The sequence below is a fragment of the Melospiza georgiana genome, chromosome 12 (assembly GCF_028018845.1).
Source record: "Melospiza georgiana isolate bMelGeo1 chromosome 12, bMelGeo1.pri, whole genome shotgun sequence".
Classification (NCBI taxonomy): domain Eukaryota; kingdom Metazoa; phylum Chordata; class Aves; order Passeriformes; family Passerellidae; genus Melospiza; species Melospiza georgiana.
The window spans coordinates 11766748-12053272 of NC_080441.1; the positions used below are offsets into that span (position 1 = coordinate 11766748).

At 44.1% G+C, this 286525-nt stretch overlaps 5 protein-coding genes across 13 annotated transcripts in view; 3 read left to right on the forward strand and 2 right to left on the reverse strand.

The window, feature by feature from the left end:
* Positions 1 to 10726: 10726 nt before the first annotated feature.
* On the reverse strand, positions 10727 to 48118 carry CHRDL1 (chordin like 1). Of its 2 annotated transcripts, none has more exons than XM_058032679.1 (12): positions 48059 to 48118; positions 45106 to 45247; positions 43280 to 43392; positions 39297 to 39390; positions 24721 to 24866; positions 23871 to 23964; positions 21754 to 21821; positions 20888 to 21062; positions 17440 to 17634; positions 15581 to 15745; positions 14390 to 14479; positions 10727 to 13335 (listed from the first exon to the last, which is right to left on the reverse strand). In XM_058032679.1, the coding sequence occupies exons 2-12, from the start codon at positions 45200 to 45202 to the stop codon at positions 13205 to 13207; spliced, it is 1368 nt and encodes a 455-aa protein (XP_057888662.1). In that variant the 5' UTR covers positions 45203 to 45247; positions 48059 to 48118; the 3' UTR covers positions 10727 to 13204. The 2 variants fall into 2 exon arrangements, with proteins under 2 accessions (XP_057888662.1, XP_057888660.1); XM_058032677.1 differs by having other exon boundaries at positions 15581 to 15748.
* A 17792-nt stretch (positions 48119 to 65910) lies between these two features.
* Positions 65911 to 192227, forward strand: PAK3 (p21 (RAC1) activated kinase 3). 6 transcript variants are annotated; one of them, XM_058032360.1, is made up of 15 exons: positions 65911 to 66000; positions 155015 to 155211; positions 160379 to 160479; positions 165072 to 165225; positions 166274 to 166311; positions 167543 to 167674; positions 168280 to 168442; positions 172839 to 172902; positions 176582 to 176630; positions 177406 to 177518; positions 178398 to 178515; positions 178862 to 178961; positions 179391 to 179587; positions 181974 to 182111; positions 183613 to 192227. In XM_058032360.1, the coding sequence occupies exons 2-15, from the start codon at positions 155037 to 155039 to the stop codon at positions 183700 to 183702; spliced, it is 1632 nt and encodes a 543-aa protein (XP_057888343.1). In that variant the 5' UTR covers positions 65911 to 66000; positions 155015 to 155036; the 3' UTR covers positions 183703 to 192227. The 6 variants fall into 6 exon arrangements, with proteins under 6 accessions (XP_057888343.1, XP_057888344.1, XP_057888346.1 ...); XM_058032361.1 differs by lacking the exon at positions 65911 to 66000 and adding an exon at positions 67146 to 67285; XM_058032363.1 differs by lacking the exon at positions 65911 to 66000 and adding an exon at positions 119812 to 119833.
* A 7802-nt stretch (positions 192228 to 200029) lies between these two features.
* On the forward strand, positions 200030 to 224959 carry LOC131088513 (E3 ubiquitin-protein ligase RNF128-like). The gene is given in 8 exon segments (XM_058032640.1): positions 200030 to 200054; positions 200057 to 200584; positions 213589 to 213836; positions 217806 to 217877; positions 218455 to 218537; positions 221097 to 221193; positions 221987 to 222164; positions 223538 to 224959. Coding segments are annotated over 8 exon segments (1368 nt in total). The 3' UTR covers positions 223675 to 224959.
* A 5022-nt stretch (positions 224960 to 229981) lies between these two features.
* On the forward strand, positions 229982 to 254733 carry TBC1D8B (TBC1 domain family member 8B). Its single transcript, XM_058032553.1, has 21 exons — positions 229982 to 230144; positions 235448 to 235558; positions 237652 to 237770; positions 238393 to 238618; positions 239545 to 239785; positions 240836 to 241043; positions 242572 to 242739; positions 243293 to 243442; positions 244561 to 244711; positions 244935 to 245149; positions 245602 to 245719; positions 246415 to 246700; positions 247966 to 248095; positions 249975 to 250073; positions 251200 to 251268; positions 251455 to 251695; positions 252355 to 252420; positions 252520 to 252603; positions 253417 to 253473; positions 253788 to 253885; positions 254158 to 254733. Exons 1-21 carry the CDS (start codon positions 230015 to 230017, stop codon positions 254566 to 254568), a joined length of 3378 nt encoding a protein of 1125 aa, XP_057888536.1. The 5' UTR covers positions 229982 to 230014; the 3' UTR covers positions 254569 to 254733.
* Positions 254734 to 258799: 4066 nt separating this feature from the next.
* PASD1 (PAS domain containing repressor 1) overlaps positions 258800 to 286525 on the reverse strand; it is a 52616-nt gene continuing 24890 nt past the window's right edge. The window contains exons 4-21 of one of the 3 annotated variants that reach the window (XM_058032555.1): positions 285411 to 285565; positions 284603 to 284694; positions 282765 to 282854; positions 281572 to 281692; positions 280116 to 280226; positions 279360 to 279478; positions 279116 to 279198; positions 275524 to 275630; positions 273204 to 273351; positions 271043 to 271124; positions 269579 to 269702; positions 268657 to 268757; positions 267070 to 267228; positions 266378 to 266578; positions 265392 to 265597; positions 264735 to 264827; positions 264069 to 264279; positions 258800 to 262854 (exon numbers count right to left, since the gene is read on the reverse strand). In XM_058032555.1, the coding sequence (XP_057888538.1) occupies positions 262684 to 262854; positions 264069 to 264279; positions 264735 to 264827; positions 265392 to 265597; positions 266378 to 266578; positions 267070 to 267228; positions 268657 to 268757; positions 269579 to 269702; positions 271043 to 271124; positions 273204 to 273351; positions 275524 to 275630; positions 279116 to 279198; positions 279360 to 279478; positions 280116 to 280226; positions 281572 to 281692; positions 282765 to 282854; positions 284603 to 284694; positions 285411 to 285565 (2374 nt within the window). In that variant the 3' untranslated portion in view covers positions 258800 to 262683. Of the gene's footprint in view, positions 262855 to 264068; positions 264280 to 264734; positions 264828 to 265391; positions 265598 to 266377; positions 266579 to 267069; positions 267229 to 268656; positions 268758 to 269578; positions 269703 to 271042; positions 271125 to 273203; positions 273352 to 275523; positions 275631 to 279115; positions 279199 to 279359; positions 279479 to 280115; positions 280230 to 281571; positions 281693 to 282764; positions 282855 to 284602; positions 284695 to 285410; positions 285566 to 286525 lie in introns of those variants that run through there. The other 2 variants (XM_058032554.1, XM_058032556.1) reach the window with 2 other exon arrangements.

The window sequence follows — 286525 nt, forward strand, 5'->3', positions numbered from 1 at the left end:
TTTATGTTACGTGCTGTCTGCCTTGTATATATCCCTTAGTTATGTTTTTGTCAGTTGTGTTTCTTTAAAAGCATTATAAATTTGTATTTCCCTCATAAACCAGTCTCAAACAGGGCATCTGTACTGGAAACTGGTTTTAGTGACTTGACACTTTGGTTCTTTTATGTTGTGAAACAAGTTTTAATTTTCTTAACATAGGCCAGGCATGGTACATAAACCTCTACCCCCCTCAGGGAGGCTTTTATGTTTGACTCCTTTAGTGGCAAAGCTTTTGAATTTCTCCCCTTGATTGACTTGATTATGATCTTCCAAGTATATATCCTTCATGCTGATGAATTCCTGGTAGGGATCCTCAAAGGAGTTTACAAGCTGCAGTCCTAGATGAAACAGAAGAATTAAATTATCCTTGCAAAAGCTGTTACTAGTGAAATTAGGAAGTTGATTATTAGCGCTGCAGATTTATTTATTCTTTGGATGTCTAGTTTTAGATACCAGGGAAATATTACTTTTTAAAGAACAAGTACTCTGAGATTTCTGCCTGGTGACTGAATCTGCACAACCAGATCCCATTTTGAAAGTGTAGGACAAAACCCCTGCAAACGTTGTTGTGCTTACTGTGCCCTGGAGCTTTGTTAAGACTGGATGGAGTGGATCTAACCATGCTTGATGGAGGTCTTCTCCTCACTTAGGAGGAAATTGTGGGTAGAATCTCACAGCTAGATTGAGCAGCTATTCCAACAGTCCATAAATGAACTGTGTAGCCACCATCTTCAAACTCTGAAACAAACCATTTGGCCAGAAAGGATCCTGCTTACATGCATGGCAGGCAATGCTTCTGCCTTGTGCTACTCAACATGCTGCATCAGAAGAGGCTGCATTTTGCACTGGGAGATATGTTCACAACTTTGGTATATGGTTGGCTTCCAATAATTAGTTCTTGCAGGTCATTGCAGCCCAGAGTCCATTAGCCTGTAAGCATTACACACAAGCAGGCAGCTCAGCTGTGGGTGTGTTTTGCCCCTCTTACTTCTTCCTCCCAGTTTATATGGTGCCATTTGTTCTGGGATATCCCTTGGGTCAGTTGGGGGCAGCTGCCCTGGCCCTGTCTCCTCCCAGCTCCTTGTGCACCCCCAGCCTCTTGCTGGTGTGGAACAGAAAAGGCCTTGACTGTGTGTCAGCACTGCTCAGCAATAAGGAAAACATCCCTGAATTATCAACATTGTTTCCAGCAGAAATCCAAACCACAGCTTCATACCAGCTACTATGGAGAAAATTAACTCTACCCCAGCCAAAACCAGTGCAGTAAGAAAAGAGGGCTAAGTGGAGAAAGGCAGAATGAAGACTATTTCTCAAAACCATATTTTTTTTCTTTTTCTTGTCAGAAAACTGCAGTTGGGGCTTTTTCAGAAATTAACACACATGGTCAAGGCATTAAGAGAGAACTGGAAGGGCAGGCAGGAGAGACAGAGATAAAACTTTCCTTAAAACAGGCATAAATTAAGGAATGGAGATCTACATGTATAAATTCTTTTATAAACATGTAAAATAGAAATAATACAGAGATGCACATACAGGAAAACATGAATCCCTCAGTGTAGAGCTCTCCCTTCCTCCTACACTTTAAGAACTTTAAGGCTCTCAGCTGTCATTTGTCATTGGAGCTGGGCTGAAAATCGTCCAAATTTTATGAAAACTATCATGACCTTTTTTCCTGACTTGACAAATAAAAGGATGTTTTTTCAGGGTGGGGAGAAGTGTTATTATCTGTAGTGAAAGCAAGTTTATTTTTTTAAAACTGTTTTAATGGTAGTTGTTTCTATTCTGGTAGATCTGTGTATGGAAACTGATGCCAGAATGCTAACACTGGCTAGTGCCAGAAATCAGTTCAGATTTTCTTCTTTCTCGCTGTCACATTATAAAAATGATTAGGGGTTTAAATATTGGTTTTCTTATTCACATAAGTTTCTAATCTATTTTTAACACTCTGGATTCCTGTGTGTGGTCTCCTGCCACAGTGGTTTTGAAGACTGCTGGCAGAAGATATTTTCTTTTTTACCAGTTTTGAATTTGCTGCTATTCTCTAGATCAAGGAAGGAGAAAGGCACGGTTTTGTTAGGATCTCGGGGTGTACATAGCTCCTGGTAGAAATTGTTTGACTTGAACTTAGGGAGATGCTTATATCAGATCCATACCTGTTGTCCTGGGGATTCTCTGGCTGACTTTTCCTATGTACTGAGGCAAATCCATACTATAGAGAACTGGAATTGTTCTTCCTCCCAAATCAAAGGTGATTAATTCTATAATTGGTTCTGAATAAAAATCTAATAACATATAATGCAGAGCTGTATGTATCTAATATCTAAAAACATATCTAATACAGAGCTGTATTTTCAGATGCCAGGATTAGTAAATGATTGTGAATTGCATAAAAATAACTTCAGTGGGAAAACTCTTCCATTGGCCAACATTTTTTGAAGTTTGCAAGCCAGAGAAATGGTTGGTATGAGAAGATACTTCTCTGTGCATTTTCTGGTGATGTTCTGATGTTTACAGAGCTCCATAGATAATTTTGGATCCCCAAATGAAATCCAATGATCCAGATAGATGCTTGGATTTGCATTTTTGGAGACCACGATGAAGTCTGAGATGTCATGTTTGCTTTTTTTTTCAGCATGTGCTGAGTATCATCTGCTTGACAATAGTGAAACGTGAATTGTGAAATCTGGGGCTTGACCCAGTATAGCTCTTATGGTAGGACTGGCAGATATCTGCCCTTCTCCCCAGGCCATCATTCCATTACTGTGCCAGATATATTGGCATTTGTGAACAGTTCAGGGAATAGTTTTTTCTGTTGTGACCAATTGTGCGGCTGTGAATATTTCATAGTCCACTCTAATGGCTGTGGTGGGGGAATCATGTTTGGAAATCAGGTTCATGCTGCAGAGGAACCGTGCCTAACATGGGAGGTAAGACCACAGCTTGCATGAAAGCAAGCAACAAAGTGCTGCACAGGAAACTGCTGAAGAATTTGCAAAGTAAATCAACCATACCTGTGCAGCAAGACACAAGACTAGTGTGGTAGTTTCTTTACTTTTCTTTTCCATTACAAAGCCTTCCCTCATATTTGCCATCTGCACAACTGTAAACATTTTATTTCCTTACTTCTCACCATCCCCTATCAGGAGTGAATATTAATGTCTCAAAAAGGCAGATTTGAGGAAGACAGACTACAGCCTTACAAACAGCCAGCTCTCTAAAACCACAGGTGCATTATAGGAGTTTCATTGTTTTGCCTCATTCTATTTCTTCTTTTATTTTTCAGGCTTTTAAACAGCAGCCCTTGCCAATCAGATGGGACAAAAACCCCCACACTGTTCTCCTATAGCCTTTGGCATTTCTGAGTTGGTGGCCAAAACTAATTGAATTTGTGGAAGGAGAAAATAATGAGGAAAAATGCAGATTAGGTAAGGGAAAACCTTCAGGGACTGGACTAGAATATAGATGAAGCAAGTAGGATCCTGGGAATAGTCAGCTCTGGAAATGCTTTGACTTTTTTAATGAGTGGGAATTGAAAAATACATATTTATTATCACCTCATTTAATGACGTAGCTTGTTAACAATGTAACTGTCACCTCGAGCCACTTTCCTGAGCAGCAGGACAGGCTTATGGGACTGGTGCCTCCCCCTGGACAGTGTGACACCACACTTTCTCCCTTCAGCTATGCTCATTCTTTTTGGCACAAGTTTATTCAAAAAGACCATCCATCACCACTGCCTTTTCACTGAAATGGTCAACTGCATAAATAAGATGTTTGAGAAGGAATGTGCATTGCAGTCTGAGGGGCAGAGGAACTGAAAAGCAGGGAGAAATGATAAACCCAGGCAAAATGATAAGGCCTGTTAGCAGGAGTGATAGGGCAGGGAATGAGAGTGGATGGAATGGGGCTGAGGCTGCTGGGCTGCACAACAGGCTGAGTGCCAAACAGGAACACAGATGCAGGAGTAATCTGTACTCAGTAGGAGAAATATCAAATTCACAGTGAATGTGAGATTGAATTAGCTGTAGTGGTGACGTGATGTCCTGGTTTAGGGCAAATATGGGAGGAAACTTCCAAAAGGGTCTCTCTAGAAAGCAGATTTAAGCAGCCCCTTGCCCAGCTAGTTCAGGAAAAGATTTCCTGGGAGAAAAACATAAAAAAATGTAAATAATATTAAACAATAAAACCTCTCACTGCTCTGAAGAGATGGCAAATTCAGAAAGTCCTTGTCATGGGGTATAGCTCAGCTTGCTCAGTCCCTTATCAGTCCCTCCTGTGCTGGCAAATGCCTCATCCCAGGCCCTTGTGGCCCACAGGTGTGAGCTCCTGGTGTTTTCCTGGGTTTTCAGTCCAGAACAGGGTTGAACAGTTCCAAGAACAAGAAAAGCCACAGTTTGGGAACTTCTCTGCCTCAGCTAGCTAGAGTACTACTACTATAGTAGTTTAGCTTTTAAACCAAGACATGTGTGATTACTATTATTGTGTCTTACTCTATACAACTTTTAGGATTCTTGGACTCTCTTTTTCCATACATGTGGGTAGGCTCAGAGTATTTACTTGGCTACCATTTATCTGATTCCTGGGACCCACTAAAATAGGGTGTATTTCAAAACAGTCAGGGTTTGTTGGGCAAAGGAGAAATTAATGGTAAATCTTCAAAAAGTGAAAGCTTTAACCCTTTGGTCCTTTAAAACCCAGTTGCTGTTGGTGCTAACTTGCTTTTCATTGAAAGATAATGAACCTTCACTTCTGTTGTGCGTCCTCACCTTCAGCGTGGGTTCTCTGCATAGCTCCCGTCGGGGTCAATTATCTGGGGGGTCAATTATCTAGCAGGAGAGGCCCCCAAGAGCAGAGACTATTGCTTAATTGTCACTGTGGGATCCTTGGGCAATGTGCACTTCTGGGGCTCATTTACAATTCTAACACATCCAGAGCACCCTGCATCAGGAGCCCTGTGAACTGGACAAAAGTTAGAAAGTGGCAGCGCTGCTCCTGGCCAAAAGCTCATTAAGATAGACATCTCCTGCTAGTGAACATCACACAGATGACACAGACAGCTCACTGCAAATGAGAAACATTCTTTTGTTCTGTCTCACTAGGGCTTTCAGATAAAAAGAATTTGAGGCCAGCTGTGATATGAAGGGAACAGGTTTAAAATAGCTCTCAGGGGCAGTAAATGCTTAATGATCAGATCTTTCATTGCTCTTGGAACATTTGAGGAAACTCAGCCAGCTAAAATTCTTGTTGATTACTTTAACAGAGGCCCTTTGTTCATATTATCATGCAGAATAATTAAGCCAATGCAAGCAAATCCTTAGCTATATACATAATTAAAATGTTAGGCTGTGATTAAACAGACAGTATTGGCACAGACAGCACCAATTCACTTCATAAAAGAGTTCCATCATTACCTTAAGCTTGATTTTACCCTATTTTATTTATTATTTTGGAAAAATAACTTGTATTAGGATAATGGAAGATGACGTGTTTCCAGTGAGGAGTTACTGAGTTTTTATAATGGAGAAAAAAGATCTAAGCAGATCCAAAGTAGTTAGCTTATAGGGCAGAATTAGAGGTGAAAAAAAGAGCACAAAATCTGTTTTAACTTACTTAAAAGTTCATTTTGAAGGGGTTATGTTAAATTTTCTCATTTCCTCCCCAAGTTTGCTATCTCTTATGCAGCAGTCAGATCTTCAAATTGAAGAGTTTATGAGGCACCTGAAAGTTTGTCAGAAAGAAAAACCCTTTGATCTATAAAATATTTTATTTGAATGCACTTTCAACTTACTGGACTACCTGTTTTAACTCAAAAGCTTATTGTCAAACATTACATCATTCTGAGCTCTCCTAAGATTAATTGCCAGCTTTCTTTTGGGATTCTCTCTCAGATGGCAATTACTGACCATAATAGTTGTGCTGTTGGCAGGGGCAGACTGACTTTTCACAAGCTTTTTTAGAAATGGCCCAGGATCTTTTGTGAGTTCCCAGGCAGCAGAGATGGAATTTTACAGAGTTTCTCCAAGCAGGGTCACCAAAAGTTCTTAGGAAGCAGATTTTGGCTCTTGTGCTTTTTTGGGTCACAAAATCTTGATTTACCGGATTTTTTTCACAGTGGAATAGATGTCCCTACCTCTGGGACTGGAGGGAAGCTGGTAGAGAGGTGACATCTGATAGAAATCAGATTATTTTGATGCCAGGGAGCAGTCTATAGTTTTGACTTTTTTTTTTTTTTTTTTTTTTTTTTTTTTTTTGTTAAAATATGTTTGGCAACATAGGGTAGAACAGTAGCGGTGGCTTTAAGGCTGCTGGAGGCAGCCCCAGAAGAGATCCTGGGGTTCACCTTGACTGCCTTTCAGGTACTAGACCAGAGCAATCATTTTGTACAAGCAAGGTCTTTGGATGTGATTTCTGAGATGGAAATAAAAGTTAGTCTGCTGGGTTCAGGCCACTGCCCTGAAGTAAAACTCAAAGTGCCAACTGCTCTACTCTCTTTACTAATCCTCTGGGCTAAGCAGTCTCCTGGGAACCTCTGTTTGGAAATCTATTAAGATTTCACAAGTTGTTCAGCAACTTCAGGAGAGCAATTTATGATTTTCAATGTCTCTGAAAACTGCAATTTAAAATGAGAATGAGAAGATGAGAAAAGTTTTTCTCCTTTACACTTATAACAGACAATGTAACAGACAGTGTCATATTTTCCCTAATTTTTTGTGCCTTCTGTCCAGATTGAAGTGCTCCTTCCTTTGTTGGGTCAGATGTCCCTCTAATGTGCAAATAGACAGATTTGCACAGAATTTGATCTAATAATTTCCTTTAAAATACTACTTGACTTATCTTTTTCTACTTCAAGACTATTATGTAGATTTATCTACAAAATCCTTCAAGACTATTATGTAGATTTATGGAGAAATATATTTTAAGGGAACAGTGACAGGCAGTGAGTTTCTGCTATATTTGAGCTGTGTCATCTAAGAATTGGAAACCCCATTTGCCTTTTAGTGAATTCTTGGCTTTGAAAGTCTTCCAGCAGATAGATTTTGCTGAAACTTTATTCTAGAGGTACTGCTCCAGCAGAAGCTCCTTTCAATATTTTAATCACAGCAAAAAAAAAAACAAGTCTCTTAAGAAATTCACTACTTGGTGGAGAGGCCAGGAAAAAGACCTGCAGTTTGCAATGTTCAGTATTCAAATGCATTTTTGCAGCTGTCAGAAGTTTCTCTGCTCCTCAGTTTCTCTGGGAAAACTTAACTTCTTGCTTGAAAAGTATATTTTCCTAGACACTCAATGCATTAATGTGAGCTACAATCATCATGAGCACAGTGGTTATGATAGTTTTGTCTTAATAAGAGTGATCTCATCGTGGACATCATTTACATGGGGTAAATAATTCCCAACACATGCAGACTATAAAGACATTGGGAGCTTGTTATAGGCTGATGTCATGGGAAGAGCCCAGTCTCTTCAGCAGGGACTCATCAGTTTATAGAGGTCTCTAAAAGATGTCTGACTTTGAAGTAAGAAGAAAAATCAGAGTGGAAAAAGCTGGTGTAAGTTCTTAAGTCTCTGTGGGCTTTGACCATTATTATCAATAGAATCTTTCAGTTGCTTATGATTGCAAAATAAAAGAGACTGTAGGCCAAAAAAATAAGAAAACCTGCTTTTCTTTTAGTTTTGTTTGTGAAAACAATCCATAATTTATAAACTTAGTCTTTCAAACAAAACAGCAGCAGGAGTTTTCTTTCCAGAATTCTGGCACATTTGCTGAAGCTCAAAATCACTCTTTTTTTGTTCTTTTTATTATTTTTTTACTTTCTTATCATAATTTACATAGTGTGAAGTGAGTGAGAAGGGCTACTGGTAGGATTTGGTTGCATAATTATACACCTGGTTTGCATTAATATAAATGAAGTTAAACTTAGTGGATAATCAGTTCTGATTGTAAACATCCCCTAATGCTTTTTAATGTTGTCATTGGACCATTTTTGAAAGGACGCCACTGCCTGGCTAGATCTAAACCCAAAGATTTTGTGAGACTTGGCTTATGTGGATTTATAACATGGCACTCAAAGCAAGGAAATGTTTTCTAATAGCACAGAATTGAAAACATGATCTCAGATATGAAAACTCAGCTTTCTGGAACATATCATCACTTGGAGTAGTATATGTGTCTCCATGAATATTTTTTTGGTTAACTAAATAACCACATTTAAAGTCTAATCTTCCTTTTTCTAGAAAGACCTTTGTGAAGATTGATTAGTTGGTGACTGTTGTCTATTAGGTTATGGATAGCTATGCAGCCATAACTATAAATACTTCTACATAATGTCTTTTTATTTCACTAAGGAAAAAGCTGGCCCAAGAGCTCACTTTTCTTGTTTGATGTTTCTAGAACACTTCCCATTCCACCCTAAGTACACTAAGAAAAGTTTGTGTAGAAACTATTTCAGTCTCTGTTGAGCTGCAGCTACCACAAACTGCATTTAGCAGCATAAAAACTGGCCACACTGCCCAACACTTCAGTACAGGAAATGAAAATAAATGCCATGTTAATGTCAAGCTGGATGTGTTAGCTGGGAAGTCTGGCTCTTCCCTTTTAGAGATGTGGAACAAAAATACCCCAGTATATAAACCTTAAGCATCACTAGACTTCTATTTATACCTCTATAATTAGAACTCAAATTCATTGTCCCATCCTAGCTGTTGGCAGAGGAGAGAACTGAGCTGGGGAGAACCAGGCTAGAACAACAGTTCTGTCCAGGGAACATGGAGTGACTGGGAATCTGTGAAAAGTATAAAATGTAACTTTGGTATGGGTGAATTTCTAGAGTACACTGTAGCGGGTTTAATGCCAGTACAGTATGTGTCTGTATGACCCCTTGTAAAAGAGACTGGGATTTTTGCTGTTTCCATCAGTGGGAATGGAATACAGTTTTTATTTATTGTGGCCTTAACACACCTGATTTTGTGGTGGTGTGATCCTGGAACAAAGCAGAGAGAAAGAGGAATGTAAATCTATAGGAGATGGATTTGATCTTGGTGGAGAGATAACTAGCTATGGGTGTTGTTTGTAGCAGTTAGCCACATGTTATGCTTTGTGTGATGTACTGTCTCTGTCTCTTGAGCTGAGGTCACTTGAGGACAGACTGGAATTTTTTTACTTTAAGTGGTAGTGCAATCAGGCTCACTGCATTTACTGAATGAACTATCATCCAGTGTGCCTACATTAAAAACTATTTTGCAGGGTTAAGATCAATTACTTGTTTTTGCCTTGGATGCTTTGCATTCTTGCTCATGGTTGGGTTGGTGTTATGTGAGAAGGGAGGGTTGTGGGTTCATACTCATATACTCATGTAGCTGCAGACATACTTTACCCAAAAAGTAAAACAGTCCAAAACCTCAGATCAAAAGATGGAGACATTTTTTAAATCTCTAACAAAAGTAATAAATGGAAATAAGAATTAACTTTGTCAATTTTCACCCCTCCCTCAATAAATCACTAAAATCTTGGCTTTTATCTTAGATGGATAACACAATAGGCACTAGAGCACACCAACATTACGCAAATACTTCATGTGCTATCAATTATTTTGGAAGGAGTCATCATCTGAATTGTGAAATGCTTTGACCTTTTTTTTTAAATGAATAGTGTAGGAAGAGGAGAGTGTTAGTTAGGCTGACACATTGTTTCTCTTGTACTTGTGTGGGTATATTTCAAAGTGCTCAGAAGAGCACAGCAGTGAATAGGGTCCCTGCCTCCATATCCAGCCCCTCCTGACCTGTGGAGCCAGAGATGACCCTGGTACATGAGAAGGGGATAGGAGTGAAGTGAGCAATAAAATTTAGTGTGCTGCTAAAAAGCATTTGGATGTTATGAAATCAAGAGAATACATTCAATGGGGATGCAGCTGTGCAACCCTGACAGTTGATGACTTTCAGTCTTCAGCTAGTAGGAAGGTGAATGCCCCTGATGGAGTTAGGACACAGAGCAGGCCCATGTGCCTGGAGTGTGTTCTCATGGAAAGGATTCTCCCAACAGACTTCTAAAATGAAAAGATGGCCAAAATGAATATACACCTGTAGGGTGTGATGAAATAAAAACAATGAGTTTCATTAGAAATTTTCAGAGATATTCTGGATTTCAGATTTGATGTACCTACTGATTTAAAGTGATTAACTTTGAATACTCATCTTTGCCAAGGCTGACATTCTCCATTATAGTTAACACTGCTAGCCATGTACATTTTTTTTCCTTTATTTTTCTGAAAACCATCTCATTTTTAGGCATTAGCACAGATTGATTCCATCAACATTCCCCCAATTATTATGAGCTTCAGAATATGTTTTGCCCAGAAAGCAGTAAGTCCTGTACTGTTCTCTCAGTTGGCTATGCTTGATTTCTTCTTAGGTTGTTTTCCATAAATGGGTGTCAATGCTTTAATCCAGCTGGGTAGGTGAAAGCTGAATTAAATTGGGTATTTTCTAGTCTGAATCTTCCATATCTCAGTATTGATTTCACAGCAGGCAGTCATGCACTGCATCCAGCTGGGCACATGGCATCAGACCTTGAGGTGCCAGCAGCCACCTGCAAACAGGGAGCTGAAACCAAACACCTTGAACAAACAGCACCCTAGGCAAACCATCTTATTTTATTATCAACTTCAGAGTTTATTAATTTATCAAACCAGGTCAAAGTGATACAACAAGTACATAAATAAGTACTGTAACAGACATACATCTCATGAAGAGAATGCAAAACATGACACTGTGTATTTTGTTGTCTTTAGTGACCAGAAACCGGAAAAACGCAACACTGCATTTTACTAAATGATGCTTATGATTGTTTTTTGCTTTTCTTAAGAAGTGTTTATTATAAAATAAATACACAATCTGGATTCCACCAGTCCTGTCACAAATCCAAAAAAGCAGGTTGCCATCCTTATAAAAAATTACAAACACTGTACACTTTCCACTTAGTCTTTTGCCACCAGCTACTGCTACAAACAGACAATGCCTGTTTGGTGAGAAATCAACTGCTGGTCTTCTCACCAGAACACTACAATTCCTCAGAACCTCTTCCTAAAGATTTATAATAAAATTTTACAGTCCTGCAGCACATTTCAACCCAGTAGTTGCCATGTGCAATCAGTGCTTCTCATGCCAAACTGCTTCTTCTACAGTTACACTGCAGCTCTGGTGCAGTGAGGTCTTAGGGCTTTCATTTAGATATGCTACACCCCTTTCCAACACCAGGACAGGATTTATGGAAGTATCAGTCCCCTGGAAAGGTGACAGGACAGTTCACTTAGTTCTCCTTTTCATGAACAGTGATAGAGGATTTCTCTTAGCCAGGTGTTCCTGCATTTCAACTTGCTGCACTTTCAAATGGCCTGTATGCCCAAATCTCATCTGCTCTCTGTCCAGCCCTAGGGGCAGCAGGGTGGTCCTGACATCACCCTGGATGTTTTCTCCTAATTCCCTTCAGCCTTTCCTTCACCTTCATGTCTGTTCTCCTCACTTGCTCCTCTTTGTTGACAAGCTCTGCATCCCACTCACACACACAGCATGGCCAGGCCCTGGGTGCCATGGAGAAGCCTGGTCCTGAGGCCTGCACTGCTGATGGAGGCTGCCAGGGTCTGCTGCCTCAGCCAAGGATCCCCTCACCATGGTGAAGCTCTGCCTGAATGGGCTTTTGGCATTCAGCACCAACCTCTCCCACAATTTCATCCCTTTAGGAATGTGGACACCCTTGAGTGCTGTCACTGGCAGAATGACAAACCTCAAAATCCTTCCTGTCACTGTTGATTTCACTCCCTGTGAAGCTCCAGCCCCTGGCTCAGGCCATTTCCATAAAGCTTTGTTTCCTAGCTTGTGTTTGAACAGCACTATTCCTGTGCTTGTGGAGTAGAAAATGGGAGCAAAAGCAGGCAGAGTCACTTGCATTAATCTTGGGATTTAATCCAATATTGCAGCCACAGGGCAGTGCAGGATATTGGTGAAAATAGTTTTCAAATTATTATAATTACTCTGCAGATGAAAGTAATTTCTCTTAAACACACTGTAGATATGCTATACTAAATTTAACAGAATCTCTCAGATTTGAGAAGATAACAGTTGTCACAACAAGCAGCTGCTTGTTGTGCTCTACAAGACTATAGCTGTTTTTGTTTGTCATGGGAGAGAACTATTCTTGACACATGAGAATTGAGACGTCACCCTCAGAAAAATGAAGATTATGTTTGCAACAACTCAGAACAAATAAATTAAGTTCTGTCACAACTTTTAAGGCATCATTAATCATGCGTTTTAATGGTTTAGGTGTTTTGAAAATACTGCAAGTACTTCACCACCTTCTGCCACATCTCTTTAGAAGGTGGTTTACCAGCCAAGAGCATGTGTAAATAGGGCCCAGAAGAATGAAGTTATTAGGGTTATTATAGGGTGCTAACACTTTTAGAGAAGTGGGTGGAAGAAACAGTGAAAACCACTTGAAAGCCAACATTTGCTCCAATTGCTACAAAAATATATTGATTGCCACTAACACCTGCTGTTCAGTTTATGGACTTTGTTTGCTCAACTACAAGACATCATTCCAAAGGCAGGCTGCTAAGGAGTCTGTTAGTTTAAATCTGGTTTTTATGTCTCCAATGTGAACATTGTATCACTCCTATTTTTCCTCCACTACTACAAGAAATCCATGAGTAATTTCAACACCAGAAATGGTATAAATTCAGGAGAATTATACCATATCAGGACAGGACATGGTATATCAGGACAGGATATAATGCTCTCCATAGCTTCTGCACATTTATTAGGCGTCCTTCTTTTCATTAGTTTGAATAACTTGCCAAATAATAATAGTAAAAATGTTCTGGTTTCTCTTTTTAACTTGTAAAGAAATGCAACTCTAGGAAAGCACAGTCTTTCTTTCTCCTTCCCCCCACCAGTAACACAGAGCCTTCTAGTCTTTTGGAGGAGATATTTGAACAGTTGACACAGACCACTACACATAAAGCAGCAAATTTGCTGTGCATGATGTGAATAATTACTGCATTATAGTTTTAGGGTTTAGGGCAACTGCTGACTTAAGCAAAATAAGCCTGCAGTCCAGCTGCAGATCCAAGTTTTCAGAAGTTTTCTTGTGTTTTTCCCTCCAGTGCTGTCTCCTTTAACAGTGACCCTTTTCAGACTTTTCAAGGTACAAAACCTTTACCAAATCCTCGAGCTCAGTCCTGCACACTCTGCTTTCACACATTTGGCTGATCTGAGCTTCTCCCTCACTAAATATTTTCCATTGGCCTGAAAACAAAAACACAAAGGAGACAGATATTGACTTAGAAAAGGGCACAGGGACTTAGAGGACATTTACAAGCACTCTGCAAACCAACTGATTCACAATGGTCAAAGAGGGAATGTCCAATCCTCCCATGGAAAATATTCAAAGCATCTTACAACCATGTAACATATTCCATGCAAAATAACTTTGTTAAAAAAACAAATATGGATCAGAATATTACTATTTTCTTTAATTAAGTAGTCCTGTAAGTTGGCTCTATTTATTCAACCATTTCATGACACTAGATACCCTGGTAAACCAAAGTATTTAAAATCTGGGAAGCAACACAGCTAAATGTTTCATGTGCTCTGAACTCCTCCTACCTGTGCCTAATACAAAGTGTGATGGAAAATAGTATTTCTACACATTAATGATAGTGGTAACAGAAATGCATGCTGTCCTGGTAACTAGAATACTACTGACTACTAGAATACCTTGCAGATAACAATGACAAGCTTATGGAAGGCTGACAGCAAAAAATAGGTAATTTTTTATATGAAAGCATATCTGTATCTCAAGAGGTCTGTAACAATTAAGAATATATTATTTCTGGGGAAAAGACTTTTTAACTAGGGAAAAAGTTATAGAAAAAAAATTCAAGTTGTAATATGAAGTGCATGTAGAACCCCTTTAAAATATCTGATTTTTTTCCCTTCTAAATTACTTTCTAAAACACTGGGGTAACTTGACATGTTACATAAATAAATCCAAATTCTGCAGCTGTGCTGACATTAGTCATATTTCAGACTTACCCTAGCATGGGCAGAAAAGATCCTATATTGTACTTTATCAAAACACAAGAGACTAAGACAGCAAGTACATGAACTACTGTTATATGTATCTATATTTTAAATTGCTGTACTTCAATTACTTAAATCTCAACTTATCAAATGCTGTGATCATATACTAGAGGAAAATTCAGTACATCCCTTTGACTGGGATGAGTAACAGAGAATGTTTTTCATGGCTATGATTATATGGAGAGTAGAAACCTCAGTAGGTCAGAATTTTACTTACTAAGGGTTGTCCTTGTTATCAACTTGAAGTAAGGAAGTCCTTCAAATTCTCTCTTGGACAATTTTTCAACATAGAAATGATGCAGAATTCCTTCAGCAAAGAAATGAGAAGTGCATGTTACTGGAATGTGCCCATTGTTCTAAACCTGGAGTGCTGTCCTGCCTTTTTATAAAATTTTCAGTCTATTCTTTTTTAAATTCTGTTTCTCCATCCCTCTGTTTTTTTGCTATTCCCCTGTAAAACTATTCTCCTGTGAAACTGGGATTGCAGTGAGTTTGTGAGGGGTGTGAGAATTAGCCAATTCTTTTCCAAAACATCGAATCCTTCCTAATTATGAGTAAATGCAAGATTACAACAGAAGCCAAAAGTCCCAGTGTCTTGGAGAAAAACAGCATAATTCTGCAGTCAGATACCATTTTGAGCCAACAGGCAACATGACTGTCAAATCATTATTAGGCTTTGTGGCTTTTTAACACACAAGGTAGTTGTGAAGCACCCAGTGTTTTGTGATTTCTTTTCTGCTCCCACTTTGGCCTTGGTTTTTTCCTTTAAAGCATCTAGAGATGCATCATTTCCATGCAAAAGGGTGCACTGTGTGAGGGTTCCCCATGAGGATCATATGCTTTTTGCTTCAAGTAGATAGGGATGATTTTTATGAAGCTGGAGATAATTTTTATTACACTGAAAGTTCATGATTTGCAGTAGTGCTTGGGCTTCTGAATCTTCTCTATTTTGTTCTAATTTTACCAGTTAGTCTAGTAAAAGATATTGTTTCCATCCTTAACACATTTTTGGCCATATTCTATATGCACCATCATGGGTGTATCATCACATGGCAGACAGGGCAGACCAATTTCAATGGAAAGCTTTTTGGTCCATCCTAAGTAAGAGCCTCCAGGTACTTGTTTCAAACCCTACTACCCATTTATCTGCAATAAAATACACAAAGTAATACTGAAAACCTGTTTGTCATTCTGCTTTTGCTCCCAATGAAGGGTAGGAGTTAGCAGAACTACAGCTTTGTGTGTTTCTAATCAGTTTTGTACAGAAATATTTGAGTATGTTGGAAGTTGTGTAATAGTGATATCCTAAAGAGCCAAAAGAACAGCAAAATGCTTAAAATCTGTAAACTGTCCTGGGATTTTAATGGAAGATGATACACTGTTTAAAAAAAGAACTTTCTCAACTCACCTTTTTTAATTGTCCACACATGTATTTCTATTTGAGGTGGCTTTTCAATCTCTATTGCAATTTTCCTGATGGTTTCTCCTTCCTCTGTGAAAATGGATTCATAGACAGGAAATGTCTCTTTCCCACAGAAGTAATCTTTGTTGTCAAAGGTTTGGCTTGGCACATCTTCTGTTTAAAAAACAAAAAGGACAGAGCACATACTACAGCTATAATCAAGTCCTCCAGAATTTACTTGGCATCAATAGCCATGAATGGTTAGTTTGAAAGTAGAATGTTCATTTGTATGACCACACAAATCCATCTCCAGCTGTTAACACAGACACTTAACAGTGTTCTGCCACGTTCTGGTAGCCTGTCCATGGTGGTAAGACAGTATTTATACTTGTAATCCAGTTTCCTAAGGGAATGAGCTGTGTACAACAATGTGGTCTGAGAGACTCCTCACAAGTCTTGAACCTGTTGTCTACTTTTCAAGCATATTTTGAAATTATGTTAGAAATCTCAGGGTAGTAAAAGAACTAAATGAAAATTGGTGGTTGATTAGAGTGAAGAGACCCAAATTAATGTTTTGCTGAGGAGAAGAATCTATGAGGTTTGCATTTTGCTTGGCAGCAGCCACATGGCCAGTGCAAGCCTGAGCCAGCCACAGCACACATTATCCCTTACCCACCTGGTAAAGGTGTAGAGACTGAGTAGAAATTGTAATTATTCTGTTTGCAATTGAAAATTGGGCAGGAATATAAGAGAGATGATGCAACTTAGAGGCTCAGACCACTTTTTGTGGAAACACCTAGCAATTAATACATCTCTATAGGTACAAGACAGACTATAGGAAAAGGTTCAGGTTTCTTAAAAATGGGTACATAGGATCTCAAAAAACAAGGCAGTAACCTCCTTTTTGCCATGAATTTTTCTATAGAAGCCTGCTATCCAGGCTTTGTTGGCTGTTCTTCCAATGAAATCTGTGGATCTCTGCTTCACAAGTATCCAAAAGACCCAGATACACACCTCCTGGCTGCCTACTGCCACTGCATCGTGGTTTTTTCCCAGTAAGCAAGACTAGCAGGAGAAGATGGGAAGTGTGCATTCTACAAATGTTTCTACAGTGGCTGAGCAGCTCATTCCCTCAGAGCATTCTTGCCCAGTGCATCACCAAACAAACACAGAAATGGGTACATAAGGGAACTGTTTAAAGGCACATAAGGAAGCTGGACAGTCCTTTACCATTTCTATTACATGAAGCATGGCTTTTCATTTGGCAAAACCATCAGCAGAATCCTTTTAGGAGATTTTTCACTAGCTGTAAGCATTTATTTTAGTAATGTCTACATGAGTTTTATCATTAGTGCAGCATAGACACAATACTAAAGCTGTGATAAGTTAGTATTTATTTTAAGGATTAAGTTATGTAACTGACACCAATCAGAGTTATGAATCCTTCTGGTACATTTTAAAAAGCAGAAATGATGTTATCTCCATGTGGATTTTAGAAGCTGGAAAATATTTGAAGGTTCTGTTGGCACTGTAGCGGGGGAAGGATGGGAGTCTTTTGGCAGTAATGAACTTTCTGTATACATTTCTGTAATACTCTCTTTGGAAATGAGCATCAGGAAGTTGTGTTAACAGCAGAGAGAAAGGCAGTGACTGCTAAGGACATGTGTCAGCAGCATGTCCCCTGTGTGAGGAGCAGCAGCAAGAGGAGAGGTGGCCAGGCAGCTCTGCCTGTCTCACACTGAGGCCCCTGCACACACACTGGAACATGGCACTGCTGTTCACATCAGAGCTTGTGGTCAGGAGGCTTGAGCCAAGCCCTTTAACATGCACAGCAAAAAGGTGGTCTGTGATCAACTTTGTTTTACCTGGACAGACTTTACAGCATTTTCCTTCTACTTTCTGAGGGTATTTGCAGGGATATTGTTCTGGACAGTGAATTTTCTTACATTCTTGTTTGGTGATGTTGCAGGTGCACAACACACACTCTACGACTCCAAAGGCCCGGAGATTGGGATGCCAAGATTCACCATGTGAGTATGTTTTGCCATTTGAAACACAAACTACAGAAGAAAAGAGAAAGAAAAAGTTCAAGTGGAAAAGGTACGTTCACTTCCTACCTGTCTATAAATATTCATTTAATTCACGCTCATTGTTTAAAGTAGTCTTTCTATACATCATCTGTTAGCATCTCAGGTCTATTTCTCTGCTTTTTAATTTTAACTTGTAGTTCCTTTATTTAAAATGAGTCTGAGCCCGTGGTCACCCTCTTCTGAGCAGTTTTTCCTTGATGCCAACTCTGCTGAAGTCCATTAAGTTTTGAGGAAAACAGTGAAAGTCAAGTGTCTGACTAGCTCCCTCCACCCCAGTTCATGCATTTCAGTTATGCATTAACTAGCTTAGAAAACTCCCTTCTTCCCCTTATATTCTCAGTCCACACTCAGGACACAGCCTGCTACAGTGGCTTTGGCTGCATTTGAATTGAATTTGGAGACAACAGGTTCATGTCATTTGAGTCATCTGCACAGCTCCAGCCATTTGCTGAACACAGCCTTTGCAGTGAGAGCAATGCTATCAGCTGGCTGGATTAGTGATACCTGGGCCTTTTATTGCTTGTACATGAGAATTCTGCTATGTAGCACACAGAAAAAAAACACAGAATACTTGCAAAATGGAGTTTAATTCCTTTGTGGAAATATGTATGTCGATAGGTATATAAATTCATTTGGCTTTTGGAATCACAAGAAAACTTGAAAAGATTCATTAGGGACTGAAATTTCATTCCAAAAGCTTCTAAGAACTTCAGAATATTTATTCATCAGAGCCCCTGGGATTCAGAGAAATACAGCTGACACAAAGAGAGTGGAAAAATTCATGCTGGTAGAAGCCACTTTGGGTCACCCAGCAGTTGATGGGAATTAAATCACTTTACACCATGTTTCCATTTGTCCTATAAATCCTACTTCTTTCTTTTTAAATATTTTATAAACACAAAGAAAAATGCAAACTAATCCTAACAAGGTGAAAGAAAGGGCACTGCCTGATTTCTAAAAGCAACAAAAGTGAGCTGGGATATGTTGTAAATATTTCCAATTCTTCTAATATGCCATCATTTTTATTAATGTTTTTTATTTGTAAAATATGTTCCTATTTTGCCCGTAACTTTCAAAAGCAATTTAAATTTTATCTGTAATCTGAAATTTATATCTAACTGGTAACAGATGTAACCAACTGGTTTATATATTTTAGTGAGTTACTGAGATTTATGGGGAGTGTTTTTTGCAATGTCTTTCATGAGCTTATGCTATCATTTTGTTGGTAATTTGCTACTTTTAAACTATTTTTAAAGACATGGGATTTTTTAGAGATAGGAAACAGTTTTGTTTCTCAAATAAAAGTGAAGTTTTATCTGTAAACTAAGAACATGGGAGAAAGAACTAGAAATGAAAAAACTGCTAAGTACTCAGCTGCTCAGCAGGCTTCTTACATGCTTAAATAGCATACTATTGCTAATTTGTATGTTTCCATGGACTTCTTTTCCCCCAGCCAGAGTTCTCCAGATCCTTTATGGACATAAATACTTCTGAGCTGTCCCTGACAGATGAAGGGATAATACATGACATTGTATGGATACGTACTCTCTGTCTTTTAAGGGGTTTTTGACACAGAACAATTAAATAAATACTCTGAGGTAGGAGATGAAGACTAGTAGAAGCCAAATACTGGCAAATAACTTCTAGTTCTCCTGTTTTTAGTGCTCTTCATGCTCAGAATGAGAAATCTGTATCCTCACAACCACACAGTATTTCCATGTCAGAAGAGCTGTGAGTTTGTTCTTGAACTTGTTGAAATGTGTCTCAAGGGACATGTGCATTAATTACTAAAACACTTGTTAATTGCACAGGAACAAAAGAAAACACATGGTCAGCATTCCTGTTTCCATCATGGGGATCTCTCAGACACTCTCCAGGCAGTGAGTGTCTGAAGTTAGACCGCATCCAGAAATATGCTGCTCGTCTGTATGTCCTTTATTTGCTGAAACAAGTCAGTTAGAAACTGCTTTGATGATGTCTTCATGTGCAAATTACATGTCAAAGACATTGCACTGTGTGGAGATTCCTGCTCCTAGATTCACCATAAAACACTGGCATGATCTGAATGCTTTTTCATGCTTGTTCAGGTGGATAATAAAGATCCTATAGCCAACATTCCTTCTGTTAGTTAATACCTTAAAAGATTAGTTGGCCCTAATACAAGGGATTTTAACTCTTTGTGGTAGTTTCTAACTATGCTGACTGGTATTTATGGATAGATGCTCTTCTGAGCATGTGTTTTTACAGCTATTTCTTTTATAGCTTCCTAGGCCTGTTCCTGCAGACCTCTGTTCACAGAGGTACACCCCCTGTGGGAACTGAGCATTCCAACCTTTTTACTGTACAAAACCTGCTGTCCCACTTACTGGTGAACTGGTATTTTCCCTTTATTTTTGTCTTTCCTCTAGTGCATGAGGAGCATGAATTGAATATGGTTTGCCACACGGGCTTAGAATTCTGCTGTCCCCAAAATGTAACATGTCCTATATTCTATTAGAAGGAGGCACTAAAAGATTCTTTACAGTGAGAATCATTACATTGGTTAAATTTGCCTCTCTACAGCTTGGGCATCCAGTACAGGCTAATTGCCTACTCTGCCTCTTGTGTTGGTCACAGGGGAGGGAGATATCCCTTGTATCCCACTGTCTCAGGAAACTTGTTTAAGGTGGGGGAAGACATGAGACTGTCTTTCGTGAGAATAATTTGCTAAGTCTTGGAGGCCTGATACTGTGGCAAAGCTTTATGGTCTGAGATTTGCAGGGCAGTTGAAATATAAGCTGTTTGCAGCTGTATAAGTTACAAAATAGGGGAGAGTGTAAAGAAAATAGTCACAAACAATTTCTTCCAGGACAAGTCACTGTGTGAACAAGTTAGTGAATCTAAAGGCATTGTGGTGTCCTTTGTGACACAAAGCACTGACTTCCCTGGCAGCCAGCACATGAGCTCTCAGAATTATGGGGCACAATCCCACAAAGTAACTCAGAGAGCAACACTACTTTTGCAGAGCGGAATGCAATGTTGTACATATAGGCAGACCTGATCTCAGTCAAGAAGGAATTTCATATCCTCCATAGCATATTGCTTTTTCCTCCCTCATTTGCATCAGATTTCTCAATATCAGTGCGAATTTTCAAGATCCTGCTGTATATTTTGAGAGGTCTTTTTGAGCTCTAGGTGGCCGATCCTGACCCAGAGCAATCCTGGCAGAAGTGCCCGTCCTTACCTCGGCCGTGCCGGTGCTTGTTGTTGATGACGATCTGGACGATGGTTCCCGAGGCCTGCTGGGGGTCGGGCAGGACCCCGCGGTTGCTCCTGGCACTGGGGAATCGGGGCACGTTCACTGCCTGCCTGCCTGAGCTGCCTGCCAGCTCGTAATGGGAGCGGGGGTAGGAGTGCCTCTGGGGACAGAGAGAGAGAGAGGAGAGTCAATGTCTCATTGCAATGAACAAGGGGCAGGAGTAGGGAACAAGTACTGCTGGATGAAAGTAGGTGTAGTAGTGCATAGCATGTTTTCTAAAAACACTGCTTCTTTTCAGAGAATTATTTTCCTAAATGCCCATGAGCCTGAAGGTTTCATATTACAGCCCTTATTTTATAGACATGATTCTTCCCACTCACCCAAAGTTCATGTATTTAAGTAGTACACCTAATGCTTAAAAGCCCTACAGATTCTCTCCAAATGTTATAAAAATCATCTCTTGAGCAGTAAGTTGTTAATGGATACTTTTATCACCAAAGACAGTGAAGCCCTATAGTAAATATATGTGTGTATGTGAACTGGAAGCAAGAATTTGCAATTATTATTTAAAAGCAATTCTTGCAGAGCAAACCAATGCTGTCAATTTTAATTCTCATAGAGCATATCCAGAAAAAAACAAATCCAGAGACTTCAGGAGCTCTTGCTCTAATTCAGCATTATTCATGAATTCAGGCTGAGTGAGAGAAACTTGTTTTGGGCTAGATTCACAGAACCCAGAATGAAGCAGTAGATATTCAGACCCTTTATCATCCTTTTCTGTTTTTTCCCCAATGTACTGCCATGCCCAGCACAGCAAGAAAGTCTGTCTTTAAACTGTAGGTCCCACTTACAGCTTCCCTGTTGGCTGGCTGCCGGAATATGTCTCCATCAGAATGTTCCCATGATAATTCTCCATCTCCTGTACCTGAAGCAGAACAGTATCCATTAGAGGAGTAACTGTGTGACACCTTCGGAGATACAGAGGGGAAAAGTCTCACCTGGCTTTACAGCTGTATTAGGTTCTAGTGAGTAGCAAGGAATGAATATGAAAATCAGCATATTTTGATAGTAATATACTTGGCCGTGCAGGGAGCAGAAACTGACTCACAGTTTCCTCCCCGTGAGCTGTGCTGGATCTTTGCAAATATTTTGTTTAGGTTTGCATGTCATAGAAAACAGAGCAGTGAGATAAAAGAGCTTCTGCCATATTGAAAAGGACAAGGTAGATTATGAGATAAATGATCATTTTACCATTTTCAAAATAAGAGCAGTAGACAGGAGACTACATTTAAAAAGCCCTGGATCTGCAGACAGTGGGTTGCCTCTAGTGCATAATCTGATGTAATCTCAGTCCTGCTATGGAAATGCTAATGAACTGGTTTCTCATTAGTGACTGTGAATGATGTGACTGATTTCTCCAGTGTAAGGCTGGTTTACTGCACAGCTATGTTTGATACTTTCAAAGTCAGATCGATTTTTGTAACTGGAAGAGGCTGGTTTCAGATACAGCTCAAATAACTACCTGGTAACTGACATCAGACAATTAACAAGGATTTTCTTTAATTAACTGTCAGTGTATCACAATTAAAATAGTATATCACTGTATTTCTTCCTGGGAACAGAACTATCACTTTGCTTGTTTGAGATTAGGTGGCTTCACAAGCAGCTTGTCTGGCAAAAAGTTGCAAGATTTGTAAAGATGCTGTGGAATAACATGGCAAAGAATGAGGAACAATCTCTGTGCAAGGAGAACTGCAGAGAGATCCTCATCCTTGTTCTGAGGTGATGTGTTAATGCAGCACAGAGCACTGCCCTCCTGAGAGATCAGCTCAGCTCCTCCATGGTGCCACACATGAGTTAATTACCACTGCATGGTCCCCAGAGGAAGCAGCTTTGTCACCCTGCTGCACTGACAGGACTACAGAGCTTCTGTGCAAGACTCATTCCTTCAAACTGCACACAGCTCTCTCTGCATCCTGCTGCTTTATTAGCACTGATGCACTCTCAAGCACCTTCCTGCTGGCCCAGCCCTCCACTGCTCAGAGCTTTTGGTTCAGTTTGTGCACTCAGCCAACTCCTCAGGTCAGGTGCTGTGGGACTATGCTGGTTTGTGTTTCACAGCTCTTGCACCATAGGGAAAGGTATACAACTAACTAGATAATACTCCTTATTTTTACCATGCAATAGCACTGAGTTCAAACAAGCAGAATATCAAAAGAATGAAGCAGCACAAAGGTGCAAGCAGGGGAAATTTTCAAAGCATCCTGGCATCATTGATATTTTGAGTGGCACTTCTGAAAAGCACAGGTACCTGTAAGTGCTTATCTGCAGCTTTGAGAACAGGCCATAGATGCTTAGATACCCTGAAAGTGGTGGTTCAAGTGCCATAATACTAATAGTGAGATAAAATACATTTAGAAATTCTGACATTTTGGGCTTTTAGACAGACAGTTAGGTTTAGACATTCAGGGAGGCTGGGAAGGCCCCTAGAATCAAGTGTCCACAAGATCTAAATTGCAATTGCTAGTAAAATACTGAAGTCACCTGAGTATTGTCTGACACCTAATTTAAATTTGAATAATTGCCCTCGCCCTTGCCTCTCGTGTCTTGCACAACTTGAGTAGGTCTGCTAACTTGTCAAATAGAATCTCATCTTTTTATTACAAAGCTTCTCTAGCCAGAGTAATGGCAGCTACTTCAATACATCATTTGAAGCCTTGATTTACCTCATTAGGGGGATGCAACTTTATCATCAGAGCATTCTCACCTTGTTTCAATTTAGGAAAACAAAGGTAGCAATGTTACCTTGCTGGCACTCACAGAGTAATTTCCCAAAATGCATTGGATTGTAATTAAATGGGAAACTTGGAGAAAGTGTCCTGATTGACAGTGCTGGTGCACAGACAAGGCTCTGAAAGGGGAAGAGTAAATTCAGAGCCTGTCCTTCTGTGACCGGGCTTGAACGTACCTCTGCAAACTGGACAGCAGGACTCTGGAACAGAAACTGGGAAAGAGCAAGTTAACTTGGGACAAGTCTTCAATCCACAGTACACATTTCCTTCCTGCCAGTAAAATACAAAAGGGAATTTAGAAGGAGTTGTTGATTGTCTGGTACTGTATATTCTTTTTTTTTATGGACATGCTTAAATCTGTGTTTACATAAATGACACTCTATGCAAAAAGCAGAATATTAGATTAGAACAGTCTGTTCAGTACTTGGCCTATGCAATTATTAGTTCATGAAGAATATGATTATGATTTTATGAGAGGAAATAGAGAGCTGCCAGTAGTTGATACTGAAGAGCTGGTTGGATTGAGAGGGATGTTTTGGTTCAGACATGCTCTGAAGAGTCACTGGGTGACTGCTCAAATATACTGGATTTGCATTGTGACATCTCAGGAATGGCTCTGTGGCCCAGTGCCAGCTCAGTGCTGTCCCCTCCCAGCCTTGGGGCTCTTCACTTATCAGCTCAGTCTAAATGAAATCAGTCATTGGTTTAGTGCTATATTTTCCAGTTAGGTTGAAGGGAAATATTCTATATATGCTAAGCAGCAGTATTTTACCTGCTGCCTGTGCACTGTGAGCTCAGGTCGCAGCAGATGCAGAGTGTGCACTGTGCACTGTGTTTAAGAGGTCATCTGGCATTTATTTACCAGGTACTGCACACTCTCACCAGCTCTGAGCACTCTCATGAGTTCATCATTAATTCTCAATTCCCGGTCTTTGCTATGCATTGCTTATATTTCAGTGTCATATCTTCTAGAAGGGAGAACTGGAGCATAGACAGAGCAGGGATCTGTCAAATCATGTTACTTACTGAGCAGCTGCACTGGGCACACTGGTTTGCTTGCCTGTTTTGGAAAAGGCCCTCAGCCACAAACATTTCTCCATGGTGGTAGGTGGTGCCATTGTATTCACAGGATTTCCCAGTGATTTTGCTGCTTACTGAGAAAAGGGAGTCTTCTGGAAGCAAGGGGAAAGGAACATTTCATGCAAATGTTCTTGAAAATTCACAATGTCATAAATACAGGGGAGGAAAAACTTCCCTTCTCCCTAATTTCTCTTTATTGTGGAAGGACAAGTTTTGTGATACTGCCAAGTACAAGTGATATGCTACTACCTTGCTGAACTCTGGTAAATGACACTTTGAAGTGACTGTCCCAGTTAATCCTAGGATGCTGACAACCGACTGCAAGGCCAGCACTAATGGCCCTGTCTCACGTGTGCCACAGGGCATGGATCATTCCTTGCCATCTACAGGCACAAACCTTTAGGTAGAGGAGCAGCAGTAATGATGATGGGACTGCCAAGAGAGAGCCATGTACTATTTATTCCTAGTGGCTTTCACAATTCATTGCTGCTGCTGTTTTCAAAACGGGCAAAACTTGTCAAAGCAGATGCCAAAAGCTAACCAAAAGTTGATTTTTCTCTGACATGCACTAATGCACTCTCATTTTAATGTCAGATGTACAGATGAGGGAACTTTGCAGAATTCGATGCATATGACAAAGTGCACAATATGGCAGCATCAATTCAACTCTGAAACCTCCTGCTTCAACTCAGGATCATATTGAGTTCTGCACCACATGGGTTAAATGTTTTTCTAAGCCATAAAGCTATCCATACCTTATGCTAAAACATCCCCTAGATTGTTTAGCTCTTTGCAGTTGATAAACTGTGCAAAGGGAGTACACTTTAACCATGAAATGTAAGTTACTTGATACTGCTTGGGCAGTGAACCTGGCACTACATATTTATATTCACATGAATTTAGCATCTCAGCATGGGAAAAGACATTTCAAACAAGGGCTCTGTGGAAGTAACAGTGGAGTGTTTGTTCTCTGGAGCCCAAATCACAGCAGATTTCTAGGAATGCAGCTGAAATTTCAATCAGTGGGTTTGGGCTTTCATGTAAAAGAAACCTGAATATTCAGGTTTTCCTACAGTCCCTTTCATTACCTATCAGATAAACCTGGAGATATTTTTCTGTGAAACCATGACACCACAGAACGTACATTTTTCTGCTGTGAGCTCAAGTGAAAAGGCAGTTTTCTGCTGGTATGCACTGCCATTAAACACATTTAGTTTTCCATAAAAGCATATATTAATAACATTGGTCCATCAAATATTAACACTTTAAATGGGTAATGTGAAATCTGTCTGTGGAACATACATGTACTACAGTATTTGAGAGTGTATGGGGTCAGCAAAGTCCATCTGTAGGAGACTGGCAGAAGTCAGCTAGTCAGGGTTCCTTGCCTGACATTTCACTGCCTGACACATTTGGTGTTTGCACTTCCACAGCTGAAACACTGGATTCATCATTATTTCAAAGCAATCAAGAGTGTCAAATGACACCTTTCCAAAATCTTACAAAGAGTACAAAGTCCTGATAACATCTGTGTTTGGCACAGAAATGCATTGCTTTTGGCACTTAATGGTTTGCTAGTAATGCACAGTCTGAAATGGCAAGATGTATGCTCTAATTAAGAAATCCTTCAAAAGTCATCAGGAAAAAATTCAATTGACAAATTCAGCTACTATTTATGCCCAAATATTGGAAAATATGGATTAAAAGGCACTTTTCAGGACTGGGATGCCTCCCAAAACTAAAATCTCTTTCTTGGGTTTTCTGAGAGTCATCTCATGGAAAGCAGGAGGAAAGACTGACAAACCTTTAGTTATCCCCTTGCCCCTTGAGCAACTGGAAGAGCAGAAGACTGGAAAGAAATTAAAATGGGAGGAGAAATGAAAGGATAACACAGATGGTCCTTGACTGGAGACAAGGCCCTGTTCACAGAGCCTCTGCAGGACATTGCTGTGCCCATGTGGGATGCCTGTCCAAAAGCAGTGTGTGTTCTGCTTGTGGGCTGACATTTGCTAAGACCAACACCTGAATGACAGACCATGACTTTTCAGAGTGTTGGATGAAGGGAGTAAATTTTACTGCAGATTTATCTTGGTATATGCCACATCACTCAGTTCTGCAGGAAATCATCAAATGCCCTTTAACTGTGGCTTCTATATAAGGAAGGAGGATGGTGAAACTTTTATTGCTTGGAAAATGGTGGCAGAGAGAGCTGCACTAGGTAGTTGTTTTCATCTGTATTTCTTTTAATTGATCACAGAGGTGGGCCTGTGACAGCTAAATCATTACATGCAGCCCAAAACACATCTACATCTGCCTGTCTGGAATTTGGGATGAATTTCTATGGCTATTTTAAACCAGAGAATCACAGGATCATTAAGGTTGGAAAGGACCATTAAGATTATCAAGTCCAACTTTCAACTTAGTACCACCACCATGATCACCACTAAACCATGTCCTCAAATACCACAGCCACATGTTTTTTGAACACTTCCAAGGATGAGGATGCCACCACTTCCCTAGGCAGTTTGTTCCAGTGCTTGACAACCCTGTCTGTCAAAACATTCTAAACATACCTAATGTAAACTTGCCCTGATGCAACTTGAGGCTATTTCCTCTCATCCTGTCACTTGTTACCTGGGAGATGAGACTGACACCCACCTCACTACAACCTCCTTTCAGGGAATTGAAGTCATATTTGATTAAATAATTGTAAGAGAAGTCAGTTTCCATTCAGGACATAAGACCATGATTTAAGTCCTATGCACAGGCCTGTCCATGTGGTCATCTTTTAGCACAATAAGTGACTGGACATATTTCATTATTGCAGAGAGTGAGGTCTTAAAAAGTCTTCAGATCAAGACCACATTACTTGTTATTGCAAAAAATATATATACAGTCATATATTGGAGATGGCATATTGAAGAGCACAACTGATCCTCTCCAAACACAGCATTTGCCTGGAGCTGCAAGGAAGATTTGTTTATTTTTTTGTGTCCAAATATAATTTCTGTCTGGTGCAGTTTCTCTCTCTGTCTAACTCTGCTGGTGTGTGACTGATTTTCTTAACTCAGACTTGGTTTCTTTTCTAATGCTTTTTAAATCATGGCTAATTAGAGGAGTTCAGACTCCCCCATGATATCATATTCTCCTGTAGAATGTGAAATTAGAGTCATTGTGGATTGTTTTAATAAGTGCCAGGTTTGAGCTTTGAAAAATTTGGTCATTAATACTGATATCAGCATACCTTTTTCTGTGCCTTAGAAAAGACAGGTTAGAATCAGATTAATTAACTGCAAATATGCTGCATTACTCAAAGCTCTATTTGTAAACCTTCCTTGCTAATCAGGACTGTTCCCAAAGCTTTATCTGGCATTTTAATGGTGCTGACTAACATTGCTTTAATTAGCTGCCTCTGTAAAGTACCAGGCAAACCATCTGTGTGAATCCTTTTAATTAACTGGGTTCCATCTAAGGGTTTTTCCTGGAGTTCTTAGCATGTCAGTGGAAGCAACATACAATGTATAGGGTAAAGATGTTATAGCATCACTGTAAAGGAAATATCTCTGTTTCTGTGGTTGGCATTTATTCTGTAAGGACTCAGAGTTCTGTATAGAAGTTGAGAGGCCATGCTTATATTTCCCTACAATTTTAGTGTGATCAAGATAAGACCATGAGTCTGCAATATGGACAGCAGTGATTTATCACCATCATTAGCATGAGGTAATGGCAGGAGCCAAGATGTACAACCTGGGCTTCACATGACCTGATACAGATTTCAATTTATCCTGTAAGTAACTTTAGAGGTTAAATCTGGCTGAAGAAATCATTCAGATTTTACAAACAGACAACAGAATACAACTGTATCAAAAATGGATTATATTCAAAACAATCCTTTTTTAAAAAGCAACTGGAGAATACAGTGGCTATGCCTGAATCCTTATATCCAAACATTCCTCTTTTCCAAACATGGGGTTCTGTCCAGCTTGTCTGCCTGGCCTGTTTTTCACTGATGCCCCATACACACAGGGTAAATTCCAGGCTTGATGAAGGCAATAGAAAGGTTTCCTTCAGGATTCAGCCAACATATGTGCTTGAATGCTGACTGTTGATCAACACAAACAGGATTTGTATCAACTCAGACCTGATGTAAAACTTGATGTGAAAGTCAACTATGAACTAGAAGTGCATACAGGTATAGTTCACAGATTTCATGAACTGTGGTTCATTTGACAGAGCATGCTAAGAAACACTATGGCAAAAATTTTGCCATGAAGGGATGCTACCTCAGTGTGAACTGCAGCACCAGTGCTTTCCTGATAGTCTGACAAAACAGTGTTAGATATGAATTTCATAAACCACAGAAATTTTATGGAAATTTTCTGGTTCAATGGAATCTGCTCCAATCACATTTTTTCATGGAAGCCTGTCTGGGTTCCTGATGCTCTGTCCATACTTGAGGTGTCAAAGGGCTAAGGTTTGAGGGAAGAGTCAAAAATGTACACATACCCGACTTTCCAGTCTTCTGGGAAAAACAGATTGTGTATCACATGGCTCACAGTCAGTTTTGGAAACACCATCTTTCAGCTTTTTATGTTTACAATTCTACTCCTTCCTGGATTGTTATAAAAACTTGGTCCTGAGATGCTTTACCCTTACTTGGACATAAAGCAGAAGAGCATCAGTTATTTGCTACTAATCCCTTGAATAGCTTAGGCAAATTCCATGGGCAGTTCCTGATGTTTAAAACATTGGTAATTTCTGCAAAAGTATTTATGTGCAGAGTAAAAAGCAGTAACCAGCTATGAGCAATCTAACCTTTTGGGAAATGGGAGATGACTTATTTGAGGAATGGCTTTAGGATCCAGGCCTTACTACAATCAATTAAGTGCTGAACTTGGATCCTTCTGGATAAAGACAAGAGTTACAGGTAAAATTACTAATGAACGATTTAGGACACTCCCTAACAAACTGGGAAAATTCACCTTAGAATCAGTACAGTCAGGCATGGTAATCAGTGAAGTGTTTATGATGTGACATCTGAAAGACAAAAAAATCAGCTGCTTTTGGGCACTCCTTGCCATTGGGGATAAGGAGACATCTTGGCTTTGTGACAGTCACTGTGCTTGGCTGTACTGACCTGCAGGTTGAAGTGAGTGTCCTCCTGAAATGGAGACTGCACTCATTGGCCAATGAAGGCACAAGCAAAGCTCATGCCACTCCTAACCCTCAGCAGGGTCTGCTGGGACCCTGCTCAGCACCTCAGCAAGGGTCTGTGGGGTTTTATTGCATTCTATTAGATGCTTTCTCCTATATTCTGTCCATTTGTGTTAATACTTAACACTCTCACTATTGCTTATTTTAGTATCAGAACATCTGGCAAAGAACATTTTTTAAAAATCCTACAGACTCTTGGCTTGCTGACTTAGAAACTATTTTTAAACTGCAACATTCAGAATCACCTAGTGTAATTTAATGAAAAAGATATGCTTTTAGTGTCCAGCAGAAAGGCTGAGTGCCCAGCCTGGCTTGGGTTTTACAGTTTGTCTATTTTATTAACCACCCTTATAAAAACAATCTAGTGCTAAACAATATGAAATTAATCACAAGGTCTAATGCCTTAAGAAACTTACCATACTGGGAACTGTTTTGCAGATAGTCTGTTGGGTTTTTTTAAAGCAGACAGATGATAGATTATGAATTTGAATACAGAGAGGATTTTATGAAACATGTTTTCTGAATCAACACAGAGCATAAGCATGTACAGACCAAGAGACTGAGGATTGTTTTGGAACCATATTCAGTAGAGAAGCAATTGGATTCTGCTGTAACTCTGGGACAACTGTTTGCACTGACATCGCTTCTGCACATTTCCTAGTATTCCCAGGGAGTTCTGCTACTTAATGTACACAATTGCAAGTGTCAGTTCAGTTTCAACAGGGACTCTAGAGCTCTCTGGGCTGTATCCTGGTGGAGGAAACTGTCCTTGGACACCAGCTGACCAGTGATCTCACATGCTGCTTTCTGTACCCCTCAAGTTGTAACAGCATCATGCAAGGCTGCATTACTTTCCTTGTAATTTAAAATTTGCCTAAAAATTATAGGTTACCCATTCAGAAGCCATACATAAAAAACAATTACGAAATAAAACACAATTCTTGGAAATGTGCAGACCACAAGCATTTCTAAAGCCAGAGACGAACAGACTTGAGTATCAAAGTACTTCTTCCTATTTTGCATATTGAAAATTCTGTGAAACCTGAATCAGCTCAGGCACACACACTGCCCAACACAAGTGGGCAGTACTTTCATTACCTGACATGTGCTTTTGGAAAACTCTTGGCTCAGGTAGGAGTTGCACATACCCCTAGGTCTCTTTGTTAAAAAAATATAGTTAATTTTCCTCTTTCATGGAGTCCAGGTCTCTTCCCTAGAAAAAAATCTATTCTATAGGGTAATGTAATAGAAAGATAGAGGGATGATTTTTGTGTCCTAAGTCTCTTAGTGGTTTTCATAGCAGCATTAAAGGCTCACAAAATAGGCTTCATGTTCCACTGCAAAAGGTTAATTCTAGGAGGCCCAAAATACTGAAGTAGTCTGGAATAACAGTAATGAGATAACTTATTCATGTGCAGAATCTGAATGGCAAATGGATTCAAACTGAAGGAGAGTTGGTTTAGATTAGGTATTAGGAAGAAATTAATTCCTGTGGGGATGATAAAGCCCTGGCACAGGTTGCCCAGAGAAGCTGTGGCTGCCCCATCCCTGGGACTGTTCAAGGTCAGGCTGGACAGATCTTTGTGCAGCCTGGTCTAGTGGAAGGTGTTCCTGCCCATGGCAGGGGTTGGAAGAACTTTAAGGTTCCTTCTAACCCAAACCATTCTATGATTCTATGAATTTACTTTTCTAGTTACTTTTGACTGCACAGACAGTTGAAACATGCTTGGATCCTCTGCGACCCTGACGTACAAGAGGAAAACACAGGGTAAATGGAAGGACTTCAAAATTCACTTTGTGAGAGGATCAGGGCTAAACTCCTCTCCCCAGCTTTTAAAATGCTGTGTGCCTCTTCTGGTTGCTGGAACAGCCACTTTGACAGCTAGATAAGCATGTAAAGATGTGAACAGTTGTTGAGCTGCTGAGATTAACAATGTCTGAATTAGCCTTCTTCCACATAAGGAATCAGAGCTCTGAAAAAGTGGTAATGAGTCCTTTGACTTCTTCAGCCAAAGCTCTTCCCTGTCTAAGTGTTAGTAACATTCCAAGTAAAAGATAAAGAAGCCTGCCTCCAGGCAAAAATCCTCTATGTTAGGCTGTTCCCTCTCCTCCACACAAGACAACAGAATATGGTTATTGTATATAAGGAACAGCTATTCAGTATGAGACATATTTGGAATAGAGGAGTAAATATGTGTTTATAATTTGATCCTTCAAAATTCAAAACAGAGCAGCCTAAGACGTAAAAGAGGTGAGGGAAGCATCCTGCAGAGATTATGCAGCTTGCTAGGAGAATGACAGTGAGATTTTCATCATAGTTATGTTGAATAAATCTGGAAAAACTCTGTTGATTGAACTAACCTCGATGCTATGTGTGCAAACCAAACTGTATTTTTTAAATGTTCTTTAAAAAAAGATCCTTATGTGTATATGGAAAAAAGATCACATAAATTATATTTTTCTGTGTTTATGCAGTGCATTTCATGCAGAAATAGTAGTACTTTATATAACACAGAGCGCTTGCCTATTTTCCTGCAGTTCCAGTGAAAGTAAGGTACAGTAAGAACAGTAGGTTTGCTTTGTACTCAGAGATCCAATTAATGTTTGTCTGCTGTACCCATTTGTACCAGAAAGGCCAGGGCAAAAAAGCAGATAACTGGGAACATGGATTTCCTCATTCTGCCACTGTGGTTCACATCCCATGATCTCCAGTGCAGGAAATGTTCCATGACCATATTTTGGCCACTTGGGTATGAGGTGCTGTGCTGGGGCTACTTGGTGAGAGGGGCCAAATGCAGAGGTGCTAAAGAACATAGAGTAGATAGGGAATCTCTGTCTTACAGGCAGTGAGGGACATTGTGGAATACAAGTTTCACGGTGACCTGGGGTAAAATATGCTCCATTTTTTCCAGAAGTTTTCCTCTCTACCAAACTTTCCTCAGTATCTGTAAAAACTTCTTGCATCCCTTTGCCTTGGAAAGGCAGGAAACCTGTCAGCACCTTTAACTCAGTTCTATACTCCAGCTTGCCTCTAGTGCAGCTTCAGGGCTGGATGTCTAAACTGAGCCCAGAGAGCAGCAGCACATGGCGGAATAAACTGCTACTGCAAATTGACTGTTTCGAGGTCAAAACCACCAACTGCTGAAAGGAGACTTTTTTACAGTGGTAAAGAAGTTTTTACCACTGTCACATCAAGTAGGGTAAAACACAAATATTCTAGAGCTACTTCATCACCAGAACTAAGTCCTGATTGATCATCTCATGAAAATACAGGAACCTCAGGCAGAGAAAACCTGTTATACTGTTTCAGTGCAGGGTTAGCTTCTAGGAGTCAGCTAGGATTATTTTAAGCAATCTTTGTGGCTGGAGGTGCTTGGGGAATTGTAGCACAGCCTATGAGACCAAATGGATTTCTTTCCTACTAAAAATTCTTTTGCCTAATTTCTTCCCTCTGCTTTTGTTTCCACTCTACACGAATGTGTCACCTCAAGGTCTGATCTGAAGTCCATTGAACTAAATAGATTTGGAACCTGGCCCAAACACCTACTCTGTGTGGCACAGCAAAAAGGCAGTTTCCCCTTTCATCTTCTGCTTCATATTTCTACCATATTCCTTAGGATTTCTAGAGAGAAGGACCATATCATCATCAGTAACTGCATCTGTTCTCAGAGAAGACCGAGTCCAAAAACAAAGTTAATAGATATCTGTCTATTGACTACAGTGGAAAGTGGATCAAGCCTCAGTCCATGTACATTTAGCCTTTTCTCTCAGTCATGCATCACAATCCAAATTATTACAAATCTGTTTTGTAAATTTGTAATATTACAAATTAAAGTGATGTGTTCAGGTTCCTTTAAAAAACAGCCAAAGCTGTGCAATGATGTTGTCTTTTAAGTACTGGTGGAGGCAGACAATAAATGTGGATGGAAAAGTTGTTCACTCTCCAAAAACTGCAAACACCAGCTCTAAATAAAATCCATATGTGCCTCTTGGAGGTGCAGGTGTCAACGATATTAAGCCACAAAGTGCTTTACATTAAAATAACTTTAAGGACCAGGTTAAGCTCTAAAAACTCCAGGGTAATTTGGAGTTAATCACCACAGCTAGTCTTTAATATGGTCAGACTGTAGAAAGTGTATGAAATTCATTGCTTGAAGGAGCTAGTAGCACTTTATGTAGACACTATGAACTTCCATCCAGATTCAAGGCAAAGATGTAGTTTCAGTTTAAACATTCAAAAGGCTGTTGCTTGCGTTTTAGCTTTCTGGGGCTATAGTCAAGCTCTTCGCATCATTTTAATATATTTTCTGCAGATTAATTTCCTGTGTTTTCTTTTATAGTTGCATAAAAAATTGCCTATCAATTGCCCAGAAACTCTGAAGGGCTCATAAAACACTTTCTAGGTTGCTCTAGTTTAATTCCTGCTCTCAAGTTAAAATATTATATGAATACACCAATCTCTCTACCACTGAGGAAACAAATTAAATGAAGCTTTGGTGCATTCTGAATCCTCTCTGAAGTCTCTTTGAAGGTCTTGGAAGTTATCTTGGAAAAATTCTGAGCAGCTTATCCTATCCTATCATGTCAGTCCAAAGAATTGAAGTTCTGTCATCCATGTGGGAAGGTACATATTTTTTCACATACATTTTGGATGCTGATATAAAGCTAGATTTTTTAAAAAAAATTATGGTCAAAAAAGCAGAATGGAAATGAGCAATAACCTCAATCTGGCTGTGACAGGAAACATTCCTTGAGGAAGGTAGTGACAAAAGCAAATCACAAACCAAATAAAATTATCTAAGCACATATCAATAAGAAAAAGACATCTCCCTGGAATGCCTATAGCATTATATTTCTAAAACAAATTTACTTCCAAATAAAAGTTAATTATAACTATCTGACAACTACCCAGTGTTAGGACTCACTTGCTGCTATGAGAAGGGTAGGTGGTAGCAAGCAGAGCTGCATAGAGGATGGAAGAGCTGGGCACAGTATCCCTTCCTCCATCCCAAAAATGTTCATGAATGGAAGGGTAAGAAGGTTAGAACTGAGAGCCTGAGAGCTCTGGTGTGTGAGGTGGGGAGAACCCAAAGCTTCTTCACCAAATGGTTTAATGTGTGTGCATTCTGCAATGGAAAAAGCACTCCACCAGAGCATTCCAACAGAAAGGGTTGAAGATTTTGGTTTAATTCAGTGCAAGATGTGCTGCACTATACACATGTTCTGTATTGACTTACAAAATGTCTGTCAGGTCAACATGCCCTGCACCTTGCAATGCTGAGTCTGTCTATACTGCAGAGTGTAGGCTGTCACCTGGACCAGCTCAGGCACTGCTGAAGGTAGCACTGAGCTCATGGCAGGCACATTTTTCCTGCTTCTTCAGCAAGTTTTGCAGTGAGTTCTGCACTGTCCCAGGATCTAAAATAGCCAGTTCAAAGGTTCAGGTATTACTGGGTCATGCTGCTGTCTACCATGCAGACAGAGCCTCACTCATTTTTAGGTGATTTTCTCAGCCCACTGTTGTGAGATACCTCATCTGGTACATCTTTAGACCTGCTATGGATATAGGTGACACCTTGCATTTCTGTATCTAAAGAGGAACAAAAGTACATCAGAAAAGTGGTTTGAATTTCATAAAGAAAAACCATAGTACCAAAGGAGCTTAAACTTAAACACGTTAGCAATATGAATGTTCTCAGAAGGTAGTGTGTTTAGTCAGGGCAGCAAGCTTAGAAAACACTGGAGCCAGATGGGCTGATTCATACATCAGCATGCAGCCTTATCTGCTGAGAAATCAAACCAGCAAATGGAATGTAGAAACCTTTTCTGAATCCTGCAATTGTGAATTTTTGCTTCTGATGTAAGCTTTTCTTAGGTTTACATATTTGATCTTCAGCTAGACTCTAAATACTTTGATTTATAATTGTTGAATGTAGAAATTATACAATCCACAATAAATGTTCCAGCTTTGAAGGCACTGTCCATAGAAGTGCCATAAAAGACAGCCACAGCTAAATGCCCAAAGAACTTCGACATGAAGTTTATTTTCATGGCAGGAGGCAGAAGCTCTGAAGTCCACTCTAGGTCATGAGCTAATCCAGATCTGAGAATGATGGTGAATTCTCTCCCTGACTACAAATCCCCTCTCCTCTGATGTCTGGAGCATCCTGAGGTGGAAGGAAGGAGATCAAGCTCAGAAGCATGTGATGTCCTTTGAGTCTCACTATTGTGTAAAAAGAGCCTCAATTCCTGTGACCCTAGGTTTTTGGTTACATATGTGTGATGATAAGAAGAATATAGTTCAGATGGTAAAATACTTTTCAGAGCTGCAAAAGAAAGGAATACCTAGATCTGTGTAGGAAACAAGGTGTGGATTTTGCCAATGCTAGAAAGAATACATTTTAAAAAAGAAAGGTTAGCAGGGAATCTGTGGTAGAAGCTGGTGAACCACTGATGGAAGCAGAAGATCCTTCATAACCTATGTCTGAAAACTACTTAAGACTCATGATGTCTGGTGCCAGGGAGACAGGATACAAACACTGCATCTCTTTGTGTCAGTGAGACCAGTGTCACTATGGATGCAGAAGACATTCATTCCAGGGAGAGAGCAGTGCCAACTTTTCTCAAAGGAATCCTTTCAACAGCTCCTTCACTTAGGTAGCTAAGAAGTTCAATGTCCAATGCAAGATGCTGCCTCCTGGCATTACCTCTGCTTCATTAAATAAGGAGACAGTGATTTCTGCAGTTACATTCTACAAGGCCTGCAGAGAGGCAAGAGAAGAGCCCCAGGTCCCTCTGACTAGCATTACTCATTTCTGTAATGCAGCTTGAGAAATGGAGGGGAACCATATGTGACAGAATATAATGAGCATTTATGAGAGAAACTCACATGGATGGCCAATGGCCAGAGTTCTCACACATTTCATTAAAAAATAACCAGGAAAAGCAGAGAAGTGAATTTCCTGCATATCATGGGATGTTGCACAAAAGACATTGTATGCTGGACACATAGGAATGGAAAGTTGGCACAAGATCTGCAAGAATGCTTGAGATACCTATTCAGATCAGGCATGAACAATTACCACTGAAGATAGAGCACCAAATATTATACACATAATCACTGCAGAAAGCAGAATGTAAATAACCCCTGAAATCACAGGAGAGTCCTGGTTCTCTTTTACCTAACATTGTTACAGATTAAATCAGGGGAAAAACAGACCTTAGTGGGACTCAGATTTTTAATGAGATAGTGCACAGCTAGCAATGTAATGGCCCATCATTTGTAGCAGATTGATTAAAAATAGATTTTATGAACAGCTAAGAGAAGATAATAGATCACAATTCAAGAAAGGCTCATTCTAATAATTTTCCATACTTATCAGTTTAAACATGGAGTACAAAATTCCAGCTGAAGACTATGAATAGGAAGAACTGAACTCGATAAAGTAGATATGAGAGTTTACACGGGGCCTTACTTTTCCTTACTAGATCATTGTGGAATGTTTTAAAATCTTCATAGGTATCATGACATTTACAAGCTGATGAACAGAAAAAAGCCAAAACATTTCATTGCCAAGCAAAACCGATCAATCTGGAAGCATTTATGTTTCTATAGTAAATACAATACAGAGATACTAAAAAATAATAGAAAAAGTTCCTGATTGAAAATGGCAATTATTGAGTAGGACTTTTGTGATTTAACTTAAACTGTCAAAAAGTAAGCATCCAGTTTTCCTGTGTTCCCTCAATAATCAGTGGAGAGTGACAGGCGTCTCCATGGGAAAAAGTCTTCTCATTCTGGGTGACAGGATGAATCACCCTCATGTTTCCAACAGCTGTAAAGGGTATCTAGATTATTGTCTTCCCAACCAAAGCTTAGATTAGCTGGAAAAACTGACCAGATTTTGGGCACACCACCACACCAGTCCTTCTTTTGATCTGGAAACAAAAGAGGGATCTGTGTTCCCAGCACCTTACTATTTTACTAAGTTCTAGTTTGCCAAAGAAAGCATTTTGCCTTAGAAATTTTCTTTCCTACCTAGTAGACCATTATAGAGAAAACTCCAATGGATGTTTTAAGAAAATTCCACTGGACATTCCAACTCCAAAGAGTTGTATTTAAAGTTGAATGGGCTCAATCTCATCCTAAGACACAAAAGCAGCATCACAGCATCAGATGAGTTATAAGCTCGAAATGGTTCTTCCTTGTCACTGGTTAAAAAAAGGATTCTGGATACCTAGATCACAATATTGATACACATATCTGATAGAGAGAGTAACCAATTGTCAGGGCAGATGAATCCAACCCAAAACTGATGTGTGGATACCATTTATTATCCAGTAAGTGCAGTGAACACATCAATCCCACCTGAACAGGAACCTTCTTGTGCACTCACATCCCTCTGGCTTTGTGCACTTACTGCCTCCTGCTGACAGGCTGTGCTCAGGGAACAGCTGCTTTCCTCAGACAATTAAACTCTGGAGAAAGCCAAATAAAACCCCTTTCTATGATGCTGCATGAATACTCTTTTATAATTGGAAATGTGGGGTGCCACTAAGACAGGCATTTAGGGAAAAGCCCCAGTCAATCTCCCAGCCATTAGGCCATGTCGGGAATGCTGGAACAGGCTTGTGAAAGATCCTGCTTAGTCTCTTTCATACAGTGGCTCTTAATAATGAGCATATAATAAATGTACAGTCTGGAGAATTTACTATACAGTATCCAATTGGATTTATATAGTCATAAACTTCCACAGCACTGCTTCTATGATTTACAACAGTCTCTACTAATTATGAAGCTATGCCTGGACCTGAGATGTAAAAGGTAAACGTTGCCAGACTGGTTGTACAGTGACACTATACAAATGCACACTTGCCAAAGCAATTTTGACTTGCTTGTTAACAGACAGCCATTGCAAATAACCATATATTTTGGTCTGCTCTTATGAAAAGCACCAAAACCAGAGACCTAGGAATTGTGAGATGGTGTTTTATTGTGATAGAGTTTAGAGATAAGGAGTCTGGAATGGACAGTCATTGAAAGGACTGCTGCTTTCTGTCTGGATTGTAAGGGATTGGACTTGGTAGCTTATCTGATCCCTTCAAAAGTCTATACTTCTGATTTCCTAAATAAAAATCACCATGGGAAATACTGCAACTTATTGTAGGACAAGCCTCTCATGACCTGAATGGATACAGGAGGATGTTTACTTCACAGAGGTTTTCCAGCACAAATATTTAATTTTGTTGTAACTCAGCATATTAAATAACTATTTCAGAAAGGACTATTTATCACTAATATGAATTACCTGGGCATCGTGGGCAGCACAGCTGTGGTACATGCACAGGGGAAGCACAGTGTAGACTTGGGCATCTTATTCTGCTGCACAAAACATTTCCATTCTGCAGATGGAACATAGTACATAGTATTTAAATGAAATGCACTGTCTTACAAATTTCTGTGTTCTCTATTCTACATCCAAACTTTTTTTTTAAAGCCTTTTTACAACATTCTGGTTTCACTCACACTGAGATATGCCTAGATACTTCCACTGCCTTTGAATTTATGCTGGAGGTCAGTAATCCTTAAAAACCTGAAAATCGGAGGAAGTATCTAAAAATGGACAGCAATGATCTCCATTTCTCTTTTTCTTTCCATTTGTCTTTTTCTTTTGAGCAGATTATGCTTAGGAGTTGTATTTCCAAAACTAAGACATGGATAAATGGTAGATCTTTGAGATATCCCCTACTGAGGGTTAGTTCAAGACCACAAGAGACAATAGCATCTGTAATTGTTCCTGAAAACTGTGGAGAGTCTTTTGTTTTCCTTTTATTGCTTTCCCAGTAGACAAAAAAACCCAGATGCTAAATAGCCATTTTTCTAAGAAACATGAGTTAAGTCTTGGGAATAGGGTTCATTATTCATGTCATTAACATAATATTCTATTTGACCACATCTAAGTTTGATTTATAATTAAAACACAGGGAATTTTCATTCTCCAGTGTCTGTAACCAGAAAAGACTATCCATTTCAAATTCCCATTTCCCATCTATAATTCATCCTCTTAATTTACCTCTGAGTTGCCCATATTTATAACAAGAAAGATCTTTCAGCATGAACATTGATACTAAGTTATGACTGTAGTTTTAGGTGGTGTCAGGACTAAACCTACTTTATTTTCATATGCCTTCTGGAGCACTGAAATGTTTTCAGTGGATGTGCAGAGTTCCCTAGACAGCACATGTATAGGCTTTTCTATTCATCCCTTTCAAAATAATTCATTGACAAATATCTGCAGACCACAGGCTGGAATCCTACTGTTAGATCATTGCTAGCCACAAACTACAGTTGTGCATCTGCTTTGGAAAGAGACACTAAACATGATTATCAACATCTGTTTCCAATAAGAACTGAAATGAAATATACTGATTTTGTAGAAGAGGAGCAAATTTTAGACTGTAGGATCTTGACAGAACAGGGGCTATCCCTGGTCTGCACAGCTGCTTGCCCAGCAGATGTGGGAGCCTTCCACTGCTGTGGAAGAGAGGCTGGCACTGCCTGCTGACCTGTCTCCATGTTGCTGGCTTGTCCTGTTCTGTGACCTCACTCTTTTTCATTTTAAGTCCTGTGGAATCTCCTGAGGTGAATGTTTACTTGCTGTGCATGGTCAGCTGTGGTAAAATTCTGCAGGCCAACTTTGCTGCTCCACAATGCCAGCCAGACTCCACTGTGTGCCTCAGGACAGAGCCATTTTACCTGATCCTGTGCTTAGTGAGACTGATCTTACACCTGCACTCACAGCTGGGAGAACAGCCCCAGCACCAGAGCAGGACCCAAGTGCTGGTCAGTCCCTCTAAGCCAGGGCCAAGGTCACATTTCTGCATCAGGTACCAGAGAGTGTTGATGATCTCTCTCCCAAAGCTGGGCTAGCAGTGCTGAGGGTGGAGAGCAGTCATTCAGCCTGAGATCTGCAGATATGACTGTGAACACAGCAAAAAACTGCTTTAAAAACCTGTATTTTAGGGAGTAAAATAATGATCTGACAAATTGTGAGTGCTCTATTTTACTTGACAGTAACAGTCAACAGGCTCCACTATGAACTGGAGGGGAGGAGGGGTTGTAAAAGGAAGGGGGAACAGGGTGAGAACACTGAATTATGTTTAGTTTTATTCTAGCTTAAGTATGTAAATTATAACTTGTAAAAATACAATACTATACACACACAAAAACAGGAAAGCTTTTTTTTTTTTAGTGCCAGGCTGTATAACTTGGCCTCTGTTTAGTTAATTTGCCTTGCCTTTTTCTTAAACATCAGAAGTGTGTGTGCTGGGGGGATGGACAGACAGACTGTTTAGAGACAGAGCAGAGATCTCTGTCTGCTGCCTGGCTGATGTGACTTGTTTTGTGCAGACATCACGTGGATCACGGTGTCTGTGGCCTGCAAAGACATTTTGATACACTGGACATAAAGACCCCTGGGGATTTTTTTGGTTTTCTCTGCAGTGTAAGGGCATCAGTTGCTGCATCAGACTCTGTACAGATCCTGCCAGGGAATAATATCTCTCACTTAGATCTCTCTGACTTGCTGTCTGTGGCACACTTTACTTTCATCTTTTACACTGTCATATGTCAGGTTTATGGCCTGTGCTCGTGCTATGTCATAATATGTTTTCTAATGCCTTTATTTTGCTAAAATTATAAATTGTTGAGGGTTTCCTGAGGGAAACTTCATGAACCTGATGAAGCTTCAGGAGCTTTCATGGTAGATCAGTGCTCTGAGGGCATGATTTTGGCCAGGACAAAACTCAAATGAGTGGTTGGATGCTACAGTTGTTATTTGCAATCATCTTCCTTGTAGACAACAAGAGCCACATTAAAGAGATCCCTCAGCATCCTCAGTGCTGAAATTATCCCAGGTTACATTTTGCACGCTCATGGCACACCAAAGGTAAAACATAGCAAACAAGGGAGTAAAGTCCAGTCCACTTCTGAGCTGCATGTACTGGAAGGTACCATAAGCAGTTTCCTTCTTTACTAAATCTGCTGCCCTGAACAATCACTTTGTCTTCCACACCCAAGTCAAAAAATAAAACAGACTCTGTTTTTTGGTGGCTTATAGTATGTGGGTGTGTCTGGGTCCCAGCAATGTTGTTGTCTAGAGAAGCTGACCAGGCACTTTCCCATCCCTCCAAACTGTCCAACATCTCTCTAAAAACCATTGAGCATTTATTTGTATCCAGATCTCAAGGATTTCCAGTTAATTTTTCCCCACCCATGACACATTCTTCCATTTAATGAGTGTTTCACTCCACACAAACTCTGAGGGAATTTTCAACTTGGCATATACATCAGCAAAAGTTGAGTGGAAACTCCTTTTTGCTCTAAACAAACACTTTCCTTTCCTTCCTACTACATTGTTTTTTCTCTCACAGCTGCATTCTGCAGCTAAACTTGTGGGACTACTGTTTGTGCATCTCTGTACTGAATTGTAGTAGCAGATTCCCTCAGAGCAAATGCTGCACAGGGGCCCAATATTTTACACTTGCAGGGAGGGAAAAGAGTGAGGAATACTTTATTCTTCATTAAATATAGCAGACAGAACTCAGCATCTGGAATGTCTCATGTGTTAGTGATTAAGATCCCTTACTGTTTATTTTAAAGTACTCTAAGGGACATAAACTGCCCTCATTTCTGTGCCTCCTCCCAGCTGTATCTGACATACTGTGGGGATCTCTGACTGCTGTGTTTTTGCATCAGCCATCAACTGATGGGAGCCCTTTCATGTTCTATCCAATTCTCTCTGCTCCCCACAACCTTTTCTCATGTTTCATCATCTCATTCTTCTTTGAGTGACTTTTACTAACAGTGATATCTAAGCCTGTTCCTTCAGCACTTTAGGGCAGCAGATGCTTTGACTGGAAGATGTTGGCAGTGTACATAGATCAAAGTACCAAATTCAGGTTCAGCATAATCATCCACATTGGTGGAACTGCAAGGATTATATTTAGGTAGTGGGGCCTGATCAGTTGAGATTTAATGCCCAGCATCCACAAAGCTTCTGGCTAATTAAGGAGTTGTTTTGTCTATGCTATGCAAGGATTTTTTGCCAGTATTGGCCTTCTCTGTTAATATTTTCCTTTCACTAGGACCACTTGCCTCTATTTCCTGCAGCCTGACCAGGACCCACTAGTGAAAATAGGTTTGGGCTTTGTCAAATGGTAGCTGCATGAGAAAGGATTCTAGTCAATGAAGCAAGCAGGAGTTGTAGGATCAATAATTCAGCAGTCCTACCTCTGAGCAAAGACAATTAACGCAGTAAACAAGGCCATACGGTTCTAGATAAGGATGCCATCTTTCTCCTACATGGTATTTCTTATCTTGAAACACACAGTATGTATCTGAATCTGTAAAACAGTAAAGAATTGAAAGAGCTATGAATGAAAATTTCCATTCCATTTTTATGAAGTATATTTAGATGTGCAGTTTTCTGTAAACTACTTTTTCTTTTCCTAAAGAATTACAGAACAGAAAGACCCTTAATTCCACATGCTGTTTTTTCTTAACTTCCAAACCAAAATAAATGGCATGGCCTCCCATTTTTTTTCCAAAATTGCAACTCCTGAAATGATGATTAAATGGCTTTTGTACAGGTGAGTTTATCCTTTCACCTGTTTAGCTAAGAAAATTTAAGTGCCTGATCACTCAAACAGGCTTATAGGAAACAAAATCTCTTCACTGCAAAGCCAAAGCAATTGGTTCAACTGAGGAAAATCCCACATTGTACCACAGAGAGATGCTTAAATAATTTATGCATCAGCTTTCAAAATATTTTAAATCTTTTGTTCACTAAGCACTTCTGATCTTGCAGTTACAGACTTGCAGAAATCCACATACAGGTCAGACATTATTGTCCTATCCCTTCCTGTCACACTATGGTTTCACACTGAAACCTCAGATCTCTACGATAAAAGGGTGTTTCTCATGTGCTTCCACGTGGGAATTCCTTTCTGTTATCTTAATGGTATCCAAGTACAGTTTAATTCATTACCCACAGTATAGATGATACTTCAGGATATCTTAAAAAATACCCATCTTCCATGTGCTAATCCAAGCCAGGGACAGTCTTCACATTCACTGGGCTAGAAGAAAGTAGCCAGAGCTAGGGACTGTTAGTAGAAGCTCTGATCTGTTTTCCCTTCACACAGGAGCATAACAAATGGAACACAGGATGTGAAAAAGCAGACAGCTGGAGTTTGGCAATTTCTCACTGTTCTTTCTTTGAACAAGGTTCCTGCACATGGTTTTTCTGTGAGTTAGTTCAGTGGGGCAGAGGGCCTTTCTGAAACTCATTCTCTTTTTTTTTCTCCCACCTTCCTTGGAAGCAGAACCTGCTAATACTGAGGCTAAAATTTTTAAAGGCAAATAATGTCTTTTGTAAGAAGGAGGCCAAACCCCAACCTGTGCGGGTAAGGAGAGCATTCCAGAGACTACTAACAAGGCTGAAGCAGTCAATAACTCCTAGGTTTATTTGGGTAGCTATTCCTGCTTGCCATGATTTCTGAAATATGTTAACATCTCCCACAGAGGACAGGCTTTACAGAAATGCTCCCTTTATTTTGTTTGTATTCTTTTCAATTCTTCTCATCAAGCTTTTGACAGTTTTTTAAGAGAGAGACTCTTAATTTTCTCAAAGGATGTTGAGAATCTAATCCAGTTCATATGAGGTTGTTTTTACAACACAACAGAACAGTCTTGGACAAGCTTTACACTAGCTGAAAACTTCAGCACAATAGTCTTACACATGGGACAGATCCAGATAATCTGTCATATGTTTACAGAGGTTACTAAATAGAATTAAGCACACTCTTGACTCAGGATATTTGAAATAAAACAGATTCTCCAACTGATGTGTTATGTTCTTTATGATGCACTATAACCTGTACAGCTTCAGGAAGATGTACCCCAAGTGTGGCTGTGGCCTGATTCCACTAAATACAGGATTAGAAGGAGGAAGACTGTTAGAAGGTTTAGGACATTCTTTTCTGAACCAAATCTGAAAATAGAAGGAAAATGTCCAATTTAGGTGAATGTGACAGCTTTGTTTGAAGTCTACTTACGTTTTACTTGTTCTAGTTTACCTCCATCTATGAAAAGGAGACAGAGCACACCAAAAAAGATAAAATGAAAATTCTCCAATATCCACTTTCTTTCCATCTTTATCGTCAACAGGAAAAGAGCCTCCAAGAAGAGAATGTTGAGCTGTTGGGAAAAAATATTAATTAAAGTAAAATCTTGTAAGATACTAAATTATTTCATCCAGCACACAGAATTCTTAAACTACCAGAACAAAAAAAAAAAAAAAAAAAAAATCTGTATCATGCATCTTCCTTTCATGGAAACAGCTTTGCCTTCAGGTAATTTAATTTTTGGAAAAAGGGCCACATTCCTATTCATGAAAGCTGAAAACTGGATATTCCTTCTAAAAATGTCCTTATTTTATTTCAAAGCAATCTGGCAAGGAAGCAATCTAAATTCCCAAAAGTTCTCTTTCCCAGGAAACATGTTTGGGCTATGTTCTTGTAGAGCATCACTTTTAGAGATACCTTTGGTGTCAATTGCAACATGTTTGCTTCATCCTAAAGTTAACCTTGTTGTCCCTGGAGTACAGGTCCTGTGGAAATCCCTGTTCAGGGTGAACCACTGGCCCTGCTGCAGCAGTGGGAGTTCTCCTGACCACATCTAATAGGCTTCCAGCCCTATTCAGCTCTCCCCTTCGCCCCTCTCCCCACCACTATTGTTCTGGTACTGTGTAGAATTAATTTTTCTAGAGTTAACCCTTCTGCTGCCTTGATAGCTGAGAGCAGAGTGGGGGAATGACTTGGCATCTTCATTCCTGTGGATCTTTAATGTCAAAATCCTGCATGTGGAGCAAAGCTTAATTTATTCTTCTCTGTGTGGTGCAGAGCTGGTATTGTACTTGCTGCATGCGCCATTCTGTTTATCTTTTTCTGGGGTTTAACAAGTGAATTATTTTATGGAAATAATTAACTAATTAACTAAAGCAGATTTTTTAAAATACAGCCAACTCAAGATTTTACTATTTTGCTGCTCCAATGCTTATAAACATTCATTGCAAAAGTGTTATCTTCCCAGAGTGCACTTGTCCATAACTTAGAACTGGAAAGATTTGGGTATGATTTTAAAAGCCTTGATATGGATTCACTATTAGTTTTACAGAAGCTTAAAAACCCCAAAAAGAGTCACTATTGGAAAAATGAGCAGTCTGTTTTGTAAACTAATATGGCCTCTTCAGATTTCACGTAAATAACAGAACTGTATATAAATATGTTCAAACTTACAAATAATCAAGGCAAAAATAATAATTTACATAGGCATAAGTACAGCGGTGGATAACTTAAAAGAAATTAAACAGTAAGTTAAAAAGCCATCAAAATGAAGATCTTCCTGTTAAGACTGTTGAGACCTAGGATACTGTAACAAAGGGTGTGTGATCTGATTTTATCAGCAGCTTCATTACCTTCATTGTTCAAAAATTCTCTGTATTCCCAAACCACAACCACAATGGACATCTTCCTTAACTAACTAAACCTGTGCCACTACTCTGTGCTCAGTTAAGCTCAATCAAAACAATGCAAATTGCCTCTGAAAATGTTTAAAGAAACCTCTTCTTTAAAGCAAGTCCCTATTCAGTAACAAAACATAACTTTCCATTTATTTTGCAAGTTGAGAATAATGTTTCAATTTCAGAAGAAGAGTTTAAGTAATTTTTCTCTTTCCAATATTCAAATCACACAGGACATTTTTGAAGCCAAACATGCTTTTAAAAACCTGTTTAACATTAAAACCTCATAATTTAGTCCCAGGACATCATGCATGCATTCAGAACAACAGTAGCACATCACTGGGACTAGCAGAAATGTGAATGTTTGAATATTTCAGCTTTCTTAGGGATTGCTTAAGCAAACAATAATTATAAATGGTGCACAATTATCCTTCGTACAGCACCTTATCTGTTAGCTAGGTTGGTTAGTTGGAATAGAAAGGCTCAGAAATCGACCCATTTTAAATATCAGGTCTTGAAAAGGGAAGAACATTACAAAACTTGGACTGCTTGTTTTTAGAAATGCTGCACAGTAATGTGAGATGGAGGAGTTAATAACAGAAATGGGATGGAGACTTTTGATGTCTTTCTTAATTCTCTTTAATTTCTGCATTGTTGTTACTCCAAATATAAACACATACTTTTCACTATTAGGACACTCCCTTTATTTCCCCAAAGGGCAACGTCCTAAAAATATTCCTGGATTTAAATAATCTCAGTTAGTATTAACCTGTTAATTATTGGTGTATTTTCTGCATTGTAGAAACAATTAAAGTCATCCACACCGTAGTTAGTGTGGATGACTTTAATTACTTAGTGAAATAAAGCAGAAGGGGCTCTGTTTAACGCCTCTCCCTCCAAAGAGCCCGGCTTGTTAACTACAAGAGGCGGTGTCCGGCCTCGCCACATTTTACGATTAGAGAAAAAACCCCGCAAAATCCAAAAATGGCAGTGCCGAGGGCAGCTGGCCGGGGCTGCGGCGATGCAGCGGCGGGGACGGCCCAGCCCCGACGGCCGCGCTCCCTCCATCACCCGCAGCGCGAACCCTGAACCCTGTCCCTCCGCTCCTCCCGAGCCTTCATCCCTGCGGCGCGTCCGCCCGCCGCCGTCGGGAGGTGGCCGCAGGCGGGGGCTCTCCCGCGGGCTCCGCTCTCGCTGTCTGACAGAGCAGCCGCCCCTTGGTCGCCGGCCCGGGGAGCGCCCGCCGCCCCGCCCGGGGCCGGGAGGGGAGCTCGGCTCGGGGCTGCCCCTGCCCGGGGCCGGGCCAGGTGCCGGCGCTGCCCCGAGGGGGCGGCGGGACATGGATGGACCTGCGGAACGGGAAGGACGGAACGCCCGGGAGGCGTCGAGTCCCCGCGCTGGGCTGTCCGTGCCGCGGCCTCGGCAGCAGCTCCGGCAGCGGCACCGCGCCTTCCCAGGGCCTCGTTCGGACAGCAAAGCTCACAAACCTGGGGCAGGGCTGGAGGCCGCTCCGCTCCGCTCGGACACCGCCGCGAACAGCGCTCGGGCTGGGGCGACCGCGCGGCTCCGCGCTCCGCTCCGCGGGTACGGGGCGTCCGGCCAGGCGGGCTCCGCTGCTCGCTCACGTTGCCATAATCTTCTCCCGCGGCTTTTAGGTGTCCCCTTCGATTGGGTAGTGGGGGGGCAAGCAGGGGACGGAGGGGGTCCTGCCGCCGCCGCCGCCAGCCCTCGACCCCCGAGCGATGGACGGGAGCGGAGAGGGAGGGATCCGCTACGCCCGAGCTGCGGGGTGGGCGCTCCGGAAGGTCCCGGGCTGGGGCACCTGCCACCGCCTGCCGCCCCGGCGAGGAGCGCAGCGAGGCCCCGCGGCCGGAGGATGCTCGGCGGCGGGTCCTGCCCCGCAGCCCCGGCGGCAGCGAGCGGCGGCGGGAGGCGGGGTGAGCAGGTCCGCCTCCGCCCCGGCCCCCTCCTCGCCCGCGCCCCGCGCCCGCCGCCCGGCCCGGCACAGCGGCGTGACTGACACGGCCGGGGTGGAGCCGCTCCGCCACGGGGGGCCGCGGACAGGGGCGACACCGGACGCGGGGCTCGGAGCCCGCCCGCCCTTTGGGCTGCCCTCCCGCCCGCGGGACCCGCGCCCGGCGGTGGGGCCATGCTCCGGTGCCTTCCGACCAGCTCGGGTTGGGTGACCGTGGCCGCTTTTCCTCTGCGGGAGCAGAGCCCCACGGGTGGCTTTCGTGGAGAGCGGGCTCCACACCGAGACGGCTCTTTAATGGGCTTCTCCTAGTCAGGGTGCCCCCCGAAGCAGACCCCACGGACTTAGCATCCACTGGGATCTGCCAGACACCTTCTGCTGATACCCTCTGGTCTGATTTATTGTGTTAGAAGGTTTCAAGGTCACATTGAGATTCTGGTGGAACTAAATTAAACCCATGACTCATTATATGCTTGGTCAAACATTCTTTTTCTGTCTTCTTGTAGCCCCTGTAACTAATAAGAAGAGATCAGTGAACTCTTGACAAATGATCTGAGAAAAAGGGTGAGGTATGAAAAGACATCATGTGGAGAAACAAATTACAACCTATTTCCCCTAGTTTGGGACCAGGGTGTTTGGGAAGCACTGCTGGGAGGTCGTACACCTCTCAGGCTTAGTAGATATTTTCAGAAGGCTGAAAATTGAGCAGAACTTTTGTTTCTTCCATTGTACCTTAGCTGGACAAAACACTGAAGGTGCAGTGTATGGTAAAACCTTATACTAACATGAGGAAAGAATAGATGACTTGCTAAGGCTTTTGTAGTGTGACTTTAAGAGCAGCCAAGGCTGTGTGTCAGTCAAATGCAACTCTATTACTTCTAATATTAAATAATGAAAAGAGAAAGTTCTGGAGCTAAGCATTTTGAAAACACTGCTCCATGCCTACTTCTGTGTCACTGCCACTCTGTCTTGCTGTGCAAAGGCAGTAACCCATGTTCCTGAGGAAAAACCACTGCTTAAAGCTCTTAGTTCCCAATGTGATGCCTACGGCTGCAGACTGATAGTTTAGGGACAGCCACTGTATGAAACACGGATGGGCAAACAGAGAAAGGAATGGTAACTCTGAATCAGAAGTATTGATTGTAACTTGCACATGAAAGCAGAGAACCTGCTGTATGCAAGCTCCAGTCCCACACAGGGATATCCATGCTCATGGAGCAGAGTTAAGCACATGTCTGAGCTTCTAAATTGTGGGGCTGTAGGAATGTTTTTCCTTTAGGTGTTGTGGTGGGTTAGACCATACAGGCTCAGTCTGTGAGATAAATTGCCTCTGAATAACACAGACACTCAAATGTGTGACTGAACTGACCCTATTGCAAATCTGGGTGAGTGGGAATCCACAGGTCTTTGTAGACAGGTTTAATAGTTTGGGTTGATAGCAGCTACATGACTTTAGTAAATGCAGCTTTGGGCCTGGGCAGAGCTCAGTTTTACTGCAGAGACATCCTCCAGAACAATCCACCCAACTCTGTCAGTGTTCTCTATGTATTTTTTCTCCATGTATTTTCTTCTCTGTGCTAATACAAAGTCCAGCGTGTGCAAAGACAACAGTAATTGTTGCAGTACTCTTTATGCCTACTCCTTGTGTGTCACCACAGCCTGTTATGCTTTGCCTTGTCTCACATCTAACACAGCCCCATGGCAGGGCTGACACAGCACTCACAACTTAGCAAGATCCTTGCTCTGTGCTCGTGCTCAGCAGTGGGCTCCTACTGCAGCTTGTGGAGTTCAGGGCTGCTGTACATGTGTGACACAGAGAGCTCTGGAGAAGTATCACATCCACTGTGGTTGCCCCTCATGCTGCCAAGCAGAACTCACTGCTTGAATATGCTTTGCATTCTGGTGTCCAGGCAGGAAAGAATTGCTCCTGCTAGTGAGCAATCAAGATTGAAGGATGCCCTAAGTTTTTATAAGCACAGAGATTTATCCATGCAATTCTCATTAAAGATAATGGAAATTAAGCAGATAAATAGTGTGACACTGCCAGTAGAAGTCCATGTCCCTGTGCTGTGCCTCACAGTGACTGAGCAGCATAAAGGTATCCTGCTATTATTTCTCAGTTCTTGGGAGGGGAAAAAAAAACAGGCTAAAAGATTCATGCCAATGCTAACATGTTTACACACCATGTGGAGTTTTCTTAATTGCAACAGACGTGGAGCTCTGAGAGATATTAGACACATGACACAATATCCCTATTTTTTTTTTCTTTTGTTTATCTGTGGTCAAATTTTCACTCTAAAAATGTATGAAAGGAAATTCTTAGTGTAATGATGAGCATCCATTGATATCTGCATTCCCATAAATTCAGTGAAGTCCTTGGAAAATGTATCTTAAGATGCTAACAATTATTCCCAGGGTTTTATAAAAATCTCTAAATTACTTTTTGTGGTTTGGATCAGCCCCCCCCAGTTATCATACTGGGAATACAATCTGGATGTTCATCAAGCAGGCTTCACATGTACTGTCCAACAAAAAGGGCTTCAGATGTGCATGATTTTGTGATTATGGCATAGGATGGTCATGAGCATTCTCTACCCTCCTATTTTTTCTGTAGCATGGATTTCATCCACAGTGTGCTGTCAGTCCTCTAGCACTAGAAATTAATTAATTTATTTGCCAGTGAGACAGATGGATGCAGTGAGCCTGAGATTTCAATTTAGGCATTACATAAAATGTCAAACTGCAGCCCAATTCCTCATTACCTTGCTGTGGATATATTCAGATGGGACTGAAGAGTAGCTGAAAGTTTTTCATTGTTCTGTCAAAAAATGCAAATAAAACATATCTCTTTAAATTTAACTTCCAAATACACAAGTGAGAAGAGACTCACAAAACCTGCCAGCAGCAATGAAAATGCAGGAGAAGGCAACCACAGGGTGTTTCATTCCATCCTAGAGTAAATGACACTTTGCTAGGTGGGGTGTTGAGAATCTCAATGTGTAGAATAAATATATGCACTCAGAGGTGAGGCCCTCCTGAATTTTGCATGTGCTCATTATTTCCTCAAAGTGTTCATCTGCAAATGTTTCTAATCTAATCTAATCTAATCTAATCTAATCTAATCTAATCTAATCTAATCTAATCTAATCTATCCCAGATATTTATAAGATACCTATTACCACCACAGTGTGTGTGCAGCTGTAATTATGATGCTGTAATTCTCTCTCATATCTGTCATGTCAAAAAACATCAAAACAATTTGTAGGAATAGAAAGTTCTTTGGTACTTTCATGAGATGCATGAATAGCAAGTTCAAATCTTCAGTTCAAACTTTCATCTATAATTTCTGTATGGGCAGTGTTTGTGGGCAGGAAGCACAATTAATGCTTCCAGAAAAGTGTAAATCCATAAATCAGGCTATTTTCAGCAATTGAAAAGCAACATCAGATAATCTGTATAAGTGATTATAGTGATTAGTTCTGAGTTCTGGGATCAGCTTCACCTTCATTGTCTTTTCACTACCATACATTCTTGAAAACAGCAGAAGGTGGCACAGTTCACATAAAAACAACATATGTTCTTTCTTGCTGTTGCAATTGTTGACTAGAATCACACTTAGTAAAATTTTTCAGGAGTTTAAAAGAATTCCAGTGATTTGCTCTTAGTCCTGCTATGCAGAAAAAATGCTGCAACAAATCTTATGGATTAATCATACCATGATAAAGATCCACTTGCTGAGGCATTTCTTTGCTGCTGGCATCCACCAGATAAAGCCAGCCAGTCCTGTCTCCCAATGCATGACAGGAAGGAGTCAAGGCAGGCTGAATGAGGCTCCAATTGCAATTCAAATATGCTTTTATAAACTGTGATTAGTGCTGCTAATCTCACTTTGGTAAGCCAAAGACAATAACAAAGTTACTGAACACCTTGGCTATTATGTAATTCTTTTGCTTAGACATTTGCTGGTGTGAGAGTGCCTTTGAAACCCATTAGTAAAACTGAAGTTGCCAAATGATTGATCTCTTCTCTAGGGAGAGCAAAGTCAAATATGTGCCAGCATGGAGCCAGAGCCTGCCAGGGGCTGAGGACTTGAAAATCCCATTGCTACGGGTGAGAGCTGAGGACACAAAGTCCTTGGTGTAACTGAGCTCAGTTGTAAAATGAACTAATGGCTGTGGAGCTGTCTTTCCCTAACATGTTCCCTAACATGCTGACTTGCACTAAGCTGTGATGCCAGCCTGCCTGATTCTGACTGCAGGCTTAGGGAAATCCAAGCTGGGCTCTGCCTCAGTGTCCCACCGACCGTGAGGGCACTCACCAGCACTGAGTGAGGCCAGAGGGGAGCACCACTCCTTTCTCTTGTCTAGTTCATAAAGCCAGCCTTAACTTGCCTTCATCAGAAGATGGTGATCCTTTCACATGAACAAAATTGCAGAGAGACAGAAAAAATAGCTGAGCTGTGTCAAAAAGTCACAAGGACTGCTCAGCAGAGGATGGGAACAGTGGAACTATCCAAGAGGATAATGGTGAAATTAGAAATGGCTTTTTGAGAATAACCAACTACAAAATAAAGTTTAAAGTGCGGAAAGGGGGGACTTCATTTCATCCTTAAAAACATCAGTATAAAATACATGGAGAAAAACAAACAGTGAAGACACTGTTGCTAGTAGGCTGGCTTTTAAAGTATTAATAGAACGTCACAGAACAAGAGTTTCTTTTATTCTTTTCTATCCCAGCTCCCTGCTTTCAAGGTTCTTGTGTGAACATGCTGCAGTTTGCAGGCTGTGAAATTATCAGACCTGGACCAGTGCCAGTACAAACCAATTTATTGGAGTCCAGCAATTAACTAAAACCTAGAAAGCTTGATTAATTGTGGCACTGCTCAGCAGGGAACATTGAGAAAAAAAATCATGACACTCCATGAGTTCTCTGTTCCATATACCAATTTACATTATATGTAAAGAAAAGTTTCTTCTCTGCAAATACCCTTACTTTATTATTTTGCATCATGTAGAAAGAATAATTACAATGCCATGTGAGAAAATGCTTGGCTCTCTGGATAATAATTTCATAGTAGATGTTATTCTGTTACATAATTTTTTAACTGAATTTATATCTCATTGTAACCCCAACAATAGGATATATTATTTTAAAACATTGTTTCATTAAGCTTCTTTCTGGAGGGACATATTGAGAATCCAGTACAGTTCTGTTCCCTTCTATTTCTTCAAATATGCATGTGTGCAAGAAAGATGAGGGTTTGATAGTTTTTCAGAATTATTTAGGATAGAAAAGAAGGAAACTAATAGTTGGGCTGAGAAGCAATTTAGTAGGGCAGAGTATGTTGACTGAAATGAAATCCTGGATTCTGAGGAGGCAGACATTATGAGAAGCAACTACAAAGTGTAATTTAGGTGTTAGCTGATTTTATTATGATAGTATTAACAAATAGTGTCCACATTGTTTGTTTTATTGTAAGGCTTATCATAAAAGTCTATGCATAAGGCAAAATTAAAAAATCTCATTCCAAGATGCCTTAGTGGCACATGAATCACCTTTAGTATAGATAACCGAGAAAAAAAATAAATATTCCAGCTTAGTGTAATGTATCACTACAGCATGTTGTAATGGGTAGTACAAAACACTGGATCTGATTCATCTTAGTTCTCCTTACATCAAAATAATTCAATGGTTAGTACTGGAAAAAAAGCTGTTTAAAGATAAAAACTAGTGGTAATAGAATTGTCACCCCTGCCCAGTGACAAGGAAAAGAAAGATACATGAAAATATTTTACCTTTTCAACATCATTTTGTATCCTAATCTGCATCCAACCGCGACACTGTCACATTCTCAGATTTAAAGAGTGCAATCCATAGACAGGGCTAAATCACATTAGGCAGCAGTGATAATGGAGCGTGGGCATGCAGAACATCCCAGCAAGCCTCGAGCTGGGGCTCTGGGGTGATTTGGGACATTCAATGAGGTAGGAAGGGCTGTCTCCTCCAATTTCACTGTATTTACTGGGGATTTAATGTATTTTTTTAAAGATATTTGCAGTGGAAATCAGTTTGTCGGAGGTCATCTAATTGAATCTACAGCCCTGGCAACCCTTCACAAAGGCTGCCAGGAGTGACCGAGTTGCTAGTGCTTAACTGTGAATACCCAGCAGGGGTCCTCCACAGGCCCGAATACAGTCAATTATGTTATTTTTCTAAATATTAGTGACTCAGCTGTCTCTGCTTGTGAAGAGTTGCCAGGGTCAGAGATACAATCAGGCAGATCCTCCCCCCTTCACTTCTAAGAGATGGGGAGAATCTTTTAAATAATCCTGAAGTGGAGGGAAGGGTTTTCACCGGCTGTGCTGCTTCTCCAGGGTGGGTGCATAGGGTGTCCCAGGTTTGAGGGGTGCCAGGGACCAGGCAGGGCACTGTGTAAGTGCTTGGGGGAGCACTGCTGTTTGTGAGCAGCTTCCCAGCTCTGTGATGTAAACAGAGATTTCACAGTTCAGCTCAACAGGCACTAAAACTGAGACGTTTCAAAAGACAGAGGAACTAGCAGCTTGTCTCACCCCTTTAACACTTTTTTGTTCTTTGTGTCTTCTCCTCTCCCTCCCACCTCTCATTGTGCTCCAAATATCTCTATGAAAGGAATGTTTCTATGTACTGTAACAATTCACTTTTCGGTTTTCCTTTGTAGACTCATCGAGGAGAGACACAAGAGTGGTGACTAAGGAGAGCATTCATAGTCTGGAGGGCTCTTCCCTGACACAAATGCCTCAGCAGCCACAATCCTTTGCCCTCTATACAGAGCTCTGCAAATATTTTAGGGTTTTGATTGTAACTTCCTTAGTTTATGCCAAAAAGGCTCTTTTCCAAAGCCCAGCCTTCTTGAGAAACAGTATCCCTATCCCTATGGTCCATAGCCCAACTCTTATCTGATCAACAGTTTTTGGCAGAAAGGAAAAACCCCTCTCGAGCATTTGGGCGCCTGTTCATCGTTTTGGCCCAAGTTTGAGGTAGTGCTTTGGAGTTGGCAAAGTTTCCTAATTTACTGCTGTTAAATTTTATCCAACTTTAGGAATATTATGTGGATGTGGCCAATTTCCAGCTATTCTGAATCCATTGCAAATACTTTGCCATCATGTGTCCAAGTATAATCCAATTTTGATGGTTTTAATGCCAATACAATTTCCCTGTAAGTACCTTCAGGCCTGGCATCTGAACTGCAGTGAGCAGGGGTTCAGCTGCTTGGAGCCAAAGTCCCAGGAGGTGACACCTTTATTCCTTTGGGTCCCTGGCTGTCCTAGAGGTGGAAAACCCAGACTGGGTCTCTAGTCACCACTGATGTTTCATCTCTGGCTTGTTGAACATACATTATTTGCTGTGAGAGTGAGGATCTAGGCATTTCCTTGGAATGAGCAGAGAGTCTGGAGTCATAAGGTGTCTCTTGCTATCTGACATCTGAACACTTCAAATTGGGGTACTGGTGTTCCAGCTGTGTTAGAAATACAGTAGCTAGATAAAACTGCAGTGAAAGCAGAACTGAAGTTTCATATGTTCAGTACTGCAGGGAACTTGACTTTGAAGAACTGGACATTATGAAAAGGGTGCCTTTGTAGCTTTTTCTTGCTATAAAAACAGGGAGGAAACCAAGCCACCTCTGTTATAGAGTTTCCCCTGGCTGGAGCTCCCCTAGGGAGAAAGAAAATAACCCAGCAAGGAAGAGGAGGTCGCTGTGTTTAGACAGCCTGTCCTGATCTGCATGTGCCTCTCAGGAGGAGGAGTGCCCCAGGAAGGTTTTGATGTCTGGGTAACTGCCAAGGCCACCGTCCCCCTCCTGTAGGAGGATATCGTTTGGGCAGCAGCTGTGGCACTCTGAAGAAGAGATGGTTTCCTCAATGTTTTCATTTTTAATTCATTGCCTTATCCCCAGATTGTTGTCATGATAGCAAATACATAGTGTCAAATTCTGCCCTCAGGCAGGAATGAGGACTCCATTGTGGAAAACTGGAATCTGGATGTCCTTAACATTGCAAAGTTACATGTGACCTACTTTAGTCACAGAAATGATCAGGACAACAACATCCTGTCCTTGTCCAGCTCATCCAAGGATTCATCATTGATGTAAATTATGATGTCCATTGTTACAAGCAGCTGACAAGCATGCATCAAAAAGAGAAATGAAGATATTTTGAACTTGTGTGTCAGCAAATACACCCTTCTTTTCTTCTATTGACACTGTCATCCATAATTGTTAACAAGACTTCCTGGTTTTCTGTTCAATAACATTCAATAACTTAAACTCTTGGCAAAATTATACCAATAAAAAAGTGACTTATCAGTCAGTGTATTCAGGCTTTGTGAGGAGAAAATTCTGTCCTGATTCTATCCTCAAAGAGTTCCACCCTATTGCATGCATTCAGAGATATATTATACCATTGATTGGTGGTATGAGACATTTTGCAGGCCAAATTCATGGCTAGAGGAAGCAGGCAGGAAAGCACCAGTTCAATTTACTTGAACTCATTAACATCAGCAATTACTCACTTTTGGGTTCTTCTGTGCCACAGTTTTCGACTACCTGACAGAACTGGTTTAAGAAATGTTTGACAATATCTGATTTAAGTACAAGAAAATTAATAATACAAGGGGATATGTTTTTACACTGACACAGAACAGGTTTAGATTAGATCTTAGGAAGAAATTCTTCCCTGTAGGGGGGATGAGGTCCTGACACAGTTTGCCCAGAGCAATTGTGGATGCCCCATCCCTGGGAGTGTTCAAGGCCAGGTTGGATGAGGCTCTGAGCAACCTGGTTTACTAAAAGGTGTCCCTGCTCATGGCAGAGGGGTGGAACAAGATGATCTTTAGGGCCCTTTCCAACCCAACCCATTCTATAATTCTACAAAAATTACCATCTGATAGTACAGTGATGCAGTACAGAGCAGAACTGTTACTGTTGTAGCATCCTGAACAATTTTTGCACCTGAATGCAGAGGCAGGGAGAGGGAGAAGGGAACAGGACTTCCAGCAGCTCTTAGTTCTGTATTGCTCTGCCCAAATGTAGGTGCTTCATTGGAGGCTCTGCTGACAAGAGGGGTACCAGACCTCAGCTCATCCAGGGATTTCATGGCTGGCACTGCTCTTGTACTGCACTGTCTTATCTAAAGAAACTTTAAAAACGGTGGACTTTTCAGGTTATCCTTTTTAGAAACAGTGAAATTGAGACACAGTGAGAGGAAATGCTTTGTGTGGAGCTAACCATCAGCTCTGAGCAGAATTGCAACAGACAACATCTCAAGTTTTGGCCTAGTATGCTACCAGCTGAGTGATATTTTTATTTAAAAACATGTTCTTTCATGTATTTATGCATTGCTTTGGGTATTTCAGATCTCAGTAAGACTCAAATCTCCCTCTTCCTCACTTAAGAAATCAGAGAACCATTTGTTCTTCTACCATGACCCTTTAAAAGAGAAAAGAGAAGCAGCTGATACCAAAAAAGAGTAACTCTCAAACCAAAGCCCCCCAAAGCAGGGTAAAAGTCTTAAAAGCCAATCTTCTGCTTACTTTTTAACAAGCCATCTTCCAAACTTACACAAGGCTAACTATATTACAAGGCATGGATTAAAACAGAAAAGTTCTCTAAAGCAGACTGTTGGAGTTATCTTTAAAATTAAAAGCAGAGTGTTTGTTTTCTTTAATATGGAGGGCAGCACCAATAAAAACACCAGGGAAAGGCCAGTATTACTAGATCACATGTCTGCTTTTATCTCACAGCAGAGTTATAGTAGAATGATTTTTGCTTAGAGACTTGAAAGCTGGACTGCATCCTTTCATGCTGAAATCATATCTCCTGCAAGGATTATTGGAGGATATAATGTTTCCTTCAGCTTCTTATTTTCTCCACTCCTGAACTTGGACTCCTGACCTCAACTTTTCTCTGGTTATGACCAAGCATTGGCCTTCAATTGAATAGCTGAGCTTTTTTACAATCAGATCAGCTTCTGCTCTTGTAATTTCAGACTCATTTTGTGACATTGATATTGTAGATCTTAACTAAAAGCCAAACATTTTATATCTTGGATAATGACCATACAGGAACTGCCAGGTTTAGCTCCCATGTGTGTAACCATCCAAAGCATTCAATATGTGTGACTGGAGTCAGAGGAGTTGTGCACACTTTGCATGGGGGCCCCTGTTCCTCTTTGTGTCCCTTTTGCAGCACAGCTCTGCACCTGTGCTTTGCTCTGGGGGTCACAGAGTCGTCCATGAATGGCAGGTAATTCAAGGCTCATGGTAGCTGAGTCTGGACCCTCTCATTAGCTGAACAGCTAATCAGGCAGAAATCTGTGGGGCTCTGCAGTTAATTACAGGGCAGGGTTAGAGGGTGGCTACTAAAAATATCTATTTCTTGGCTATGCCACTGTTGCCTGCTAGAACCAGTGGAGGCTAATTGCAGTGGATTATCTGCACAGATAAGGTTAGATGTACTATTCAGAAGAATACATAATCTGGGAAGCCTTCTGTTAATGGGACTTGTGATTTCTTTTTTTTTAATTGTTCTTTATTAATAGGATATGATGTGCCTTGTGCTTTCTCTCACTAAAGAGAGAATGAAGATGGAAGTTTGGTTGTACAGCTACATTATCAGCTTCAGTGTTCAGCTCTTGATCTTGTAGCCAACAAATTTGAATGTCTTCAAACCAAAAAAGGTATTGGAATGTGGTCTTGAAATCTTACAGCACTGGGGTTGGTACAGTCATTTGTTATCACTGTAACAACTACTTCATGGACATTTCTTATTTGAGTTTGAAAATAAGGATAGCCAGGTACCTCTGCTATATTGTCCTGTAAAAACTTAGCCTTTTGTAAATAAGCCACAGCCTTACTGTATTTAAATTACTTTCTGGTGAGAGTGGGATTCTGAGTATTCTTCAGGAACACAGATTGAGAGAAGGTAATTTAGCAGAGTCTTTCAAGCTGATTAAACTGTTTTCCAGAACATGAAATATACCTGGAGAAATGGGACTGCTAGTGAAGTTTTGCCCCTGAATATAGTAGACATTATCTTCACTCTGAGTGAAGTCAGTGGCAGAAGTGTCTCTGGTGTAAAAGGATTAGGAAGCAGTACCTATCAAAGAGCATAATGTTGCAGATTTTCCAATGTTTGCATTGGCAACACAGATAAGGACAGTTTAGGAGATTTTCACAGATACAAATTATGTCTTTGAAAAAAAAAATGTGCAAAAGTGGATGTGTTTTGCAAAGCTGTTTATGCCTTTTAATTGATACCTTACTGTTAACTATTTATTTTAGACTAGCCATCCTCTTAGGCTTAGGAGCTCATAGGAAGAATTACCTTCACTAAATACATTTTATTTTTCAGTGTATCAGTTGTAGTGAAAGTACATTAAATGGGCCTGTAATTCACTGCATTGTGAGGAACTAACTTATTAAACAAACCTAACAGAGAATGTAAAACACCTGAGGCACTAAGCAGAAGCATTAACCATTGCTAATTAAAATTGAACTTGCAGATGTGGCATTCTTTTTACTAGAAATGTAGGGAACACTGTCCCTTAGTGGTGGTGAGGAAGTATTGCTTAAGAAATAGCTACACAACTACTTGCTCATCTTACTGTGTACATTGTAGTGAATGGCTGTTGCTGGCAATTAACAGCAGCACAGGATGTGCAAAGCCTTGGGTTATCTGCTGAGATTATACATAAACTAATGGAGTCTGGAAAAAGAAGGCCAGCACTACGCAGAGGTTGTTTATTTCCAGAACAGGCTGAAAAGTACAAAACTTGATCCCAACATAATTTGTACCCCAGTGAGTGCCTCACTTTTACATCAGTGGTCCTGAGCTCACTGTGTGACATCCTTATGCTTCCTAGTGTGGATGAAAAAAAGCTGGTGTGCATTTGGGCAGGTATTTTGTCACAGGCAGACAAAATTTTTCTTCTTGGCACTCAGGCTTCCTTACTGCCTTTGGGATAAAGCATTCCTGGGCTTCAGGCACTGCTCTGGAGAAACTTGCTCCTTTTTCTCTGTGTAGCCATGGTCTATGGATAGTCTGAGGATTCAATCTCCAGAGCTGTGTAGTTTGCCTGCAAGAAACTCATTATCACTTAAAAATGAGGACTCATTTTCTGCATTTATCTGTTCAGCTTAACAGATGTAATTGCCTTGTAAGGATAGTAAGACTACTTACACACTTATCTGCATGACTTCTTTCAGATTTTTAAAAAATCATTCTATCAATACACTATTTTTGCCAGCAGTATTTTTTGGTCTCAGTCCTGGTCCATGATAACTGATTGTCAGTAATATGAACAAAAGGGCATTTGGTGGGAGTGCTGCTGATAAAGTCTAACAATCTAATGTGCATTTTTGTACCTGCTCCTGAGAGTCCCAAGGCCTGACACTGCTCCATTACTCCAGCACAGCATGCAGAGACAGGGTAAGCCAGGGATCTGGGAGGCTTCTGACGATTGCCTAGGCTGTATCTGCTTAGACAGTGGGCTTTTGGGGGATTTGTCTCTTAAATCCTAGATATACAGGATTCTGTCTGTTGGGATATATTTGGTGAAGCTGGGCTGGCTCCTAAGAATTTTTCTGGTGTAGAGATAGGTCAACATGTGAGCAGGAAGAGGCTCAGAATGTGTAACTGTAATAATCTTGATTAATTTTTCTCTGTAGCTCTCCAAAGACAGGAAGGAATGAATCCTGTGAGCAGTGAACTATCTGCTACCTCACTATGGCTTTTAGCCTCATTTCCTGCACTCCCAGCTTTCTTCAGTCACAGTGGCATATTCAGAGTGAAACTTGCACTTTTGATTGCCTTCAGCTGAAAACCTGTCCCAAATCCTCCACTGAGGCTTTTCAGGAGAAGAGCCCAACTTATCCAAACAATCACGTGGATGCTTTGTCTGGATCTTTCTCTTTCTTCAGTCTTCTATCCTCCTAAGTGCATCCTTACAAAGCTTGAGAGAGAATTTTCCTTAGGAAATATCTGTGGGGATCTTCTCTGGAAACTCCTGGGTTACTAACCATTAACTTACTCTGCTAAATTAACAAGCAGATGTTTGGCTGCAGCACTGGCCAAAGTAAAAAAAGGGGTAGTGAATAAAAGCATCATTTTTCAATAAGAATATAGTAGCATAATATAAAAATTGCCAAGTTTTGAGGAGAAACAGTCTTCAGCGTTTTTCTCTTGTAATTACTTGAAATGCAGCAGAATGGATTTTTTATCTCAAATTTGTGGGGTTTAAGACCATTCATTTCCTTTGAGAATTCATCTGCATTTTATTAACAGCACATTGTTTCTTCATACTGTAGCATTTATCAGTTGAAATATGTACTTTTTATAGACACTGACAGTATTACTGATAACAACAGTGAGACATCAGTTACCAAGTTCTAGAAGAAAAACTCAAACAAACCAGGAACATGGAAGAGGATGTTACAGAGGTAACCCAGACACAATCTCAAGAAGTGAGCAGGTATGGCCAACTCTCTCTTTTTTTCTATGGTGCCCATAGCCACAGGGATTCCATAATGCTCTGCACATATCCTCACACCAGGCAGGGCTGGCTCATGGGCTGTGGGACTGATTGTTGGGTAGTTTCACTTCTCTCCCAGGAACACAGTAACCAAACACAGTGAGTAGCACAGCTGGTGCCTTTTTAATGGACAATGTTGTTGGATGTTTGTTTTGGTAGCCTCTTGAGGTCTGTGGGGTATCTCTGTAATTTAACTGGGGACATTTTTCAGGGCTGAACTGTCAAATCAAATCTCCAGAGCTGCCTGTTCCTCAGACTCCTGCTCTCACTTGTAGTCTGGGCATAGAGGTTTACCCAGAGAAATATGACAACATAAATCACACTGAGATTGGGTGTGTGCATGTATTGAAGAGGAAAGGGAAGAAAGGAAGCTCAATCTGCCTGCACATTTATTGGAAAACACTTCTAAGGGTACTTCACTGGCCTTCTACAGCTCTCTGGCCAGTGCACATTTGTTTTCCCACTTCCCAGATGAGCCTGCTTTGCTGGGAGGTCTCAGAGCACACACAGCATGCCTGTGAGACGGTGGCTGATGCACTGGGTGCTTATGTTGTCTTCCTGTGTGTTTTGTAGGATTCCCTGGTGTATGTTTTGTAGGATTCCCTGATGTATGACCTTTGATTGTATCCTGTGTCTGTCACCTGGCTGTACCAGAAGATGAGCATTTGAAACCAACAAAAACTTGTGTGAATTCACAGGATATTGAGTGCTGCTCTGTAGCTGCTGTGTGGCTCTTCAGACACAGAACTGAATGGCATCATCCATTGGGATGTAGCAAAACATTCCTTCTGTGGCCTGATTGGCCTGTAAAGCTGTCAGTGGATGGCTCAGGGCAGTCTTTGAGGAAACAACTTTCTCTAATTATGAGCAGATGTGCTGGAAGTGCTATGTGGTTGGAAGAGCAAGGCATATGTGCAGATAGGACACTTTCATCTTTCCAGTCATTTTAATACTTCCTGTTGGATGGTGAGCACATCTCTGTGCTCACAGTGGAAAAAGAGTGAAGATGTTTTAGGCCTTCATTTAAGCACCATCTGTGAGGTGCTTTGAGATCCCTGGGATGGAAGGATAGTGATGGATGTGTGTGCTGACATACCATGGAAATCAGCAATGTCTTGGGGTGTGAGGAGCAATTCACAATGGTCTGTGTTAGAGTGTTAGTGGCAATTTGCTTTAATAACACCACGAATTTGTTTGCGTCAGTTTCATGCACAGCCTTCTTCCTTTTCATGCAGTTCAGGAATCTGACAGGAGATGCTTGATTTCCTACATCCATACACTTTGAAGAATTTTATCTCACTGTGTCTTTATATATATTTAGATGGTTCCCATCTCTGTAGGACTTGTGTACCTCCCAAGTATTTTAAAACAGAAAAAATCCTTTCCTTCACATTTCTATCTAGCCACTAATAGGAATAGCTTGATTGGACTATAGGGATAGGATTTGTTGGGCTGGCTACCAGCCTCCTTTGCATGATTGTGTGTGAAGAAATGAAGCTCAGGAGAGAAATTTTGCATTTGCCTCTGACTGCATTCAGATCTGGGTTATTTCTATCTCTGTGAGGCAAACTAAGTCCCACAGTGCATAAATACTGCCTGGGAAATGTGGAACTCCCACAGTCTTTTCTCACCCCTTGGTCAATGGTGGCAGTGCTCCAGCAGGAGCTGGCTATGGAAGATTATGAAAGGCTTTGAATATCAGGAAAGAAGACCAAAGTCTGCTCTTGGTAAGAATCTAGGGTGAGCAAAGCACCACACTGCTCTTCTTTGCTATGCAGACATCTGCTGTATTTTTCACCAGCTGTGGTTTATTTCAAAGCACAGGGAATTGCAGTAATTAAGCTGCAAGACACAATTTATGCAGCAGTGTGTCCAGGCATGCGCTCCTTAGGATGAGGTGCAATCTTCTGGCCAGTCCCACCTGGAAGAGGGCATTTCTGCTGACATGGCTGTTCAGCCATCCACTGGCAATGTGGAGGACACAGACACCCCAAGGCTGTGAGACAGATGCAGCAGCTGACTAAGAAACTACCACTGTTGGGATGTGAAGGAAATGTTTAACACAAAAGTGAGCACAGAGGTGAGTCTGCACAGAATGGCAGGTCCTAAACAAGACAAGACAACAAGACAAAGAGATATCAGCTTCATTGACCATTTCACTGTTCCCACAAGACAGAATTTCATAGAGTTTCAGTTCCACCCTGGTGTTTAGAGCAGTTGACTTCTGGGGACAACAGAGATCTGAGTAAAGTGTCCCAGTCATTTCTTGTGAGCATATGCATCATCTGATGTGAGTTACTCCTGTAGCAGAGTTCAGAAGAGCCTTTTACAACCCATCTACACCCACACAACCCTGCACCCATATGCCACAGAACAATTATCAGGAGTTTCAGTTGCTATGTGTTCAGGCCTGCCTAGGCTAGCCTTAATCTTTCTGGTCTGGGCAATCTGAGCTTTCTGCACACGGTGGCATGGATCTTACCAAGCTTGCCAATGCTTTTGTAGGTTGATGCCACCATGTCCTCATTACAAGTAGCATCCTGTAAGCTGGAATCCATTCAGCTCAGCTGTGCCTAAGTGCAGACTTCACACTTTCCTCCTGATTGTGGACAGGTTTGGTCCCTGAGTTCAGGTCTTTTTCACTGTCTTTTCTCTTCTTGCCTTTTCTGCCACAGACCATCAGAGCATCCCATTGTGCTGTGTGACTGGGAAGATGGATAGGAGAGTTCTCTAGAGTAGCTAAGGCTTAGGGAGGGACAGTTTCACCACCTCATCTCTATTGTGCCTCTTGGCTAGGGGAGATGTTCTGCAAGTCTGATTCAACATGATGGCACATGCTGAAATAAGAAATTACCATTTGCCTTCGTTAGATGGATGTTCATTTGGTGTCTCTCACTCTGCCGCTCAGCCTAGGTGCGAGGCCAGCGGCACAGTTCAGCTCGGAACCCTCGCTGCTCTCCGGAGTTCTGTGAAGATGTGACACGTTTGTAAGGCACAAAAAGCCTCACAGTGCCCGAGAGCAGCGCAGCCCTGCTGCAGCAGCACAAGGCCGGTTTCACAGCAAGCCGGTTTAAAGGCCGGTTTCACAGCAAGCCAGGGATGGTGACTGGAGCTGCTGCGGGAACCCCCCGGCGCCGCTTCGGGCGGGGTGCGCGGCTGCTCCGGACGGGGCCGACGGGCAGCGCCGAACCCCGCAAAGCTCCGGGGGCCTGGGTAAGCCCCGGGCTCAGCCGGCCATCGGCAGTAGTGTCCCCGCACCACGGGATGTCACTACGGAGCCAGCGGACACCTTTATATTTCGGTGCTTTTTGTAGCCTTCCCTCTGGTGCTGTGACCGCGCGTCACTGAGGGCACCGCTGCCCTCAGCGGGCTCCGGGGCCGCCGAGCGCGCCCCGGCGGGCACCGGGCAGCCCGCCCATCACTGGGGTGGAGAAAATTATTCGCTCCTTTTTGCCTCCCAAGTAACCTCTGCCTCTCGGGCACGGCACCACCTCCCCACCCCGCCCGGGGAACAAGAGACCGGGACGCCGCTGCCGCCCGGGGGCTGCGGGCAGCCGGGCCCCAGGACCGGACTCCGGGCTGTTGGGGCCGCCCGCATCCAGCCCCGGAGCATCGCGGAAGGAGGAGGGGGGCGAAAGCGGGTTCACTTCCGCCTGGCTGCAGGAACCACAAGCCCCCAGAATATATTAGAATAATAATAATAGAAACGTCCCCCCCAGCCCCGTTTTTGTCCCCCTGGAAGGAGGGGGTGGCGAGCAGAGCAGCGAGGCTGGCGGCGGGCGGATCGATGTGGAGCCGGTGAGGCACCGCGGCCGGCCCCAGCTCCCCGCCGGCACCGCGGCCGCGGCCGGCAGGACAAGCGCAGCCTCCCCGCGGAGAGGCCCGGGAGAAGGTCTGTGCTTTGCCTTTGTACCTAGCGTGCCCGGCAACAGGCTGTGCCCTGGGCGGGCTGCTGGCAGCCCGCGGCCCCCCTGCAGCCAGCCGGGCATCAAAGCCCAGCCGGGGATCCCTGCGGGGCTGCAGCTTGCGGGGGGCTGGAGAGAGCCCCGAGTTCTTTGTCAGCACCCGGCTCTCTCCGGTAATTCCCAAATCTATGCCTTCTAGCCGCCCCGACCCCTGTCCTCGGGCTGGGGGTCTGGTTATTTGAGGTTTCAGGGAGAACTGGCTCCATGGAAAAGGCTCTGGCGTGTGCCTGGCGGTGCCGGTTGGGCCTGGATGCCGCGGGACCGGGATGCTGCGGGACCGGGATGCCGCGGGACAGGGATGCCGCGGGACAGGGATGCCGTGGGACCGGGATGCCGTGGGACAGGGATGCTGTAAGACAGGGATGCCGTGGGACCGGGATGCCGCGGGATCGGGATGCCGTGGGACCGGGATGCCGCGGGACAGGGATGCTGCGGGACCGGGATGCCGCGGGACAGGGATGCCGTGAGACCGGGATGCCGCGGGACAGGGATGCTGCGGGACCGGGATGCCGTGGGACCGGGATGCCGTGGGACCGGGATGCCGCGGGACAGGGATGCCGCGGGACAGGGATGCCGCGCTGCCGGCTGGCGCTGCAGGCGGGCACAGGAAGCCTGGCGGGGGGCAGGAGGCGAGGGGAGGCCAAGGGCTCTGCAGGCTCCTCGTGTGAGCCCCCGGCGAGCTGGGCTGCTTGCCCGCTGGGCCGAGTTGAGCGCCATAGATTGCACTTTCCCATGCCAGATGCACCTTCAGTGACTTGCCATTCAAATATCTTGAGATCATTGCTTTTCACATATTAAACATTTCCCAACTTTTAGCTTGTTATTTTTAATCTTAACACCTTGAATTCCAGAGTGCTTTGATGCCTCAAACCTGTACACTGGTAGCTGAGCATTGTACTTTGGAAACCCTAGAAGTCTGCACAATTTAATATTACTTTAATGTATAGCAATGTATAAGGGAAGTGATTTGTTTAAGACTAGTGAAAGCCTGGGGAAGAAAAACCCTGCCCTCTCATTGCCCTGTGCCTGCACTTCCCCTTCCAATTCCATTCCTCTTGCCCTTTTTTTCCAGCCAGAAGTGTGACACCTAGAGCTGTTTAGGAGCTACTTGCCCTTCTTTCTGAACCTTTTACGGAACTATGGTCACAAGAGGGAAGAGGGAAGAGAAAGTGTGAGTGTTCACTCTAAAGAGGCTCTAATCCAGAAATTAAGGTATGGCACAGAAGGAATAAGATGCAATAAGCTAAAGCAGTCTGAGAGCTGAAAAAAATAAACAACTGGTCCATCTGTCATCTTGCTCATTTCCTTTCATGAAGTCTGAAAGTGTGTTGAAAACAGTTTAAAGATCAGGTTCTGAATTAAGCTCCCAACTTATGTGTGAGAAAGTGGAGTGACTTCTCAGTGGTCCTGCAGTCACAACCCCATGTAGCATCCAGCTGGGGTGCAAGTGTCTTGTGGTGTGGTTACTTGTGAAGAGTTTTAATAATGGGCTGTAGAACAAAGTTATTCTTCTGCTTGTGAATCTGCAGAGGAAGGGAAATAATCTTCTTTGATTCTGCTTCCCTTTGAATAATTTATTCTAAATTCTCTTCTGCATTTGATGTAACTTTGTGGTGGGGACAGGATGCAAGTCTGGCTTCTTGGTCAGCTGGAGAGGAAATTGTTACCTGGTTGGGAGGTTGTGCAGATCTGCTGCTGTAACACGATTGATAGCTGCAATAGCATGGTTAACTCTAATTCAGCTGTGTATTTTCCCTGTAAACTGAGTCTTGTGAAAGTAGTCATCACTTCAGAGTCAGTTACACTCAACTGTGAGCTTGGGATTTATACCACAGAAACGTTTGCCTTAACACAGAGACACATGGGTAGGAGTAAAAGTAGTAAAATAGTAACTTTGGATGATACTATTCAATGCAAAGATGTCAGAACAAGTGAGAGGTGCTTTCCCTGTGAATGAAGAAAGGTAGAAGTACAGCATGGTGGTGCACAAGATGGTACAGGTAGAGCCATCACTCTGCCATAGGCAGCAGTGATACAGAGCATGAATCCTTCTGCATCTGTTGTCTGATGTAGATGTTTAAATTGCTGAGATTTCCTATGGTCTGTAAAATCTAGGGTACCACGTCACCCAAAGCCCTCACCAGCAGTTGTAATGGTATTTGAATGCTGTTGTGTGGATTTCTCTTTAAAACCGGGTTTACTCTCCAGAAGCCAGGGAAATCTGAATATTTATCTGCATTAGCAGAATGGTATTAAATGCAAAATCCTTAGCTGCCATGAATATTTATTCTTATCTTAGCTGGCTTCAAACTGCTTCTCTGGCCGATTGCCATCCCTGAAGGTTATTTTTCCAGAGGTTTTGGAGTGGACACTCACACACTGATACACCTCCAGATTTCATGTTCCTTGATATTTCGAAACAGATTGTCAGTAGTTGGCAAACAACTACATAAAAACAGTCAGGGAAGAAAGTATGGGCCCAAAACTACCTTTGGGCATCAATAGAAATCACTTTAAATCATCAGATCATAACTAATTCAGTATATGTAAATACTCTCAGTCTCTCACAGTGCTCTCTTAAGATTGAGTGCCTTGAAATTATCCTCCTAGTTGAAGCCTTAACCCTTCAGATAGAATAAGATACATTTTGAGATCCTGCAGGAAGTTTTTTTTTAATTCCCCAGTAATCTTTCTTTCAGCATCATATTCTAGAAGGTTTCACTATGGAACCAGGGGTCTATAGTCACAGGTCTGTTGAGCACAGCAGGGCATGTATAGAATCTCCCTGGACACATTGAGTCCATGGTGGATGAAGTGTTCATTGAGTGCCCTGGAGGAGGTTTCTGAGTGTAGAGCTCTCCAGTGTGGGTGCTGGCCCTTGGGGGTATTTTGTGGGTAGTGCCATTATTTCTTTTAGCTGAGTACTGGCAGCCTGTCTCTATTCTTGATCCGTGCAGAGGGTCAGTTTATGTATTATAGAAATACATTAATATTTACTAAGGATCTATGGTCTGGTTCCAAATTTACCCAGGAAAAATCACACAATAATTTAGGATGAATGTGACTCATGGGGTTGATATAGTCCAACCTGCTGCTGAAAGCAGGACCAATTTTTAGCAGGTTGCTCAGGGCTTGGTTCAGTTAAATTAGCAATAGCTCCAAAAACAAATATCCTACAAGCTCTCTGATGCAATTTCAGTGTTTGACCATCATCATGAAAAAAAGATTTATAATCAGAATTCCCCATGTTTCAGTTTGTGTCTGTTACCTTTCACTGTACACCTCCTGGAAAAGTCTGGTTCCATCTTCTCTACCTTCATGGTAGGTAGAAGTATATACATAAATAGGTTGATATATAGAGAGAGTGAGGATAGAAGAGATGTAAAAGGGCCTTTTCATAGCTGCTTTGCATTACAGGCAGCTTTCCTAAGGCTAAGATCTTCCATGTGGTTTACTCTGATGTGAAGATGGTCACAGCTGTAGCCTTGCAATGAACCTGTCTCCTAAATCCTGCCTTTGAATGCAGCAGTAATATGACAGAGTGTGGACTGTGTCACTGGACTGGATGAGTGCTGAATTAATGTGGCCCCTTTTCTACCTGTGGGGTTTTCCAGGAGCTTCTTGCAGTTTCAGTAATGAAACCCATTTGTTGGCATGTTTTTTCCCCCAAGGGATTAATTTGATTTTGGGATGGATCCATCCTGTCATATTTGTATGGTGTAAGACATTTCCTTCCCTGACACCAAGTGTGCCCCAAGCAAAGTCACTGACCAGTGTCAGCAGTTTCCCAAATTTTAAACCTTGGATACCATCAAGTGGCAGCATTATCTGCAAGGCAGTTTGTGCCCATGAGCATCACACACTGTGGAGTTATAAATTTCTGTGGGAAAGGGAAAGGGAAGGTATGGATCATCTGTGCTGGCCTCACATGTCACTAGGTCTCACGGACAAGGGCTTTGAAACAGCATGAGGCTGTGTGAGCAGAGGTTTAGGCTGGATATTAGGGAGAAGTTCTTCACCAGGGAGTTGGGCACTGGAACAGATTCCTCAGGGAAGTGGTCACAGCACCAGCCTGACAGAGCCCAAGAAGCCAATGTTCAATTTGGACAATGTTCTCAGACACGTGGTGGGGTTACTGGGGTTGTTCTGGGCAGGGCCAGTTGGACTTGATGATCCTTGTTCCTTTCAACTCAGGAAGTTCTGTGGTTCTGTGATTCTATGAACATGTGTCAGCCAAAGCAAACCAGAAATTAAATTGTGTAGGAGATAAAAACACCTTTGTAGGTGAAAAAAAGGATAGTGCCCTCTCCTAAATAAACCATTTATGAGTTCTGAAGTTGAGAAATTTGTATTTAATTTTTGCCATCCCTCCCCAGTCCTGGACCACTGCTCCTTTCTCTTATGTTGTTGTTAGCTAGTATGGAGTTCATTACTGAAACGTTTTCCAATAGGCTCAAGCAGGTTAATGCACTTTGATGTACACAATGGGGGTGTATTAAAAAGTCAGTGAAACACTGATTGAATTTTCAGTAATAATTTCTGTTCTAGTTGGTAATGGCTGATTTATGCAGAGGTTAGCAGAGAGCAATAATCAAACAATGTCTCTTACATAATAAGACAGAGGATCAGCTGGAAAAACTGACCTGCTGTCTGGCAGTTGGTGTGAATGTTTTATTTTCGTGGTAGCATAAGGACTGCAATATTAGAGTAGGTCTGAAGGTCACCTGCTCTGCTGTTCTAGCCTGATATGACTTGTCCTCTGTGGCTCAGGTGTCAGTATAAAGACCCTACAACAGGAACGTGCTGGTCAGTTCATTTCCCCACATTATAGCTCCTTATCAATTATCATTTTCCTTATCAATTTAAGGATGCTTTCCAGCAGCAGTTATAGTAAATTCCACAACAGGCTATCTAGGGGGATGCAGCATCTTCACTGCTGAAGATTTTGGGGAGTTAGAAAGCAAGCATTGCTAAGGACATAAGTGTTCAAGTGAGGGATTCAGGTCTGCACCATCCGTTAAACATTGCTGAGAGCTTCTCTTTCACACACAGGTGGTCACTCCTGGATGTCTGCAGGACAAGCTCTCTTCCTTGCCCACCTTCCAGCCCTTGCCATCAGAAACATCCCTTTCATCCCTCCCATGGGTGAACGTACAGCACAGGGCAGAGTCTGTGACACTGCAGCTTTTCTGCCATATTAACCACTTCACAAGGTGTAGGGTGTGGAGCTAAGCAAAGCATGGGAGAGGTTACCAGTTCCCTCTTTCAGGATGCTGGAGTAGTTACACAAATACATAAAAATATGGGATAGAGCAGGGGGAAAAGATATGTGTAGAAATACCAGTTTGTAATTCTATGGAACTCAATAGGAGTTTATGCCCTGGTCTACAGTTTTGCTCTACACCTAACCTTTAATATATCTAATCAATCTTCCCATTGCTCAAGGGCCTCATCTAAGTTTGATTAGCCATTTTAAGGAAAACAGTTTATTGCTGAGTAACAATGAATCACAGCCTTCAGATTAAATTAAAAGTCAGGAAGAGCCCAAAACCAAAGCAGGCAGTAAGATCTCTGAGCTCTGGGAGGAGCCCTGGAAAGGCTGTTACTGAAGGAACCTTCTCTGCTCATCCTCCTGCAGCAGGACTCCCAGACCAGTGGTACTCTTTGGAGAACACCTTGGCAGGACAAACTTTTCTGAGAAAGAGGTTGTAAGTACAGGAAGATCCCCATTTAGTGCTGAGGTCACAGGACTGTTATCAGCTGATTTGGATTCTGTCCCAAATTCTCCTCTTGCCCTGCTGTGAGAGACTGGATTTTTCACTTAACCTACCTGCACTTTGCGTCTTCTAGATAGAAAACTATTTTTATTTATCTCTTTGAGATCTCTATAAAAAGGATGCTATGTATCATCCTCACTCTTTACAGTCAGCTAGAGGCAAATAATACAAAAGCTCTGTAAGTGCAGCACATTTTGGCCTGACAGGTCTCTAATGACCATTTCACTGGAACTCCTTAATAGCTGCAAAACTGAAATGGAATATCCTCCTCTTGCATATTCAGAAAGGCACTTCAGACAGGTGTCTGCCCAGGCCATTGTCCAGCACAGAGTGCACTGAGGGGGCACATACCCACGTGAGGTTTCATCAGTGTGGGATTTCATTTCTGCCACACCACCTGCAAATCGTGGCAGCCATGTGACAAATGGGGCAGGAGCCTTTTGGTTATTTTGTGGGGCTTTCCCATAGGATCAAAGAAACTGTCCTTTTTGTTTTCAGATTAGTGCTTATATTATTAATTAATGAAGAGGAGAGATAAAGAGGTCTGTTGGCTTTGCCCCTCTTTAATGTTTATCAGGGGGAAAATTATACCTTGAAGACCTGTTTATTTTAAGATTTTTCCTCTGCTAATGATGTTTACCACTGATCTCCCCAGTGATGGCTGGAGTGTCTTTGGCTCTGAGCCTGCACAGGAAGAATGAGGGAATAATAAGCTAAAGGGTTGTTTTTGGGGGGTTTTTGATAGTTGTTTGTTTTCTTCATTATGTGTTCGAGGCTTGTTTCCATGAGAAAACTCTAGGTAACCACAGAACTGAGGAAATTCTATTATCTTGGGAACTGAGGAGTGGAAGATGAGAAATATGATGGAGAGCAGATTTGCAGACAAAAAACTGTTAATGTTTTTACAGAACATCCAGTACTTGCCTGCAGTGCTTTGGCTACAGTGTGGATTTTTTCTGTAGACCACCCCAATGGAATTTGAGAGGAATAAATTAGATATTAGAGAACATTTTAAAATAATACTTTTACAGTCACATCCCTACTCTGGCTATAAATATACATCATGAAAGCAGTGTAAAATATTTCTGTAGTGTTTTACTGTAATGTTTATGTTTGTCTTCCTTCTTTCACTCATTCTGACTCTGTGATGACTATAAGAAGTCTTAGCACTGGCAGGACAAGATGACACTTCCTCTCCAGCACAAGTTACTATAATTCCTCTTCTACCTCTCTCCTTCTAGAGCCACCAAGGAGATACCTGCAGCAGTGGAAAGTTCTTCCCCCAAAGGTAGAGTCAAGAAATGCTATTAGATTTACATTTTCTCTCTGTTAAACAACACTGAGTGTTAAGCAGAGGGTCTTTTCAGGGGCCCAAGTTCCAGTGGCAAGATTGTAAATTCTCATTTGGTCTAGTTTTTAGAAATTCCATCCCCAGAAGTATCTGGAAGAAAGTTCAATGAAAATTGAAATTCTTGAAGCCAAACAGTTCAGAAAATAAGCCCTAAGCAGCTCTGCTCAAGATTACATAAGGAACCAGCTTTTAGTCCCTCCGCTTGGTGTTTTTTCATAGTTCATCTATCAACTGCAAAATCCTGAGGCATCTTCTGAACACCTCATCCAGGAAGGGACCCTCATAAAGAAAATTCAGTGGAGTCCAGTGATCATGTGACCCAAAATATCTTCCAGTTTATTCAAAAGTTTTCCTTAATTCCAGGAAGTTCCTAGAGAATTCATCATTTTCAAGTAGTTCATAGAGAAGGAAATGTGCTGATCAAGATACAGGAATAATTATTTGCTTTAACTGTTCAGATATGGCTTCTTGAATTTTCCAGTCAGGCTCCAGAATTACTGGTATTTATTCAAGTAAGATGATGAAATGACTTATTTTCAGTTGGCAATTAATACATTGGCTTTAGGGAATGAAAACTGTGTTACATGAGAAACAAGAACAGCAACATCAACAAAAGATTTTCGTCTGTTCCTTGTGCCAGTCTGTGTTGTGTGTAAATCTGTAATTCTCAGCTGCCTTACCATCAACCATGTGTGGAATCTGGGGTGTGCCTGTGGTGTGCAGTGCCTTGCCCTTGCTGGCTCCTCGTTGGGGAGAGCAGCTTGGGAAGCTGGAGGCTGGCTGAGCCTGCCAAGATCCATTCTGGGGAATCCATGGCACTGTCACCACTGGAGCTTTGCACTTTTGACTTGGAATGAGGTTGGGCACCCTGCAGATTTTTAGTACCAGTCTTTGCTTCAAAAGTTTCCATCATGGGGATTTCAAAGGGGATCCAGGCAGGTGAAGCCAAGATTGCAATTTTCTAGAGTAAGTGCAGTGCTAAGGAGGAGGTATGTGGGCACACAATATGTGTGTGGATTGTTTTAACTCATGTTTAATCCTTTAGGTTTGGGAGTGGAAGTAACATCCCCTTTTTTTCCTTCCTGTTTCTTGGATGGAGGGAAAAAAAAAGAAATTATCTCTGCCATTCTGTATCTTTCTTGCAGAGAGCTTGTGAGGTAGTAGGGAATCTCTCAATTAATGTGCTTTCTGTTTTTTCAAAAATGGAGTTCTTCCTCAAGGTTTTCCAGATCTGATTTGACTGATGATATGATGAGTAGACTTGAAGCATTCCCTTGATGGTCAATAAACAGGAAACAAATTCAACTGAGGATCCCTGTCCAAGGAGCACAAAATAGGAGGAATACAGAGTCACATTTTCAGAAATTTGAAGTTAATTATTAATTTATTATTTCAGAAATCTGAGTTAACACAGCCAAGAAGACAGACATGTAAACACAAAAGGCTTTGTTCATTATTGATGTTAAGGTATCAAACACACATTCTGTGAGACTTTATTTAAAGTGGAGCTTACCTGTGTTTAGAAAGGACAAAATATCTTATAAAAGTTTGCATATGATATCCTGAGTCTCACTCTGACGTTCTCTCTGGAGAGTCCAGTCCTCAGCTGCATTTTACTTAACTCTGAGGCTTAAATTAGGAATGGGGTGAAGTTTTGCCTCTTTTGAAATCAGGACAGTCTTAATTTTGAATCCAGGTAAGCATATGGGTTTCATACTCTGCAAAGAATTTGAGGCAGAGTTTCCAATTTTCTATTTGTGATTTGCTCTGATTCTCAATGAGAGCATCAGTTTGGAAATCAATGTATATGCCATTTGTGCTTACAAGACATTACAGTTGTAATTGCTCACAAAATTAGAAGGAATTTTAGAAAAAAAAGGTCTAATTTTAGGAGCTCTTAAGTAATTTGATCAAAGTGTTTTAGCACACATGAACCAGGACTGTTAATTTCCTTTTGTTGCATGTGCAAAGCTTAAATAAGGTGCTTGTGGAGTGCAAGTAGTTACAAAGGAGATAGATTTTGTTATTGCTTGCCTTGTCTGTGAAACACATTTTATGTCATGAGGCACCGATTACCTAAATTAGAAATCCCAAACAATGGTGTTGTCTCATTTGGTAGGAAGCAGAGACTGTGTGGACAACTGAAAGCTTGCTTAAAGGCAATCTGTGACCCACTCCATCCTGTTCTTATGCTAATGTGAGAATGGCTGTCCTGGTCACCATCTGCTGTCCCTGAGGTTCCGGCCTTGGGCACTCAGAATTGGTTTGCTTTATTAATGCTAGGCCATTCAGAACAGCAGCAGTGCATTTGTTATAGTCTGTGAAATCAGAAGTTCCAATTGTAAGCATACAGAGATAACTGTCACTTTTAATAATTCACTCAAACATGATAGCCACCACTTTTTCCAACCTCTCAGGCAGAGATGCCATCTTTCAAGCTGGAGTTACCTTCAGCAAATTCAACAAAGGCCTCTCTGGCTTTTCAGGGTGATGGGGTTTTACTTCCTTGGAAGGTCATTTCATTTAGGTACTGGATGGATTTATTAGGTACTGGATGGATTTATTTTCTGGCTCTACATTTTAACTTTTGCAAATGCCCCCTAGAGAAACAGAATAGTATCTTGATATAAATAAAAATTAATAAATAAGACATACAATGTGATTATTTTTGGAGGGGCTAAAGGGCTGGGTTATCAAATATCCTCAACTAGTCTAATTAAACCAGTTGAGATTTAAAGGACACCATGCATCAGTTTTGCCTAAGCTTGTTGTCAGGACAAATGGCTACAATCTCAGTTGTAAGTACCTAATAAAGTCTCATGGAATGGTGATTCTGTTTGTGCTTATTAGCTACATGGTTCTTCCTTTGGTGTGCATGGCTAATTAGAAAACAATTCTTTATGTTGCTCATTGTGGAGTTCCCAGGTACAAGTCAGGACAGTTGAACTGGTAGGCAGCAAGCCATGTAAGTGCTCCTGCCCTGCTGGGCCTGCAGTCTGGAAAGGGGCCGAGCACACAAAGCTCAGAACCTGCACATCTCCTGCTTTATCCCTGCCAGGGGTGCAGGGCAGTTCCTGAGGTGACACCAGTCCACAGCCTTCCCTAGGAAATAGAATCGTGGTTTCCTTCCATTTTCCAGGGGAGGGAAGTGGGGCATGGCTAATGCTGTGTCCTGTGTCCCCAAGCCTGCAGCAGCCCTGGGCGCACTGGGGCTGTGCCAGGTTCAGCCCCAAACTGCCCACACTGGGGTGCAGGGGGAACTGGAGGTGTTCAGGGTGTGGGGAGGCAGTGAGGCTGTGTGAACAATGAGACAGGCTGTGGTCTCAGCTGATGTCAGGCTTTTTGTGGTATCCCAGTAAAAGAGCATTTTATGTCAGAATGGGCATGGAACAGGTCCCCCAAGGCTGTTGGGTCATCCAGTGAGTGTAATTTTGGGGACTGACTCTCCTGACTCCTAATTGCTCTGTTTCAACTTGATCTGTATGCAGAATTTATTTATGATGACCTCTGTGATGAAAAATATTTAGCCAGTTGCCTAACAAGCAATACAACCAACAGGGAGAACAACTTTCAGCAGCTACTTTTGTCCCCTCCCTTGCCTCCAGAGCTTTCTGTTGTTTCTTTCAGTTATGGCTGAAGGAGACAAGCACTCCAGGGCCAGGGAAAATGAGAGTTAATTACACAGTGGAATGGGATTGTTGCACAGTGCTGGTTCTTTCCCATCCTTGTCTCAGGTGCTTTGGAGTAAAGCAGAGCCAGCAGAGTTCTTCAGTACTATCCTTTGCTTATTTTGGAAGCACTGGAGATACAAAGCTAAACCTCTTTCCCTTAAATGAATGCAATGAGGAGCAGGCTTCTTTTTGGTGTCAACATTTGTGTAAGTCATGCCAAGATCTAGTGAAATTCACCTCAGCAGAGGTGGATGTCATATTATGTGTATAGTTTAGAAAGGAGAGTAACAGTGTTTGCACTCCATGAAGTTTCTGGGTGAATCTGTATTTCAATAGTTTTTGCTGTGAAATCTAGAAGGAAGTCCTTGAGACATGCATAGAGGAAAAAATATTTGTATCTCAAGGATGAAGTAGAACATTAGGATATGGAAGGTTGTCCTAGAAATCACTCTGGGTAATAGAATCACAGAATCCATCTTCCTTACTTTCTGAGTTCTTGTTTGGGACACTGTCTTAGTGGAATGCTGGTGTAAAACAGAAGTGAAGAAAGGGGAGATGTGGCATTCTACAGAATAATGGGGGGGAAAGCTGACAGCAATGCCCCTTTGGCTCTTCTCATTTGAAGTGCTGAACTTGGGCAGAGATCTGAGTACATAAGATGTACTTACAGATATCTGGTTGCTCTTCAGTTTCTCAGTGACTAAGTATAATCAAATCCTTGTGAAGTAGAGCCCCTCCTGACCAGAGGAGTGTTGCCAGGCTGTTACAGGGGCTGCTGCTCTGCCAGCTGCACACATGGAATTGTTCACCACAAAGGTGCATCTGCTTATGAATGTGGTCCTATGGAGTCATGCAGAGCTAGTGCAAGCATTGAACCAGGTATGACAGGGTCAGAGTCCCTCATCTGTCAGGACAATTTCATCTCACATCAGGGACAAGTGTTAGAATCTGTCACATTCCAGCAATAATCTCTGGGTTTACCTGTCTTCATTGGAAAGATTCCCATTTAAATGTGGATGATGCTTCAGAATGATTTTGCTGCATTAAAATACCAGAATAGGTTTGTTTTCACTATAAAATACACGGAATTACTGAAGTTTCATAAAGTGCCATGGAGCAAAATAGTTGTCTTCTTTATCAAGTCTTGTATGTAGTACCTTCAGGTCACACAAGCTGGGACTGAACAGTATCTGCAGGGCATGTAGAAATGCAGAGGAGAGAGGACCTAAAGAAATGTTCATCATCTGGGATGCCAATTTCTTTTAGTGGTTGGCAGAAAAATTCTGCTCTGCTTGTACCTTGCCTGTACACTCTGATAATTACAGCAGTACATGGTGTGAAACAGTAAACCTTTCAAGTTCTAGTGTTCTTACTTGGTTCTTCTCTTGACAGAAATGATCCTGACAGGGTTGATTGAACACTTTTGAAATATGTTTTTAGTTTCTTCCCTAGAAATAAAATGTGCCACTGTATTGGAAGATAAGTGACAGCAACAACTCAGTTCTGATGAGTGAGGGAAATCAGAAATGACCAGAAGCAACCATTGTTAGAAATGAAGAGCTGGTGTCTGCACATGTCAGTGCAGTGTTCCTTATGTTTTCATTGTTGACTGGATAGGAAAAACAGTCCTGCTAGCATGCTGGTGCTTACATGAGGTGTAGGAATATCTGTCAAAATCTGTTGAGGTGCTTTGGGAAGTTGTGGAATAACATCTCTGCAAAGGACTCTGCATAAGCTCTTGGAGAGACTGCAGCAGTGCTAGACAACCTTCCAAGCCTTTATCACAGCCTGGAAGTCTCCATCTTCAAAAAGGCTTTGTTTATTCTTGGACATGAGCAACAGCAAATGAAAGTTTGTGTCTAAAGAAGTTAAAAATAAATTGTGAAGAGAGATACATTCAGAGATGACAGGACTACAATGAGCAAGTCTTCATTCTTCTATGCAAGACTCTCTAGAGTGACAACTTTAGTTAGGGAGTGTGATTATTTGCTTTTGGAATGCTTAATATCAGTTCCTTCAAGCTGAGTTAACTTATTGCCAAATATATTCCATTGTTCCCTGGTCAGCAGATACAGGTTGTCTTCTGTTCCCCTTGTTATAGGAAGGACAGGTGGGGAGGCCAGAGGACAGGGATGGCTCTCAGACACTGAATGCTGACAGTGGCTCAGTTTTGCTTACAGTTGGTTTTGTATCTCTGACTTGATCTAAGCTGAACAAGATACTTGGTTCCTACATAGGTATTTTGATATGTTGAGATATCAGTGAGATATCACAAATATTTTGAAAAATGGTCCTTCTCTCTCCTATCACAGTGACATTTGCTGCTGCTTGGTGGAGTGTCCTAGCTGGGACTCAAAACCTCATGGTTAACCAGGAACTGGCACTAGGAGGTTGGATCTTGTTCTTGCACCCCTTTTCAGACATCACATAGAGCGAGATGCAGTGAGTGGACTTTGGCAGCTACTAATTGTAACAGCAGTGGCAGTGCCTTCCTCCTACCTTGCAAAACCAGTGCTTCCAATAGAGCACCTGAGCTGAGTGTGCCTGGCCATGTTGGGATGAGTTGGCTGGAAAATGAGAGAATGCTCTCAAATAAATCCCCAGCTTCTCTTTTCCCAGAATTCTTGTAAGGACTCACCCTATACCTGCAGATTAAAACATATTTAAACCTTAAGAAACATCTTGTAAGATGATTTATATTCTTGCACTTGTGCCCAGTCATGGTTCCTTTCTAAGCAGAAAAGATCATAGCAGAATACAGGCAAGGAGGAGAGCTGAATGAAACAGAAACAGCAGAGGAGCTGGTTAGAGCAGGACTGCAGTTCCCCTCCTTCCTGCTGGTTTGTTCATCTCCTGGTGCTGCTGGGACACCTTCTGCTGGCAGCTCCATTCTGCAGGAGCTCAGCAAGAGCTCTTCCTCCTCTGGGTGTGTGTGAGACTCTTGATTTGCAAGGCCTCATTTAAACTGGTAGATCAAAACACTTGCTTCCTCTGGAGAAAGGAATGTTTTCTCATTCCTGTCCTACTTCATATTTCACAGCTGCAGTTTGTCTTGTTTTCTCCCTGCCTAAGGCCCAGCAAGTGCTGCAATGCACAAGGGTTTAAAGGATTATTTATTTTAGGGCATCGATGCCTTCTTTGAAAAGCTGTGAGTGCTTAGTTTGTTAGGGGACTCTTGTTAGAGCAGCATGGGGATTTTGCAGGGAGGAAAGGGAGGCAGTAAGTGTGCATGTGTCTTCCCAAACCAGGTTACATAAAGATAGGCCTCTCAAATTATCCTAAGCAGGATGGATTGGGATGATCTTTGCTCCTGAATTTTTCTTTCAGGGTGGCTGTGTGTCCCATTTTCTCCAGCTTTGTATGACTCCATCACTGATTGCACTGATGGATGAATGTTCTTAAGTTATTCAACACAGGTGAAAATGATGGGGAAATTACCTTCCATTAACTTCAGTAGGAACATGATTAGTCCTTAGCTATATCACCTCCAGCCAAAACCTCATTACCCTCCAGCCAAAACTGACTCTGGTTATAGTTTTGGAAGTGAAGCATCAAAAAAGAGCTGCCAAGTCCTCATGCCTGGCCTGTGGGCCTCTGCATCATCATGGTAATGGTATGTTGGCTGTTCTTCTTCTTGGAAAGCTTCTTGGAAGAGGAAGTGGATTTGGAAGAATGGCTTGGAAGCAGCCATGGTGGCTCTTGGAAGCTTTCAGGTTAGTTACCAGCTGACTGCTTATTCCAGGGTGATGTGGCAGCACCAAATCTAGCCATTTGGCCAGGCTGCTGCTAAGCAGGGCAGAGGTGTCACTTCTGAAGGATAAGGGAGGAGCTGGAAGTGTGACCTTCCTTCCAGTTTGAGATCCTGAGAGTGGGGATGGAGTCTTGCCTCATGCCAAGCCTACATTTGATTATTTACACCAATAGGTCGCCTTGCCATCCCCCCTCTCCCAGAAAAGAAGTCAACAACAGAACTCAAAGAATGTGGCAAGTCTGAAATACATTAATGTATGTTAAAATCTTCCCCTCTTTCTAGAATCATTTGCATTTTTTAATTCCAGAGGGAGCTTGCAAGTCTGTCCATAGTGTGCCACTCATCAGCCTCTCTGATGTCTGGTAGGTTTTTATCAGCTTAGGGCTGCTTTGTTCTGCTTTCTAGGGAAGGATGAAGATGGTTTAGACTTGCTGATGGGTTGGGATACGTACAGGTAATGTTCTACTCCCTCTTCTCCCACCCTCAAAATGTCTAAGACACAAAGCCAAATCTTGCCTTAGACTTTCCCCAGAGCTTTGGAAATTTTTGGATCAAGGTCTCATGAACCGAGCCAGGCTTCAGAATCCTTGATGATCATTGCATCCAGAACTGGGCAATGTGCATTTAGGAGAGCCTTGATGTCTCTCACACAGCCAAAGGGCACAGATACCCTTTTAATATCTCAGGCTGCATGAGGTGAGTGTGACAATTCTGATGATATAAGAGGTTTCCTCTGAAATAGATTTTGTATAGGTCTGTTAGTCCAAATGCAAATGTGCCTGTTTATTGAATGTAGGTGTCCCCTCTGTGATAACTCTGAGAGACTGGGTAACAGTATCCACAAGGGGAGAAGACAATTCTGGTACCTTTTTTACCTGGAAGGAACCTGTACAAAGAAAATGTGCTTCTAATGAGGATATGCACTGCTAATCACTTCTGTGAGCCATCAGTCTGATGAGGTTGAATATTTTTCATGAGATCCTAGCTCCAGAAGTCAGGTAATTTATGGGAAGAATCTCTGTTTTCATTTAAAAGACAATTTCTAATTCTCCTTGCTGAAAACAAAAAAAAAGGCTAGAAGATGCAAAAGGCAGAAACATCATAAGGCAAATAAAACCTTTAATATCTAAACCCATCTTTATTGCTAAGCCAATCTCATTATTTTTTAGGATCTGAGTAATGATTTTTGAATGCCCAGGTTGGCTTTGGAGCCAAGAGACCTGCTTTTCTCAAGTGCTAAGTACTTTACTCCAGCTGTCACACCTATAAAAATCACCCATTAAAATCATGCCTGGGGTCCAGCAGTCAGACATCCACAGCTGGGGGTGGAGAGCAGAAATGCAGATATGGGGCACAGGCAGAGCTGGGCCATACCTGCCCCATAGTGTGGTAAATGTGCACTGTGCTAAGCAACGTTGTTGTCTCTTAGGCAGAAACAAGAAATAACAATAGAGGCTTCTTCACAGTCTTTTATAATGTAAAACATTAATGTAAAAATATTATGAACTGCTTATGAAATCAGCAGAGCCGAGCTTTACATCTAAGGAGCAAATTAGGTGAAAGGGAGGGGGAAGCAGAGGAAAACAACATTGATAGCCAAGGGAAGTCAGAAAGGATCTTTCTCTGGGGAATATTCTGAAGTAAAGCTGAGGAAATTGGGAATTTTGTCTTTGTTTGGAAAAGGGGATGTGTGGATACTTGTGCAAAGTCTTAATTTTGCATCTTGAAGTGTTATTTTATTACAATTGTTGCTGGTTTGGGTTTTTCCTTAAGGTCTCAACTCTCAGATTCAGGAGTATCTCAGCATCCATGAGGAAGTAATTTCCTGTGCTCCCCATCCATGGAAGAGTAGGTGGAAATTTGAACCAAAGAGGAGACACCTTTCTCTCTCCCCAGCCCCAAGACTTCTGTTTGTGTGTATTTATTTTTAATCCTGACTCTTGATGTTCAAGTGGCTGTGGTTAGTGGTATTCCAGTTTTTATCCCAAGGTCACTGATTGAACCTTGTACTCTTCCCAGTGGAGTTTGCCTCATTGAGCACACTCAGGGCTGGGATGGCAGTGCTGCATCTCTGCTGCACTTTAATCTAAGGATAACACTTCCCTGTAATTACACTTCTTGGTCTTTTTACAGTGAAGGCAGGATTTTTTGAAAGTTCAGGTTCAAGGCCAGCAAATAACTGGAGATAAAGAAGTACTCAAGGCTTTGAATGTTCTGTAATTTTAAAATAACCTAAAATCATAAAACAGAAGTAAAAGGGGAGAAATTTCCCAACATAATTTTTTGGGAATCTGTATCTTTTGTTTCTTTTATTGCAGGTAAGCCTGTTGTGAAATGTGGCTCTATGTTTGAGTTTTTTGCAACAAATTAGTAAGTCACTAATTTGCTCACTCTTTGCTTTGAGTTACTTTTTATGTTTGAAAGATCCTGTAATAGAAACATTTTTTTCCAGTATGATCACTGGACCTTTCAGTCTTTTGATGGGTAAAAAAGATGACTTGTTTTTTGAGTGAAGACAATAGAAATGTGTGTATGTAAATAACAGTGAAGAGAGTCCTTACTGTGGGTGCATGCTGTATGTTCTACCTGCTCATTTTTCTAATAAATATATATACACCAAACCCAAAAGGCCCTCTGTGAACAATGCCGAGCCAAAACCTTACTAACAGAGTACTCTGAATAAGTGCCTTCCCTTCCTCAATTGTACTCATGCTTTCCAGTGAAATAAGCTGATAATTCCACCCATGTGTTCTCTTGTTTGCTGGGGACCTTCCTGAGTGTGGAGGGGACACAAACCCCTTCTCCCTGCAAGTGAAAGCAGAGAGCTGTTCTGTACAAGGCAGCTGGCAGATGAAACTGTGTCCACAGAAAGTGAAAAGTGTTCTTTTTTCTGCGTAAAGGGCCTTAAAGTGGGTTAATTAACACTGACCCCATTTAAAGGGGTGGCTTATGTGCCTGCTTGAGGGAGAAGTTCACATCTTGCATGTGTTGGTGGGTGGAAGTCTCTTTCAGTGTGCTGGGCTGGACAGGCAATGAAGCCTGAAAAATCCAGCAGCTGTTTGCCCCACAAGGAGCCAGCTGGTTGGAAATGCAGGCTGTGTCCCTGAGCTGCCTGCACATTCAAAACCAGGGAGTATTTGCTCCTTTAATTAGTGCTCCCCCTGGTCCTTGGAATATGGGTTTGTGACAGAGAGCTTGTTGAAAGAAGAGCAAGGAAGATTTCCTGCTTTCCCAGCCCCTCCAAGGGGTGGGGAGGACAGCTGGGACTGCTCGCTGCACGAGAGGGTTTCCATGGGGCTCAGGTGAGGTTTGGCCATGGCACAGGGGTGGAGGGAAGCTGCTCCTCTCATTGCAGACAGGGTTGGTGTCCAACCAGTGCTGAATGTTTTGCTGAACTACAGAATTGTTTAAACTCAAGGGAGGATTCTGGGAGAGATGGAGCTTTAAGGACTTTAAACTTTTCTTTGGATTCATCTCATCAGGTGTGTGGAGGTGACTACTACATACATCTGCCTTGCTGGTTGTAGTGTGGGGGTCCAGCTGTGTGATCCAGCAGAGATCCTCCACAGCTGTGCTCTCCACCAGCTCCAGGAGTGAGAGGAAAACCTCCTGTGTGACTATTGCAGTGCAACTAACTGGGCTTCTGTTAAAGTACTTACTCAGCTCAGTTCTGATGATTCACTTGTCTTTTGCCCTAGCTGGTCTAGATTCTCTCCTGACAAGGTAGCACAGTCCTCATACCCTTGCTGATAAGCCCATGGCCCTTAAGGAATTTACCTGATGCTCCCAATCTCCACAGGGGATATTGCCTCTTGGTGTTCTTTATCAGTGACTTCTTCTGGTGATACAATCAGGGAGCTGCTTGTATTGAAGTATTATTAGTAACACTGAGAGCTGTCAGATCACTTTGGGTGGATTTGCTCTCTCTCCTCTCACTCTGTGTAGGAGAGGAAAGGCAAACCCTGCATTTCCAGGGAAACAAAAGGTATTGCACTTCCAATAAAGCTTCTTTTTAAATGAATGATGATAAATTAGCCAACTGCTGAGTGGAGTTGTTTGTGCTGTGGAAGCAAAGCACTGATCCCCCAAGACTGACCTTTTTTTTTTTTTTTTTTTTTTTCTCATTTAAGCAATATAATTGGGAATGGATTTAACCTTAGTTTTTAGTAATGATATGAGAAATCCAAATGAAGATAAAATGGAAATGGGTATTTGGAGTCTCAGAAAATTGTAGCAAATTCACTACAGTTTGCTAATTTTTCATATTTTCATTACCTACTTTTAAAGCTTGCAGAGAAATAGAGGAGGTCTGAAGAATCTTATTAGAAAACCTGATCAGTTCTTTCCTTCTCTATTTTATCTTAAGAAAGAAAGGGAGAATTTAAACTGAAAAGTGTGCCATGAGTAACAATGGGAAGACCTTATTCCATACAAGGGACTGGACTACAAGAATTGTCTGCCAAGAGGCATTTTCAAGGAAAACCACATAATGGGATTTGAGAACACAGTAAAATTTTACCAGTGCTAACAGCTTTGGCTGCTCTAACGCAAAGACAATGTGGAGGGCAGTAAGTTGTGAGGCTTGTTGGCTCCAGAATCTGCTATTTGAGAGGATCTCCTTTTGCACAGAATTGTTCTGTATGGTGATAAGAGATGTAGTAGGGGGGCAGGACAGGGCTGATTCTCTGCCCAGAGACTTCAGAGCTTCTTGGAAGTGGCACTGAAGTAACCAAAAGCATGGCAGATCTCTTCCTCTGTGCTGCATTAGCTGTTGAAAGAAATTATACATGTTGTTTAATTAATTAAGTTTCCAAGCTGTATAATAGCATGTTTGCTGGAGAGAAACTCTAATGGCACCATGAAGTGTCCTTGAGCAAATTAAAAAGATACCACTTTGAAAGGTAACTGCTCTGAGCCACACAGGGACTTCAGGGAAATGCCTAGGATGCCTGAATCACAAAGACATGGCTTTGTTATCAGGAGGATGCTCCATGCTCCTGGGCATCCACAGGCAAAGATCTGCCATTCCCAGGAGAGCCTTATAATGAGGCTTCTGGTGGGAGTGCTGCCCCCAGCCCTCCAGCAGGGAAAGGGGTAAAGTTCTGAGATCTGGCAGCAATCCTGCCCACACCCTCAGGGAAACCCATCTGTGAGCTGCCTTGTGAACCTGAGCCCTGCCAACCCAGTGAGAGAACTCCCTCTGCTCTTGGTAGCTTTGGAGTGGGCCATAAATGCTTTGTTGCCACATTGAAGGGTTTTGGGGACAGCAAACTGAGGTGGAGACAACAAAATGTTAGTCATGCATCCCACGTCTCCCTTCTTCCTGTCTTTCTATGTTTCATTGTCATTTGATTTTCATTTTCCTTTGTGCAGATCCTTCTTTTAACCTCCTGCAAACCCCTCTGGTCAGTGGGGTGAAGGGGAAGTTCTCAGACCAACTCCTCAGGTTATGGACTCTTCACTCATGGCATCAGAAGAGCTGCCAAGGCAGCCTGGGCCCAAACAGCTCCTGTCACACCAGCCCAGGGTGTGGGATTGACTTTGGGTGCTCATTTGGGTCTGGATTTTCCTGTGTAGAAGGCACTTGGATCAGACCTTCAGTTCACAACTCCCTGAGGATGGAGCTGCAGGTTCCTCCCAGGGCCAGGGGGTTTGGCTGAGGCAGTTTGGTACTGTGGATCAGCCCAGGGTGGAGTGGGAAGCTGCAGGAATTGCTGGCAGTGACTACTGTGCAAACTAAAGGTCATTTCTTTCTGCTTGGTCCTCTGCTGCCTCTCTGGTTGTTGTGCTGTAGCAGAGGCAGGAAAAGCAGGGGCGTCTTCACTCTTCAATCCATCCTCTTCCAGGAAAGAGGCATCTGCTGAGTGGTGAGGTATGTGATCAGGGGGAGCAGTGAGGGGGTGAGGGTTGCCTTGCTCTTGCCACATTGCAAACAAATGCTCATTGGAAACCTGGCTTTGGTTTCCATTTCCAGCTCTCCCTGTTGGACACTTCACTTGGCCAGGCTTTGGATTTTGTACCTTGCTCTCTGTGAGTGCTGGAGGGTGGTTTCCTGCACCAGATTGTTTTGTTTGGAAGGTCTGGGATGTGACCCAAGTGTGGGGCCAGCCCTGCCCTGCCCCTCACTGCTGGGGGCTGAGTGTGTGCCCAGGTTATGACATGAATCCCAGGATGTCTCCATACTGAGTTTTGTTCAGCTGCTGTGTTTTGTGCACTCTGCCAGGTGAATTCCCATCCCTGGTTGTCCTTCAGCAGGCCTGTTTTTGCCTCCTTGCTGATGGAGAGGCCGTGACAGGACCTCCACCTCCTGGAGAATACACATTTATTGATGAAGTGTTGAGGGGTTTAGAAATTATTCTCTGATTCTGCAGCTGACAAACTCCCCTACCACCTTTCCCCCTCCTTTCCTGGCTGCTGAATTTGCTTTTGATGAAAGCAAGCAGCACGTGTGCTCAGAGTGCTGGTGAAAGGGAATTTCCTAACTCAGGGTGAACTGTTGGGGCATGTGTGGGCTCCTTTAGGAAGGTGAGTATGTTTGTAATAAAATTTTTCATGTGTAGAACAGGACTTTATGATCTAAAAGTTCAATCTGCTTTTTGGCTTCCATAATGGCTCCCTGGATTGTTTGAAAATCTTGACTTGGTTGCAAAGTCTGATAGAACTTGTGTGCACAGCAGTCCAGCGCAAAACTTACTGGTTATTTAAGTGGAAATCAGGGACTCAGGGGAAGGCTGCTAATGCACTTGCAGTATTTTTACTGTGTGTGGTGATTTCACTGATCATTCTGTATGCCTGAGAAGGACAGGGATGTTTGCAGTTTGTTAGTCCCATGATTTTCACAAGGTACAGGAGAACTGGAGAAGCTAGAGGTACCCTCTAGCCAGGAGTGCACTGGGCAGACATTCACCATGTGACACAGTAGGCAGCCTTGGCAATGGCACACCAGGCACCTTTCATGAGGCATGTCAAGCAGCTGTGCTTTGAAAAAGCAGAATGAAAATTACTTTTTATTACCCCCCAAAAGGCTTTGGCAGAAAATGATGCATAATTGAAATAAAATACTTGCCTATTCTTTGATAGACAAGTGGAAAGCAATCAAAACTCTAGTTTTATTTATAAACAAAGCATTTCTTTTGTGTTTGACTTTTTTTTTTTTTTCTTTATTTTGGGTTTTCTTGAATGCTCCTTTCCCCTACCCTCAGGATTTTTGAACTCCTAGTACAATTGCATAAAGCTTAAATAATAAAGCTTAGAATAATTTCAGGTATATTTTTTTAGCATTTTGCTTTCCCCACTCTTTGGGGGGAAAAAAATTCCAAAACCAAAGAAACCCATTCTGTGTAAAATTTCCTAAGTGAAACTGAGAAGAAGGAGGCAGCTCTGTAATTTTGTTACTCTGTAACTTTGCCAAAATTGGAGAGGCTTGGAAAGGTAGAAAATAAAAAGGGGAGGACAATAAAAACCCAGAAAATCAAATCTCCTTACTCCTATTTTCTGCATCTAGGAAGAGAAAAGAGAAGGAGCTTTGAGACATTTTCATTATAGCAATGTTAACTTCCACTCCCCTCCCTCCTCCTGTCTCCCCATGTGCTTTTCATATGTTTTGTATTCTGGATGCTTTCAGGGAGGAAGGCTGCAAGACAAGAGAAGGGTGTGAGTTTCAGAAAGCTCTAATGAGAAGCACCTTGGGTGTTTTTGTCTCCTGGGAGAGAAGTTTGCTGTGTGCTCCTGCCTTGGCTCCTGCAGCAGCTCCGAGGGGAAGCAGAGCATCCAGGCTGGAGATGCCACTGGGGAAGAGGCTGCTGGGGTTTCATCTGTGCTGGGCCTGACTGACAAGCAGTGGTTAACTGGAGCTGGAGAGAGCATTGCAGGCATAGTTGAGCTGAAGGAGAAACAATGTGAATCTAATTTGACTGGGTTGCTAATTACAAGGCTTATTTTTCAGACTCTCTGTATGGTTACAGGGTGGAGGGGTGAAGAGTTTCTCCAGGAACAAAAGTCCCTGCTGCTTAGGGCTGTTTGTTCACTGTTGCAAGATGTGGGAAGGGTTCAAGATGCAACTGGATTGCTTGGTGCTAAAGAGATACTCATCTAAATGTTCCAACTTTGCAAGAGATCAGTGCAAATGAATTTGAGTTTCTTAATGCTGGGCTGAGACAACCACCATGGGGAGTCACAGCACTCCTCTTGCAAGCTCTTGCTGTGTTTTGTGATATGATCTACAGCACATACACCCCAGACTGTTAAACATTTCCTTATAATGCCTAGGTTAGTGAGAAGAGATTTGTCATCTCTTTTGGGACTCTCCTAGGCCTTTACAAATTGTAGCAGGAAAAGCACTAGCAGGAATGGGGGCTCCCTGCTGAGCATCCTGGCCAGTGTTTTTTAATTTAGCATACTTATGATGTAGGAAGTAAATTTACTTAAATTGGGGGAACAAGAATGGTTGATTTAGGTTTTGTCCATTGCTTATCAACAAGCCCCATACTGTCACATACTAAGCTGTTACTGGAGCAAGTGAATAAGCTGAACATGTCTTGAGGAACTCTTATTATTTAAGAAATGAGTTCTCCATTCTCTTGTTTGTTTTTCCTGTTTCCGTTTTTTTTTTAAAGTGTGATGGAGCTAAACCTTGTGACAAATTCTTAAGGATTTGTAATCTGAACAGGATTGCATCCAACAAAACCCATTTTTTAAAAGCAGGTTTAGTTTCATAATCTACTTGACTGTATTTGTCCAGTTCTCTGTTATTTGGATAGTTGCCATCATGTGTGGTTATGTTCCATGAGAGGCTATTTCTTGTTTGATCCTACTGATTTCAGGAAAAAGAACCCATGTTGCCAGCTTCTTACACTGAAAGCTGTGGAAACAAGGTCCAAATAGATTGGCTAGCCAGATTCCCTTGGCCTAGCAGCAGTTTGTTTCACCCTGTTAATTGGATGAAAATGGCTTCTGGAATTAGTTCTGCAGGGAAATGCTCATATTTGCAGATGCAACACTTACCCTCTGATTGTCTTACAATCTGGTTTCAGCAAACATTCCAGTTTTCTGGTTTCAGCAGGCTAGGGTTTTTTTGGTGGGGAATATAATTTGCCAGGAAACACGAGCAAGGGGAAGGTGAAAGGGACATGAACATAGCCCAAGCATGGTACTGGTGTGGACATATCTGAGCAGTGTTTGTTCTGGTGTGGGTGCTGAAACCAGGCTCTGCATTCAGCATTGCTCTTACGATACCAGTACTGTGTCTGTTTGGTTGGGGTGATATACTGTGTGGTGCATTTGTAAGCAGGATATGCCAAAATTAGAACCATTTATCTGCCTGTCTTTTCCTTCTCTCAAATGTACTACTTTCAGCCACAGGGCCTTGATCAAAACCAGTTCTGATTTTTGTCCTTTTCTGGTAAGAAGGATGGAAGAACAGGGTGAATATCTGTTGTTTTCAGTCCTTTTGGTTTTATTTTGTTTTTGTTCTGGGATGGCTTTGTTTTGCAGATCAGAATTTGAAAGGCAGAGTTGACTTTTCTGTCCCAGGAATTGGCAGAAGAATCCCAGGGCAAGCTGACCTTGTACTGGCCATGGCTGCAGAAAGCTGCTCTGTTGTGACAGAGCTGAGTTGTGTGCATGGCCAGCCCACGCAGGCACAGGGGGTGTGGGTGATGAAGAAAAGAGGTGGACTTACTTTGTCCTTTTGAACAAAACCCCAAAAGCAGGAGCAGACAAAGCAGGGGCACTTTTGCCACAGAGAGATGAGGTGTTGAGATAACTTGTCATCCTCTCTGGTTGAGCTGCACATGACTGCCCCATGGAAATCAGCCCTGTCAGGGACTACGTGCGTGCCTCACTAACTCAAGTATATTCACACTGACAGGGTTTTCCCAGTTTATTAGGCTCATTTGAAGAGGACACTGGATGCATTTTGCTAGCACAGCATTTTGGACACCTCTGTGATCTTCAGCCACACTCATAAACCTGAAAGTAAATTCTGATTTAATATAGGGCTTACTTTGCCTTTCCCAAGTAAGTCCAGTACAGTACCCAGCTATCTCGGCCTCTGAGGCTGCCTTGTCATTTCCCACAGATGTAAGGGTTGCACAGGGTGCCCTTCCCTCAAGCCCCAGCAGCAGCTGCTCAGTTCTCTTCATCTCCTGTGTCATAAGAAACCTCCTGAGTGGACCTGCAAGCCACCCACCCAGTTCCCCTGCAGACCTGTGAGGCACCAACCCAGCCAGTTCATCAGGAGAAGAGGTGCTGTAAACTGGGGGTGAGATTTACCAGAGCCATGTGTTCAGGTGAGTCCCACTAGAAGGCAGCTCTGTCCCAGCAGCTCCAACAAGGGGCAGAGGTGGTCACCTCCTCAGGGAATGCTTGTAGAAGAGCAGGATAGTGGGTCAAATCTGTGCTCTTGAACACTGCTGCTGGACAGATGGTGAAATGTTCTGGTTTGCTTCCTGCATGCAGGGGACAGTGAGATAAATGAGTGCTGCTTTGGAAGGGTGTGATGGGCAGTGATGAAGTGGAGGAGAAGACTCCTTTACCCATCTAATGTCAGCATGACAGCAGCAATAATTTGACCCTAAATTCTGGAGTAAAATTCCCGAAGACTCAAGGTGGGTTATTTTGGGCTGCCTACTTGCTCTGTTTGCAGAGGAGGTTATCTGAATAGATCTGTCCAGACATTTCTAGAGTTTCTCTTTCCCTGGCTATGCCATGCACAGTGCTCAGCTTGGCTGTTCACAGCTGACTAAATCCTTTTAAGAATGAGTCACTCCTAAATGAGAGGTGACAATGGATATGCAGACAGCGAGAAGTCGAGAGTGAGATAATGAATATTAGAGAAAGGCTAAACTAAATGGGGAATGAGCAGTATAAACTTGCAGCTCTTATAAATAGCACTGCACTGAAAGGATGGGTTTTATTTAGAAATGCAGTTCCCAGGGAGAACTTAGATTTCCTGACCCATAAGTTCCTTAGTTTGCATCTGTGAACTTTTCCTTCCTTCCCAGCTGTTAAAGGGAGACAGGTTGGCACAGGTTAATATGCACCAGGGAGATCCCAGAGACAACATCCCCCTCCATATTCACTGAAGTGAATGTTAGTATTGGTGTATTAGTGTCTGCTGAAATGAGGCTCCTCTTGTCAGTCAGCCTTGCTGGCCTGTGGAGCAGAGGAAAATGGATGGGATGCAGTTACTTGTCCCAGGCTCCCAGTGCTCCATCTTGTGTGGCAAAATCCCCAGTGGCTCATGGCTAAAGGGAGCACACTGCTGTGTGCTGGCCACAGTGGCTGCTTTCATTCTGGAGGCCACTGTACCTCAGCAGAGACATCAGTTACCCTGGACTTTGCTTTACACATGGGTTTGGGGTGGACATTGGCATGGGGTCATTGCCTAAGGCAGAGATTTGCAAAGAGCTGAAGGGAGTTAATTGTCCAAATGCCATTAAAATGCAATATAATTATAAAATCTTGTTAAAATGCCATATAATTAAATAGCTTTATTTTATTTTAGTTATTTATATTTTTGGCAATGCACAGTGATTTTTGTGCATGCATCTCTGTTAGAAGCACTCAGCAAGATGAATGTCCCTCCTGGTGCTGAAAATTAACCATTTACTTTTTCTAATTTAACAGTATAAAAAAGAATTGTTTTACTATTTAAGAAAGGTCATTTCTCAAGATTTAATTTATCTCTACATACATTTAAAATCTCTGACATGACTAAAAAGACACATTATTGCTTTTGTCCTAAAATAAACAAATCAGACTTTGAGGCAGCCAGGAATCCTGAAATAAAATGAGAAAAGGTTCTTATAGATGAAATTATGGCAGAGAAGTGGAAGATTATCTAGTGGAGTTGTCATATTGGCTTCCTGTGGCTTTCACTTATAATTGAATTAAATGTAATTTAGCTGTACATAGATAACCCAAGCAGAAGGGTGTCTGAACATTGTCTAGTAGCTATGGGAAAAGCAGTGAAGGAACTGAGAGAATTTTGTCCATTAATAAATAAAATGGCTTGTGGGGATTGGGTTTTTATTTTCTTCTCTGTGGAAATCTGAAGCTGGAAGCAGAAGGGTCTTGGCAGGGAAAGAGGTTACTCTGTGTGTGGAAGCCATTGGGACCTCAAATGATAATATGGGCTAAAGGTTATCCTGGGGCATTTTTTGGATCTCTGGTGAAAAGTTATTCTCAGATTGGTCCCAGACAGAACTTCATAACACTGAAATACCAGATTTACAGAATGTCTTCCCTTTGGGAGTGATTCATTGTGGCAGCTGGGATTTTCTGTTTAAGTTTGGTTGGGTTTCTTTTTGGTAGTGGTATTTTTACCTCTACTTTTAAAAGTTTAGGAAAAAATATGCTGCTGGCAAGAAGGATGCAGGGAGGAAGTACTGAACTGATGAAGAGAAGGTGTTTGCCCCCTTTGCAGAAAACAGTGGTTTGCAGCATGGAGATTGATTAGTTTAGGAAATACGTGGTATTAAAAGGAGATAGCAGAGCTCAATCTCCTCACACACTCTGATCTCAAAGTAAATGGCTTTTATTTTCTGTGCTAATAATGGTGTTTTATCTCTGTGAAGATGGAGCTTTGGAGTTACCTGAATAATTGATACTGGCTTAGATTAAATTATGATCTGTGCTTGAATTCTCTTCAGATGCTTTTTTAGTTTGATGTTTGTGTCAAATGCATCTAGAGTATATGAAGAGGCTGCTGCTTGTTTGGTTTGATTTGGTTTGGTTTGTTTGGATGTTTTTTCAAGGTGAGGTACAAGTAAAGCTCTCTCAGCCAGGTCCCCACTATCTTCTCTCTCAGCTCCCTGTATCATCCTTCCCAGAAAGCAGTGAAAGTTGTCAAATCTCATTTTACCTCACTTCCCTTGGTAGTGCAGACATCACCTCTCCAGACTGCTGGCTGCATTTCCTCCTCTCTGAAGATCTCTCCACTTTCTCCCTTCTGTCAGACACCAACTGCTCATCTTCCTTTCCCTGATTCCTACCTGTGCACTCTCCTGAAGCTGCTTCCAGCCACCCTGCCCAGCACTAGGCAGTAGCTCATCCTCTCTGGAAGGCAGTGGCAGCTGGGAAGCAGGGAGGAGCCACTTCACTCCTTCACTCCCATAATTATCTCACTTGAACATTAAGGCTGTTTAGTCTGTTGGGGGGGGTCTTTGACCAGTGGACTTTGACTCTCATGGAGGAAGCTTTTCTTCCAAGATCCCCAGCAGAACTTTGTTTTCTTCCTTCTTATCCTGCCTCAAAACTCTGTCTTCCACATCAGCATTTATTGAAGAGTATTCTTCAGTTTCTTTTGACAGTGAGCAGCACTGTTTCCATGTCTGACTCAAATCCTCCTGTTATTTCTTATGCATCCTTAGCTGTACCCACATGTTCCTTCATGCTCTCTGGGGAAGGCTGCTTGTCCTCATTTGGCCCTCAGTCCTGGCCTTGAAGGTGGGTCTTGCAGGCCCTGCTGCAATACTGGTGATAAGGTTTATTTTAGAGTTGGCTGACAAAGGTAGAGAACTCTTCAGTTATTATGGACACTTGGCTAAATGCTGGTTCCTTCTGTGCAGCAGCATCTCAGCTCTTTTGGAAAAGGCACTTGCTGCTGTTGGATCACACTTGCATGTTCTGCACTGTTAATTTCCCCCTGCTGCAATCAATCTCTGTAATATTAAGAGACATTAAATACAGACACATATTTCAGATTATCTCAGTAAAATTACTGAGTAACTGTGACCCACAAGGTTGATCTTCAAATGGTACAAATGGACAGAAGTGCCCTGCATCACTTTATTATTGTTTGAACATTGACACTGGAGGACAGCTCATGGGACATCTCCCTAAGGCAAAAGTGACCTGAGGAATGGAGGCAGAGGGAACTTCTTACTGTGTGGAACATGCACCACTAGTGCTGTTGTCCCTCACAGGTCTTGCTGACTCGTGAAACAAGGAAATGTGGGGCAGGGGAGAAGAGATCCCCATGAAGGCAAAGCAGGGTTTTAATGAATTTTTGTATTTATTGTGCCAACTGCTTCTGCTGTGAATTTCAGTTCCTCCAGGAGAGGAGCAGCAGCACTGGGGAGAGGACAGAGGTTTATGGAGCACCACAGTAACCTTTTGACACTCTTTTTTCCTGTTTTGTACCTAAGGACTTGGACACGTAACGCCTGTGGTGGAGTCACGTGAGTCTGTGCTGCCACTGTGCATAGAGGAGGAGTCTTTGTTTATTCTTACCTGATTGAAGCAGTCCCTCAAGCAAACAGAAAAGCCACCCACTTTTCATTTGTTACTGTAGAACATTCTTAACACAGCCACCACTACCCATTGTGTGCAAGGCTGCAGTTCATCTGCTTCACAAGAGCAACACAATCCCAATACTGGCAGCATTCAATCCATCAACTCCATGTGTCTTGAACCAACTGCTGACATAAGGTGCTTTCCACCCCTTTCATTGCCCTTTGGAAAATGTTTTTGAACTTGTTCAGAAACTTGATAAAATAAATATCCTCTGCTTGTGGCTGGAAGGTCCTTGGAGCTGGACTGTTTTGAGCAGGAGTGAGCCATGAGCATGTGGTTTGATGACCTGGGATGTGTTTGCATCCTATCTGAATTACAGAACAGGTAATCTGCCTATATGCTACAGACACTGGGCTGTATGTAAATTTAAAGCAGGAATATTCTCAGAGTCTGCCCAGCCTACAGACCTTTTCTTTATAGTGACATTGAGCCAACATGATCAGTTACATTGGCCACAGTGGCACTGACCATGCAGGGGCATAATGTCCACCCTGTGAACCTTTATGTTTTCTTACCACTTCTTTGTTGCTCATCTTCAAAACTTTATTATCAGTATTAGCAATATATTCAGCTCATCTTCAAAACTTTATTATCAGTATTAGCAATATATGCATCAAGGGATGCATAAGTAAATATTTTCAGCAACCTGATAGGTTGCTGAAAATATTTACTTATGCATCCCTTGATCTAGATTTGCACATTTGTGTTCGTGCTTACATGACTGGGAATTCAAATTTTGGGATATTTCTGCTTAGCAGCCAGTATTGTATCTAGGTCCTGTTTAATATCCCCCACATGTTGAAGAGAAAAAGGCCAGAGCTGTGCTGCCCAGTGACACGGGAAAGGTCCTGTCCTGCTTGGAAGTGATTAGAGAGTCCTGCTGTTGTCAGCTTTTGAAGTGAAGTTGTTGCCAGGTTACTTGACCAGTCAATAATGAATGCTCATTAATCTGTTTTCTGCTTCTTGATGACAGCTGTTTGATAGCTTGATCGATTTATGATTGCCATTTATGTGATGGCCTCCTGCTGCTTTATTCTGTCCTTTTGTTTTAAGAAAGAGAAGAGCAAAAATCTGAGAGCCTGTGTCTTCCTGAGCTTTGGGGATGAGGTTTAAATGCCAGATTTTTTCTTTATAATTTGCATCAGTATTCAAGATCAAAATCTCTTGCAATGTTTTCTGTGACAACACTGAAGGTATAAATATAGAAATCACAGGCAGTTCCCTGGAGACTGAAGGCCTAATATGTGAATAATCTCACCTCCTACTTCATAATAATATCATAGGGAAAAAAAGGTGTATTATGCATATCTGCAGCTCTGCTTCCACAGTGTCTAGTCTGGTGTGTGAAGTGTGTGTGTGTAAATATTTGAAGGGTAGATCTCAAGTCCCCTGTGTGGGAGCCAGACTACACAAATAAGGTGCTATAACTGTGCTAGCACTTGCTAAGGTTTCGAATCTGCCCTGTAGCCAGGAGCCAAAGCTCACTGGTTCTGGGCTTGGAGCTCATGCAGTTCATGCAAGGCATCAGTCTCAGCAGAGTTCATCAGTACTGGAGGGTTTCATGTGCAGGCAATCATACAGCCTGCTTAAAAGGCACAAGTTACCTAATCAGCTGTATTTAAAATGGTTCTGCTTTGTCCTCAGCAGCATCTCTGGATCATAAAATCGTTCTGAAAGTGGCAAAATCCAGATAGATTGCCAAATTGTTAAATTAATTACAGAATTGAAGGGGGCTGTTCCAGACTACAGAGGCTTTGGGAGTAAGGGGAGGAACAACCACACTCTGGGTTTGGAAAAGTCTCTGACTAAAACATGTTACCATGAGCTTTTTTAGTTCCTACTTTTATATCCAGAATCTCTCTATGTGTGTATGTGTATATACAAGGGTGTATGAACACAATGTACACAAATATGCTTATATAAATTTTACAACAGCCAGAGCACTGTTGAGTGGCAGCTGTATTTCTCCCAGTCTGGGCAGGGTGAGGGAGGGAACAGGGATGCTTTTGTGAAGGCAGCAGAGGGGGTGGCTGTGCCCTTGTCACTGCCCAGGGTGTGCCATGAGCTCTGGGTCTGTGTGGCACAGAGGGATTCACCCTGCTTGGCTGCAGGAGGCAGCTGTGCCCAGCCTGGGAATAGGGCTGAGGCTGCCTGTTCTGTGCTGGCTGGAGCATTCCCTTCTCTGGAGCATTCCCTCTGATATCTCTTGCTAGCCTTGCAGTGTAGACATGAGTAGTGTTGAACACCCTGTGCTCTTCTGAAAGTATTTTTCCCCATGATCCAGCCCTCAGGGGTACGTACTCTCACGTAGTTTTTGTGCATGGAAGCATGGGACTGAGGAATTGAGGAACAAAACAGGAGAGCAGATTTCAGGCAAAGCCTGGGTTCCAGCTTGTGCAGGGAGTCCTAACCAAACCAGCCCAGCCTAACCAAACCATCACTCCACACTGTAAGCCTGCTTGGTTCTGCCTCCAAGACTTAATTCATGGTCCTGGCCCCTCTAGTCTGGGATTTAGTGATGTAATTCCCAAAAGTTTTGATTGATGGAAAGCCAGAAAGTGATTAGAAGATCTTGCAATGTGTTAACAAATCACTCACAGATGAATGTTGATTTATCTGCAATATAAATCACCCAAAATGAAATGGTCTGATCTATGCAGCTTACTTGTAGCAGGAGGGACTGATTTAGTGATGCTGAGCCCAGCCATTAATGTACCATGTTCATAAATTGCAGTGGGCATGTGTTAAACTGGGATTTATAAACCCAGTCACAGTTTCTGACTTCACCCTGTAGCTTTGATGTTGGGCACCTTGAAAGTCCTGTCAGCTGTGAGAGGTATTGCCAGGCAGAGTTCACTACTGACACGACCTTTCCAGGAATTTCTGCTCCTGGAGCCTGGGGATGCTCTGCACTTCTGAATTTGGAGATCAGATAAATAATCTTTTGCTTTCCCTTCTTCGCTCCCAAGTCAGCAGAAGGAAGAGACATGGGAGAGTCCTTTCTGATGGGCACATGTGGGGAGAAGGGGGGCAGGGCTTTATGCATCTGTCTGTGGTAATTGCTGGTTCATTTATTGCCTGCTGCCTTATGTTTAGTGGAGTCTCAGGAGATCAGTGTGGGGAAGAAGGGGACAGGATTTAAAGTAAGAAGGAATTGCTGCTGTCCTTCAAGCTGGCTTCCTGAATTATTCAAGATGTGGTGTTTTGCCTTGTAACTCTCACACTGAGGGTGATAGCTTCGTAACTGAACCTGCCAGCTGTGCAGAGAACCAAGCATCCTCCCCTAGCCTTAAGGCAAAATTTTTTTTTCAGGTCTGTGCTGCACAGAGTAGGTTTTGTGAGGTATGAAATACACCTGTGGTTTTGCCCTGCAAAGCTATGGGCTTTCCATCTTCATAAATTTTTATTTTGCAGTAATACTGGGCTAAAGGGAGCCATAAATGGCCAGCTCTGTGATAAAGAGGTGTAATTCATGTTTTTCCACCAGGACATCCAAGGTGCAGGAGTTTCTTGTATGTAGCAGTTGCTTTTAAATGAAATTACTATTTCATAATTGCAGGTAGGCATTGCTATGCTTTTAAAAAGAAAGATGGCTTTGACTGCTAGAACAAAAGAGAATTTTAATTAGATTGGGAATTAAAGCAAACTGTCCCCCACCACACTCTTCCCCAATGCTAGGTAATGCTCGATGAGCCTTGATTATAATTAGAGTGTCATGAGTGTTAAAGCTTTCTAATGCACATAATGATGCTTTAAAAATGAATAAAATAAAAATAAAAATAAAAATAAATCTCCTGCACAGGGAGATTTATCAAGTTATTATCATTGCTGTATGTCTAGATTAATCAAGCATAAACAGAGCTTCAGGGGGGCTGAGGAAACTCTCTGAATTGAATGTTCCCCTGTGACCCAAAACTGGACAGGCTGACTGAGTTTCTGTGATTTACCAATCCAGTGTCAGTGGTTTGATGCTGGGTGTGTGGTGCTCAGCAGGAGGGGTGGCTGTACAGCCCCTCATTGGGATGGACTTTCCATTCCCCCAGTAGGAATGTTGTAATTCCTATTGAGTCTATAGGAATTGCAGGAGAGTTCTTCCCAAAAGGATCACAAACTGCCTGTTTCTTGGGCTTGCTGCTTGTTCCTGCGCCAGCCAGGCACAGCAGCCCTGCCATGGAGGTTTGCTGGGCTCTCTGTACCAACAGGTTTTGGCAGACTGAGACCTTTCCCAGGTCTCAGGGTTATGTTCAGGCTCTCTGCTGCACTATGACCACCTGAACAGCTTGCAGATTGCAGAGGGCCGGTGCAAACCCAGGCAGAAATTTTGGTGATTAAATGCTGTAGAGGTAAAAAATCGTGGTGTGAGAAAGTTTACTGTTCACAGAAGTCTATGTCTGTCACTGAACATTGTTGCAATTTCTAGCATTTACTAGGAACATCCAGTACCACAGAAAAATATTAACTCTCCTTTTTTTCCCTCCAATTATCATCATCACTGTAAGTAGCACGGTTTATAGTTCAGCTTTTATCTTTAGAACTGATAGCTCTCTTGTTTAACAACTGTAAGGAAATCTGGGGCAGTCCCATTTTTGCTTAGTGACACTCAGCACTAAATGTTGCAATGAAATCCCAGTTCTCCTGAAATCAATAGCAACATTTTTGCTGACATCAGAAGAGGCAATGTGCGTCTGTGGATGCTTTCAGGTTTTTCCTGGAAAAGCCAAAATAAGGCTAATCTGATGTCAACTGATGTAATTTAAACTGAATAATTATTATCCACTGGTTCTGAGATCCCTGAGCAGATAAGATCATCTTGTAAAGAAAGGGCTGCACAAGGCAGTATCAGACTGCCCCACAGACATTATGGTGGTCCTGGCCACAAGTCAGGAGATGCTTAATGTGTGTTTAACTTCTGAGCTCACTAACAGCTCCTGTGACTTCAGGGAGAGGATTTGCATGCCTAACCTTCAGAAAGTGCTGAAATTCCCAAATCTTGCCTAAATGAAGATCTAATGCACAGACAGCCTTTCTTGAATTTTAGGTTTCTCTGCTGGCAGCCCTGACCTTCTGTAAGCTGTGAAGGGCTCATAATTTGTTTTTGTAGATAGTCCCAGCCAGTTCAGTTAATCTAGCAATGATGATGGCTTCAAAATTCAATATACAGAAGATCCTTAAACTGTGTGGACTGTGCTTCCCTGCTTCTGGGAGTTTAAAGAGGGAGAATGCTGTTAAGAGGAGCACTATGTGTGACTGTAAAATGTAACTACAGCCCAGTAAACCTTTATCACTGATTAACATATCTAGCAAAAGCAGAGCAGAATGGAGGATCTGGCAAAGCCTTTCAGAAGTGTCCAGGGCACACTGGGAGGCGTGAGGCTGCTCTCTGCATTGCACCTTGCCAGCTCTCAGGAGTCACCTGCTTGTGCCTGGGGAGGCAGAGGCAAAGCAGTGTGTGGAGAGAAGATGGATGCTCTCTTACAGAGAGCTTTTTTCATTTTTTTCTTTGATTTCTTCTTGGTTTTTTTTGCTTAGATCAGTGTTGAGATCAAAGGCATTCCGATGGGACTGACAAACAACTTTTTTTTTTTTCTGTGGGAAAGAAGAAAGAGAAATCCAGTGTGTTACTTTGCACAACTTTCTTCTATACCAGCCTTGTTAATTGAGTTTGCTCCTGTGATTAAACTAAAATGGATGTTGATCATATTTTTGGACAGGCTTTTGGCTTCTGCCCTTTAAAAGCTGTCTCCTTCAAGTGAGAGTTCAGTCTTTAGGGCTCTTCACCAGGCAGCATCTTCTAAGCAGTCTCACCTATGACTGGATCAAGCTGTTTACCACTATTTTTGCTCTGTCAGTCCCAGGAAACCCACTTACTGATTCTCTGTCACATCACTGTGCTTCTGAAAACCTCACCAAATATGAATTGGTGAGGTAACCACCATGCTTGTTTTCCTTTGACATTTCCTTGAAACCCCTCTTAGCTGGGAAGCAGATGCATTGCACTTGCCTGGCATCAGGCAGACAGCAACTGAGGCTGAATTTCTGCTCTCCATTGCTTCAGCTCTCTGCCCTTTCATCTCCTTTGTGGGTGTGCTGCCAGTCACTGGGGTTGCAAGTGGGGGAGGACAGGGTCAGGCATCTTTCCTGCTTGTCCATGTGCTTGTCCTCTGCTATGATCCCTCAGCGAGTGGCTGGAAACAAATATACTGATTAACTCCTTCTTGGGGTGATAGTAGTGGGAATGAGCTACAGATGCCTTTAGAGGATCAGTTCCATTGCTGACCAGTGTGCTTTGAACAGGGGGTTCCTTTCAGCTGTGTCTCTCCCCACATATGTTTTATCCATTTTCTTGATTTCCTTCTCTCCTTGCATTTTCCTTCTATATGTCTTACCTTATGAGGCAAGTAAGGAGATCATCACAAGCTCCATGCCTGCAAAGAGACAAGGATGAGTTCACTAGTGCTTTGATCATGATAAATAGTCATTCAGTGGCACTGCCAGGCTTTCAGAGAGGAGAGATCTACAGGCAGAGATTACCATTTCCTTAATGAGAATGTCTGCATAAACCATCAGACAATCTAGCATATAATCCTTCTCCTTTTCCTCTCCAACAGTTGTTCCACTGCAGGACAGTGCTTTTGGGTAGTTATTCCCAGCATTTAAGAGTTTCCTGATGCCTCCCTGTAGATATGCTACAGGAAAATTCCAACTGGCAATTCATGCTGGAGAGCAAGTGTGGGGCAAGTGTCTGTGATGGAGAGGCACAAATCATCAGAGGGCCTGAATTCAGCAAGATGCATTTTTCTCCTCTGGGCATTCCTCCTTGCACAGCTTGCTGGTTTTGTGGCCTAGTTTTAATGAGAGATTTTTGACAATAGTTGTGAATATTGACATTTTCCTCTATTTTATTTTGTTTTCTTCTTTGGTTTGAGTTTCTTTTTTGGTTCCTCACACAGTGGAGTGAGGAAGCTCGAGGGTGTCAGATTCAGTTCTACTGATGGCAGGTAACATGTCCTAGAGTCTGCTTTATAAATGCCCAAGGATGGGTAAATGTATCTCTCCCCCATTATTTCTATTGAAAAGTAGCTTCTGCTTCATCCTTCTGGTCATATAAACATTATAATTTCCAGTTCAAATTTACTCATGGTCTTTTTATTCTTCTTTGGTTATTTGTAGTCACTGATCTTGACTAGCTATTTTTCTTCCTCAGTGTTTGCTTTTTAGTTATTTCTGGATTGCAGTGATGACCCTTCTTGGCCTCTGTTTGGTTAAGCTAAAAAAAGCTGGCTACTCTGGTCTCTCTGAGAGGAATGTGCCTTATTCTGATTATCCTACCAGTCTTCGTCAGACTCTGGCTTTTTTTACAGCACACACACTGCAGATCAGTATGTGTGTGCTGAGGAGGGGCCCCCACAACACCCTCTGTGTCCTGGCTGGTTCCCCCAGGTTCTGACTGTTTTAAATGGCTTTGCTCATCACAAGAGTCACATGTGATCTTCAGTAAATACATGTTTTTAAACTGAAGCCCCAACCGCCATTCACTGAATGCAAAAGCAAATTCTTGCCTAAGGATGGTGTGTAATTCTTTAGGGAGTTTGAAGATGGAATTTTTGCTGGGACAGTCCAGGTGCTGAAAGTATTTAATAGTTTGATTGTCTTGCTCTGTGAGAGCAGGACAGTTATTGCCATCAGTCCCTTACACTTGTCTGCTCTACTTTAAGTTGCAGTCTCTGCTTCTCTAGGCAGGATCCTGCTTTGTAGCAATAAATGGAAGATTTAAATACAGTAGTTACTGGTTGTGCATGAACTCTGTGATTATTTGCAAATCACCACAAAAGCTCCCAAACCCAATGCAATAAAGTCCATATCAGGGTAAGTTTTGCCAGACAGCCCAGATGATGCACAGCGTGGCCACTGTAAGCCTGATGCACTGATGTCTGAGAAAATCAGTCCCTGGTCTGCAAAAATTAGTGAGGGGAGTTATTGTGCCATGTGAAAGTGTGGGAGGTGCAGGTAGGAACTAAGAGCTCAATGTAGTTGTAAGGCACAGGTCAGAATTTCAGTTAGGGTAACAGAGGAATTGATGGCACTGTGTGGCTTTCTGCCAGCTGTACATTGGGCCTAATATTTGTTTTCCCAAGTAAAAGGGTCCAGTCAGTCAGGCAGCCTGCCTGGAGAACAAAGGAGCAAAACAGATTTTAATTGCCCAATGGCCATTCTTTCAGCACAGATCTGTGCTTATGTGCCAGAATAATTTGGGTTTGTGTCTGACAGGAGATCTGACTTGTGGAGGGACTTTAGGCTGGGCTGTTATTCTTGGAGGACTGGGGAAATGAGGACCTATTCTCCCTGCCCTTAGAGTATGCACCTGAAGACTCCTTTCAGGTAGGAGCTGTTTTCTATTGGTGACCAGAATGGTGAATGATGTGCAAGCTCTCTTTAAAGTAGCATGAGAGGGGAAGGAAGAGAGAGAGAGAAAAGGGACATAAAGGTCCTGAAGGGCTTTCTTCAGCCTAGCTTAATTTGGAGGTGACACTTCATATGTCAATTTAAATTAAGCCATTTCAAAGAGCACCCACCCCAGAGCCTCTGATGCACTCCTAAGACAGCAAGTGTGGGGCACATTGGGTGACTGACACAGTTGAGGACAGAGAGGGAGGGAGCAGGAGGAGCTGAGATGAAGCCTTGCATGGCAGGGCTGCTTTGTCCCCTGCATGTGTGATCACATGTAATTGCCAGGCTGTAGTTCACCCCTGTTTTCTTTATCACATGTTTGGGTCTAGTGTCTGCTGTGTTAAGTTCAGGTACCTCATACTTATGTCCTGGTTTTCTGCAGCTCTTCTCATCTGAGTAAGGTTTAAACAGGAGTCTTGTCTGGGTGCTCTAGAAAGCTAACACCTGCATCTGCAGCCTTGTCCCTCCTGTGCTGCTGAATAGCATTTCATGATGGCAGGGAAATAATTCAGTACAACCAGACCCTGCTCTGTGGGCAGTGAATAAGCTCAAGTGAAGTAGAGGTCATTCATGTTAATCTGAAGCAAATAGGATTGTGGGAGAAGAGGGTGAACCCCCCTTTATGTACAAATTCTATAGCTCAGAAGCTTAAGAAAGACTTAATAGTAAACATTTGCAAAGAATCCATCACCTTTTCCAAGAGGAGAAACAAATGGTTTTCCTGCTTCATTTTGTGCAGGTCTCACATTTTGGTATGTATGCAAATTGTGCTGGGTGGCAGTGTCTCATACAAATCAGCTTGAAATGCAGAGGCAGCCATGCAAGCAAAATGGCTTGTCTTTCCCTGCAGCTGCAGTGAGACTTCCAGCACAGGAGACCTAGGCAGGGAGAGAGCCTGATTTGTAAGGAAGCATCAGGAAGAGAGAAGAAACCCAGAAATCCTAAAATGCTGTCCCACTAGCAGAAAGCTTTGTGTCCATGCTACGGAGCTGCCCCATGTTTTTGATGATCTGAGGAGGATCTGGCACTGTTTTATTTTAATTTGGGTTTTGCAGTGTCCTTATCCTGACTTCTCAAGGCAAGGAAATATATGATCAACTCATGGCTGTGCAGAACTTGGTAGGTAATTTTTGGGAAGAAGAGAAGAAGAAGAGCACTTTTTTGAGATCAGGACTGAAATGGGCATGGAAGATAACACAGATGTGAAACATAAGCAGGCACCTTTGCAGGAATATTGACTGCCCATTGTAAAGGCAGTGGGTGAGGGCTGGGCATTAATTACATTGTGCTGCTGCTGTTCTGTGTCTCACATCCTTTGTGGATCTGTGAATCAGGTTTTTTCACCCTGTTTAACAGTAGCTACTGATACACCTGCATAGAATCATCCTAATTATAAATCTAATGTGTCTCCATCCCCTTTGCAATATTTCTTTTATGAGTTGGGTAGGCATCAGGCATTTATATTGTCAGGAATGAATCCCCTGTTTTCTCCATCTTATACTGTGCTTTTCCTTCAAGTGTACCAGGAGCAAGTATCCAGCTGGGTGGACTGAGTTTGACTTTGGGTCTGGAGTGTCTCTTGGTTAACATGGCAACAAGACCAAATGTTATTTAATTTTAATGATAGGTGACAGCAAAACAGAAGAGAAAGAGGAATGGAAGCTGATCAAAGTTCATAGAGACATGTACTTCCTTGGCTTGTTTTTCTTTTTTTCCAGCCAGACCTTTCTGGAGTTCTGGCTGTTTTGACCCTGCTGGGCTGGATTGTGGGGGTCTCTGAGCAAGTGTATGCAGAGCACTGCAGCAAGCAGGAAAAGGGCTTGCTTGGCATTACCAGCATCTTCTCTGTGTAAGTGCAGACACTCCCTGTGTTCAGGGAGGTGAGCTGAGAGGGAACACTGATGTGGCTGCAGCTTCTTACTGCGCCTTGCTGGATTTTTTCCTGTTTGCTCTTTGATCTCTTTTCACACTGAGTAAGAGGCAGCATGACTGCAGTGTGATGCTCTGGCTGCAGACTGCATTGTCTTGTTGAAAAATGAATTGCCTCAGAGCCTTCAGTCGATCTCCTGAGCTATTTCCTGTTACAGCTGGGAAAGCTGGGATTTCCATGTGGTTTTGAAGCTCAGAGTTCTGATGTACAGCGAAATCCTGTCTCTGTGTTCGTTCATTACTGCTTCTGAGCCCTTCTTTTCTCTGCCATTATCTCAAATGCTTTTGGAAACTTCATTTTCAATGTACTGTATCATCTCACTCGAGTTCCCTTCTGTGGGCATCATAGTTAGTAGGAAATGCAATGCTGGTTTGAAATGTTTGCAGACAAGATAGGGAAAAATACATCTGTAAGTTATTAGGGGCGAGAGTAATGTCTTTTACCTTTGGAGCTAACAGATGTTTTCTGCCTTTTCATCTGCCAAATACTTACACTTTCCAGCACTGTCTGCATCTGGAGGTTGTGTCTGGGCAGGGAATTATGTTGGACATGTAGCCGGGTGAAGCTGCCTTGGGCATCTCCTGAGTGCTCTGGCTCTGTGGCTCAGCCCTGCCATGCATTTGTATTGGTTTTAGCATTCCACCTCTGGTCACTCATGAACTGATTCTGTAGTGGGATATTTTGCTATTTTATTTTGTAGCAGTTCATCCTGACGTGAACTGGAGAACCTGGGCTGTCCTCTTCCCTTGGTACCTGAACACCTCCTTCCCCCAGCAGTGACAGCCTGTGCTTGTGACACATCTGCCTCTGCACAGTGGTGGCAACAGTTGGGTTTTCCTGTGAGTTCCTCATCAGACCTTGCTGGAGATTAAGCAAGTTAAATCCATATTTTTCATTGACCAGACCATTGCCCTCTATAAACAATCTGTAGACAAAACCCCCTTTTTTGATTGTGGTAGAGCTGTCCCATTTGTGAGGTGTTGTGCGTGGAGGTCAAATCTTTGGTTAATGTTTCATTTCTGTGGCCTTTTGAAATTGTGTCCATTCCATTCCTACCGTGTTCCTGGTAGAAAGGGAGGAGAGATACCATAACACAAATAATGTCCTCATTTTTCCAGCTTCCCTGTGATACACAGATACATGATTGCCACTTGTTTTTGCAGGTTTTGGCAGAAGTAGTCTTTAATTGCAGCACCAAAAAGCATTAAACTCGTGTTGGTTTTAATTGCTAAAGGTGCAGGAGCTGCTTTCTAGAGGTGCCAAACACCTGGGAACTTCATTTGAAATGGCAAGTGTTTGGTGCTTCTGAAAACAAGTTTAGTGTGGAAGGAAGCACTAGGAGGAGGAACCTTTTGTATTTTCATTTCTCTCCCTCTGCCTTGCAGGGATCTATGTCCAGTGGTGCTTTCCATGAGCACAGCTGGTGCCATACTGCAGTCACTGGGTTTCCAGCCCCATCACTGGGCTGTTCCACTCTCTCCGTGGTTAGGAGGTGTTTCCTAGCTTGCAGCTTAAAACTATGGACAACCTATACCTGCTGCCAACATCATCAAGGAAGAAAGGCAAGATGCAAAGGCTGTATTTTAATTAGGCTGCAATCTAATTAACTCATGTGTGAAAACAGGCAGACTGCACACTGTGATTTTTTTTCTTTTGCTCATTCCCACCTCTTTGGGGATTTGTTACCAATCTTCCTCTCCCTGTGGGAAGGACCTGGAATCCAGGAGTTTTGAGCTCTGTTTGTGGCAGTGTATTGCTTCACTTGTGACTTTGTGCAAATCTGTTTGGATTTTGCTTCTGGGCTTTACAAACATAGGAGAGAAACTAGCACACTTCCTCCACTTCTCAGCATTGATTGTGAGCCCCTAATTAACACTTAGAAAGGAAGGGGCTTTAGACTACAGGGTGCTGCAGATGTATATTGCTGTGGGAATATAATTAATAAATAATAGCACATATGGTACAGGAGTTCCCACACTGCATATTCGGTTAGTTTATTTTCATTATTTGTTTTCTGCACACAGTCCATATCAGTCATATATATATATCTGTCAGTTATATATATATATATATATCTCCTTAACTTTTTATTACTGCTTGAGAAAAACCTGGGTAGGAAATACTAATATTTTCCCTCCTAAAGTACTGATTTAATGGTTCTGTGATCCCAGGTAAAGGAAAACTCTTTAGTGTCCTGCTGTTGTTTGGTGCCAGTTTTCAGATTCCAGCTCTCCCATCGTGGCCCTGGTCACAAGAGAATGGGACAGTTCTGACCAGGTAGTCTGACCTGCCATGGATCACAAACTTCTATCCAAAGGTTTCTATTTCAAGCTCATCATTTCTGCTTAGATTAGAGCAGGTCATTTAGACAGACATGCAGTGGGGATGCAGAAGCTGTAAGTCACTCGTGGCAGAGCCATTCTTTCTGGCCCTCAGCACACTCTGTAAGATTCCTGCCTTTCTGAGTCTCAAGGTTCTCTTTGCAGCTGCAGTCCTTAGACACGGAGGTTCCAGAGGGCCAGGGAGCCTTTGAGGAAGAAGCCAGTACACATATATATTGGGTGGACATTTTTTGTGTTGATGTCTTGTTATCCAAATAGTGGAAGCTTCACTAGGAATCACTTGAGGTCTCAAGTATTTCTTTAACTCTTGTGCTTAACCCTGCCAGGGAAACATGTTCATTTTACTTAAACAATTAGTGTAGCATATTATGGAATGGATCTACCTGATTTATTTCCAGCAGCTGATGAGACCAGAAAGTTTGGGTTATTGGAAAAGGCACAGAATTTTTCCCCTGCTAGGAAGGGGACAGGAGCCAATGGTACCTGTGTGCTCTGGGTCTGGAGAGCTCCACACTCCACTAAGTGGCTTTGGAAAGGTTAATGGAGAAGGTGCCAGCAGATGGCACTCATGAATACACAACATTGTCTCAGGGGCCCCAATCACTTCTGGCATGTGTAGCAGAAGTGCAGAATAGGGCAGCATCCACCTGCTGTAGGGCAGGGGGCCAGGGCTGCAGTGAGCAGAGTCTGGGGCTGGTTACACCCTGTTTCCATTCAGAGCAGCTCCTCTTTCTGGGCCTGGTGGGTATCAGGGCACTGAAGGGATGTGGTGACGCAGCCCTGCTAGTTCAGTGATGGCTGGTGTCACCACTAGAATTTGGGGATTTTGACTACAGGATGGCCTTCATGGCACCAGGCATGCTGGCATCAGATGGGGTGGCACATTCCTGCCCAGTGCCCTCTCCTGGGACAGTCAGTCCAACTGCTGTCTGGCAAAAAGTGGCCAGAACTGGGGCTTCATGCTGCTGGCATTTGTTCCTGGTGGGGTGAGCAGTGACATTCAGCTTTCATTAGAAGACAAAAAGGGCACACCAGGACATCTGAATGCACATTTTCAACAGTCAGTGAAGGCAATGTATGGGCTCTGTTTCTGAGCCAGAAGAGCAGCCTGTTCCTGGTCCATGGGACTTGTCAGTCCAGCAAAGATTAGTGAGGCAAAAGCAAAGGCTGTAAAGCTCCTCCTGCCCAGCACTGGTGAGAGAAGGTGATAAGGGATTCATTGTACAACCAGGAGATAATTGGCAGCAGTAGAATGAAGCATTGCCAGTCTTTTTGCTATAGCAATTGTCCAGACATTTTGTTCACAGCTGTGATTCACCTTGTTGTGCAGACAATCTGTTCCTGACCATGCAGTATCTCAAAAAGAGCACGGCTGCCACACAAAATCACGTGGGATTGCCCAAGACTGTGTGCAGGACTGAGAGTGAAAATCCATTTTGCTGGTGCAGAGCTTGGGGAAGGCAGGTGGCAAAGGGACTGGACCTCCAAAGGGTGAGTCAGCCTCCTCTTCCCTCACTACAGACACCAGTAAGTGTAGCTAGGGCTGTACAGTCACTGCTCTCCTGGGAGAAGGAGCTGGGTCTCACGTGCCTCAGCCTGAGCTGACAGATGAGATCTCTCATGGGAGGGGGAGCCCATGTCTCATGTGATGACAAGCTTGAAGGAGCAGCGCTGGGTCTCTGTGGTGATGTCTGTGTGGAGAAGTGAGCAGAGAGATTTTGGCTTAGCTGAAATGCATAATGCTTGTCTTACCTCCTTCTGTGCCTCATACTGCAGCCAGGCTTGAAATGTCTGCCCTGTGTGCAGGGGGAGTGGGACGAGGCTGTCTGCTGGTAGCCCTGACTGTAGCTTGTCCTGTAGGTGTCAGCTCCAAGGGGACACTGGTCAGTGTGACTGGGCTTGGACTGAGCTTCAGTCCAAGTCAACAGAAGCTGAAATATTGGTGATGGGTAAGCCCATCCTGTTCAGCAGTATGTCTCTACTGGCCAGCTCTGAGTCTGTGACCAGGTGTCACTTTGCCCTGTAAAGAGTGAGTGTGCCCAGCCCACGTTACTCCCAGAGCTCTGCCCCAGGGAGCTGCTCTGCTCAGAAATCACTCCTTACCTGCACAGCCCACAGATGTAACAAAGACAGCATGTGCCAGAAGGATGGTGTTTCTCTTCCTGTGGTGATGAGGAATTTATCTGGCATTTCCTCCCTTGCCTTGTTGAGACTTTCTGAACTTCTGGGATTTCGTCCCCTCACCAGGGGACAGCAGCTGTTCCCTCTGGGGCAAGCACCCCTCTCCTCCTGGAGCAGTGGCTCTCCCCTGAGTTGTGCAAGATAATTGGGCTGTTCCCCTGGTGTGGAACCAATGGCTGTGCAAGGCCACTAACAAGGAGCCAGGGTAGCAACAGGATTAAAAATATGTATGAGCAAACATCTTGTTTCAACTGCAAGGATGCACTGAAGCGTGAGAGCCTGGGTCCTGCAGACAGCCAGAGGCAGAGTGGATTGGCATTCAGACTGCAGCTGCACAATAAAGCCACGCTTTAGCACAGGAAAAGGAGGGCAGGAGCCCAGTCTTACTTACACTGCTGTGAGCTGGAGGAATGCCATGGAATCACCTGTTACATTTGGCTGCATCCTGGAGTGCAGTGTGGATCCATGGGATCAGGAGAGCAGGTGGGTTACCACAAATCCAGCACTGCCTCTGGCTCTGTTCCTCCCTGACAGTGCCTCCATATGGGATGGGACCTATCATTGAGCAGATTGTTTGTATGGAATCATTACCTGCTCCATACAATCCTGGGAGGTGAGTACCAGGTGTGATGCCCCATCCTGGTGGGCTCCATGGGGCACTGGCAGGAGCTGAGTGTGACTGTCAGTGCAGGTGTCACAGTGACACAGAGGTGGAGTCGGTGCTCCAGTGCAACATACTGCTATTTCCTTAATGAAAAAATAAAGATATTTGATTAATTTTAAATTAATTAAATAATTAACAGAATTAATTTTAATATATGTTTTAAGGGTGATTGTTCTTGGCTGGGTTGGGTCCCTATAAAACTTCACAAAGTCATTTCAGATGGCTGAAAGCTGTCAATTCACCCCAGTCACTTTCCTCTCATTCAGTGAAGGGTATTTTGAGATGAAGGTTTATGACATATCTTTGCATTGAAGAGCTTGGACTGGCAGGGAGACTTACCAGCAAAGGCACTTCCATGACAGTGAAGGCAGTCTTGGTAGCTTGGCTGAAGAGATGAAGGCTTGATGTGAGATCACTCTTATAAGAGAAATTAACTTGCTCATGGAAGGAGATGGTTTCTCTTTTTATATGCTGCATTTACCAGGGATCATAAATCTCTGAACTTTGAATATTCTGGGTACCAAAAGAAGGAAATATCTCATGGAACATGGAGGTTAGCAAAATAGTTGGGCAAACTTGCAGGTTTGTAGCCTTTGTGATGCATGAGAGCACCCAGACACTATTGTTGGGACAGGGATTCTCTGAGCCCATGGGAATTTACTGGATTCCCAGATATCAGCAGGTCTGGAGTGGAAGGGGACTCTGAGCTGGCACTGCAGAGCAGGACATGTCCAAGCTGCAATCAGTCTCTGTTTCAGTGCCATTGATGGCACCTGTTTATCTTGGTAATCAGACCTTCCAGCCCCATCTCATATATTAGCAATTGCAATAGAAATAATTGGATTCAGTCCATTGCATTTAACATTTTAATGTCAACTGGATTTCTTCCTGAACCCAGCTCTTGATTGGGTGACATCTTTGAGCACCAGGTCAATAAGAGTGACTGTATTCTCTATGCACCCGAGTTTCCCAGTCAGAGGTGAGGGTTGAAATGTGCTGTCATGTTTTATACATTTGACTGAGGCTGGCCAAAAGGTCATACTTACAATTCTTGAAATATATTTTTCTTACTACATTTGATTTTGATCCATATTGGATGGAGAATAAAACTTTCACAGATTTTCCATGAATTGTGTTCTTCCACCTTGTGGATGCATGCTGAAATTGGTGCTTCCTTGAACTTCTTAAAGAAGCTGGTCACTGAAAGTGTTTTGAAAAGATGTCCAACAGGTCTTACCCTTTTCCTGTAGACTGTCATGTGGCCAGGGTCTCAGGAATATATCTTTCCTTAATCTTGGGGTTCAAAACTCTTCTACTGTTCAAGTACAACTTGTCAAACCTGTGTTGTTTTGTACACTGAAATGCATAATTCAATAATCATGAGAAATAAAAAAACACTCTTTTGTCAGAAAACTCATGCTGCACTGCTTTCTGGACTCTGAAATTATGATAAATGGATTATTTCTGGGATAGTGGCTTTCTGTCTTCAAACTAATATTTGGTTCCATCTATGCTGTGTCAAAGCAGACTGTAGCTGTCCCAATGTCATGGAAGATAAATCTATGGAATGAACTCCTCCTTGGTGTTTGTTCATGCACACTGCTTAGCCCTCACTGTTGCTTATGGAGTTCCCTTTGTGGCCAAACAAAACCAAGGGTTTGGAGACAAACAGTAGAAATACTGCTTGGCATGAACAAATCTTGCACATTTTACTGGCTGTGTCCTGATGTAAAGCGAGCTGCAAGTGTGTGCAGGGGAGAAAGGGAAGGAAGGTGCTGGAGGGTTCACAGTGAAGAGAAGAAGGAGATGCTTTCCACTAAAGAAGTGCACTGAGGTGATCTGTACATCTGAGGTGATGTAAGTTTGCTTTTTGGCACATTCTCCATTTACCTCCATGATGATGTGGTCAGTCTCACTAAGTCAACAGTCCTTCCTCTGGGCCAGCTTTCTGAAATGCTGCTTGAAGTGTCTCACTTAATCAGGTTTCAGAGGAATCTTTCTCTTCAGCTTTGCAAATTGTTTGTATCACAAAGACAGTCTCAGTCCTGTTGCTGTAGCTGGTATTGGGCACACTAAAGAAGAGAGGGGCACTTCAGCCAGAGCAGTTGGTGCCTGTGTGCTGCAGCAGAGAGCCCAGAATCTTTAATCCAATATCAACCACTCTGCCTGGTCAGCAGCTGGAGAGTTTCTTGCATTTTAATTTTCCAGGTCACAACCCCAGTAAGCTTGGGAAGGGTATTCTCTAAGTCAAGACAGGCATTCTCTATCATGCTTTTTCTAATTGTAAGGCTTCAATCTTTCAGGCTGCTGTGGAAGTGCACAGACAACCCTTGTCTCTGGTCTTCTAGTGCTGGGAGAGCACTGCCCTGAGCCAGCCTAGTAGTAAACTCTGTCATGGGATATTCTCCAGGCAATGAAGCCTTCCTTTGTGGAAAGGGAACCACATAAAGACCTTTTTCTTCTTCAGGCCCTGTGGGCTGATGTTATCCTGATGCCTATGGTACCTTTGCATTGCAGCAAGCTGGGAACCTGCATTCTCCAGCCCTCACAAGCCATCCTGCAGAGCTGTGTGTTTGCACCTTTGTTCATATCCACCCCTGACACCCATGGAGCTGTGAAATCAGAGTTCATACGATCTAGGGTGAGGGTAATGCTCAGATTCACAACATTTGTTGTGGGAACAGTGGATTTTCAAGGGAGAGCTGAATGAGCAGGAGGAGGCACATGGACATAAGGATCCACTTTCATGTGTGGAAGGAGAAGGAACCACTAGAGATGAAAGCAGCCTCAGGTGTCTCATCTTCTTTGAAGGATTAGCTCAGACCCTCTCCTGTGATACCATAGCTGAAGGTCTAGGGTCTGTGAAGGGTGCAAACCTTTATGAGTTTGTCTGTGCTACAGGCCAGCCAAAGGTAACTCAGCCTGGGCCTGGAGTCTTTCTGACTGTGTTATTATGGGATGATGAATTGAAAATAAAGCAGAGTCTTTCCTCTTCAGCTTGTTGGTTTCTGGATACGAGTCTGTATCGCCACCCTGTTTTGTAGTGCCTTGCTGCTTCCTTCACAGGTTGGCTCCCTTCCTGCTCCCATGGAGCATGTCTCATAGGGAAATCATGGACTTCAGTGGCATCAGATTTTCTGCTCTCACCAGAATACCCTGAGGGCAGCAGGAGATGAGGTATGGCAAAGTTTTCCTAGCAGCTGCTCAACACTGCTTCCCTTCCACAGCAAACAGCACTCGAGTATCTTCAGGCCAGAATCATCCCCACGTGAAATCTTCTGGTGATGGAGTGCAAAAAAGAGCTCTGAATCCCTGCCTAAGCCCTTTCTGCTCCTGAAGCATAACTGCATTCAGTGGAAAAGAGCCACAGAGCAAGATTTTTTTATTGCAAACATGTCTGGCCAAGAAACAGGCATTTAAAAAAGATTCAGTAGTGGTCCCAGTGTAAAAACTGTTAATTCCATTTCATTTTTTAACAGCCTGATTTGCTTGAATCAGTTTTCATACCTTTGCTTTGGATGTTACCCTCATGTGGTTTTGGTCTGGGATGTTGAGACGCTCTGGACAGTCACAGATTAAATACTGGCCTTCATATTCAGCATTTCTAAAACTCTAGAATGCCAGGTACCACCAATGGTTTACCCTTTTCAATTCTGTACATCAAGGTGGGAGCTCAGCAGATCTCCCACTGACAGAGTTGAGCTCAGCTATCAAGAGCTGAGGGCTGTGCAGGCAGGGCAGCTTCACACTTGCTCCACTCAGTGCTTCATTAATTAGTCTTAATGATTACATTGAGGTGAATGTAAATTAAAACCCCAGATACAGACACTGCCATAGTACGGCTAAGCCTGAACTGCCACAGTGTGGCAGCCTGTAAAATGGTGGCATTTCACCTCTTAAGCTCTCTGTTTTGATGTCTCTTGGCAGGAACAAAAATTGGTATAATTCCTGCTCACAAGTAGCTGGGGAGAAAATGGAGAATGTAAAAATCTAGTATGCTGGCAAATGCTTTTCATATTAAAACAAAGATAAACAGCCTGGAGAATGTTTTTTCTATGCCTCACCCACCTCTAGACATTTTGCAAGCTGAAAACAGAGGCACGGTGATGTGTGGCTGTTCCAATGAAGAATCACTGTTGAATGACTATTTTTGGAGAAGATAAATTTGCTGCACATACCCATCTTGCTGTGGTGGTTTTATTGTCAGATTGTGCCTTTAAAGTGTACTGTACCATAGTCATGTATGGATGTTCCTGCAGGGGAAGGGATCTCTCACCTCTGCTGAGATTCTCTGGTGCAGAGGATTGGGCATGGTCATGTATTGTGAAATCTGGTGTTTGTGCTGTGACAGCTTGCCCACACTCCTCTGGGTGAAGAACCTTATTCTCTGGTGCCAGGAAGGCCTGGAAACCATTCTGTGCTGTTTGGATAGATAGGGTGGATCTTGGCTTTCTCAGTCCTGAGAGCAGACTGAATTCAGCATCTTGAGCAGATAAAATTCTGCAGACAGGTGGGTCATCTTTGCTTGTGTTCAGTCAAATGGGATGTTCCCTATGGAGGAGCATGGTTGGTGTTTAAGTGCAAGCCAGACAGGATTGGATTTGACAGGGATTGTCCTGAAAAATTCTGGATCCCACTGGTGTTTCTGCAGGAAGCTGTGATGTGTTCTGTTTACAAGCTGTGTTCAGGTAGGGCTTGATACATTCAAGCTAGTCCTGCTACTCCTGTTGGAAGTGATTTAAATTGCAATTCACAAAGCAAAAAGGGGGCTGGGAGTGACACTGGGGATCCATGAGAGGCACAGCTACTGCACAGCTGCTGCCCAGCCCGAGCTGCTCTTTGCCTCAGCTTCCCCTCTGCCAAAGCTGGAGGAGCAATGCTGTGGGAAGAATCACTGAAGACAGCTCAGGTAGGATTGCAGAGCACAGGTATGAGCAAAATCAGTTCCTGTTGTTTCCCTCTGGCAAAACCCTCTTCCAGGGTGGGATCTCCTTGCAGTCATTCTTGTCCTTTCTGAGAGAGGCAGGATTTGGGAACCTGATGCCTACTGTTAATCTGAGAGTGCTTCTGTTGTCAACTGCTTATGTGTAATCAACTGGGTCTTTGTCTTAGCTTTGAATTTTATATCACACACCTCCCCTCCCCAGAGTAGGAGAGCACTACATTCAGTTTTACTAGCTCCTGGAGGTGGATTATATCCCACTTGATTGTTTACAACAGTTGTGAAGATTCAACACAATTTTAATGAGGTATAGCAGTAGTGTATTAAGAAACGTATCTATTAAATGCAGTCTTTAGTAGTTGATTGGTATTTAATTGACATGTGTTAATAGTCCTGTTAGAGCTCAGTTAAATCCACGGTTGAAGCACTAATTTTGAATAGGGAAATGGTTTGAGGTAAAAATATGTCCTAAAAGTACAGCAGTTTTTAATATAAAAACTTTATTACTAAATAAAGTGTTAAGTGTATTAATAAAGTCTTATGCTGACTTTAGCAAGTGTTTACACTTAGTAGATATTTTTAAAACAGATTATAGTGACATAAAAGACACATTCTGTCAGTTGTTGCTGGAAGATTCATAAGGACTTATCTATGGAGGTAATTTCTGTTTCCTCTTAGGAAAGATTCAGACTTCATCATTTTACAGGCAATTTTTTTTTTTAAAGTGTGCTATTTAACATGAAGGTGGGCTTTCTTCTCCAGGAAGTTGGTCCTGGGGATCAGCAGTTTGGTAACTGAGTTTCTCCAAGCTATGGTGTTACTGCCATCCACAAAGGTTTCACACTGCACACCTCAACCCACTGTTATTGCAGCCACAGGAGGTGCCTTGCAGGTCTGAGTACAGGGTGAATGAATCCCTGTTTCACAAGGACATGGTGAAGGACAAAGTGTTTCCTAGGTTGAGAAGATCCCAGGGGAAGACACGGTGTTTGGTGCCTTGCCTGATCCCACAGGTTCAGTTTTCAGGGGATATCTTGGACCTGAGCCGACAGGGATCCTCAGGACATCAGAATTCTCTTTGAATGAGCTTCATTGCTGTAAGTCTGTGCCCTGCCCTGAGCAGGATTGCAGGACAGGAGTGGGAACTATTCTAACCACTCACAGCAGCTACCTGCAAATGGGGTAAGCTAGGGCACAGAGTCTGTCAGTCCTTACCCTGCAGGACGCAGCACGTGAGAGCTGCAGCGCCGTGGGAAGGCCTCTGTGCCAGCCTCACTGTGTCACTTGTCCCAGGCTGTTACTGTCCTGATCCCACGTGAGCCCTGGGCACTTCCACTGCTCAGCAACTTGAATCAGTCCCAGGCAGCACCTGTGTGTCCTCCCTGCTCTGTCTTTGCCTGGATGTCAGCGCTGCCCAGCTGAGCAGTGGGGACCCTTGGCTGCTGGCAGGCTGCCTGCCTGTTCCCATCGCTACTGTCGGTAGGTGGTTCCTGCCTAATGAAGCTCCTTGCCAAGGGAGGCTGTTGACGTGCTCCAGCATTGCCAGATGGTCCCCTTACCTCTTCTTCCCTCCACTCCCTTGGAAACATTAATGATCCCTAAACCTCTCTGATGGAGGGGCTCCTTTTTGTGACAACCTCATTACGTGGTTATCAGAAGCTGCCACTATCCAGGTTGTCAGGACAACCAGCTTGATTCAGAGCCGCTGGGAAAGGTCTGAACCTCAGGCAAATAACCATGCCCAGCTCCCAGCAGATGCTCACCCACAGCCAGTGGCTGGGCAGCCATGACATCATGGGCCAAGCTGGCCTCCAAATTCAATTGTCAGCTTTCAGCGTCCCTCCGTGTCCCCTCCCCCCAGTGCTCTCCACTCCAGCCCCTGGCACAGTTAATCAGGTGCTGCTGTTGTGCCACTGCAGGCCCCCCTGGTCTCTGCAGGGCAGGCAGAGGGGCTCCCTCAGTCCCCCGTGTATGCAATGCAGCCTTGGGGAGGAGTGGGACCATGGGGCCAGGTGCTGGTGCCTCAGCAGCCTGGCATGGGGGAAACCTGCAGGGGACTGGAATACCCACAGCTCTTAGGGGACAGAATAGGTTGCTTCTTATTGGGATTTTGTTGATGGGGATGGATTGACGGTTGGAATTACTTTTATCTGTAAAATGAGCTCTCTGGCAGCTACCATTGAGTGTGAGGGGCTATTGGGATCCTTAATGGGATAACCTCTTCTCATCAAAACCTACTGACACTCCATCAGCAGTCACACTTACTGCTCAGACTGTGTCATGTTTGCCAGCAAGGTGTGATAAATGTGGCAGGACCAATTCTGGTGTAGATGAAGGCTGTGTTCAGGATTTGGGCAGGCCCTGGGATCTTGGAGGCTGGTCCTCATGGGTGGGTGTGTGGACTCTCAAAGCATTTCCAGCTCGCTGGGACGTGCATGTGACAGTCACAGGGAACTGATGTCTAGTAGGGACTGACCTGCTGTCCTATGCCCTGTGAGGACAAAGCCATCACCATGTCCATGTCTGGGCCAGGTCACTCAGCCACACTCTGCAGGTCAGGCACAGCCCAGACCAACCCAGGTGGACCCATGGAGCAAGTCCAGCTTGCACTGCTGAGCCCGGCACCCTGGGACTGTGTAGGTACCTTGACCATGCAGTCATTATTTTTTTCTTTTTTCCCCTCTCCCAGCAATGTGCTTGAGCAATGTGCCCATTGTCAGCACATGCAGCTGCTTATAGAGTGCAGCAGAGCCCTCCAGCTCCAACAGGGTCAGCCTCATTACAGCTGGCATGAGGAGCAGGGGAGCTCTGCAGTTTGGGCAATTTCCCCTTTGTGGCCTTTTGCTGCCACTCTTTGTCTCCTTTGCCAGGAAAGCATGGGACAGGCATGCAAAGTCAGCTTTCTATCAGGTATGGGACAGCTGACTTCCATTTAACAGCTTAAAGATAGCTGGAGAACCCTGGAAGGCTGAAATGCACAGCTTCAAGGGCTTTGCGGTCTCCGAAGGCCGACCTGAAAGGCACAGACATTTAAAAACCCTCTGTAAGTTTCAGGCAAACCTCCACTGTGCACAGTCAATGCTTGCAAAGTTTCTTTGGCTCCCAGGAGAGTTGTAGCTTTGGACAGGGCTGAGTGTAAGAGATCTGATCTGCTTTTTTACTGCATGCAGTCACAGAGTCAAGTTTCTGTTCTTTCACAGGGGAAAGGAAACTGAAACTCTTCCTTCATCTGTTGTTGCCCAGCCTTTGGCAAAGGGCAGCCTGACCTGGGCTTGATGCTTCACCGAGCCTGCAGTTTTCTTATGGTGCTCCTATGAACAGTTCTGCTAAAAGTTTATTCTAAAACTAGATTTTAGTTGGACTTTTTAAAAGGAATAGAAGTGATTCACTTGCAGATTCAGTCCTAACAACTGTAATTGCCTGATTTCATGCTCTATGTGCAGCTTTTCCTTGAGCTGCCTCCCTCTTTTGGAAGCCTGTGAACAGGACTTGCACTTCCCACGGCTCGTGGTACTCCAGGGTGTGGGGCTGGTGAATGACCCACCAGTCTTTCCAAAGCCATTGGGAAGGATTTTTACTCTGAAGGTGGCTGGTCCCCCATCTGCTCAGTCCTTTCCTGCTCTGGGCTGTTGTAAGCAGCAGTTTGCAGCAGCCAGTGTGGTTTGCAGGGCTGGGTGAGCCTGCAGGGACCCTGGCAGCTCCTTCAGCTGCGTTCCCTTCTCGCTGCAGGCACGGGACATTCCTCCAAAAGCTTTACATGGACTTCGACAGGAGAAGAGCCGAAGGCCAAAACCTGCATCCTCTGCTAATTAACCCCCTTGGGCTCAACAAGAGTGTGTCCTCTGCAGGAGTCACCCCACTGCTTATCCCAGCCCTCCTGGATCCATGCAGTGCTGTCACTGGACATGACACTGTCACATGGACACTACATGCAGCAGAAAATAGAAGGCCTCTTCTTCCATTGTTGAGGAACAGCAGATTTTCATAATTCCTGCTTACCTCAGAAGATCCTGAAAGTCATCTATCCACAGGAGTAATTCTCTGTGGGAGTGGAAAGAACACTGACAATTTGCTCTATGGCTTGACTGTAATCACTGCAGAACCAGCCAGCTAAGTGACAGGTTTGACTCACACTGGGGAAGAGAACCTTGGTGAGACTTCAGCTTACAGCAGGAGGGGATGGCAGTGATTCAGTCAGGGCTGCTTGTCACGTCAGTGTGCACTTGGTGACTCAGTGAGTTCTTGCTTCTGGAGAACCGGTCCTTTGAATGAGCTGTAAGGCAGCAGCCTGATCACTCGTGGTCAGAGAAGATCACATGTGGTATGCTGGGGCTGGGACAGTTTGTTAATCTCCTCTTGGATACGTGTGGCCTACCTTACCTTTGGCAATAGCAACCAGCAGAAGGTAAGTCTTCATTGCTTGCCTTTGGCTGCTCCATAATGTGTTGTTACACATACTCTGTGCATCTCCATCAGGAAAAAATTCCCCAACAAATCAAACAAAAAAAAATGGTCAAAGGTATGCTCAGTTTGGTATGTAACAGCACAGCCCTTTCCATTGGCAGCACTTGGGGCTGGTAGAGCTTCCTGGGACCAGGCACAGCCCCGAGCTCAGAGCATGGCTGGTGCTCCCAGCCCCAGCACTGCTCCATGCCCAGGGCCCTGTGGGCTCTGCTGCAGAGATTGTAAATTTGGTCATGTTTATTGGCACTTTTTTTTTCCCCCTGGAAATATTGTAAATGTCAGACCATCCTCATCAAAGCTGGGTCTATTTCTACGTTTGATGCCTGAGGAGGAGGAGCTGAACTCGTGGATTCAGAAGGAGAAGGACCACACGTTGCCTAGGGAAGCATAATTCTAAAAGAATGAAGGAGAATGGAAAACACAGACCGTGAATAAGATTTTTTTCTTCTGGTGCGTAGGGAGATGTTTGCAAGGAGTGCCCTCTTTGTGGCAGGAGTGGCCGGAGCTGATGCTCCAGCCTCACTCCCGCCGGGCTTCTCCCACGTTTGGATGCGGACAGAAGCCCACAGGCTGTCACATGCACACGTCATCCGGGGGAGCCCCGAATTTCACGGTGCATTTCCTATTCCCAGCGGACGAAGACCAGGGAGGGTGATGATGCCTTTCAGGACCCCTTGCACTGCCGGCCGGCGCAGGTGGCGCCTCCCAGGTTGCCGCACCCCTCTGGGGAGCTTCGGGGCTCGGAGGGCGGGCACCCCCCCGCGCCGCGCTTTCCCTGCGCGCTGCCCTGAAACACGAGATTTGCCCCCAGCCCCAGCCCCGGCCCGCGTGTCGTCACCGGCCGCCCGCCGCGCCCATTGGCTGCGCCAGCGCCGCTGCGGCGGCCCCGCGACGCGCGGGGCGGGCGGGCGCGCGCGCGGCGATTGGCGGCGCGGGGGGACGGGCCGCGCCCGGGGGGCGCTCGGCGGCGGCGGCGGGGGACGGGCGGGGCGGCGATGAGCGACGGCGGCTCCAGGTAACCCCGGCCGGGCGGCAATGAGCGCCGCGGCTCCAGGTAACCCGGGCCGCGCAGCAATGAGCGACCGCAGTTCCAGGTAACCTCGGCCGAGGCGGGTCCAGATAACCCCGGCCGGGCCCTGCGGCCGCCGGCGAAGCGCGGTGCCCGTGGCCGCGTCTGCGGCGCTCCGTCTCCTCCCGACGATGGGAGGATGACGCCGCGGGCAGGGCCGGGGTGCGCCGGTGGCGGGGCTGTCTCTGCGTCTCCGGGGTGCCGCTGCCGTCAGTGACACGTGTGTTGCCGGGCAGTCGGCGGTGGCCGGAGCCCGGTGTCCTGCGGGAAGGATTCCCGGAGCCGCAGAGCCGCAGCTGAAGTTGTGTCAGCGCCGGCACCGGCCATTAACGCGGCCGCGGTGCGTGTGTTCCCCATCTCCCAACAATGCCGCCTCTGGGTTGCGCTTCTGCAGAGGAGTGAGAAATTCTGGGCTATAAATAACCCCGCCTTTTTTTTTTTCCTTTTTTTTTTTTTTTTTTTCTTTTTTAATACTCGTTATTGGCAATGCGCATCCGATTGACCTTGGCACCTGCCGAGTTTCTCCCGAAATCCCTTCAGGGAAGGGTGGTCTCTCTCTGTGCGTGCATGGTGGTGCCTGATGCCACACTGGAGCTGGTCCCTGTGCTGGGTTGTCCCTTTGTCCCAGACTTGTACACCAGCCAGCCGAGGAAGTGCTCCAGCGCGATGTCTGGCCGCTCCAGGCTCCCCTCCTCCGCCGGGGGGGTGCACTCGGCACGAGTGGCCCCTTTTGCTGGTCACTGAGGCAGTTTGCAGATCCAGTTTTCACCGATGCCAGAAAACGAGCCTTGTTTTAAACACAGCGAAGGGTTTAACGTGGAAGGCTGAGGGAATTCAGGCAGGAGAAGCCATGGCTTCAAAGCGAGCGACATCTGAAAGAGATGGTGGGCCCAGGCTGGGAGGAGCGGGGTTGTCTGGGGCCCTGCAGCCCGAGGGGTGTCGAGGGGCTGGATTTTGCCTCTCCCCGTGTCCTTCCGTTTGCGGGGTGGGCACGGCGTGTGCCAGCAGCGAACAGCCTGGGTATCTGTGTGCAGGGCTTGGCAGACCCCCGTCAAGGCTCCGTGCCGCTGATGCCCCACCTGCCCGGATCCGAGCCGGCGCCGGGGCTGCCCGAGAGGGGACGCTGCTTTCTCTTGTCTTGCTGGGCACGGTCGGGGATGCCTGCACGGGGAGCCTGAGGCCGGAGATCAGCAGGGGCTTTGCTGAGCGACTCTCGGGCTGACATGGAGCGAGGAGGAGGGGGAGGAGGACGGGCTGTCGGAAGGGCCGGAGCCAGGCTGCTGCCTGCCTGCCCGAGCGGGACACAGCGGTGATGAGTCCGGCTCTCCTGACTCCTCTCGGGTGGATCCACCTTCTCTGTGGCTGGCAGGCGGGGAGGAGGGGCTCGGGCACCGCTCTGGAGGAGGACGCTGTGCCGGGGGAAGTGGAAGTGTGGCACATGGCTGCAGAGGAGCCTCGGCCTTCCAGTCACAGGTTACCCAACGATGTGAGCAGAATGTGGAGTAAATCAGGGGTCAGGGGTAATGGGTTGTAGGTCTGGGACATGGACAGGTGCGTTGTTCGAGGCCCGGCAGTGAAGGTTGCCATGGCAGGTCATGCATGGAGGGGAAGGGCTGCCCTGAGCCGGTGTTCTGCGGTGAGCATGGGCTGGTGAGGGAGGGTGATGCTTGTGCCTGTGTGGAGCTGCATGGGTTGGGGCTGCATTCCTTGAGTGTGGAACTGGGCACAGGAGCTGGTGTCAGGCACGGTGCTGGGGCTGGGGGCTGGCTGCCTTTGTAGGTGGGGGGCTGCAAGCAGCTGCCTCTGGGCTGCACAGGAGGTTGTACTCTGAAGCAAGATGTGCATGGATGGCATTTCTTCACTGAGTGACTCTGGATAACTAAAAGTAAGTCTCAGGAGCTCCTGTTACAGGATTAAGTTTCAGGCCTCACGGGCCACCACTTGCAGCAGCAACAGTTTGAGAACAGCTGTGGCAGCAGTGCTGCAGGAGGCAATAGCCAGGGTGAGCTGCTTTGTTGTCACAGACCATGGGCTTGGGCCTCATTCACCTCAGGGCTCTAACACAAGTGTGCTGCCTTTTTGTAAGGACTGATGGGGGCTTTGTGCTTTCTAAGCTAACAGGCCCAGTGAGACTGTAGGAGGGTTTCCCAGAAGTTGGAGAGCATTTTACTGCTGACTGCAGGGAAGAGAACTTTACCTTTCCAGGTAGACTGTTGACAGGGCAATTCCTCTGTAAGGATCTGACCAAAACTCAGAAAATGTGTGGAAGCTGGAGTCTAGATTGTCTTGTGTGTCTTGAGCTGACTCACAAAGACTAGAAAAACAAAATTGGGCACAAGAGGTTGTCTTCCTCCAGCCCCCTGTATTTCTTTGCAAGTTTCGTACATACAATTCCAGAGATAGATCAGACACATTCAGCTCTGCAACATGTTATTGGACGTAGCAAATCCAGCTCTTGTGTTAGCCATCTCTCAGCATTTGCTCCTAGAGGAGAGCTAGTTTGTGGGGATAGTCCCATTTTCAGTTCTTGTTCCCTTTGCCTGAAGCTTTCTTCTCTTTTTCTTTTAATACTTTAATTGTGACTGTGGATCCAAGCGTCCCTGGAGCTGCCTGTGTTCTGGGTTCAAAACCAGCTGGGAATCTGAAGGTCTTTCAGATCTGCCTGCAGCTCCTCCTTCATTTTAGCCATGCCTGCACAGAACCGGTCGCAGGGGAGATGTTGCCAGATCTGGCTTCCGCTGCTGCTCTGGTTGGACTCCCTGTGACTTTGGGACATCAACAGCGCTGTCACTTTGTGCTTCTCTGGTTTGAGTACTGATTTCTGTTCTTGCTGTGCTGCACAGTGGGCAGGCAGAAGCTCACTGTGACCTTCCTCTTTCATTACCATTCTTAGCTCATGCCAAAGGTGCTTGAAGCTTTTCTCCAAGAACTTAATGGGGAGGAAGGGCAGTGGTAGAAAAGAGAGAGAGCGTGAATTTCACCTGCAGAAATAAACTTTTTCATTCACTAGTGCTATTTTGTATTTAGCTAGCATTTTCTCCCTGTAGCTCTCTTTTGCCTTTTACCTTTCAGACACAAATAGTTGAGCTTGTGGATCTTCTCTTATGTTGGCCTTGATTTTCCTGTTACTCGAAGTATGGCATTAGGCCGAGTGGTAATTAGTAGGTTTCACTGGGCCAGGGTCAGCGCAGGTAGAGACACTGATGTGAATTTCTTCTCTCAGACCTGCTGTCGCTGGTTGTCTCCTGCTCCTAGCAGTAATTTTATAATGGAAAAATATGATAAAATTGTGTGGTTTGCTAGTGGATAGTCTCAGTGCTTGGAGTTCTGCAGATTGTCTCCAGGTGAGCATCAGCAGCTGTGGCTTGTATGCAGTGAACAGCAAGAGTGTCACTGTGCTTTGTTGGAAATTGCCAAGGGATTCTCATTTTGCCTGTTCAGTTGCACTGCTCCAGCTCAGCTCTGACATTGCACTGTTTGAGTTGGCTTCCTAGGCTTTCTGAGACAGGGAATCGGGCTGCAAGGTGGCACTCACTGCCTCAGGTGGTGTGGGATGTGGCAGGTTGGGTGCACCTTGCTCTGGGCAAGCACCATGGCATCTGCCCTGGCAGTCCCACTGATAGGCATCCAGGAAGCCTGTGATGTTGTTGCTGCAGTCTCATGTCCCCCTTTTGGAGCTCTTGATCCCAGGAGGCCCTGGGCAGGGGACAGACAGGCCTACAAGCACTCCAGGTTGTTGGCTTCTGGGTTGGGAGGGTCTTTGTGTCAGCATATGGCACCAGCCCTACCTGCAAGTCTGGCTCTAGAGCACTGGCCTAGGTGCGCCTCCAGCTACTCTGATGTCCTGTCCTGTATCATTCCTTTCAGAGGCAGACTTGGAAATCATGTCCCTCTTAAAGAGGGGTATATCCTGCTCAGTTAGGAAACCTCTGCTATGAATGTTGCTTTGTTTTGCTCTAAAGGCTTACCATTATGGCTGTGTGCATAAGTGTTCAAGGGTGAAATTGTGTTGTTATATATTCAGTGTGCTCATTTCCCAACATTAGTTTTATTGTCAGTTGCTTATCTAGTAGTGTACCAACAGATGTGACTGAGTCTTGAGTGATGGAGAGCAAAGCTTGTCTCTGCCCTGGAGTCTGTGCTGCCAGTTCCACAGCTGGAAGAGTATTCAGTGCCTCCACATGCTGAGTTTGGGGCTTGGTGTGGTGCTCTGGTACAGCACTGTAAGGGTCAGAGTTGGGGAATGGCAGAGGTAAGGTTGGATACGCATCCTTTGCTCTGCTCTGGTCATATGAACTGTCTTATTGCCATCAGAAGCAGATTAAGGCAGTTTGGATCCAAAACATACTCAAGGAATCTTTGGGTAATTTCATGTTTGTTTATTGTCCCAGTGGCAAAAGTGTGCTTTGTCAGGGAGTGGAAACAAACATTTGGGTGTGACCCTTTGACTTCTGAAAGTGACACCTGGCACATGGACCACTGAGCTCTGTGCTGTGGTCCAGCTTGCTGCTCATGCACGTGCTTTGCCACAATTTAAGGTACTGCAATGTCATTTTTGTCCAGCCATAGATGCCCATAAGCCTGAAACAAACTGCCATTTCAACATTGCAGTACAGCACAGACTCCAGAGCCAAACCATTCTCATTTCCTCTCTAATCCTCAAGTGTTGAAAATGCTCTGGCACCTTAGCAGGCTCAGTGTTGCTCTGCAGGGTGTATGCACACTTCGCTGCATGTGACGAGGGCAGTACTAAAACATTTAAACATTTCTTGCCATGTCACCTGGGTGCACTCATTTCTCCAGACAGTGTTGCTGAAGGGGCAGCAGCTGTACCTCCCCCCAGCCTTTGTCCGTTTGCTGGCATCAAAAAATCAGTTTCCCTATTTAGAAAGGGCACTGGAAAGTACTTCTCTGTGTCTCTTGAGGGGAGTGAAAGGCCTAATGTTTTCCATTTTCTGTCTGCTACTTCTCTATTCCCTATTGTGAAGGAGAAAATCCTCCAGATCAGAAATTTTCTAGGCGCTTCCCTGCAGAGAGTCTTGATTCAACCTGCAGTGCCCAGATGCCAGCTCATATTTATCAGGTGCATACAGCCACTCCCCAGATGAACCACAGGGCTGCTGGTGCATGGTAAACCTGAGAGAGAAAAACTGATAGCACACAATTAAAATCCTGGGCATTTGCTAAAGCTGTTTTTAATGTCTCCTCCCCTCACAGGCAGAAGATTGTGGACTTGGATTTGGGTTGCTCTTGATGTGTCACCAGAAAAGCTGTCATATGTGTGTTTGCAGAAATGGAGGCTTGGGAAAGGCTTTTAATTGTGATTCCACTCTGCATAACACAGATTGTCAGGCTTTAAGCTCAGGTTTGTTTGTATCAGGGACAGACATTGATACCACAGCTCCTATTGGTGCATGAATATTTTAACAACTGAAACGATGCCTGCTCCAGAAAAGAGCTGCTTACATCCACGTTTGATCTCTTTAGCAAGCCTAGGCAGCTCAGGGTGGCATTTCCTACAGATGTGGGATACATCAGCTGTGCTGTGCTCTGACTCTTTCTTCGTTTCAGAAAATTCAAGCTGGGAAGAAGGGAGATTTCTAGCAAAAAACTAAAACAGACAGAATTTGCTCCTTGATTTGTTTATTTTTGAGGAGGGTGCCTTGCACTTTGTAGGATGCATGGACCAGAGAGGTGGGGTAATATTTGGAAGTATCTGGAGTGGCAGTCTGTGGGAATAGTCTTCTCCTATAATTTCTGCCCCATGGCCTGTGCTACAGCTTCTCTCCATACTCTTCTTCTCTCTCCACTTCTTCTTGCACTAGGGGAATGCAGAATCCCCCTCTTTAGGGGCGCTCATGAATAATGGTTAGCATTTCAGAAGGCAGAAACTGAGAGTGGAGTCTTATTCTTTTCTGCAGTGTATTGACAGTTCACACACAGAGGTTGTGTCCTGGACTGTTCTTGAAATCTATTGTGGTACTGAAATGCTGGAACCTCTGCTCTCTTTGTGTGTTTCTGAAGTAAATTGTCCACAAAGCATCTCTAATTAGGGGACACTTCTATGCCATAACTTGTAATATGAACAGAGCTTTTGAGCAATCTGATCTTCAGGACATGCTCTGTCTTCTCCCATGGTCTCTGGAGCACTCTGGACACTCAAGGTGAATGCCAGTGTTCTTCATGTAGTAAGGAGAAGCAATAAGACTACCTGGTTACAAGGTAGTTTTCCAGTTCTAAATCCTTGGTTTGGTAAGCTCTCTTTCCCCTCCATCAGTGAACACAGCAGCACATGGATGAAGTTCCCAGGCCCACACATGGCACAGGAGGTCTGGTGCCTGATTCTTGAGTACTTTTTGAGCTGCATTTCATGTTTGCATTGCTGATCTCAGCAGAATGGCAGAGCCTGCCCTCATGGGTATACCTGGACACACGTGACTCTGTTTGAGGATTGCATCTATCCTGACTGTAATTGCTTGTATACTGAAACAGGAATCACACAGAGCTGCCAGTGTACCCACAAGAGTCTGGTAAACATAATCCCAAAATCAAGCTCTAATAGGACTGGCTTTTGGGCAAGGAGAGGAAAAAGTTGTGCTCTTGCATAATCCAGTAGCCTCTAAGCACAAGTTCTCATCAGACTGATGGCTTTGGTTGGTGGGGTCATTAGGCAGAAGACACCTTGCCCTGGTCTGCCCTGCTATGCTGGTGAGGTGTTGTGTTGTGGTCCATGGAGCTGGCTGTGTCTGACTCCTGATCCCTCTTGCCATGGAAGGGGCAGCTCAGGCTCCCTCTGTGCTCACTGGAATTTTGAATGTTGGTGCCAGAAGGCAGTGAGCAGTAGGTGCATGCATCAAGTATTATTCTGCACTCTGAGGATCTCGAAGCATATTTTCTGTGAAAACTGTTTTAAAGATCTACAATAAATGCCTAAAAGTCAGGCCTGGAAAACAAGCAGAGATGTGTTAAGGCTGGGTCTGACTGCTCCAGGGGGGCTGGGTGCCAGGTTGACTCATGTCAAACACACTGGAAACAAAAGGATGAAGTCAGATGCCCAAGGTCATCAGTAGGGTGCTGTCAGAGCAATGAAAGATAGCAGTTAGAAGTAAACATGATTGAAGTTTTATGTCCTGAACTCACTGTGGAGAATAGTGGTGTTGGTGTGGCTGGGCACCTTGAAAACCTAGGTGCCTAAATAGGACCATGGCAACTAATAAGACCAATTTCCATCCAGCAGTGCCAGGGAGAGAAGAGCCCTGGCACCCCTGAGGCCACAAGGCTCATTTGAGACACACAAAGTGGAGGAGGGACATGCTGGATGGAGCATTGCTACTTGTGATATGTTAGGTGTTAAATGCATCTGACACAGGGAGCTTGTGAAAAGGTCTGGATTCAGGATGTGCTTGTGCTTAGCAGAAATGTTCTGTTCTTTCTGAGAGCAGAAAGGCAAGGCCCCCAGCCCCTGCTCAGCTGTTGCAGGCTGGTGCCAAGCCAAGTGCTGTCAGGTAGCCATTGCTCTCTGCACAGGTGGCCTGGGAATGCTGTGGGATCTGGAGTGGAAGATGTGGGGATCCCTGGGCACTGGGGGTTTAAAGGTGCTTTAGACCCTTTGCTTTGCCTTTTGCTTGTCAGTGTTTGGGAGAGGTGTCCTTGTATGCGTACATACCATATGCAAATGGATTTTGAGTTGTGTGTTTTGTCTGAATTTAGAAAAGGAGTGATTTGAAGAAAGAATCCTCCAGGAAATGCTGCTTTTGCAAGCACAAGCCTCTTGACTGTGATTTGTGGGGGAGGAAGGAGTGGGAATGAGGGGGAGGTTCACTGAGGTTTTCTTCTTTTCTTGTTGCGTTCTGGGAAAACTCCAGCCAAGGCCCACATACAGTGGGATGAATCAGCCTCCCTTTTGCCATAAGTAATTGGCAGCTCTAGCTGCAATGCAGGTTTGATGTATGCCTAATACACTTTTCCTTAGTTAATTGAGAAGATACACTGCAGTAGATGTATGATGTTGAGTTGGCCTTTGTATGGAGTCTGAGCTAGTAGGGAGATACTGTAGGCTGCTCCTTGAGAGGTTGGAATTTGATGCAAATGATATTCCATACTCTAGTCTGAAGGCTGTCATTGCTGTTCATCTGCTATAGAAAATACATTTCCTGTCTCATACACGTGTAGAGAGCACTGTAAGTTGGCACATGGCACTGTTACTCAGTGCAGGGTTTCCTTGGAAGAGTCTGATTTTATAAAAACTTAACAGAATATTCATGCTCTTAGATGAGTGGCTGTTCCTGTGCTGACAAATAAAGCATTTTGGCCTTCTCATATTCCTGTAACAAAATGAAAATCACTTGTTTTCTAAAGCATCTGGTGCCAATTCAGACTCAGAGCTTTCTGTGTCTGCTTTAGGATTTCCACTGGGCTCGGAAAACTTACCAGACAAGCTCAGCATTCACCACTGGAAGAATCTGGAGTAACTGGAGGGCTTTCTTGTCCTGGAAACAGGACATGGAGCAGTTGCCCTTGGCAGGTTAAGACTTGCCAAATGCCTTGTATTTCCTGTTGGAAGCCTATTTTTCCATGGAAGGACTATATAACTTTCACAACTGTAGTGTCTGTTGGTAAATATTGGCTTTGTGCAATATTTCACTTCATGCACTTCAGCAGAATATCAGCAGTGCAGTGAAATAAGTGTGCTGTACTGGGGCAGTAGCATCAGTGTTCTTTTACTGTTTTCAGTGGTAAATACTGTACCTATTATTTTGAAAGCATTTGAAAATTCATTAGAAATAAGTCCCTTTGAGGAACCTGTAGTCACAAATGAGATTATCTCAGCCTTGGAGTTTTAGTCATGGCCAAAGTTTCACTAAATGTTGTCTAAAAATAAAGAATAATGGACTCGAATTATTCTTTCATGTGATTGCTTCATATGAAGGCATCATATGGCCTTCCTCCCTCCAGTTGTTCTGAGGTGGAAGAAAACAAGTACAAATGTAAAGTCTTTGCAAGGAGCAACTGAAACAGTTGGCTCTGTAGCATTTTGCACCTGAAGTGAAACAGAAATGGCTCTTTTTGCCATGTACCTTTGTAGGGTACAGAAAGAACTCTGGATGTCTGAAGATACAAACAGGTAGAAAGCAGCAGGCTCCTTTCCATGCATCCTTGGCAGAGGAGCACTGCTACTTGTGAGATTCATTGTGTTACATGTGACTGCAGAGGGGTTATCCCGAGGCCACTTAGGCTGTGCTCCTTCTCTCTCCAGTTCACCAGACAAGTGTTTCATGTTTTCTTAAGAATACCTTTAAATGGACATTATTTTACCTCATTTTGAAAAGGAACTGGTATTTTTACAGCTCAGGCTGATATATAACTAACCTTTTTCTTTCCTGAACAAGGTCATTACATCATGATGCAGTAATCCTGTCTGTGGGATAAACCATCCTCTCTCTGTGTCTCTGTCTGCTGCTTTTATCTATGTTTGTGTGCACGGTGGGGAGGAGGCATGAGGGGAGAGAAAAAGTTTTGATTCTGGCCAGTTAAACTGTGTTTAGGGAGAATAATATGTGGGTTGTGAGATGCAAAGAGCTGTTGTCTCAGAGCTATTGCTTTGATACTTTATCCACAAAGAGAAGCTCCCCAGTCTCAAGTCAGAAGAGCCTGGGGATGAAATTACACCTTTGTCAGGCTATGACAGGTTAAAGTTTATGGAGATGCAGGTAGCAAATTATCCACAGACTGAATTGCAAAGGAGGGCTTTAAAATGGGGTTTAAAAACCTGCTGGGGAGATTAAGTGGATAAAAATATTTAGTTCTTGCGCCCCTCTTTTTCTTATAATACTCAAAGCAATCTGTGAAGGAAGGAGGGACAATGTTGTTATCCTGGTCTGAGCCCAGAGGAAGCTGAGGGATGGAGTAATGGCACTATGGGTGGAACAGGGAAGAGCAGGAGCCAGCAGCAGGACCCAACCATCTTACTGCCTGTCTCATTCCCTGGCCATTAGACTAAGCTGCCTCTCTGCTTGTTGCAGTTTCTAATTTGTCTTGGATGTGTCTGTGTACTTTTCCCAAGTCAGTTTACACCACAATATGTCATTTATGGCTAGCCTGGGGGGTGCCCAGTGAGGTATGGTGCTATGGTTCATAACTATTTTTGATTCACTTACAAAGGGATTAGGTGACGTGGTTGCCTGGACAGCAGGGGCTGTACTTGGTGAGCCAGTGGGTCTCTCCCAGTCCTGTGTAACCTGAGGTGATGCCATCTAAGCTGCAGCAAGATGCCAGTGATGTAATTTCAGACTGTCTGGCCCAAGCACAGTGAAGGCAGGGAGGCTGCACATGTGTAGGACAGGCTGAAGCAGAAGACAGACAGGGTTTGATTCAAAATTAAACCAGGTAACTGAGCACAGTAGAGCAGGTGTAATGGTTGTTGACTCCCTCTTCCACCTGCTCTTAGAGGAAACAGCCCCTGCTTATTTTACTGAACAGCTCTGAATCTGTTGCAGATTAAGACAAATAACTAAGTTGAGTCATCAAGTTGTAGTGTCTCAACAAACTACTTAAAAAGATGTCAAGTCCTCTCTGTGGGTGGGTGCTAAAGTGGCAGAACTATTAGAGAAACATCTAAAATCACATGAGGATTTCACTGTTAGCATCATGCCAGCTTTATGGCAGTGCTAGAGCATGTGTCTTCCAGGCTGGAGGTGACAGACACCCGTGGCTGTCAGCAGGACAGGGCTATGATGGCCCCTTGCAGGTCATGCTGGCATGGGCGCAGTGCTGCACTCACATGCTTTTGCAGCTCCAGAGCAGCAACGTGCATCAGCTTGCTTAGAGTGCAGGCAGAGCTCAGATCAGGCTGTGCCCATCTGTGGAGATTTAGCTATGTCTGAGCAGTCCCTGCTCCAGTCAAAAGGGACACCAGTAATAACCACTAGATCCTTAAGATAATATTTCTATACTTTGTACTTGTCCTTCATTTATTAAATCCCCAAATGCAAGAGTCTTCTTATGGAGATTACATGGCTGACAGTGTTTGCATCCATGTTTTGTCTGTACTGACTATTGATGCAGGTAGGCTCTGTGTAGTTTGGTCCAATGTCAGTGTTTTAATGGAGAAGAGAAGATTTCTAAATTGGATTAATTGATTATCTTCTTTTGTAATTTTCTGTTACTAGAAAAATTCTAGCAAATGAGTGTGTACTAATATGTTTGGATTATTGTTTTGCATCTGTTGTATTCAGTGCAGGGTCTCAGTGTAGTGCAGATGAGAATGTTTGGACTCAAATTCCAAGGTGATATCCATGTTTGAGAGAAGCCATGGCCAAAGCAGCACTTCCCATTGACTGACTTTTCAGCAGCCATTTGTTATTGTAGTTTTGACTTTTTTTTTCCCTGCCAGGCTAAATTTCAGAGCAGCATTGATTTTGTTTCTTCATGTGACTTGTGATTTGCTGAGTTGCAGGTGACAGCAGCTTTCCCTGATCCTTAAGGGGTCATTCTGCATATGTGTGTGTGTGTTTAAAAGCTGCAGAATCACATTTAAAAGCAAAGTCCTCTAAACATGCTGAGTGTAACACCTTCCCTTTTGCACTTAATTTTAAAGCCAAATATTATAAAAACAGCTCTCAGTGCTTTGATGTGGGTTCCTAATTTTCTCATTGATGCCATTAATATTGCATGCCCAGTTGCTTCATGGTGGATGTCAGGGCTGTGTAACAGCAGCCATCTGTGAGAAAGGAGCTGCTTCCTGGCATGGAGTGAAATTCAGGCCAGCTGTGGATGCTGGAACCACATCTTAGAGACTCTTAGAGACTCCTCTGGGCTCTCCCTTCCCTGTGCTTTGCCTGAGCAGAATTTCTGGTACCCAGAATCCCACAGCCTGTGGAGCTGCATTTCTGTGTTCATGTCTGAGCCTCACTCTGAGGAGAGAAGGTAGGGCTTGAATCACTGCCACACTGTGCTGGTGGCATTCCACAAGGTGCCCCTCAACTCAAGGGCTTGCCCATGCTCTTGTTAACTTTGAGCAGTACTTGGGATGTCTCTGCCTGCACCCATTCAGCACAAGTGGTGTTTTATGGGTCTAGTAAAACAAGTGAAAATGCAATTGCGACTCTGGCCTGATACTTCAGGGGAAGCCAGGTTTTCTGTGTTTTTTTCCCCTGTCATGTTGGGAAAAACATTATTTCTCTGCCCTTTAGCTTTAATTTCTAGGCATACAACCAGGTTAGAATTGCGAGAGCAGGGGAAAATGAACAAACTTTAAGCAGCATCCCAGCTAAGTCTTAAATACAGAGGATGTGTATCTTGCCTTATGTTGAATTGTTTTGCAATTAAACTTCTGGGATCTGAATGGATTTCCAAGCCTGTAGCAGAGATCTCACAGAGAGAACCTGACAGAGATTACTGTGAGCAAAAAAATATTCTGTCAGTACCATTTTCTTAGTCTGAGTTAACTACCTTGGGCTGTCATGACACACCTTCTAGCCTAGAGGATAGTCCTTATGGAAAATAATGATCATTGGGCAAATTCTGCCTTCAATTATGTGGTCTGACCTCAGCTTTTCATTTAAGTTACAGAATTGGGGTTTATAAAATAGCTGTGTTTAATAATGCATCAATTCTTACGTTGATGTGACATCCTAGATGGCATTTGCAATAAGAACGTGGTCTCAGGATTTCTACTGTTTTCCAGCACACATTCTTCCTTTCTGTAGCTACCTTCCAAGTCCTTTTCCTCTCAAGAGGGAAGATTTCATTTCTCAAGAGTTATTGGGACAGGCATTTTCAGATCACTGCAGGCATAGACCAGTTACTCAGGAAAGGGCTTCAACCCTGGAGGTGCTTCCTTATAGACAGTGGAAAGAATACATGGTTCTGCTCTCTATGCAGCCTTTGGAAGAATGGAAACTTGATTTTGAGGGCAAACAAACCTTCTGCAAAGAGTTGGGAAGTGATCCATATTCATCTCCATTTACACATCTTCAGTATCACTTTTGTCAGACTGGGATCACGTGTTGCACTTTATGGTATAACGCCCCTGAATGTAAATTAGGTCAAAACACACTTACAGTTTGCAGCAGCCAAAGTTATATTAGTGCTGATGATAATTGCTGAAAGAGTAGAATGATTACCCAGATAATGATGGCTGACTTCCCTCAGAAAAGCTGAATGCTCACCTTCTGATAAAGGGCCTGCCTTTCAACTGTTGTGAGACTTTGCTGAGCTGGGGATATAAAAGCCCAGAAAACTGGCACAGATTCTGTCTTGGTGGCTTTTCAGATACTGGCCACATGGAAATGTTTTGTGGGATCAGAAGATAGATTAGGATAGGGTATATGCATTTTTTCCCTCAGACTTCAATGCCATAGAAGTCAGTGGAACTACTCAGAGCCAAAGGGGAAGAGCAGCTTTCCTCTTCAGCTCACAAGTCATCAGAGATTTGTATTATCTGATGTGAATCCCATTTCAGACTTAAAGGAATGCAGTCCCAAATCCTTCAGCAGCTCCCAATTTTTTCATTGCAGATACCAGAACCATTGTTTAACTGCTGCTGTGGTGATCTTGCAGAACCTGAATGATCTGTGGAAGCACCAGGAGCTCTCTCAGTCATGTCGTGTCACAGAATCAGAGAATGGCTGGTTTCAAATCCTTGCACTTGCTTCCAACCCCTTGCCATGGGCAAGGACACCATTGAGGAGAGCAGCTTGCTCAGAGTCCCAACCACCTTGGCCTTGAATGCTTCCACAATAGGGATATCCACTTTTCTGGGCAACCTGTTAAAAATACAGAATGGTTCATGAATTTAGGTGGGTTCTTGGTAGTGAAGATGTTAATCTTGGCCAGGCCCAGAAGCTGATGCCCCAGGTATATGTCCTCAGTATGTCTAAGTAACTTCTGCTTGGAAGATGAGTAGAAGTATTTGCTTCCCACTTGGATGAGGCACATGCAACTGGAGACAGATTCCCATGGGAGCTGAGCACTGCCTTCCATGTGCACCTGAAATGGGCAGTAATTTCTCTGCTGTATTACTCAATCCCATCATATCCTTTAGAAATTTAAGGAATAAGATGTTTAGCACAGGAATTTTTTCCCAGGGAGGTCCAGGTATGGATTCAGGTGGAAGCTTTGCACAAAGAGCAAATGAGCTGTGCAGTGAGGTCTGGAAGTGTTTTCTGGTCAGGCTGGTATGTCTCTCTGAAGGAAGAGTGAGAAAAGCTTTGTTTTGACAAAGAGGACATGGAGGCTCTCTGTTTTGGGGTAGATGCTATTTGTTGACTCCTTCATAAAATCCTTGATGGAAGAAAGAACTTTTTATGGTGGAAAGTGCTCATGCCAAGTAAAACAAGAGGTGGTGGCTTGAAATAGAATTAAGTATTTCCAGGAGAAGCATGAAATGTGTTCTATTTTCAATGCATGCCTTAATGCCATAGCTTAGAGTTTCCTTGATAGCATTTGTAATCAGCAGGCTCTTATCCATCCCTACCACTATTAGTTGAAGCTTAATGATTCATAATTGTATTGGTTCTTTATCACTCAACTTGCCAAGTTAATGTCTTGGAATGCAGGATGGATTTAGTGCCTCACTGTCTCTTGATGCTCTGCAGTGCAAACACATACTTTGCCAAAGCCTTTGGGAAGGTGCATTATCAGAAATTGTAGACAACTGCACACCTAGAAGTAAAGGTGTTGCATACTGATTATCTTGGCAAGTCCTTTTAATGTCACGTTGTCCTACATTCACAGAGTTTGGTAAGAAGGAAATTAGTGAGAAAACTGAATGATAAACACTGATTTTTGATTTGTGCACATACATACACATAAATTGAATTTTTTGCCAGCTGTTGCCAGCAAACCATCAAAGCAAATTTTTTACTGAGGGTCAGCAGGTAGAGAGTAGAGGTGTGTAATTCCTGGGGCACCAGAGCAGCTGCAGTGTTCTCTGCTGGGGCAGGTGGTGATGCTGCAGCTGGACAGGAGTGCATCTCTCCTCCAGCTTCTCCATGGAAGTCAGCCTGGGCCAGCTGCTCAATAGGGCACTTGCTGCTGGAGGTGTCTGTGCCTTGTGCTGATGTGCCAGCTGGAAGGGCAAACTCAGGAGCACCTTTCAGAACTGCCAGCACAGCTTTGGCAGCAGAGTAGATGTTGCTTTGGTCTTCTGTCTTACAAAAAGATTGAAGGTGATCTGTGCTGTCAGTGTGGGAGGAGGAATCATTCATTACAGAATCATAGAATGGTTTGGGTTAGAGGAGACCTTACAGACCATCCAGTTCCAGCCCCCCTGCTATGGGACACCTTCCACTGGACCAGGTTGCTCAGGGCCCCATCCAGCCTGATCTTGAACAGTCCCAGGGATGAGGCAGTCACTGCTTCTCTGGGCAGCCTGTGCCAGGGCCTCACTGCCCTGACAGTAAAAAATGTCTTCCTAACATCTAATTTAAACCTGCTTTCTATCAGGTTGAAGCCATTCTTTCTCCTCCTATGACTACAGTCCTTGTAAAGCATCTCTCTCCAGCTCTCTTGTAGCCCATTTAGGTACTGGAAGGAAGTTCTGGGCTTGTCAGAAAAATGGGAGCAGTCTGACTGTTTCACTTATAAGTCCCCTGCTTTGAGTGGTGTAGACAGCCAGTGTAAACATGCTTGTGCAAATTCCAGCCTTTGCCTTGATCCATTTTGTGCAATTGGGTTGTCAAACTAAGTAGTACTGGTTAGATGTGTTTGCATTGCAGTTCAGATTATAATAAGCAATTTTCTAGGGAGAGCCTGGCCAGTGTGTTCCATGTTGTCAGCTGCGTGAAAGAGCTGAAGGAAAGGCTGCTGAGTTCCAGTAGATCAAAGTCCTGGTGGTCCTCTCCTCCCCTCTACTGGGAGTTCTCATCCTTAGAGCCAAGTTGAAGGAATGTCTGCCTCAGCATTTGTTACGTGGAGTGGGAGAGTTATCCCAAATCCCTTTGGTGGCACTTTAGGTTAAGTCAGCAGATGTTACACAGGAATGGTTTAGTGCAGAGACATCTTCCTCCCTCCAGTGTTTCTGGGTGAACAGGAGCTTTTGGCAGAAGGGCTGCTTCAGAGAGTCTCATGGGACACAGCGATGTCACATGGCTGCCTTTGCATGTTTAGAGTGTGTGGCCCTGTGCCCATCTCCAGAGCTCTTTTAAAAGGTTCTAGGCCAAGATCATCATTCATTTGTTATAACGGACATGTTGTGCTTGGATAAACTGATTTGTGTTGAGTCCAGCATCACAGGTTCCTACAAAGGATAGATCCAAGTTGCCTGTGGCATGTATGTCAGATAGCCATGATAACAATGGGAAATAACAGCAGTCCCTCACCTTCTGCCTTTCCTAAGCACTCACCAGTCATTAATGAATTAATAATCTGCACAGAATCCCTGGGAGATGGCCAGCAGGTTGTTTTTTTGTGGGAGGGAGGTTGAGTGGAGATCTGACATCCTTGGACTCCTGACAGCTCATCTTGTGATACGTGTCTGTGTGTACACAGCATCTCTCACAGTTAAGTGGAATCTGAGCTCTCCCCATTGTGTGGGGCCAGGTAGGAAATAGTTTTGTCTTTGATATCTCCCTGGAACTAGGATCTTTTTGAGAAAAGAAGAAATGCTATTAAGATTTCAGAGGACTGGAAAAATTGTTCTGAGGAATCTGGATCTCCTGCCTTGCACCTACAGTGCTGGTACCTGCACTGAACCCAGGCTTCCCAGCCCTAATTCTGGGCTTTTTTCAGCTGTTCTTTAAGAGAACAGAAATGCTCTTCCTTCTCTGTTTTCTCCAGAGACACATCCTTCTGATGAAGCCTTCCCAAACAGTGGCATATTCCCATGAAAAAAAAATCTCTTTCAAGCCACTGACATGTAACTTGCTGAAAAATTAATGACCAGTTTCTGTCAGAGACTTTGCCTTTCCCGTGAGCATGGCCTGTTCCTATCAGATGCCTTCAGGGAGGCAGAATCTGAAACACAGGATCAGTCCCAGGTTACCAAGGATTTGTTACAGGATAATTGTAGCCACTGAGAAATGAGGGAATGGAGGCACATTGTAATTATGTAATTGGCCACAGTCCCCATGATAAGTCAGTTACAGAGCAGAGGAGAACATCTGATTCTTGGCATTTCCTCCTGTGCTCCTGCGCAGGGAGGCAGGATGGGAAAAATCCTTCTGAATTTTGGATTTGATTTGGGTACTGAAGGCTATTCGAAAGGCCTTAGCTCCCATTAAGAAATTATGAGGATGTCAATAGTAGAATTAATTTTTGGACAGAAATCAGCCACAAAGAGATGTAGCTGAAGATTGGGGGACTCGTGTCAGGGTCTGCAAACCTGCAGAGGGGGTGTGATCAATGTACATAGCAGGAGAGTATTCAGTAAGGAATGTGACCAGCTGCACTTGCTCCTAGACCTGTAGGCAAGTATTTAAATGTCAGAAGATGAAGGTGAACATGTGCAGCAGTACACTAGGGCAAAAGATGATTTTGCTGTCATTGTTTTCAAGTGACAGCGATTGCTGTTCCCTGGAGTACAGGAGATGCTTTGTACAATTTTATTCAGAATATAAATTTGATGTCTTAGGTGCTGTGTGTACAGGGGGCAGAACCAGGGCATTCAGCTGCATTTCTTAGCTGGGGACCTTACAACTGCTGGTGGTGAATGCTGGCTTGCAAGAGGAGGAGTTTAGGCTCTCGACGTGTATATCAGGGGGAGGTGATGGCTTGTTTGTTAATTTATATCATTTTTGCATCCATAGATTTATTAGGGCAATTTGTAATGGTAATTTGATCTCTGTACATTGATTTCCCAATTTGTAAACTCTTTGCAGACTGGTGCCTGTGCTCTGGCTGGCTCAGGTCAGCTTCATTCAGCTTCTGCTGCTGAGGATGAGCTCTGTGTGGCCAGGGCTGTGTGTACAGTCTGCCCTTGGTACCTTTTCTCATTTAGGCTAAAAGGGTGAGACTTTCAGAGGTGGAAAGCCCAGGATTCTGGCCCTTGCTCTACAGACAAGTGTGTGATTTGTCTAATAAGAATTCACTGATTACTCCAGAAGTCCTTTGAGATTACTGGAATTAATTGTAGCTGGTGAAGGGCTTCATAAACCTGAAATAAATCACTCTTCAGATACCCAAAATGTTAGCATTCTATAAAAATATTTTCTAGACAATGGAAACACAGGAAGTAGTACCAGAACAATATCTGTAAAATGTTGAATTTATGTAGGAGCTGTTGCAGGCTGAGCAGACTCTGAAGGTAGTGAAATAGTAATAAACCATGATGTGATGGCCCAAATTTTCCAGCAGAGGCTCGTTCTGTGTGCACCATCCTGTGTCAGCCCAGATTAGACTTGCAGCTCCCAGGGTGAGATGGAGAAGTGTGCTCACTGCTACAGCAGGACTCCATGTGCCTGGCATGCCCAGAAAATGATACAGGGCTGCCCCTTGTGAGCCATGGGCTTTGCCTTCACACTTTCTGTCCTCCCAGGGTTTGTGCATTCATTAGCTGGCAGCTTGGCTTGGGCTCCCGTGGCAGGCAGCCTGGTTTGCAGCGTGCAGAGCCTGAGAGATGCCCTTGCCTTGGGTGGGAGCAGGGGGAATGCAGCCCTGCTCATGGCTGGGCCAAGTGTGTCTGAGTCACAGAGAGGGCAGGCAGCCAGGGCTTTCCTCACAAAGGCAAGGAAGCTGAATTCATTTAGTCCTTAAAGGAGTGTTCAGCTCGCAGATTGGAAGGGTCCCTAGAAATCTGATACATTATTACTGGAGTCTATTCAGATACTTTGGTGGAAATTGAATAAGACTTGAAATGTGCTAAAGCCTTTGCACTTTTAGCTGTAATGACAATGCTGATAAGCAGAATTGAGTTTAAGATAATAAAGGAGAGAGCTGTCTTCCCTGGACTGGTACCTGGTTTCTCTTGAATCTCTAGAAGTGTCTGCACGTAGATTATTTCAGGTTTTGTTTTGTTTCCCTGTGGTATCATACTTCAGTAAATAATTTGTGATTCTTTGTGACAATTTTTCTTTACTCGTGAAGGAAGGAGATCCAGTTTCTTATCCCTTTTGGCTTTCAAGTGTGTAGTTGCAAACAGTCTCTACCATGTCTCTTCTTAACATTTCCTCCTGTTTACAGTTGTGCCTGTACCATGGGAAAAGTTTACTTAATGCAAAGTAAATATTTTCTCTCTTCTAGTACATTAAGGTTTTATTGGTTTATTTTGTTTCTGATGACAAATAAAAGCTGTTTGAGGTGCCAGAAATCACTAATTTGGCAAAAAAACTGTTCATCTCTTAAAATTGAGTGGATACTTCCATTCAGGTATAAAGACTAAGCAAATAGGGTGGGTGGTCATTGCCTTTTTCTAGAGTCTGCTCTTAAGTTTCCCTCTGAAATTTATCACAAGGGGGAAACAAAACTCTGAACATTCACAGAAGTAGATCCTTGGCTGGTTTTCCACTGTAGCTTTCTCCTACCCCAGGTCTGTGTGTCTCTGTGCTGGGGTGGATCTCTAATCTGTCAAGCAGTCCTGACAAAGAATGGGGAGCAAGAGTAACTTCTCCTTGCTGTAGCTTGCTTTGCTGGGTACAGGGGCACTCTAATGGTGCATGTTGTTGATAGAAGTTCTGAGGTTGGTGCAGGCTGGTGTATCATGACCTGTAGTCTTGCAAAGTCAGCCACCTGGCCTATCAAGGCATGGTATTGCATTACTGTCTGTGGCACTCTGAAATCACTTGCAGTCTCCCATTCTAATGAGGTGATAATTTGGTGTGTTAATGCACTCTCTTCCACTGGGACATGGGCACTTCATTCTGTAAAGTTGCCCTTTCTGCAAATGTCTTTGCTGCCATTAGTGACCACCAGGACGTGCTGAGGGCTGATGCTCTTTGAAGAATGGGGTCAATTATTCCTTGGAAGCACTTCATGGGGTTGTTTTCATGGTCCTTTCTCCTGGCTTGTGACCCAGACAGTGCTGGTGACTAGTAAGATGTGCATGGACATGTCACATTCCAGGGAGTGTAGCTCCTGGCTCCTTTTCTGTCTGAGCAGATGCACTTTGTGAGCTGTAAGGCATCAGCTGTAAATGGAATGGGACACTGCCTTTCCATACTTGCTCTTCTGAGGTTTGCTGCTGAGGCATCTTGGTGTTGCTGTGAGCTGCTGTGCAGGACTTTGGTACCTCAGGGCTGGGCAGGGAAAAGCAAGCACCTGCCCAAGGCTGTAAATTAGGGAGGAGCTGACAAAATCAAGGCAGCAGCAGAACAGCTTCCTGCAGAGCAACCTCTCTGAGTGGCTGGAGGGACAGGGCTGGTGTCAGGCCAGCTCAGGGAGAGGCCGTGGGGCTGTGCTGTGTCCCCACTCCTGGCTGTGGCTGCCTCCAGCCTTGTCCTGCTCAGGAGAGCAGAGGGATCATGAGCAGCCCTTGGGCTGGGGTGGGACCCGTGTCTGGCCCTGACCCCACCCACTGCTGCAGAGAAACCCTTGGGATGAAGGGCTTGGCTCTGAGCTCTGCAGGGTGTGCTGATGGCCTCAGATGTTCCCTGGCTTCAGAGTCTGCAGAGCTGCTGCAGCTCAAGGTGCTCATCACATCTTTGGCTCCAAGAATTTCTTTAAAGGCCTCAGAGGTAAATGCAGGCCAGGAATTAACCTCACTGAGAATAAGTTCACTCACTGATGATTCTTAGATTGTGGTTGGTCTTTGTGGCCTGTAATTTAGTGTGGCTTTTAATTGGTTTAGTGTATTCTGTGGTCTTCCTTTTCTGTTACAGTTTTTTAATCAAAACCTCTTTTTTTTTAAGGCCTTTCAGGGACATAAGTTTCTACAACAATGATAATATTTCTTTATCAAATGTGTTTATCATTTCATGTTTGCACAGTCCTGCTACCAAGCAGTGGATGGTTCTGTCTGTCAGTTTCTGTCAAGCTAAAGTGATAATACCTCTGATTATGTGAGGGGCTTTTTTATCAGCAGCTTGTATTTGCCCACTGATCTCAGAACATTTTTTTATTCTACATCTTCAGCATTCAGCAGCATTTCTCCTAAGATTGCCTCTTATCACTGCAGCTGGCTCTACAATCCAGCTGGAATCAGAATCATCTTTGATTTAATGGCAGAGCAGCAAATGTAGCTGTAGAAGGGCTAACAGCTTCTTGTGCAGAACCTGACTATTGAGAGTCTCCTGAGGTTTTATTGCAGAGATCCTTCTTTTTACAGGATCATCCTCACTGTCTTCACCCTTGTTATTCACATTCTGGAGAAACTGCATTGTGGAGGCATTCTGGTTCCTGTGTGTGTTAACCCCATTGCTCTGAGATGAGCCTTGCTCTTTTTGCATATCTCTGTACTGTGCTTTTTCCAGGCCACAGAGCCTGGCTTTTCAGGCAGCCTCTCCTCGTGCCCGGGGTTCCTTTAGTCACATTCTCACAGTGCATGTCTGGGGCTGTCACCCATTTCACTGGGGGACCCCTGGTATCCCTTAAGTCACACACAGACATGGTGATGCACAGCTTTGTAACCAGAGCATTTAATCTTTGCTTCATGATTTTGCCTGAACAATAGTGCCTTTAGACAGGTTCATGTTGGCTGAGATCAGACAATACATCAGCTGTTCTGGGTTGGGTTTTTTTTAGATACTGACCCTTGCAACAGTGTCTTGCTCATTTTTCATAATTTTCTGCTACTTAGTAAAATTCTTTTACCTCCAGTTTTCTTGTCTTTTCCTCCTCAAGGACAGAACAGTGTAAAGGCTCTGTTCTCATGTCTGTTAACCTTTTATTCTTTGCAATCTAGCATTTCCAGAGGTTTGGTATCCCCCCAGTACTTCCTGTTTTCTCAGCTCATTGGAGGTATTTTGTTGTTCTTTCTCTCTTCTTCACTTGCTGTCCAGTTTGTTGACACTGTGTGCTGACTGACAGCGTGATTGCTGATGATTTCTGAAACTAACCTGGCTCTTTATTAGGTTCTTTAAAGTCTGATAGATGTGGCAAAATAGAAGCAACCTCTTATCTATATTAACAGCAAGGGAAAGAGCCAAGTTCCTCACAGAACCATAAAGAACACACAAAGACAGTGAGTAACTTGTCTGAGGTTATTTGTGAAGTCTGTGGCAGGTATAACACACTTTACTCTCAGCAGATGGTTCTGCCTAGCAGTATGTTCTGCAAGGAAACAAAACAAGAGGCTGCTCCTCTCCCCTGGTGAAGAGCAGCTCCAGGTCTGTCCTGAGGCAGAGCTGAGGGTGCTGTGAGCCTGGACGTTGGCAGTGTGTCCCATCTTCCCATTGCTTCTACCATTACTTCTGGAGTGGGGTCTGGAAAGAAATGTGTCTGTGCTGCTCACTGTGGGTGTGGGCATCTTGTAGCCAGGTATCCATTTGAGGTGGCAGTTTTTACTGGGGAGAAGCAGATTTGCTGCTGTCTGTGTGCTCATGGAAATGCTCTTTACAGTTCCAAAAATCAGCTGGAGTTTGTCATGGGATGGGACATGTTGGGGGCACAGGCCTGTTGGAGATTCCAGCTGTGGTTCTGTAGGAAACAAACGTGGAGACATCCTGTGTGTGCAGGCCAGGCTGGAGGTCACGAGCCATCAGTGCTGTGTCACTGCAGCTGCACTGGTGTTCTCTGGCTGTGTCAGTGCCCTCACACAGGCTCAGCAGGCTGTGTGTCCCTCTTGGGATCTGTGCCTGGGACAGCACTGCACCTCCAGACCCTTTCCCTTGTTTGTATTGACTGAGGAATAAAGACAGGCAGAAGAGCTGTTAAGGTTTTCTTGGGCAACTTCTCTCCTTGGGTGCTGCTTCTCTGATGTCCTCCCCATTTCTCAGCCTGCTTTTCTTCTTCTATAACATGTAACAATGCAGCTGTCATTCTGTGCCTCATAAAAGCCTCAATTAATGTACTTCAGTTTTCTTTAAAGCCTGAAGTTGTAAATAGTAAGTAGAGGTGTCAGACAGTAGTAGACTTCAGCCAGCAGCAGAGTAAGTGTTGATGCACTGTTTTAAGAACAAGTTTCTTTGCAAAGCTTTTATGCCATAGATCTGATGTGTGTGGCACAAGTAATCTATTTTGGGTCCTATTGTTGTTCTCTTTCCTCTTCCCTTGCTCTTTTATTGTTTACTTGTTTCTGTGCATTTTGATGGTTTCTTATTTTGGCCACCTTTGACCTGATACAAGATTGCATTAGTGTCAGCTGCTGCTCTGGGAGTTGGTACTTCTGTACAGATTTGCAGTAGGATCTAAGACTGCTTTAGAAGCACTTCCTGAGCAATGGAGGCAGTTCCCTTTTACAGGAGCTGTTGCAGATGGCTCTACACATCTTGGACAGAGATCTTGAGAGTATCCTGATGTGTTGGGAATGGAAATGTCTTGGCTCTTGTCTGCTTATTTAAAAAACTTTGGGTTCTTTTGCACCAATGACTTGGAAAAGTGCTGCCACGTTCTGTAGACAAGGCCTCTGTGGGTGTACAGAGAAGGTCAGTGGTTTGTCCTGGCAGAAATTTGCAGGATACAGGAGTGAATCCCAGAAGTGTGAATCCCTGCTGGTTGCTCTAACTGGGATTTGTAGCATGTGTGGTTTCCAAAACCAGAGTAGTCCCTACTGGATTCTCCCATACAGGGACTGAGGCTGAGGTGTCCTGGATGTCACCACCTCTGGGGGCTTTTTGTCCCACTCCAAGTCCTTGCCTTGGTGGTTGCAGACTCTCTGCAGGAGGCTATGGACAATTGCAGGGGAACTGTGGCTAGATCCCCAGACACCTTTATTTTTTCATTTAGGTCATGAGAGGACAGTGAACTGTTTCCCTGTTGTGATGTGAAGTGAGGCAGGAAGGAATCTCCACTGCTCCACTACTCTGAAGCAGAAGATGATTTTTTTGAGCAATGAAGCATTAAATGCTGAATCCCTGTTTAAGCAGTTTAAAAATGCCATACCATTGTGATAGCTGAGAAAACAAGAGATTTTGTGTGTGAATCTTGTTTTGCTTTCTGCATATAGGTGTCACTTCTTCCCTGACCTATTTAAGAATAGCATTTTTATATTTGTTCTCCTAATCTTCCTATCCTGCTGCTCTGAGGCAAGGTCTTGCTGGCAACTAGAAATGAGTGAGTGCATGCAGTGACTGCTCCATTTCCCCTCTGCCTGCTCCAGATCCATGATACCCCCAAGGTAGATAGGCCATTATGCACAATAAGATCACTAACGTAGCAGGTGAATATTAGATATATGAAGTTAGTCAGCTGTAAATAAAAGGCCTGGCAAAGAATAAAAGGCAAAACGTTGTCCCTGAGGAAGTAAATTGGGATATGATGCCTTCCTGCCCTAGTGCCCTAAAGAGTTGATGCAAGATCTGGACCATATTCACCTCCCACATGAAAGGCATGTGGCAGCCTGGGCTTTGCCTTTTCCTTCCTTGGAGGCAGGAGCTGTGTCCTTCCAAACATACCATAATGCCTTGAGATGTTTGGTACAGCAAATCTTCTTGTGTGGTGTTGGTTTCTGTCTCTGCTTGTGGGATTTGGAGGTTTCAAGTCCATCCTGTAACTCTCCTTATTAGTGGTTGTCATCCAGCCCCAGTAGCTATATCCAGAGGATTCCCTGTTCTTTATTTTTGATTTCTCTCCCAACTCTGCATAGCAGTTCTGGGGTGGCCTTGAGTTCAGTCTTTTACATGTCAGATTCATCCTGGTGCATGGGTTTAGTGTTCTTTACTACAGCAAGTTTCTCAGTTAATGTTTGCAAAGGCAAAATGAGCTAAAAGGTAACTAGAAGGTGCTAGAAATGGCAACTGTCTATAAGTTTCAATTATTGCATTCAATTACTGCTTCCTTGTCTCTTCCAGAGTTCTGTGTAATTGTTGGCTTGGCCTGCATGTGTCTGCTGAGCCGTGGGCCAGTGGTTCATCAGCAGGTAGGTGTAGTCAGGACAGGCTCCTTCTCTCTTGTTCCTTCCCGGAGAGCTGCACACCTCCTGAGGCAAAAGCAGCTCCTGCCCTGCCTGTGGGGGCCATTGCAGGGAAAAGGGCTGTGGCTCTGTCCCTGCTGAGCACTGTGAGTGTGGCTGGAGTGGTGCTAGGCTGGGGTTCAGAGCGTTGTGTTTATCATGGCACACCTTCTGCAAGTGTGTCAAGCACAGAATAAACTGTGGAAAAGCAGAGAAAGCAGCAACACCTGCAGAGAAACCAGGGAAACTGGTCCTTTATTTTTTTTACCCTTCCTTCTTCCAAACTTTTGATTTTTTTTTTTTTTAATGTAAACAAAATGAAGAACATAATAGGCAAGATGACTAGTGGTTTATTAAAAGCAGCCTTAGTGCACCAGCTGGAGTTCAGTAGGAGTTTAGGCTGCCCAAAAATATGAACTAAAAGACTTTTTTATATATCTAATTTTGATTATGGAAGTCCAAGCAAAAAGAAGCTTCCTTTGATACCCTTTATAAGATAAGAGAGAGACTAGTGATGGGAGCAAGCTTACATCTGCCAAGCTCTGATTGCTTTGCCCTGACTGCTGTGTTTTAGCATGGATGTAGCTGTGGATCAAAACTCTGCTTGAGAGTGGCCAAATTCAAGCTCCTGTGCTGGTGGTTTGTAGTGCTGTGAGCCTTTCCTGTGCTGCAGCAGGACAGGCTGTGTGAATAAAACATGAGGTGTCTGTCTTGGGATGCTCTGGGTCCATTTTAAGGTGATTCTGTGAGGTTGGTGGGTGAGTGTTGCTCTGCTGAGAGTGTAGACAGAGCCCACTGCGTGGTCCTGTGCATGGAACTTGGAGACAAGCCCTGCACCCAAATGGATCCACACCAGGGAGGCACAGGAGGTGGGGAAGAGCAGACAGGAGCTAGGAGAACGTGGTAGAGAGACTCACAAGCTGTCAAAGGCCAGCAGGAGAACTAACAGTTCAACCTGCACATCCTGAAGCTGTGTTGACAGAAGAAAGCGGAATATTCCTGACAGCATGAAGTGATGACATGGCCCTTATGTGGTTCCAGATGCATCAATGTAATGGAGCTTTGTATCTTCTGCAGAAAGGGACACAAAGGATGTGTAAAAACAAATTATTGCAATATCACAGCATGATTTTTTCTGGGCATTTCTCACATATAGGTGGGGTTGCCTGCTCCTTGCTAGGCTAATGTGGATTCACCTTCAGCATGCCTTTATCAGAGAAGATGAGAGAAGGGGTAAAACTTTTGTGCTGAGTTGCAACAGTTGGGATCTTTGAATGTAATGAGAATCTGCTTCCCACCATATTAATATGAGTATTGTTCTAACCCTGGCAGGTGAATAATTCAAGGTGCTGATGCACTCTCAACTGTTTCCAGGAGCAAGCCCAAATTTGGGGTTCCTGGACCACTTAGGGGCTTTGACTGATCAGCTAAGTGAGCCACAAGTGTTCAGCTTGAACCTGCCAAAGATCCAGCAATTTATTACAGAGCCTTCCTGTGGTGAGGGATGATTGATGCCCATCAGGTGGATTGGAATCAGACTGGTCCATTTGAATTGTCTGTAGCTTACAGTAAGGGCTGGCATCTCATACCTGATCTTGGACAGTGCTTCAAGATTAGCTCCGAGTTGCTGATTCAAATCAGAACTCAGACTGTTTGTCTTGGTTGTTTTTAATCTGAATTAAGTTAATGAAATTTTTATTGAGATAGTTGTGATGTTGGTGTCTCTGTTAAGTAGCTTTTCTTTGTTTACATTTGAGTCTTGGAGAGCAAAAGTGAACCTGAGGCCTAAGCTCTGAACTAGGAATAATGATGTCCATATGGAGAATTATTTCAGTCTATCTGCAATGGTTTAAATCCACATTTCATTTCACACAGTCTCTTTCATGTGTAGACAAGGGCAAAGGATGCAATCCTGTGGAATGTGGGATATTTAAGCGGCACAGTCGATTTTGAGACATTTTTTCCAGCTTTGTGGAGCCCTTCAGCTGTGTAAATAAAAAGCAAAACAGGGAGTGTTTTTTTTTTTTTTCTTGCATATAAATACCTTTTCTAGGTACTTTTTCATAGTTTCTTATCTATCCCAGAGAAATGTTCCCTACTACATTAGAAAAAAACTGGTCTGTGGTATCCTTCACTGCTTTCTCCTTTAGTTCCTTGTGGAGTGCCCATTGCTCTGTCAGTCTTGGCATGTCTCCAGATTCAGTAACTTAGACCACAACCTTTTTGTTTCAAACCATGATTCAAAAACACATGACAAAAATACCCATGTAGCTGTCTGGGTTTGGCTATGATGGATGGAGGTGTTGGTGGCTCTTCCCAAGGCATTCAGGAGAGTGGAAGCTCTCCCCTTGCTCCCTCTGGGTGGCAGATCATCCTTGTGATCCAGCTGGCTTTTCTGCATCATCAGGGTATGTCCATAGCCTTTGTCATATGAAGTAAAGTCACTTTTTCTATCAAAATAATCACCAGTTTACAATGCTGCGAGGTGCTGACTTGTGTAACCTGTAGGAATGTACTTCCTGTCCTTGCTGTGCTATGGTGATGTGCCATTACTGAATGCCTGGACAAGCTCTAATGGGGAAAGCTGTTTCCCTGTTGCTCCCCCTCTGTAACACACTTCTTCCCCTCCCAGGTCATGTAACCGTCCCAGAGCTCCATCAGTTCAGTAAGTGGCCAGGGTTCCAGCAGGAGCACAATTTGAATGGATTGCTTTTGTTTTGATGTGATCAAAAAACACCCACAAAGAAAATATTTTGGGCTAGGAGTGTTCTCCAGCAGGGTGGAGAGGAACTCTCTCCAGTTTTCCTTTCATGGTGTCCTGCAGCTATGCTGAAGCCTCAGCACCCTTGTTCATGTTATCTCACATTAGGCACTGGTTAAGCACAGCCCTTAAATACACACCTAACTTTGAACATTGCTGCCTTTACTCTGCAAAAGTAATTCTGTTTTGCTTTTCTGGGGCCATGGCCTGAACAGCCACAGAAGGGGAAAGTGAGAAAAGCTGGGCAAGCCCAATACTGGTTGCACTTGGAAGAGTGAAGCTGCGTGAGGAGTGGGAGCAGGTCCGGGGTGCTGGGAGTCTGCAGAGCAGCAGCTTCAGCAGGGGAAGAGACGCTTAAAGTGGGTGTGCTGAGGGGGATCAGAGATGAAAGCCAGATGTATTTTGTAAAGTGTTGCCTGTGGTTGCATTGGCAGTATGCAGAGAAAGAGTTGAAGAGCTGTGGAAAGAAATGTAGTCAGGTAGGTTCTGTGTTTGAAGAGGGGAGATGGATCCTTGAAGGCCATGAACTGAGAATGCTGTCGAATGCTAATTGAGCAAGGGGGAAAGTATATTTTCAGGTTATTTCCATCAGTTGTGACAAGCTTCACTGTTTAATTCCCAGCTCTTAGCAATTAAACTGGGTGATGCAAGGTCCAGACAAAGGATATAATAATTTAAATATGAAGAAATATTTAGTTAAAAGCATTAAATTCACAGCTACTGCATGAATATACTTTCTGTATTCATTGACATTCTTTATTCATTATTGCTACAAGTACACTGTCAAGAGGGAATTTTAAACCAATATTAGTAAGTCACTATGTAAAACTCCTAATGCTGCAATTCCTAACAGAAGTTTGTTTATCCCATCTCAGAATGGATGTTTCCATTTCAAGTACTTGGGACCAAGGTAGTTTTACTGGGATACAACCTGAATTCAAAATGTGCCTTCCACACAGAGAGCTTCTTATGAACAGCTAGTTCAGAGGCCAAAAGTTGCTTGTAGCAAGTACAGAGGATAACTTCTGAATAAATGAATATATTGGAGGGAATCATAAGCTGCTTACAGGGTGTTTGCAAACAGGAACAGAGAGTACATTCATCAAAGAAATTACTCAGTTTGAATAATTTGTTCAGCTCAGAGCATGTTTACCTGGCTGTGAGGGGAATGGGGAAGTTTAATTGGCAAATGTTTGTATTGTGCTTTGAGACAGTTGTATGAAAGGGAAGCGTTCTTGTTGTTTCTAGGGTTATAATTCCTTCTGTAGCTTGTGTGAATGCAGCCTTTTCTTCAGGGTTGTGTAAAGAAGGGATGCAGTGGCTGTTTTGCACCACGTGCACGTGGGGGAGGTCCTACAAAAGATGTGTTCACTTCAGAGGGCACCCTGGCTGTGTGTGCCCTGCCTGCAGAGCCAGCCCCACACACCTGCACGGTCTGCAGGCACCCAGGGGTGGGAGCAGCTGAGCACAAACTGCCCTGGGGGGGTTACAGACCCTGAGTACCCAGACAGGATTGTCTCTGCTTCAGCTGATGATGAAGATGGCCATTTTTTATCAAAAAGGCTTCACTATTGTATTTTAACTTATCTAAATTTTACAGAGAAGACAGTAAACATCTTCCACAAAAATAATGAAATCATGACTGACTCTGTTCTGTCCAACTCACTGTCTGCTCTTTAAAGGAGCTGTAAGAAAACTGCAAGTAAACATGCAGATGTAGGAGAGCAGATACAGGCCTGAACTGGGCTGGGAAATACTCTGTTAATACCTGAACAGAGTGTCTCAGTACTCAATATCTAGAGAGAATCCTTCTCAGTTACATCACCATTGATTTTTGGAAATGGATAAGTGTCACTGGGAGCAAAATTTGGCCCATACAGCTAAGTAATAAATATCTTTTTGCAGGAAGTATATTTATAAACAAAGAGTGAGCCTTGGATCTTCAGGTTACATTTGCAAAGCTGCTGCCTGAAAATTGGCATGGTTCCTTCCAGTCAAGTGATCTTGGAGACAGTTTTGCTGCATCACAAGCTGCAGTAGTATCTCTGAGGCTTTGGAAAGGAGCACCAGTGTCTCTGCAAACAGGATACTATTTGTGAGTTTTAATTGGAACCAGTCCTGTTTGAAGGATGCAGACTTTGAAATAGCAGGGTTAACGTAAGAAAGCTGTTCAAGATCTATCCACAGTGTTCCCCAGATACACAGGGGTGAGGAGCTTACTGAGATCAAGGCCCAGCATGAGATTCTGCTCTGAACTTGAACTCAATTGAACAAACCTTTTGTGTGTATATTATGTGTTGAAGACATTTGAGTGCTTCAGATATCTTACTTCCTCTTCTCCCTAGCTTGTCAAGGACTAGATGCAGAAGTATTATGAGACAGGCTTTTGCAAAGGGGGAATTGAGTCATAGAGAAGCTGAATGCCATATATTTTAAGTCAATGTTTGTCTTCTCACTTAAGAAAACTGGTGATTAGAAGAGGTGAGGAAGAAGGAAATGGATGTTGGGTCATCTTCTATAACCCTGTAATAGTTATGCAGAAGCAACTCACCTGGCTGAGAACTTAATTTTAGCTTTTGCCATTTGGCTGGGAAACTCTAGCTAACACACTCAAATGCACTGTTGTATTTGGTACAACACTCTGTCTCTTTAAATGCTTCCTTAAAGCTGATGGGCAGTGACAGGATTTTTCTCTGGAAGTAGGTAGTTGTTGGTCACCTGTCCTCTTTGTTGCACGAGTGTGACTATCTTACAAATTCCTTTGAAAAGGGTTACCAGCACTGCCTTGGTTGCACTAATGGGGTCCTGGAGGACTGACATGAGGAAAATCTGTCGATTGTGCACTCCATTCTCTTGGTGTGAGCACCAGCTGTGCTCTCCAGAAGCTGTCCCTGCTGACAGCCTGTGTGGCTCTCATGGCCCTGGTGGGTATGGTCAAGTGCTCTGGTGGCTGGGTTGTTTCAGCTTACAAACCAGCACAACCCTACCAAAAAAACTCCACACCCCAAACTCCCAAGCAATTAAAAAAAGGCCTGAAGAAAAAAAGAGAAGTAACACCAGAATTTGATGGACTGAATAAATGGATATGCCATAGTAATTTCCAATAGACAGAAAGTGTGTTTTGATGGAGTTAGTCAGAAATAGACTAGCAGGACCAAGGACTTGTTAAAGTGACAGGAAAACCTGGCCCCAGAATAGAGTATAACTTGAGCTATCTGTAGTTGGCATTTCTCTGCAATGTAAATCTGAGAGTTTTCCCAGCTGAATAGATCTTTTTGCTCCTCCATTCATTACAGGTTTTCTCTAAGTTCAGGTTGGAGTAAATCAGTACAAAACACTTAAAATATGAAGTCTTACATGATAGTGAGTGTTCTTTTGTAATGATGCAGTGGTACATGAGAAATCTCAAAATTAGAATTAATGGAAGAGCAGATAGATTCCTCTGATCAGGAAAACCATAAATCTTAAGTCTTTTGGTGAGTATTGCTATGTGGTTTGCTTTAGTCTTTGCTTTTTAGTCTTTAGTTTGATTTAGACCAGCTTTAGAAAGTCAGTATCAGCCATTAAACCTTCCAGGCTATCTTCCCCCGCTTTTTTTTTCCCCTGGTTTAGAAGTGAATAAAAGAGCTTTGTACAGTTCTTGAAACTGAGCCTGAAACAGCTCTGAACAAAATATAGTGTTCCTTTCAAAATCTTGGAAATAATTACATCATAGGCAAATCGGGCCAGAAACTGTTAATAGTATTCTTTGTGGGATGAAATCCCATGGGAGGACTTATTTCAGCAGACTGGCATTGTTTACAAATAGATGCAGTGACAGGTACAGTTGTCCCATTCTGAGGGACAGCCGAAACTGTGGCCTATAATGGACTTCTCAGCACTACCTTGCTTTTGATAACAAGCTGAAAATATGCCTTTGGTGCTCCTGTGGTCACCCTCACACTGATCATCCTGGGAGGGAAGATATATTTGGCACTCGAAAACTATTTGTAGGTGGCTTAAAGAGAAAATAAAAGCGTTGCTTGCATAAGCTCCTGGCCTTTGAGAATTGTTGGAGATACAGGGAGCTGTGTCCAGATGTCTCTGCTGGGCTTCATAAGCCAGGAACTCTGCACAGAAAGCTGGGCATCCTGGACCTTCCCTTCAGCAGGACAACAAACAGCACGTGTGGATCTCCCTGTACCATGCAGTGGTTTTCATTACTGGCTTCCCCCCCCCCACACTCACACACATTCCTTACTAGAAAACCTTCTGCATTTCAGGATGGAAATCACAAAGATTAGTAATATTAACTGTTTGACCTCAATCTACAAAAGCATTTAGTTCTCTAGGTAAGTAGGCTAGTCTGTACTTGAAAACTACACTGGCACAGGCTCTGGTCTGGGCACAGTTACAGCTGTTTCTGGGTGATACATAGCACTTCACTGCCTGTGTATGTGCTTCTGAAGGAGGGTGAGCTGTGTTCCTCCATCACCAGAGCACATCTTTACCTGAACAGTGGGACTGTGTGAGCAGGGCCTTCTCTTGGGAACCAGACACATGCTGGGGACCGCGGTTTTTTTGAAGGATCACTTTTCTTTCCCAGATGGTGTGGTTCAAATGGCAGACACATTTCTCTCTGACAGCTGCCTCCAGTACATTACTCCATTAGTTACAAGTGTGTGATGTTTCCCAAGCTTTTAGGCCTGAAGGCAAAGCTCTAGAGAGCAGCACCTGGCCAGTGGCTGCCTGTGGTTCAGTGTTAGCTGCAGTTACGGGTGGAGGTGAGCAGCCCATGGTGAGGGGAGGTCTGGCACAGGGTGAGCCTATGATAGACCATCCTCTTTGGATGGTGAACACCCATTGATCTACCAGCAGAACAATTGTTTGAAATTTCTGTAATGTGCTGCAGAAGGTCAGGTCACTAATTTAACACAAACCTGTTGAAGGCAGCTGGGAAGGTGCTCATTCAAACTGCTCCCCTGATGGAGGTGAGCAGCTGGGGTTAGTAGCAGCTTCAGGTGTGTGTTTGTGAATCAGGGTCTTCAGGATCACTGCTCCATGCTGTCTGTACTGGGGAGAGGACTGGGACCCAGCTGTTGCTAGAGTTTTGAGCTGTGTGACCTTGGGATGGGTCCGTGGGATCCCAGGGAGATGTAGATATTTGGGAACAGATGCAAACTAGAGGTGTGATGGTATATTTCATTTGTTCTTTTCAATGGACTGGTGCTTTGAATCTCAAACCTGACATTTTGGGATTTAATTTGGATAAAATTAAAAACATAAGTCAAGTAATTTTAAAGAGTCATTATTTTATGTGTGGTAATTTAAAAATGGTAACAAAGGCGAAAATGCCCACGTCATGAAAAACAGTCTGAAGTGAACATCTCTAAATGTTCCAGTTGATCATTTAGCTTTTACTTATAAGCTAACATTAGTTAAGGCGATGTGAATTTCATTATTTCCTATTAATGTACCACCCATAAATCTGGAAAAACTACAGTTATATCAAAATAAATGTGGTTGTTGAAAATGTTAATCTCCATTCTAATTTAAAAAAAAAACAAAAAACAACCCAAGACCAACAGTGGAACCCCAAAAACTCTCAACTACGACAGCTTTACCTCCTGACCAAAGGAAGAGCAGCTGGAGCTTCAGGACCTCTCTGTGTGACAGTCACCATGTTTGGTTGATAGTTGTGGAAAAAACCCTCCATCTTCCATAGCTGAAAAACAAGTTGCTTCCCTTTAAATTTAAGAGAGTAGCTGATGAGGGCAATAGCTTGTGTTACCTCCTCAGCGTGACGAGAGAGCCAGAACACATTCACAGTGATGTGCATGTGCCTTCTGTAAAAGGAGCTACATTGATTTTAGGGGATGGAAGACAAGGTGCCTATAGAATCATAATGTTTAAAAAGTATTGCCCACATCAGTTCTGAACTGTCTGAAATTATACTCTATTTTTGGGTTTTAAAACAGTTAATTTTATGAAGTGTTGCTGGCTAACCCATATCCCCTCAACGAGGACCTTGTTTCTTACATAATAAAAAATGATCAACTACGATGCCAGGTAGTTTCAGTAAGTCATTTGACTTTTACTTTGGAAGTCTTTTTGAGAGGAAAATTTGGATTGCAAACAACTACAGGGAAATAGTTGTAAGTAAAAACTGCAAAAATGTATAACAGAGATAAAGAAAAATCTGTATTTTAATGGTAATACTTTGATTTTTTAGGAATTAGCCACTCAGTTTATTTACAGCAACCAGCAGCAACCTTATTCAGAGCAGCCTTCTAACAGAGAGATTTTCTCATGCCACTAGAAAGCTTTACCTGCCCAAGCCACCAGCCTTGGCATCCTCCCTTGACAGCATGTTTTGTGTTGTGCTTTGCAGGAGGCTGTGAGGGCTGCTGAAGATGTCAGATAGTCTGGATATTGAAGAGAAACCTCCAGCTCCACCGTTGAGAATGAACAGCAACAATCGCGATTCTTCAGCGTTAAACCACAGCTCCAAACCGCTCCCCATGGCCCCCGAGGAGAAGAACAAGAAAGCCAGGCTGCGCTCCATCTTCCCAGGAGGAGGGGACAAAAGTAAAGTATCAGCACTGCAGATGGGGGCTCCCTCTCTGGGCTTTCTGCTGGTCATTGGTTTTTGTGTTTATTTTCTGCCACTGTTGTCTTTCTGTTTCGGTTGCAGGCCGTGGTAGCAAAGCCTTCTGTTCCAATTACTCTAGAAACACATTTCAAAAGAGGAGGAGGTGTTCAATCAGTTACTTTCTTGTCTATGAAAAGACACTAAAATGTGCACACATTGTGCAACTTGCCTTTTAAAAATAACTTTATAGTTATACTGGGGAATCCTTTCCTTTGGATTTTGCTTTGCATTAGCAGTAAATACAGAGATGAGGATGTGTCCTTGTGAAAATACATTCACAGAAGTGACAGGGCAATATGCCTGACACTTTGGGATTTTTTAATGCACTTATATTCCAAGAACAGGAACAAAGCTCTTCTTGCTTGTTCCTTTTGCAGTGAAAGTGGATACAGAACGGCTTGGTTTATAACCTGTAGGTGTGGATGCAGCAAGAGAGTCTTTTAAAGATGCAGCAAACAGCATTTCCGTTGCATTCTTTGAAATGCATTTGTGGAAAGGTGTGTGTTTTGAATTAGCTTATTTGCAGGTTTAAGGGAAGGGATCTTCTTTATTTCTAGTCCCATGGGAACTGATGGGCTGCACCTGCAAGGCTGATGTCACTGCAAGGCCACTCTTGATTGTCTTTGGAGGGTTGGGGTTGCTGGGGGATATTCCTGATGATGGGATATCAAAGTGTTGATCTGGGGAAGTGAAGCCAGCCAGCCTCACCTTGGTCCCTGGGAAAGTGGTAGAGAAAATCCTCCTGGAAACTATTTCCATGCAAATGAAGGATAAGAACATGGTCAGGAATAGTCAGCATGGATTTGTGGAGAGGAATTCATGCTGAACTATACTGACAGCCTTTTACCTTGAAGTGACAGGCTTGGTGGTGAAGGGAGAGCAGGTTGTTACCTCTGCTTGAGTAAGGTGTTCAGCAGAGCTTCTCACAGTGTCCTCACAGACAGACTGGTCAGGTGCAGTGTAGGTAAGTGTACGGTGAGGGAGCCTGAGAACTGGCTGGAATGCTGGGCTCAGAGGTTGTGGTCAGCAGCATGAGTCCAGCTGGATTTCAGGAGTGATTCTGTCTTCAGTGTCCCTCCAAGGAGAGCTCAGAGCTATGGAACTGTGGTGGTTCCCTTGGAGCTCCAGCTTACCTGTGCTGCCCCATTCATGAGGCTTCATGGGGTTGTGTGGAGCAGCTGGAGATTGGCATTCAAAACTCCTCACAGGCAGTAGAAGGCACAGTGGCAGTCCCATTCCTCCCCTCAGCCATGGGCAATCCTGATGACTTTTCTGATGTGAGAACTGTAACTGGATTTCTTAGGCAAACCCAGCCGGTTCACTCTGCAGATTGTTCCCCCAAATGTCCCCTTCTGGGAACAAAATTAATTTTCAATTGATTCTTTTTAAAGGCCAAAATGAAGGTTTCTCCCAGCTTGCTTAATTCCTGGAAAGACTTGGATCACTTCTTCCCCTGAATGCTAGCAGGATGGCATTATCCCTTTCCAAGGCAGCATTTCTTAATGAGGAGATGCTGTGGAAAATGCATACAGAGAAGGGGAGACCCAGAAACAACCCCTCCTTGAAATGATCAGTGACATTAAAAATGTAATTAACTACCAGTCAGAGCAATCTTAGGGAACATACAAGTGTCATAATTTTGAATGTGACTATGAGGAAAAGATAAGATTTATAGCTTAATTGTGTGGGGTGAAATAATAAATGGAGGAAGTTTAGCTTGACTGGCCAAGTCCCTTGAGGTAGTTTTCACTGCAGAGCTGGTTTGTGGGTCAGGGTATCAGCTGGCCTGTGTGTGCTTCATAGACTCTGTGACACATTTTTGAGACTTCTGCTTATAAAACTGGTGATTGATATGTCTGCTCTCATCTAGTGCAGTGCTTTGCAGCATCACTATGTTAAATCCATAGTTCATCACTGGTGCAAGTCACTAGAATGTGAACAAAACACCATGGCAGGGTATTTCTGCCTGAACCTGCAGGAGCTTTGTTGTCTTTCATTTGCTCCCAGACAAGAGGGATGTGAGGATGGATATGGTACAGTGTGTTCTCTCCAAGGCTGTGGTGTGTGTCAGGACTGCTGTGCCTGGCACCAGGAATCTTCTGCAGTCCCTCCCCTGCTGGAGTGCAGCATTTTCAGTTAGAGTTTGAGCACTTGTGTTTAAAACCTTGTTTTGGCAAGCCATTGATGGCACTGTGGAGACCTTCTGTGGATCTGCAGTTGAAATAAACAATTTAGGCAGTGGTGTCCTGCCCCTTCCCCTAACACATGACCTCCTCATATTCCTTGTGTAGCTCCTCTCACTCCCATCTCTGACCTAAGGTACCCCAATTCCTGAGGACAGGAAGCCAAGGCAGACAACTGAAATAACTTTCCAGTGTCATGCAGGCAATTTGTGTGAAATAAGGAGCTGAATTTGTTCTGCTGGAGCTGTGAAATTTGCCTTCCTGCCTCAGAGATCATCATGATGGTGGGAGCCACAGTGGAGTACAGCAGTAGTGCATCATTCAGCAGAGGTGTTACCTCAGCAGAAAGGACTTGGTACTTCCACTTGTTTGATACAGGCTTGTTCTTTCATTAAGCCCCCTGTGATGCTGTGAAATAAATTCACTCTGTGTGCACACTGGGGCTCCATGAGAGCACTGTAGAGCATTCAGCCTAAAGAAGTCAGGAGGAGGCTGAGCTGCACAGCTCAGATGCCCCTTTGAGATGTCCATCCACGCTGAGTTCCTGGGTGGATGATGCCACTTCCATTGAAGCTGCTTTAGACTTGGCTGCAGAGGGGACCAGGGTCTGGCACCTCCTGTACAGAAAAACCAGAAAAGAGGGAAGGAGGAAAACTCAGCAGAGTAAAGATCAATGGAGCAAGAAAAGAGGACAAGGCTACAGGAGGAGCAGGCTAGGAAGGAGGATGGGAGGACAAGTGTGAGAGGGAATGGAGGAAAGAGCAAAGTGAGTTGAAGAGGAGGTGAGCAAACAGGAAGGCATAAGCATGAGGTCAAACCCTTCCTCTCTCTCTGAGAAAAGCTGCTACTTAGGCAAGTCACATATTTCTCCCAGACAACTGCTCTTTTAACATACTGGTGATGATGTTGATGCAGTCTGTGGAAAACAGACCAATTTTTCTGTGTTCTATTTTAACCTGTCATAGGTGCTGAGGTGGTGTGGAGGCCATACCTCATGGCTAACTTTGTGCAGCAGGAGTGTATTGTGGAGGGCATTTACAAGAAAATCAAATAGGAATGTTCAGTACAAACCTCTTGCATCCAGTGAGTCAGGTGCTTCAAAAAAGTCATGTCTTTTCATATCATTTGCCAGCTTGTGTGAAATAGGAATGATATGATTTGCAGAGCCCAGACAGAAACACTGATGTTTTTACACTGGGAAGAGGTGAGGGTGTAGTAAAGAGATATTTAATTCTGTGATTCATTTATAGTGTATCAGCATTTGGACCACAGGTGTTACATCACAGGTCCATGAAGCAAATGAGCCAGATCTTGGGGAATGAGCTGGATCACTTGTCCTCCAGCAGGAGAATCCTGGATTGGAAAAATGCTGCTTTTCGTGGAGCATTTTTGTATAATCCCTTATTTCACTCCTAGATTTGACTGCTGCTTTGAACTGAATTTGATAGTCCTTAAGTGTAATTTTTGCTGCAATAGCTTGCAAATGATGAGGGAGAAGAAGCCAGTTTTGTTATCTACACACAGATGACATCTTCTAACTGGCAACATCTATCCTGAAAATTAAACAACATTATCTTAATGATAGAAGAAGGGGAAGCCTTTGCATTTGTATTTTATATATTGCTGCCATCTTTACTGAATGCTAAATGAAAATATTTCACTGGTGAACAATGTGTAATGGTGTGCAGCACAGACAAAAGGTGACAGTTAGTTAATGAGGATAAATGCAGCAACGCAGAGAAAGGATTAGAAGCATTCCAAATAGACTGTAAGGACAAAGAGCAGAGCATCTTTATCTCAAAGGAGGCTGTAAGGTGGAATAGGAAGTATGCAAATAGAGGCTTTGTGGAGCTACAGCCTGAGCAAAGACAAACTTAAACTGGGGGGACTGATGGTACATAATGAGTCCAGCTTTGGATGAGACGCCTAGATGAACTATGGAGCTGGCAAACATGATATTAAAACACTGCAGGAAAGTGAAGACAGCTTCCCTCAGCATTTATTCCATCATTCTTTATCAGGGTCAGTAAAACTGGGCTGAAGTGACATTTGTCAGTAGTCAGAAGTGCAGGAGATGGATGACCACAGGGAATGTTACTTTCAAAAGGTTGTAAAGAGGGAGGGAGATGAGAAGCAAATGCAGGTTGACTGACTTTTGAGTCTGCCTGCTTAAGTAAGATACTTCACACTCTGGGAATACTGGTGGTGATTTAAAAAGAAAAAAAATCTGGATTACTAATAAAGCCTGCATTTTATGATCATATGTCTTAGTTAATTGAGAGCTCAAAGCTTTTCCAAAGACATTTATGGGATTATGTTGCTGGGCAGATTCTGTCTTTGCTGAAACAGAGCTGCTGTTTCAGCCTTTTAGTTGGAAGAGGAGTCACCACATGAGCTGCTGGTTTTCATAGAACCTGTAGGAAAAAAATTGATTATCTAAAAAAGCCTCTCCTCTGATTTGACTGATCTTGAAATGGACTCAAACCATATTGGAGAGCAGACACACATACACACACGTTGGAGAGCAGACACACATGGTGTGTACTCTGTGATTTACTTCTGCAGGAACCCGCAAAGTCAAATAGGAGTTCGTTTCTAGAGATGAAAACTCAGTGAAAAAAAGAACTGAAAATAGAAATCATACTGGTTTAGAGATAGCCTAAGACTACTTCATGAATAGCTTGCTTTGGCAGCAGTCACATTGGCTGAAAGAAAAACAAAATAAAGTAGCACCTTGTAGACCTTCCCTTACAGGGGTTGACGGGCATTGTGTTAACCTAGGTCTGTTTCTCAAGTTGGATGGATGTTAATTGATTTGTTTTCCACTTTTAAAGCACTATTTTGAGCACACCTGATTGTTAAAAGTTCTAAATGAAAAGCTGTTCAGAAAATAAGTGCTTGTTAACATTTTTGCCTCCAGCTAACAAGAAGAAAGAGAAGGAACGTCCTGAGATCTCTCTTCCCTCAGACTTTGAACACACCATTCATGTGGGATTTGATGCTGTCACTGGAGAATTCACAGTGAGTAACTGCTCTATTTCATGCTTACCAGAACTTCTAGTTTCTTGATGGTAAAATAACCTCCTATTGCCAGAAACATCAGATCACAGCAGCCAGGCTGTGAAGAAAGAGACTTTAATTTGTTGGGCTTAGGATTTGGAGTGTTTAACTTGTGATTCAGGCTGCCTTTTTTTTTTTTTTTTTTTTCTCCAAGAATTGTCAGCAGAGTGTCTGTGGGAAATGAAAATTAGGAAGAATGTAGGTGTATGCTTTTACCAGTCCCCCAAGCTGCTACAAGGGTTGGTTATTCAGTGTCTTTGGGAAAATATCAAAAGCCCCCCCTACATGCATAGTAGACAACCAGCCTCAAGTGCAAAGTCCAGCTCTCTGCAGGTAACCCTTGGAAACGCTCAGAAAGCTGCAGCACTGTGGAAGTCCATTCATTTTAATTTAGTATTCTTCAAAATATGTTTATACACTAGGTGATCAGTGTTTCTAGCCTTTATGTATTAATAAAATAGCTGTCAGCTTTTACTTCTTGAATATCACAAAATGTTGGGAAAAACGAATCTTATAGAAGCTCTTTGAAGTGTGCAGGGGGCTTCAGAGCATTTTTTCTCTGATTACTAGTAGGGTACTGAAACCATTGTTCCTTGAAGCTGAGATGGCAGTGAGCTTACCTTTGGTTAAGCTGTGGAGGTGAGAGGGAGCATCAGCAACTCTGCTGCCACCAGCAGTGCCCCATGAGCTGAGTGGTCAGACTGAGTAATCACCATTGTGGATTCTGCTAGTGCTGACTGGCTGCATACACCAAGTAGGATGGGACAAATCATTTGCCTGGACAAAGGATGGCTAATTTTCAGAATTTGAGCCTTAAATGTGATGTATTCTTAATTTTCTACTTTGATTGCTACTTTTCTTTCACAAAGACATTTCAGAAAGCTGGAAACTTTCTGTGTCCTACAGTAGCAATTGCAACAATAGGAATAACAGTAGAAGAAAAAAAAGACACATTTAATTACAGCATGTCTTCAAAGGAGTAGTGAAATTGAATTATCCTTAGTAATTAGGAAATACAGCTACATTTAAAATAAGTGGACTAGTTAATTAGGATTTTTCAAATAGATGTCATAAAATCTTCAAATTTTATTCTGTGCCAAACCCTAGGGCTTGACTAAATGCATGTTTAAGAAGCCTAGATGTGGTCATTTTTGATCAGAAGCTTTGCATAAAGCTTTTAAAATTGTGTTTTCCCTGCTGTCTATCTTGATTTTTCCTTTTTTTTTCCTTTCTTCCTTTCCCTGTAGCCACTTTATTGTTCAGATTAATCTTCAATGCCATTCTCCTTATCCTCATATCATGTTACTTTATGCTTTTGTTTCTTTATGCTTTATATTATGTTACTTTATGCTTTTGTTTCTCCCCTTTTTTTGTTTACATCACTTCTTGTCTGTCTTCACCTTCCCACTTTCCTTTTTCTTCCCACTGTACATTCAGCTGTTCTTATTCTATATCTGTTCTTCCTTTCAGCCTTCTACCTTTATTTCTATCCTGTGTTTGAGACTTTTTCCTTCTGACTCCAGGCAAACACAATGGGTCACACTCATTTTCTCTCACAATCTGACAGGTGGTCAGGGTCCTGGTTAGTTCATGTCCCTGCCAGCTGGAACAGAAAGGAGAGACATCAGGCTTAACACACTTCAGTTTAAAGCACAAGCACTCACTATCTGTGTTTCAGGATCAAGGTTTGGATAATTTTGAATGTTGTTATTATCTGCCAGTGTTTCAAAACAGTCTCTAGCATCAGAGACCTTTTGGGTTTTCTCGCTGTCAGATGCCACCAACACAAAGCAAATCAAATCTACATGGCTAAATAGGTCCAGCTTTGTTGCTGTAGCACAGTTTCTTTATAAATACCTTCTTCCTTTTCCAACAGTGGATGTGAGATGTCTGCTGGTTTGCAGTTACACATGTTCCTGAAGTGTGGAAGTGCAGTGCTGCAGTCTGAGAAAGCTGCAACCAATTCAAAACTAACCAAAGGGACAGGAGACTTCCCATGCACAGCTTGCCAGCACAAGGCTTAATACTGTAGTCCTCAGTGGAGTCCAGCATCAGTCAAAGGAAGGGAATTTTTGCACCATTAGGAACTAGACATTGGTCCCAACTAATCCCAGATGCAGGCATTGCATTACACAGTGCATTAGGCATGTTTGGTTTGTCCCAACCTGGATGGAACCTGTGTATCAGCTGGGTAGTCTTGTGGTTAGTACATCCTGCAAAGGGACTGCCACTAGCCCATTCCATGTTCTGATATTCCCACTGTCTGCCTCTTTCAAAAGTTTGGAAGTGCCATGGGAGCATCCAGTCAATGTGCAAACGTACAGGGTTTTTTTGTTTTGAATTACTGCAACTGTCACGCCAGTAGTGCCTGCTCTCCTGGTTATATGCAATGCATTGGGCCATTTTCTGACGCCAAACCATTGTCCCAGCTGCATCCCCTGATTGCTGTTAGATGCATCCTAATACACAGTTGCATGGACTCCTGAGTTCTGGCTTTCAGGCTTCTGCACCAACCTGTGTTGTCCATCATGAAAATATATTACATCTCCATTTCACTGTGCTTGGAGCAACCACATTTGCTAAGAAATAGGGCTTTTAAAGCAGAGAATAAAATTGATTGGAACTGTTGGGTGGGAGCATGTTGCTAGAGCTCTATGTTCCTTTATTTTCTTGAAAAAGGATTTGCATTTTCTGAATGAAGGGCAGTGTGGTTAGCAGGCCTTTGAGGTATGTTTTTTTGTAAGGCATGCATGTTTGAAACTATTTTCTCATCCCCAGCCTAGAAGAAAATGTGGTTACCCAGCAAACTTTTAAAGTTTCTAGATTATGACATTTGTAAGTGGGAAAAGTTGTGGCTGTAGATCCAAAGAAGTTGCACGTTCCTAATCTAATCAAGCATTTCTTTGCAATTGTCCTGATTTTCAGTCTGACACACACAGAATGTTTGTGTTGTGGCAATTCACAGCCTCCCAGATTTCACAATCTGAATTTGACCATCTGCTGTCTTCACTGGTCAAATGGTGATCTCAGGGCTGGAGAACGCCCAAGCCTGGAAAAAACTTTTATAGAGCCATTCAGAAATGGTAATCTGGCTTCAAAACTAGTCAAACAGCAAAAGCCCAGATCCTTCTCTTTTTTTTTTTTTTTTGTTTAGTTTTAAATTGACTGGGGAAAGCACATGTAATTTTTCTAGTCAACTGCCATTAATTCTCAGGAATGTATTTTTATGAGGAGAGAAAAACTGTTTAAAAGCAAAAGGAGGGGGGATGATGCTTCCAAACTTTGGAACAGTTGTGATTTTTCTATTTCCATAAATCTACCTTCCTGTAGCCTGTCTACCACCTGATCTATTTGGTATCCACTTAGTAATTCCCATTTGAGATGGGACTTGCCCATTCTGGCCCATTGGTTTCCTCCTCCCACCACCTTCTGAGTTTTCCCACATTCTGTTTTAACTTTCTTTTCTTTCTTTATTTACGTCCATTACAGCCAGATCTCTATGGCTCACAGATGTGCCCAGGGAAGCTCCCAGAGGTGCGTCACAGGCCCCAAATGCTTCTTTGAGATGTCATAGCACTGCAGCAGCAGGTTGATGTGTGTGCAGTAGATTTGTTGCTTGGCTTTTCCCACTTTTTTTTCATCAATCCTAAACTTTGGAGGCCCATGTCACACATTGTTTTGTGGGCAATTTCTGAGAAGAAGCTGTATGGAAGTAGATTGGGGTGGCACGTTTTTCCTTCAGTGAGCCCTGCAATTCGCTGGTCAATGTCAGCTGTGCAGTAAAGGGGGAAATGACATGCTGGAATTGTCCTGGATAACTGAAGCAAGTTCTCATCAATAGAATTTCAGTGTAGAGCTGGGGCTTTTAGTAATTGGATAGATTTTCAAATTCCGCCTCACCCATAAAATGTCCAAGAATTCATCCAAAGCTTTGGATGAACTCTCAGCCTGTTTTATGAATCCCTGGTTTCTGTATGTTTGCAGTAGAGAATCTAGAGACATCCTTTGCAGCTGTGGTATACCTCAGTGTCATGATTTTGAGAGCTGAAAGGCAGATTCTTTACCCTGCAGTGTTCCCTGGTGTACTGAAAATTAGTTGGATCAGGGTGGGGTTTACCTTTGAATCAGACAGCAGTGATCATTTCAGCAAAATGTGTTTGCACTCCTAAGCATGAAAAGTCCAGTGTAAAGCTCCTAAAAAACACTGTGTTGTGCACCAATATAGAATAGTCTTGTTATGTCTGCCCTGAATCACCAGACAAACAAGCTTAAGCCTTAAATCACTATTCCATGGAAGAGCAGAGTTGATTTCCAGAGAAGTTTCATCCCCTTTTTTTCCTTTCACAGTCATTACTTTATTTTTATAAAGTTGGGTCCTGGTTTTAGCTAGATTTTTGATAGAGAAGAAGTGATTGCATCTAATTTTAATTGTAAGGTGTCAATCAAAATTTCTGCAAGTAATCTTACAGCAAGCATGGGATCTTGATAAAGATCTGTGAGGCTGCAGATTTTAAATACTCTAAACCCACTTTGTTTCCACTCAATGTCTACAGGGCATTCCAGAGCAGTGGGCCAGGCTACTACAGACCTCCAACATAACAAAACTGGAGCAGAAGAAGAACCCACAGGCTGTTCTAGATGTTCTCAAATTTTATGATTCAAAAGAAACAGTTAACAACCAGAAATACATGAGCTTTACATCAGGAGGTAAGTTGATGTCTCCCAGCAAGGGAGGTCAGGCTCCAGAATGAGTCAGAGCAAAATCCAGCATTCAAGTTGTCAGGAGGCAACCTGAACCAATTCTTCATTGTGGAATAATCTGGAAATTAATTCCATTTCTCCTTTTCTTCCCCCCAAACATTATTAAAATGGTGACCTTGCTTTGTTGCAGGGTTTTAGAACTAACCAAGATTTTGTAAAAAAAATGCCATTAAGATAGTATTAGTTTGGTAGAGTGCCTGTTGACAGCTTCAGCTAGAAATGGGGTGTCAGTAGCCAACAGGGTGCAGACAGCATTTGGAGTGTCACCTGCTGGAGTTCCCTTTCCTCCACAGGATGGTCTGTGGCGCTGGAGTCTGTCATTTCCTCAATTTGAAGGTTCAACCGAGACAACTTCCAAAATGCAGAAACTTCTCAGAAGTCTTTCTGAAAACTGTGCACTTATCTCCAGGATTGAGAGAAGCATCTTTTTTACCCAAATTTCATAATTAAAGTGTTTGGCTAATTTGATGCTTACTGTGTGCTAAAATAGCAATTCCCTTTGTGATGAAATACAGACTTCATAACAGTTCATGTGTGCTCCTGAACCCAGGAGCTGTTCTCGTGCTTTGTCAGAATAGAGCTGCTGTGGCTAAGGGGAGTTTTGAGGAAGCTTTTCTGTGGAAATGTTGTCAGCAAGCTAATGAGAATGAATGCATGCAGTTAATTAAAAATAAAAAAAAAAAAGACCACAGGAAGAAAAGGAGAAAAAAAAGAGAGAAAGCTGCTTTAGCTCTTGGGTGGAACAGAAGCATTGACAGTTAAAGAACAATTTGCTTTTTCTTGACCAAATTTCTATTTACTTTATTTACTAGCAAACAGGCCAGAAATAGACAGTCTGGAATTTTGTTCTGTTCCCTTCCTTGGTGTTGCTCCTGAAGGGATAGTGTGGAAGAAGAGCAATGTCTATTTGGGTTGACTTGTTCTGTGGGATTCCCCAAAACAGGCAGGGTTTTTTCTTAGCAGCATCTGGTTCATTCTCCTTTGCTCATTGCAGATAAAAGCGCCCATGGATACATAGAAGCCCATCCCTCGGTGAGTGGGAAAGTAACCTTTGATGTTCTTCATTTTTAAGAATTGTGGAGCAAGCCATGAACTTTCCCTGGCTGATTTATGATTTTCTGTTTGAGTTCTTTTTAAAAAGGTGAAAGTCTGGTTTAGCAGACAGAAGATTGCTGGTTTTAGCCATGGTGTATATCATTCACAACAATATGCAGCACCACCTAATGAGCCAATTTTAATTTAGTTTTAAAAATCTAGAATGCCATTTCTATCGAGTTTCATGATTTCTCTCTAGTACAGCTGGATATATAACTGAATATAAATAAGGTTATAATTGATATGTAACTCACTGGAACCATTGAAGGAAAGTTTTAAATAACCATCCACTCTAATTAATGCTGGATTGCAATAGCAATCCCAGAGATGTAGGAGTGACATACACATTAATACTGACCAAATTTATTAGGGTTATTGTTAGTGAATTAAATAGCAAGTGACTGAATGGGGATTTGGCTTTTATTTTAAAGTGTTAAGCAGCTTCATGTGAGGTTTGTGATTACACAGCCAACTGTGTATAATGAAATGAAAATCATCTTTGAATATTCACACTTCAGGTTTTCAGTCATTGCCACTTCCCTTATCTTTAATAAAACACACTTCTCAGAGGAAGTGTGGTGTTCACCAGAGCAGAGGAACCCTTCCCAGTAGCTTTTCTAGTGGATATGGACACCTTGGCAGATGCTGTAGTATTTTTGTCTAGCAGACAGAGGCAGTAGTGAGACAGTCAGCATGACAGCTTTCCAAAATTACCAACTCAGCTCTCCCTGTTTGCTGTGGGCTTCCCTTACTGCTATTTCTACTGGACCAAAGGGATGGCATTTTAAAGAGTTGCAGTCAGATGTGAATATGTTGAATGGTGCCTTTGATTTGCATCAGTTCTCCTAGTGGTCTGTTGTAGCCAGCTTTAAAGCAGTTGGTAAAAACTTCAGAAGGTGCCTTTTCATTTTTTTGTTTCACCAGCAAATTTAGGATGAGATGATATAACCCCCTGCCTCTGAGCAGCAGGTGGGACTGGTGGAGTTCAGTTCACCTGTTCCTTTAAGTGTTGTGCTTTAAGTGGGTTTAACTTAAACTTTAGGCCCATAGGAGCAAGTGCATGTCTAGATTGGCCTCTGATGTCTGGGAAGACTGAGGGTGTAGGTAGCTGTCAGAGCTTCAAAGTGCCAGGATAGAGACTGTCACTCACTGTATTGTCTGTCCACAGAGCACAAAAACAGCATCAGAACCTCCTCTGGCTCCCTCTGTGTCTGAAGAAGAGGATGAAGATGATGAAGAGGAGGAAGATGACAATGAACCTCCGCCCGTTATCGCCCCACGGCCTGAACACACCAAATCAGTAAGTGCCAGCTTTGTTAGGTCTGTGTTTGGTGCAGTGCAGAGCTGCAAGTTTGTGATCAGACAGGACTGAAGGGGCTGAAGGTGCTTGGGTGGAAGTCCTGCCATGACACAGAGCTTCACCCCAGCCACGGACACTGGGAAATTCAGGTTTGAACTTTCACATTCTTGTGTCAGTTTCCTGGGATTCTGGTGAGGGCCATGGCTTTCTTTTTATATCAGGTAAGATGTACTTTAATGTCCTTTAATGCTACAGGTGTGAAAATGAGCCACTTTGTCCAGCTGTGCAGGCTCCCTGTCAGCAGTGATAGCAACCCAAAGATGCAGGTACATATCCTGGAAAGTACATAGGACATACTGGCCTCTGGAGGTACCTGCCCCTCTCCATGGACTATATCAGCAAGTCCATGAAAATTGAACATGAAACTGGCCATGAACTTGTAACCTTTCATTTTTGCTTGTTCAGTTTGAGAAGTGGACAGCAAAACCAGTTTTAGAGTCCTGGATGTGGCTGACACGATCTTCCTAAGGGCTTGTACTTGGAATATGATCTCAGGGGGATCTCTGCCAGCCACCTTTCTGACACAAAATAATTTCTTGTCACAGATCTACACCCGCTCTGTTATTGAACCTGCCGCTGCACCAGCACCAGCTAAAGAAGCCACCACTCCCCAGCCTGAAAACTCCAACACAAACACCCTGTACAGAAACACAGACCGGCAGAGAAAAAAGTCCAAGATGACAGATGAGGAGATCCTAGAGAAACTGAGTATGTATTGGGTATTTTGAGTCTGCCAGAGCAGTGTATTTGCTGCATGTGTCAGCATTAGCTGTACCAAATGTTTCTTGCAGTTTAGTGTCACAGAGTCATTTACAGCTCCCTACAGAAACTGTTGTGCTTTGAGGCAGCAAGAGAACACCTGGAGTGTTCCTGCTGCCTCTGAGGGCAGCTGGGACTGGGTTGGGTTTGCCTGAGCTTCCTTCTGTGGTTAAGGCAAAAGCTGAGATTGTTTGTGGTTGAGCAAAAGGCTGTGACCTAGTGAATGACATAGGGAACTCCTGTGTACTAACGGCCAAATGAAACAGAATGTTTGGGTTCCTGAATTCTCTCTAGACTCCTAACTTCTCATGGTTCATCAGAGTCAAAATATTTTGCAAAAATCTGTTGGGTTTTTGGGTTTTTGTTTGTGGGAGGTTTTATACTGGTGTGGGATTTTTTACCAGTAGACAACTGCAGCACTAAGCTGGTCTCTTCAGCCTCAGTGAGCTCTCCTTGGGACAGTTACACATTTTTCAGGTATTCTCTTGCTGTCCTTTTTGTAATTGTTATTGCTCCTCCTACTTCTGCAGTTTATTTTTAAGAATTTTACAGTTTTGTCAGTGAGATCTCCTTTGGAAGAAGCATCTGCTATATGTTCCTCAGACAACAAGGCACTTTCTCATAGCTAATTCCCAGCCCGTTAATACTTTAAGAATCCTGACTGTTGGCTCCAACCCCTGTGCAGATCATTCTCTATTGAAGCACACCAAGCCCTTCCTGATTCTGCAGTGCAACCAATTGAATTTGCTTCTTGCATGTGATAGCTGCCAGTGCAGTGTTCTCAGATTAAATGGTTGGGTTCAGAGCAGAGCCAGGTTATTCTGTGTCTACCATTAATTGTTAGTAAAAAAAAAAAAGCAGATTGATCTACACCTCCTTCTGTCAGATCACAGAGCCAATAATGTGTCTTTAATGGAGCCAAATGCTTGTAATAGAGTGCTGTGTGGCTGTGGCCTTTTCTCAGTGGTTGCCATTGCTCAACCTTCTTGTCATCCTTGCCCTGCCACTGATGGCTGCTGTGAATGCACAGGCTGGAGCCTTCCTTAGCTGTGAGATTTCAGCTGCTTGCAGAGTTTCCTGCATCCTTACCAGGCTGACATGAATCTCAGTGACATTAGGGAGTATCCAAGGGATAAATTCAATAGCTTTAGCTGAGGGCACAGTGAAATAAATTCCAGAGCAGGTGGTTACCTGCAGGTATGTCAGCTTATAGAGAGGAATTCTGCTTCTTCAGCTGATGCTAAATGTTTGAGGCAGGCTGCTCCCCCTGAGATCTACAGGTACCCTGCATCCATGAGCTCAGGTGTGTCTATCATTTATTCAAGCTGCTATATATGCCAGATTGGCACTGAGCCCTGGAGTTTTGGGGAGTTACATCTTTGAAATGTTACATGCTTTCATGCTTTTTCTTTCTTAACAATTTGCTACCAAGTGAGCAAGGTCTGAATGTCTGCCTTGGGCAAATTGTGATGTGGGCAATGAAAATATTTTTGTGCTTTCATGAAGCTACCTGAAAACAGGCATGATGCTTTTTTATTGAGTCTTGAACTAATTATATTTAAGCAATGTGGTGCTTGTTCTATTTTAACTTGCATGACTGCTCCACCTTGCCTACTTCCCTCACAACTCTTTCTATGCTACTTTTAGGAAGATGTCCCCTGCTCTCTTTTATCTAAAATTGCTTTCATAATTCTTTTCTGCTTGAAATAGCTTGAGTTCTTTTAGAGCTTTTAGAGTTCTATTAGTGAGTAAAGACTGTAATATTGAGATAAGATCAAATAAAATTCTGTCTGTAATGAAATCATGACTATGTTCCACTGATAGCTATAAAACAGAACTGGCCCAATTCAGCTTTGTTATCCACTTAATTTAGGACTTGATAAAGTAAAGTGCTTAAAGACATCAAAATAGCTGATAGGTTTATCTTTTGTCCAGAGCAGGGAGTGCTTGTCTGAGCAGAAGTTGTGTACCTGTCACTTTGTTAATTTTAATGCTGTAATGTTTGATGTACATTGGCTTAAGTTCAGGGAACCAGCCACAAACAACTGCCCTGGAAAAGCAGCTACTCAAGTCTTGAGGAAAAACTCTGGAAATCTGAACTTCAAAATTAGTGGCAAATTTGGAAAGTAATTGTTTAAAATCTTTCTTCTTCAGATGTTCTCTGTATTCTTTCCTGAAGTAAATGAACCTCCATGAACTTGTGGTATCTGTTGTAGTAGATACACCATTCCATTAACTTGCTGAAAATAGCACCCAGCCAGGCACTGGCAGCTCAGAGTTTTTCCTGTTGTCCAGCCCAGCACAGAATTAGAGAAGTGTTTGATTTACTGCTGCAGAGCTCATGGGGTTGTGAGCCACAGGGTGTGAGTCAGTCCCATGTGGGACAGTCTGGCCCCATCACCCATTGTGGACTTCATGCCACTGACAGCTGAAGTTAAACCTTGCCCTGCTTGACACCTTCTTGCACATTTGGAGATGCCAGGAATCTGATGGGAAGGAAAAAAAGCAGTAATTAGGATATTTTGTCTGTGTCTAATGAAAGAGCCAAAATCTGATAGACTCAAACAAATGGAAAGGCTTAATTCAATAAACAGTACTGGTTTTTCTGGTCTGGTAGTTTCCTTGATAGAATGCAAACAGTGAAGCCTGAGGTGGTGGCTCAATGCAAATGTCTTCTAAGCACTTACCTTGGAATGTACATCACAGAAATAGTTTAGGAAGATGAGTTCAGAAGGAAAGACTTCAATGATCTGCAGCTTATTTCCTTTGACTGATCTGGCTGTGTATCCCTGTATTACAATTCCAAACACGTTTGTTTACCTGTGCATCCAAAACAAAACTTGATGATGCACCATTCCCTCTTAGTGGTCACAAACTCCTCTTCCCCCTGTCCAGGCCATTTGTATGGAGCAGAGAGGTCTTCAGCATCCAAATGGGCATCTGACTGGATGCCTGGCCAGGAATCTGCCTGCCAGCACAGTGAGAAGACAGGGCATCAGCACCATCTGGTACACTCCCTGCTAAGGCAATTTTGCAGCCCTTGGCAAGAGTGTTAATGGGAGCTGCAGGAGAAGAGGTTTCCTTTGCCCCACATGCTCACTCCCCTTGCCCAGTACTCTGGGAATGCCAGCCAGGGCTGATGGCAGGGTGAGCCTGCCTGCTGCCTGGGATGCCCACATGGTCTCAAGTGCCCTGAAGTGGTCTGCCCTGCTGTGCCAGCCTGCAAGAGTCAGGTGGATTGGTGTGTCGGGAACCCAAGCTGGGAAACCTTCAGAATCTGGTTAACTTTTCATAGTTTCATCTCACTGAAACACATGGCATAAAGAAATGCTCATTCTGCTTCTCTAGAGCAGGTCTTCACTACAGAATAACTCTTCAGTAGAGAAGAACATGACTAGAGGACTCTGGGGCTCCCTTCTAGCTGCCTAAAATGAGGGATAGGAGATGAGAAGGTATAAACCTCCTGCTCATGCTGTGGAGCTTGACCATCCCACTGCTGCAACATGGAGTTTCTGGGAGGCAGCAGGCCCTTGTTTGATCTGTCTTCTGCATCATACCAGCTGGGCTCAGGATCAGCATCCCTTTGGACAGCTGTGTCACACCAGCACCCAGGAGCACTGCTGTCCTTGTTACCCACCCTGCTGGTTTCAGGAGAACATGAACAGTGTGTGTGTGGTGGTGAGAGGGCGAGTCCAGTGTGAGTGACGGGGCTGTGTCACACTGAAAACCAGCAGTGTGGTTCTTGAAATTGTGCAGAGCAGGGATGTCTTCAGAACTTAGCCTGGAAACCAGTGATGGGGGCCCTGGTTCTGAAACCCCATCATTCTTGATGGCAAAATGAGATGCTGTTCACTGCAAACATGAAGGCATTCTTTTGGCAAACTGCTGAAAGGTTGAGATGGTCTCCTCCTCTCCTGGAAACACTCTTTCTGTTCCAAAAATGGTACCTGCTCATAAAAAAGTGAATAGAAGATACATTTAATCTTCAGAAGTAGTAAACTTTTTGTTGAATCACAGTGTGTTTATTCCCAAGAAAATACAGGCAGAGTTGTTATAGCTCTCCTTAATGTTTGTAGCGAACAAACGCTTGCATTGGTGCCTCTTGTTTTCTGATCTGTGTCTGTTCTGGATATTTCTCCTTGTGTTCAGTTTCTTGTCAGGGTAACCCTAAAGGACTGTAGCAAATCAGTGTTTATGGAGGCCATCTGTGCTGGGGAGTTGCTGTTGTTGTTACCCAACTGACCACAAGTGGCTCAAAGCCCCAGACAGTGGGGCTGCATTTCGGATCTGCTGGAAGGTGGAATCTCTGGTTTGAAGTGAGAATCTTGCATTTTGTTTCTTTCAGGGAGCATTGTGAGTGTGGGAGATCCTAAGAAGAAATACACTCGATTTGAAAAAATTGGCCAAGGGTAAGTCATATCCCAGTTACTTGTGCAAAACCATGGGCCTGGTATTTTGCTGGTGGAGCATCAAGCATGAAGATAGGCAAGCTCCAAACATGTTCAGATGTGATCAGCTTTAGATCCTCCTGTCTCTCAGTACAGATCAGAATTTATAACTGTGGTCAAAAGTAATTGAAAGACAACTTGATGCTGACAGAATTTCATCTGCAGCAAGGAGAAAGGCCTGAAGGATCTGTTGTCCCTCAAGTGTGTAGCTCTTGTCTGCTTATTTTCTTAGGAGAAATCATTTTTCTATGTCTCAAAATAATATGACCATGCTGAAGAAAGGAGAAAAAACATTATTACCTAAAAGAGAAACATACCACCTGATAGTTGTCAGCTCTCAGTAATGTTTATTTCAAATATTTGCATTAAACAATATTCAGTGGTCAGGCTTATAACCACATAGTTTAGAAACTGAAACCAGAGATTAATAATAAGCTTTTTTTTTCTAGCAGGGGCTGTAAAACCCAAAAATTCAGTAATAGACACAGTGCCAATGCACTTCAGAGGAAGATAAATCATCTACCTTGTGGCAGATCCTTTGTGGATCCTGCAGGTTCTAGGCATTTATTGAAAATAATCACCCAAGCCATTTGCTTTTGAAACCCAGCTTTGCTAACTGTAAATTGGATCAATTTGAAATATTTCCTATGTGAGGAGGCAAGAACAAAAGAACTTACCTCAAAATTAGGTATCTGACTTGCATTTTAACTATGGGCTGCCTGCACCATTGGTGTTTCCTTGGCAGTGTTGTTCCAGGAGGACTGGCACCATCTGTGTAATGCCAGGCCACTGCTGGCAGTGGAGGACAGAAGCTGTTTTCTGGCATCAGGAGATGTTGTTCTGCCTTAACTGTTTGTGAGGTCTGAGCTCAGAGTGGCCTGTTGCTAACCTGGAATAGTTAATGTACTGCAATAAGGCTGACACACCCATGCCCTTTCTCTGGCAGGTTTATCTTAGATCTCTGTGATTTGGTAGAGCCCTTGTGGCAAGGTTTTTAAGCTCCATTATTGTATAAAAACCCTTTCTCAAATTCCAACTTGCTTCCTATCCAAAGCTTTAGTTCTTGCTGTCATTTGTAAAATGTCAGTGGAAACTTCAAGCTGTGCCTGTCTCTTAGGAAAGGGGTGTCAGCTGAACAAGTGAGAGCAGAATAAACATGTGTGTGAAGCAGATTATTGCTGTCACTGTGAGAACGTGACCATCACCCTCACGTGGGAGTGAGCTTGCACAAAGGTGCCTTGACAACTAGTGGAAAGACAAGTGGCTGGTATGTGGCCTAAAAGGGTATCTGAATGGATTTCCTCCAGCTTTTAGTGCAGCCTGAAGATTGCATAGTGCTAGTTTAAACTCCTCCTTGGGGAGTAGTTTGCTGCCATAACTAACTCATGCCTCTAACACTGCAGGACAACTTACTGTGATAGGAAAAGATCCTAAAGAGAAAGATGATCAGAAAGGTAATCAAACAGGATGATCAGGAGCACCCAGAGTGCTGCAGGGCTGGGGTTTGGGCGTCTGCAGCAGTGCTGGGCTGTGGCACTGCCTCAGCAGGTGATTTGCTCAGTTAAAGCAGGTGCCAGTTCCTGAGCTGCCACCTCTGCAGGGAATTGGGTACAGCTGTGCCAAAGACAAGTGTTGGGGTGTTGGAAGGGAGCAGGTTTTTAGTAGCTGCTAATGAGAGCAAGGCAGGGAGAGGTATGGCTGCTCAGGGAACTCCAGGTAGAGAGCAGCTGCTTATGTGAGGAAGAGCAACTGGCCAGCACATTGCACTGCTTGGCTTCACACAGCTGGGAAGTTACTAAAGACTGTGATGGTTTTACAGCCACTTGGCAGTGAACAGTAGTCAGCAGGCCTGTGCTGCAGAACAGGTCAGTGCTGAGTCCCTGTTTTGTCCTCTGTCTCCAGCTGAGGACTGAAAATGTTGCTGACACCAGAGGAAACTTAGTTTTAGCTAGCACTTGATAAAGAGGTTGTGTTTGCTCAAGCAGTGTTAGCTCTTGTAGCAAGACAAATTAGTCTGGAGCCATGAGCAGCCTGGTTAGTACTGCCCTGCACACAGTGACACAGATCTAATGGTGAGTGCTGGCACTTGCCTAACTGCAGTAAAGACCAGGTGCTGCAGGACAAATTAAAAGTTACTGGTCAGAAATGAGTGGCTTAGAAGTGAAAATTTGTAATGGAGAATCATAAAGCCTTTGCATTTAAGTCTCAGCTTTACTTAAATTATCTTTATCTAAACTCCTCACAAGTAGGTGGCCTGGAGCATTCCAAAAACATTCTAATTTCAGGAGCTGTTTTGAAATAAAGCCTGATACGATTTTGCTCAGGAGAATCATCACAGTGTTAGCAATTCTGAATAAATGTTGTTGACTTCTTATGAAAACAAATTGGATTAATCTTGTCAATTAGTTATAGGAAAATGCATTTGCCTTTATATCAAAAGTGTGCATAGCATGCCCAATGAGAATATTGCTCTCAATGCAGACATAAGGTCTCTGTTGAATTAAACTGCTTCTGAAATATTTCAGCCTGCAGGCAAACAAACAAGCCAGGGGATCATGTGAGAAGGAGCAAACTCATTTTGGCACTTTCAATCACTGGGACACTTGCAGGATGCACATTCCTGCTTGTGAGAATTCCCTCGCTGGCTCTCCACTGCCTCACTGCTCCTGCAGACATGGGCTTCTTAAGTGATGGCAGTGTAAAACTGTGGTTTAGCTCAGAAGGAAGCTAAGCTTTTCAAGCCCCTAGATGCTCTGAAACCCAAAGGAATTGCCTCTGACTGGGGCTTTTTCAGCTCTTCATGTCATTATGGGGAAGAACATCTTTGAAGGAAAGGCAGATGGCAAACCAAACCCTACCCTGTCTAGTCTGCAGATGAGCACACTATTTATTTCTGGTGGCTCTACAACACAACCTGTGTGTGCCACAGAAGCAAGACATGGACACCATGAAGAGTCCTTCACATGTTGGGTGCACTCAACAGAAGCAGCTGCCTGCAAACCTGTTCTTGAAAAAAACCTGTTCTTGACAAAGAATCTCTCTAAGTATCCTCTGTTCTAAGTCCTCAATTTGTATGTGAAATAATAGATGCCTTAACCTGCTCTAGCTGTGACCTTGCAGGATGGATGGAAAATTGTTTACTTGCATGCTGGAGAAAGCTGTATTTAGATCTTTTCCTCAAATGGCTGTCATATGTTCAGGGTTCTCAGAGTGACTGTGTGACATTGCCTGAGTTTGGCAGATGGATTCAATTTAAAGGTGTGAGAAGGCCCAACTGGATTGTGTGTTACATTTCATGGAAAAAGCACACTCACAGACACACACAAAAAAAGAGGGGAAAAAAATAAATTAACCACAGCAAAATGGATAGGAATTGAACATATATTTAACAGTTTTCTTAGCCACTCCCCCCGCCCTTAGGTTTTGAATTAGAATAATGTGGCATGTACACTGGCCATTTGCCCCAGCCCTTCTTCATGTTGGCAGAGGGCTGGTGGGCTGCCATGCTGTTGGCTGAGGAGTGGGTGAGCCCTTATAAACACTCCAGGCAGCAGAGCTCTCCTGTCTGGGCTGGCTTTCACTTCCAGGGACTGAAGTGTTTCTCAATGTTTCTCACTTTCTCCTGCTGTTTTGTTTCTAGGGCTTCAGGAACTGTTTATACAGCGATTGACATTGCCACAGGACAAGAGGTGAGTGTCAAAAATCCCAGCAGTTTCTGCAGCTGTTGAGTGCTTTCCCCTCTGCTGTGAGCTGTGGCTGGAGCTTTGGGTGTCCAGTAGAGCTTTCCTGCAAAGGCTGTTCCTCTGAAGCATGGACAAATGTCAACTGGCAAAATCCATCACTGCTGTCTGCAGCTTTTCAGTGAAAGCTCTTTAAGGACAACGTGGTTTTGTGCCTGAGAAACTGAGCACTTACTGTGGCCATATGCTTTCCAGCAACACTGGATCTGAGGTTTTCATAAATGCCTGAAAAGGTGCCTGTGGATTCCTAGAATCAATAAGGGCCTTGGTACTCTCTGTGCTTGGCTGGATGCTTTACCCACAGCTTTTAAGTCCAGTTTTAAGAGATGAATTTTTTTACTTGCTCTGTCTTCAGAACAAGTTGGTGCTCTCCTCAGTATTGTTGATCCCACCCTGGTACCATGTTACATTATCCCTGAATGTTTTTTTTATGGAGAGAAATCTGCTAAGAAATCCCAACAAGCTTTTGTGCCAATAAAAAGTAGATAATTTTTATTGCCAGTATAAATGTATTGGTTTAGAAATTGTTCTGTCTCTGTTCCCCATTATTATTCTTGTTATTTTTCTTGTGGAACAACATCCATAATGTATGTCTGTGTTTGCTTTGTTGTGTAATCAAGAATAGCAGGTGATACAATCAAAAATCATGGAACTGTCCACTGCATGTTCAGTCTGATCTTGTGCAACAGACTACTCAGGTTAATGGTTTTTAATGTCATTTTAGGTGGCCATAAAGCAAATGAATCTCCAACAGCAGCCCAAAAAGGAACTAATTATCAATGAAATCCTGGTCATGAGGGAAAATAAGAATCCCAATATTGTTAACTATTTAGACAGGTAAGTTGTTCTGTATTACCACGTGAATGTTCATTTACACACTGCAGGCCAAAGGTTTAAAAAACCCTTTGATCACTGCAGAACGTGGAGCTCTTTATTTTTTCTCTACACATCTCCAGTGGATGGGAGGAGATTGCATTGGCTCTGCATTAGTCTGTTCTGGCATGCATAGTTTGAAGTCACTTTTCAAAAACCTTGACCAGCCATATCTTACTAAAACAACAGTTGTCAGCTCCATATTCCAGGTATTTCCTTGTTGTTTTGTTGTTCTGGGTTTGTTTTTTTTTTTTTTTTCAAAGTTGATCAGATTCTCTGTTTCTTGTGCAAAGTGCTGACAAGAAATTCTTTCCTAGAAATTCTTTCCTTTGGGTGGTTTCTGCTGTTTTCCATTGCTGGGGATGCCAGGAAGACTAAGTTCTTGTTTCCAGAAACACCTAACTTGACAGTGTTTTAATAGCCTTTGCTGTTTCTGAATGTATGTTTTGCAAGGTTTTCCAAACATTGGACCAACTTCTGTCCTCAGTGGTGCACACTCTCCTCCCATGGATAACTTTGAAAGTTATGTTGCATCATTCCTGGAGTTAGGGGTGGAATTCATGAGTTAAGATGATGAGCTAGCTGGTGGCATGTGTCCTGGTTCCAGATTTATCTTTGCTTGCTTATCTTACTAAGTGCATTCTTCCCTTGCTTGTCACCTAAGATATCTCCTTTTTCCACTGTGCAGATTCCCAGAGCTGTGTAGCCTAGAATGAATGTCCTTTTCATTTTATTCTGTCTTCATTTGCAAGTTACCTGGAGACAAGAATCAGTTGTAGGTTATGATTATTCATTATTTTGGCTGTGCACATTCATCCCCACAGCATTATTTTCTCCTTTCAGTTACCTTGTAGGTGATGAGCTGTGGGTGGTGATGGAGTACTTGGCTGGAGGCTCTTTAACTGATGTTGTCACCGAGACGTGTATGGATGAAGGACAGATTGCTGCTGTCTGTCGGGAGGTGAGGGATCCACTTGTGCTTCTGTTTGCATGGACAAGGTGATGCTTCTGCTTGTGGTGTTGTCATTGTATGGAGAAGAAAGAGCAGCTCCACTGCAGCAGCAGTCATTCTGTCTGTGTTTGCAGGGGACAGCCTGTAGCAACAATTGATGTTTCCCTTTCAAAAGCTAGTATTGCCTTCCCCTCGAATGACATGACTGTAACAGGGTTGGAGCAGCAAGCTCTTCTGTGTTCTGCCTTTCCTCACCACTCCCCTGGAAAAAAAATCTCATAAAACTATTTCCTGTCTCATGTGATGAAATCATGTCATGAATTTTTATCCTTACATTTCTTTTTTCTCTTACCAGTGCCTGCAAGCCCTGGATTTCCTTCATTCCAACCAAGTGATCCACAGAGACATCAAAAGTGACAATATTCTTCTTGGGATGGACGGATCTGTCAAATTGAGTAGGTATTCTTGGTCACACGCAGCATTCCTGGATGTGGGATGGGGGATTCCTTTTGAGTGATAGCCAGTTCTCCAAAAGTGGTGCTGGTGGGGGCACCTGGACCCTCATGTGAGGGCACAGCTGCAATGTGCAGAGAGGTCCAGAGAGAAACAGGGTGTAAGAGTGGCTTTGCTTTGTGTATGGCCCTTCCAGAGTGGAGGGAGTTACAGTCTAAAGCTTCAAGTGATTAAGTAAAAGCCAGTGGATGAAACATGAGGGTTTCTTTAAGTGGCCAATTCCATATTACCTTGGTTACAGCCCTGAGGAAGCACAGCATGGCTGCTTTTCCAGCTAGATTCCACAGTGCATTCTCAGACTTAGAGTGGGGGTTCTTTTGCTTGGTTTTGTAATTCAAGCTGGCTTTAACAGTATTTGTTTTTCTCCTCAGCTGATTTTGGCTTCTGTGCTCAGATCACCCCTGAGCAGAGTAAACGGAGCACAATGGTGGGGACTCCTTACTGGATGGCACCTGAAGTTGTAACAAGAAAAGCATATGGCCCCAAGGTGGACATCTGGTCACTTGGGATCATGGCAATAGAAATGGTGGAAGGAGAACCTCCTTACCTTAATGAAAATCCTCTCAGGGTAGGGTGAAATATCAGATACTGTTGTCTTTCTAATTTGTGCCATATTTTGTCTTCCATGAGATAAAATGCCATTCACATCACTTTGAACTGATTCTACAAAGGCCCACTTCTAAAAATGTTCCTACAGCACATCAGCATCTGCTATAGCTTTGGTTGCATCACTGTGAGAAGCTCAGAGGCAAAGTGACATGCACCTGTGCAGAAACTTGCCCCTTCAGCCTTCAGTGATGCTTGAAATTTCTCATGCTCTTTGTGAACTCTTTTTGCCCTTTTTGAGCTGTATCTCCAAATGACAAAAATTTTTAAGTGCCATGCTTCTCTAGTTGGAGAATTTTTATGGTAAGCATTGGAGCTGTACTTGCAGGCACAAAACTCTTCAGTGTCAGACCAGTGCTGATTGATAACCTGAGCCTTCCAGGAAAGATCACTGTTCTAATAATGCAATTATTTATTATCAAACACATTTCTAAAAGTATCTTTTAGCACAGATACTTCTAGAAAACTAGTGTATTTTGAAGTTTTCACTTTTATCCTAATATCTTAAAATGAAGTGGCCAGTTCTTACACCAAATGAGTATGTAGTAGTGGGGGAATGTATACCAGGATAAAACCTCATGACTGACAGCTGAAACAAAATGCTGCACAGTTAATTCCTGTGGTAATTTATGAGAAAATTAATTATTACCTATATGTATACATACATACATATGTTTTGTTAAGGTTGGAATTAAAATAGAGCATGATCTTTAGCTTTTCCATGCTGTAAGGTTTCTCTGTGCTTTCTCTGATTTGTGGCATCCAGACTGTGTGTTGCAGACTGACAGAAGAAACTGCAGAAGGGTCAGGACATACCTCCCAGCTGCTTAAGAAAAGAATACACCAATTATACAAATTTCACTCTTTCAATTATACAAGTCTTTCACACTTTTTGAAGAAGGTTCCTAAATTTTCTTGGAAGACTTCCTTTGGTTTGATAGGTGGCCTGGGGTTTTTGGTTCCAGGCACACATGTGTAGTGTTGCACACTGTGTCACCTTGTTATGGTGGATAAGAAATAAACAGGTTTGGATTCAGAGTGGTGCTGAATAAGCAGAGTGCACTGCAGTGGCAGGGTGGCATTAGGCCTCTGTCACTGCAGCCCTGTTGTACCAGCAGAGACCTTTGCACATCACAGTTTTGCTTCTGTTTCCTGTGAACCCATATTTCACTTGCAAAAAACACAGTTGCCTTGTATAAGGCAGTAAAAGCAGGTGAAAAGAATTAATGTTGTTGATCTGGATGCTGAAAATTCCCTGCTTCCTTTATCTGAAATGTTGATTAGGACTCCTCAAGAAGCCTCAGGTCAGCTGTTAGAAAGATAACTGGATTTCCTATTTCTGACCAAATTCACAGTCAGATATACTTGAGATCTGTGTGAGAGGTCTCAGCTGCCTCTGAACAGAAGAGCTTATAAAGCAAGACTGCTTTTTACAGCAAAATTTTTTAGCTGATAGCGCACACTAGTTGTTGGATTTCTTGTAATATATAGTGAACATTTTTCTTTCCTAGCCCAAGTTACTTCCAAGTTACTTTCTCCATGTCACTGAGTCTTCAGTAGTCCAGCTGCCAAAACCTCCTGTTTCCTGCCTGGCAGTTTCTAGGATGGGGCTGTCATTAATACTTTTACTTGAGTATTAAAATCAGTGGAGGGTTACCATTGGGATGGAATTACTCCTTTTTCTGATGAGACTATTAAAAGTTTTACCACATAAGTGAAGCTGATTTGGAATTTTAGAGACTGCTGAAAGATAGTTGAAGGTGGGTCCTGTCTGCCCAGTTCTGCCTTTTCATCATAATTTATTTGTGCCTGCAGCTTGACGTGTCTGTTGAACATGAGACTGCAAATATTTCTGGTTTTTTACCCAAGGTATAAGATGATGGATTTCTTTTTCTTTTTTATCCAGTAACCATTTTTTATCAAGAATAGAGCAAAAAACTTTATTAATTTTGTTTTATGGAAGCCATACTTTAGGGACCAGTGAGCACTGCACAGATGCATTTTGTGTAATAATCCTTTGAAATAATATATTTAGACCACACTGACTCTTTAAAATGGTCTGTAAAGCTCTGTCAATACTTGGAGAAGTAAAATGTGCTGATGTAGTTCCTACTAACCAAGTCAGCCAATGAAATCAGCTGTCAAGGCAAGATCATTTTGATGCTGGAATAGCTGTGACTGCATCAGGGTTTTTGAGGAGGGTTTTGTTGTAGTTCTTGATGTATGAAAGTCATCTCCAGCCCTCTGCCAGGAGAGAAACTGCCAGTGGAGATTGGAGCTTAAAAATAAGGTGTGTGTGAGTATTTCTGGGTATGAATGACACAGTGTTGTGTGTGCTTTGTGTCCAGGCACTGTATCTGATAGCTACAAACGGGACACCAGAGCTGCAGAACCCAGAGCGACTCTCGGCCGTGTTCCGAGACTTCCTCAACTGCTGCCTGGAGATGGACGTGGACAGGCGAGGCTCTGCCAAGGAACTTCTGCAGGTAGGGATGGAAACAGCTGCAGCTGATGTCCAAGAGATCAGTTTTCTCATCTAATAAAGGCATCAGGTGGCTCCCCCACATATTAAGCTCCAGTCTTGGTGCTTTCAAATGAAAACTAAGTAGAATCCTATAATGGTTTGGGTTGGAAGAGACCTTTAAAGGTCATCTAGTCTGACTGAGCTGGGATCTCTTAAACTAGGTCATGTCACTCAGAGCCCCATCTGATCTGACCTTGGGTGTTTCCAGAGATGGACTTCCACCTACAACATCCCTGGGCAACCTGTACCAGTGTTCCACCACTCTCCTTGTAAACAATTTCTTAATTAGATCAAATCTAAATGGATAGTCTTTGGGTTGAAAACCAGTCCCTCTTGATCTGTTGCAACAGGCCCTGCTAAAAAATGTGTCCTCAACTTTCTTACAAGCCCCCTTGAAGTATTGGAGAGTTGCAAAGTGAGGTCTCCCCAGGACCTGCCCTTCTCTAAGCTGAACAAGCCCAACTCTCTCAGCCTTTCCTCATTTCTGTGGCCCTTTTGGGAGTAAATTCAGTTTTAATTCTTGACAAAAGAACTGAAGTACAATGATACCAGGTATAGAGGCCTGAAATGGTGTTGGTAGGGAGGAACCCAGTAAAAGCAGTCCCAGCCAAGCTGTTAAGATTTGGCTGTGGGAAGGTGGAGGCTGTAGGGAGATCACTGTGAGCCTCAGAGGAGGCCCCAGCTTGTCCCTCCTGCTCCTGTCTTAGAGGTTTCTGCCACCAAACTCCATTTTTAGAGGTTTCTGCCACCCAGAGCAGGTAAAGCTGAACAGGACTTATCCCAGCCCTGTTTGCTTCCTGGCACAGGGAAGGTGCTTGAGGTTTGCTGCCAGGTTTTGTGGCAGAGAGAGAGCAGCAGAATATGCCACTTGACTGTCCCTGCTGGGAAGGAAGGTGGCCAGCCAACACAGGAGGGCCAGGGGATGGAAAGGTAGACACTGCTCTCCCTGCCAGCCAGAGCTGAGTCCATCAGCACTCTGCCATTTGTCTCCCTGCTCTTGACTTGATGCTGAAAATCTGTACCTCAGTACAGGTCTTCAGAAAACACATGAGCCTAAATGCTACTGGGTTACACATTTCTTAGAGGTATTGGAGTTTCCTAAGGAGTGACTTACACACGTCTTTTTTGACAATTAACACATTCTGTGTCTTTAGAAAGGGGGAACCTAAGTGAGTCTTTTGAGTTTCCTGAAAGAACAAAGCTCTGGGGCAGCAAGCAGCATTCCCAGAGCACTGCAGGGCAAAAATCCCAGCAAGCTGAAGACACCTGGAAAAATGGATTGACAGGTGTGTGGGCCCTGTTTGCCTGTGATAGCAGTGTCCTGGACATGAAGGTGGAAGTGCAGATGGTCCCCTCAGTCCGGTTTCTGAGTATTTCTCGTAACGAGTGGAATCCTGATTGAGCCTGTGAGGAACTGAGTTTGAAAGTAATGGTACCTTTCTTGTTTCTTTCCCTTTGGGCAGCATCCATTTTTAAAACTAGCCAAGCCACTCTCGAGCCTGACTCCTCTGATCATTGCGGCGAAGGAAGCGATTAAGAACAGCAGCCGCTAGCACTGCAGGTCGGCTTTGTGCCCTGCCAGCTCAGAGCAGGACTGAGAACACAAACTCTGCAAAACCTCAACTCTCATGCTGCGGGACAGATGGATGGATGAACAAACCAACGGTCACAGTCATGGTGGTAGGACCACCCCAGTTCCTCAAGGAGTAAAAAAAATTATCATTTGTCTTCTTCCTGCTTTCTGGCTCCTTAATTTATTTTTAAGATGAATCGGGGCTAAGGACAGAGAGGTAATGACAGAAAATGCTTTGCTGCCTCAATCATTTCCAAGGTAAAGCAAATTCAGTTGGAAGATTCCCTTCCTTCTCACCCTGTGAATAAGCTGTACATTCACTTTTAAATTGTCAGTTCTTTCTTAACGATGTAAAGTTGTGTTTATGGGGTTTTGGTATGGTTTGGAATTGGAAAAGGGCAATTCTTCATTCATCAACTCCAGACTGCCTTTTGAAAACGGCCCACTTGCAGTTTTTGCCCAGTTGTGGTACTTCTACATGAGGAAGAAAGTGCAATTGCATTTCCAACCAAAAAGGAATGAAGATGGGACAGACAAAGCATCCTGTGGAGATAAGGCATTCAGCTGGGACTGTGTAGTGGTTCAGTTCTTTGCCAATTGCATTTGTACCCCTGACTGCAACCTCTGCCCGGGTGAGAGTCTGACTCAGCTGAAACAGCACCAAGATCAGTCGGTGTGCTCAGAACAGGTTTGTCTGATGCAAAGCTGTCAGAGCAATGTGAGGGGAGAGTGGGCCCAGCCGTGCCTGGGGCTGAGCCCCAGCAGAGCCCTGGCAGAGCCCAGAGCACCCTGAGCATCGGCAGAGCCAGGCTGGAAGGAGGCACTGGGAACAACAAGAGGCAGCAGCCTGGCCGTGGGTGCCTCTTCTTGGGACAGGACTAATCCTCCTGTCTCAGAGCCAAACTGGGTGGGGGCTGTTCTCCAGGGAAATTGTGGCCATGCTGAGAAAGGCACAGCCTGGTGGGATTGGCCATCCTGAGTCTCTGCAGGAGTAGAGAAGAGCAAGCAGAGCAGAGCGGTGGTGTCGCTTCTGAGGGTGCCTGTTCTTCTCCCAGCTGTCTTGTAGCTCCTGGGAAGGGTTCCTAGTGTCTGTGGAATTCTCAGCAGAGAGGAGGGGTTCCAGGCTGCTCTGCAGGCTCCTGCACAGATGAGCATCCTTTAGGCACAGGAGTTCTGCCCTGGGAACCAAGGCTGACACAGGGAACAACCTGCACAGTTCAGATCTGCAGGAACCAGTGCAGCAGCCAGCTTGGGAAGAAAGCGCCTTAAAACCTGGAGCTGTGCACTGAGCAAGAACAAAGGTGTGAAAGGCAGAGTGGAATTAATTGCAGAATTACTTGGAGGCACCAGGCCAGCCTGCTTTCTGCTGTCCTACATAGGGCAAGCATTCCACAATGAAGCTCTTGAGTTCCTGCAAGAGATGGAATTGGGGATGTGCCTGAGGATTGTGCTTGACTAGTCAGCAGATTTGGAAGGGAGCAAAATACTTTCAGTATGCAATTTGTGTTTTATTTATTTGTTTCTGAGAGACATAGTGTGGCTTCACTCAGTAAAAGCATTTGCATGGCATATTTGTTGCTGTATTTTAGGAGTTCAACTCATGCAAGACCTTCAAAACAGCAACTGAAGCAACATGCACCCACTGAGCAAAAAAAACCCCACAGTAAAACAGCTTTCTGCTCTAGATCTTCACGTTGGCCTGGTCCTGCCAAGGGTTAAGTAGCCTTTAAGCTGCTCACCACCTTCATGTCTGGCCAGCAGGAATGAAGGATGCTTGGGCTGCTCTAGAATCAGGCCAGGAGCATGTCTGGCTTTGGCATCCTGTTTAGTTGCAGTCCTTGTGTCGCTCGCGAGTGTCGCAAGTGTCCTTACTGCTGCTGCCCTTCCCACCGCAGTGTCCTTGGCAGAGACAGCCCTTCCTGAGTTACCACAGCTAAGCAGAAATTAACTTTTCTTCATTTCCCGGGGAACACAACAGGTCCAGTTTTTCAGATGGCCAGATAACACACAGCTCTGCTTTCCTGGACTGGGGGAACATTGGGAGGAGCTGAGGGAGCTGCCAGGAGCCCACAGCTGGAGCGACAGTGGTTGACAGGAGCTGGATCAATGGCAGCCAAGCTTTCCCCCCATAAAAGAAGCCCCTGGGGAGTGAGAGTGGCCAGGACAGGGTAACAGACCATAGCACAGCAAATGGTGCAGAAGGGTGTGCAGGAAGGTGCTGAAGCCCTGCCAGCTTGACCAGGGAGCAATGGTGTCCACCCAACAGAAAGCCATGGTTTCTTGAAGTCCTGCAGCCACCACAATCCATGCAGCGACCCAGACAGAGCTCTGGTGAGATTGGGCTGCCAGCCAGGTATCAGCTGCAGGCTGTGCCCTGCTCTTAGGCCAGTCCTGATGGCAGCAGCATGGGTACAGCTGTGAGACATGTGCCCAGCAAGAGGAACTCCTCCACTTTGGGCCAGAGCTACAGCAGGAAGTAAATGAGGGCAGGAGTATCCAAGCCCACTGAGCCCCTTTCCATCATTTACCAGCAGTCCTGGCTAAAGATGAGATCCCACGTGATTGGACTGTGGCAAATGTAACATTGATCTGCACGAAGACCTGGAAGGAGGATCTTGGGAATTACAGCTCTGTCACCCTGACCTCAGTGCTGGGAAAAGTCATGGAGCAGATCATATGGAGTGCCATCACACGGCACATAAAGAACACATCCATGGGATCAGGCCCATCTAGTGTGGGTTTGTCATAGGCAGGTGCTGCCTGACCTGCCTGATCTCCTTTTACAACAGCATGACCTGCCAAGGGGAACAGCTATGGATGTGTGGAATTTCGTAAACCCTGTGTCAGTGTTTCCCACAGCTTTCTTCTGGAGAAACTGGCTGCTCATGGCTTGGATGAGTACATTGTTCTCTGGGAAAAAAGCCTGGATGGATGGCTGGGGCCAGAGAGCCATGGGGAATGGAGTGCCATCCAGCTGGGGCTGTCGGTAAGGGTGCACCAGGGCTGGGTGCTGGAGCCAGTTGTGTTCAGTATCTGTGTCAGTTATCTGGATGAGGGGATCAAGGGCACCCTCAGGTAACACCAAGCTGGGTTGGAGTGTTGATCTGCTGGGGGACAGGAAGGCTCTGCAGAGGGATCTGGACAGGCTGGATTGTTGGTCCAAGGCCAGTTGGATGAGGTTCAACAAGGCAGTGTCAGATCCTGTGACAACAACCCCCTGCAGCTCCAGGCTTGGGAAAGAGTGGCTGGGAGATGCCAGATGGGAGAAGACCTGGGAGTGCTCGTTGAGAGCAGCTGAACATGAGCCAGCAGTATCCAGCTACCTGAAAAGAGGATGGAGCAGTGGGGGAATCACTCTTTTCCCAAATAACAAGCAATGGGACAAGAGGAAATGGCTGCAAGTTGTACCAGGGAAGGTTTAGATTGGATATAGGAAAAATCTCTTCACCCAAAGGATGGTCAAGCATTGGAACAGGCTGTGCAGGGCAGAGGGTGAGTCACCATCTCTGGAGGGATTTAAAAAGATTTGTAGATAGGGCACTTGGGGACAGGTTTAGTGGTGGGTATGGCAGTGCTGGCTTGGTGGTTGGACTCCATGAACTCAGAATCTTTTCCAACATGAATGATTCTGCTCTGTGTAGAAGACTTTGTTTCTCTTGTGAGGTCCCATTTTTGTCTGTCAGCTCAAGATCTGTGTCTGTAGGAGAAGCTTCCTTGTGAAAGAGTAATTTGGGTTGGAGATGGGCTGCTCTCAATGTGTAAAGCATTCAGCAGGATGAAATATGTTTGTATTCCTGTAAGAAGTGAAGAAATGAGTGACAGTTTCTGTTTCCAGTATGTATTTTATTTTTTCCTATCCACAAAAGAACAGACAACCATCCTTTAAAAGGAAAGCACTTTGTAATGCACATGTTTGCTGGACATACAGTCTAAATACTTTTGTTGTCAAACTACTCTATTTGATTGGGGAAGGGGGGAATTTCCTATTTTTTTCCTTTACCTATAAGTATTTCAGCATCTCTACTTCAAAAAAAACCCCCACCATCACGACTTTCCAGAAGACAGCAGGTATGAAAAATAAGGAAATCAAATGGTAGCTTTTTTTTTCTAATCAGTGTATGCTTCAGCATACAGAATATTGTTGGCACTGACTTTTTAAAGACAGCTGCTGTCCTAAGAGGCCTTACTTTTAATTTTGTTAAATACTATATTCCTTTTACTTTGCATCAGCAAATCTAGAGATTTTTCTTTTAAAATCAATTCCTGGGAGGCAGACAAGATTCAGCAGAAATAATCTCTGATGTGGCTGTTTTCAGCATGGACTGTACCTGCCCAGCTGAGGCTGAGTGACAGGCAGGGAATGTTCCTGCAGTACCCCTGTGGCTCTGTGCTTGGGACAGTCTCTGGTGCTGATTCACACTCACTGGTACTGAAAGATGGCAGCTCTGTTTGTATCCTCCCAGCCTGGATATTACATGTAGAAAAGACACAAGTGTTTTTAAAAAAGCCCAACAACACAAAAATCCAGTCCTGAGGGGGTCAAGTCTTGTACATTATTTACAGGCTCACAGAGTATATTAGGATTGACAAGAGCATTGGCCTTGCAGAAAGGAAAGAGACAAATTCTGTAAAATCTCTGGAGCCACCTTGGGTTTTCTGACTGCTATCCTCAGATCAAGCAATTAGTTATATATATTTTTGAAGTATTATAAATAGTCTGTTTCTGTTGCAAAATGGGTTTCAGACACTTTTATTCCAAGGTTTTAAAAGATTGGTTAATTGTCTTCATTTTTAAATTAAACAGTGAAATACCCTAACCAAGAACTTGACTATGATTCCCATCCAAGCAATGAAGACATGAAATTGAGCCAATAGCTCACTGTGGTTTAAGTGTGTTTTGGGACAAAAGCATGGTAGCAGTAAAGTCAGGGAAGTTTGAGAAGCACAGAAAAGTTTATTTATTTAAGAAAAAAGAAAAAAAATATAACCATACCTTTGTAAAATTCCATACAGCTCCTGCATGCACTCCTGGGAACCTGCACAGGGGTGGATCTTACAGTGCTCTCAGGGTTGTATCCCAAACTTGGGCCGGGGTTACATTCTCACTTCTTGTGTCCAGTGCTTTTGTAAATATATTTATTCTTCATCTTTGGCTAATGATTGGCCACTCCACTACACACAAAAGAACTCAAGGGTTTGTGCTGAGTTTCTTTGAAGCCTGTGGCTGCACTTTGGCAGGTCTTTGAGTCAGTCCTTCGCTATGTCCTGCCACCAAAAATGAAGCACACTCCAGTCACCATGAGAAGGGAAGCACCTGTCTCCTGTCCTCTAGTTGTAGGAAATGTCACTGTACTCTATTGTCCAGACAGCAGTTATTTCCAGTATGTAATCCTTGGTGTGGCTACTGACTATTCCTCACACTGAGCATGTAAATATTTGTATTTCTTAGTCCAGTCCTGAGCAAATCCAGTGAGCAAAGAGCCAGAGAGAGCCCTGTGACATCTACCATTAAAGGAAGGAGCCAGTGTTTCTTTGCGTGACACCCAGGAATGCACTCAAGTGCCAGCTTTGCCTTGCTAAGTGCTGCCAAGTCAGTGGTCCATGCACCTTCCTGATGTTCCTGCTTCCTCTTGGACCATTCATTCATGCCCAGATGTGCAGCAACTTAATGATGGGTTGATGAAGACCTATAAATATACATGTTCATCCCCCTTTTTTTTTCCTTCTCCACTCCCCATACCAGGTAAGTATCTCCAATTTTATCCCATGTTATCAGGAAGCAGACAAAGGATAACCTTTGTCTTTCAAGAGAAACCATCCAAGCTTTTTTTGAGTGTGATTTGCACTTCAGGGATCTTCAAAACCTCTCTTTGCTTGTGTCTGTCCTTGAGCTGACGGGGTAATTTGATTTTTCTCACTGAAACTTGAAGAATCTTATTTATCCATCTCTCTTTGGATGCAGTTTAGAGCTGATTGCCATAATCCTAGGTGTGCATCATGCCTGCAAACCGTCACTGGCCTGAGCCTACCAACAGTTGCATGTAACTTTGGTTACAAGAGCTATCTCAAAAGAAAAATGGTTTTATAGTGAAGAGGAGCAGGGATACCCATATTTCTCTGTATGAGTGCCCTCTGGGCTGCTACCTGGGCACAAGCCTGCAAACCTTGTTCTTGCTGCTTCCCCCAGGCAAGCACTTGAGTTCTGTGAGAATCTGACCCTGACTGAGGAAACTGGGGCAATATCATTGGTTAAAGTTGATAATATTGAAAACTGTTAATTGATTTAATAGCCTGTGATCACAGTGACTTTGCCCTGCACAGGTTCCAAGCAGACACACATCAGCTGCAGCACCTGTGTGTAAGGTACCTTCTGCTCTGTTTGGTGGCACCATGTTTGCAGCTGCTGGAGGCTTGTGAGCAGCACCTCCCTCACCCAACCTAGGTCCAGAGCCAGCAGGAGCAGGGTTGGGCACCATGGCCTGGGTTGGAATACAGGTCAGAGGAGCTGTCAGACCCATGTGCACACACCTTGGAATCACAACTCCCGGTGTTATAGGTTTATGGATGCCAGCCACTAGAACAGGTTCTGACCCTGATATCCAGAGGTCTTTTCCAACATAAAGTATTCTACAATTCTGTGATTCTGTCTGCTGGATTCAGCTAGGTCAATGTTGGCAACTCCATTTTGATCAAAAAGTTTCTTCTTGCTCAGCTCTTGCGGCCTAAGGCTTCAGCTCCTTTAGCTCCTAGTGCTGAGCTGCTCATGCTGAACGAGATGACTCAGGGAGAAGAATACATTTCATCCAATTTCTTCTAGAACACTGAGAGGGTGAGTGTGTGAAAACATGAGTATCCTTTATGTGCAACCTCCTCTCTGCCCTTCATGCCTCTCGGGGGTTTGAAGCAAGAAAGCTTTCCAAAAGGGTGGAATGAAGCAGCATGTTACTTCTCCCAGGTCTCACTCTTTCCAGTCTCTGCACTTGACTAGTTTTGTCCCTCTTTCTGTGCCCTTTGCTGCCTCTGTGCTCAGTGGCTGCTAGCCAAGACTGTGTAACTGGCACAGATGAAGTGGTTGAGACCCTCATTCCTCTGTCCTTTGAGCTGCCTGGTCACAGCAGCCTTTTCCATCTAGAAACTCGGTATGGGGAGGGATCCCCCACCTCTGTTCATTGTAAAACCTCCAGGAGCCCAGGGCTGCCATCTGAAGTCAGTGCATGGAGGGCTCCCAGATGCCTCAGGCTGGTGTGACACCACTTCAAATGGGAGGGAATAGTGGCAGGAGGTTGTTTTGAAAGGTCCATTTGCTGCTGCATGCTGTGTGTGTCCAGCCCTGCCCCAGGCTTAGGGATCAAATTCAAGCTCTGCTGCTGCTCCCTCTGGAGCCAGTGAGAATTTGGTTGTTGCTTTCAATGACGGCTGAACTGGTGGCTGAAGCAGCAGGTGCTGACAGTGCCCCAGGCCCTGGGCTGGATGGGTCCCTTGGCTGCCTGGGGGAGTGAGAGCTGCCCCTTCTTCTCACTCTGCCTCACACAAAACTGTGCTGGTCACAAGTGGGTCAGCACAGCAAACAGGCAGCCTGTGAGTCTCTTCCACCTTGTCTCTTGAGATTTCTGACCTTTGAGCTTAAGCTGTACAAAGGCAACTGCTTTTGGTCCCTCTGTGTATGCCCACGTTAATCAATGCTGCTAAATCCGTCTGTAGCGCAGCCGGGGGCAGGAAAGGCCTCAGCCCTGCAGGGCCAGGGGCTGCCTGAGCAGCTCAGCCAGCAGGAAGGGAGCTGCTCCACATGGGAGCCAGGAACCAGGGACTGCAGCACCTCCTCCTTGGGCAGAGCCCAGATTCCGTGGGGGAACGTTAGCAGAGTTATTCTCGTGCACTGGTGCGTCAGCACTGCAGGTGCTGTGCCTGCAAACACATGGCTTGAGATCTGCAAAGGAATTCTGCAACTCTTGACTGGATCAGGATGTCACCAGTGCTAAACTCCAGTTTAGTCCAAAGCAACCAGTTTACACCTATGCTGGTGTGTGCTAGATTTTTTTCTTCAAGGTATCCAGACAAAAGTAAACAGAGGAGGAGCCTACATTTTCATTGTTTATCAGAAATGTATCTCATTTTGCTGTACATTCCTTTTTTAGGACGTGTTATCTGTTTAAAAAAAAGAAAAAAGAAAAGAAAAAACAGAAAAAATACGAAAGAGAAAAACAAAAAACAAATGTGTAGTGAAAAATCTTCTGTAACTTTGGATTAAGAGGTAACTGATCTTTTTAAAAGGAGAACTAAGTTATTTACTTTGTAAATGTGCTGATGGCATGGATCCATCTTATTGACCTCAGCATCCTTTTTTTAAAGATTTTGGGTTTTGTTTCCAATATTAAGTTATTTTAAATTGTGGTTGAAGCAATAGGAAATTGAAATATGGATTGTGCATGACTGTGTCTTGAGTGTAAAAATATTGCAGTTTGAAACTTGGACCTAAAGTATTGCAAATAAAAGTTATAAATTCCAGTGGATTGTGTGACAGCAGCTTTTCCTATAGGATATGCAGCATCAGAAATTCTTCATCCCTGTGGTTGTGCACGCTTTTGGTTTTGTCCTGTGGCACTCTATGTTGTGACAGACACAGGACCTGACCTGCTGCCAGCCCAGGTCACCCTCTGCCACCCCAGCTCTTTGGACAGTGTGTTCCCAAAGCAGACACAAAGTGTTTCTGCTGCTGCCCTTTGGAAATCCACAGAGAGCTGGGATTTTTCCAAGTCTCATGTCTCCATCGTGCTACATTCCTAAAGAACCAGCAGCCCATCCTGATGGATACAGCGAGTTATGTGGATGGTTGTCAGCTCCACTTCCTGCCTGGAAATCCTGAAACTGCTTCTGAATGCTGCTCCTCCAGCTCTTGGATACCTGCTCATACAGAGCTGGGAAGAAAATCCCGTGGCTGCCTGCTTACAAGGCGAGTTATACCAAAGTTAGAGCTCTGGGGGAAATCTCTATCCATCCCTGTCCTTTTAATATATCCATACATGGGGGTGCACAGGTGTGTCTTGTATACAAAGGAAGGAGTGTGCAAGCAATGTGATTGACTTCCTCTGTCCATGTTCATCCCATACGCTTGGGTACAGGGACATTATGGAAACTCTAGCACAGACAGAGCCTTTTGTCCATGGGTACAGAGACATCCAAGGGCCTCTTGCACACACAGAGCCTTCTGTCCATGGGTACAGAGACATCCAAGAGCCCCTGGCACAGACTTGTCCTTTGTCCCTGTAGAACAGATCATGGTGGGTGGGGGCGGTTGGTGGGCAGCGGGTCCTGGACAGCAGGTGAGACCCAGCTCCAGCCCTGCCAGGCCGTGCTCAGGTTTAATGCTGGCTCCTCTGCAATGGGAGAGCCCCTCAGCCTTGTCCCTGCCCAGAGGGACAGTGCTGGCCTGGCAGCACAGGCTGCAAGAGGTGAGAACACAGCACTGACTGCAAGGCACAGTTAATGGTGCTCCCCAGGAACCTCAGCTCTGGGGTTGCTCTTTGAATGAGGTACAAAGAAGGCTTTGCACTTGGAAGGGGCAGACTGGGGAAATCTTTTTGTCCTGACACCGTTGATTAAGGAGCAGGTGTCAGGGACATTTCCGACTTGGCTGTGTCCTGAAACCTGGGGCTGGTTTGGAGCTGGGCTCGGTGCGTGTCCTTGTTTCTCGAGCCGACATCACCCTCGTGTGGTTGTGATGAGCGCTGACAGTGCCGGGACAGAGCCCAGCGCTCTCCTGGCCCCTGGTTATTGACAGAGTGGGATCCTGCTTCCAGCGGAGAAGGAAGAGGAATCGTTTCACTGTTGGCTGTGCAGTTTGTGGGCTGCAAAGGAAAAGGCAATTCTAGCACAGCCTCCTTCTTCAGAACCTTTCCTGTGATCAGTGTCTTAACATGTAACGTGTGCCACCACTGCACTGCACCCAGCTCCCTGCAGTTTCCCTCTCAGCTGCATCTAGAGCATCCCCACATTCTCTCAAGGGGGCAGAGACCATTGTTACAGCGAGGTGTTTCCAGTTCAGTTCAGACTGAGAGATGTGCCAGGACAGGAGGCATTCACTGACCTTCCATCTTCCCTGTAAAGCCTGATTCCCAGCACAGTCACTTTCACACAGCTGCAGCACAGGTCTGAGAACCTTTCTCTGATACTGCATTGCTTAGCTTTTCTTTCTGTGAGTTCCTCTGTGTCAGCCTGTTTCATGAGTGCTTTAGTACAAAGTTCATGTCTGCTTTGCTAGTTCCTTGAACTGTGCTTTGGTGGAGCTGCATTTGGAATCCTTTGGCTTGGGGCTTGTTTTCCTGATAGGTATTACACAGCACAATAAAAAACGAGCTGTGGAGTACTGGCAGTGCAGTGGTTTGCTGTACAACAATGGCCTGGACCCTCCTGATGCCATGGCAGAGCCAGTGCTTGCATTAGTGCTTAAATGTGTTACTGTAAGTGTGTAGCAAAGGAACCAAAGCTTTTGCTCTACCTCTAGAGAAAGTGATTTTGACTACAACAGCTGGCACATCACAATTCAGATTAACTTGCTTTTTAAATTTGGTTTTGGAGTTTACTAACACTGGATGGATAAAGAAAGAATTGCACTGGGTTTATGTGGCTGCAAAAGTGATGCTAGCTGCATTAATCGCAATCAGTGGTGGCCCCAGCTGGCCCAAGGTGAAGGCAGCAAGGCAGCCAGTTCTGTTGGAGGTCACCTGAGGAGAAGGGAATTGGGACCTGGGGATGGAATGCTTGGTGACTGTGATGTCACCACCTCAGCCATTAGATCAGACTCCAGAGAGAAGATAACTGTATGAGCTCTGAAAACATACCCCAAATTTTCACGTTTGTTTGGGTTTTTTTCCAAAACTAAAAGGATATTTTAAATCTTGAAAGCAACAGATGTATCACCTGAGAGTGAGTGTACTTCACGAGACATGAATGAAATTCCATCTTTCTTAATTAATTTAGTTTTCTCAAAGACAAATTGTGATTTTTGGAAGACTATTTCCCATAGTTGTGTTGTAGGACCTTAGTGGGTAGTATGATTTATTTGGTGGCAATGAAGGTTTACAAATCAGTCACCTGTGTTGTACACAGTGAGGACAAAAAAAAAAACTTCAGTGAGATGAGTTTTTAATTTGCAAAGGATTCTAATCAGCATAGCAGAAGCATCCTGTCTCTGTTTCCTCAGGGCAAAGTGTGGAGCTGTATGTCCTTTAGGCAGAGCTGGGAAAGCCTGCAAGAGAGGTGGTCATTCCAGCACAGTGTTAAGAACCAAGAGCACTTGGGGATGCAGAGCCAGCAGAGCTGTTCACAGGGCTGAGGAAGGAGGCCTCCTGCTTGACTGGAATCTGTTCTGGTGGCGTCTCCCAGAGAGGTCTGAGGAGACTTGGTGGTTAATCCTCTCTGCCATTTGTGTAGGAGATCTTTGCATCTGAGATGCCCTGTTGGCAGAGCAGTAAGAGAAAACTCTGCTCTGCTGCTGACAGCAGGCTGAGGGCTCCTGAGGAAAGCAGGAGCAGCAGCCTTCAGGGTTATCAGATGAGTCTTGGTCGGGGACAGACCCGACATCTTGGGCCATTTTCTGTATTCCCTGGTCCTGTGTGGGCTTCAGGGACCGTAGCACTTTGGCTGTGTGTTAGGCCTTCAGGCCTTCATCACAGTTTCCCTCCATCCTCCTCCCTTCCTGCCGACTTTACCATAAAATCAAAAGAACTTTCCAGCCCACCTTATTTTCTGATACAGCAGGACAACACTATGTATGTTTTCACATCATATCACACCCCCTTGGCCTTACAACAGTGAAGTAGTTTGTTCTGGGCAAAGTCCAGATGTGCAGGAAATCAGGTAATTTAAAGTTACTGAGACGGAACAAAGAGAAAAAACTCCCCTAATGATGACTCCTTCCTCATCCTTTATCATAAGTCCATTTTACCTGCTATCAGTTTTACCTGTTACTGGTTTGTTGTTACACACACACCCCTAAGATAAAACTGATCTATTAATAGCTTTTACTATGGAAAATTTTAGAGGTAAAGATATTAGTAACAACTTTCCCATTCCTCTCTGATGAGAGAAATCACTGATGGAAACATATCATCAGTGAATTGTCATAGAATGGTTTGGCTTGGAAGGGATCTTAGAAATCATCTTGACCCAACCCTCCTGCCATGGGCAGGGACAACTTCCACTTGTCCAGATTACTCAGAGCCCCATCCAGCCTGGCCTGGAACGCTGCCAGGGATAGGGCAGCCACAGCTTCTCTAGGTGGCCTGTGCTCACCACCCTCACAGGGAAGAATTGCTTCCTACTTTCTAATCTACCCCGTCCTCTGCCAGTGTGAAGCCACCCCCTTTGTCCTATCACCACTGTCACTGGGAGGATTTTTCTGCAGGTGTTTTGTGTCTTATTTGCATGGAGTTAGATTGACCCAATGCTGCAGAGACTGAGCTCGTGCAAGAAGGAGAAAAACGTCTCTTTTCAGCGATGGCAGCACTGGATTTTCCCTGGGAAGGATGGAAAAGGCGCCTTTTCCCGGGTCACCTTTTCCCGGGTCACCTCTTCCAGGTCACCTTTCCCGGGTCACCTTTTCCCGGGTCACCTTTCCCGGGTCACCTTTTCGAGGTCGCCTTTCCCGGGTCACCTTTTCCCGGTCGCCTTTCCCGGGTCACCTTTCCCGGGTCACCTTTCCCGGGTCACCTTTCCCGGGTCACCTTTTCCAGGTCACCTTTCCCAGGTCACCTTTTCCAGGTCACCTTTCCCGGGTCACCTTTTCCAGGTCGCCTTTCCCGGGTCGCCTTTCCCGGGTCGCCTTTCCCGGGTCACCTTTCCCGGGTCACCTTTCCGGGGTCGCCTTTTCCCAGCGCGCTCCTGGCAGCGGGGCCGAGCCGGAGCGGGGCCGCCAGGGGGCGCTGTGCCGCCGGGCCGCGGGGAGCGGGCCTGGATTAACCATGGAATTATCCCGCTGTCCCTGTGGGATGGACCCGCTATCCCCACGGCATTAACCCGCTATCCCCGCGGGATGGACCCGCTATCCCCACGGCATTAACCCGCTATCCCCGCGGGATGAACCCGCTATCCCCACGGCATTAACCCGCTGTCCCCATGGCAGTAACCCACTATCCCCATGGCATTAACCCGCTATCCCCATGGCATTAACCCGCTATCCCCACGGCATTAACCCGCTGTCCCCATGGCAGTAACCCACTATCCCCATGGCATTAACCCACTATCCTCGCGGCATTAACCCGCTATCCCCACTGCCCTGCGGCTGCCGGTCCAAACAGCAACTCTGTCGAAATGCCCGGTGTGTCCTGTGTGGTTTTCTCCCAGGGATCTGCGGTGGAAGGGAACGCTCTCCTGGTTACAGCCAGCGTGGCTCGGGAGGAGCAGTGCCCAGCAGGACTCTGCTCCAGCAGGGACAGGCTGATTCCTGTCTGCCTGTGCCACAGGGATCATTGGCAAGCCTAACAGTACCTGAAAGAAATGGTTGTGGATCTGCATTTCCTTCCAACTTGTTTCCGGGATATTCTGTGTCCTCCAAGTCTAACTTTTGTTATCTCAGAAGCATTTTGAGGTAGGATCTTATTAACTGTCTATGCAAGATTTATTTTAAAACTGTGGGCTGAATGCCTGACAATTTATGAGTTTATATTTTGTTTTGAAAGCTGGTATAAAATTTTGGTCAGGTTCCCCATCTTACCTCTCTAAAATACTGTTAAGGTGATCTTCAGAGTAATTCATGTTTTAGAGGACATTTTGCATCAACTTCTCTATTTCCCACAGAAAGAGCTGGACTCTGTTCGAGCTCTGAACACAGTCTATGGGACCTGCATATGTAAACAAATTGACTTCCAAGAACATCCATATAAAAGCAGGTGCCATGAACTTCCCTTTTCCTTGATTTCTTTTGAAGTCAGTGGCCTGGCTAACAGTCATCCAGATGCCTCCATGAACTCAGTGTTCTCATAGAGTAATTTAAATTCTTCCATTTATTGCCCAGGAGAATTACCCACTTATCTCCACGTCTTTGGTGGAGGGAAAGGTGTGGCTGCAGGGAGGGCAGAGCAGGAAGGGCAGAGCCCACAGCCCTGCAGCAGCAGGAGTGTCACTGCACGGGGGGACAGGGACCAGCTGGACACGGCTTGAGGGGTTCTCATCCACAATACAAATCCCCCAGGGGCCAGGGAGGGTGAATATGATTGAAGCAGTCTTCTTTCAGTGGTGCCCAGTGAAATCAACAGAGGGCACAGACAAGGAATTATATAAAATATAACTTTTTTTCACTTCTTTGAAAATCCCTGAGCTTCAGTCCATGCTGGTGTGCAAGATGCCTTTTGTGCTTGTGGCATGGCAGCAAAGCAGAGCCAGGTCTGGACCTTCCCAGACTGGGGCACAGGTGGAAGCAGCACAGCAGGTACCTAGAGAAAAGAAGTTGATTTGTGAGTAGATCTCTCCCTGGGCAGATGTCACACAAATGTAGCAAAGGTTGTTATCACATTGAACTGCTTAGTACATTTAATATGTAGCACTGAACATTTCATCCTACATATTAGGACATCCTGACTCTGAAAGAAATATCAGAATCATGTGGAATATGGACAATGTGCTAAAGATATTAAAGGATTTAATTTTATTTTGCTCAAGTGTTATTTGAAATATTCATGATGAAAGCTGGGAAGGAGAGATAATTACTCCTGCAGTATGTAGATGGACAATATCCAGTCCTTGTAGTTAACTTGACATTTTACTACTCTAATCAATCTGGGGAGCACCACCACCCTGATTTATGCTGGACTTGATATGATATGGCTTCAGTTCGTGAAGTGCTGCAGTGTCTGTGATCTCACCACTCTGTCTGTCTGCCTGCTCCCTGCCAATGCAGCACTTTCAGCCTGGAGCAAAGGCCCTCTCTGCTGGCTGCTTCATTTCTCCTGCTGCTCATTGGCACAGCTAGAAAAGCCAACTAGTTTGGATCCCAGGCCTGTCAGACAGGTGAACTTTGCCATGTTAAGCCCAGACATGGAGTCCTGATCCCTGCACAATGTCCCAGGAATCACCCTTGGTGCTGCTGTGGATTGTCACTGCTGAGGGTGAAACCCTGGGGGAGCACATGCCCTGTCTAGAGCCCTTGGCTAACCAAAGCACTGTGCTCTGAAATCTTGCATTTGCAGCTGTCTGGTGTCTCCAGCGCTGCTTTCAAAGCAAAACAGGGAGAAGGCAAACAGTGTGTAGCTAATTATCCTGTAGAGTGTAGAAAGCTGCTAAGTCCTGGGTCTTTGAGGTGATAATTTGGAATTACTGTGATGTAGAACTAATGCAACACAGAAAAGGGGAGCATATAAGGAAGGGAATTAATAGTAGATGTGAACATCTTGGATTCTTTCTTTCCATTTTCATTTAATGTCTGGAAAGCTGTTTGGCTTTTCCAAGAATCTTTTCCACAGTGATGTTTGCTCTTTTCAAGACCCTTTTCTGGAGAACTAGCTCGAGCTCCTGTCACAAGATGTGCCCCCAAGTTGCAGCTTCTCTTGGCTTTCCACACTGTGCATGCAGCAAACCAGGACCAAGGTTTCGAGAACTTGATAACTTGTCCTTTATTTTCCTGGTGGACTGGGGGGTTGTGCCATGAGTAAGGTTTTCATTGTTACTGTTCTACGCTAAGAAGACATGAAGGGAATCCAGGAATTGTTAGGGAATACAAGCCTGGAATCTCCAGAGCCTGCAGCCAGAAGTGGAGAGTTGTGTGTTAATCATTCCAGCCTCTCAGTGGACATCTTTCAAGTCATGTGGAATGTGAAAATGCTCTGACAGAGGGAGTTTGTTTATGAGGTCAGTGTAGATGATTCCACATCTCATGAAAAGCACCAGAACAAGCTGGACCTCTCCAAGTAGGCAACTGAAAGAATTTGAAAAGGAGAAATGTAGGAAATTACTTGGTTAACCTTGCCTGGAAGAAGGGTAATTTTTCTAATAATTGCTAATACATTCCCTTTGCTTTTGACCTTCTTAACAAGGCCATTTGCATCACAGATTCCCCATGAAGCGAGAACGGAGGGCTTATGTAACTGCGTGAAAGATGACCTGTTCCTCTGCAGGGCCGCTCGGTGGAAACAGGAGCGGGCGCTCCTGGGGAAGCATCACCCGAGGGGGGCTTGGTGCCGTGCTGGGACAGCAGCAGGAGCAGGAGGAGCAGGAGCAGCAGGAGCAGGAGCAGGAGGAGGAGGAGGAGGAGGATGGGCGCTGTGCAGCAGCAGGAGGAGGAGGAAGCTGGGCCTGGACATCGCTCCTGCCCCGCGATGGGCGGGCGTGTCCCGGGGCTCACTGGCACTGCCCAGCTCACCTGGCTGGTGTCAGGTTCCGCTGGGACTCGGCTGCGTTCCGTGATCACCAGCAGCGGAAAATACCTCTGGACATCTCTGTCTCCTGCTGCTGGGAAGAAGAAATGGAGCAAGTCAAGAAGTTCTGGTTTCTCTTTCTCCTGGTGGATTTTTTAATTTCATTCCACGCTACAGAGGCAATTTCTGTGCTGGCCTCTCTGAGTTTATTCTATTTCAACAGCACCAGCAACAGTACTTTGTTTGAGCGCTGTGAATGTGGCCTCTATGGCTTTAATTCTCCTTACATCGGCGCTCAGGGGGTGGTGGGCATTCCAGTGCCTGATGCTGATCCTTATGCCTGCGACAGAAACACTGCCTTCACTGTCATGGAAGCACCGTGGATAGCCCTGATTGAAAGAGGCAATTGCAGTTTTGCTGAAAAAATTCAGGTGGCGACCAGAAGGGGGGCAGCAGCGGCCGTGATCTACAACTCACGGGGCAGAGGCAACAACACCCTCCTGATGGCACACCAAGGTGAGTGAAGGGCTGCAGGCGCCCGGACATTTCTTTCCTGAAGCTGGGGTCAGGGCAGCACAGCCAGGCTCTGAGGAACCGGGGGTGTTTGGGGGTGATTGCTGTTCTGATCAAGAGATTCAGTTAGAAAAGTAACATGTTATGCAATTTGATCTTGACTCCAGTGCTTAGTCAGCAAGACCCTGCTGCTACGTTCTGATTGGTACAGGGCAGGCAAAGGGCTGAGTGTCTGAAGTTAGTCTTGGTTTTTACTTTGTGTTTGCTTTGAAGGCACCAGTGTGTTTTTTGAGGTGAGAGGACACCAACGAACCTGCAGGTGTCTGCAGCATAGGTATGTGCTTTGCAGATTGTGCAGATTGCAAGATAGATCTTGTCTTTTTTTTTTTTTTTTTTTTTTTTTCTTTTTTTTTTTTTTTTTTCCTAATTCTGAGAGCAAGGAAGTTCTCAGTGTGAGTTATGTGGCTTCAAATAGGTACAACTGGCATGCGGGTTTTAAAACATATCAGCTCTGCTGGGACTCCCAGGCACCTGCCCCCCTGCTCACTGGCCGGGCTGGGATGCACAGGGACTGCTGCCCCTTGCAGCTGGCTTCCCTGCCAGGCCAAGCAGGGCTGGCTGAGCTTCTCCTCAGTCACCACCCTTCCTTCCATCACCAGTCCTTGGCAGGGCTGCTCTCAATGCATTCTTCACATTTCTTCATTTGTGCTTTTTAATCATATGATGTACTGTAATGCATGCATGTGTAAGAGACTGTGACTCAGCCTTATGCTCAAAATCCCCAGATCTATAGGAAATTTTGTATTCTGATAAGGTTCCAACCTTTGGCTTTGGCTCAGTTTTTTCTGAGTGAAAATGCTAGAGCTAAACATCCTTAAAGTTTTGTAGGCATTTGAGTCTGAGCATATTGGCTGCTGTTGAGTGCATAAAGCTTGGTTGTGTTTTCACAGGTGTGTTAAGTTTTTCTCTGCCCCGACATGGAACAGGTTTCAAAACAAAAGCACGTTTCTCTGATTGCTTATGGATTTACTTCTCATTATAGCTGGAGCTATTGCTGTTGAAATAAGTTGTCTACTTAGATGTGGAAGGGAAAAATGAAGGTTTGTTTAGGTTAGGACAAAAGTGGTCACTTAGTAAGCAATATTGATCTTGAGCAAATTGCTTCATCTCCTCTGCATGCTGCTATTGCAGTAGCAAACCCAAACCAATGTCCTTGGGCTACTGACCTGCCAAAAGCTGTAGCTGCTGTGCTGGCAGGGCAGGTGCTGGTGGAGGGGTTGGTTTTGAAGCCCCTGTGGCTGGCAGGGAGAGTGGGCTGGTTCTGAAGCCCCTGTCCCAGGGAGGATTCAAACCTGAGCTGGGTTAGGCTGTGTAAGGCTCAGTGTGCTGCTCTGAGCACAGGGGAGGGAAAGGCAATGGGCACCACAGACAGATGACACACTGCTGGTTATCAGTCACACAGGCTCAGAATCAGCCCAAAGCCTGGGGTAAAAACTGACTGGTGCTGACTCGGATGAGAAAGGGGTGAACTCTGTTCTGTTGGTGCTTGCATAGGCAGCAGCTGATCCTGGGCCATGTAATCACTGCCCAGGAATATTCCTTTCTCAGTGATGGGCTCTCACCCAGAGCTCCAGCCCGTGCATAGTGCTGAGGCTGTTTGGGATGTGTTTGAAAAGCTCCTGGGGCTGGGAGTGATTCCCGCAGAGCAGCTGACAGGAGGCAAGGCCTCTCAGTCAAAAGGGTGGCTCTCTGGAGAAGAAGAACTTGAAATGTTCTTTCTCATGTTATTTTCCTTTGTTAATTCCCTGGCAGAGCTCTACAGCATTTCACACTCGTGGTTGCAATGACTCTGCCAGGACCGATTGCACTGCCTGGTGCAGGACACCCATGCAAAAGTGTGTAAGTGCTGGAGCAAAGGTGCATGCAAAGTGGCTGCCCCAAAAATAACAGCAGGGCCCTGGAGAAACAGGACTTTCTGTTGTGAGTTCCATAGATCAAATAATAATTAATGATGCAAACACAACTAATATATAACTAGAAAAAGGGGTTGCTGGTTGAAGTGGCAGATTTGTAGCATCTGTCAAATTATTGGGACAGCAGTGGCCAGTCCAGTGAGGGAGCAGTGCTACCCAGTATTTTGTAAGATAACATCAGTCAGGACGGAGTGTTCGGCAAACATGAATTCAGCTATTGGAGGCCGGCTGGCTCACGGCTGAGCACCTTGCGCTGGCGCTGCTGTGTCTCGGGCCGCTCTGGAGTGTCAGGATCAGGAGATGGCATCTCCCGGAGTCCCCTGCCCGCCCCGTGCTCTGTCCACTGCGGGCACTGGGGCGGGCCGAGGGACGGGGCCGCTGTGCCGGGTTGTGATGGAGGAGGTGAGCCACCCTCCCTGGGGCACCCGGGGATCACCCATCCCCCGAGGGTGGCGTCAGGAGGAGCCGTCACTTCTGAGAGGTGGCCCGGGCGGGTGACCCTCCGCATGCCCTCGGGAGAAGCGCGGGTTGGTGGCGCACTGTGCCCGTGAGAGCGCAGCGAGAGGGATGCCCGGAGGCGCCCCCCGCAGCACCGCAGCGCCCCGGGCCCGCGCTCCCCGGGCAGCGGTGGGGCCCGTTCCCGGCGGGGTTCCGGCGGCGGCGGGCGGTGCGGTGGTGCCGTGAGGTGTGCGGTGCGGTGCGATGGTGCCGTGCGGTGCCATGTGCGGTGCGGTGATGCGCTGGTGCGGTGCGGCGCGGTGGTTCGGCGGTGCTCGGTGCCGGGGGCGTGCCGCGGCGGGGGCGGCCCCGCTCCTCCCCCGGCAGCCGCGGCGCGGCTTTAGGCGGCGGGCGGCCGGGCCGGGCCGTGCTGGGATGCCGTCGGGGGCCGCGCTGCTGGCGCTGGCCGCGTTGCTTTGCGCCGTCCCGCCGCCCGGTCCCCGCGGGGCGGCGGCGGCAGCGGCGTGGACCGCCTGGCTGAACGTGTCGTGGGAGAACGGCGTGGACCGCAACCGGAGCGGCTGGGAGGCGGGCGAGAGCGGCCTGTACGGGCTGGACTCGCCGCTGCAGCCGGCCGAGGGGCTGCTGGTGCTGCCCGACAGCCCCGACGCCTTCAATGCCTGCAGCGCGCTCACCAACTTCAGCGGGGCCCCCCCGGCCGGCGGCTCCCCGCGCTGGCTCGCCCTCATCGAGCGCGGCGGCGGCTGCTCCTTCGCCGACAAGATCCGCCGGGCCGCCGAGCGCGGCGCCGCCGCCGCCGTCATCTACAACTACCGCGGCACCGGCAACGAGGTGCTGCCCATGTCCCACCACGGTGAGCGCCGGGGGCGGCGGGGGGCTCGCAGATAGAGGGGTCCCCGCGCTGGGAGCGGCCCCGTCCCTCCCTCCCTCCCTCCCTCGGGGGCTGCGGGAGCGGGGCCCGGCCCGGCCGCACATCCGCGGCTCCTCGGTGGCAGCCGGGAATGTCGCTGCCTCCCCGCGCCACTGGAGTTTCTGCCCGGACTCGCCAGTGCTGTTTCAGGCGCTGATGTTGTTTTTTCTCTGATTAATGAGTAACCGTGTCCGAAATCTGGGGCCGAGGACGAGTGGGCTCTGGCCGGGCCGAGCCCTGGGTTTCTGGCCCGAGCCTGTAGAGGTGATGGATGCGGAGGCTTTTAATGCCTGTCGAGACTGTGCAGTTGATTTGGGCTGTAAAGTGGGCTGGGTTTCCGTGCTCAGGCTCTTTCTCTCTGTGCCCTGCACACTAACCAGCTCAGGCATAAGTGAAGTACGAGACTCTTCTGTAGGTAACTTTTCAGCAGCAAAGTGCCTCTTCTAATGCAAGCAGCTGAAGGTCTTTAAAGGTTGTTTTCCAGTTTGAGCAGGCTGATAACAGAGCTCCTCTTTTCTTGCTATAGGAAGTCTCCTACTTAGTGGAAGCTTTTTCGTGACCTGCCCATCTTTTAAATGAAGAATGAGATTTGGCTGTGTTTTAGGCTAATGATACCTGAAAAACAGACCTAGGCTGAAAGCTGTGTAAATGCCTTCTGGTGCCCTGTGTGTGACAGGATGAGTGGCTTTGGTAGCTCTGTCCAGCTGTTGGACAGACATGCACCCTTGTGGGTGTGTTGAAGTTCTGTCAAGTGACACTGCTTTGGGAAGCCTCATTTTCTGGACAGAAATTGAATAATGAAAATGAATACTGCATCTTAAAGCTCTGAGTGGTTTGAAAAATAATTATATCCCTGCAGCAAACCTCTTTGAGGGTTTGGAGAGGATTTCTGTTAGCAGTGGAGGCAAGTGTTCTGGTGAGACAAGGAAACAGTAGCTGCCTCTGGAGGTTTGCTGTCTTAACGAGCTTGCAATCTTAAAGAGCTGTAGGACTGTTGTTACTCTGCTTTAAGAATTCAAAACATACAGTCTGGATTGGCTCTGGCCTTTCTGAGGCAAGGCTTTCTTATGTAATCAAATCATCAGCTGACAAATGCTATTGAGATCTGACTATTGCTGGGCGAGTTCCTCCTGCTGAACTGACAGAGCGTCCCTGCGCTGAGCCCTGTTCTGTGTGCCTGCCTAATCCTGCAGCGCTTGGAGGAGCTCCCTTGGCACTGCTGGCCTGGCTGGGTCGCTGCTGAACCTGTTCTTGAGGGGAAGGACCGTGTGCTCCTGCTCCTCCTCCATCCTGGCTGCTGGGACACCCACAGCATCCTAACCTTGCTGGGAGCTGCCTCTCGACATCAGCCAGGGGCTCCTGGCAGGGTTTGCTCCAAGAGGAGCTCCCTCCTTTCCTGCGCTGTCCTTAAGCTTTTGCTGAGGCATTTATGTCAGAGTGGCTCTAACTGTCCTGATTATCCTGCATGATGGCATGGAGACTCGAGGGCATGTTGAAACTTCCCAGCTGAGCTGCAGACAAATAGGACAGGGACTCCTTGGAGAAGACAGCTTCTGTCAAACCACTGATTTAATCTGCCTGACTCCTCCTTGCCATGTCGTAGCACAATTGTTAAGCTAAGCCTGGGCTAAACTTGTTGCTGCTGTTGCTTTTACTGCTTGTCTTTGTTTTAGTCCCTCACTTTCTTTCCTGTTCCGCCCTCCCTTTTGTTATTCTCTGGACGTGAGTTCTTTTTCCATCCTTGTGTCTGCCTGCACGTCCCTGCTCCTGGCTCTTCCCACAGCAATGCTCTTCCTCCTGCTCACAGGGCTTTGGTGACAGCTGTGCCTGTGCCAGCCCTGCCTGTGCCCCTGCTGGGGGCTCTCTGGTCAAACTGGACAAACACTGCAGGCTGTGAACACGGCATGGCCAGGCTGGAGCTGGCTGCAAGTCATCAGCCTCATTGGGTTTGCCAGTGCAGGGTATCCCCTGTGCAATGCTGATGGGCTCCAGCACTGCCCCTCAGACCCGGGAGGCAGGAGCTGGTCACAGTGCCCTTTGCTGGGCTGTGCTTTGGGATGCTCCCCTCTCCTGCCCTCCTTGTGGCATTGGCTGCTCTGACTCTCCTGGGCCAGGGGGAAGGTGGCCGTGCCCATTAAAGAATGGGCTTTGTGCAACCACACCTCCCACCACGTCTGCAGTGGCTGTGGCTGTGCTGCTGGTGACTTTGCAGTCTGGCTTTCCTACTTGGCTGCATTTCTGCTCTGGCTGGGGCCATATGCCATCAAGAGAAACCAAGCAAGGCCAGATGCTTCCTCCAAGCTGAGGCAGTGGGAAGTAGCAGGAGATGGCTTTGCTGGGGTGGGGGGAATTAAACCAGCAGCACCTGGTGCTCTCCTGTCACCTGTGGGGCATGGAGCTGCCTGGCAGAGAAGGAAGATCTCTCTGGGTGGGCTCTGTATGCCACCATACACTCTCCTTTAAAGAACTTTGGTAGCAACAAAACCACAGTTATTAACAGAAGCTTATCTAAAAGTGTAGTATGCCTTTTTCTGGGGCCTTCAGACTTGGCTTTTGAAGCAACTTTCTTGTTTAAAGACTTAAATGGGCCTGTATTTGCAGCAGTGTTTGTCCTAGTCATCCTGCTTCCAGAGACTTTGTTTCTTATAATCATCATGTTTAGTCTGATGAATTCTTCATTGCATCAGTGCTGCATATAACCTTTTGGTGTGCCAACTTAAAAAAAAAAAAAGAAACAACAAAAGCTACCCAAATAAAGCAAACCACTCTGGCAATTAAAACAACAGAATGCAGTGAATAGCCAAATCAGATATGATCAAATCCTGCCTAATCATCTCTAACAGGCAGAATGTGAAGAATTTAATGGAGTCCAAAGTAAAATTTACTTTGTGGTTTATGAGCACAAACCCATATCAATTAGCAAACTTGCGTTTTTAACTGTGCACATTTTAAGATGGTACCGCTCTGTGTCAGGCTGAGCAGGGTTTCAAAGTACAGTGCTGTGTGCTCATAATTGCACCTCTCTATTGACCTTCTGGAAAAAACATTTGATTGGAGAAAGCCAGCAGCATGTGGGGAAAAAAGTGCAAGAGTTGGTTTGTGTTAAAGGTGGACCTTGCCTTAAGGTAGAACCAGGCTGTTGGGTGGTTTGGCTTGAGGGCATGGTGGGAAGCATTCTTTGCTGTTCAGTATTTCCTTGCAGCTGGTGAAGGAGGATTCTTTGCAGGTCAGAAAGCAACTGTGGTAATTTTCTTTGCTTTCTGTCCTATGGTGTAACTCTAGACTGGAGAAGCACATCACCTGATCTGCAGAGGCCTTGTTCTGGGGGAACACAACTGAATGGTTCTGCCTCGAGCAGTACAGTGTGAATCAGGCTAACAAGGTCTGGTTCAAGTGTAAACATGCATCACTGGGTGAAAGGGGAAGGAAAGGTTAAATATGCAGCACTGCTACTTAACTTATTCTGCAGGAGTTTCACTGAGGTGAAGCCTTACCTCCATATGCTTGGAGAAAACAGGGTGTGGCAGGAGAGTCCAGCTGTGCTCCACTGCTTTTTGTGAGCTATGATCTTCAGAAACAAGCTAAAACTTTGCCAAGGTGTTGAAAGGCTGATGGGAGCTGTAGAACTGTTAAAGATTGAGTCAGAATTGAAATCCCAAGGCAGGCTGTGCTGAGACTTTGTAAGCCTCGAGTAAACAAATAGTGCACCTCTTGCAGTGAGAGAAGATTTGTGCTGAGAACATCTGAGGAGAGGAATGAGGATGGAGGATCTAATTAATGGCACTTCCTCTCTCATGTTCCTTGGCTGTGGCCGGATGAGCCTCTGCACATCATTAAGCCTTTCCTTCAGTTCCTTTTTGAGAAGGACCTTGCATGCATCTGCTGTGCCTGGATGGTATTTGCAGTCTGTGGTGTCTGGAGTTTGTAGTTCTTTGCTTCTGAGAATAGCTTTTTGATGTGAATGTGCTGAGCTTTGTCTTTATGCACTCAAACTCAGTTTGGTTCTCCTGGCTGCCTGGTTTAGAATAAATTGATGTCCCAGCTGCAGTGGCATTCAGATAAGCAATTGTAGCACGTGGGTCTGACCCTGATCCCCCACCCAGGGGATGGTGGGGTGTGACAGTGGCTGGGGCTGCCCCCAGCACAGCAGTGGGGAGCAAACAGCAGGAGCATTGAGAAACTGGATGAGACAAACTGGTGCTAATGACAGCTTCTGATCCCTGCTCTTGCTCTTTATGATATAATTTAGGTACCTCTGTGCCATGGAAAACTGTAGGGTAGGCATCATCCCTTAGGTGGCCTGGAATAGGTCTGTGAAGTGCCCTTGCACTTTGGGTTTACTGGGCTGCTGAAATGTGAAGGGATGAATTAAAATCCTCAGTGACAGCTGTGGTGGCAGAGGCTTCATTGTGAGGGACATGGCGTTGCTAAAACAATGACAGTGCTTGTTTGCCTCCAGCCTTGAGTGTGCTGGGGAGCACACAGCAGTCAGCTCAGCACAGCTCCCCTCTGTGTCCACTGTGACCTGTCATCTCTCCACAGACAGATGCTTTCTGGCTGAGACTGTGCCCTTTACATCATTTTGCCATTAGCTTTCTCAAGCTCACTTCTTCCCAGTGAACACTGAGCTGCCACCAGCATGTGGGGAGCCAGGGATATTAGTGGTGAGCTCATTCTCATTCAGAGAGGGTGAGCAATGTATTTACTAAACCAAAACTGCTGAAAACTGTTGAGTAAACTCACCAAAGAATTTTCATTAGGAATTTTGCTTGCTGTTTCTCCAGGAGGTTTTAGATGCTGTTTGCTAGATTGAAAGGTGGAACTGACCAAACAGCATGTGAAGAGAGCTGTCCTACAAGATCTCATTCATTTCTGTGCCCTTGAAAAGTGTTACTGTCCTGGCTGCTGTTTTAGAGCATGATTTACTGTTGTAAATATTCTAAGATTTAGGGGATGGGAGCATTTGTGTAAGACTTTAAGGCTCCAAAGGGGTGGGGGGAGAAAAAAAAGGTTGGTAACTGTTGGATTCATTTGACAAATAATACCACTATTTAAAGTGAATAGAGTGCAGGTTGGCTTCCACCTCCAGTATTCCACTGTGGTGCCATTCAGGGAGGCCTGGACAGGCTGGAGAGCTGGGCAGAGAGGAACTAATGAAGTTTAGCAGCTGTCTGCCCCTGGGGAGGAATACCCCCATACAGGCTGGGGCTGATCTGCTGCAAAGCAGCTCTGTGAAAAAGCCCCACCTACCCTGGTGGACTCCTGTCCATGACCAGCAGTGTGTCCTTGTGGCCAACAAGGCCAATGGGATCCTGGGTGCATTGGGAAGAGGTGAGGAAGGTGCCCTGCCCCTCTGCTTGGCCCTGGTGAGGCCTCATGTGGGGTTCTGTGTGCAGTTCTGGGCTCCTGGCTTCAGACATGGAGCACCTGCAGTGAGTCCAGAGAAGGCCTGTGAAGATGATGAGGGACTGGAGCATCTGTCATACAACCAGAGGTTGAGTGAGCTGGGCCTGGTTAGGCTGGAGGTGAGAAGACTGAGAGGGGACCTCATGAGGGCACACAAATGTGTTAAGGGTGGGTGTCAGGAGGATGGGACCAGGCTATTCAGTGGTGTCCAGAGCAGGACAAGGGACAGAGGGCACAAACTGAAACACAGAAAGCTCCATCTGAATAGGAGGAGAAACTTCTTTAGTGTGAAGGTGACTGAGCACTGGAACAGACTGCCCAGAGAGGTTGTGGAGTGTCCCTCATGGAGATATTCCAAACCTGTCTGGATGTGACCCTGTGCAGCCTGCTCTGGGTCACCCTGCTTTGGCAGGACACAGAACTAGATGATCTCCAGAGGTACCTCCCCACTCCAGCCATTCCATGATTTTGTGTGAATGCTTGCCCCTGTATGTGCAAAGGCTTCTGTGTTTAGGAGGAAGAGATCAGACACAATGCCATATTCCAAGTAAAGCAAGCTGAAAGTAGATTTAATTAAGCTTAGGTAATAGTTGTGAGGGGAGAGGCAGTCCAGTCAAGCAGTTCAGATCATAGGGGGCTGTAGCTTTAAATGACTGCAAAATGTAAATTAAATTACTGAATGTAAATTATTCTTTTATCTTGGTGCCAGGTAATGTTTGTGCAGAACATGCAAAGCAGGGGAAGAAGGAACAAGCCTACAGTGTCAGCTTATCCAGGCTTATATTGCTTTCTCCTGAACTATGAGTTCAATCCCCTTCCCCTCCTGCAAAGGGGAGATCACAGGGCAATAAAGGTGTTTCCTCTGCCAGTGTCTGGGATGGAGGATGACTGTGGGCATGGGCACATTCCTGAGCGGATTTTGCCTTGTTCCTGTGGATGACAGCAGTCAGCACTTTAGTTTTATCCACACTGTAGCATGGATGGGAGCAGAGCTGGCCTGCAGGGTCTGGTTTCAGTGTCTGAGGCCAGGGAGAGCCCTCGTGTCCCAGAGTGGGGAGTGCTGCTGACACTTGGTGGCTTTCTGTGCAGTGCTGGCCTCTCATCTGAGGTGAGTTACGTAAGGCTGGCAATGCCAGCTCAGCCTGTGTACACTGCTAGTTTATTTTTCCTCCTACAGTGACAGATAGCAGTGAGCTTGTACCAGCCTGCTTGATAACCACCAGAAATCCCATTCCTTACTATTTAAGTGCAGTGAGATAAGCAGTGTTCAAGACACAGTATTTTTGTTTTTTCTGAACATGCAAGATAGGCTATCAGATACTCCTCGTACATGCCTGAGGAGCCAGGTGTGCCAAACTGGTACGAAATGGTTGCAGTGTAAACTGACAGTGCCTTTCATGTTAAAGAACAGGAGATAGCTTGATCTCCTAATGCCTTTTCTGCTGATGGAGGGGTTGGAGGGGTGCCAGGGGAATACCTCTAGCTCCTTTGGCATAAGGCACAACTGTTACTGCTCTGTGCTGCAAGCACCATATCTTGTAGATAAAAACAATGATCCAGGCACCAAGGTTGGAGTTATATTTGATCTCCTGAAAGAACCTTCAGATAGTATTTCTGCTCTGGTGCTGTGGTTAAGGAGAACCTGTTCATTCTTTGATAATTCAAACTCCAAAGTCTGCACTTCCCTTATTTTTTTTTCTTTTTTTTTTTTTTTTAATATATGAAACATTGAAAATCAAAAGTAATTTCTGCCATTCTCCTTTTTCTGAGTGGGTGGCTTAAGTGGTTGCCAGCTGGGCTGTTGAAATGGAGTGGTGATCCCACCAGCAGCAAGGATGGGGTAGGGAGTATTCCCAAATGGAGTGCTGGGAGCACTGGGGTGAGCTGTGCTGGTCCTGGGGAGAAACAGTGTGGCCATAGCAAAGGCTCTGTTTGCACAGGCTGCTCTCTGGACAGAGTGCAGGAATACTGGTAAAACTGTGGGCACCTAATTTCAGTCTGATTAAAGATGAGGCAGAACTTCAGACTCTGAGAAAGCTGGGGGGAAAAAAATGATGGGATCCAAAATGCTGGAGGCTGCGTTTGGCATGCTGGCTTCTTCATTGTTCTGGTTTTAACAGCTGGCAATAGAATACATACTTTTGGTTACATCTTGCATTGCCACCCCTCTAATACCTTGTTCCTGCCCGAGGCCAGGCCCTGTCAGGACCCCTGTCTGGGCTGGTGGTCCCAAGGCCACCATAACACGTTTCAGTTCCTGCCATAATGGCACCCAAGCAGCAGCTCAGGCTGTATTGGGTAGGGGTGATCCTCTTGCTTTTGTCACAGAAGTTGTCACACACATGTGCTGAGGGAAGTGGCTACTCACTGCTGCCCTTGTGCCAGTGTCAGGGCCACCGGCTGGCCACTCACGTGTGTTCATCTAAAGCAGAGCTGAAATTGCAGCTTGGAGTCTCTGGGGTTGAGAGGAGTCAGTGAGGACTGAAACTGTCATCTGATAACGTCCTTGTGAACTATGCACTCTGAAACTTAAATGCAATGTGTTTGTTTCTTTAAGGGTAAAACTTTTTCACAGAGGATGGCTTAGTAGCTGGAATGGTTTGGCAGGCTGATGGTGACATTTCATTAATAGGAATTGCTACTCTGTGTCTTGTTACAAGATAGATTTACTGTGAGATGTGCAGAAATACAGTGGAATAGTTTTTTTTTTTTTGCTTTTTTTTTTGACGGGCTCTTTATTTTCTCATTGTTGCAGCCTGTTCTTCCACACTTTCTTCCATGCTTATGAAAAAGCAAGTTTCAGCTTTTGACTTTGCTTGCTGCTAACACCTGCCTCCAGCTCATTTTATATGTGATCTATAAGCCCTAGTTCATCCTTAAGAGTGGCTGCAGTCTGGGAGACTTATTTTTTTCTCTTCTCTGTGTGATGCCGTTGTCCTTATGAGGAGCTTTCTGAATAAAATATGAGTTTTGTCCCACTGAGGAAAGTTGCTTGCTGTGTTGGATCACAAGCATTGTGTGAACAAGCTGGAAAACTAATAAACACTTCTCCAAGGACAGCCTTTGTGGTTTAACACCAATCCTAGGGTTTTTTGGTAGCTGAAAATTGAATAACTTTCAGCAGCGGGAAATAACTTGAGTAACTCAGCAGAGGGAAAAACAATTGGTCTTCCCATTAAAGAGTATTTGGCCAGGGGGTTAGCTAAAAATAGCACTTTGTAACAGTCTTTATTCTTCCCCATGCAATGTCTATTATGAATGTTTTGCAGGTGATGATTTAATGCAGTGAGACTCCTGATTAGCTGGTCTCAAATCTGCTTTTCTTGTACTTAGTTTTGGGAGAGCAGTGATAATTTACTCATCTCCCTTTTTTTTCCCCTCTTAAGAGCCTCTCTGTTATATTGGGACTTTCTAATGCTTCTGCAAATGGTATCAAGTGTCCTCAAGCCCTTGCATGTCACTGAGAGGAAACCAGTTTGCTCTGGTCTGTGCTTGACTGGAGTTGCTTGAAATTTCTTCCTATCATAAACACCTTGGCTCCTTTGACTTGCTGTGGTGTTCAATTAAGCAAATAAAACCTGTTGTTAAAATCAGGATGGCATTTGGTATCTTGCCCCCAACTGTTCAAAAGTGGAGCACATCTCCCTTCATATTTGCTTCCCTCTGAATCTCAGTAGAAACTCATAAAAACACTTAGACTTCACAGTGTAATTTCCCTCAATAATTTCTCTATTGCTGCTGAAAATACAGAAGTGAAGGGTGATCTGTGGCTTTGATTGCTCAGTGTCTGGGGAAGTACTCAAAAGTACTGTCAAATTTAGAAAAGAGGTGCTAAGAAGCAGCAGGAGGGAGTTGGATCCATTACAGGAAGCAATCCCTACACAGATATCACAATCCTCAGTGACCTTACTCTGCAGAGGATTTATTTTTAACTTCATGTAGTTCAAAGGCATGTTAAAATGTAAATCACCAAAGTGTTGTGTCTAAAATAGGACAATCTGTGTCCTATATAGGAGTGAGGAATGCTATGGAGAGGAATGAATCCTAAACATGGTTCACTTATGCTCACAGGTAATGGCACGCACTTTCAGCTGGACAAACACACAGTGGTGACACTTGTTACATCAGTTCATATTGAATCTATAAATACTATTTAGAAGCTTCCCACAGCCGTTTCTTTAGCACTTGTAGCAGGACATCTAAGACAATGCCCCCTTTACAACAGCTGGGAACTGAGCATGGCTTCCCCTTCTCTGCAGGTGCTGAGAAGATTGTGGCAATCATGATTGGCAACCTGAAGGGCATGGAGATCCTGCGGCGGATCCAGAGCGGCCTGAGGGTCTCCATGGTCATCGAAGTGGGCAAAAAGCGCAGCCTGTCCATGAACATCTTCACCATCCTCTTCATCTCTGTGTCCTTCTTTGTGGTGGCAGCAGCAACTGTGGGCTGCTATGTCTCTTACTCTGCCCGGAGGCTCATCATGGCCAGGGCCCAGTCCAGGGAGCAGGTGAGTTTGTGCTGCTGTTTCTTTATACCCCCACCCCTCCATGGTGTGGATCTTGAGGTTTGTAAGTTTTGGTTAAGTAGCAAAATTACTGAATTTGTGTGATCTTTAAAATGCTAAGAGATGCATCTTTGCTCAGCTTAAAACTTTCCTAAAGAGCAGCCAAGAGTAAATTGCATGGAGAAAAGTTTGTGCTCAGCTAACTGTGTTTCCTACAAATACTCCCTGAACTGCAGTGTAGCCCTAATGCTGATGTAGTGGGGGCTGTGAGAGAGCTGAACTGCCTTTAGCTGACCCTCATCCTTCCCACACAGCACTGCCTATGTCCTTGCCACAACAGGAGACACAACTGCAAGTGTATCTACAAAATGGGGCATGACTTTAGCTACAGGTTGGGAGGTGCTGCTTGTTGAAAGCTGCTTTCTGACTGAAAGCTTTCTGAGAATTACAGTGGCAGACTCAGGGTTGGAAATATTGGGAGTTGTCATCTGCCTGTGAGATGTAGCATTGCCATTCCTGGATGAAGTGTGGAGTTGTCTCTAAGCTGATGCTGTTCTCTTGCTGACATTTGTGGACAGAGATGCAGTCTCCTGCTGATGAATCCCCTCCTTCAATACCCTGCCATCTATCCTAGTCTCACAGCTCTGTTTAACAATGATAAACAAATCTGAGCAGGAAGATCTGGGTGCCCTATGCACTGTTCATTAAATCAAATGTAAATGTTTCCTCCTTTGAAGGTACTTAAGAGTGCACTTAAGAGGTACTTAAGTTGTGAGCTATAAGGCTTACAAGAAACTGCAAATGTTATTAATGCCTCAGTGATAGCTGGGTCTGGGAAAATCCAGTCTGCTTGGCTAGCAGTCTTGGGTTCCATGTGCACAAGCAGCTTGCTGCAGATTGACAAAATAGCATTGATAAATGACATGCCAGTTCCAGATGATTTCAGCAGAACTGAAATCAAGGAGCCCCAAGAAGTGCTTTGTGGAGTATAAGAATACAAGAAACCTTCTCTACTGTCAGGGTGTAAAAATATACTGTTCTGTCAAAGTGAAACTCAAAGACAATCCAGAATTGTTTTCAATTGTGTTTATACCCTGACATCTCAGACTGCCCTCACAGTGATTAGGTAAGGAAAGAGCAACAGGAAAATGCCTGTTAGTTCAGGTGAACTAGAAAAAGGTGATGCTTCCATGTGCCCTAGTAGCTGCTGACTGGATTTTAGTGTAGATCAGAGTTTTAGAGTTCTAAGTGCTTTGGCTCCAGGAATACTGAATATTAGTCAAACAACCTCCTGGCTTGTGTGGTACATCTTGGTGGCTTTCCTGTCACCATGCAGCCCTGTGCTTCGACCTGAGTGAATACTGAGAAAAGCCAGTCATGTCAGCTTCTGATCCAAGTGAAAAGAGAAGTTTGGTAGCACGTCTGTCCTAACCCAACAGTTAAACCAGAGCAATTCTTTCCTCTTGAGCAAGCTACACTGTGCAACCTGCTGGTTCCTTCTTGAATGCCTCTTTCCTTCTGGGCCTGAAATTCCAGTCTCCCCCTCTGCAGTTTCTTCCTGCATTGGGAGGTCAGTAGCAGGAAGGTGGAGAATTGAGGCAAATGTGGTAGGTGGCTTTCTACCTTTCTAGTCAGTGGAGTACTGACAAATTCAGTTCTCAACATAGTAACCTTTCTTAATAGAGCAAAATGACCCATGATGTTATCTGTGGCCTGGTTTCTAATTTCAGCTCAAGTCTTTGCTTCCTTTGATTTCATAAAGATTAGATGTTGCAGCTGAGAAATTACCTAATTAATGGCTTTGGAGGAGGCAAATTGCTCAACTTTCCAACAATTCAAAACTGCTTCAATGGCAATAGCCACCTGTGGGGTAGAACTTCCTTAGCTGACAGGAGAAAAGCAGGAGTTCCCAACCTCCTCAGAGCTGCCTGGTCTGCACTGCCATGGCCATGCTCCCAGGCTGCCAGGAAGGCACCCTTGTGCAGAAAGGGCTGGAGGTGAAATTGGCAGCTTGAACAAGGAAGACATAGGACTGAGTGACTCCAAACCTAATTTTCCCATTTGGATACCTCACTACTTCTACCTGCCAGAGCCTGATAAGAGTTGGGACCTGACCTGTTTTGTAATATCATGATTCTATTTCCTCAACTTAGCTTTTTTTTCTAGCTTTTTCTGTGTTGGGGATTTTATAGTTTTAATATAATTCATGTTTCACATTCTCTTGAAAAACCTGGCTTCACAAAATGCTTTGACATTCCAAGCTCAAATATCCTGGTAGACTATTCCACATAAAGCTTCTTCTGCAACCTTTCTCCATCCCCTGGAGGGGTGTTCTGCTGTGTTCTTGCCAAAATCAATGTTAAAGGTGACTTTGTCATTGATGCATTTAACGAGGAGCAATTAAACTGGTGCCCATGCAAAACTTAAAATATTGTTTCAAGTAAATTATTAACAGTGCAGCCAGTTGGGTCCTGTCTAATATGCTTGGCCTGACATAGATGTGTAGATGAGATATTGTCTGAGGGAGTACATTCCTAGAAAGTTTCATTTTCAGTTAATAACAAGTGGTGATGACAGTGCTGGCTATGTATGAGAAGTGCTTGCATTGCTGCATTCCTGCTCAGTTGATGTTTCCACGTTTGCTGCTCAGACTTTTGGGGCCCTCAGCAAGCAGCAATATGTGGCTGCTGCCCCTGTGGCTTCAGCCTCAAACCTTGACAAGGGCAACATCATTTCAAAGTTAACCATAAGTGACAGACAGAAACATATATTGATGCCTTCAGCAGAACTTCACAAGCTTGCAGGAAAACCTCAGTAGTTCTTGTTTAAACAAATGTGCATGTCTGCATCCCTCACCTTTGGATTGTATGTGTCTCTTCCTTGATAGTTGTTAGTAGCTGCTAGCTATTAAACTCCTAAAACCAATACTAATACAAAAGTAGCTCATTTTGTGCTAGGATATTTGACAGGTTCCCAGGGGCATGTATAAATCAACTTGTTTGCTATTAACTGCTTTAGCACAAGGAATCTTGTGCAGACTTGAATGGCCAGTCCTTGCAAGATTGTTTGGTGTCAGCCAAAGCCCTTGTCCCACTTGTCCTTCTGTACTTGTGCCACCAGTACTGCACTTGGAAAAGTGCATGGCAAAGTTTCCTGTAACAGCTAAAATGCCTAAGGAGATGGAATGCTGGAAAGGCAGCAGTGTGGGGCTCCTGCATGGAGCAGTGGAATTGGAAAGAGGCTTTTTGGTTAACTGCGAAACTCGAGTCTGGTCTGTCCCTGAGGTTAGTGCTGTGCTGGGGATGGCACTGCCAGAGCTGCTGAAGGGCACCAGGCAGGGAGAGGACAGTCCCATTCCTGGAGTCAGGAACGCCAACCTGTGACCCTTGCACAGAGCTGGGCTCTGGGCTAACCCCAGGTGCTGCAGTGACAGCTGGGCAGCAGCAGTTGCCAGGCAAGCTGTAAAGCAGTGGGAGCAGAGGAGCAGTTCAGGGTGTATGGTGCTGAGTGGGCTGATTGCCAAAGAATCTTTCACCTTTCCTCAGAATGATTGTGGCAGGAAGGTGTCCTAAGGTGAGCATAACATAAACAATTGATTGTTGAACTCCATGTTTAGTTGTCTATTCCAAGTCAGTTTGAAAGCTTCAGTTTGTTTTGGCTGGGTCTAAGTGATCAAGGTATTATCTTGCATCTTCTCAAACTAAAAAAACACTTATAATTCCTGTGCTGTGTGAGAAGGTTAGCTACAACCAAGAAGACATAAATGTGTGTCTGGTGTGTCATCCAGTCAGGAACTGCATCAGTATGTCCCAAAACTCCATTTCATGTTGACTTCAAACAGTATGGTCATGCTTACTTGGCTTATTGTGATAACATCTGGGTTTTTAAACTGCTTGCAGTGGGCACCTGGGTAAGTATTAGTAAATGAGCAGTGGGATGGCAGTGTCTGACCAGGACTGCTTTGTGTCACAGCGGCGGCTGAGGGCCAGGGCCAAGAAGGCCATTGAGCAGATGCAGCTGCGCACCCTGAAGGAAGGGGACAAGGTAGGACTGACCCTGTGACCCCCCTGCATTCAGCACAGCCTGGCATGAAACCTGGGCAGCTCCCTGGCACTGGAGCAGGAGGCAGAGGCCTCTCTGAGCCTGTAAGTCTTGGTGCCAGACACAGTTCCTCCTTCAGACCAGGTCCTTTTCCAGGCCTCAAAACTTCTATTCAATATAAACCAGTTTATTTTGTTAGCTGCTTGCTTGTAGTCTTGCTAATGTGAGAGGACCTAATTTGCTGGCATGAAGGCTTAAACATAAACTAGAATCTAATCAGCTTCCCTAGCTCTTCTTGTAACTAAAACTGGAGGCAGCAGTTTCTAAACCTCTACACTGCTGCCTCCAGTAATCCAATAACAGTTTCAGCTGGAATTCTAAACCATGGGTTTAAGCTTTCAGTGCTTCTTTTGAAGTGTCAGCTTGACTCTGAGTAATCCACGAAGTGTGTTTATGTAAGATTGTATTTGGGAGCATCGTGGATGACTCTAGCTAGCCCCCTTCATAAAGTAAATCTGACTGGAGTTCAGAGGAAGCTTTCAAAGTGTGTTAAAGCTGTAACTTCATTTCACCGTTTCAGGAAACTGGTCCAGATGGAGATTCCTGTGTCGTGTGCTTTGAGCAGTACAAGCCAAATGATGTGATGCGTGTTCTGACTTGCAAGTAAGTTGTCTTCCAGGCTGGCCCTTTATCCAAAATTCTGCCATGTTTGTTAACAAGCTTTCCTCAAGTTGTTGTACAGTGAGAATTCTTGAATATCTATCAAAACAATGTTTTGAACAACAGAAACAGTGTGAATACACAATTGCAGTGTGCCCCCATGGTCTGTGTTCATCACTTCCCCTGTGAGTGGAGTGACACACATAACTTGGCAGGCCACAGTGTCCCTCAGTGAGATGCCAGGACTTTTTAAGGATTTCTTCCTTTTCTGGTGTATCAGAATGTTACCACTAACTTGCAGGTAATTGGCAAAATGTTGCCCTGTTTCTTGTCCCTTACATTACTGTTTACTAGAGGGTTGTGTTTCTGCTAAATTTGTTAAAACATGCTGGCTTTTGTAGTTTAGAAGACAGCATTTCTATTCTTGTGTGCATCCTTGTGTGAAACAGAGACCGAAATAGAGCTATAGCAGTTTATTTTTCTACAGTTCTCTCCTGTTGTACCTCACTGCTGTGGAAGCCCAGTAGTGAAGCACTAAGGCTTTAATGTGATTGCTCCTAAGGTGAGCAATGAAGCTGCCCCAGGGCTTAAGGAAACTTGTTCTGTGGGATTTCCCTCTGTGCCTGCTGGCTGGGACTGCTCTGGCCAAGCTTCTAAAATCAGAGGGCTGCCACATGAACTGCCTGAATTGTGCAAAGGAAGAGGTGTCATGACCCTCAGGGAGGGTTACAGAAAGTACTTGAAAACATTTTGATGGAAATTTTGTAAGAAGTGAAGTTATGAAGAATAGAAAAATGGGTAGCTGCTGTTGTGTGCTGAGCAGTGCTGTCAAACACTGGCAAATCTCAGCTGCAGTTACCTGTGCACCAGGTTACAGCTTTGCAAAGGCTTTCTCTACTCACAAGCTGTAGGCAACCTCTAAGCTGTTTTGGTAATACAAAGTTGGTCTGCTAAGGTGTTATCAACCAACTCCCTTGATGTAATGCTTAGTACTTTAAAAAAACCCCAAAACTGAATAACCTTTCAGGTGTGTATGTTAATGATTATCCAGTTGTCTTGTCATGTTTATGCTCATAGGTAATTTTGTTTAGTAATGGACTAAGTGCCATGAGTACAGAAACTTGTAGACAGGCTCCAGACACTTTGCCTGATAGGAGACCTGACTTCTCATTATTTCCCTATAAGCCCTTCTAATCTTGGCATGAACCTGCAAACAATGCATGACTTATTTGGGTAAGAGTGGAGTAACATCTTTTGATTGTGTTCTTTGTACACAAATTTGCTGCATTTCCTCTTGAGACTGCTTTTACATACATTTGTGGTGTTTCCTTCCTCTGTGGCCCAAATGCAGCTCTCAGAGGCATGCTAGCTTAAAATTACTTATGGACTTGATAATTTTCACGAGTGGTGATATCTGCCAGTATCAACCATATTAAATTTTCCCTCATGTGAGAGATAAACTAATATTTACTGCAAGAACATGCTTGATTTTTGTGGTTGACCTCAACACTGAGACCCTACTTGCTGGAAGCATTTAACTGTACCTATGAAAGAACCAATCAAAGGAATGTTCCTATGAATCACATTGATGGTATCTGAGTCCCTGGGGTGTGGGTGTTTGCCAAGGGCATTCTTGCCCAGAGAGTCAAACTGAAGGCATTTGTAGTTGCAGAGGTACACAAGTCCAGTATTAAGTTCAAGGACTTAAAATAGTCAGGCATTAGGAAAGTTTCAGGTTTTATACCAAAAATGACGCGGGTGCAGCTGGAAGGAAGTGCCAGTGGTGTGAGCTGAATTGGAGAATCCTTGGATCCTGCTGGAGTGTGGGCTGCTGAGCACTGGATCTTTGCACTTACCTCATAATAGGGTTGATTAATACTGAGCAGTGATTGTTTGCCTTGCTGTTTCTATTCAGGCTGAGTGATCAGGCAGATCACAGGATTTCAAGTCATCCTCCTAAATCTGTGGCCTAATTTAAACCCATTGTGGAATTGAGTGTCTTAATAGAAGCACACATTTGCATCTGTGATGGCTGAGCTATATTTACCTTCTTGAGTGTACAGCCTGCCAAATATCCTCTTGGAATACACAGTGGTTGCACAGACACAGTAAATGGGTGGGAGTACAGTTTATCTTCAGGACATAACTCTGTGAGATGATTTGCCTATGTAATTGCAACAGAAACAAATGCTATTTTGTCTACATCTGTATGACAGAAGTTAACTTTAAAGCTAAGGCTGAGATGTCCATAGCTGTATCATTTAAATTATCAGTTGGAAATGTATTGTACACAGTTTTGGAAAAACAGCTTTAGACTATTGAGGTGTAGCAAAAATGTTAATGCTGAATTATAGGAAGCTGTATTGGGGTACTAATAAGCACAAACCAGCTACAGGTTGAAAGATCAACTATCCATAACTTTCAGCTGAAACTTGTGGCAAAATAAGGTCATCCATTCTAGAAGGAATAAATCCTTGGTGTTACAAAAGGGTCCTTCATAGCTGGCACATGAGCAATCTTCCTAGAATGAAACCTAACCTGTTGGCTGCCTTCTTCTCCCAGCCATGTCTTCCACAAGACCTGCATTGACCCCTGGCTTCTGGAGCACGGGACGTGTCCTCTGTGCAAATGTGACATCCTCAAAGTGCTGGGTGTTGAGGTAAGCCAGCAGCCTGCCATGGTGGCAGCTGCCAGTTGCAGTTTTACACTGCGGTTGTGTCACTCCTTCAGCTTTTTCATGCTGTCTCTAGAGGGGCACAGGTGTGCCATGTCTGTGGCCAGATGCTGTAGGAGTAATTGTGGTGTCCCTTTTAGGGAAGCCTGCAGCTGACCTGGTGAGTTGGTGTCACCTAAAGGCTTGGACAGAATGTCAGCCAGAGCTGACTCATGCCTGATGGGAAAATTGCTGTTAACTCGTGCTCACAGCTAAGGGTGTTTCTCAAATCTCCAGGCAGGCTTTGACAACTCATACTGTCCCTGAAACCAGCTTCTCTTAGTTGCTCAGTACCCAGAACCCTTGAAAAGTGAATGTATTAGCAGGTATGACATTTCTGGAACTGCATGACTTCCTAAGATACATCAGGAGTTGATTTGCTCTGTAATTGCTCATTGTTGCAAGTGCCAGAGGAAGATGCTGTTGCCAGTGCCTGATGCTGCCTGGACCAGTTAAACTGTGAGCCAGCATTTATCTGGAGGGGCAGATATCTGCACTGAGAGTGGAAGGAAGCCTTTTGCTGATACTGGGTAAAAATGCAGAAGCTGTGTCTGAGCTTCCCACTCAATTAGCAGTAACTGAATTTCCCCTCTGATTACAGCAGGGCTTTTATTCCATTTCACATTTTTCTCTCTGTGTAAAAGCGCTCTGGACTCAGTCCTTGCAGGCATTGTTCTCCCAGAAAGATGCACCCTCCTGTCAAGTTGTAATTTAACCATTTTCTCTTTTTTTCACATAGATGGATGTAGAACCACGCTCTGAGCCTGTGCAAGCCTCAGGATCCAGTGGCCAAAGACCTCTGTCCACTGTCACTATAGTTAATGAAGAGGACAACCTTAGTGAAACAGCATCATCTGGATATGATTCTGTACAGGGACCAGATGAATCTGCTCAGGAGGCACAGGCACCATCAGAAAGTATGTCTGCTCTTTCATCTGCCTTGCTACATCATTTGCACTTGGCTGCTTAGGCTGTGAGTTAGGGGGAGTTGCCTTCATAGCATCTCACAGGGCTTGAATACTTTGTTTTTCAGGGTTATCTTAGTCTTCCCTTTTGTTTTAGCCCTTAGCTCTGATACTTGGTCTTTGTTTTCAAATGAAACACAACTTTAATGGGAATTAAAAGCCAAAGTCTATGGAAGAATAGTTCAAAGTCAGAGGCTTACTGCGTCAAGAACAAAGAGATTTTTCCAAAGATGTTCCTTGTCCCTTTGTCTCTTTGGAGATTTCATTTGGATGAGTGAGTGTTGCTTTGCTACTAGATCTGTCTGTTAAGTAGTTACTTACAAAAAACTTGTGGGGAGTCACTCTTGCTCTAGCTTAGATGGTGCAAGATAGAGAAGACAGATACTTCAATCGAATTTCAGATTTGCCAAGGCTGAGTCATCCTTGGCTACAGAGAGTGTTAATTTGTGAAGAATATCAGATTTTCCAAATACTTTATCTTTTTGAACAAGAGCAAACAAATTGGAAATGTCTTTTAGTGCTCAGCTTTACACACACACACAAACGTACTCAGTGTTGCTCTTGGCTTTTAGAATTAAAAGGTTGCAGGTAAACAAAGGAAAGTAACCATCCCCTGAATTGTGGCATGGCCTTAGGAAGGGGACGCTCTATTTCCCATGGGAAGCCTAGCTGGTGGGAAAAATTTGGGATTTGCTGCCTGTCTCCTGCAGGACGTGTTGCTACAGCAATGGTGTGTGTTTGGGAGTGCCCTGTTGAAGCACCCAGTAGGGAAGAGGACACTTCCTTTGAGCTAAACATCAGAAGTTGAAATTGCATCCCTCTAAACAACTCAGGGCATGCTGGGCCATTACATGACATGGGTCATTCTCACCTGAAATGGGAAGGACACACAGGGACATCAGCCAGACAAGGGTAGTCTGCAGGGAGAAGGCCTTCTCCAAGTCAGCACAGGTTCCCCTCAGTTTATCCTGAGCCTGGTCTCTAGGAGTTGCTCTTGGTGCCTGCCTTCAGCAGCCTGAAGATACAAGACAGCTAATATCCTCCTAGTTGGATTCTGTGGCTTATGCACACAATTTCAGCTTGCTCAGCACTACTGAGCTGAGCAGGCTTCTCCAGAAAGGACAGGCAGTGGCAAGGATGGGCTCCCAAACTAACAAAGGATAGCAGGAGAGAGGTGGTTGGAGCATGGCCTTGGGTTTCCATCTCTGCAGGAAAATGCAGTTTTTTGAGCTTGTGCAAATCAAGTTTGTGTGGTTTGCTTTAGGATGGTAACACTTGGCTGGCGCACTTTTTAACCTGTCTTGGCTTGGTTTTCTTCTGGACAGGTGACAACACACATCCTGTGAGTGAAGAGCCCCAGCCCTCCACTGTGACTGTCCTTTCACATGGTGACAACCCAGGTTTTGAGGGAGATGAAACACAAGTTTCTGAAAGCAGAGTTGCTCATGAAGCCACGTCCTAAGAACATGCCCAGCCACGTGCTGCAAGCCTTCTGCAAGGAGCTGCCTACTGCCATTCCATAGAAACCAAAAGTTTATAAACCAAAAGACTGCTGCAGAAAATACTGCATTGGCAATGTTTAGATAAATAGACCTGTCCAAATTGTAATTGTATGGTTTGCCTTTCTTAAAACTGTATTTCCCACAGGAGTCTTAATGCTCTCCAGATAAAGCTGTCTTAAACATAAAGAAAACCAGCAGATTTTAACTAAAACAAAAATTCCATCTTCAGCAAAGCTTCTCTACCATGTTTAAGTGAGAAGATTTTTTACATTTCCTAGTTGTCTCCACTGGGAATTGTTTTGAGTTGGGTTTTTTGTTGTTTGTTATTTTCATTCAAGTGGATTTTCATTGTCAACAAATTTATTTTGATTGTTCTGACACTTATTTATGAGACAGTTTTGTTTAAAGCAACATGGTATTTAATGTTTCAGTGCACTGTTTTGATAGGAGAAAGTGCAAACTAATGCTTGTCAAACTGGATTTTGTCCACAGTGTCTTTGGTTCTCTAGTAACCGACTGATTCTCTACCTCTCAACTCCAGCCTGCCAACCACCCATTCCTAAAGGGGAAGAAAAGAGAGCTGCAAGCTGACAGGCCAAATCTCACTTACTGTAAAGGGAACAACTGCAGGAACTTTTCAAACCTCGTTAGTTTGTCAGTCTGAAAGATCCTCAAGTGATTTGGGGAGCTGTGACCATCTCTAGCACCAGCAATGTGGCAGAGTCCTGGCTTTGTGGGAGTCTGGGATGACTTCAGGAAAGACTCAGCTGAAGATGAGAAGATAGTTCTTACGAAAGGATCTGCTGTGTTTTGCTCAGAAATGATCCAGTCTCTGAAAAATGCTGACTGTTGCTGTACATTGTCTTGCTCAAGTGCACAAGCTGCAGGGAGAGCTGATGTCCTGTGAGTGTAACAGAGAGCTGGAGAAGCTGTCTGTCCTCTGTGGAGTTGAGATGGGGTCAAGTAGGAACACTGGGTGCCTCAATACAACTGACTTGGCTTGTCCAGGGAAGGTAACTAAGGACATCTTCTAAATGCACTTTATTTTTTTACCTCTGCATCTTTGACTAGTTTCTATTGTTTAGTAGGATTTTGTCTTAGAGCCTCCAATAAATAACTTAAGAATCTGGGGGGGAAAGCAATTTTCTTAGCTATAGTACAAATGAAATGGTTGTAAATATTTCATAATTTGTATTGAATTTGAATATGAAAATGTATATGTAAATAAAACACTATTTTTGATGATCCCGACTGACATAAAATATTATCAGCTCTCATGGAAGCAGATGCTGAATTTGCCCTGTCTCACAACCTTGAAACACATCCTTTTGTGAGGCCAAATAGAAGCAGTGTTTGCTCTAAGTAATTGGAATAAGGAGTGCTAGTTACCTGCAGGATGCTACTGTTACATGGATTGAAATTGTGTTGAGATGCTGAAACCTAGTAGCTGTAAGGAAAATCCAGCCACCTTAGGATGTGTTCAGTGAGCTGCTGAATTGTGCTGGTAGGCATGTTCAGCACAAGGCAGTCTGCCATGTGAACTTCAGACCAGACTGGCTGCATCTCACTTTTCCTTTGTCAGGTTGCTCAGCATCCCTTCCTTACTCCAAAGTCTATGTTTGCTTTGAAGAAAAAACATTTTAAAATTATTTATTGTCTTCTGTTCTGGCTGGTTTGGGAGCAGTTAAGTCTTGTATTTCCTTATAGCTCAGTTCTAACTCTAGTCTAGTCTAGAAAATACCAGTTGGTTCTGAGCTCCAGTTGCAAAGCTGACTATAATCCACTCTGAAGCTGTCATTTCCTGTGATTGCCTTTTTATTCTACCTCTGAAGTGCAGAGCAGTGAAAGGAACAGCCAAGCAGCAAATATGCAGCCCCTGATCACTTCATTCCCTTTCACAAAGTTGGTTTAAATTTATTGTGGTGTATAAGCTGCAATGTAGTAGAATCTTATGAGTGTACAGACTCAAGAAATCATCTGCCAGTTTTGTGTTCAATAGGAGCAAAATCTGAAGTTCAAGGAAAACAAGGGAAGGGATTCAGGTTAATTCAATACATTGAAAGGCACTTTTTGGGTTGCTTTGTTTATAGAATTCAAGCTTTACATTTGCTGCCTTTATAGAACAAATGCCTTTCCCCAGGACTTGCATTTCTAAGGGAAAGGTGAATGCACAGCCCTTTCTCAAGGGATGCACCAGGGGAGAACTGAGGGGTGCAGAAGCTCCCATGGATGAACCTTCCAGGATCAGATCAAGTCTATGTGATCTCTCTAGGCAGGTTTGCTTGCTCAGGGCACTTACACTAATTTTCAGAGAGAGATTTATTTCAGAAGGAAATTTTCAGAGGGATTCTCATATCAAATGTGACCCTGCTAAAGGAACACGTGCAGGGTCAGTACCTGAGCAGTGTGTGAGCTACTGCAAGTCTGCCACGTTCTTATCTGTGCAGATTGGTTTGTAATTAGTAGCTATGTAAGGGATTTGGTTTAAAAATGAAAGTGAACACCTTCACGAGCACTATTTTGATACTAAACCTGGGTCTGTTGCTGCCAGACTGCTTTAAAGAAATTTGAAAGATCCACTGTCACTTTTTTTGTATTTCCAAGTTCCATGGATAGCAGCTGTCTTTAGCAACCCTACTTAGGGGACTGTGCAGCAAAATGTTCACTTGTTTTTGGTGATGCCACAGGTTAGAATGTCTCTGGGTCATGTGTATTTATGTTTGTGTATGTGTGTGCTGTGGCATGACAGACTCTTTCCTCTGAGCAAGAAGCCAACGGGAGTGTGCCTGGGGCTAGGGTTGTTCCTGAAAAGCAATAAAATCCTGCTGTTATTGTGCAATAGTTTTGGGGTTTTCTATAGATATGCTATTGCTCATGTGTAAGAAAATGGACATAATGAGCCCACAGGTGGTGCAGCTGCTAAAATGTCTGCCTGTTGACTGTGTTAATATTCCCTCTGAGTCACACAGACATGTCAATTCTTCTGTCCCCAAAGAGCAAACTGAACAGGCTCTGGCATCACTCCAAGTGTTTGCTCACTCCTTCAGGGAAAGGGAGGGAGTTACCCCTGTCCCTCAGGAATGCTCTGATCTAAACACTTCAGTCAAACACTTGTGTGCTCTCAAAGAGGGACTGGGAAAGGTTTTTTATCCCTGCAGGAGAGGAAGCCTTGGTGCTGGATTACTGTGCTCTCTTGTAATTCCGGCTTTACAACAGCAGGGCTTCATTCTAAATTTTAAATCAAAGTCATAGTTTTCTCATCTTGAGGAAAATTTTCAGGTGTCCCTATGGAAACAGTTTCAGGTGAGAATTTTGTTTAGAGGGAAAAGCAGGACTTGTGATGAAGGCTGCAAGCATATAAAAGCAGTTTGAGTCATCAGGGCAGTCAGACTCTTCATAAAATGGAGAGATTTAGTCCATCTCAGTCTTCAGAGGGAAAATTCTGCACTTCTCAAGTGACCTAACAGTTGGACATAATAAAGACATCTACCTTGGCTGTGTGATTTAATGTAGTTTCTTACCATGTTTAACACACCAGCACAGAAGGTAGCCCTGCCTTTTCCCTCAAGTTTAGACTGATGCCTTTCCTGTGCACATGTGAATGGGGCTCCTCTCCTGCAGGGGTGTCATGTCTGCAGTTTGGAAAAGATTAAAGGAAATCGATCTACTGGCTTCAGCAATTAATTTTGGTTTCAAGAGAAAATTGAAATCAAATTGTAGTGTTCATATGCAGTGTGAACTCAAAATTATGTAATTCTCCTAGAGCAACTCTGCACTGGTTGTTCAACTGCAGGTAATACAGAGCAAAGCCAACATTTACTTATTTAGCTATTAATTTATGTAATCTTGACATGGTTATTTGAGGGAAGTAATTTACAATTTCTAGCATAAGTCTTGAATTAGTGAAAGAAAAATTCTGCAGCACTAAATAGATCTGTGTTGCTGCAGAAGGCATTGATTACACTGTAGCACGATTGTGCACTGATTATGAAGGTTTTCAAGTGGCTATAAATAAATTCCTCCATGCCCATAGAGGAGCACTCTTTGCATCTGAACAGTATTTGATTAAGAATCCAGTGCCTGAGGGAACTGGAAAAGAGAAAGACATTCAAGACTTTGAAACATGGTGAGAAATACAAAACAGACATTTTCCAAGCAGTAGTGTTTTACTGTTAAATATTAACCAATTAACAAAGTTGGAATGTTATATAAGTAAGTAACACACATCCTAACGTGTCCACTGTGTATGTGAGTCACCAGAAGGCAAGGTAGGAAATGCCAAGGGCATCTCTCCTTAAAATTAGCATCAGAATTAGAAGATCTGTGTTAGGTCCTTAATTTCCTGTATCCAGAGGCTTGTCTAATGGGGAAAATTAAATGGTAAGCACTCTCTCAGGGAATGCCCTTAGAGGAGCAGGATCCATCCAGGAACCACTGAGTCAGTTCAGCTGGTAAATCCCCAGCAATGTCTTACTGTGGCTCCAGGGGGGGATTGGAGACTCTGCCTCATCAAGAGCTGGGTGCCAGGGTATCAGGGACTCTCATTAATGTTTGATCTGTGTCAGTTACCATGTGCTGGCTAATGACTTTTATTTTATTTTTCCCTTCTAGTAAAGATAGACCACCAGAAATTTGTTGCTTCCTCTTCTGTTATAAAAACAAGTAAAAGAATTGCAATAGTTAAATCTATATTCAATCCCCAAAGTACAGCTCTTCAATTCTACAGCTTCCATTGCTGTGGTGCAATGAGTGACTGAAAAGGAAAAAAATCATCCAGTTTTGAATCTTCCTGTGAGTTAAATGTGATTGCACACTCGGGTCTGCTTTCACACTGCTCCTTTCGTAGGTGATTGCTTGTGCAGCTGGAAGCAGATGGGCATTGCCAAATAATTTCTGTGGCTGTTTGGCAAAACCTCAGTGTGCCTGTGCTCACAAATAGCCCAGTGCTGGCAGCAGCATTTTTGGTAGTGAAGTACTATTGAAAAGCATGAAGGAAGGCAGTATAAAGCAAAAGTGCCAAGGTTGCAATGTACAATTAGTGCATAATGGGCATAATTTTTTTTTAGAAAGAGCTCAAAGCAGAGGCTGAATTTAAACAACTGTCTGCTGAATTTTTTGTATGCCATACAATCAATAAAGCATTATCCTTGAAAATCTTAGGAAGGTCAATTATGCTGGAAATAGAGTGCTAAGGAAAGTGCACAGAAGTTCCTGGGAATCAGGAAGACCTGCTCACTCCATTTGTACTGAATGGCAGATTGTGTAAGGAGCAGGAGTGGCTCTTACATGGAAGTGGTAAAAGATTGCAGCTCTGGGAAGTCCTGGGCACCGGCGACTGAGCAGGGCAGGCAGTGGGGCATCCAGCCCTCTGAAACTTTGTTTGCTTTTTGTTAGCTTCTCTGCGCACACCAAACCCCACCTGCAGTGGAAAACACACCTGGGCGCCAATCCCGTCCCCAGTGACGTCTGTCTGTCTGTCTGTCTGTCCGTGGGCTGAGAATGGGGTCAGGCTTGGCCAGAACCGAGAACGGGACTCGCGCCATGGGCAGAGCGGGCACGGCGGCTGCTGCCGCGCCGGGGCAGGGCAGGGGCAGCGGGGCACGGCTGGGTGCGGGAGAGCACGGGAGCCGTCCCGGGCACACAGCCGGGGCTGGGCACCTCGCTCCAAGGCACACAGCCGGGGCTACGGACCCCCGATCACTGCTCCGGGGCACACAGCCGGGGCTAGGGACCCCCGATCACTGCTCCGGGGCACACAGCCGGGGCTAGGGACCCCCGATCCCTTCCCTGGGCACACAGCCGGGGCTAGGGACCCCCGATCCCCGCTCCGGGGCACACACAGCCGGGGCTAGGGACCCCCGATTCCTTCCCTGGGCACACAGCCGGGGCTAGGGACCCCCGATCCCCGCTCCGGGGCACACACAGCCGGGGCTAGGGACCCCCGATCCCTGCTCCGGGGCACACAGCCGGTACTAGGGACCCCGGATCCCCGCTCCGGGGCACAAACAGCCGGTATCCCCGATCCGGAACAGGCCGCCGGCGCTAACGGGGCGGAGCAGCCCCGCCCCGCCACGCGGCACGGAGCGCGCAGGGCCCGACGGGAGCTGTAGTTCCGAGGCAGGGGAGCGCACAGCCGACGGGAGTTGCAGTCCTATTGCTGCAGTGCAGAGTGGCCCCCTGGCGGCAAGGACTACAGCTCCCAGCATGCTTTAGGAGAGCCGCCCTCCCCTGCCTGGCACCGCGGCTGCGAGCGCGGAGCGGGCACGGCGCTGGAAGCGCTGCGCCGTGAGGGGCCGCGCGATGTGGCTGAAGCCCGAGGAGGTGCTGCTGAAAAATGCCCTCAAGCTGTGGGTGCAGGAGCGCTCCAACCAGTACTTCGTGCTGCAGAGGCGGCGGGGCTATGGCGAGGAGGGCGGAGGCGGGCTGGCAGGTACTGCCCCCGTGGGGCCGGGCAGGGCTGGAGCGGGAGGACGGGGGTCTGTCAGCCCCGGGACTCCCAGCCAGAGGGGCGGGAACGGGACCGGGGGACCCGCTCAGGTTCTGGAGCCCCGGCCCTTCCTGGATTCCTCATGGGGCTCTTCCCGCCTTCCTTTGCCAGGGCAGCAGGGGCCGGCGGGCACGGGCAGCGGGCAGGGGGCCGACGGGCGCTCCGCATGCCCGGGGCACCGTGGGCAGCGCAGCCCCGGCCCGGCTCCGGCGGAGCCCGCACGGCTCATGGGCAGCTCGGTGGAAGTGGACGCGTCTGAAGAAGGACTGATCTCCTTCTTGTTGGCAAGATGCTCGTTTCCAAATCCCTTTTTCTGGGGGGCTTCTTGAGATGAACTCCTGCTTAGGCATTTCGGATTGCTGGTTTTAAAAGCAAGCATATGATTTGGTGGGGCTTGTCAGCAGTGGTGGGTCAGGAGAGTGACAGAGGGGTGGGACTGGAAATTGACCATCGTATAATAAAGTTTATTCCATGAGAACTTCAAGGTATGGAGCTGAGTTTCTATTTATAATTCTTGCCTGATTGTATCATGAGGCACTGCAGGGGCCCCAGGTACTGCTGAGACCTCTGTGATGGTGGCAGCTATTCTGACTGACTCCCTCAGAGACTGGTGGCGTCTGTCTTTGACCCTGTCAAGGAGAAATCTACAGGGAATCAGCATAAAGTGGGATGTGGTTCTCGAGTGTTTGTATTTCTGTAGCTTTTCTAGGCTTTCTCTAATTCGTGTCATCCTAAAGCAAGCTGTGTTAAACATAAGGCATAATTGTCGTGTGGGAACATATTATTTATTTTATTGAATAAAACCACAAGGTTCAAACTTCTGGCTGGTGAATTTCAGGTATAGAAATGGCCCTTGCAGCTGGATGTGGGGCATTCTTCATTGGCACCTGAACCACTGGCAGGACACATGGAAAGAGTGAAAGAAAGCATCCCAAAATCCCAGGTTGCTATGCATTTCATAGTATTATAAGCAGATAGGTGATGTCAGGCCTTGGCTTAGAACTAAAGGTGATACATTGTGAGCTTGGAAGTCTTGTGGGGATCAGATTTGATGGCCTATTCTCTACCTTGATTTATATGGAAGTCAAGGAAACCAAGTTGCTATGAAGGTTGATTTTCTGCATGATAAAATTCATTGAAGGATTGTGATTAAAGTGGAACAATGAGAACTGGAATAAATTGTTCTTCTGAAAACCTCCTCATAGGCTTACAGCTGGGTGGACAGCTGGCCCTGCAAGTGCCCTTTGGGTTTTGGTGAAGGTGAGGCTTCCGTAACTGCTCTCCTGCTCTTGATGTTTGTTGACAGTGTGGGAAGAACACTTGGATGGGATTGTTGCTGTAGTATGTTGCTTTTTTTGGTGTGGCATTGCACATTTTATTTCTGTAACTTTTCTTGTAAATTCTTACAGATTCTTGTGTGCAAGTTACCTTTTTCCCTGGACAGAAACAAAAGGAGTGAGATGTTCTTGAATTAAAATTGTGATTAAGAAAGGTTAACAAGACAATTGCATGAAACTGCAATTACATTTGTGTTAGGAGGTTTGGAAATATTCAAACCTCCTAGGTATAAGCCAGCATTAATTTGATATTGCTGCATGTCGCTTGAGAAAATTAGCACTTCTTTAGGAAAAAAGCAAAGCACAGCTGCTGTGTTATGAAATCATCCCAAATGTGCAATCCTGTTCTCCTGGAGAGCGTTTACAGCTGTGAGACAAGGCCTGAGGTGACTGCCAGCACTGAGGAGTGAAAAGAGGGAGGCAGCAGTGCAAGAGTCACAAGGGAAGAGTCACAATGCCTCAGGACAGCAGTGGAGACAAAGATGGGCAGTGCTGCAGGGTTTGAATAGCACTGAGGGGGACAGGACAAAGGATTCCCAAAAATACAGGAGTACAGTTGGTAAGACAGGCTCTAAGGGGGGAAGTTTTGAGGAAGCAGCCAGTACCTGGAGGAAGGTACAGACGAAGGAGCAAAAGATAGATGCCAACAGAGGTGCTTACCTGGAGGAAGGCTGGGAATTCTGTTGCTGTCCTAGGAATAGAATGCAGCCTGCAGTTGGATTTGTTTGTATGACCCAGGGGCAGGGCCAGTTTGTGGTCTGTAGGTGACACAGGGAGGTGTTGTGGCTTGTGTGCACACACACCACCCTTCTGAGTTTGCTTGTGTGGATCACTTGTGAACAGGTTCAGCAACCTTGTGCTGGCTGTGCTCAGCCTTGCCTCCCTCCCTGCTTAGCTCCACTCTTCATTCTCTGCTTTAGAGCTCCTGAAGGATTCAGATGCTGTAACCTGTCTGACTGGTGCTCCCTTGGGTAATTCATTCATCATGCAGTGGGCTCTCCCAAAGTGTGCTGTCTGACAATGCAACTGTGTGACACCATGTCCTCTGGTTGTTCTGTCTCCTGCAGAGCCTCTCTGGGAGAGCTGATCAGGTTTTCAGAGTGGATGGATAAGAACATAGTTGTGAATATGTGTGCTGTAACTAAGGTCTGGTGAGATGAAGCATGCTGGTCACAGAGCTCTAGCTTTGGTTCTGGTTTTGGAAGGACCTTGATTAGGAGATGGGTGTGCTGGGAGTAGTGATGCAAATGAGTATTTGGTGTCATAAAGTTCCACCCTTTCACTGAAATTTCAGTGCTGGTTTTTTGGGGCATGTCTCTGTGCTAATGTTGATATTTTTCTCACCAAGTCTTTTGGAGACATCTTGGGAATGACACATCTGTATTTCAAAGCTGTTCTGGATCCTTGCCCTTTATTTTGGTTTCTAGAGTATTTTACCCTATTTAGTTAAACATCTAGGGTATTTCCCAGTAGTTTTACTCAGGCAGCTATGAAACTGATAATGTTTCTAAAAGCAGAGCCTTTTTCCCATGTAAATGTCCATCACTTTTCATAGATGCAGTTGAAGTCATTCTCTGAGCAAAGCAAGAGGATTAGGTGGAATCCCCAGGAAAAACTCTAGTTTTAACCAGAGATGGAAGTGGGGACCCCCTGTAAGTTATCCCTTGGTTCCCATTGGGAAATAGCAATCCAAGGGAATGCCTGGGCAGAAACACACAAGAACTGGAAGGTACAGCAACCCTGCCCAGTAATGCAGAATTCCAAACACTGGCAGCTCGTGGAGGACTTTCAGGACTTGGATGAGATGAGTGAGCCTCTGCTTGTTCCCCACAGTTATGGCAGGGTCCATAGCCATGGAATTAGTGTGTATTGCACTGAGGGGCTGTTTATTGCCTTAGGCTCAAACCTGTAGTCCTGATCCCATTCATGACCTGTGGCAATGCTCAGGTGATGGATCCTCACCTGGGACAGTTCATTGTGTCTGAAATCTGATGACCTTCCAAGGAGACAGGAGCTGTGATGGCATTTTGAGGAGTGCTCCTTTCTAGTGTGCTGTGGTAACCATTGGCTCAAGCTGAGTTAGCCTTATAAATGGTGAATGATATCCTTGTACTGTATAACAGAAAATGTTATTAGGAGATTTGTGAATGAAATAATGCAATATTTGCTGAAGCAAAGCCATCTTTGAGATCAGCTCAGTGTCATGACTCATTCAGTAAGCAAAAGCTGCTTAAACAGACATAAATGTTGTTTCTTATTCAATGTCTGTCTTCAGTCAGGAACTACAAAATAATTCTACTTTCCAGCAGCAATTTACAATCTGTTAATTGCAGACAAAACTAGAGATGTAATGTATTGCTCTGGTTGTGGGTTTTTTGTTTGGTTTTTAGTGTGGTTTTGTTTTGTTTTTCTTGTTGGTTTGGGGTTTTTTTTGTGGTTTGTTGTAATTATTTACTTCCATGTTTTTGAGGAGAAGCATAACCATTTGAAACTTGAATAGCCACAGTGAGGTAGTCCCACCGCCTCTATGCTAAAAGTGTAATCTCAGGAAGAGCACGCTCTGTGGATGAGTGTCTAGACTTATAAATTCTGCTTTATTTTGTTTCCTTGTCTTCTTTCACAATTTATATTTTTCATAATTTGGGAGGGGGTTAATGGAAAGAAAGTGAAACCCAAAGTGCCAAAGCAGCCAACCAAAAAATTCCAAAATAACTTTTGAGGGATGCATTTGAAGCTGTCTAAATCTAGTGCTTCTACAAAATATTAATAATCAAAAAGTCATTTTCTGATAAGCAGGGAAGGGTATTTAAAGACATAAAGGTTCTACAAGAGCTGTGTTAGCTCTGTATTTCACCTCTCTACTGGCATTTATTGGGAATGCTTTCCCTCCATAATCTCAAGAGGTTTCTGAAACAGACTTTACAGCAGCTCCTTGAGTAATTGTGTTATGAGTTTTTGGGTAATCTCATTTCTTATTTTTCTGTTCTTCTGTAGGAGACTAAGAGCCCAGTGTGACTGCTTTGGTAACTTTACTTCAATTGAATTTTCTGTTTCTATGGCCGTGCTAGGAGAGTGCAAACATAGGAAATGCAGGAAAGAAGCATAAGATCCTTTTGATTGTATTTTTGTTTCTTTTGTAACAAGACAAGATTTTATGGTGCATCAGGAACCAAAAGTTTCAATTGTTTCTTCAGTATTGATTTTTCTTCTTTTAGAATTTCCTTATTTTAGATTTTAAAGGATCACTTAAGATATCTAGGCTAATATCTTTATTACTGCACAGTGAGAGAGAATGGGTTTGAGTCATTATGAAATGCACCCTCATTTTCCCAGACGATGTTTTTGTCCTGGTTCTGGAGAGATGAAGTTTGTCTTTTTAGTGAAATTAATATATTTTCATCTGAACCCTATTTAATGGGAGCTAATTCAATACTTAGTGGCAGGGAGGTGACAGCCAATTATGGTCTTGAAGGGCTCTTTCCTGTGTCTGAAAAAACAGAACAACAGTAAATGACTAATTAAGAGGTAGTTCAATTACTGCTTGTGCTCACTGAAGGCTGGGAGTGCCCTGGTTGTGCTCTGGTTTCACACAGACTGCACGGCTGTCACTTCCACAGGGGCCATCTCCAGAAACTTCTTCACCCTCATTTGTGCCTTGTGGCTTTTACTGGTTCAAAACTTCTTCACCCTCATTTGTGCCTCGTGGCTTTTACTGGATCAAAATATCACATCTCAGAGAAGTTCCTCTGGGAATACTTTGTGCTCTTCTCAGTCGTGCTTCTTATTTTCTCAGAGTTCATTAGTCCTTACTTGGGCAGCGTTCCTGCTCCCCAAGGAAGGAATCAGAGGGGAGTGTGCATTTCAGAACTCGAGTTTCACTGTGCTGTGTACTTTTCTTGGCCACCCCAGGTCTCCTTGTGGGAACGCTGGATGCAGTGCTGGACTCCACGTCGAAGGTGGCCCCGTTCCGCATCCTGCACCAGACGCCCGACTCGCAGGTGTACTGGTCCATCGCCTGCGGTACGTACAGCGCCGGGGCCAGCTGGCAGGGCACAGGGAGGCTGCAAAGGGTGGGCCCATCTGTGCCTTAATCCTCTCACACTGCCACTCATTCTCATCACCTCTAAATGGTTTAAAAGCATTTGCAAGCCTGAGCTGGACAGCAGAGTGTGGTTCCGGTTTTTCAGAGTAGATCTGTGGACTCTTCCTGTTACACCTTCTGATTGCCTGCTTTCTGCAGGAGCCCTTCAGGTGCCAAAGCCTTTGGGCACTGTGGCAGTGATAGAGGCACAATCTTTTTCTTTGTAAGGTGCAAGGATAACTTGACGCAGTTCAGGATGAGCTGCCAGCTCATCTCTGCTTATTCCAAACTGTGCTGTAGGCAGGAATAACAATAGATGCTTATCCTAATATTTTTGTTTGCTTTGTCTCTTCATGTTAAAACATGCAGGTTCACAGTGATGGTCAGAGATGAATTCTTCCTTGTATCTGTTGCTCTTGTAGTACAAGTTCTATCTCTTTCTTGTGTTACTAACCAACAGGGAATGGAAAAGTAAATACAGATTTGTTCTTGTAGCTTTAATTTAATGTAATTGCATGTCACTTTAAAAGGGCAGCCCTAAAGAATTTGAACAGTTTGTGAATTGACAATAAATAACATTTCAGGGCCATTTCAGAAGAAGTCAGACCTGGTGAGAGGCTATCAAAAAAGTACTTTAATATGTATGTTGGAAGTGTACTCTGGGGAATTCTACTGCCATCAGGTCAGCCTTTGGCAAAATACAAAGCGTAATCTTCATTTTAGGACTGAGTTTACATAGATTTTGTGAGGCGTAGATACACTTTACAACAGAAAGCTACATAATATAATTGTCCTAATTGTGTTAGATTGTTTCTTCAGTTAAGAAATTCAAGGGTTGACACTTTGTTCCTGCTATTACATATTAAATGTCTGAAACCATGGTCTTAAACAATTTAAACAATTACAACAAAGTTTCATTATTTCTAGGTCGCCTCTGTGCCTCTGATTCACATTGTGACTCAAATAATTGGCCTCCACGTGTAGTCTTAGAAAAAGAATTACTTTTGAGATGTAATTGCTATGTTAATTACTCTTCATATAATTTGTTAAGTGTAGCTGCAAATCCACCCAGTGTAATACAGTCTATTTAACTATATTTAGACCAATTTTTATTCATTCACAGGGCCACTTTAATTCTATGGAGTTCATTGAAAGTTGGTTAATTACCCTTTACAAAGTAAGCTGAGAAAAAAGCAATTGTTCAAGGTGTGTTCTTGCTTGAGGGTATCAACAGTATGTGATCACACTGCCTGCTTTGATTGGTGAGCATTCTTGTGGAGGATGAAGCTGCCAATTAATTTATATTCTAGAATATAAATTTAGTCAAACCTGCGTAAGTTCTTGCACTCTCTCTGTGCCCCAGCATCGGATGGGGAGTCACTGTCTTTAAAGCACTGACTGTTTTGAAATTGCTGAAACCCTGCAGTTTCACTCGTGGCATCTCAGTCCTTGCTGCCTCCCTGGTTCCAGTGGTGTTTGCTTTACATCCTCACACGTGTAAGGGATTTTGCACAGCAGGGCCTGGTCTTGAAGTTCTGCTCTGGAAACTGTTGTGGGCCAGTGATCAAAGCTGAGGATATCAAAGGCACAGATTTAATTTCCTGCTGAGCCTCATGGGTTTGGTCTCACATTTCCCACATTCTGGCCTGTTAAACTGGGAGTGTTGCAGTGCTGCTGTGCTGTCTGTGTTGGGGAGGTGCTGCTGACAGGAAGGAACTGTCAGTCCAACTCAGGCTTCAGCACTGAGCCACATAATGTTGACAAAGCTGAGATGCTTTTGGATTTAATGGCCAGAAATAGAGCTGCATAAAGGACTTGAAAGATAAAAACACAGCAGTGCATATGTTTCATGTACACTGAATACATTTTCAGTGTTCACAAGGGGTAACAAGAAATTTAAAACTTGTGATTTTGACTTGTGTATCTAAATCGCTCTGTGACTCAGGAATTTGCTAAATATTCTCTTGATGAATAGTTTTGGTGAAATGATTAAGTCTGTCCTAATTTAAAGCAATACTTTCTTTTTCAATAGGATCCAGCAGAGAAGAAATAACAGAACATTGGGAGTGGTTAGAACACAATGTTATGAAGACTTTATCAGTGTTTGATTCAAATGAAGACATTACGAGCTTTGTCCAGGGAAAGATAAGAGTAAGTAACAGGCATGATTGGAAAAGGCTAAGTATTCTTTTTCCTTTAACTGTACACAAATAATATGGGCTCTATAGAATATTCAAGGACAGCATTGTAGTGCTGCCTATTCTGATTGAGTAGTGTGTGACTGTTCACTTTAACATGTGCCATTGTTCCTGTGTCTCTGCCCCACAACTAAGTAAGATTGTTGGACATAAACTTCACTCAGTAAATGACACATCAAAAGCCTTTAGATAGTGATCTAAAAGTGCTGATAAATTATTTCACAGTAGTTTTAACAGTGCCTGGGAAGCATATGGTTCTCTTTTTTTTTTTTGCTCCATATATGCCAAATATTTAGCCCAGGAACTCTTGGGATTAAGTTAGGAAAATATATCTGTTTCAGAGGAGGAGACACAGGAATGTGTGTCTTGCTTAAGCTGTGTTGGAGACTTGGTGGATGAGTCTGAAATAGCACATTTTATTTGTGACCTATGATTTGATCCTCAGACTCTTCTTCCCCTTCTAAAACTTGCTCTCCTATTGGGAGAACAGGAACTGTGCTGTGTGCATGCAGGTGCATGTATGACAACTACCCACATGGACACATGCATTAAGTAATGTGATTTTTTTGTTGTAGGGTTTGATTGCTGAAGAGGGAAAATATTCTTTTGTAAGAGAAGATGATCCTGAGAAGTTTCGTGAAGGTCTCATGAAGTTTGAGAAGTGCTTTGGGTTACCAGAGCAGGAGAAGTTGATTACCTACTACTCATGCAGTTACTGGAAGGGCAGAGTGCCCTGCCAAGGATGGCTGTACCTTAGTACCAACTTCCTGAGCTTTTATTCCTTTTTGCTTGGAGCAGAAGGTAAGTAAGCCTTGATGCTGAGCTGTGTCCCTCCATGCTGCACTGCTCTTCTTTCAGATTAGTAGGAATTCTTCCTCTGTGCTAAGGGAGCTGTTTTGGCATGTGAGCAGATGTCTGTAGAGATGAGCAGGAACTGCCAACATAATTTATGGAAATGCATACATTTGTGTAACATACTACTCGATATCCATTATTACTCTTCCTTAATTCAAGCTTCAGAGGGAAGGCAGACTTCCAGAAGATGACTGTAGCTAAAAGTTGTCCATCACCTTTAGTTCATGCTACAATATTAACTCTATGAGGATTACAGTTGTTTCTTCACACACAGGCTTAATATTTCACATGGCTGCACTACACACTGGTGATAGTTGCACATAACTCTTTTTTTCTGTGAGTAACATTAGTTTGAAATGCCCAAACAAATGCTTATAATAGTGTGTACTGTAATTGTATTTATGTGAAAAATGGAAAACATACAGAAAATAGGATCCTTTCAAGGCTGATTTTGATCTGTATTGAGAAATGCCATAGCTAAAGGGCACAGTTCCTCTACATGCCAACACATGATGGATTTAATTTAAGAAGCCCTACTGGTGAGCTGTTAAAGGGGGTTGGCTTGTATGATGGTGTTTATTTGCTGTTTGCAGTTTCACATAAGAGCAAGGAAAAGGAGATGTAAACTTGTCTTGTCATACATGGTCTGTGTTTTAATGCTTTTCTATGAAATTCTTTCTAATGGAATTAATTTTTAGGAAATATGAAGAGAATGCATTTTGTGCTTATTAGTTTGTAGTCCTTTCCAAGTGTGTTATCATTTGACTATGTTGTTTAATTATACTCTGTTAGAGCTGCTACTACTGCATTTCTTTTTTAATACAGGCAGATATTGAGAACTGACTCATATGTCCTTACATTTTTATTTTCAGTAAAACTTATTATCTCCTGGGATGAAATATCAAAACTTGAGAAAACTTCCAATGTGATTCTGACAGAGAGCATTCATGTGTGCTCCCATGGGGAAGATCATTATTTTTCCATGTTTTTGCACATTAGTGAAACATTCCTGCTCATGGAGCAGCTGGCAAACTATGCAGTTAGGAGGCTTTTTGACAAGGAGACATTTGAGAATGATCCAGTCCTTCATGACCCTCTGCAGATCACCAAGAGGTAATGCATTGCTTATAGTTCACCTGTTCTGGCCTCAGTATTTGTTTAGGCAAAAGAGGAAGAGAATCCTTGTCTCAAGGAGATTGTAAATATTAGCAAAGCTGATATTTTCTTAACCAAGTGAATCATTACAATCATTACAATGTTGGACCAAAGCCATGTGAGGCATTGTGATTTGTTGTTACTTGTCAGGATCCAAAGTGTGTATATGAAGGCAAGAGGTGATCAAATCTTCAGTTCTGGTCTTCTAACTAAAAGGTTTATATTAGTTTGAATTTTGAAAAGGGGTTCTTGCAGCATTTAGGATTAGAAAATTCAGATTAGAGCTACAGTGTCTCCAGAGATACCTGATGAGGAAGGATAAGGTGGGGAAGAAATAATTTAATAGATATGTGTAAATGATAACTGCATGAGTTATATGATAAATGATAACTGATGGGTGCATGGCTTTCCTGAGGTACAGCATTATTTTGGGTGGTGGGAAAGAGATGAGTACCAGTAATTTAATGGTTAAGGTCCTTTCTTTTCCTTTGATTCCTCAGTTTGGTGGCAATGCTGGAGAGGGATGCTGCTCTACAACCAAAATACTGTTTCTGGCTGCAGTTACCTGTGAAAAATTAGCCCCTGGCAGATGTTTACAACATGTGCTGCATTTCTAGCTAATTAACCCTCCATCGAGCCAAAAATTGTTCTAGTTTTAAAGGGATTATTCTCGTGTGTGGGGAAATAGAGCACATAATGCTATTAGTATCTTTTCTGCATTACCTGTAGCTCTGCAGGGCTCTACTGTGTAAGAACATTATTGAATTTGGCCTTGTTTAGTGACATATTTAAATATTTTGTTAAGTGAGTGTACAAGTAGGTGTGGTCTTGCCCTTTGTTGCCTCTTCAAGAAAAACATTGAACCCTTCAAACTGGTGCCCTAGATTATGGTAGAGGAGAGCATGATATTTTACTGTCTTTTCCCAAGATACTTTTGTATTTGTTAAGATATTTAAAACTTAATTTTTCTTTTCTCTTTCCTACCCATGTGTTATGTTTTTAATTCAGAGGCTTGGAGAGCTATGCCCACAGTAAGCATTTTAGTGCATTCTTCAGGTTACCTAAAGAAGAGTCCTTGAAGGAAGTTCATGAGTGCTTCTTATGGGTTCCTTTCAGTCATTATAACACCCATGGGAAAATGTGCATTTCAGAAAACTACATCTGCTTTGCTAGCCAGGATGGCAGCCTGTGCAGTGTGATCATTCCATTGAGAGAGGTAATGCAAACTACAAATCAGAGTCACTTCTACCAGCAGCTTTGCACTTGTGTACTTTAATGCCACTTCAGCAGATTTTCATTAGAATCTCCTTATTTTATGTGATGTCATGTATTTCCCCCTACCTTGGATACTCCATATAGGAATTCTGTTTGTAGGTTTCTGGAACTGCTTTCATGTTTCAGACTTGTTTCTCTGCCTTCTTTCCCTTTTCTATTTACTCTTGTTTCTGTAGCTCAGTACAGAATCCAAACTTTTTAATACTTTTTTTTTTATTAAATGGAAAAGCTTTTTCTTAGTACTTGTAGGTGAGTTAATGAGACATTCTCAAGGTAAGAAGTAAAGAATTGTAGTGGGTAGAGGACTTTGAAGATCAGTAATACTGCTATGTTTCTTAGCTCAGTAGTGCAGCTTTTTGCAGTGGTTGAGCAGTGCTGGATTTTCAAAAGTCTGGGAAAATCAGGTGTTGAGCAAGTAGCAATGCCATTACAGCTGATAATCTCAACAGACTATAAGGACAGAATGAAGACCATATAGCAAAGGGCACAGCTTTGGAATTTCAATTTCTGCAGTACACTGCAGAACCAACCCTCTTCTTTTCTGTCTTGACTTTGTGGGATCTGGGATATTGCCACATTTCAGTTGTCCAGTGTTAAAAGCTTTTCATCAACACCAGACACAAATAAGGCAGGTTCTATAATTGCTCTGTAATAGGGGGTGAGCTGTACTAATCTCAGCAGTACACTTGGTGTTCCCCACTTACATAAAACAATTTATTTGGTTACTTCCAAATAGTGCTGCAAACAATACAGACTTCCATAACATAAGAGGCTGTGTTAAAGGAGCTGCCTCTAAATTTATTCTTGTGGGCTGTCAGACCCTCACTCTTTGTTCTGCAGGACTGCAGTTACCTCATTTCAGTGGTCTTTCCTTCTTTACCTACAACAATGTGCTCAGTGGTTTTCCATTCTTTGCCTTTAACAACATGAATACATCAGCAATGCCAGCCAGTCTAGATTCTCATGATTGTCACATTTGAACTTGCATGATTAAACTGTTTTAACTGCTCTAGTCTGTAACTGTTCCATCATGGCAATTAAAGTCAGCTCTAGCTGTCATGTGTTATGACAGCTGTTTTGACAGGGTATTCTCAGTGGAAATTCAGTCTTTTAAAACTTGTTTTATTTGATTACTTACAAAAGTCATGTTTTCTCTGCTTTTGGATGGTAAGAAAAAAAGCAACTGCTTCAGTGGGTAGAAGGTGACAAGGTTTTTCAAAGAAGCTGAGCACTCACAGCTGGGAAAACCTTTTTGAAGATTTCTGGTACTCTGTCAAAAATCTGTTGCATAATACTTAGTGCCTTTTGCTAAAATAGCTACAGGCAGTTGAGCTTGTGCCTTGTGTTGCCTGGTCTGCTTGTGTGCTTCATCCACTGTTCCATTTACACATGTATTCCTAACAGGTTTTCTCTTTTATAAGTAAGCAGGTAAAATTCCTTGCTTAATTTACGTGTCCTTGGTTCCATAGGTCACAGGGGTGGATAAAGGAGATCCAGCCAACAGAGGAGTCAGCATTAGTACCAAAGGGAAAACAGCTTTTCGTTTCACAGAGGTGAGAGATTTTGAACTGCTTGTGGCAAAGCTCAGGATGAAATGCAATGCAACTGCAAGTCCACAACACATCATAAGTACTGAGGTAACTGCTCTGGCAATTCTAATTTCTTGAAATTTGCTCATAGGAATAAGTAATGAACCTCTGGTTTTAAGGTTTAGAAAAATAAATTGCTCTGCCCATGTGAAAGAGAATGAGTTGGGCAATGGTGCTACAGTGAATGCATTCCTTTTTGGGTTCTTTTACCTTGTTTTTCATCAGGTTTTGAAAAACAACTCCAGCTGTAATGCTGGTTTTTAAGTGCTCTCAGGTTTTCTGTGTAGTTCACTGTATGAATGGAGTTTTTTTTTTTGGTGGTGATGCATGATGAATCCTCCTATTCTCAGTTCTCATTATGAATATTTGTCCTTTTATAATTTAGTTTTTTTTTTTGCTTGAGAGATGCCTTTTTTTCCTCTAAGTGCAGCCTCCTGAAAGCCCAGCTGTGCAGAGCAGGGACTGTTGTTTATCATTTATTTTAGAAGTCTGTATCTGGCACCTGTAACTTAATATAATGAGCAAAAATGGTCTGATATCAGTGCTGCTTCTTGGAGGATTGTTTGTTATTTACAAGTACCACTGTTAAATTTTTTTCAAGGTTGCAGCTGGTTCTGCCACTGACAGTCCAAAGGATTTTGGTGCAGGACAGTCAAAGATGGGCCAGAGAGATAACAGCAAAACTGTCAGTACAGAAGCCCTTATGACTGTCTACCATCCTCAGGATGCTGAGAACCTGGACTCTAAAATGGTAAGGGATAAAACGGCCAACAGGATTTGAAATTGAATTGAAAAGGAGTGGATTATATCAAAATGAATTCCAGCCAGGCTGCTGATTTCCTCAGAGGCTTTGCCAGTATTCTTTCATCTGCATTTTCTGTATTTGGAGTCCACAGGGTGCTTCTTCATAGCTCCATTCAATTTTCTGCTCATCTTGTTTGATATGCCTTATCTTCATGGAGTTAGATTCTCCTGCTCTTCTACCCCTCAAGGAAGAGTTGGCTGTTTGTTTTATGATAGTGAGCATGTTGCATTTCTGTCTGAATTTTCAAGATACAAAGTCACTACAAACTGTGGGAGCAAGGAGAATGTTCTAAGAAATTGATTTAACTTCTTTCTTATTTCTCTCTTCTGCACCACTGTCTAACAGAGTTACGCTCTGGAGAATATTTATGTAGTTGTTTTTGTAACAGATCATGCAATTTTTGCTTCTCCATAGTATGTGAAAGAAGAAAGGTTTTATTTCAAAATAACTATTTCAGCAGAATGAAGTAAATTAGGATATGAAAATTTTTATATTAGAAATACCATAAAACAAATACCCTTTGGGCAGGACAAAAGGGAGTCCAGACTTTTAAATGCTGCTTTTTGTAGTATGGTGAACAAAAGTGAACAAAATCTACTTTTCCTTTCATTACCTTTGATTGCTTTAACAATGTTAAATCTTAGTTCTGCATGCACAGAAATTGTAGTGATGACATTCACCCTGTCTCAGCTCTGGAGCCTCACATGAGCTGGAGGACCTGATCAACAATTGCTTTGCTTCAGAGAAATGTCTGTGTGGCACTTGTTGGTTTCTGTCAGATGGGATACTGAATTAGATCTACCTTCTGTCTCATCTTGTATAAACATACTTTAAAGAATAGTAGGTCATGTATGAGATGGCATTTCATGCTAAATTTGTGCTCTGCATGGGCTGGATTTTGCTCTGATTTGCTTCAGTGCTCATTTCACACATCAGTACGGATGCCAATGCTGCAGTTTCCAGTTTATATGAATATAACTGGGAGCAAAATTGACTTCTGTTCTCTGACACTTGAGGAGAATCTACCAGTATATTTAATGCTTGTTATCTTCTGCTTTTGGTAGTTGAAAGAAAAGATGAAGGAGCAGTCATGGAACATCCTGTTTGCAGAACGGGGCCATGGGGTCAGTATGTTTCGTACAAAGAAGACTCGAGACCTGGTTGTGAGAGGCATCCCAGAGGCATTAAGAGGAGAACTCTGGCTGCTTTTCTCAGGTATTGCATGACAAGTGTAATTGGTTCATTTTGGGAGGCATCATTGGCAATTTTCATTGCTGAGTGTTTCCATTAATTCCAGTAGAATGACACATTACTTCAGTAATATCTGGAGATTCATGAGGTACCTCAGTAGTCACCAAAATTTGTGTACAAATTGCAAACAATCAAATTGCTGTGTTACTGTTCTCCTCTAATACTGTGCCATGCAATGTATTGGCAGGTGCTGTAAATGACATGGCATCCAACCCTGGTTATTACACTGAGCTGGTGGAGAAGTCCTTAGGAACGTGCACTTTGGCTACTGATGAAATTGAACGAGATTTACGTCGCTCCTTGCCTGAACATCCTGCTTTTCAAAGTGACACAGGAATTTCTGCCCTCAGGAGAGTTCTTACAGCTTATGCATTCAGGAATCCACAAATTGGATATTGTCAGGTATAGCAGTTTTGAGAGTCTTAGTGTTGGTTGTTGAAATATTAGCTCATGATGGCAGTATGGTAGCACCTCATAAAATCTGTCACAGAAATGTGGACTAGTTTTTTGCTTAGTGGCTCACTTACTTTGCTTATTTCATGCCATTGTATAAAATGAGTTTTTACATTGTACTTGGATTAGTTTATAAATGCTGTCATGTCGCTTCATATATGCATTTGCATTCTAACTAGACATACAGCACTTAAAAATATTTTTATGTGCTTTAGATACTCTTTTCTGTATTTAATAACATAGAAATAAAACTCTTGTCCTGGATATGGCTGTAGGTTATCCCAGCACTTTAAAAATGTGCTGTAAAGTGCTTTCAGAAATAGAAATTCTAAGAAATAATATGAGTTGTGTTTTCTCTGTCTTTTCTCTTAAATGTTTCCTTTCTTGTTTGAATGTTGCAGGCAATGAATATTCTGACATCAGTGCTTCTGCTGTATGCTAAAGAGGAGGAAGCATTCTGGCTTTTGGTTGCTGTGTGTGAAAGGATGCTCCCTGATTATTTCAATCGCCGAATCATTGGTAACATCCATCTGCTTTTTTATCCATCTTGAACTGAATGTCTGCCTATATTGAGTGTTAATGGTTATTCATTAAGAACAAATGTAAGCTGAAAACTGACAAGTGGAGAGAAACCATTGCATTTCTTTCAGTATTGTGGGGTAGAAAATGGAGAACATCCCATGACTTCTCCTTAAATAGGCATGGATATGATTTTCAGATATTGTCAGTATTCTGGGCATAGCTATTCAGGAAATAGTTAGACTATTATACTGTTCTTTTGGAATTATAAGTGCAGTTCATACTATTTATTTGAAACTTAGCCAGTTTAGATAAAGAAAAAGGAGTTACTTCAGGTCCAGACTTGGACTTTGATCTCATATGCAGTTCTTACAGGTGTATATGTTAGAAGAAAATGGTGTGAATTTTTTTGTTGCAGAGGAATTGTACTGACTGTCAGGAGAGTCACTGGAAGCAGCCGTGTGCTCACCAAAGTGCCAGCACACTTGGAGCATGCCCAAGGCTCTGTCCCCAGGCATGGAGAGCACAGCTTCCAGCATGGGGGAAGGAGCCAGGGGCTCCCTGCAGCTGGGCCTGGGTGTGCTGGTGCAACAAAGCTGCAGTAGAACAGGAACTTTGCTTCTGGCTGGTGCTCTGAGAGGTGTGCTTCTGTGTATTAAGATTTGGGTGGTGGTTTTGTTATCCTTTCCCTGCAGGTGCCTTGGTTGATCAGGCAGTGTTTGAGGAGCTCATCAGGGTTCACCTGCCTCAGCTGACAGACCACATGACGGACATGACTTTTTTCTCCTCAGTCTCTCTCTCCTGGTTCCTTACCCTTTTTATCAGCGTGCTGCCAATTGAATGTGCAGTCAATGTGGTGGACTGTTTCTTCTATGATGGAATAAAGGCAATCTTGCAGCTTGGCCTTGCAGTGCTGGAATACAACATGGAGAAGTTGCTCACTTGTAAGGATGATGCAGAAGCAGTCACTGTTCTCAACAGGTATCAGTGTAACTGTTAATCTCTCAGGCTACATAGCAGCTGCTATAATTGCATGTAGATAAGTCATTCTGAGGTAGCTGAGAAGACATCTAGCCAAGACTTCCAAAGGCTTCAAAGGAATTAGTGCTTATCTCAGGCTCAAATTCTGGAAGAGGTGGCTGGAAAGTGGGCCTGGATCCTCTGAACATCCCATCCTAAAGTTCTACTAAAACCATAACTGTTTTGTGAATTAAAAACAAAAAAGCTATGTGCTTTTAACCTTGAACTTGTATCATGTATAGAAGGCAGATTGCCTTGATGAGAATATCTAAAGCCCATTATGACTGTTCCAGACATCAGTTCAGGCATCAACTTACAGCAGCAAGTTCTTCAGCTTAGATCTTGTAGTTTAGTCTGCTGAATCCTCTGATGTTGTTGGTTTAAAACAGAAATTAGACCAAAAAAATGTGATGACCTCATCAGTGATATGTTTATTCTGTGTTAGCGACATTGAAGTGTGCTTTTAACTGACGTGCTGCAAACAAAACTTGTACTGTTTTTTCTTCACTAACTAAATTCTCTTGTTGATGCTGTGGTTGTGTATCATGGAGTATTAGAACAGCAAAATTACTGTTCTATAGCAGTTAATGAGTTATGACTGTAATGAACTGATAATAAGAATTTCTGTTTAATGAGGTTTTTACATGTTGCATGTTTGAATGGGGTAGGAGCTAAAGAATTATTGAAGAAAATGTAGTTTTTGTTATGAGACCATGCAGTCTGGTGTTTATTGTATAATCTGGCTTCCCCAATGGATATATTTAGGCTGGTTATGTGGATGAGATAAGCAGGTACAGATCAGGCATGTCTTTGTCTTGTACATCTGGAGGAATTAAGATTGTCTTGTTCACAGTTCAGGACAAGCCTTTTTCTCTGTCCCAGTTAGCACAACCTTGCTATATGTATTAGAAAACCAGGGGATTGCCAAGTGGAACAGACTTTGGAAAGAGTCTAGTTTGACTTCCCACTCAAAAGGGGATTGCTGCTAGCACTAGATCACATAGTCCTAAAAACTCCCAAGTCTAGAAATTCTACAGCCTTCTCTGGGTGGGCAGTTCCAATGTTTGTGTATCTTTGTTACTATTATAGCACATTTGTGCTACTGACTCTGATATTCTTCGTTTTTTCCTATTCTCTGCTCACTTTTTCTTCAGTAGATGCCAATGTTATTGTTTTATTGTGATAAACTGGTTCCTGCTGATTTCTCATGTGTTTGCTTTGTGCAGATTTTTTGACAGTGTCACTAACAAAGACAGTCCTTTACCTCCAGCTGTGCAGCAGGGCTCCAACCTCAGTGATACAAAGAGTGACCATCCAAAAGTGGACATCACTGATCTGATACGGGAGTCAAACGAAGTATGTGTTCTGTGGGCATGTTTTTGCATCCTGTGCAGGGTTAATGTTTCATGGGCTACTTTGAAACAGTTACAGTGTACAAACTAGGGTAGAAAATCTGTCTGGATTGGTAGAAATTTGGCTCTTTGTTGAATTTTAAAATGTAGTTCGGTTTCATTCCTTTAACTCATGCACAAATGCAGATTCTTTGGCAGTCTAATCAGGCATGAAGAAGTCATGTTTACCTAGAGAATGGAAGACTGTACATCATTTTATCACATTAAATTAATTCAGATTTTCATTATATATTGTATGTATATTTTTACTAAGGCCATTGCCCATTACCAGTGCTCAGTAGCCAGACTCAGTGAATGAGTTACAATTCAGAGATGCAGTTCTCTCTGCTTCCACTTTGTTTCAAACCAGAGGGATGCTGGTAGCAGTCTCCACAGGAACACAGAAAGACAGTTCTGGAAGAAAACTCAACAGCTTATCCAGTTCAGCTTCCTGTCCAGCATCCCCCCAGATCATGCTCTAAAAAGTCTAGTGTTGTTAAAACAGTTCCACAACAGAAAACCTGCAGAAACTCTAGTCCATCATAGGGTTTGTGTGCCCATGTGGGATAATATTGAGTTAATTTCTCTCAGATGTTCATAAAGCACTATTGAGGAGAGTTGGCTGTGGTTTTATCCATAGCTCCTTGTTGCTGTTAGGTGGTTGTTCATCATCTATCCTTTCAAGTCTGGTCATAGAATCAGTTATAGAATAGTTTGGGTTGACAGGGGCTTTTAAAGACCATCTAATCCAATCCCTGCAGTGAGCAGGGACAACTAGATCAGGCTGCTCAGTTGGAGTCCAGCCTCATCATGACTCTAAGAGAGAAGAATGAATTTTAACAGATTGCTCTCCTAAAAGGGAGTTGCCAGATCTGTTCTTTTGCTAGGTTTAATACAACCAGTTCCTTTAACCTTTCATCAAAGTTAATGCGCTCAGAGTCTTTTGTCTGTGTTGCAGTTTTTCATATCTTGTTTAAAGGGCATTGCTGATAAGGGGACAAACACACTGCAGAAGAGCTTCTGGAAGTCCTGCCTAATTTGGTTGTTTATCACTCATTTGTTCTCAAAGTTTGTTATTAGAAGCAGTTTTGCCCATGGTGCATGGTGGTCATGGTTAGGCCATGTCTTCCTAATTGCCTGTGCTGCTGAAAAGCGTAAAAAAACTTACAGAAGAGAAGTTAAATCTATTGAATTTCCTCATAAAAGGAAATTTAATTGATTTTACGTGGTCTTGATAAAGAATGTTGTCCTGTTTTGATCAACTGGTTTCTGTTTAGCTTTTAATTGTTTAATAATTTGTTCCCTGATTTCCCTGGTAATTTGTTTCCAGTTCTTGCCTCCTATCCCACTTTTCCTTAAAGATAAATGCATTTATTCACTCCAGTGCTCAGATGCCTTTCATGTCCTTCAGAAATTACAGAGGTAGCCAGAAATGATTCAGAAATTACTTAGCTGATTTCTTAATTTCACTAGAGTGAACTTCAGTCCCTGAAAACATGCACATCTTAGACTTTGCTGCCTTGCAGAAGTAGTCACCATGTGATAACAGAGTTGGGTATAGAGCCAACACACAGTAAAATCCCTTTTTCTTCCCACACAGGGAACTATTCCAGTTTCTTCTTTCTCCATCTCTCTGAAACACCCTTTCAAACACCCTTTTAAGAGTTACGCTGGTTAAGGAGAATGTTAGTGCTCTAATAAATTATTTCTTCCTCAGAGTTTCTTTGATCTTCCTGCATGTGTCCATGCCTGTAATGTGCCTATTAGAGGCAAGAGAGACAAAGGTGCTTGTTTAGATGTGTCTCCCAGCAGTTGATTGCATGGACTGGTGCCTTTCTCCTCAGAGGTACGGTGACATTCGCTATGAGGATGTGGAGAGCTTGCGCTGCCGGAACCGCCTTTATGTGATCCAGACCTTGGAAGCTACGACCAAGCAGAATGTGGTGAGTGACAGGCAAGAGTTTCAGCCTTCTCCCTGATAAAATCCATTCTCTTTTGGAAGGTTCTGAGAAGAGCTGCAGTTTCCAGGCCAAATATGTGATTTTATACTGAGCCCCCTCATGTCTGCAGGGTGTCTGTTAACTGAGGCTTGGCCTGTGATGTTTTCAGGCTGTAAATCACAGCATGACCTTCTGGTCTCCTTACAAGCAGCACCATTGCCAACCACTTCAAAAGGCTGGTGCATCTCTCACACTTTGTGTGGATTGGAACAGGCTGACCTATATTTCTATCTGCTGATGTTAATACTGTTCTCTCAGAGGCATAGAGCACCATACAGTAAAACAATTAAGCACCTGCACTTTTACTCCAGGAAGCAGCACTGAAGAGGTTATTGTAGTGAATTCAATAGGGGTTGCTTTTTGTCTGTGTTGTGTGTGAATGTCTGGTGATGTGGCAGCTCTCTATCTGCCTATCTCATCCTTTCAATTCAGACTGCTCAGTGAAGATGGAGCTTGTGAGGAGCTTCCTTTGTTGGCCTGTTTTCTGCAGTGGCTCATTTCCAATACCTGGTGATAATACTAATCTGTCCACCACCTCGTGCTTCTTTCTGTAGTAAATGTGGCTTGTAGCAACAGAAACTAAGTGCCGGTGGTTATGCTAAGATAGTATTGTGTATTTAATTTTACAAAACATATATATTGTGAAGTTAGAAGCTGGTCTTACAGCAAACTTTGTTTTTTAAAAGCTGCGAACATTTTTTTCTTATTTAAAAGAATTAAGATTCAAGCTTCACTGTTGAGAGCTGAACATGCATTTGCCCATTTAAAGGAAGCTATATGTTATGTCATTATAATTAATTGAGTTGTATCTCCTGGGTTTCATAGTGTTGGCTCCATGTATGTTAGTAACGTGACTAGCCTTAAGCTTGTCTTTTTATTGAGAAATTATTTATTTTAATCTATAATCTTCTGATTACTTTTTAAAAGAAGTGCTGTTGTTACTTCTAATTGTAACATGCCAAAACCTGGAATATGCAAGCAGTGTCTCTTAATCTAAAGTTAAGTCTCCCATAATGTTATTCCAAAGAGGGAAGACACATTAATTAATTTTTTCTTGATTTTGTTTCAGCTACGTGTTGTGTCTCAAGAAGTAAAATTCAGTCCTAGTGATCTTGAAGAGCTTTATGATTTATTCAAGGTAATGTGCCATTTTCCTCACTTACCAAACAGCCATCTTAACAGTAGACTTTGAAATGGTTTTAGTAAATAAAGGCTGGACTCAATATATGTTTTATATGCCAGCTCTATATAGTTTACTCCTCACATCTTTCCCCGAGAGGGACTTGTTGTTCCTGGAACCTCATGTTTTATCTTTTCTTTGCAGAAGGAGCATTTCCTCTCCTGTTACTGGAGTGTAAATAGTCCTGTGCTGCAGCACCATGATGCCAGCCTGCCCTACCTTGAGCAGTACCGGGTTGATTGCCAGCAGTTCAGGGTTCTGTGCCACCTCCTGAGCCCCTGGTCCCACTGTGCCAACAGAGACTCCCTGGCTCTCTGGACATTCCGACTGATGGATGAGACTTCCAACTGCCTTATAAACTTCAAACAATTTGCCTGTGTTCTTGGTATGGCAGCAAAACACACATGAGCACATTCACATGGCTCCTGGGAGTAGTCCTGGGGTGTATCACCTTCCATACTCTGTACAAAAAGCTGAGGAGATTGACTCTCTTAACACAGGGTCAAGTAATGTGATTTTTATTACAGGCAGAATAATTTCCTCTTGGAGATTAAATTTAATATGGCTTGGCCATCAATATATCCACAAATGAAGAATGGCCTGATCTCATTGCCCAGCCTGTTTGGTTTATGATAATTCTTCATACTAAGTCATCTTTTACACTGATTGTGCAGGATGACCAATGCTTTATTCCTCTGGGAAAGTGAAAGTTTTCTTGACTCACTGCTCTCTTTCATCTTGTTTTCAAAGTGGTATGGTCAGGAACAAAAATTTAAGGGAAATGCTGAGACGTTAGTGCTTTATTTCTTTTGGTGCTGTGGTTTTGTTTTAGTAAGTCATAGACATTAGTGTTCTTTCATCAGTATAGGCTAACCCCAGGCTCAGCCACAGGTGATAGAGCTTTCTTTAAACTTCATATCTAATTATACTCCCTGTAAGGTAGGGCACATGTCCAGTTCCAACCTCTCTGGATTGTATTTATTTAAGTTAAGAGGCTGTTTTAAAGTTTGGTCCAGTTGAACAGACTGTCCTTTCCCCTAACAGATACGATGTATAATGGAAGCTTCACTGACAAACTCAAGTTTCTTTTTAAGTTGCACATCCCTCCAGGTAAGTAAGAAACAGTGGCATTTGGTTTTTGTCATTGTTATCACTGCTTTGGTAATGCCTGGGCACCATGAACACACTTTATTTAATCATTTATTACAGCTTTTACTGAAGTAGAATCTCTAAGCCCTTCCAAAGGGGATGATCTTTCAAAGGAAGAACTGATGCACTTCAGCCAGCTCAGTGGTAAGCTCCAGAGTGTGAGGTTTTGCCTGCAGAATACTAGAAGGAATCTATTAATTATCCTGTGAAAAATGGGGAGCTTTCTTCTGAAAATGAGTAAATCCAGTAAATCATATCCCTGTTAACAGAATCCCTTGTGAAGATCTTCTGTAGATAGTTACAGTTTAATAAACTTATGCACAAGTTGTGGATAGCTCTTATGATTGTTGAATTCAAAGGCCCTTGGGTGTTTACATGGAAATAGGGGAGTGTATTTGGTTGGCTTTGTCAGCATTGTGGGCAGCCTGTTGCAGTGTTGAAGTGATGGCTGTTTCATTTCTGCATCCTGAGCATAAAAGAATTAAAATACCAAATCCATACTTACTTTGAGGTGCTAAGCATTTCAAAATTCTTTGCTTTTATTTTAGACCAAGTGAGCTGAAAAAGCTTTTGTAAATTTGTGGACTTGATAAAATAATATGTTTGAAATACTCTTGAAACCTGTGGAATTTTTATAGGGAAGACAGATCCCTTTTTGTTTTTATAATCTGCCTAAAGTAGACAATATATAGATAATGTTCGTGCTGCTCTTCAAGTCGTGCACCATGAACATTATAAAGATTATTTAATTGATAGAAGTTTCATTTGGTATCTTCACAGTGGCTTCTATTTTTATAGAAAGTATGCAGATTTTGCCATGTGGTTTCTTCTTGACCTAATCTGTGCTGAGAACATTGAGGGTCTTGTTCCTTAAGGAAGGAATTTTTGATAAGGGAAATGAAACACTGGTCCTTTTTTCTGAAATAAGTAACTTTTTTTTTTTCCCCTAAATTGTAGTTTCATCTGTTGGGGATAGCCTTGAAAGTGGTTCTTTGAAGAGCAGCCCAGAAAAAGGTAAAAGAATCCTGGTGGCACATTTGGTAACTGTGTCTTTTGGGGGAGTAGAGCTGGGAAAGTCTGTGGTAGCAGAGTATATTAAGTAACATCAACCTCAGAGTGCTGCTAACGTTCTGTCCTGTTATGTAAGGGTAGTCATGGGAGCAAAAGGGCAAAAGTAAACTCTGGTCCTCTGTAGGTCCTTGGCCCCACTACTCTGTTGAGAAGGAGTGACATTGAAGATGCCAGTTCTTTTGCTTATCATCCCTCATGGGAAGGTCTCCGTTCTTGTTTGTTCACTTTTTTTTTTGCCCTTCTTCCACTTCAAAAAGGTAAGGGGAAGGTTGACATTCAGGCATATCTGAAGCAATGGCAAGATGAACTTCTTAAAAAAGAAGAAAATGTCAAGGATTTGCCAAGAATGAATCAGGTAAACTGTTTGAGTCTTATTTAAATCTATTTTACGACTCTTTAAGTCCTATTACAATATTTCTGAAGGATTTGTAGGATCCCTTTAATTTCAAATCTTCACATCAGTCATTAGACTGTGGCCTTTTAAAACTGCTGTAATGACACACATAGTTTTCTCAGGGCTAGTCCATGCTGTTGTTAGAGCTGCTGCACCAGGTGCCAGGCAGCAGCAGTGAAACAGAACAGTTGTGTTGCTCTTCTCTGAGCAGTCTCCTCTGTATCTCTCTGTAGTCTCAGTTCATCCAGTTCTCAAAAACTCTCTACAATCTGTTCCATGGGGATCCTGAGGAGGAGCTCCTGTACCGCGCCATCGCGGTGGTGACCAGCCTCCTGCTGAAAATGGAAGAAGTTGGCAGAAGGCTGCAGAGTCCCATGTCACCTGTCACAAGTCCAGTTGCTGTTACAGAAGTGGCTGCTGAAGTGCCCAGAGAGAGGCAGGAGGAAAGCAGCTCTGAGCAGACTGAAGGCAGTAGAGCACAGAGTTTGGAAGGGAACCATGAATGGTCTTTTGCCTTTGAACAGATTCTGGCATCCTTATTAAATGAGCCAGCCTTTGTGAGATTTTTTGAAAAACCTCATGACATAAAAGCTAAAATAGAGAGTGCTAAAAATTTACAACTTAAAGCAAGAACCAGAGTGTAATTTTCTGTACATTTGATCCTGAATTAATCACATAAAGTGCTTACAAATGAAGGCTGTAACTATGGAAATCAAGTCTGGTGTTGACATAGGAAATTAAGTTTGAAGAATTAGCTTCAAGTATCAGATTACTGGTATGTAATGTAAATAAAAATAGTTTGAAGCACAGTCACTTTCTTGCATTGTTCATGAGTTTCACTCCAAAATAGGGACTGAATAATGAACTGCCTTTACCATGTTATTAAAACATGCAGCATTGCTTGGAGATACTGGATGTGTACCTGTTGCAAACCTGTCTGAATCACTGTTACACCAGGTGTTCTCCAGGTTCTTTTCTATTACTGTGATAAAAGGAATGACTTTTTCCCATTTTTCACTTTAAAGGAGTGTCAACTGCTTGGAGGTTGTCTTCCACATTAATTAGTTATTTCCACATTGCTTGTGGACTGGGGCCAAAGCAGGGTGAAGACTAAGAACAGAGGCTGTGGTAGCGTGACAGGACCATGAGATTAGAAAAGGAAGTTGCTCTGCTCACAATTCCTCTGCTTTGATCTAGTAGATTCCAGCCCCTCTTTCCCATTTTCATACCAATCCTCCTACAAAGAAAAGGTGAAAAGGATGGAAGTTTATTTGGTCATCCAGACTACACAAGGATGCAGAAACTAATACTGATTGTTTAAAATCAAGGGAAAGCAGTGGCTAAATCTGTCCGACCACATGGTGGTTGTAGTTTGTCTGGCAAGAGGAGCCATTGTTGGCTTCTTAGGAGCATGTTGATGAAATGTGGAGTTTTGCTGGTGTTTGGAAAGCCCAAGCACAGGCCATCTGTAGCTGAGTGTTGACTATTGAGCTGCTTAGGGACAGATTGCAGTTGCTTCTTTGCCTACCCTGAGTTCATATCTCAACCCAGTAATTGCTATTGCTTTTCTATAGCACTGTGGATTGTTGCTGCTGTAATATTTTCCCTCTGTCAGGATTCAAGGCAACAAGAAAATCCCCTTGAATCTGACTTGAAATTTTTAATATATAAAATATGATATGGTAGAGATCCTGTGGAGGAAAGCTCTGCCAGTGTAAAAGCTGAGAAATGTTGACCTTGAATCTTTGGTAGCTAATGCTAGAAGGAATTTAGAGAAGGAGAGTAAGAGCTTGTATTTTAACAACAACAGCAAAGTAAGTGGGGAGTCTTGCTAAACTAGTTTAAAACATCTGTTTCCAAAGCCTGTATGACAATCTTTCTCTGGAGAGCAGCATTATTTTTATATGTGCATGTTTTTTAAAGAAGCAGAATGGGGATGATGGTTTTCAGAGGCTTTTTGTGCAATACTAGTGTGAATGAAGAATAAAACAAATTTCTGACTTGTGTTACAGGCACTTTGTGAAATGCCATCATTGCAGTTGGTGTTAAATTTATGAATTATGTCTTACACTCTCCTCAACACTCTCAGGTATTAATGTAAAAAAAAATTTGACTGAAAAAGTCCAAAAGCTGTATCATATATGTGGAGAACGAGGAAGCTTTTTTCAGAAGCCTTCACAAAGTAATTGCAGCTGATACAATATACTGCTGATTTGTATTTTTATGTATAAAATAAAAAAATCTGAATTTATCCATTTATGTGGATATGCATAGGGCCACACTGTATTACTTTTTAAAAATGTTTTCACAAAGTTGTTCAGAAATACAAAGCAGATGATGTTTTTCTAGTCCAGAATTTACCCAGATAATGTTTGATCAGTGAATAATTCTGCAAATAGCCATGATGAAATTAATGGAGCCTTATGAGAATAGATACAGCTGCCCCTACCAAAAGCTTTTGTAGGTTTATGAGAGATTTTGTTTATGTCAACAAGTAGTCAAGGCTGTAAGCTATTTGCTAATGAAAGTAAAGGAATATTTTCAAATTCCTTAAAACTCAAGGAATTTTTTGATTGAGAGCCAAGATGTGAAGATCTAAGTGCAGAAGAAGGTGAAGGAACTTGCAAAGTACAGCAACCTTCTGTTGTTACCTGGTTGTAAAAAGGTGCTCAGTCTGTACAATGCCCTTTTCTATTAGTGCCCACCCAAGAGACTGCAGAGCCTTTGCCAGCTGGGCAGTAGCTCTTGTCAGATGTCATATCCATGTATGAAGAGCATATATATCAAAAGAGATTTAAGGTGATGATGTAGGGGGGAACACTAACTTTAATTAACTGCATGGATTTTTTTTTTGTTAATTTTATTTATATTTTTTCCCAAAAGAGGTGGTGTCTTTAAATTGTTCCTGTAATACAGCTGCAGGCTGATCCAGGTAGAGTAGTCACAGTGACCAGGCATCCAGTGTCAGCAGGATGGAGGCTGGCAGCATTCAGGCAATGGCTCAGCTGGCAGGTTCTTCCTTTTGGAACCTCTGGATCATGGGCTGGTTGTTTGGGGAGAGGTGGCTGCAGCAAGTGCCAATGATTTCCAAGGAGTGTAACCCAGAGGTTTTATTTGCTGAGCTGCTTCCTCAGTGCACCATAAGCTGAGCTCTGCTTGTGACAGAGGAACTCTGGAGTTAGTGGCTAGCTTCTTTCCTTCCCTTTCCTATTCCAGCTCCTTCCATCCCTACTCCAGACAGGCTGACAAACAAAGAGGTGCAGGTTTAGCTGGGACTGGTGGAGCTAGAGCAACAGCAGCTCATTCCCTTCCTCCACTCCTGGAGAGTGATGCCTTGGCTTCACAGAGACAGAGATCCCTGTGCTGTGTTGCTTCTTGGCCAGGTGAAGTTGGTGATACAGAGATGGCCCCAGACTCCCATCACATCCCCTGAGGGTGCTGGGTGTGCACATGAACAGGAAGCAGCTTGGTTAAGTGAATTCTGTTCTGTCATTTCACTCACTTGTGTTACTTTTTTCTGTAAGTTTCCATGAAGTTTTCCACCTTTTATTTTCAGGTTCAGTCATAGGAAATAAATGAATGTGCATCATTCAGTACAAATAAGACAGCTGTAGATTGCTACAGCCACTGATGCTGTTTGTCCAGCTTGACAATTGCAGTGCCTGCTGTGGGGGACACTGCACAGTCCCTGCTTGTGGCTGGGCAGTTGTTGCTGTGTGCTAAGATGCCTTTTGTCAGAGCTAACCAGTAGCCTGGGGACACAGCCAGCAGAGCTGGGATGTTCCTGGTGTTGCCATGTGGAATGTGCTGCTCTGGAGCCTGGCTGCTCCCTGTGCTCTGGGTGACCAGTGACAGCCCTGACCCCCACAAGGAACTGCCTGCTTGGCCTCTGTGTGCCCAGCTCAGGGGAGGGAATAGCTCAAATAATAAAAATACCAGCTCTTTCCACCGTGGGGGACAACTGATGGTAACTAAACCGGTAGCATTTTCCAGGACGTGGAAGTGGCTGCTGCCATGTGATACAGAAAAATCACTTTCTGTTTCCATCCATTCCTAAAACAAGCCACTTGTTCATCACTCTAATGGCTAAATAATAATGTAATTTTAGAAGAGTTTGCTACCGTAGTGACTAAGAAATTGCTGTGTGTTGATTTTATCAGAATTTTCTCATCCAATTGTACCATACAGGGTTCTTGATTGTGATTGCTGTTGTTCTCTGGACTAAAGCAGAAGGAAATAACTCTGATTTGTTTCCAGAAAAACAGGCTATTTTGTCATTTTTGCTATAGCTTTGTCACTTTACCAAGACGGCAGCACATGTTTGTGTTGACAGATTGGCTTTTATACAATGTGTTGTATGCAGAGGTACTGTAAGACAAATGGGGTGTTAAATAAAATATTGTTTCCCTTCAGTAAAGAACCTCTGTGTTTGAGGCATTATTATTTCCTGTGATGGCCTGCTGTGGAAGTTCCTTCAAGAGTGTGGGTCATGTTAAAGCCACATTTAGTCAGTGCTTTGCAAAACAAGGAGCAAGCCAAAGCCCCTGCTGGGACAGCAGCCTCCCAGAGGAGGAGGAAAAATGGAGACCCACTGAGTTGGCTCCAGTGCTGGGCTGCTGAGTACTGGCACTTGCTTTTCCCATCCAAATTCAAACAAAGTGTGCAGACCCTGATGCCTTGTTCTTTCTAATTTATGTGTTGCTCCTATTGCCTCTGGCACTGGTCACAGCAATCCCAGTCCTTGTCCTGAGCCCCATCCCTGCAGCTGTCCATGCACATGGACACAATGGCTGCTGCTCTTGTCTCTCCTGGAGAGCAGGGATCAGATCCCTAACAGACCCACACCACCCAGGGAATAACAACATACATAGTGTGTAAGAGGTCCTACAAGTATTATTTTATTTCTTCTTAATTTTTTTTTAAATACGATGTACAATCTGTTTAAAGCTTGTCAAAATGCATGGGCTCCAATTCAATGGAGCTGTGCAGGGACATAGATTCAAAACAAGAATAAAATCTTTACTGTTCATCTTCATAAGACACTTACTTTTTCCCATTACAAAATACTTTTAAGAATAATAACATTTATAAATGTATTTATATTCAACATCATATAAAATAAACCAAGATTTATACTCAATTCTAGAGTTTTTCTTATTTTCTTTTTTTTTTTCCTTGCGTGGACTATATACAATATATACAGTAACTCCTCATTGTGTTTGTCAAATCAGCCTGATTATACCCACCAGGCTTTAGCTTATATGTACAAATATGCTAAAAGTGCAAGACTTTATTATTTAAAGCTGCCTGTGTTTTCAGAGGTCTGGAATTGTGTGGCCTATATATATTTATATATAGATATACATCTGCATACATATAAGTGTACATTAAAAACACGTATATCTATATATATTTATGGTATATAGGTATTTGTGTACTAGAAAACCTCAGAACATTTATGACTGATAGGTCAACACCGACACTGGAGGCCAACCCTGCTGCCATCAGTCACGTCCCTGCCCTCTGCTCATCACCAACAAGTCACACTTTTGTTTTCTTCTAGGAGGCTGGGGGGGCATGAACAAAACCTACCAGCAACCCTCAATTCCAAATGAGTCATAAAAGCACAGGTCATAGCTAACACCGAGGTAAACAAATACAAATCAACCTGAATAAAGACATCTTTTATCCATCTGTTTTTTTGAGAGTGACAATATAAGGCAAAACCCCCCTGGCCCTGACTCAGCCTTGCCCTTGGCTGGAGGCAGACTGAGCAAAGACCAAGCAAGCCCCAGAAAGGGTCGGTGGGATTTTGTCCTTTGGAACATGTTGAGAAAACAAGGCTCTGCTTTGAGGCAGTGCCTGGGACTGTGCAGCCCCCACCCACCAGCAGCGAGGCCAGTGGCTGGGGGGGCTTTGAGAATAAGGGGGCACGTGATAAAGTGCATTTTTAGGTCTCTGCTTTTAGCAAGGCTGGTCTAACATGTAAACATCCTCACCAAGCTCCTGTGCTCCTGGCTGGGAGCTGTGAGCAGGGGCTGTGGCCCAGCCCCGTGTCCCTGCAGCCCAGGGCTGCCATCAGCAGGGCTGTGCCCCATCTGGCACACCCACCACCCCCACTCCCCCAGAACCCCTTCCCAACCCTATTTATTTTTAGGACTCGCTGTCAATGCCACAGCAATGCCAGAAAACTGCTCTGCCTCAGCTTCCTCCCTACCAAGCCCTGTTAAAAAATACACCCCTCAAGGCCCTGACCCCATCCACCACCACCTCTGAGATGTCTGTGAGTGCCACCTGCCATGGCTGGGCTGTGTGGTGCTGGGACACTGCAGAGCAGCCATGGGGATGCTGGGGTGATGCAGGTTTAATGGGGAAGCCAGGGAAACCACAGCCTTTCCCTCCAGCCAGCCACAAACTGTGCAGTGCTGGAGCCCTAACACAGATATGGGTTTGCCTCCCCTCTAATGTTTTATGTGCCAAGGCTATGGTGGAAAAAAAATCCCACAAACAACTCCCAAAAATACAACCCCCTCCTACTGCATCCTCATGAGCAACCCAGCTACCTTACAATGGGAAAAGGAGACCCTAAATCTAAGAGTGCTTTAAAAACAAGTGTTTCCTACCCTGAAGGCTCTGTGCTGGCGCTTCGTGCAGAACAAACCTGCAGAGCAGGGAAGCCCCAGGTGATAATATTTCAGCCCCAGATTGCCCCCCAAAGGCAGGTGTTCCAAATCCCAGTACCAGCAGTGAGGTGGCCCTGGCCCATGGCTCTGCTGTAGCCACGATTTCCTGTCCTGGTTTGAAACGGAGGGGCTGGCTCAGTGTCCAAGCACCCAGAGGCTGCATGTGCTGTGTGGGCAGGGTCTGTGCTGAGCCCTGGTATTGGACACAGGCTGTTGGGCACCTCATTGCCTCCATCCTGTGGGCAGCCACATTCCCCAGCACGCTGCATGTGGGGAAAAATGTCTTTATGCTGCTCTGAACCCAGGATCCATCGTGTCTGGGAGCTGTGCATTCAGTGTCCCAGTCAAAGCCAACCATGCAGCTGCTTTTGCCCAAGGAAGGGGACCCATGAATAGCCAGGGGTTGGCACAGCTTTTTCACAAATCCACCTCTGCCCTGGCCAAACACCAAAGCACCCCAGGGCCCTGCACCAGTCCCTGAAAGCTCCTGGCTGACCCCAGCTCCAGCAGCCTGTCCTGCCACTGCCCCAGGCAATGTGGCACAGCAAAACCCCATCCCCTGCCCGGGAGGAGCTGCTGGAACAGCCCCTGGAGCCCTGCTGTGCCCTTTTCTAAAACACAGGGCTCCTGGCAGCTGCTTGTGCCAAAAGCTGCCCCACCAGGAACACCAGGAACTGCTGCAGTGCTGCAAGGGCCCAGAAACAGGCGTGCAGAAGGAAAAGAAGGAAACAAAAAAAAACCCCAAAACACCATATTTAAAAAAAAAAAAAAAAAAAAAAAAAAGGCAAACCCAAGCATTCTTCACTTGGGTTTCAACAGACATTAGGAACTAATAACTCCTCTCTAAACCTTGCTCTGTCTGCCAGCTAGAGCTTTACTGCTCTGGTCCTAATGGTCCTCTGCTCCCTGGTCCTAACTAACCACTGCCTTCACTGCCTTGCAAAGTTTATAGTAATGGCCAAACCCATCTACATTTGGGCTCTAACAATGCCCAAAGTTAGTACTCAGCTACTAACACTCCAAAAATGTACTTTCAAAGTTTTCCTTTGGAAAGACACAAACAGTAGGGACACTTGACTATACACCCACTGAGGAATAAACTGGCTTTTCAATTCATAAATATAAACTTACAGTTAAAAAGTGACAATTTACAAAAATACAATTTATTGCTGACCCTATGGGCTTGTAACATCGTGTGTTGTGATTATACATTTTGGGTTTGCCAAATTGAAATATGACCTAGCAAAACCACAAAGTTTGCTGTCATATGCTGTTCTATGCAAGTTTGTTTGTTTGTTTTTACGAATAGAAACATTTACAACTACATCACTTGAAACAACAACAAAAAAAAAGGAGTAAAGATTCTTTGTCTGTAACCTGAAAAATATTTGGCTACAGGGAGTAAAAACCATACAAATTTATCTTCACTTGTTAACCAAAAATAAAACATGACAAATATTGAACTAGCTGCGATGTGAGCTGGTATAACAACAGTAAGAAATTCAGGCAAAAGTGGTGTTACATAAATTAGCAGCATTATCCAAACTCCTGGAAAAAAATCTGCGGGACTGAGGTATAGAAAAAGGAAAAAGAATTCACAATGGACCTACTACAGCAAAACAAGTTATGTACATGGAAATCCAATGGTGTCCTGTGGACTGGTACAGTCTATGTGCTCCAAATGCCGAGCTTAAATTCACAGTGACTTTCAGCATTGAAGTCCTGAATGGAAAAAGGTTTTTTTCCATTGCAAACCGAGCTCCATGACGGCCTGATGCCGATACCTGCCCTCCCTGCAGCAACAGGCACCACTCCCAGTGGCACCATGGTGCTGGGCCAGGGCACACCCTGCTGCTGGAACAGCATCATGGAATACATCCCATGCATCTGGCTGCATGGCAATCCCCCAAAGCAGGCCCCTGCAGCCATGCACCCCTGTCAGAGACCATCCATCCCTGCAGGCACCCCTCCCCATGAGCCCGACCTCTCCGGCGCCGTGCTCTGACAGCTCTGTGCTCTCCCGTGCGCGCCGGGCGCGGCGGCTGCACTGTGTGCTCCTTGTCCCCACAAGCGACCTCAGGGCAGCTGCATCTCGGGCAGGTCAGGCAGGTTGCAGGGCTGGCCCTGTGTGTGGTGGCTCTGCTGCTGTGGGTGCAGGAAGTAGCTCAGGGGGTTCTGCTGCGGGGCGTGGGGCGGCTGGAAAATGCGCTGCGTCGGAGCCCCAGGCACCAGCTCGGGACCCTGCATCTGTTGGGAGACACAAACCTGAGCAGTGAGACCTGCCCCAGCACCCAGCTGTCCCTCTCTGCTGCAGGGCTGATGCTGAGACTCATGCCCCAGAGTGTGCACCAAGTCCTGAACCTGAGGGTGTGAGCTGTGCTCCTCAGGATGCTGCTGCTGTCAGCAAAACCAACAATGCCTGGAGAGCTCAGACCCATCTGTCCTAACAGGCCCCTTGGGGAGCCCAGCAGGAATGGAGACCTCCAGAAGCTACTTGGAGGTACAATCTGAAGGATGTGCAACTTTAATCTTTCACTGGAAAGATCTTCAGACAACCGAGGAAGAGGTCCTAGAGTAACCATGTACCCACCCATGGCTGGTACCTCAAAGACCTGGACCTGCTGTTTCACCCCTGTTAAAGGCACTGTGTCATCGAACTCTGGTTTACTGTGGCCCTGGAGCTGTTCATCTGTTCCAGCATCATCGTTCTGCTGTGCACACTGCTGGTCCTCAGGACAGCAATGCAGCCCATGAGGACTCACCCAAAGCAGGGACGGCTCCTGCCCACATTTCCTGATAACATTTCTCACTTTAAATCCAGTCCTGCTGTGTGGCTGCTTTCAGCTGAACCTCCTCCTCTTGCTTTCTTTTCTATCTTTGCCTGGAGGACTGTAACTTAACCTCTGCCATCCAGGCAAGGCTTGGAGAGTGTGTTACTGATGAATTATTAGTTCCAACAACCCCTTTCCTTGGTGGTGTCACTAGTTCAGCATGTACTGATGTAAACTGTGTGCTGAAAAACCAAAATCACCTAGTCCAGAGATGTGTGTTGTGAAATGCTCTTTTTTTTTTAAAAGAAAGCTGTGATGGCAGCTGATAAAAACCTTGCTCTGATAAGATGTAACAGCAGGAGGTGTGTTTCCAAAAGACCTTCTCTCCTATCATTTTTCATGACTACAGCAAGCTTCTCACCAGAGTTCCTCTGCATGAAAAGCTGTGTTTGAAAACCTGGGTATTTCTTCTGTGCACTATGTGATAACAGAGTTTGTTGGAAAATATGGCCTTGAGCAGGTGCAGAGTCAGCCTGGAAAGGCTGAGCACCTGGCTCTGTGGAGATACAATGGGAATAGAGGATGTGCAAAGGCCCTGACCAGGCTGGATGAGCCAGATAAGCCCCATTCCTTCCAAAACCCCCAACCCATCCCGACCCATCCCTCAGAAAGCTGCTCCTGCTCCAGTACCTGAAGGTAGAGGCGGTGCTGCTGAACCTGCTGCTGTGGCCACTGGTGCAGGTGCAGGGGTGTGCTGGGCTGGTGGGAGGCGAAGCTGGAGTGTGGGACAAGGAGGGACGGCGAGAAGATGGGCGGCGGGGCTGCAGGCCGGGCGGGGCTGCAGGTGGCTGGCGGCACCTGTGCTGCTGGGGGAGCCAGGCCCTGCTGCTCTGCAACAAACCTGCCACAGGGGGAAGCCAGGCATGAGAACACACAGCCAGACCCTCCCTCAGAACGGGCACTGGGGGGCCCAGCTGCTGCAGAACCTGCCTGGAGCAGGGCTGGCCAAACCTTGCAGCCCCTGATCCCTGATTCCCCTCTGCCCACAAAGCATGGACCGAAAATTAAGGTTTTCAAGGTTGTACATTTTCTCTATGTCTTGGTCAAGCATTTTATGCTTTGCAAAGACCAGAAAATAGTTCATTTTAATTAACTAATTAATTAATTAAAATACTTAATTTTTCATTTATCATAAAGGTCTTTGTAATTAAAAAATATTCTCATTTTTTCCTAACTGGCTAAACTTTTGTTTCACTTCAGACTGAGACTGTTTGTACAAGTTTTTTCATGTCTTTTTCAATGTCATAAAGTGTCCTGCTAAGACACTGCAGGAAAACAGGGGCCACAGAGACTCACTTTCCTTGCTGCCTGCTGGCACTGCTCTGCACGGGCTGGCAGCTGCTGTTGGCTGTGGGCATCATGGCTTGGATGGACTGATCCAACAGCATCCTGGGGTGGAAGGAAAACAGGATGGTCAGGGAAGGGAGAGGTCCAGGGTCCAAGGTCCTGTCAGTCTCTAGAAACAACTCCTTGAAAATCCTCCATGAAAGCAGGCTAGAAACCACTACCTCCATGAAACCACGACCCAGAAAACAAACTAATGAAATAGGATGCTCCTTATCACCTCACACTTCTCCTGTGAGTACTTGCTGAGAAGATTTGGATTGTTGAGACTGGAGAAGAGAAGGCTCCAGGGACATCTTACAGCACCTTCCAGTAAAGGGGCTAAAAAAGGCAGGAGAGGGACCTTTGGCTAGGGCATGGGGGACTGACTTTAAACTGACAGAGGCAGGGTTACAATAATTTATGGAAATATGGTGAGAAGAAGATTTAAAGCCCTGATGATACAGCAGGATGTGCACAGCATCCTGCCTGCCTGCACACTGGGTTCACCCCACAGAGGGAACATCCTCTCTCTGGCTGTGGCATCCCAAGCCCTGAGCCCAGCCACACCTGCCCTCCTTGCTGCTGCTCCTGTCACTGCCCCAGGATGGTCCAGCAGGGCTCTGGTACCTGAGGCTCCTGTCCTGGCTGTACTCAGCTGGTGTCTGCCTCTCAGTGCTGTCAGTGGGCACCTGTGCAGCCACGGCGATGGGGTGAGCCTGGGAGAACACCATGGGGCTGTTGTAGAAGGGCACTGGGATGCTGCCCTGCCCTGGCACACACGTTTGCTGGCCTTGGCTTCCTCTCATGGGGTGCTGCTGCTTCTGCTGCTGTACCTGGAATGAAGACAGAGGTACCCATGTAAGTTTTAAAGCTCCCTAATGGAAGGATAAAATAACCACTCACAGTGGGCAGGTGGGAAAAGGAGAAGGAACAACAGGATATTGTCCCTGAACTGCAGTAGGAACAGTGTATCTATTCAAGACCACCAACCCCTTAGCATTTATTGTCCCTGGCATCCCCAGACAGTCTTTTGAGAAATTAGAGTACAAGGGTAAGGGCACAAAAGGCTTGAGGAGGAAGAGAACAGCTTAAGAGGGGAAGTGCAAATCTGAAGTCTGCAAGGAAAGTATCTTGTGGGACCTTTAAAGCAGCAGTGTTGGCTTTTTTGTTTTTGAACAACTCAAGTCTTTCCCATCTTAATAGTGGATTTAGGTCTAGTGGTGACAAAATTGTTCTTTCAAAGCTGCCTTCCAAGACTCCTCAGGCAGAGCAAAAGTAATCTCTTAAAACGACACCTACTCCTGTGCTATGCCTCACTGGTCATGAATAACAAGCACGGTGTTGATGAGAGCCCAGACCTCCCATTCACATCCTCCCCGGGCACCAGGAGAGCTCCAGCACTCTCTGGGGTTTAAATGCTTTTTGGCTACCTGGTTTTTATTTTTATAGTTGAATGCCATTTGTGTCAGGAGACACTTGTTCACAAGCGTTCACAAGTGACTGCTGACACAAACTCCTCAGTACAGCCAGCACAGAGGGGATGCACCATGGCAGGGGCCACGGCAGACAAGCATTCAGGAGCCGGAGAAGCAGATGAGGAGGATGGGGCAGACCTGGGGGGCAGTGCCACAGGGGTCCCTGAGGAATGGCTGCGGCGACAGCAGCTGGGGGCTGCAGTGCTGCTTTGTCCCGGGCAGGGCTGGCTGCTGCGCCTTCTTGGCCGCGCTGTGCCGGGGCGTGCCCTGGGGCCGCCGGGGGCCCGGCTGCTGCACGGCGGCGTTGAGGATGACGGGGATCGGCTGCTGCATCAGCATCTGCGGGGAGAGAGGCACAGGAGCTGCTGGCTGTGCTGCCTGGCAGGAACGGCACTGCAGCAGCAGCACCGTCTCTAAATCCAGGGGCAAAATGAGTAACAGAAAATCAAATGTTAGCTTGTGTCAAGTATTTATTCAGAGCCAGGAATGTTCCAGCTCCATTGTGCCTGCTGTGTTTTGCAGGAGTGGCGGTGGGATCCAGCAGCACTAACCAGACATGGAACCACCAAGCTTTTTTGTGCATGGGAGACTTTGGATTAATTTGGGATTGCCTTTTTCTAAATCACAGAAATTACTGATTCAATACTCAGCCAGATATTGACATCACTCATCTCTCAGGAAACATCACTCCCACATCCAAATCCAAGTTACCAATTTGTCAAGAGTTCATTCCCAAAAGATTTTGCCACAGACAATTTTGTTACTGCTGTGTGTGCTCAAAGGAAAAGCAAATGTTTGGTGAGTTTGGGGGCACCAGGGGCAGCAGGTACCTGCAGGTTGGAGTCCTGCACGAGCTGGAGCTGCTCCTTGATGACATGGAGCTCCTCTTGCTGTGTTTTGATGTCAGCCTGCAGGATGCGAGTCCTCTCCTCCAGCTGCTCCTTCAGCTGGTGCATCATCCCCAGCTGGGTGGGGAAATGGTACACTGGCTGCAGAGAACAGAGAAAAGGGACCACATGGTAGGACCAGCTCTGCTACTCACATCCATTGCAATGCAGGATTCAGAAAAATGACTGCTTTTCAGCTTTAGCCATAAAAAATATGATGCCGACAAAAACTGGCAATTGCACATTTAACCAAAGTGCCACTGTAGTTCCAGAGCAGCAGCACATCTGGCTTACAGTGCCTCCTGCAGGGGTTGGTCTCTATAATTTCTGCATAGATGAAGAGTCTATACATGGGACTCTCCTGTCCCCTCAGGATAACATCCTGCTGGTTTGGGCTCAGCTGTGTTTTGGGGCAGACACTGCACCCAGACCCTTGCCACACCTCCTGGCTGGGCTTTCAGTTGAGCTGATAATGATATTTGGCAGATGTCAGGCCCGAGATGGGCTGCAATCCCACCTGGGGATCCATCCTTCACACCTACAGTGGCCATTTTCAGTCTGTTTTATAGTTTGGACATTTACTGCACTGATATCAAAGACCTGTAAGGACAGACCTTTGTCATTATGGTTTATGACTAATTTTTCTTGGAGATTTTGTTTTCTTTTCTTTTTTTGGCCCAACTCAAACCTTCCATGGCATCCCCTCTTCAGCATTGTATCAGCCTGTAGGTAGCTGGTAGAGATTTAGGGAGAAGCCTTCAGCAGCCCACAACACTTTTTACAAGTGTAAACCTTCTCCTATGCTATTTCCTTGGGTGTCCCATCTGCTCTCTCTGAAATAAGTGGTTGCCATAAGGTTGTTGCAGGCAAATCTCAGCAACAGAAAGGGCAGAGAAACCTCGTCCCCACTCTGGGATGAGCCAGCAAGGACGTGGGGGCAGTGAACCAAAGGCACCTGGGCTGCCCTGCTGACAGGACACAGCAGTGCTCTGAACAAAGCCAAAGCACATCACAGGGTGCTGGGAGGGCACTGCCAGCTGAGCTACGGGGGGCTGAGAGAGGTGCTGAGGAGTGGCTATGGCCTGGAAATGAAAACTGTGCCTTACTGTAGGCCCATAGCACCTCTAGTGCAGAGCTGGTGCTTTAACAGCTCATACCAGGGATGAGCAAGTGCAGGGAACTGGACAACTGAGGTTGGAGATCTGAGGATAAGTCTGAAGGGAGAATTTAGGTTCCTGCATGCCCCTGATAATTTCAAGTCCTTGGTGTCAGCACCCATTTTGGATAAAGGCCACCTCACGTGTACAAACCCCAAGAGAGGAGTGTTGGTGGTGTGAAAAGGGATTTAGCCTGGAGGAGCAAACCGAATGCTGAAAGAAGGCAGCAGAGGAGCCTCTGGTGTCTCTCCACGGCTCTGCCAGCCAGTGGCACTCCCCAGGAACACCCAGAGTGAGGGACGCAGCCTCTCTGAGGGTGGGATCCGTGCCGGCTGTGCCCATTCCCTGCAGCCCCAGCGGGCTCAGCACTGACCTGGGCGCCGCCGGGCGCTGCCAGCCGCAGCGCGGCCTTGTCCCCCGGAGCCCCGGGCCGCGTGGGCGTGCTGGTGTCCGTGCGCCGCATGGACGATGTGGCTGCGGGAGAGACGCTCACTGAGACACGGCACGGCCTGCCTGGGCACCCGGCTGAGCCCGAGATCCACCTGTGCAGATGGGCACTGGCCCAAACAGCGCCCGAGTGGGTCCTCAACCTGCCCCTCTCTGGTCCCTCTGGCTCCCCACCTCACTTGCTGGGTTCCCTCCTGATTCCCCCTATTCTCTGCCCCTCTCTGGTCCCTCTGGCTCCTCTCTTGATGCTAACCCCCTATTCAGCCTGCCCTCCACGGCGTATCCAGATGAGATCCCCCTCCCCACAGCAAGAAAAGTCCCCTGAGTTTCCTCCCCCACACAGAGCACTGCAGTAATCTTGCAGCCTCGCCCAGGGCAAGGAGGGCACTGATGGGAGCTGGGATGAAGCTGCCAGCAAGGCAGGCATCCTTCTGTGCTCCTTCTGCAGGGATTTCAGAGGAGAGACCCCATAATAAAATGATACTATCCCGACATAAAATTTTTGTCAGTGAGCTTGGTTCAATCAAGCCAGCGAGTCCCCTCTTGTCCCCAGAAGCACAGCAAAAGCCGTGACCCTCGGCTGGTGACAAGCCCGGGGAAATGGCTCTCACACAGGGGGGGGGTAAGGGGGAGGAGGCGGCAGGGCAGGTGGCTGTGGCTCTGTTGATGCTCTGTGACTTGGGACACTCGGCTCTGTTGCTGCTCTGTGACCTGCCATGACTCGCTATGTCACTCCCAGCGCTGAGCATCCCCTTCCCACCGTCACCTGGTCACTCCCAGCCCAACCCGAATATTTGGGAGGCTGCTCCTCCCTCCACGCCCCCCAGCGGGGCTGCCCCGGCACGTACAGGTGGAGTCGGACAGGGTGGTGTGCGAGGAGCGCCGGGAGCTGTGCGAGGACAGCGACACTCCCTCCCGGCTGGCGTCCTGGCTGCTGCCGCACTGCCCCACCTCCAGGTAGCTGCTGTGGCTCTGCGGGAGCGAAGCACAACGGTGAGACCCTCAGCAGCAGGGAATGGCCCTGGCAGGGACCTCTGCCTCCTGGAGCCCTTGTCTGCAGACAAACCCAGCACCTGGGTACACACATCAGCAAACCCCGCTCCCCTGCCCCGCTGCGCTCACCCCAAAGCCCGCGGGCACCCACCCGATGGCAGCCAGCAGCACTGGAGGATTGCTGCACGCTGTCATTGCTGCCCATGGCCCGAACTCTGCTGTGCCAGCTCTTTCAACCCTGCCCACAGAGCCCTGGGCAACGGGAAATTGCTTTTGTCAGCCTCTTTCTCCCCGATCTCTTCAGGGATGTCACAGCTGGCTGGCTGCGGTGCACTGGGGGTGCTGGCAGGGGGAATGAACAATGCTGGCAGGAGGTGCTACCTGGGGAATGGTTTTGTCCATGGAAGAGATGGAGAGAGATAACTGGAAAGGGACAGGGAACAGCTAGAGCCCCAGGGGGACCTACAGCAAATGTCTCCTGAGGGGGACAGGCACTGGGCAGTGCTGAGAGCTGCAATCCCACTCACTGCTCCCTTGGCAGCAGAAGGGAACAGCCTGAGCTCCCATAAAGTAATGTCTGAGGCTGATGGAATGAACAGCTGCACAACAGCCCACTTGAAATTACTTTGCTGGTCTTATTTGTAAACTACCAAGAGGAGAAACTTAAAAGTAGTTAAAATGACCCTGACTCAAGCCATGGAAATTATTGCTCATGGAAGTTATAGGTCACAATCACTCGATGTGATCCAGCAACTGAACTGAAATCTAGGTAAGTGTTTTCCCTTGCCTTCCCATCTTCATCTGAGTATCAGTGATGAGCTGGCACAAGCAATACAGGTACCCTGTGGTACTGCCCTACCCTGGGACCCTCTGTGCCTTGCTAAGGGTGACAGGTACAGCAATCTGGCCTCCAGCTCCAGCTCTACTTCTCTGCTTCTGAGCTGAGGTTTGTGTCCTGGTCTCAGAAAGATTACAGGGACCAGAACAGAGAATGCAACTGCTGAATTCACAGCTATTGTAGAATCAGAGAATGCTTGGTGTTACAGACCATCTAGTTCCAATCCTCCTGCCGTGGGCAGGGACATCTTCCACTAGATCAGGCAGTTCAAAGCTCATCCAGCCTGTCCTAAACCAACATGGACAATTTGGAGCCAGGCACCAGAAAGCTTCTTAGGGCCTGCCTGAATCATGACCCAGTTCAAGGCTTGGAATGAGATGGGAGCAAAGAAAATGGAGAGGAACAGATATTTCCCTCAGACTGGTAGGCTATGACTCAGTTTGGTTTGAACATCTGCTCACTCAGCTGTGAAGGAACGTACCTTTAGAGAAGAGGATGCCAGTTCAATTGATGACTCTTCAAGGCCAAGATCTCGTCTTCTCTCAGCCCGAACCTCTGCGTAACTAAAAGAAAACCGAAAATAAAAAACCAAAGAAACCAAAAAACAACCCCCCCCAAAAAACAACAAAAAATTATTTTACAGCTTCTGCTCAGGTATCCTACCCCAACAAGTGTACATTCATTTTCTAACCTGATGATGATGAACAAGCATGCTTTTTTTTTGTATGGTAGTTCAGTGATCGCTTTGACAGTGCCTTGGGCAGGTTCCTCCTTCTCAGGGTGCACAGAACTGTGCATGCATCAGAGTCAACATCCTGCACTCCAGTGGAAGCTCCAAATACAAACAGGCAGCTACACAAGTGCAATGTGAATTGCAGGAACCCCTACAAGGTGCCTCTGGAACTGTATATTTTCTTTCCTTACTTTTTTCCCTCTGAAATAATGAAATATTTACAGTAACAAATGCCCCATGATTCACCACGGGGATAAATTGGAGAGGATGTTTCAAAGACTCTCTGAGTGCTCATGCATCGTGGGCACTGAGAGGTGCCAGACTTTAGGGTGATGAAATATTAATGAGCTGCAACCTTTGTGGGAGGCAAGAGAAGCTGCTGAACCGACCTCACTTATATCATTGTGGTAATGAATTTTCCTGAAAGAACATTTTAACTTGTGTGCTTCAGTAACATATTTTAAGCCTTAACTATCTGAGACAGAATTGAACTTCAAAACCTATTTAGGACTACATCATTAGGTTTAAGAGGCACTGGAAGCAGAAAGAAGAAACAAGTTCATGCACAATAAATTCAGCCCTTAAAGTGAAGCTGAATTCCCTGAAGGATGGCAGAAGTAAGACAATTGAGAAGTAATCTCTCTGTGTAATATTTGCTTATGTTAGCACTTCCTATGTAGTTTATACCACAGATCACAGAATCAGAATCAAAAGAATTTGGGTTGAAAGGGACCTTAAAAATTATCTGGTTCCAAGCCCTCAGCTGTGGGCAGAGCACCTTCCACTAGCCCAGGCTGTTCAGGGCCCAGCCAACCTGGCCTTGAATGCTTCCAGGGATGGGGCAGCCACAGCTTCTCTGGGCTTCCAGTGCCTCGCCATTCCCACAGGGAAGGATTTCTGCCTAAGATCTAATCTAAACCTATCCCTGACAGTTCAAAGCCATTCCCCCTTGTTCTACAACTCCATCACTCCTTCTCCAGCTCTCTTGGAGCTCACTTAGGCACTGGAAGAGGCTCTAAGGTCTCTCTGGAGCCCTTTCCTCTCCAGGCTGAACAACCCCAGCTCTCTCTTCCTGTCCTAACAGGAGAGGTGCTCCAGCCCTCTGAGCATCTTCATGGCCTCCTCTGGCTCACTGCAACACACCCATATTTTTCACATTTACTGGTGTTTGCTCTCCCAGACGTTTGACAGGAAAAGAGGGGGACTAGAAAAAAAGTTGATTCTTGACACTACAAAAACACAGCGAGCAATAAGTTTATTCAAGTTAATAGAGCAAACCAGTGTGCCACTACTTTTTGAAGCCCTTCAGAAAATACATTCTTACTCTTCACATAGTCTTTTTTGAGATGGTGGTGGTAATCCAGCAGATTCCCCTCCAGAAGGTGCATTCACAGAGCATCCTACACATGCACTGCCTTCCAGCACGGGCTGGAGCTCAGCACCAGCAGCTTCCCACTAGGGGGGGATCCAGGGCTGGATTTGGGTGAGGAATAAGGCCAGCAAGCCACCAGCTAACTTCAAGTCATAAATATTTAAAGCTCTGATCAAAAGGTTTTGCAGGAGTTATATGATCTCATTCATGCCCAGAAAGATATGTCTGATTCCCAACAGCTTTAATTCTTTCTATGGCTATGTCATCACTAGGGACAAAAGGGGAATGTAACACACTGATAAATTTGGCCAAAGCTGGCTTCCAGGCTTTTGACTCATTTGGGAAAAGAAAAAAAAAAAGGAAAAAAATAGTAAATAGAACACAATTTCCTTGTCAGAATAGTTTCATGGAATTACACATCATTTTAAGTGTCAGAAGCATGAACACACTAAGCATGTTGGTTAACATGAAACAGAGCTAGAAAAAGCAGTGACTGAACACTAAGACACAACACTCTGTGAGGAGTTTGGTGCTTACCTAACTACCAGATGAGTGCAAACAATGAACTCAGGCTTGGAGTTCCACTGGTGGTAGGTGATGTAGTAGTGAGTCTGCAGCCATATCCACTGCTGCCCTTTGGTCAGGAACCTATAGTAACAGGATTTGCCTTTTCCAAACTGCATCACTGTGGAACAGAAAGAGAAAACAATTTATAGCAAAAGAGGATTTTATGGTGCAAATGTCCCACACCCCTCTCCCAGACTGGGGCAGTGCTAAAATGGTTCTTGAGCTTTATAAGCAAGACAGATGATACATAACCATGTACTCAGCTCTTGTCTGGAGTCATTCCTGCTGACTTTCAAGAGTGCCCTTTGCTATTTTGAGATTTCTCTTTTAACTGGTATAACTATATAACTAGCTATATTTATATAACTTATGGGTTCCCTGAAATAAGCATAAATAAACAAATTATTTGCCTTTCATAAGTACATAAGAATGCATTTCAAAGACTGAAGATGTGAAGTAAGAATACTAATAATGACACAAAACAATAAGATTGTGGAGTTTTAACTGAGAGTTTTCTTCTAAGACCTGGCTTACTCCAACCTGGTATGTATTATCAGGCTATGTCCAGAAGAATCTCAGGTGCTGTAATACAACTGGAGAATAGTGAGGGGAACCACATTAAATAACCACACAAATTGTTCCAGACTGCTGGGAGTACAAACTGTAACGTGCTCATTTAAGTACCCACAATTAATGCAAAGTAAAATACAAACATGGTTTAAACAAACCCATTTCACTCGACAGTAGGCAAGGTGTCTGCCCAAAGTGTCAATGTGACAAACAGGAACCTAGCAAGCCAAACTAACCCAAGTGGTTTTTTACTCACCTGCACACCTCTATTTTGTTAAAATATAAGGACTGATTTCTTTATCGAGCCCATTAACAGGGATGGGCTTTAGATGAAGCTCTTAGCAGAGATTTTCTGGCTAACATGACATGCTGGGGATCCCTCAGTTCCTAGTCCTGGCAGACATGTCCTGAAGCACTTCTCTAAGTCACTTTGCCAGCACTTTACTTTGTTTCCCTGTGCACTAAAACAAGAACAGGTGTGTTGTGAAAATATTCTTCTAATAGGTAAGAGGAATGCCTGGATGATAGAGATGTAAAATTTAAATCATCAAACTGATTCTCTGCTGAATGATCTGACCCACTCTCAGTACAGTTTGTGTCTACACCAAACTGCACATGCATTACCAAAAGGCTCTCACTGGAATCTGAATTGTCTTTTAAGAAACAGCACTAAGAAGTACTGTGCTTGAGAGCAGCTAAAATACTCTGTTAATATTCACTTTGCTCCATTTGACACAATTTTGTGTTCTCCTGTCACAGCCTCCTCTCTGTGCTCAGCCAGGCAACCCTGGCACCTGGGCAGGGCAGGGCAGCCAGCAGGGAAGGGGAGCAGGGAAACCTGACATGCAGACAAGTATTCTTCCCCATTCTCTTCTGGATGCCTCAGAGGGTCTGTGGTAGAGATGAGGGTGGTTTTCAGCTTTTCTCCAGTGGGCTGTGGGGCTTCTTGGTGGAGTTTCTTGGTCCCAGCCTCGTGCTGCTCTGCATCTCAGAGCAATTACAGCATCCTGCTTGCTCCCCTCTCTGGGGTGCCCTTGTTTCCTTTGAACAAAACATTCTCCTCTCAAGTGGAGATAGCAGAGAGACAGACAGTGTCCCCCACAAGAAACCTGTAAGTAATATTTCTTCATGGACCTTCTTTGGTGTTCACTGAACTTGACTTTTGTGCTTTGTTGTTTTCCTTTCAGATTGACCAAACATGAGCCATATTCACCCACAGGGAAACTGTGTTCAGTGCTTTTATGTAAAATAATTCTGAACCTCCAGAAGCATTTTGCTAATGAGTAAGTGAGGTTCACAGCACCTAATTGCACAGGGAGGTGATCCAAATGATGCTCTCAAAAGGTGTTTTGGTGAGCTGAGCCTCCTGGTTAACTCCAGAGCCCAGGGGGATGGCAAGACCATGAACTGTGAGAAATCAACAAAACTCACAGGGCAGAGGGGGGATAGCTCTGACTCCCAACTTCTAATCTCATTTCACTCTGAGACAGCCTGTGCTCAAACAAGGTATCTGCTAACTTAGGAAACCTGCACTAACAGCTCCTGATCTGAGGGAATTCTGCAGATTCCAACCTCCCAGGTAAGTGTCAGCTGTGACAGTCTGACATGGACAGGGAGAGTTCCTACATGTTCCTGAAGAAGCCTTTTGCAATGACAGTAAAAGGTTTTGCACAAGTGACAAAGGAGATCAGAGACACGTTGCAGAGGCAGGGCAACTTACAGTGTTCATGGCACCTAGCAAGAAGCTCCAGGTCATCTGCGTGGTAGTAATCATACCCTGACGTTCCCAGAACCTCAAAGGGCAAATATCCTATAATAGGTGGAGCCCTAGAAAGGAAGCAAAGGGCAGGGAGTGAGCACAAAACTTGACTCTGACATCCTGGCAGATAAGCTGTGATGCAGCAACAAACACCATCATTCACCTGGCAGGGAAACCTGGAGTGGGTTTTCATCTAGGCAGTGATGCATTTTCATATACAAACCAAAAACTGACAGGGAGAGGTACAAATTGAGAAAATGAAAAGGTGTGTGTTTACTGTTCCACAGCCTATTCATTATGTGGGTGTAGAGAAAGGCATGTACATATGTGAGTGACTCAATTCATTAAGGATGCTTGTGAGACACAGCTTGAGAAATGCTATGGCTGATCCTGCACACAACAACTTGGAGCCAGAGTAAAATTATCCAGTAGTTGGATGTAAGTGTCATTTGGGCAGTAACTGGAGAAGAGAGAATAAGTGGGAAGCTGCAGCTTGGGAAAAAGTAATTGCTCCCCTGGAAAAGCTTGGGAAACTACAGCCAAAAAAACTCTCTGTGCTGGTAGTGCAGATAGCCATGGGCATGGGGCTGATTGAGGGCTGTTTGTGCTTTGGTTGAATTGATGAAGTATTTAGACAGGCACATTGCAGTGACTGACCTCACTACTCTGCTATCAATTCTAGATTTTCCTTTTTCTAGGTGAAACATGAGATTTTTTTTTTTAAAGCAGGCATCCTAACACAGCCTGACAGCTTATGATTATGAAACAACACTGAAATGTGGGGAGAAAACCACTGATTTTGTCTCTGCTCCCTGTACCAGCCTGTCACTCTCCATCTCCCAGAGCTCAGGTCCAACCCTGTCTGCACCAACTCAAGCACTCAGTGGGGCAGGACCTGTGCTGATGTGGCTGCAGGATATGCTGAGAGCATTCACCTGCCAAGTTCAGTGTGTTTCTCAGGAATAGGGCAAAATGGTGAATAACTCAAAATGGGAAGAATGGAGGTGATGGTGCCTATCAAACCTGCCTCTCCTGCTGCCCCTCTCCTGCTCAGCTGAGTGCTCTTAAGGAAGAAGACTATGAGGAAAAAGCTATTTCAGTGTATTACAGGTGTGTTTGGATGGATCAGTCCTGAGTTTCTTGGTTATTAGTGTGTGAAATTCTCTCTTGGCTGTGCCACATTTCTCCCCTTGAGAGGCACAGTGGGCATTGGTTATTCAGCCACAGAGAGCCCAGGCAGGTCCATAACCTCCCTCCTCCCCACAGCTGTGGCAGCCTGGCACCAAGGAATGGGGGAGAAGGACAATGTGCCTGACAGCAGTGCCAGGAGGAGCAAGGTGTGAGCAGGAGCTCCTGATCCCAGCACAAAGGCTTGGCTGGGAGAGCCAGGCCTCCCCTTGACAGCAAATCCCCTGGAACGGAATGTGCTGAGCACACATGTGGTCTCTGCCACAATACAGCTTCATTTATTTAAGTAACTTTCCACAGCACTCTGTTCCTTTTCCTCATGTGACCCAGATTTCTGTTAATGATGACAATATGTGTATTTATTAAAGTGTCCTTGCTATCTCTTTGGCAGAATGCATCACTGTTTCTCCTACTGCTTATATTCAAGACAATAGTGTCTTTCAGATGCACATCAGATAAACATTTAAGCTGATCAGGAAATTATTATGCTTTCCTGAATATCACCAGAGCTCTTCATAAAAGAAAGAAACCACAAAATGCTCCTCATCTGTCATTTAACAGGGAGATGCCTTGTGGAGCAATTTAAAAGTGTCTTGTTAGCTCAAGTTCCAGTCCTGAGATCTGCAGCTTGCTGTGCAATGGGAATGCACAGTCTTTAGAGAGTCTTTTGGGTGCAGTCTTTTAATAAATGAAGGGAAAATAACAACAGTACCACAGTGCAGAAGAGAAACAAATCATTATCAAAGTTGATGGGTTTCTCTTCCTCTACACATATTTACATAGAGACCCAGAATACAGGTTTTTCCTATCTTTCTCATGTTTATCCACATCTATGGAATGTTTTTATTGTATCTATCTTTGATTTGAATTGTGATCATGACAGTAAAGGTCCTGATTCCAGCTGCTGCTGGGTACCCTCTGCCCTGCTGATGGCACACCTCAGTGCCAGGCAGCCTGTGCTGATGCAAATCAGCAAGAAACAGCAACATTTCAGTGTCCTGCAGATTGTACTGGAGGGAGCTTGGAATCAGTGATTAAATGAGACAACTCCCACGATCTCCTCTCATTCTTGGGTCTGAGCTCACTGCTTGCATCTGGATCTGTCACAAACTCTGCCTCAGCATCTGCATCATCCTAATTTCCTCTCAGTAGCAATGGCCTCCTCTCTGGGGATATCAGAGGGACTGGAGCGTCTGCAAGCACCCAGCACAGAGATTCCTCTCTGAGTCATAACCCACATTCATCAAAAGGCTCTTTGACAAGTTTCAAAGCAGCTCCTACTCAGCTCTTTCACAGGAGCTGCAGGGACACAGCCCTGAGGAGAAGCAGCTCACTTCATCAGTGACGTGAGGGGCTTAGGGCTCCTTTACAAATCTTAACATCAATCAGCTGATTCTAAAAATGTGCATTATCAGACAGGCCAATGAAAGTCTAACAAAGCCACCCCAGCAAGATCTCCTCTAAATTAATAATTATCTGACTGTCCCAAACCACACACAATCAGCTGTAGGGGTGTCACAGGGTCAGTTCCTCCATGCATCAAGGTATGATGTGAGGCACACACCTTCTGTTCTATAGAAACGAAAGTTAATACTAATTTTTATTTGCTCTCTCTCTTTCTTGCTCTAAATGTGGAGATGGTATTTAGATTTTTTCCTCACCAATATTTTTTCCCTTACAGCCTTATTTACTAGTCTTCTGTTTTTACTTTGCACAGCTCACAAGGGGAGGGATAATGAAGAGGGTAGGATTTTACAATGTGCTTATGCACATATGTCAAATACAGAGAAGTGAGAGAGTGAATAAAACCCACCAGCTTCTTTTGAAGAAAATTAATCCTAAATTAAGCAGCTTAATAAACTGGTTCCAGTCTGTTTCATTCACCAAGCTGAATTCTAGCCCACCATATTGCATTGTCAAAAACTAATCTACAATTAAATAATAAAATACACTGTTTTTTATTTTGGTTTTAGAAATTCTATCCTTTCTCAAGCTGAGAAGTCAAAAGCTTATTGACACAGCAAAAGATTTAGAAGGATTCCTGGAAGCTGTAATTGTAGAACAGAGGAGCTAAACCAATACGGGGAACATAATGGGACCCACACTCTCACTTTCAATAACATTATCTTGGTTAGGATTTTTCTAGACATTCTACTCATTTTCCATGGTTTCTTACTTGCCTAAAATATGGAAAATAGTGAAGCATTTAAGGATGCCTAATAGGTAAGCTCAGAGTACTGCTACTCACTAAGTTGCATGTAATTAGAACTATTCCATTTGGGATCTCAGGCAACAGGTATACAAATTTTTCTATTTTTAAGCTACAGCTTATTTATTTTTCAGTGACTAAACCCAAATCTCTTACCTGTGGTCCAAGAATAAAAACTTCCATTCTAAACTATGCCTCGATGTAAATTCTTCACACGGCTCTTCAACGTTGCAGAGCTCCTGCGAAAGAGTGGGTACATTCAGACATTTAATTCTGTGAAATGACAAAAGCAGCCTGCTATCAAAACCTAGCACGCATCTTGTATTCCAATACCCAGCCACAGCCACATCCCCTCCCCTCCTCCAGCAGCCCCGTGCTGCTGTGGGTGCTCAGGGCTCACCTTGAGGAACTGTGGCGTGACCAGGCGCACGGTGGCCACCAGGCAGATCTGCTCCTCCGGGGCTGACCTGAAAGCCCGTGCAATAGCTGACTCAAAGCCATTACAGGAGGGCGTAGGCACTAGGAACAACCAGACAGTTTATTCAAGAAGAGGAAGGAGAGGTTTCTCCCCGTGTTAAGACGGGCACAGTGAGTGGAGAAACCCAGCAACCACAGGGTGATGCCACCCTGATCCACGCTGGTGATATTTAAAGCACGACCCTGCAGGCTCCAAGGTACACAGCTGTAACCCCCACCCAGGGCAGCTTTGCAAGCTCAGAGCAGCTCACAGTGTGCAGCTGCAGTCTCCTTGTCAGTCTTTCTCCAGGCCAACATTTGCAACATTCAGGATTGTACAGGCACCTCAAAGTATTTAATCTCTGTAAAGTGTCATTCCACTGCCACAAGTGAAACAGAATACCATATTTTACTGGCTATTTGAATAAGGAGGCTGCTTTACAATTGGCAGTGGGTCCAACAGAGGCATTTTCAGTCTGGTATCAGCTTTAGGCACAACATGCAGGAGAGTGCACTCTTCTGATCAACAGACTCCCCACCACTTTTGTATGAAAAATATATCCAATGTATGCACAGCTCATTCCATCCCTGACAATTGTGGGGCATTTTCAGCAGAAAGGGAGCCTTTGATATGCTACAGGTCAAGAAAACTTAAAGGAGAGAGGGGGAGAGACAAAGGTAGGCTGAAACAGTAACTTACCATGAGTAAAATATTTAAAATCCACTACAAATTTCACATATTCATACATCAGGGGTTCATTTGGATCTAAGCTGCCTCTTGCTAAATGGCAACAAAACTCTATTTGTTTTTCTGCTGAAATGAGAGAAAGAGAGGGAGACACAGACAATGCTATTAGAAGTCTGCACTTTAGCTCACTCACATATTTAATTTATCTACCAAGTGCTATCTGAGCACACCCTGCTGGGAAGATTCTGATACCCAGAAGTAAATATATAACTACTAGGAGCAATTATCATCTGTTTCTGCTTAAGGAAATGCATTCTCACCCTTTTTTCCCGTCTTTGCAGTCACCCCAGTGAGCTGAGCAGGAAGCCCTGGCTCCACTGGCCAGCAGGATTTTCCCCTGACTCCATGGATGGATGCAGGATTTCATGCAGGGCAGGTACAGGGTATTGCAGCACTGTGCTCTGCCACTGCTCAGTGGGACCAAAGGGCACTGAACTCACCCTGAGCCCTTCCATTAACACTGGAGGGCACTGGGCCAAGCTCTAATCCAGTTTATTGCCCCAAGTCTGAACTCTATGGATTAGACCATATGGCCTTCAGCCTGAGGGAAACCACCCCCAGGCAGAGCATCATCAGGCTGCTCAGAGCATCACCAGGCTGCTTAGAGCACCATCAGGGTGCTTAGAGCATCACCAGGCTGCTTAGAGCCTTATCAGGGTCCTCAGAGCACCATCAGGGTGCTCAGAGCATCACCAGGCTGCTCAGAGCATCAAGAGGTTGCTCAGAGCACCAAGAGGCTGCTCAGAGGACCATCAGGATGCTCAGAGCATCACCAGGCTGCTCAGCTCCCACTGGTGCTCATGGGGCAGCAGGAAGGGAGCCCAGTGCTGCTCGGTGGCTTTTCCAAACCCACTGGGAAAGGGGTGGGGGCTCAGCACTGGCTGAAACATTCATTAATGGAACAGGTGTTGGGAAGATGCTCCTGCCTGCTCTGGTCCTGGGGACATTTTCTGAGGGAAGGGACATGGGACAGCAGCCAGCAGTACAGATCCTGATGGACTGTTCAGATAGGGAGTTGCTTAAGTTACACTAGGGCTCCTCTTGTGTCCTGAGACATGCAAGCTTCCTAAGGAATAGTGGCTCTGCCAAAACTGTTTGGGATTTCTCCAATTTTTTTTTCCCTTGAGCCTTCACTCCTTTCTCAGGGTTAGTCCAGCATTCCATCTGGGGAAAGCATCTGCCACCCAAGGGGCAAAGCAGATGGCAAAACAAAGACTGTCTTAATCAAAAAGCAAGTACAGGAAGCACATAGGAACATTAGAGATGTGATCCACTAAAACCCACAAATGCAGCAAGACAGAAGTGGCAGACAAGAGTATTAAACAGCTGGAGAGCTCTGTGCAGACTTCCCTGGGAGCTGTTCACCTCTGGCAAACTTCTCTGACCAACAGACAAGAGCAGAGCTTACCATTGAGAAAATCAGCTGCAACAGGATCTGTCATGAGCACATGTGGAGAAAGCAGCTTGTACACCTCGCTCTGCTCCCCCTCAGGCAGAAAGTTCAATATATTTTGGTCCACCAAATCTGACTGATACAAAAGAATGCTTTGTCATGTTCAGCAGTACAGCCTGACACAACCACATGCCTTTTCACCCTCAGCAGAGCACAGACACTGCTGGTCTGGTGCAGATGCCCAAGACAAGGAAGCCCAGTCAATCTGCAGATGCATCTGGGGCAGAATGCAACCCTTAGACTATTTTACCCCAGGATTACTGTCTATTTGCAAAAGGTTAAATAAGTCCCAGAGGTTTCCCTTCAGTTCAGGCAGATACAGGCAGGAGAAGAAACCCTGGTACCACAGGAATATAACATGATGAGAAGTGTAACATTTTTCTTTGAAAGCATGACACAGAAGGAGAGCTCCTCCCTACATCTTCCATTTGTCTTCTAGGCTGAACATCTGGCAAAATCAGCTTGACCTGCAAATGATTCAGTGCTCATCAACCCACACATCCTGATTAAAGGGGTTCTACCAAAATGTCAGCACAGATTTGTTCTTTGCACACATGACATTCAGGTAACTGGGTGCTCCAATTTTCCCTCATTTAGGACATCCTTGGTGCTTCATGCTTGCCACCAGATAAAGAAAAAATGTTTTTGAGGGGCCAAACTGAAATTTCTGCACCTGACAACTAACTAGTTTCTAGAAGTTTTCCCAGAAAACTCTGAGGCCACACATTTGTTACTGAAGACTATGGGCTCAAAGTAGAAAAACCCAATGTCATTCAAAGAGCATAGATTCAGTTCTGAAATAATATTTACATTATCTAAGAGGAGCTCCAGCACTCATTTCACAATCATAAGATTTTCCATTAACCTGGTGGGTCAAACACCTCCCAGACCTTTAGATGGACAGCCAAGTGATGAGCTATGAGCACAGAGATTTTGCACAGTTGGGGTTTTTTTAAGCTAATTCACAGACCCTGGGAGAGAATCTGTTATTCACAGGAACTTGAGAAACTCCACAAGAGTTTGTTGGTTGACCTCCCTCACACAGTCAGTTCCCTCTTTGGTTGGACAAAACCAATCCCCAGCCCTGCACTGACTGATTTGCACTGAGGAGGGAATGAGCCTCAGGAAATAGCATGGTCAGAACTTACCGGTAAGTGTCCCAGCAGAGATGAAACACTGTCAGACACATAAATAATAATCCCATCAGTGGTAAGAGCAATGAGAAAGCCATCCAGTGCCTAATGATAAAAGACAGGAAAAAAAAAAAAAAGAAAAAAAAGAACAAAACAGAATTATACAATGGAAAAACTTAAAATATTTTAGATTCATTGATTATTTAGTGATGCTTCTAACAGCTTAAGCCTAGCAGAAATTAATCAAATAAATGACAGTTCAATGTGGAAAAATAAAAATTACACATGCCATCTAATTCAACATTCTTTTTATATTCTTATTTTCTCATTCTCATTATTATTAAATTGACTTGTATTTTTCACCCAGTGAGTATTTATTTAACATGAAGTGAGACAGTGATGCTTAGAATTTCAACACCCACACAATCCTGCTGACTTCAGTCACTTCATTATGTGTTCTGAATTACACAATAGTTAACAAACTCAGTGCGTAAGGAGATGTCAGATATCATCATGGCAAATCCAGCTTTGTGGATGGATAAGCAGAGACAGAAAAACGATACAATTATGTATTTTGAACAGTTTATGGACAATATTAAAAGGATCTAAAGCCTTATTTAGTTTGCTTAAAGCACTGATTTGTAAGGTTAGTGACAAAACTATTTTTAGGCTTGTTCTGTTTCCCCTTTCTCATTCACAGTGGTTTCTGTCCCAGAGTTAAACCTCTCTGTCCCTTTTAAGTCACTGCCTGTGCTCTTCCCCTTGGATGTTGTGTTCTCCCTATTCTTCACAGTATCTCCTTGTGCCATTTATGCAGTGTCTGTCCCTATTCTTCCCTAACATCAAGATCTGGGAGGTTTAATAGCTGGTCAGCACTGTGCACAAAGCCAGCTCTTCTAAAGACACTGTTAGGCTGCTCTGGAGCTCAGCTACAGGGACCAAAAATGCAGCATTCCCCATCTCCTCACCTCACTGCCACACTCTGCCTTTGCTCAAAGTGGGTCCTCTCTGGGAAAATCCCACTGATTTTAAGCAAACTGTTCACTGGTCTGCCAGAGTCCAGCCAGCAGTTATTAGAGGGCTTGCTCTCCCCCACCACTTCCAGCCTAAGGGGGAAACTTGTTTGGATTCAGCTGGAACAAGCCGGCTTGTTTGGCAAGAGAGATTCCCAGAAAGAATGAACAGACTTTTCCAGAGAGGTGAGTCATGACATCCTGATGAAAAGGAGTAGCTGAGACACAGCAGCACCTCCCAGCTCAGCCCAGCATCCACCCTGCTTTTGGTGGGGCAAAGAGCAGCACTGCCCACGCAGGGCAGGAGGTGTCCCTGCCACAGGAGCCAGGGCAGAAATGTGGGTTTGGGGGACGTTTCTAGATCAGCACAGCATTTCAGAGGTGGGAGTGTAAGAGCTGTTTTCCTGAATGCACTTGAAGGCAATTCGAGCAGAAGAGGCAGCACTCCCAGAGAGAGGACAGCAGCTGCAGAGGCAGCACAGGCTGTGGGAGGAACAGAGCTGCTCTGCTTCTTTCAGGCCCTTTCAAGTTTTTCCTAAAACCACCAGCTCTAGCGGCTCTTCTGAGAAAAGGAAATTCTCTTTTCCCTCTCTCACCAGGCCAAATCAGCCTTGATTCCCAAACCAAAAGCCATTTATCTTCAAGGGGAAGCAATCTTATTTTTACTTCTGTGTCTGCAAAGCATTTAGTACAACATTGGTTTCTGTCAGGTCTGCATTGTGTGTGCCAGCAGAGTAGAAATCATTAACACTGAGACCTACAGGTGAAAAAGAACTGTATATTCCTGATCTACTCCACTGAACTGATTATTTCTCACTAATCTATTTAATTTCTTCTTACCTCTAACATCAACTGGGTGAACTCCTCGTTGCTAAGAAATGAAGGCTTCCAGTCTTGTCTAATCTGACAGGCTTCTGTCTGTGCTGTGATTTCTTAAAGAGAAAATATCAAAAAAGCAACATGACTCATGCTACTTGGATTTTTTTTTCATTTTCAAGCAAGATTTCTTTAAAGAGGCTGTTAGAGGAATAATCCTTATATCATTCTTCACACAAAGCCTTCTTGCATGCAACAGTCATTTTTCATGCTATCATAATACAAATGCATTAGAAATCAAGAAAGGGAAATGGAGACATTTTAGGTGGCCTGAAGATAACCTTAAAAATTAAGATCAATGGGCTAATTTTAGAGTAGTAGAGCATTCCTGTCAGCGAAGGGTATCTAAAATTCTGGAGCTGTGCCCTTCAACTCTGGAGCTGTTTCACAAGCTGCTGTTTTGAGAGCCCAGGCAGCAGGACAGGCTTATCACCTCCTAATCCAAGAGACCTGGGAAGATGGCATAGAATACTCTTTCCCCTGACTTTTGTCATGGGTGCTGTTCCTCAGCTTTTCTGTTTGAGAGAGCACAAAGCAGGCCAGGGGATGTGGAGGCCAGTGAAGGTAATGATGTATCTACAGTAAAAGGCACACAGCACTGCATCTTTTCAAATCTGTGTTTAACTGGTCAACAATGTATTCAGCCCTAGCCACCTCCTGAGGCCAACTGTCCCTTATTCTGCCCCTCAGTCAGGCTCCTGTCCTCTCTGGGTGGCACCTAGATGCTTGGGATTTGCATTTTCTGGCTGCTGCAGGGCAGCGCCCCCAGTACCTTTCTGTTTCTGTAGGAAGTCGATGGTCCTCTGCAGGATTGTGGACTTGTCCATCTTGAGAGGGTGGCCATGGCCCTGCAGCATGGTGCAAAGCTCCTTAATGAGGACATTGAACTGGTCTCTCCTCTTCTTCTCAGATTTGTTGCGTGATGCCCTGGGGACAAAAGCACAAGTGCCACTCAGCAGAATGAAGGAGCTACAGCACAAACCAGGGTGAGGTATCTATCCTGCCCCACAAAAACACACTAGATGCAGGAATCTAAACTCTGCTGGGAATGTTTATTTGTTTAAAATTGGGCTTGCACACAAAGATTTTGCTGGTAGCAAGACTGAACTCACCAGCAGCAAGGAACATCTGGAGGTAACACATATTTGGGCTCATTTGGGAAAGATCATATCCTGATATACATTTCATACATTTCATTTCCCACTGTTTCAAAAGCAGTGATAGTGAAGGTGTTATGGGACAAATTCCTCCAGTAAGAGAAAATTGTGTTCATGCACATTCATGTTTTGCTCACTTAATTTTTATGAACTTTTGTTTTGCAGTTAGTACACAAACATATAAATGTCAAAATGTGAAGGATTTCTCTGATTTGCACTTACAAAAGGAGCTTATCAATGACAGCACTGTACAAGGCAACTGAACTGCAGAATAAAATCTTGTATGTGGTCTTGAAAAACTACTGCTGTGATGTATGAAACTGGGAATGTTACAGGTCTGGCTGCAGAATTACAATTAGTTTTCAGTTGACAAATCAAGAATATTTATTAGGCTTTCCCCCTCCATTAAAAACAGTAGAGGAGAAAGCAAACCCATTTAGTTCCTTCCAAAGTTTTCTTTCCAGTGCTCATATCTGAGATAACACTTTTCATACAACCTCTTCCAGTAGTAATTAATTTGCTTTACAAGTGTATTCACGATGATGCATACTTGCTGTGATCCAGACTGAGGGTGGTATGCAGAAAGCATTTCCATTCATACTCAGGTTGGCATTTGGATGTTCTCAGATCCAGCATTCACAGCCATCTCTGTTTTGGCACTAGTGCACAATGAACAGAACTGAGCCAAGAGCTTCTCTGACAGAGATTAACTCAGGCCTGGGCTAAAGCA

Excerpts from the sequence above, each read along its gene's own strand:
- PAK3 (XM_058032360.1), top strand. The coding sequence starts at position 155,037 with ATGTCAGATAGTCTGGATATTGAAGAGAAACCTCCAGCTCCACCGTTG. Across the intron at positions 166,312-167,542 it reads ACATAGAAGCCCATCCCTCG|AGCACAAAAACAGCATCAGA; the intron begins GTGAGTGGGAAA and ends GTCTGTCCACAG. Across the intron at positions 168,443-172,838 it reads GGAGATCCTAGAGAAACTGA|GGAGCATTGTGAGTGTGGGA; the intron begins GTATGTATTGGG and ends TGTTTCTTTCAG.
- TBC1D8B (XM_058032553.1), top strand. The coding sequence starts at position 230,015 with ATGTGGCTGAAGCCCGAGGAGGTGCTGCTGAAAAATGCCCTCAAGCTG. Across the intron at positions 245,720-246,414 it reads TTTCAATCGCCGAATCATTG|GTGCCTTGGTTGATCAGGCA; the intron begins GTAACATCCATC and ends CTTTCCCTGCAG. Across the intron at positions 251,696-252,354 it reads ACAATTTGCCTGTGTTCTTG|ATACGATGTATAATGGAAGC; the intron begins GTATGGCAGCAA and ends TTCCCCTAACAG.
- CHRDL1 (XM_058032677.1), bottom strand. The coding sequence starts at position 45,202 with ATGGAAAGAAAGTGGATATTGGAGAATTTTCATTTTATCTTTTTTGGT. Across the intron at positions 24,867-39,296 it reads GTGCTGCCCACGATGCCCAG|AAGACTCCCTTTTCTCAGTA; the intron begins GTAATTCATATT and ends CCTTGCTTCCAG. Across the intron at positions 13,336-14,389 it reads GATAACAAGGACAACCCTTA|GCCAATGGAAAATATTTAGT; the intron begins GTAAGTAAAATT and ends TTTTGTTTTCAG.